The sequence below is a fragment of the Pseudophryne corroboree genome, chromosome 4, assembly GCF_028390025.1.
Source record: "Pseudophryne corroboree isolate aPseCor3 chromosome 4, aPseCor3.hap2, whole genome shotgun sequence".
Taxonomy (NCBI): Eukaryota; Metazoa; Chordata; class Amphibia; order Anura; family Myobatrachidae; genus Pseudophryne; species Pseudophryne corroboree.
In genome coordinates this window covers 659,266,431-659,554,788 of record NC_086447.1, presented here as the reverse complement: position 1 = coordinate 659,554,788, position 288,358 = coordinate 659,266,431, and the positions used below count along the sequence as shown (strand labels likewise).

The 288,358-nt window shown below is 47.6% G+C and overlaps 1 protein-coding gene across 4 annotated transcripts; it reads right to left on the bottom strand.

The window, feature by feature from the left end:
• Window positions 1-51,522: 51,522 nt before the first annotated feature.
• LOC134910126 (protein Mis18-alpha-like) lies at window positions 51,523-227,224 on the bottom strand. Of its 4 annotated transcripts, none has more exons than XM_063917802.1 (5): window positions 226,883-227,221; window positions 191,347-191,413; window positions 176,189-176,311; window positions 152,877-152,973; window positions 51,523-51,793 (listed from the first exon to the last, which is right to left on the bottom strand). In XM_063917802.1, the coding sequence occupies exons 1-5, from the start codon at window positions 227,004-227,006 to the stop codon at window positions 51,773-51,775; spliced, it is 432 nt and encodes a 143-aa protein (XP_063773872.1). In that variant the 5' UTR covers window positions 227,007-227,221; the 3' UTR covers window positions 51,523-51,772. The 4 variants fall into 4 exon arrangements, with proteins under 4 accessions (XP_063773872.1, XP_063773870.1, XP_063773873.1 ...); XM_063917800.1 differs by lacking the exon at window positions 51,523-51,793 and adding an exon at window positions 119,980-120,307 and having other exon boundaries at window positions 226,883-227,217; XM_063917803.1 differs by lacking the exons at window positions 51,523-51,793; window positions 226,883-227,221 and adding exons at window positions 119,980-120,307; window positions 226,725-226,747.
• Window positions 227,225-288,358: the final 61,134 nt, after the last annotated feature.

Genomic DNA, 288,358 nt, shown 5'->3' with positions numbered 1-288,358 from the left:
CCTGAGTTAGACCCCTTACCTGATTTGTTAGAGGAATGCAAGAAGGGCAAAGGATTGGAGGCAGTCCAATATGGGGGAAAACTTAGTGGTGCCCAACGTCAGGACATGGGGGAGGTGTTAATGGCCCAGGCTTTGCAATTTACATGTATTCCAGGGACCACCACCCTCATTCAGCATGTGGTAGATACGGGGGAGGTCAAGCCCATCCGGCAAAAACCATACCGAGTCATGCCTGAGGTAACAGGCAGCCTCAAAAGGGAGATTGATGAGATGCTGGCATTAGGGGTTATTGTGAAGTCCAATAGTCCATGGGCAGCCGGGGTAGTCTTAGTTCCCAAGAAGGATGGGACCACCAGGTTCTGTGTGGATTACCGACGTTTGAATGAGGTGACTGTCACAGATGCATATCCCATGCCCCGGGTGGAAGAATTGTTGGAGAGATTAGGGGGAGCAACCTATGTAACCACTCTAGATCTTAGTAAAGGATACTGGCAGGTCCCCTTAAGTCCTGAGGCCCAAGAAAAATCTGCGTTTACCACTCCATTTGGGCTTTATCATTTTTTGTCTATGCCCTTTGGCATGAAGAATGCCCCGGCCACTTTTCAAAGAGCTATAGATGTAATGCTGGAAGGGTGTCAGGATTTTGCACAAGCATACCTAGATGACATAGCTATATTTAGTTCTTGCTGGGAAGACCATCTATCACATGTGGCCGAGGTCCTCAGGCGTATTCAGCAGGGTGGGTTAACCATCCGTCCTGATAAATGCCAAATAGGAATGGCTGAGGTCCAATATCTGGGTCACCGAGTGGGTGGTGGTAAGATTAGACCAGAGCCAGCTAAAGTGGAAGCCATTCTAAACTGGCCAAGACCTTCAAATCAGAAACAAGTAAGAGCATTTTTAGGACTAGCTGGCTACTATAGGAGGTTCGTTCCCCAATACAGCACATTGACCAAACCTTTGACTGACCTGACCAAAAAGAAATATGCTAGATAGGTTGCATGGTCCCCTGAGTGTGAGAGTGCATTTGTGGCCCTGAAAGAAGCCCTCTCCAGTGCCCCAGTACTAGCTGCCCCCGACTTCTCCAAGAAGTTCATTGTTCAAACTGACGCCTCTGGTTGTAGTTTGGGAGCAGTGTTATGCCGAGTGGGGTAGGATGACCGTGACCACACTGTGGTATATTTGTCCCGTAAACTGGTGGATCGGGAAGTGGCTTATGCCACCATTGAGAAAGAATGCCTGGCCATTGTGTGGGCCTTGAAAAAGTTACAACCGTACCTTTATGGATGAGAATTTATGGTGGTGACTGACCACAATCCAGTTAATTGGTTACAAAAGACAGCTGGGGACAATGGGCGATTACTATGATGGAGTCTTGCCTTGCAAAGTTTTAACTTCTCCATCTCTCACAAAAAGGGCCGTGAGCACACCAACACCAATGGGTTATCTAGGAGAGAAGAAGGAAACAGCATCGCACCTGGTAAAGGTCACATGGCTGGTCCAGGAAAAGGATCCAACCCTGCTCGCTTGAGTTAAGAGGGAGGTATGTGACAGAATCTACTGTCCAAGGTCCATTCTGACTATGTTGTAGTACAGAATTGAACCATCAGCTATTGTTCTTAAACAGGGCCAGGTGTAATGTTTTATGCTGGACCAGTCACTAGACACTAATAACAGGAAGCTGGGAGCAGTTGGAGCCCTCTGAGGTCACAAATGACTATAAAAGGTTAAAACAGGGAGTGACTGGCTATCTTCCCCCATCACCAAGGGATTAATTGCATCAAGATCAGACACTGGGGCATGAGAACAGCAGGGGGGATCTCCTCATGACTCATCTTTTTTACAGACCCTCATTGATCTCTACCAATCAGGAGGGACTTTGGTGGTGGAAATTGGAATGTTGTTTAAAAAGGGAATGCAAGAGATCTCCAGGGTGTGTGTGAGTTTGGCTTCTAAAAGCTACTAGTCCTGGAGTCTCAGCTACTGCTAGTGTGCTGAGGATTTTGCCTGGGAGCATTGTGGCTACTGGATTATCAACTTTTCCCTGGATTTGCAGACTTGTTGGCTCTGCAGTGTGAACACTGCTTGAAACTCCTGTGATCCTACACAATTATACTACATCCGGACAAGAGCATGTGGGAAAGTGCTGGGAAGTCTGACGGTAAACTGCTGTTTATTGGGACCTGTTGTTCTGGGGTTAATTTCAAATGTGTTTATTTTATAGTTGCTTTAGAGAGATTGTACTAAGTAAGTCTCTAATAAATATATGGTTATATCTTTATCTGTCTCCTGTCTGCATGACCTGACCCAGAAGTCCTGGAGTACACTCTGAGTTTATGCTCTTTCCTGGTCTTCACAATCCCAACCATCATCCATAGGCAAAGGAGCATTACGATTTTTGGAAGATTTTGAAAAACAACTTGTAACTTTCTGGGAGCCTCCCAAGGAGAACTCTTTCTTATGTGACGTAGTCACCAGCCGTACTGTGTCACCCACTGTATTAGAAGAACCAACATTTTCATGCACAATCTGCTTCGGAAGATTGTCTGCGGGAACGGATCCAGGTCTGATTCTTGTACCTGTGTCCCCGTAGTGAAAGAGGATGTCCCAGTAGAAAGGACGATCTCTTTCCATACTGGAAACCCTGCAGACGGTGGTTCCTCCGCATTTGAAATTGGAAAATCAAGTTTAGGAACTAACAGTTCCGGAAGCGGAACAGAGTGAGCTCGATCCAAAGCCTTTTGGATTCTGTGCAATTGTCTGTGACAATTGGTCCAGGAGGGGGTATTCAATAACATACTGCAATCTAAGTCTGTGGTAGATCTTAATTCCCCTCCCGACTGGATTCCCAGGTGGGAACCCCAGCGTCATTGTGGGTTAGCTGGGGGAACAGAAGTTGTCTTCTGATTCTGAAGGCCTGCAGCCACAGACTTTCCACCTCGACCCTGACCCCTGCCTCAGAACTGGATTTTCCTGCTCTACCGCCTCTGAAAGGTTGTGGAGATGGACCAAAATAAGGTTTCTTTGCAGGCGGGTCTGCTGAAGGAAGCAAAGCGGACTTAACCGCAGTGGTTTTAGATATCCAGGCGTCGAGTGCTTCTCCAAACAAAGCCTCCCCCTCATAGGGTAGGGTTTCCACATTTTTCTTGGATTCAGCCTCTGCAGACCATTGGTTAAGCCAGAGGCCTCTGCGTGCAGATACCGCTAAAGCCGACGACCGGGCTACTAATAATCCAATATCTTTCATGGCCTCAACCAGGAATTCTGCCGAATTCTTAATATTATTTAAAGTGGATATAATCCCATCCTTGTCAATAGTATCTATGCTAATAAGCAAATTTTCTGCATATTTTTCAATCGCATTTGAAACCCATGCACCTTGGTCTAAGTATAGCCCCACTGGCTGAATAAATGGATTTGAGAGTATTCTCAATTTTCTTATCCGCAGGCTCCTTTATGGAAGCCGTACCAGGAGCGGGTAACATAACCTTTTTGGACAACCTCAATAAAGAGGCGTCAACCATGGGAGGGGTTTCCCATTTTTTTCTATCACCTTCAGGAAAGGGATAAGGTAGTAATAGTCTCTTAGGCATTTGGAATTTCTTTTCTGGAGTCTTCCAGGCTGTACTAAACAGAGCATTTAAATCTTCCGACACAGGAAATGCAACCACCGGCTTCTTATCCAAATGAAAATAAGCTTTTTTCCAGTGTACCGGGCTTTCATCAGGGATTTCTAACACTTCCTTAACACCAGAAATCAAATTTTGAATACGTTTAGATAAGGTAGCTTCTGCTACCTTCCCCTTATCTTCAGTATCCCCAGTGTCGTTATCAGTATCTAGGTCGATATCTAACAAGTGCGCCAAAGAACGTTTGGTGGGACCTGAAGCGTGCCCCTGAGCTGAGGAAGCGGAGCCCGAGGCTAACGCAGATTCTATAGATCTCCTCCAATCTTGAAATTCCTTATCAGACTGAATAAATCTTTCATTTAATTGAGCAATCAAATGCTCTATGCTCCCTAAAGCCTCTGGTGCTTCCACAGAGGGATCAGGCAACACACCTTCCTGTTTATCAGGGAGGAAATTACCATCAGTAGACACCACATCTGCATCCTCCATATTTTTCATTTTTTTTTTAATAAAGTAATTTTTATTCAGCAAACTGGAGAATAAGGTACAGACATTGCAGAGCATCACAATATCACAACATTAAATCCATTAGCTCGAGGCGGAACCCCAAGATTGAGGGAAATTCACAGCTGAGGGATATCAGAACATGGCATAAGGGAATTACACATAATTTCCTGCTGTACAGATTATTTGGGTCTGCAAGATCCATAGCCATAAATATAAATCCTCATACATTTTTATATTTACGCCCTTAAACTAACCCATAAGAAACATAAAATCAAAAGAAAAAAACAAAAAAAAAAAGAACAAACCCGAAGCAAGGTGAGAAAGGGTATTCTGATTCCGGACCACAGTAATCATGCGGTTAAGCAGTCGATTCCGCAGGGCTCAGCCGCCAAGCATCTCAACTACGTCACTAAGCAGTAAATATTTGTTAAGTTAGCATTTCAGTGCCCTCTATAGTTGCGGGATCGGGTGAGAATGGGGGGAGTCAAGCCATGGAGACCAGACCCTTTCAAATTTGGCTGATGCGTTTTGTTTCATATATATATATCTTTCCTTAATTATTGTATCATTAATTAGGGTCTTAAGCGCAGAAACCAAGGGGGCTCTAGGGGCCATCCATAGCCTCGCAATGCAAACCTTAGCCAAGGCACATACACTGCCAGCATAGAGACCCATTGAAACAGACAGAGAAGAAGAGCATCCCATCCCCAGAATACAGAATTGAGGGGTAAGCAGTTCGCCAGTCACACCCGTACTCTCCAGAATTGACCTGACCCCCAACCAGAACACCCTCAACCTCGGGCAATCCCACACTAGATGCCAAAATGTTCCCATCTCCCCCCCGCATTTAGGACATAGGCCAGATCCGCCCGTATCGAAAGTAGCCAGCCTAGCCGGAGTCATATACGTTCTGTGTAAAATGAAGAATTGAATCTGCTGATATCTAAGAGATTTGGTTACTTTTGCAGGGTATTCCAGAGCAAGGGCCCAGTCCTCCTCAGTTATTAAACCCATATCCTCCTCCCATCTCCCACGGAGACGTGTCAGAGGGTCCGCATGGAGCCTGGCAAGTAAATATCCATACGCACAGGAGACCATCTTAGCTCGACCCAAAGTAGCCACAAAGGTCTTGATGGGAAACGGGAGGATTCGTGGGGGGTACTCAGCAAACTGGGACTGGAGGGCGTGACGAAGCTGGAGGTATCTGAAAAAATAGGAATTGGGTAACCCAAACTCATCTTTCAGTTGCTGGAAGGATTTGAGTACTCCATCTAGGTAAAGTTGGGAGATAGAAACCAAGGATCTAGGGGCCCATACCTCCCGCCCCTCAAGCGCATGTAATTCAGGGAGCCAGTTAGAGTACCAAAGGGGGGTATCAGGGTCCAGACCATCGTATCCCAAGAGGACTCTCAGGGCCTGCCATATCTTTAATGCCTGGAAAATAATAGGGGGAAGAAACCGAGCTATGCTCTCACTCAGTAGCACCTGCACAGGAGAGAGGTGAGGAAAGTAACAGCGAATAAACTCACAGTGTAAGGAGTCAACCCCAGAATCTTGCGCCCACACACTAATATGAGTCAACTGGGCAGCGTAGTAATACATCTGAAAATTAGGCAGAGCCAGGCCACCGTCAGAGCGCTGCCTGGTAAGGGCATTTAGCTGTATCCTAGGTCGTTTGTTAGCCCATATCAGAGAGGATAGAACACTATTTAATTTTCTAAAGAACATCGGGTAAATATATACCGGGGACTGGAGAATAATGTATAAAAGTTTAGGCAGTATAATCATTTTAATAAGATTGACCCTGCCAGACACCGTCAGTGGAAGCTTACACCAAGTTTTGGATTTGCCCATGACCCACTGCATAGTTGGGTCTAGATTCAGGGGGACAAAATCAGAAGGGTCATTAGTTATGTGAATCCCGAGGTATTTAAATTGTATCGTCCAACATAGTGGCAGGGGGATTTTGGGAATAGTAGGGGGGTGGCCTATGACTGGCATAATGTACGATTTAGACCAGTTAATTCTAAGACCCGAGTGATCACCGAAGCACTCAATCACACGCAGCAGAGTGGGCACTGACTTGGTGTAATCTTGCAAGAACAACAACATGTCGTCAGCATATAGAGCTATTCTATCCTCACGTAAGCCCGTTCCGATTCCCACAATATCTGGGTGTGACCTTATCAGACAGGCCAGGGGCTCGACGGCCAGGGCAAACAGTGCGGGGGATAGGGGGCAGCCCTGTCTAGTACCACGGGATAATTGAAAGGAGGGGGATACATAGCCGTTCACCAAGATCCTGGCACTCGGATGTTGATACAGTAACTTAGTCCAACAGATAAAGTTGGGTCCAAAGCCCATACAGGCCATCACCTCCCATAAATAAGCCCATTCAATGCTGTCAAAAGCCTTGGCCGCGTCTAACGAGACCACAGCCGAGTCAGAAGGGGAATTATGTGGGAGTTGCAAAATGGTATATAGTCTACGTAGGTTAATAGATGTGGACTTCCCTGGCATGAAGCCAGTCTGGTCCAAGTGAACGAGGGAGGTGATCACCGTGTTGAGCCGTACTGCCAATATCTTTGCCAGGATCTTAGCATCGGTGGGAATCAGGGAAATCGGCCTATAGGATTCTGGAGACCCAGGGTCCTTACCAGGCTTTGGAATCACTATTATAATTGCCTCTGACATAGAGAGAGGAAGCTCATTATTGGCAAATATATCCAAGTATAGGGCATGGAGCCTGGGCCCAAAGAAATCTATATGAGTTTTGTAAACCTCGGAGGGAATCCCATCACACCCCGGAGCCTTGCCACTAGGGGACATACCAATGGCCGCAGTCACTTCCTCGAGCGTCAAGGGCGCCTCTAGCAGCTCACAGGCCTCAGGGGATAGTGCGGGCAGCGCAATACCCCCCAGGTAATGCGAGATATCCAGAGTAGAGCACGTCAATTGTGAGCTATAAACTCCAGAGTAATAAGATCTAAATAACTGCGCGATGTCCGGCGTGGTGTCAACAAAGGAGCCATCCCCATCGGACATCTGGGTGATCGTAGACCCAGGCCGATCATAGTGTATCAGACGGGCCAGGAGTCCCCCCGTCCTATCAGCCTGCATATAGATATTAGTAGCCTTAAAGAGGAGGGAACGTGAGTTTTTATCGGACAGATGGGCCATCCAAGCCGACTGAGCCACCAGCCAGCGTACCTTCGTCGCGGGGGCACCATCTAGCAAGTATTGGGACTCTAGTTCCCTGGCGTCGCTTTCAAGGGCCTGTTCTCTCTCCCTGGAGGATAGTTTATGAGCCGCTATGCGTCCAATATAGGAACCTCTCAAAAAAGCCTTAAATGAATCCCAAACTATCGTACCCGGGGCCGACCCTACATTATCGTTAAAGTACCCCCCCACTGAGTCTCCAGGTCGCTGCAGTCACCCAGCTGGGTCAGCCAAGAGGGGTGCAGCTTCCAATAAGAGTGTCCCCTCTGACCTCCCACAGCAATAGTCATCAACAGAGGGGAGTGGTCAGAGACCCCTCGGGCCTCATAATGAATGTCAATGATCCCGGGGACAAGGGCAGGGGACACTAGCATCAGGTCAATCCTGGAGAAGGAGCCATGAGTACTGGAAAAACAGGAGAACTGGCGGGCCGTAGGGTGACGGAGCCTCCACGCATCAACCCACTGCAAGCTATCTAAGAAATCTGCAAACTTGGTAGGGCCACCATCCGCCAGCGCAACATTCGGGGGATGCCATCGATCCAAGGACAAATCTAGGATGTTATTAAAGTCACCCAGGCATATTACTGGGGTGGTAGGAGATGGAGCAATGAAAGAGGCAGCCTGCTGCAGCACAGCATATGAAAAGGGAGGGGGGACATACACCGCTAATATGTAATAAGGCTGGGAGCTCAGTTTACATTCCATAAATATAAATCTGCCATATGGGTCAGTTTTGATCGACAATAATTTAAATTGTACTGATTTTTTAATCAGAATCGAGACACCCCTAGAAAAGGAAGAATGAGAGGCATGGTAAGCCCATCCCACCCAGGCCCGGCGTAAAGACAATAACCTATGTCCCTCCAAGTGGGTCTCACTGAGGCATGCAATATCCGTGTCATATTTCTTAATCATATTTAAAACCAGAGATCGTTTGATTTTGTTATTCAGACCTCGGACATTCCACGCCAGGAATTTCAGGTTAATCATGACCCCATGTAGACTCTATCTGCCTCCCGGATAGACAATTCCCAAAAATATAACTGAGAACCAACATCATTAATACCAGCAGCACATGACGTACATAAGCCCAGCATTAAAATCCATAGCATCTGAAATAGTAGACATCCTTGCTTCAGAAAAAACTCAGGTAAGAAAAATAACAAACTAAAGAAAGAAAACCAAAAACAGCAGCAAAGAGAGCCGCAACTAGCAGCTTCCCAATTATCCCTCCCCTCCCCGTATACCCCCCAGAACACCAGCATACTTATATCCCAAACCAACAACCCAAACTACCAAGTGCTAAGAAGGCCTAGATTCTCAACTAAACCTCTAACCAACACCACTTGGACGGAAAGTCTTGAGCCACCAATGCAAAGGAGGGGGGCTCCCCGATCTACGATCGTTCCCTCCGATAGCCTAAGCCCAGCTTCTGTAACTCAGGAGATCAGTCCGGAGCCAGCTGTCGAGCACCTGGTGCAAATCTGTCCAGCCATTGTGCCACCTCCCTGGGGGAATTAAAAAACTTGGTCTCCCCATCCGCCACAACCCGGAGCCTTGAAGGAAACAGCATGGAATATGGGATGTTGAGGTCTCGCAGACGCCGTTTAATGGGCATAAACTGGGCTCGGTCCTTCTGGACGTCTGCGGCAAAGTCCGGGAAGGCCGACACCTTGACTCCATTACGGACCAGCGGGCCCTTTGTACGACCTAGGCGAAGAACTGAGTCCCGGTCCTTATAATGCAGGAATTTGGCGATGAAGGTGCGAGGAGGGGCACCAGGAGGTAGTGGCCGAGATGGTATCCTATGTGCACGCTCCACCGTGAATTGGGCCGTAAAGGACTCAGCGCCATACATCTCCTTGAGCCAAGATTCGAGGAAGTCCTCCGGCTGCGAGCCCTCTTCTCTTTCAGGCAGGCCTACAAATCTGACGTTGTTCCTGCGTAGTCGTCCCTCCATGTCTAGAAGCTTGGTCTGGAGGGAGGAAACTTGCTGGGTCACCGTGGATACGGACTGCTTCAGGGGGCCACACATATCTTCCAGGTTGGAGACCCTTGTCTCCGCCTCCCCCACTCTCTCACGGATACGCTGAACATCTTGTCGGAGTAAGGATAGGTCACACTGCACCTCTTCCATCTTGTCGGAGAGACGCTGTTCACTGCCAGCTATAGCCTCTAGCACCTGTTGAATAGACGGTGCCTCCGCCGCCTCTGGGGAACCGGCCGCAGATGCAGAGGGGGAGTTCGAGTGGGCCGGAGAGGTTCCCTGAGAAGGAGCCGATGACACCCTGGGAGTGGGTTGCCTGGCATATCTTTCTAGTTTGGCTGCGGCCGCGCTCTGGCCGCCCTTAACCATATTGGACAGGAGCAGTCACACTCACCCAGGACAGGGTTTTCAGAATCAAAGTGTAAGCAGAAGGCGGTAGCAGCAAGGACGTATGTAATCAGTGGCGGGAAACAATCGTGCCCGGTCTCTAGGCCAAGATATCAATGGATAGAAAATACAGGCTTGTGTAAAAGCAACAATACGGATGGGGATATTGAGGAGAGGGTGTCCTGTAGCAATTCCGGGAGGCAAGGGTAGGATATTGGTGCGTAGTACCCTATAGGATAGTAGTGCAGTGCAGCAGTGTAGTAGCGTAGTCAGTTCCAATCTATATGCAGCTCCTATATGACAGAATGGGAGAGCTGCGCAGCGGGAACAGCCGATTGTGCTTCCATGAACATGTTAAGTTAATATAGATAGTATAGATATTGAGAGGCTGAGAGTGGATGAGAGCAGCTTGCAGTAAGGTCTCAGAGATCAAAAACAGTTCACAGGGCACAGGAGAGTCTTATCAGGCAGCCCATCAGATGTCCAGACTTGGGCAGTAGCCTTTATAATCCACAATAATCAAGAGAGTAAGAATGGGAGAGAGCAGCATGCATCCAGCTCCCAGTGTGCAGAGATAGGACACAAGGCACATGAGGATCCCACAGGCAGCTTTATATAAGTCCAGGCGCGGGCAGCAGCCTATATAGGCAGTTTCTAAGATGGCCGCCGTGCCCCTTCCCCTTCCCCAGGAGTACCTGTACTTTCGCCGGTTATCCGGGCCCAAGCCACAGCCCGACAGGCAGGAGAGGAGTTACCCCCTGTGTGCAGTCCCTCCGCAGCGTCCGGAAGCCGCAGCAGCCGCCGCTCAAGCTCCGGGCGACTCGCGGTTGAGGTCACCGAAATCGAGGCCGGGGATCCGGAGGAGGTATAGGCCGCAGGGCCGGAGGTCGGTCAACGCCGCTCCACGGGTCCCGGAGAGTGCGGAAGAAGGTGCCCGCCGGTGTCCACAGCTTGTGGTAAAGATTCCGGCCGGGCAGAGGCACCAGAGGGGGTCAGGATTAGTTGCAGGAGTTTGGTGGCCGGGGAGCTCCCGAGTTCTGCTGCTTACTCCTCAGCCGTCGTAGCCATGCCCCCCATATTTTCCATTTTAATGAAAAAATTAATATTGTGTACCTCACACATACACACTCAGCCACACAGGGTCTATAGGTCCTGCACCGAGATCCGGAGGGACACAGAGGAAAGAGCCCAGCCCCCACAGCGCTATGAGCAGGGTAATAATAAAACTACCCACAGCGCTTGTTTATATATATATATATATATATATATATATATAACCTGAAAGGTTCTATAATCCATCAATGCTCTCCCCCCTATCTATAACACCCTGGTACCACAAGGTGTGAAGGAGGCCAGCGTCCCTGCCGCGCGTCCTGTGTGGCCGATGCAGCTTGTAAAATGGCGCCGGTGGGCTGGAGCTGAAGATAGAAGAACATCCGCCCCCAAAATGGCGCGGAATCTCCCGCATTTAAATATTTATACTGGCCGGGGTTAATTACATACATTGGCGCTCAGCCGCTGTATATATGTGTGGCCAGACTTATTAGGGAATATGTCTGCCAGCTCAGAGCGCCCCCCCAGCGCTCTGCACCCAAAGGAGTGTGTTAATTGAATGAGCCAGCGGAGCACAGCCTGTACTGCTGTAACAGCCGCCATGGAACCCCAGTTATCCCTTGTGGATACCTGGGGCTTTAGTACTCACCACTCAACGTCTTCTGGCAAAGTCAGGGGGTGGCGGCTGGTGCTGTGGGAGTGAGCGTTCGTCATCGGGGGCTATGCGATCAACACCCTCAGGAGCTAATGGTGTCCTGTCAGCGGGAGCAGGAGTCATGAAGTCTCCAGGTACTTTGTTCCTGCTCCCCCCTCTGAGTCCCACGAAGCAGGGAAGCTGTTGCAAGCAGCTTCCCTGTAAGCAAAACTTAGAATATCTTCTTTTCTTCACTCCTCTCAGGAGCTCACTGGAAGTGCTGCCGGCTCTCTCGGGCACAATTTCTACACTGAGGTCTGGAGGAGGGGCATAGAGGGAGAAGCCAACCCACACTATTCAAATTTTATAGTGCCCAAGGCTCCACAGGACCCGTCTATACCCCATGGTCTATGATGCTCCCCAACATCCTCTAGGACGTAAGAGAAAATTCTGATATTCTAGGTCGCCGTGATTCAAAAAACTTTGGAAACCACTGCTGCCTTAGACACTGATGCAGATACTTCTGATGGGGAATCTGTTTCACAGATGGATGTTCCTGATCTCTTGGAGGCTATCAGGCTGATTCTCCAAATCGATGATGACACAGAACCTCAAGAGGCCTCTAAGAAACCTGATAGGTTCAAACGTCAGAAGGTCGCTAAACTTATTTTACCTCATTCTGACCATTTGGTTGACAGACGTCAGGAAGGGATGCAGTCAACATCCCGCCGGACGGGATCCCGGCGGTCAGAATACCTACACCGGGATCCCGACTGGCACAATCCCGACATATTCTCCCTCTGTGGGTGTCCACGAAACCCATAGAGGGAGAATAAATTAGTGTGCCGAGCGCAGCGAGGCACCGTGCCAGCAGCATGGTGAGCGCAGCGAGCCCGCAAGGGTCTGCGTTGCGCTCGCCTCCCTGTCAGGATTGTGCCAGTCGGGATTTTGATGTCGGTATTCCAACCGCCGGGATCCCATCCAGCGGTATCTCGTACTGATCCCATTAGGAATGTTGGGAGTGTCCAGGGAAAAAGTTTACACCTCATAAGAAGATGCTAGCCTCTTGCCGCAGAGCTATGTAAAAATTGGGAAATACCGCCTCCAGTGGACTCACAAGTCGCACGGCTGGTGGTTTCTTCTGCTCTGCCTGTCATTACTGTCACTTCTCTGAAAGAACCGACGGATAAGCATGTGGAGAGTTGCTTGAAGTCTATTTATACTCTCGCTGGACCTGTGCATATACCTACTATTACGGCCTCTTGGGCTGCTGAAGCCATCACGGCTTGGGTTCAGGAGGTGGAAGCGGAACTGCCATCTAACTTTCCTGATAATGCTAAACAATGTCTCTTGTATATTGTTACGGGTTCTCAATACATTTAGGAGGCGGCTTTTGATGCTGGTGTTCTGGCGGCCAAAGCGGCTACTACGTCCATTCTGGCTCGCCGGATCCTGTGGTTACAGTCCTGGTCTGTGGATCTGGACTCTAAGAAAACTCTGGAGGTTCTCCCTTTTAAGAGTAATATTCTTTTTGGGGAAGACCTCAACAAAATTGTTGCTGATCTTGCCTCTGCTAAGACTGCATGTCTGCCGAGTACTGCTCCTTCAGCTCTGAAGGCTAAGAGTACTTCCTTTTATTCCTTTTGACCTTCAGGTAAAGCAAAGGGTCAGGCGTACCCGAAACAGTCACGCACTTCCAAGTCCAGTAAGCGCAAGCCTAAAAGAGCCTGGGCCGCCCGTCAGCCTGCTTCCAAATCTGACAAGCCTGCTGCATGACGGGGCGGGCATCCCTCTGGGGGATCCAAGGGTGGGAGGCCGACTTCTAGGGTTTGCTCAGGCATGGTTACAGACCACTTCGGACACCTGGGTATGGGAAGTCGTCACTCACGGATATGCCATCTCCTTCCAGAAGCGTCCCCCTCGTCAGTTTTGCTCAACAAACATTCCTTCGGATCAGGTGAAAGCAAACGCTCTACAGGTGGTGGTACGATCCCTCCTGGACACAGGAGTGGTAGTGCCGGTGCCTCTGACTCAGAGAGGCAGGGGGTACTATTCATCGCTGTTCCTAGTCCCGAAACCGAATGGGTCCTCGCGGCCCATTCTCAACCTCAAATCTTTGAACAACTTTGTGCGAGTATCCAAGTTACGTATGGAGAATCTTCGCTCTACTGTCCTGGCTTTGGAGCCCAGGGACTATATGGTATTCCTGGACATACAGGATGTTTACCTACATATTCCTATTGCCATGTCGCACCAGCAGTACCTACAGTTTGCTATTGGCAACCTACTTTATCAATTCCGGGCCTTGCCTTTTGGACTGACAACAGCTCTGAGAATCTTCACCAAAGTCATGGCAGTGATGACGGCTCTACTCCGCCGTCGGGGTATCAGGATCCTGCCGTATCTGGATGACTTGCTGATCCTGGCCAATTCCCCAGAAGTTCTCCGTCATCTGGATCTGACTGTCAAGTTTCTGCAAGCCCACGGGTGGCTCATCAACTGGAAGAAATCATCCCTGGTCCCTGCTCAGAGCATGGTGCACCTGGGGGCACTGTTGGACACTCACAACCAGTGGTTGTTCTTGTCCCAGAAGGTCCTGAACCTTCAGGACAGAATAAGATGCTTCCTGTCTCGCCCGCGTGTGTCGATACACACGGCGATGCAAGTACTAGGCCTCATGGTGTCGGCTTCCGACATGGTAGAGTGCGCCCTCTCCAGAAACTGATTCTAGCCAAGTGGGATGGCCTGCCTCACCAGATCAGGTCTCACATGATCTCCTTGTCTCCGGAGGTCCGTCTGTCGCTAACATGGTGGCTACAGGACCAGCAGTTGAGCAGGGGCCATCCCTTCTGGATCTCCAACTGGGTCCATCTGACAACAGATGCCAGTCTAAGGGGTTGGAGAGCGGTGCTGGAGCAACACTCTCTTCAGGGTCGGTGGACCTGGGAGGAGTCTTGCTTCCCAATAAACATTCTGGAATTACAGGCAGTGTTCACTGCGCTGACACTAGCCCTGCCTCTGGTACGGAACAGGCCTGTTTAAATACAGTCAGACAACGCCACCACGGTGGCGTACATAAATCATCAAAGCGGCACTCAAAGCCGTATGGCAATGTTGGAAGTATCACAGATTCTTCGCTGGGCGGAACGCCATCTGACAGCCATATCGGCAGTGTTCATTCCGGGAGTCCTCAACTGGGAAGCGGACTTCCTCAGTCGTCAGGATGTACACGCCGGAGAGTGGAGCCTTCATCTGGAAGTATTTCAACTCCTAGTGGACAAGTGGGGCCTACCAGATGTAGACCTGTTGGCGTCTCGACACAATCACAAGGTGCCGGCCTTCGGAGCAAGGACAAGGGATCCTCAAGCAGCGTTCATGGATGCTCTGGAAATTCCATGGAACTTTTGGCTGCCGTATGTGTTCCCTCCGGTGTCACTCCTGCCCAAAGTAATAAGGAAGTTCAAGCAAGAAGGAGGAATCCTACTTCTGATCACTCCAGCGTGGCCCAGATGGCATTGGTTCTCACATCTACAGGGTATCTCGTTAGAGCGTCCTCTTCTGCTTCCGCAACGACCAGACCTCCTTGTTCAGGGCCCCTGTGTCTACCAGGATTTGGCCCAGCTGGCTTTGGTGGCATCACTCTTGAAGCTTCAGTCCAGAGAGCCAAATGTTTTTCTGAGACGGTCATTCAAACTATGTTGAAGGCCTGTAAGCCGGCTTCTGCCTGGATTTATCATAGGGTCTGGAAATCTTACTTCACCTGGTGTGCCGCTAAGAATTGTGATGCTTTCAAGATCAGTACTGCCAATCTTTTGGCTTTTCTGCAACAGGGCCTGGACTTAGGCCTTCGTCTGGCCTCCCTCACGGATCATATTTCTGCCTTGTCAGTTTGGTTTCAGAGAAATCTTGCGACTCCTCCTGATGTTCACATATTCACTCAGGGTGTTCTTCGGATTCAGCCTCCATATGTTTCTACTGTGGCTCCTTGGGATTTGTCGGTTGTTCTGAATGCCTTACAAGAGTCTCCGTTTGAACCTCTTGAGTCTGTGGACCTCAAATGGCTTACACTTAAGGTCTTGGTTTTACTGAATATTGCATCTGCTAGATGGGTTTCAGACTTGGGTGCCTTATCCTGTAGGTCTCCCTTTCTGATTTTCCACCGTGACTGGGCAGTTCTTAGAATGCGCCCTGGTTATCTACCTAAGGTGGTGTCTTCTTTCCACCTTAACCAAGAGATTGTGGTTCCAGCCCTTATCTCGTCTGATTTGTCCTCCAAAGAGCTGTCTTTGGATGTGGTACGGGCTCTCCGTATCTATGTGAAGAGGACAGCCTCCATTAGGAAGTCTGACTCTCTCTTTTTGCTTTTTGGTTTTCACAAACATGGCAGGCCTGCGAATAAGCAGACCCATGCCAAATGAAATAGAATGGTAATTGCAAAAGCTTATGTACAGGCTGGTCTTACAGCTCCTGCTACCATCAAAGCCCATTCTACTCAGTCTGTTGGAGCTTCTTGGGAGGCCCGCTGTGGTGCGACCCTTGAACAATTGTGCAAGGTGGCTACGTGGTACTCAGTGAACACGTTCATATAGTTCTATGCCTTTGATACTTCCGCCTCCCAGGATGCTTCCTTTAGACGCCGGCTCTTCTGCCTGCTACAGTGCATCCCCTCCCATGAGGAACTGCTTTAGGACATCCCTGTGGAATACCAGTGTACCCCGCTGCAGAAAAGGAGATTTATGGTAAACTTACCATGGTTAAATCTCTTTCTGTGAGGTACACTGGATTCCACAGGGCGCCCACCCTGACGCACTTAGCTTCTTTGGGTTGGTATGGCATTAGCCGCTGATACCTTCTCCTGTCGTGAGAATGTGATGTCGGTGGCTACTAACTGTTGTCGTCTCTTTTACCTGCTACTGCATTGGACTGGTTAACAAAACTGAGCTCCAGTGCCTGGAGGCGGGGATATAGAGGAGGCGGCGCTATGCATCTTGGGAAGTCAAAGCTTTTAGCCGGTTGGTGCCTCGGATCAAGATCCTACTCTACACCACGATGTTATTCCCTGTGGAACAAATTGCTGTAATGTTAGTCGCACAGGTTATATATCCAGAGAATGACCCCCATTTTTATTATCCAAGACACGTTAGTGTTATTCAAAAATGCTTGGGGGTGCTACCACAGGCACAATAAATTTTCAACAGAAGAAAGGAGAAAGGGTTCGAAATGCCCTATAGTGGTGCACAATTTTATATTAAAATGTAACTTTTATTATGATATATAGTAAAACCAGCGAATATTAAGAAAAAAATAGAATAGTGTAAATAGAAAGAAAATCGTGATTAAAAAATAGAAATGCTGCGCACTAGATGTCACCGGATTGACTCATATCTTGTTATCAAAATTTATAGTCAATTTATAGTCAAAAGTGTATTAGGAATATATAATTCCTGTATATCTGTAGTTCACGTTTATACTACTGAAGGGAATCCTAGAGTAAATTTCCAAAATTTTTCCAATCCCTCCCAGGATTTAGGATATACAATCATTCAGGCAGGGTTTACCAGATGTCATTATATATGATAATGATATAACTGTAATAACTTGTTATGTGTGCTGTTGAAATGATTCAAAATAAAGTGATCAAACAAAAATGTGTGTTGTATTAACACTATTTCTCAGAGTGAATGTACAGACTCTATTATGAGATCTCAATAGCACCTGTGTGTCTTCCTAGGTTTCATAAGCCATATTGTATCCACTGCAATAGAAACATGAGGGCATAGGCAGGGCCGGTTCTTAGCTTTGTGGCGCCCCGGGCAAAATATAGGGGCGTGGATTCAAATGGGGGTGTGGTCACGACGCTGAAAGAAAAAATGAAATTAAAAAAAAGTATACTTACCATCCCCGTTCCTGATCCAGACCGCTGCAGACCCCCTCCGCCGGCGGCGCCGCTCTTCTCCTCTCCTCTCTTCGATCTATGGGAGAGACGTTATTACGTCTCTCCCATAGAACAGCATAGACACTAGAGGTCAATTATGACCCCTAGTGTCTGTGCCACTATGCTGTGCGGTGCGCGATGACGTCATCGCGCATCGCACAGCAAAGGTCCTCTACATGAAGGGAAACTAGACCGCAGCGTCTAGTTTCCCTTCATGGAGAGGACCTTTGCTGTGCGGTGCGCGATGACGTCATCGCGCACCGCACAACTAAGGTCTTCTCAATGAAGGGAAACTAGACGCTACGCGTCTGGTTCCCTTCAAAGCGGGGGGGGCACAGCAGGGCACTGCGGGGGGCACAGTGGCGGATCTTGCCCTGGTGCGGCGCCCTCCGGATGGCGCCGGTGCCCTCCGGAAGGCGGCGCCCCGGGCAAAAGTACCGCTTGCCCGTGGCAAGAACCGCCACTGGGCATAGGGATACAAATGTATCCACTTAAAGAGAAACGGCTGTTGTTAGTTCAGAGACTAGGCTCTGACAATATCAAGCCTTTAGATTGCCACAAATAATAAACACCATTATCCCAATTTCAGTGTAGCGTCATTTAGGCTCATTTAGAGCTAAAATGATTGCTGGCAGTGAAGTGATCAGTAATCCCTTATCAGGGAGTATAGTATGGTATGTCAATGATTATTACATATCACAATGCTTTCACTCAGAATTCCTATATACCAATATATGTTTAATGATCCATATGAGATCATGCAGATTATTTATTCCTCTGTATTATTGACAAAGTTATCATAATAGAGTCTGTACATTCACTCTGAGAAATAGTGTTAATACAACACACATTTTTGTTTGATCACTTTATTTTGAATCATTTCAACAGCACACATAACAAGTTATTACAGTTATATCATTATCATATATAATGACATCTGGTAAACCCTGCCTGAATGATTGTATATCCTAAATCCTGGGAGGGATTGGAAAAATTTTGGAAATTTACTCTAGGATTCCCTTCAGTAGTATAAACGTGAACTACAGATATACAGGAATTATATATTCCTAATACACTTTTGACTATAAATTGACTATAAATTTTGATAACAAGATATGAGTCAATCCGGTGACATCTAGTGCGCAGCATTTCTATTTTTTAATCACGATTTTCTTTCTATTTACACTATTCTATTTTTTTCTTAATATTCGCTGGTTTTACTATATATCATAATAAAAGTTACATTTTAATATAAAATTGTGCACCACTATAGGGCATTTCGAACCCTTTCTCCTTTCTTCTCTTGTATTCCCTGTAGAATCCAGTGTACCTCGCAGAAAGAGATTTAACAAGGGTAAGTTCTTACCATAAATCTCCTTTTCGTTAACCAGTCCAATGCAGTAGCAGGTAAGAGACGGCAGATGTTAGTCACATAGAACCACATTCTCACGTCAGTAGAAGGGATTAGCGGCTAATGCCATACAAACCCAAAGAAGCCAAGTGCGTCAGGGTGGGCGCCCTGTGGAATCCAGTGTACCTCGCAGAAAGAGATTTAACCATGGTAAATTTACCATAAATCTCCTTTTCTGCAGCGGGGTACACTGGTATTCCACAGTGAATAACATCTGGGATGTCCTAAAGCAGTTCCTCATGGGAGGGGATGCACTGTAGCGGGCACAAGAACCCGGCATCCAAAGGAAGCATCCTGGGAGGCGGAAGTATCAAAGGCATAGAACCTGATGAACATGTTCACGAAGGACCACGTAGCCGCCTTGCACAATTGTTCAGCGGACGCGCCTCGGTGGGCCGCCCAAGAAGGTCCAACAGACAGAGTAGAATGGACTTTGATAGCAGCAGGAGCTGGAAGACCAGCCTGTGCATATGCTTGTGCAACCACCATTCTAATCCATCTGGCAAAGGTTTGCTTATTTGCAGGCCAGCCACGTTTGTGAAAACCAAAAAGTAAGAAAAGGGAATCTGAACTCCTGATAGAGGCAGTCCTCTCCACGTAAATATGGAGAGCCCGTACCACATCCAAAGACTGCTGTTTGGAGGACAAACCAGAAGAGATAAAAGCCGGAACCACAATCTGTTGGTTAAGATGGAAAGATGACACCACCTTAGGGAGATAACCGGGATGAGTTCTAAGAACTGCCCTGTCACAATGAAAAATCAGAAAGGGCGTACAACAGGACAAAGCGCCTAAGTCCGACACCCTCCTAGCAGAGGTAATAGCCAACAGAAAAATGACTTTAAGTGTAAGGCATTTAAGGTCCACAGACTCAAGAGGTTCAAATGGAGACTCCTGTAGGGCATTCAAAACAACAGACAGATCCCATGGAGCCACAGGGGGGACATAGGGAGGCTGAATCCGTAAAATACCCTGAGTGAAAGTATGAACGTCAGGGAGACACAATTTTCCTCTAAAACCACACTGACAAGGCAGAAATATTAACCTTGAGGGAGGCCAGACGAAGGACTAAGTCCAGGTCCTTTTGCAGAAAAGCGAAAAGTCGGGAAGTTTTGAAAGTATATGCATCGTAATTCTTATCAGCACATCAGGTGAAGTGAGAATTCCAGACCCTATAATAAATCCGTGCAGAAGCCGGTTTACGGGCTTTCAACAGTTTGAATAACCTCCTCAGAGATTACTTTGGCCCCCAGGAGTGAAGTTTCAAGAGCCATGCCATCAAAGCCAGTCTGGCCAGGTCCAGGTAGACACAAGGGCCCAGAACGAGGAGATCTGGGCGATGAGGAAGTATAAGAGGACACTATCGAGAGACCCTGCAGGTCTGAGAACCAATGCCGTCTGGGCTATGCTGCGACTAACAGTAGTATTCCTCTTTCTTGCTTGAACTTCCGCAGTACCCTGGGCAGGAGTGACACTGGAGGGAACACGTATGGCAGCCGAAAGTTCTATGGAATTGCCAGTGCATACACGAACGCTGCTTGAGGATCCCTTGTCCTTGATCCGAAGACCGAAACCTTGTGATTGTGTCAAGACGCCATCAGGTCTACATCTGGTAGGCCCCACTTGTACACTAGGGGTTGAAAGACTTCTGGATGAAGACTCCACTCGGCGTGAACGTCCTGACGACTGAGGAAATCCGCTTCCCAGTTGAGGACTCCGGGAATGAACACTGCTGATACTGCTGGCAGATAGCGTTCCGCCCAACGGAGGATCTTTGATACTTCCAGCATTTCCATGTGGTTTCGAGAGCCGCCTTGTTGATTTATGTACGCCACCTTGGTGGCATTATCTGATTGTACTTGATCAGGCCTGTTCTGTACTAGAGGCAGGGCCAGTGTCAATGCATCGAATACTGCCCACAATTCCAGAATGTTTATCAGGAGGAGAACTTCCTCCCTGGTCCACCGACCCTGGAGAGAGTGTTGCTCCAACACTGCGCCCCAACCCCGCAGACTGGCATCTGTTGTCAGGAGGACCCAGTTGGAGATCCAGAAGGAACGGCCCCTGCTCAACTGTTGGTCCTGTAGCCACCAGCTCAGTGACAGACGAACCTCCGGAGTCAAGGAGATCATTTGAGACCTGCTCCGATGAGGCAGGCTGTCCCACTTGGAAAGGATTAACCTCTGCAGAGGGCGGGAATGAAATTGAGCGTACTCCACCATGTCAAAAGCAAACACCATGAAGCCTAGTACTTGCATTGCTGAGGGTATCGACACTCTTGGGCGAGAGAGGAAATATCTGATCCTTTCCTGAAGTTTCAGGACTTTCTCTGGAGACAAAGACAATTGCTGGTTGTGTGTGTCCAGTAGTGCCCCCAGGTGCACCATGCTCCGAGCAGGGACCAGCGAAGACTTTTTCCTGTTGATGAGCCACCCGTGGGCTTGTAGGAATTAGACTGTCAGTTCCAGATGACTGAGGAGAACCTCTTAGGAGTTCGTCAGGATCAGCAAGTCGTCCAGATGCGTCAGGATCCTGATTCCCTGATGGCGAAGAGCCGTCATCACGGCCATGACCTTGGTGAAGATCCGAGGGGCCGTGGCCAATCCAAAAGGCAGTGCCTGGATTTGGTAATGTAGGATGCCAACAGCAAACCATAGATATTACTGATACGACATGGCAATAGGTATGTGCAGGTAAGCATCCTGTATGTCCTGGGATACCATATAGTCTTCGGGTTCCATGGCCAGCACTATAGAGCGCAGAGTTTCCACACAGAATTTGGATACTCTCACAAACTTGATCAATGATTTGAGGTTGAGTATAGGCTGGAAGCACCCATTTGGCTTCGGAAATAGAAAAAGGGTCGAATAGTATCCCCTGCCTCTCTGAGACAGAGGTACCAGTACTACCACTCCTGTATCCAGGAGGGATTATACAACCAAGTGTAGAGCTTGCGACTTTAACGGATCCGCAGGGATAACCGTTGTGCAAAACTGGCGAGGGGGACGTCTCTTGAAAGAGATTGCGTACCCGTGAGAGACAACTTCCCGCACCCAGGCATCCAAAGTGGTCTTTAACCAGGCCTGGCGAACTACAGAAGTCGGCCTCCCACCTTGGGGTCCCCCAGGAGGAGGCCCACCCCGTCCCGTTAATCAGCAGGCCTGTCTTGTTTGGAAGCAGGCTGACGGGCGGCCCAGGATTGTTTAGATTAGGCTTAGTGGTTTTGGAAGCTTGAACCTGTCGTGGATACGCCTGACCCTTTGCTTTTCCTGGAGGTCAAAAGGAACGAAAAGGTGGTACTCTTAGCCTTCAAAACGGAAGGATTAGTATTTGGGAGACACGTAGTCTTGGCAGTAGCCAAGTCAGTTACAATTTTGTTCAGATCCTCCCCAAATAGGATGTCTCCCATAAAAGGGAGCACCTCCAAGGTCTTTTTGGAGTCCAGGTCCACCTTCCAGGTCATCAACCACATAATTCGACGAGCCAGGATAGACGTAGTAGATGCCCTGGCCGCCATTACACCTGCATTAGAGGCCGCCTCTGCCACCTGCATTAGAGGCAGATTCTGCCACTTCCATTCACAGCCAGAATCTCTCAGGATCCATTCTGTGAGTTTTACTGAGGAGGTTTTCATTGCGTTGTGATTGTCAAATGTTGCCATATAGGTAATTGTCCACACTTAGTATAATGGGGGTAATTCCAAGTTGATCGCAGCAGGAAATTTTTTAGCAATTGGGCAAAACCATGTGCACTGCAGGGGGGACAGATATAACATTTGCAGAGAGAGTTAGATTTGGGTGTGGTGTGTTCAATCTGCAATCTAATTTGCAGTGTAAAAATAAAGCAGCCAGTATTGACCCTGCACAGAAATAAAATAACCCACCCAAATCTAACTCTCTCTGCAAATGTTATATCTGCCACACCTGCAGTGCACATGGTTTTGCCCAATTGCTAACTATCTTGCTGCTGCGATCAACTCAGAATTACCCCCAATATTAGGGCAATAGATATTGTCTGACTTAAAATATAATTCAGTATAAATAGGTGATGTAACCATAGCGAATAGTATAGTGGATATATATAGTAAGGAATAGATATGAAATAAGTTTGAATGTATGAGGTAATGTTTAGCTGATTTAAGAAATTAGGTTTGTATATGTGTTTATATATTTATACTGTATATATAATTATGTTTTAATGCAATATTAAGAGTCATTGTGGCCTGACCAGGTATTAGGCCATAAATGATAATAGGTAGGTTACAGAGAGCTCTTTTGGACACTGGAATTCACAGGTGTGCTTACAGTAGATCAGAATCAAGATTTGCAATACCTTTGGCAATTATAAACCAGCTGGCCTATTGTGCAGTTATACTGCTGGTCAGAGGCAATGATAACATAGGATCAAACCCACTACAAACAGGTCACAATCATTCATGCTAACACCGTAGGGCCTAGGCGAAATAGATCGTTTACACATCAATACAAAGGTAGATCTCTGATGGATAAAGAAATACCAAATTTTATGATCCCAAATTCCCTACATGCTCACCACCGTGGGACGAGTGAGCAGAGAACGTTTTATGACACCTTGGAATCTGGCAAACCTATAATTATCTATTCCATTGGAAACTGGGATTATGCTAGTTTGAATTAGTGAAATATGACATAAAAGGAGCAGACCTGTTAGCTAGAGAGTCAGTGGAGGAACAGTTACAGTCAGAAGAAGTCATGAAGAAGATGCAGAAGAAATGATCCTTGGGATGGCAATCATGTACTTGCAAGTTTACACTTTATGTTAGTAATTGAAACTTTTTGTGAAACTTATGTCATGTTGTTTTATGTTATATAACTAAGGAGGCATAGATAAATAATCAGTATATATATCACTACTGTGTATATCTTATTCTGTATGATTTGATCTGCCTGTAAATAAATAATCATATAAAAGGAGCGGTAATATTCAAGCTTGAACTCTCTTTAAGGAATCTTAACTTCATAATTTCATAAGTCATATGTATAAGGACTGCATATATTTATCAGCCAATTAGTTTGAAAGCCTGACATAATATATTTGCAGATATATATGATAAACGCATATTAATTAAAATACAGGTTGAGTATCCCTTATCCAAAATGCTTGGGACCAGAGGTATTTTGGATATCGGATTTTTCTGTATTTTGGAATAATTGCATACCATAATGAGATATCATAGTGATGGGACCTAAATCTAAGCACAGAATGCATTTATGTTTCATATACACCTTATACACACAGCCTGAAGGTCATTTTAGACAATATTTTTTATAGCTTTGTACATTAAATAAAGTGTGTGTACATTCACACAATTCATTTATGTTTCATATACACCTTATACACACAGCCTGAAGGTCATTTAATACAATATTTTTAATAACTTTGTGTATTAAACAAAGTTTGTGTACATTGAGTCATCAAAAAACAAAAGTTTCACTATCTCACTCTCATTCAAAAAAGTCCGTATTTCGGAATATTCCGTATTTCGGAATATTTGGATATGGGATACTCAACCTGTATATCCATATATTAAATACCATATATGATATATTAAATATTAATATTCATAAATATGGTTCCATAAATCAATATTGGCAACCACGAAGGGACTTGTTATTACTGAATCTGATTATCTGATTATAATATTTATAAGGAGTAACAGATGCTATAAGCTGGCTACCAAATCTGCAGAATCACGGTGGGGATATATCTATGAACACGTATTACCATTGTGTAATGTTATCTTGTATTCTGTATAACCTAGGATAAATGTGTTAGTGCAATATACATTATTTTAACTAACATAATATTTATTAGGAAGCAGCACCAAGGGCTGTAAGCCTGCTGGCAGTTTACAAGATCACAGTGGAATAGGTTACAAATAAAGAATTTAAAGGCCTAGAATAAAAATAAAAGGTGCACAGTGGAAATTAGTATTTCCAAATCAATGTATATGTACCAGGTATTAGAGTTTAACCTTAAGACACCGGTCAATATTTTTTTTTAATAAATATTTTATTGGACATCTACATAAAACATACATTACAGTATATAGTAGAGTATCGTGATGACAGTAAATCAACATGGTACATTGCAAATATAAACATCACTGGTCAGGCAAAGGAAGGAGGTGTTACAAGCAATTTTTTTTTCAAGTATTTTCTTTTGTTTTAACATTTTCTAAAAAGGAGGATGACCCAGGGTAAGCAGTTAAAGATTGTACCATGTAGTGTGTTTTATAGCTTGTCGAAGGGGGATCTTAATGACATCATCGAGTATCTGCACGTAAGGAAGCCAAATATCAAAGAATTTTTCAATTTTACACTCTTTATCAATTGACATTTCAAGCCACTCCATATGGAATAGGTACGATAATCTCGGTAACAACAAAGCCAGAGACAGTGAATCAGTAGCTATCCATTGTGACAGGATAGTCTTTTTGCCAGCAGCTGCTATTTTAGTCAACAACATGCGCTGGCCAAGGGACAGTTTAGGTGTATAAGATTGGCAGTGCACGCCCCAGATAGCCCAATCTGGAGAGGCCACCATGGCAATGTGTAGTCTATTTTTAATAAAGGTTTGTACCAAGCCCCAGAACTTGCTGACTTCAGGACAGCTCCACAAACAGTGATAGATATCTGCCCCGGGTGCACCACATTTAAAGCATTTAGAATCAGGAGCTGTGCCCATTTGGAATCGTAATTTCGTGTAATATAGGAGCGGTGTAAGACTTGGCAGTTCATCTCAGCATATGATGCTGATATGAGTTTTGTTGATTTTATTAAATGCGGCAAGCATGGCAGAGGTGGTGATAGTTGGGAAGTCTAACGCCCATTTGGCCATTCCTGACTGGGTGTTCTCCCAGTCTTTGTTTTTTTTGAGAAATGTATAAAGGAAGGCTGTGGAGTGGTGTACCCTAGGTGTAGCTTGTAAAACGACATCTAGATTGTTAGACTTGTCTTTCGCTGTCATTGTGGCTAATGATTTATGGAGGTAGCTACGAATCTGAAAATATATACAAATAGTGGGATTGAGAGTTGTGGAAATCTCTCACAAAGGCATGTGCACATCTGATAGGTGTCTCGACCACTCAACTGGCACGATAATCTGATGCCTTGGGTTGACAAAGCTACCAACGTGGTGCATATAGTTGTCTTGCAGAAATCTGGATTATGTGATAGGGGGAGAAAGGTGGTATTGTGGCTAGAGATGCCCATCCTAGAACGTGCCTGTCTCCATGTCATGCAAGTTGACGTTAGTAGGATGTTGTTTTGTATCTGAGGAGTAAAGGAGGACGGGCGTGTGTGTAGTAAGCTAACTAGTGGGGTCTCGGGACAAAAGGCCTGCTCCAAGCCGCTGTGTTAGCAAAGACTTCCGTCTCATGTATCCAATCAACAGCGTAACGGTAATTTGCGGCCAGCATATAGCTTCTGAGGCAGGGTAGGTTAACACCGCCTAACGTTTGCGATTGGCATAACTTAAATAGTGAGAGTCTAGGTTTTTTATGTGCCCAGATAAATTCACTAAAGGCCCTGTTGAGAGTTTTCAAGTCCGTCTCAGATATCAGTAAAGGTAACATCTGAATAGGATACAATAATCTCGGGAAGGTGATCATTATGATCAATTGGCATCTTCCTAGGTAGGAGAGGGGTAGGTGCTTCCATGCCTGGAAGTCAGCTAGGGTGCGTGCAATTACTCGCGGGAAGTTACATCTAGATAAATCAGCTGGGCTAATGGGTATCTGGAGCCCTAAATATGTGATCGTCTGTTTTGCCCATCTAAAGGGGAATTGGTCGTTCCAATTGTGAGTTGCACGAGGATGTAGGGCTAGAGCTTCAGTTTTTAATTTGTTGATCTTAAACCCGGAGATTGATTCAAAAATTGTCAGTAGGGATAATAGACTAGGAAATGCAGCCTGGGGGTTCGAAAAGTACAGCAGTAAATCATCGGCATAGGCCGTGACCTTAAGGTCATGATTACCGACTTTGATCCCGCTCCAATTGGTATTAAGGTGACAGTGTCTAATGAGTGGGTCTAAAGCAAGGTCAAAAAGAAGCGGGGATAATGGACATCCCTGTCTCGTGCCTCTGTGCAGCATGAAAGTGTCAGTATTCATTCCGTTCACCGTGAGGAATTCGGCTGGGGAGGCATATATGGTGCGGAAGAATTTAACAAAATCAGCTCCAAATCTCTGCCAGTGAAGTACTCTCAGCAGGTGTGACCATGACACACGGTCAAATACTTTATCAGCATCGCAACTTACCAGCAGAGATGTCCCTCCCGGCGATTGGGCTGATGTGGTCAATGCTGCTATCAGTGGTCTAATATTATGTACTGAATATTATGTCCCCTTTACGAAGCCAGTCTGGGATGAGTGTAATATCGTGGGTAGTATGAGTTGCAGTCTGTTTGCCACAAGAGCAGTTAGGATCTTAAAGTCCTGATTCAGAAGGGATATTGGGCGATACGACTGAACTAGGGTGGGGTCTTTCCCCGGCTTCGGTAGTACTGTCACACGAGCCTGATTAAAAGTAGGAGGGGCAACATTTCCAGATAAGATAGAATTAATTAAAGACAGCAGATGGGGTGTGACATGAGGTAGCAATAGTTTATAATACTCTGCACTTAATCCGTCTGGGCCAGGGGATTTGCCGTTAGCTAATTGCTTAATTACCGTTAATAATTCTAAGTCAGTGACCGGTTCCATGATGGAAGTCCTGTCATCGTCAGTCAGTGTAGGGGATCCGGCCGAGCGAAGGAAGGCCATACCTCCAATGGGGTCGTCCGGTGGGGCTGTGTATAGCTCCTTATAATAAGTCAAAAAGGAGTCAGCAATAACTGCCGGGTCAGAGGACAGGTGAGGGCCCGTATGCAGGGACAATATATTTGGGGTGGGGCGCTGGCTGCAAACCATATTTGCTAGGAGTTTGCCCGCTTTGTTACCCCATTTAAAGTATCTGTGTTTTTGAAAATCCAGGGCGTATTGGGTCCTTTCTGTGCAGAGTGTGTCATAGAAGTGTTTTGTTTCAATATAAATTCTACGGTTATCGTCTGTTGGAGAGGATAACACTTGTGCATATGAGTTAGTGAGTGCTAGACCCAAATCACGATACCGTTGATTAAGGTTCTTATGCTTATTTGCAACATATGCAATAACATAACCCCTCATCACCGGCTTGGAGGCAGACCAGAAGAGGTTTATATCATCTACGTGTTGTTCATTGTCCTTAGTGTAGTGTATGAAATTAGTCTCCAAGTAGGTCTTAAATTCAGGAGATGTGTACAAATAAGAGGGAAATCTCCAGTTACAGGAGGTTGTTTTGGGGGACTGCAGTTCTAGTGTGAACCACGTGGGCGCGTGATCAGAAATGGCTATGTTTTCTACTTTAGAGTCGCCCACCCTAGAGAGCAGCGTATCAGAGAGCAGCCAATAATCTATCCAAGTGGAGGTGGCGTGTGGGTGCGAATAGAACATATATTCCCAGCCGACAGGATGTTGGTGTCGCCAAGGGTCAACTAAGTTAAGTGAGGACGATAGAAATTGTAACGAGGCTGGTGCAGAATAGGTCCGTCTACTAGATGTATCTGATCTGTCTAAAGTCGGATGAAGTGTAGAATTAAAATCTCCCCCAATTATCAGCCTACCTTCAGCCCAGTCCTGAAGTCGAACATAAAGATCTCAAAAGAAGGCATTGTGTTCTGAATTGAGTGCATATAGGGTCACAAGAGTATAAAGTTCCCCTTCTAATTGTAGTTTTATGAACAAAAACCGGCCCTCTTCGTCAGTATGGGTATCTAATATGGTATATCTGAAAGATTTGTGAAATATAATTACCACACCCTCTTTTTTTAAGTAAATGAGGCCGATTTATAGTCTCGAAACCAAATGTCCCTCAGGACATTAGGATCTCCTGATTTCCAGTGTGTCTCTTGCAACATCGCAATGTCTGGCCGTAAACGTTTAAGGTGTTGTAATATCTTCCTGCGCTTAATCTGAGTATTTAAGCCTTCAACGTTCCAGGTGAGGAACTTCAGACTCGTCTTAGACTCCGAGGATACAACCATATCAAACTAAAATCAACCAATGCCTGTCCTAACGGACACATAAAACATTAATAAAATAAACCGTGTGGCTCCCCCTATCCCAGCGAGTAGGGAGGCCCAACTATTGAGAACAATAAACCTATACCATGTGATCAGTAGTGAAAACTGTTGTACACAATGGCCCTCATTCCGAGTTGTTCGCTCGGTAAAAATCTTCGCATCGCAGCGATTTTCCGCTTAATGCGCATGCGCAATGTCCGCCAAGTAAATTTGCTATGCACTTAGTAATTTTACTCACGGCTTTTTCATCGGTCTGGCGATCGTAATGTGATTGACAGGAAATGGGTGTTACTGGGCGGAAACAGGCCGTTTTATGGGCGTGTGGGAAAAAACGCTACAGTTTCCGGAAAAAACGCAGGAGTGGCCGGAGAAACGGGGGAGTGTCTGGGCGAACGCTGGGAGTGTTTGTGACGTCAAACCAGGAACGACAAGCACTGAACTGATCGCAGATGCCGAGTAAGTCTGGAGCTACTCAGAAACTGCTACGAGGTGTGTAATCGCAATATTGCGAATACATCGTTCGCAATTTTAAGATGCTAAGATTCACTCCCAGTAGGCGGCGGCTTAGCATGAGCAAATCTGCTAAAATCCGCTTGCGAGCGAACAACTCGGAATGACCTCCAATATGTAGCAGTATGTCCATTTTCCAATAACTTTTTTTGAACCCAGAACAGTGGTCCAAAGAACACTTTGTGAACCATTAACGTATTACTATCCAAATAGAAAGGCAGGGGAAGAAAGGGGGTTAGGATTAAGAAGAGAGGGAAAGGGGAGAAGAGAAAGGATTGAGACACCCAAGAACAGTCTATTTAAAAAATATACGGTGCAGCAATAGTCATAACGGTAAAGTAATTTGCAATCAACCATACATTACCAAACATGGAATCAACAAGAAGGATGATTTATACTCTAAGTCCATGAGAAACACATTATTAGTCCTTGTCTCTAGAGCCTGGCGAGGACGGACATCGCAACGATTCTGCAAATGTCTTGGCCGCTGAAGACGTGTCGAACAGGTACGTTTTTCCATTGTGTTGAGCACGGAGCTTTGCTGGATAAAGCAGGGCAAAGCGGATTCCCTCTTCGAACAGGCTTTTACAAGCGGGGAGAATTCCCTTCTTATCATGGCAACGTTATACGAAAAGTCTTGGAACAGCAGTAACTTATCGCCGTGATAGGCGAGGCCCTGCGCTTTGCGGTACGCATCCATCACCTTGACCTTATTCGTGTAATGAAGGAATTTAAATATAACTGGCCGGGGTCTGCGGCGGTCCGCCTGTAAGTCAGGACCTATACGGTGTGCTCGCTCAATCATCATGGATTTGCCTTCCATCAAACAGCCCAGTTCAGTCAGCAGCCAGGCAGATACCAGGGACAACAACTCCTGAGGCTTAACAGATTTCCATAGGCCAATCAAACGGAGATTATTTAGATGATTACGATTTTCTAAGTCCTCAAGCTTCTCCTGTATCGCAGAAATAGCGGACGCTTGAGAATCGACGACAGAGCGGGTCGCAGTCAGATCATCTTCCAGGTTCGAGACACATTGTTCAGCCTCGTCTAGCCGGGAGCTATGCTCTTTTAGCTGCGTCATGGTGGAGTCAATGGCGTCTTTCAGACCAGCGAGTTTCTTATCTAGCAGCGGTGAGAGGATATCAGAGATTTCCTGCGCCCTGGCCACCGTGTATCGAGAAGGGTCCATCACGCCATCCAAGACATTGGCGTTAGGTGAGGGAGGGGGAGAACTTGCGTGCGCGGAGGCCGAGGCCCTGGTATCCTTAGCTTTTGCCGGTGCGGATCCGCGACCACCCCGTTGGGGCTTCGCCACGTATTTATCCATGACAATAGAAAGGAAAAGGCGGTGCATCACAGTAAGAAAGTAGGTGATATCAGTTATCCTGCCCTGCAGGGAGTAGTGGATCAGTTGAGTTATAAGTGCGCAGCCACAGTAGGTGATGGAACGGTGCGCCAAGTGACAGCCTCTGATAGCACCAGCCTTCAGCAGCCCCCGGTGAATGGATGGGGTTTAGCGGCCTCTCTATCCACCACGTCGGCAGAGACGTCGTCACAGAGAAAGGGCAGTCGCCCTTTGCAGGTGTCTGCGTGCACGGAGTTGTCCACTCCCCAATAACAGAGGGGGATAAATCAGCGGAGCTGCGGCCACTTATGAATGCCTGTGGCCTGTGAAAATGAGCAGGGCAGTCCTCAGGAGGCAGGGCTAATATATGGGAGCAGTGTGTAGCCGGTAACTTGAGGGGCCTTGTTTCCGGCGGCGTCAGGCAGCAGTAGCCCAGCCAGAGGGACAGGGTCCAGCAGAGGCCTCAGATGCTGCGGGGGGGGGGGGGGGGGCTGCCCGGAGCACACACTCTTTCCCAGGCAGCTCTCTCCCCGCAGGCAGAGCTCCGGTTCGTTGCCCGGCAACACCCGCTGCAGCGGGCCGGGGCACAAGAGCGCAGGGAGCCGTCCGCAGACACCAGTGTCACCCGTCCTGGGTCTCAGATGAGGCGGGGAAGGAGGGGAGCGGGGCGCCCAGCCACTCGCAAGATGGCGGCCTTGGGCAGAAGACGCCACAGTTAGCACGCGAGATCCGGGGAAGGAGGCGGTGGGGAGCCGGGAAGGTGATGTCCTCTTGCCCACCTCTATCTCCGCTGGGCCCCGAGGAATGTTGCATGCTCGGGGCGCAGTTTACACCCCACTAACAAGCTGTATTATAGCGGGGGGGCGGAGAGCTGATTTAAAACGCGGCCATGTAGTAGGTCCACCCACCGGAAGTCCCAATGCACTCTTTCTTAACTAGCACTGTCAACAGACATGTAGAATACTTAAGTGTCCTGTAAGATGCACAGCGCTGACATGCAGGCGGCTTTACAGAGGAGGATTTGCCCAAACAGTCCCAGGAACAGTGCAGCTGAGTGTAATGGCACCCAAACACTGACACCGGTCACTCTTAAGGAGAGGATACCGTCCGTACTAAAAACAAAGAATATAAAAATTTAGCATTGTAAATGATTGCAATGTTAAAAATGCAAAAGTTTTCTGTAGCATTAAGAAAAATGCGCAGAACTGCGGCTTTAGAAGCCAAACAGAAATGTAAAGAAGAATCAGGTTCGCGTCTTCGTAAGGCGTGCCTGACCATTAATGCAAAAATGCATTCATTATTTAAGTCCCTTAAACAGGAAAATAAACAGAAAAAGATTGGGGCAGAAGCAAAAAGCCTGGCAGATTGTAAGCAAACTGTCATGACCTCTCAGGAGGAGATAAAAGAAAGTACAAGGGAGAACATTGTAGATGTACGTGAGACTCAGGACAGCATTGTCCATGTGCAGCACACAGAGTCTGCTATGGTCACACAGACCACCAGCAGAACAGCCTCTTTGGTAAAGGAAGAAAGTAGCAATGTGCAGGATGTGTCTATCATCAAACAGCACATCAATGCAACAAATGTAGGAGCAATAGGAGATGTCCCCTACACCGTTTCTAGCAAGGGGGGAGATCATTGTAACTCAGATTATGAGTATTCTGCTGAATACACTCAGAGTTCACAATGTAAATGAAGAATTTGTTATGCCCTTAGGCAAAGGTGAATTGTCAGCAGACTTAAAATAAGAATTTACTTACCGATAATTCTATTTCTCGTAGTCCGTAGTGGATGCTGGGAACTCCGTAAGGACCATGGGGAATAGCGGCTCCGCAGGAGACAGGGCACATCTAAAGAAAGCTTTAGGATCACCTGGTGTGCACTGGCTCCTCCCCCTATGACCCTCCTCCAAGCCTCAGTTAGGATACTGTGCCCGGACGAGCGTACACAATAAGGAAGGATTTTGAATCCCGGGTAAGACTCATACCAGCCACACCAATCACACTGTACAACTTGTGATCTGAACCCAGTTAACAGCATGATAATAGAGAAGCCTCTCGAAAAGATGGCTCACTACAACAATAACCCGAATTTTTTGGTAACAATAATTATGTACCAGTATTGCAGACAATCCGCACTTGGGATGGGCGCCCAGCATCCACTGCGGACTACGAGAAATAGAATTATCGGTAAGTAAATTCTTATTTTCTCTGACGTCCTAGTGGATGCTGGGAACTCCGTAAGGACCATGGGGATTATACCAAAGCTCCCAAACGGGCGGGAGAGTGCGGATGACTCTGCAGCCCCCAATGAGAGAACTCCCGGTCCTCCTCAGCCAGGGTAACAAATTTGTAGAATTTTACAAACGTATTTGCTCCTGACCAAGTAACTGCTCGGCAAAGTTGTAAAGCCGAGACCCCTCGGGCAGCTGCCCAAGATGAGCCCACCTTCCTTGTGGAGTGGGCATTTACCGATTTTTGGCTGTGGCAGGCCTGCCACAGAATGTGCAAGCTGAATTGTACTACAAATCCAACGAGCAATAGTCTGCTTAAAAGCAGGAGCACCCAGCTAGTTGGGTGCATAGAGGATAAACAGCGAGTCAGATTTCCTGACTCCAGCCGTCCTGGAAACATATATTTTCCGGGTCCTGACAACGTCTAGCAACTTGGAGTCCTCCAAGTCCCTAGTAGCCGCAGGCACCACAATAGGTTTGGTTCAGGTGAACGCTGAAACCACCTTAGGGAGAAACTGAGGACGAGTCCTCAATTCCGCCCTGTCCGAATGGAAAATCAGATAAGGGCTTTTACAGGATAAAGCCACCAATTCTGACACGCGCCTGGCCCAGGCCAGAGCCAACAGCATGACCACTTTTTCTGTGAGATATTTTAACTCCACAGATTTAAGTGTGTCAAACCAATGTGACTTTTGGAACCCAAAAACCACCTGGAGATCCCAAAAGTGCCACTAGAGGCACAAAAGGAGGCTGTATATGCAGTACCCCTTTAACAAATGTCTGAACTTCAGGGACTGAAGCTAGTTCTTTTTTGGAAGAAAATTGACAGAGCCGAAATTTGAACCTTAATGGACCCCAATTTCAGGCCCATAGATACTCCTGTTTGCAGGAAATGTAGGAATCGACCCAGTTGAATTTCCTCCGTCGAGCCTTACTGGCCTCGCACCACACAACATATTTTCGCCAAATGCGGTGATAATGTTTTGCGGTTACATCCTTCCTGGCTTTGATCAGGATAGGGAAGACTTCATCCGGAATGCCTTTTTCCTTCAGGATCCGGCGTTCAACCGCCGTGCCGTCAACGCAGCCGCGGTAAGTCTTGGAACAGACAAGGTCCTTGCTGGAGCAGGTCCCTTCTTAGGGGTAGAGGCTACGGATCCTCCGTGAGCATCTCTTGAAGTTCCGGTTACCAATTCCTTCTTGGCCAATCCGGAGCCACTAATATAGTGCTTACTCCTCTCCATCTTATCAATCTCAGTACCTTGGGTATGAGAGGCAGAGGAGGGAACCCATACACTGATTGGTACACCCACGGTGTTACCAGAGCATCTACAGCTATTGCCTGAGGGTCCCTTGACGTGGCGCAATACCTGTCGAGTTTTTCCCAACGGTTTATAATCATGTGGAAGACTTCTGGGTGAAGTCCTTACTCTCCCGGGTGGAGGTCGTGCTGAGGAAAACTGCTTCCCAGTTGTCCACTCCCGGAATGAAAACTGCTGACAGTGCTATCACATGGTTTTTCGCCCCGCGAAGAATCCTTGCAGCTTCTGCCATTGCCCTCCTGCTTCTTGTGGCACCCTGTCTGTTTACGTGGGTGACTGCCGTAATGTTGTCCGACTGGATCAACACCGGCTGACCTTGAAGCAGAGGTCTTGCTAAGCTTAGAGCATTGTAAATGGCCCTTAGCTTCAGGACATTTATGTGAAGTGATGTCTCCAGGCTTGACCATAAGCCTTGGATATTCCTTCCCTGTGTGACTGCTCCCCAGCCTCGCAGGCTGGCATCCGTGGCCACCAGGACCCAGTCCCGCATGCCGAATCTGCGGCCCTCTAGAAGATGAGCACTCTGCAACCACCACAGGAGGGATACCCTTGTCCCTGGTGACAGGGTTATCCGCTGAAGCATCTGAAGATGCGACCCGGACCATTTGTCCAGTAGGTTCCACTGGAAAGTCTTGCGTGGAATCTGCCGAATGGGATTGCTTCGTAGGAAGCCACAATTTTTACCCAGAACCCTTGTGCATTGATGCACTGAGACTTGGTTCGGTTTTAGGAGGTTCCTGACTAGCTCGGATAACTCCCTGGCTTTCTCCTCCGGGAGAAACACCTTCTTTCTGGACTGTGTCCAGGATCATCCCTAGGAACAGAAGACAAGTCGTCGGAACCAGCTGCGATTTTGGAATATTGAGAATCCAATCGTGCTGCCGCAACACTACCTGAGGTAGTGCTACACCGATCTCCAACTGTTCCCTGGATCTCACCCTTATCAGGGAATCGTCCAAGTAAAGGATAACTAAAATTCCCTTCCTTCGAAGGAATACCATCATTACGGTCATTACTTCAGTAAAGACCCGGGGTGCCGTGGACCATCCCTACGGCAGCGTCTGAACTGATAGTGACAGTTCTGTACCATAACTGAGATACCCTTGGTGAGAAGGGTAAATTTTGACATGAAGGTAAGCATCCTTGATGTCCCGAGACATCATGTAGTCCCCTTCTTCCAGGTTTGCAATCACTGCTCTGAGTGACTCAATTTTGAATTTGAACCTCTGTATGTAAGTGTTCAAAGATTTTAGATTTTAGATTTTAAAATCGGTCTCACCGAGCCGTCTGGCTTCGGTACCACAATAGTGTGGAATAATACCCCGTTCCCTGTTGCAGGAGGGGTACCTTAATTATCACTTGCTGGGAATACAGCTTGTGAATGGCTTCCAAAACTGCCTCCCTGTCAGCGGGAGACGTCGGTAAAACAGACTTTTGGAAACGGCGAGGGGAATACGTCTCGAATTCCAATTTGTACCCCTGAAATATTACCTGAAGGATCCAGGGGTCTACTTGCGAGTGAGCCCACTGCGCACTGAAATTCATTGAGAACGGGCCCCCACCGTGCCTGAACTTGTAAAGCCCTAGCGTCATACTGAGAGCTTGGCAGAGGCGGAAAAGGGTTTCTGTTCCTGGGAACTGGCTGATCTCTGCAGCCATTTTCCTCTCCCTCTGTCACGAGCAGAAAAGAGGAACCCTTTTGTCCGCTTGCCAACCAGGACTGCGCCTGATAATACGGCGTCTTATTTTGAGAGGCGACCTGGGGTACATTCCCTTTTTTTTTAAGGCAATACTTCCAAATGCCGTTTGGAATCCGCATCACCTGACCACTTTACTGGTATAATTGGACAACGCACTTATACTTGATGCCAGTCGGCAAATATTCCGCTGTGCATCATGCATATATAGAAATGCATCTTTTAATTGCTCTATAGGCAATAATATACTGTCCTTATCTAGGATATCAAATTTCCAGTCAGGGAATCCGACCACGCCAACCCAGCACTGCACATCCAGGCTGAGGCGATTGCTGGTCGCAGTATAACACCAGTATGTGTGTAAATACATTTTAGGACACCCTCCTGCTTTCTATCAGCAGGATCCCTAAGGGCGGCCATCTCCAGAGAGGGTAGAGCCCTTGTTCTTACAAGCGTGTGAGCGCCTTATCCCCCCTAGGGGGTGTTTCCCAATGCACCCTAACCTCTGGCGGGAAAAGGTATACTGCCAATAACTTTTTAGAAATTATCAATTGTTATCGGGGGGAAACCCACGCATCATCACACACCTCATTTTATTTCTCAGATTCAGGAAAACTACAGGAAGTTTTTCCTCACCAAACATAATACCCCTTTTTTTTGGTGGTATTTATATTATCAGAAGAGTGTAAACTTTTTCCATTGCCTCAATCATGCAATGTGTGGCCCTATTGGAAATCACGGTTGTCTCTTCACCGTCGACACAGGAGTCAGTATCCGTGTCGGCGTCTGTATCTGAGGTAACGGGCGCTTTAGAGCCCCTGTATGAGACGTCTGGACATGCACAAGCTGAGTAGCCGGCTGTCTCATGTCAACCACTGTCTTTTATACAAAGCTGACACTGTCACGCAATTTCAACAGTACATCCACTCAGGTGTCGACCCCCCAGGGGGTGACAACACTATTACAGACACTCTACTCCGTCTCCTCATCATTTTTGTCCTCATACATGTCGACACAAACGTACCGACACACAGCACACACACAGGGAATGCTCTGATAGAGGACAGGACCCCACTAGCCCTTTGGGGAGACAGAGGGAGAGTTTGCCAGCACACACCAGAGCGCTATATATATACAGGGATAACCTTATATAAGTGTTTTTCCCTTTATAGCTGCTGTATTGTTTATACTGCGCCTAATTTGTGCCCCCCTCTCTTTTTTAACCCCTTTCTGTAGTGTAGTGACTGCAGGGGAGAGCCAGGGAGCTTCCCTCCAACTGAGCTGTGAGGGAAAATGGCGCCAGTGTGCTGAGGAGATAGGCTCCGCCCCTTTCTCGGCGTCCTTATCATCCGTTTTCTTGTATGTTTTGGCAGGGGTTAAATGCATCCATATAGCCCAGGAGTTATATGTGATGCATTTATTTTAGCCATAAAAGGTTTTCTATCGATTTATTGCGTCTCAGGGCGCTGCCCCCCCAGCGCCCTGCACCCTCAGTGACCGGAGTGTGAAGTGTGCTGAGAGCAATGGCGCACAGCTGCGGTGCTGTGCGCCTACCTTTATCTGAAGACAGGAAAGTCTTCTGCCGCCGATTTTTCCGGACCTCTTCGCTCTTCTGGCTCTGTAAGGGGGCCGGCGGCGCGGCTCCGGTGACCCATCCAGGCTGAACCTGTGATCGTCCCTCTGGAGCTAATGTCCAGTAGCCTAAGAAGCCCAATCCACTCTGCACGCAGGTGAGTTCGCTTCTTCTCCCCTTAGTCCCTCGATGCAGTGAGCCTGTTGCCAGCAGGTCTCACTGAAAATAATAAACCTAAACTAAAACTTTCACAAAGAGCTCAGGAGAGCCCCTAGTGTGCACCCTTCTCGTCGGGCACAGAAAATCTAACTGAGGCTTGGAGGAGGGTCATAGGGGGAGGAGCCAGTGCACACCAGGTGATCCTAAAGCTTTCTTTAGATGTGCCCTGTCTCCTGCGGAGCCGCTATTCCCCATGGTCCTTACGGAGTTCCCAGCATCCACTAGGACGTCAGAGAAACACAGATAGCAGCTGTGAAATGCATATAGGGGTGGAAAAGTTCTCCATGGTGAAAAATCCAAGGGTAACCGCAGTTGCAAACCCTGAAATGTATTCACCTGCAAACATGTTTAAAGGACTGATGCATGATATTAATTTGGGGGCACATATCCACACAAAAAGTTCCCAAATGTTTGTTACCCCGACCGAGCACTCAGAGACATCTAGTGATGGTGCAAATGTTTGCATGCTCTCAGAGAGACCACATGCAGAGTGTCATTCTGCAAACTACACACCAATTAACAATGACACAAAGTATCACCAGGATGAGAATGTTTTTATGCCCTGGTGCCATAACCATTTTATTACAGGTGTGGAAAGAGAGAAAGCCTTGGGACCTGCAATACATATTTGGCAAAGTCTAACAAGTTTCTCTCCCCACAAAAGTATGTTTCAGAAGCTCCAAGATTCTTCCAGACTCCAAGCAGCAAACGCTATGGTTGAAGACAGTCTGGGCCCAGGCTGCGTCACAAGGGAGTATAGTCACAAGTGAATACGGTAGTATCATTCCTTTACTTGTTAGATCCAATGTAGCCATTGTTTGCTTTGATGTTCAAACAGCCACAGTTTCCAAATTAAACCTGCATCATATCTGCAGTGACAATTGTGCTGTCATTGACACACAATGATACAGGAAAGATTGGCACAGGCCAGAAACAATTGTTTGTTATTCAATCTTTAAAGACACGTTGGTAAATTCTGTACCTGATAACAAAACAGCAGATAGGACAGAATGCATAGCAAGCAATACTGAATCAGTATGTAAATAGCCATGATATTCATTGCATGTCTTTTTGTTTGAATTGTAGTAAACCCGGCAACCTGTATACAGAATGGTGCAAGACTCCAAAAAGACTCCAATTTACAAGGGAAAAGGTCTCCATTAACCCTTTCATCGCTGCAATCCAGCAAAATCCACATAGCAGCCCTAAAGACTGACAAATGGACAAATCAAATTTTTTTCCAGTTTTACAAGAAAGGGGAAGGTTTTCATTAACCCTTTTCATCACAGTAATTATTACTTGTATTTCAAACTACATGTACATACCCACAACAGTGTACAGTACATCTCATCACTGTGATTATGCAGAACTGTCTCATCCCTTCATTTACCTTTATTCACATATATGTAAATATTTGTCTGATATATACTTTATATCATTGTATTATATATTGTAAATATTTTTTTATTTTACACAGTAGAGATTATCTATGCTTCCTCTGTAAAAGCTTCAAAAGTAATTCAATATCTAATAAAGGATGGCATACCCCGTTGTAACAAATTGGGCCAAGATTATTAAGTGGGGTGATTAATTCTCTTAATACAGACTGTAACAAGTCTAAGAGAATTAATTGTAGCATAACAGGGTCACTGTATATGCACATGGCTGCATATAACATAATACTGGACGGAATTAGATATATTCAAAGCCATTCCTAAATGATATTTAATATCTGTTTGAAGCAAAATTATATTCATTTATTGTATTGATAGGATGTTGCCATAGACATGTCAAATCATTTTAAATAGCATTATTAGTCAAAATATAGGTAGGATAGGAAACGCCTTTATATGGGTTAAACTAATATATGGTTAATTTAGATTGAGATATATAAAATAGAGACAAGGTAGCATAAGGAGATTTAAGACTGCATGGTAATTTATTCAGTGAGGAAATACAGTAAACAGAGTAGGTGTACTACTCGCAGCCATTTGTGGTACTATTGCCCAAAGACAATTAAGACCTACTATTAACAAGCAAAGAAAGAAAAAAAAAAAGACACTGGTTCATATATGGCTGCTCTATTCAGCATCACAACCTGTTTGTGCAAAGCAATATGGACACTTGTCACAACTGCGGCATTGGAAAAACATTTAAAGGACGCACAAGGCTAAAGACTATATTACTGAGGGTCGTCACAAGTACTGAATGTTCAAGACACAGCACTCGACGTACACGGCCCTCTGCCTCAAACAGCGAAATGGCAAGCAAAGGAGCAGCTGCTATGAAGAATTCTACTCCAACTGCCTCCATAATGCAAACGCAAGGCGTCTCCAATTGCAAGCAAACCACGCAGATGACAGTCTTATCCCAGTAAATTGCTACAGCCAAGAATAGCAAAAATGTCCAAACGTATTGATCCAGATACAGAAAAAAGGTATACAATTGGGCTATAGTATTCCAAATGTCTGTAGAAATTAGTTTTCCTCATGAATACTGAATAAAAACCTCAGTCTGGTCTGTTTTAGTTAAAAAGTAAAATAAGGCTAGGTAAGCTAAGAATTTTTAGAGATTTTTAAAATCACAATGGTTATTATTATTACACTTATTGTTTATATTATGGTTACAACAAAAGTTATGTTTTGAAGGAATATTTTTTTGAAATGTATTTGGAAGCAATCACGCTAGTTTAATGTGTGGCCAATCAAAATAATTTCTCATGGCCACAAGGGGGCGACTGTTGCCATATAGGTAATTGTCCGCACTTAGTATAATATTAGGGCAATAGATATTGTCTGACTTAAAATATAATTTAGTATAAATAGGTGATGTAACCATAGCGAATAGTATAGTATATATATATATATATATATATATATATATATATATATATATAGTAAGGAATAGATATGAAATAAGTTTGAATGTATGAGGTAATGTTTAGCTGATTTAAGAAATTAGGTTTGTATATGTGTTTATATATTTATACTGTATATATATTTATGTTTTACTGCAATATGAAGAGTCATTGTGGCCTGACCAGGTATTAGGCCATAAATGATAATAGGTAGGTTACTGAGAGCTCTTTTGGACACTGGAATTCACAGGTGTGCTTACAGTAGATCAGAATCAAGATTTGCAATACCTTTGGCAATTATAAACCAGCTGGCCTGTTGTCCAGTTATACTGCTGGCCAGAGGCAATGATAACAAAGGATCAAACCCACTACAAACAGGTCACAATCATTCATGCTAACACCGTAGGGCCTAGGCGAAATAGATCATTTACACATCAATACAAAGGTAGATCTCTGATGGATACAGAAATACCAAATTTTATGATTCCAAATTCCCTACATGCTCACCACCGTGGGACGGAGTGAGCAGAGAACGTTTTATGACACCTTGGAATCTGGCAAACCTATAATTATCTATTCCATTGGAAACTGGGATTATGCTAGTTTGAATTAGTGAAATATGACATAAAAGGAGCAGACCTGTTAGCTAGAGAGTCAGGAGTCGTCAGTGGAGGAAGAGTTACAGTCAGAAGAAGTCATGAAGAAGATGCAGAGGAAATGATCCTTGGGATGGCAATCATGTACTTGCAAGTATACACTTTATGTTAGTAATTGAAACTTTTTGTGAAACATGTCATGTTGTTTTATGTTATATAACTAAGGAGGCATAGATAAATAATTAGTATATATATCACTACTGTGTATATCTTATTCTGTATGATTTGATCTGCCTATAAATAAATAATCATATAAAAGGAGCGGTAATATTCAAGGTTGAACTCTCTTTAAGGAATCTTAACTTCATAATTTCATAAGTCATATGTATAAGGACTGCATATATTTATCAGCCAATTAGTTTGAAAGCCTGGCATAATATATTTGCAGATATATATGATAAACGCATATTAATTAAAATATATCCATTTATTAAATACCATATATGATATATTAAATATTAATATTCATAAATATGATTCCATAAATCAATACAAATCAGCTTTATACTTTTTGGCAGTGCGTCAAAATCTGACTGCCAGTATTTTTAAAGGGAACCTCAATCAATAGTCCATATAAGGAGCGCCACAAAGGAGTCTCGAATAATTATCTTTAAGGCAGAGTTTTATATCTAGGACCATTAGGATTCCTAAAAGGAACAACCAAGAAAGCTCCTATCAGGAGCGAACTTAAGAGAATCCTTTTTTATCACTATACCCAAGGTTGTGATTCTCAACACACAAATCTATTAATGGCAAATAAGCCTGTTTTATATATTTGTTACCCCTGATGAAGTCGATAAGACGAAACGTGTTGGGATAGTCAGTCAGGAGTTTCCAGCATAGTTTGTGAAGATACTCCCTCTTAAGCTCGCACCTTGAAAAAGGTGAGGGAGTATCTAGAGTTAAAGACCACACAACGAACATCCTGGTTATCCTTTATTGTCATCATTTTAAATACATCTTTGTAAACACTATATGAGGAATTTTATGTGAAAACTGTATTTGTTCTAACATGTGTTATTAAATTTTTTTTTACTAATTGGCCTTGGGCCTCTTGTTTGGGTGACCATCTTGGTGAGGGGTGTCCATTACAGGTTCCCAGATACAAATCTTCTCCTGTATTCAATTCTGACTTATGGAAACAACACTGGAAGAATCATTGTAGATACAGTCTTATTTAGCACACTTGGGAAACTGTTTATATATGAGAGAAAAGAACAAAATTCTCATGGGAGCTATAACCACCTCAGAAGATCAAAAACAATTTACATTAAAAATTATTTATTAATAAAATTAGCAATAAATCTTTATCACTGTTGCAAATATTTGTAACACAAATGAATAAAAATTATTTTCTTAGGATCATATACATCAAATAAACAAGAAAATGTTGTTTTGACAATAAATTGAAGAATTATATTCTGATGGTATCAGCTGTTGCATAAGATGTCATATCTTCAATAAATTAATTCAGATGTATGATCTAATCCATAAATCGATATTATCCCATTTATTAAATGAATTGACATGTCAGGAAATGTGAAGGCTATTTATTTCTGGGAGTCAATTCCAGCTTGCTATCCCTGGCAGTGGTACAGTTTTACTTATTTATCAATGCTATATTTTATTCATTACGGCTCTTTTTTATTATTGTAAAAATAGTTTTTATATGTTAGCGATATATGCAATTTTACGTGTAATACTATGTGCACTTTTTTAGTTATAATGAACATCATATGAAAAGGTGTTTAGCATTTGTGAATGATGTACACATTGTCACTCCCCCGTGGCCGGGATTGGTCCGGTGGAGTTAAAATGGAGAGACTGAGCAACGCTAGGCCAGCCCTCTGACGAAGTCTTGAGTGACGAAACCGGTAGGGGTGTGGCCCAGCGGGGTGGTTAATGTGCGGCCGAGTAGCACCATCTACAAACGGTGAAGTCCGGCATTGATTTTGCACTTGTAATACTTACGGTGGTTTATACCGCCACTTGCGGTACGTGTTTTCACCTCATGTGTGTTGGATTGCTGTAATAAATTACAATTTTAAAACTGATACGCACTATGGAGCGCTCCTTTTCTTTGATTTGATTACAGAATTCATTACCAACTGTGGGTATTGGTGTTTAGCGGAGATGCCAATTTAAAGAATCTTTGTGCTTAAGGGGACATATTGGAATCCATTGGAAAGTGTGGATGATCTCCTTTTATACAGCTGAAGCTGGGACTTGTGTTTCCACAGTAAAGAACTTGCAAAGAGGACTGGTATTTGCGCATAAACTATTTTTTGTTGTAAATTCCTTATATATCCATTAAGTTTTATTGCTGCATCTATCTTTTTGCAAAGAATGTCTAAATTTGCAGAGCTGAGAGCTAAACGATCAGAGCAATGTATGAGAGTATTTTGTGATGATACACCATGTGATTCAATAGTAGATCTGGCTAATGAGGACATAGTCATTACAGCCGAGAGATTACTATTAAAAGAAACATGGACCTGGTTGGACATTGTAGGCTTGGAAAACTACATTAAATGCGGTCGAGTCCCAAGGGGATTAAGGGTAATTAAAAATCCCACCTTTGGTCAGTTTAATTAAAATTCTTTCAAGGAATGGGACAGAATTTTAAATGAATGTTCTGTAGAGTTAATGCGTCTTATTGTTTTTGAAAAAACCTTTTTAAAGAAATAGAGAAAGATAGTGGGGATGTAGAAAGCAAGTTAGAAAATACACAAAAAGCAGCAGATGTTAAAGAATTTGTTCAATATATGGGAACAAAGGTGGACAAAGTAGAAGGATAAGGAGGATTATGAAAAAGGCCAGGTAAAGAATTGGTCTGCAACCCGGAGAGATCAACGAATATTTAATTTAGAAACGTAAAACCAAAATATAGAGAACAAAGGAACACCTTCAAAAAGTTAGACTATATATCAACCCCAAGTAGAAAGGAAAATCGTTTTGAGATTAAAAACACACAGAATATGGATAGATGGCAAAGTGTACCGAGAGAAAAAGCGTGGAGAGGATCATTTAAAGAAAAATATCATTCACCTATAGTTCAACGGAATAGATTCCAGATATTAGGATCTAAAAGGGGGGAAGATCAGTCATTTTTAGGAAGATTGCAGAGAAACCGTGGTTATATACCACAAGAAAGACCCAACAAAGAACCCCTCTCTATGTTCAGAAAACATTTCAGAGAAGAGGTAAAAGAGGAGGAAAAAATACAGCAAAACAACAAGAAAAGACCCCCCAATTAGGAAAAAATTTAATTTATCAAAGATTCCCCTCACAGATAATCAGAAAAATGTATTAAGTAGAGGTTTGTCATTTGCCCCAGCAGTGGGTGTGAATAAATTGAATCTTCAGATAGATTTAAATTTATATATGCGCAAGATGACCCTACAAAGGCATTTTTTTTTCTTTTTAAACTATTTTTTATTGAGACATCATGTAGTCCCCTTCTTCCAGGTTTGCAATCACTGCTCTGAGTGACTCAATTTTGAATTTGAACCTCTGTATGTAAGTGTTCAAAGATTTTAGATTTTAGATTTTAAAATCGGTCTCACCGAGCCGTCTGGCTTCGGTACCACAATAGTGTGGAATAATACCCCGTTCCCTGTTGCAGGAGGGGTACCTTAATTATCACTTGCTGGGAATACAGCTTGTGAATGGCTTCCAAAACTGCCTCCCTGTCAGCGGGAGACGTCGGTAAAACAGACTTTTGGAAACGGCGAGGGGAATACGTCTCGAATTCCAATTTGTACCCCTGAAATATTACCTGAAGGATCCAGGGGTCTACTTGCGAGTGAGCCCACTGCGCACTGAAATTCATTGAGAACGGGCCCCCACCGTGCCTGAACTTGTAAAGCCCTAGCGTCATACTGAGAGCTTGGCAGAGGCGGAAAAGGGTTTCTGTTCCTGGGAACTGGCTGATCTCTGCAGCCATTTTCCTCTCCCTCTGTCACGAGCAGAAAAGAGGAACCCTTTTGTCCGCTTGCCAACCAGGACTGCGCCTGATAATACGGCGTCTTATTTTGAGAGGCGACCTGGGGTACATTCCCTTTTTTTTTAAGGCAATACTTCCAAATGCCGTTTGGAATCCGCATCACCTGACCACTTTACTGGTATAATTGGACAACGCACTTATACTTGATGCCAGTCGGCAAATATTCCGCTGTGCATCATGCATATATAGAAATGCATCTTTTAATTGCTCTATAGGCAATAATATACTGTCCTTATCTAGGATATCAAATTTCCAGTCAGGGAATCCGACCACGCCAACCCAGCACTGCACATCCAGGCTGAGGCGATTGCTGGTCGCAGTATAACACCAGTATGTGTGTAAATACATTTTAGGACACCCTCCTGCTTTCTATCAGCAGGATCCCTAAGGGCGGCCATCTCCAGAGAGGGTAGAGCCCTTGTTCTTACAAGCGTGTGAGCGCCTTATCCCCCCTAGGGGGTGTTTCCCAACGCACCCTAACCTCTGGCGGGAAAAGGTATACTGCCAATAACTTTTTAGAAATTATCAATTGTTATCGGGGGGAAACCCACGCATCATCACACACCTCATTTTATTTCTCAGATTCAGGAAAACTACAGGAAGTTTTTCCTCACCAAACATAATACCCCTTTTTTTTGGTGGTATTTATATTATCAGAAGAGTGTAAACTTTTTCCATTGCCTCAATCATGCAATGTGTGGCCCTATTGGAAATCACGGTTGTCTCTTCACCGTCGACACAGGAGTCAGTATCCGTGTCGGCGTCTGTATCTGAGGTAACGGGCGCTTTAGAGCCCCTGTATGAGACGTCTGGACATGCACAAGCTGAGTAGCCGGCTGTCTCATGTCAACCACTGTCTTTTATACAAAGCTGACACTGTCACGCAATTTCAACAGTACATCCACTCAGGTGTCGACCCCCCAGGGGGTGACAACACTATTACAGACACTCTACTCCGTCTCCTCATCATTTTTGTCCTCATACATGTCGACACAAACGTACCGACACACAGCACACACACAGGGAATGCTCTGATAGAGGACAGGACCCCACTAGCCCTTTGGGGAGACAGAGGGAGAGTTTGCCAGCACACACCAGAGCGCTATATATATACAGGGATAACCTTATATAAGTGTTTTTCCCTTTATAGCTGCTGTATTGTTTATACTGCGCCTAATTTGTGCCCCCCTCTCTTTTTTAACCCCTTTCTGTAGTGTAGTGACTGCAGGGGAGAGCCAGGGAGCTTCCCTCCAACTGAGCTGTGAGGGAAAATGGCGCCAGTGTGCTGAGGAGATAGGCTCCGCCCCTTTCTCGGCGTCCTTATCATCCGTTTTCTTGTATGTTTTGGCAGGGGTTAAATGCATCCATATAGCCCAGGAGTTATATGTGATGCATTTATTTTAGCCATAAAAGGTTTTCTATCGATTTATTGCGTCTCAGGGCGCTGCCCCCCCAGCGCCCTGCACCCTCAGTGACCGGAGTGTGAAGTGTGCTGAGAGCAATGGCGCACAGCTGCGGTGCTGTGCGCCTACCTTTATCTGAAGACAGGAAAGTCTTCTGCCGCCGATTTTTCCGGACCTCTTCGCTCTTCTGGCTCTGTAAGGGGGCCGGCGGCGCGGCTCCGGTGACCCATCCAGGCTGAACCTGTGATCGTCCCTCTGGAGCTAATGTCCAGTAGCCTAAGAAGCCCAATCCACTCTGCACGCAGGTGAGTTCGCTTCTTCTCCCCTTAGTCCCTCGATGCAGTGAGCCTGTTGCCAGCAGGTCTCACTGAAAATAATAAACCTAAACTAAAACTTTCACAAAGAGCTCAGGAGAGCCCCTAGTGTGCACCCTTCTCGTCGGGCACAGAAAATCTAACTGAGGCTTGGAGGAGGGTCATAGGGGGAGGAGCCAGTGCACACCAGGTGATCCTAAAGCTTTCTTTAGATGTGCCCTGTCTCCTGCGGAGCCGCTATTCCCCATGGTCCTTACGGAGTTCCCAGCATCCACTAGGACGTCAGAGAAACACAGATAGCAGCTGTGAAATGCATATAGGGGTGGAAAAGTTCTCCATGGTGAAAAATCCAAGGGTAACCGCAGTTGCAAACCCTGAAATGTATTCACCTGCAAACATGTTTAAAGGACTGATGCATGATATTAATTTGGGGGCACATATCCACACAAAAAGTTCCCAAATGTTTGTTACCCCGACCGAGCACTCAGAGACATCTAGTGATGGTGCAAATGTTTGCATGCTCTCAGAGAGACCACATGCAGAGTGTCATTCTGTAAACTACACACCAATTAACAATGACACAAAGTATCACCAGGATGAGAATGTTTTTATGCCCTGGTGCCATAACCATTTTATTACAGGTGTGGAAAGAGAGAAAGCCTTGGGACCTGCAATACATATTTGGCAAAGTCTAACAAGTTTCTCTCCCCACAAAAGTATGTTTCAGAAGCTCCAAGATTCTTCCAGACTCCAAGCAGCAAACGCTATGGTTGAAGACAGTCTGGGCCCAGGCTGCGTCACAAGGGAGTATAGTCACAAGTGAATACGGTAGTATCATTCCTTTACTTGTTAGATCCAATGTAGCCATTGTTTGCTTTGATGTTCAAACAGCCACAGTTTCCAAATTAAACCTGCATCATATCTGCAGTGACAATTGTGCTGTCATTGACACACAATGATACAGGAAAGATTGGCACAGGCCAGAAACAATTGTTTGTTATTCAATCTTTAAAGACACGTTGGTAAATTCTGTACCTGATAACAAAACAGCAGATAGGACAGAATGCATAGCAAGCAATACTGAATCAGTATGTAAATAGCCATGATATTCATTGCATGTCTTTTTGTTTGAATTGTAGTAAACCCGGCAACCTGTATACAGAATGGTGCAAGACTCCAAAAAGACTCCAATTTACAAGGGAAAAGGTCTCCATTAACCCTTTCATCGCTGCAATCCAGCAAAATCCACATAGCAGCCCTAAAGACTGACAAATGGACAAATCAAATTTTTTTCCAGTTTTACAAGAAAGGGGAAGGTTTTCATTAACCCTTTTCATCACAGTAATTATTACTTGTATTTCAAACTACATGTACATACCCACAACAGTGTACAGTACATCTCATCACTGTGATTATGCAGAACTGTCTCATCCCTTCATTTACCTTTATTCACATATATGTAAATATTTGTCTGATATATACTTTATATCATTGTATTATATATTGTAAATATTTTTTTATTTTACACAGTAGAGATTATCTATGCTTCCTCTGTAAAAGCTTCAAAAGTAATTCAATATCTAATAAAGGATGGCATACCCCGTTGTAACAAATTGGGCCAAGATTATTAAGTGGGGTGATTAATTCTCTTAATACAGACTGTAACAAGTCTAAGAGAATTAATTGTAGCATAACAGGGTCACTGTATATGCACATGGCTGCATATAACATAATACTGGACGGAATTAGATATATTCAAAGCCATTCCTAAATGATATTTAATATCTGTTTGAAGCAAAATTATATTCATTTATTGTATTGATAGGATGTTGCCATAGACATGTCAAATCATTTTAAATAGCATTATTAGTCAAAATATAGGTAGGATAGGAAACGCCTTTATATGGGTTAAACTAATATATGGTTAATTTAGATTGAGATATATAAAATAGAGACAAGGTAGCATAAGGAGATTTAAGACTGCATGGTAATTTATTCAGTGAGGAAATACAGTAAACAGAGTAGGTGTACTACTCGCAGCCATTTGTGGTACTATTGCCCAAAGACAATTAAGACCTACTATTAACAAGCAAAGAAAGAAAAAAAAAAAAGACACTGGTTCATATATGGCTGCTCTATTCAGCATCACAACCTGTTTGTGCAAAGCAATATGGACACTTGTCACAACTGCGGCATTGGAAAAACATTTAAAGGACGCACAAGGCTAAAGACTATATTACTGAGGGTCGTCACAAGTACTGAATGTTCAAGACACAGCACTCGACGTACACGGCCCTCTGCCTCAAACAGCGAAATGGCAAGCAAAGGAGCAGCTGCTATGAAGAATTCTACTCCAACTGCCTCCATAATGCAAACGCAAGGCGTCTCCAATTGCAAGCAAACCACGCAGATGACAGTCTTATCCCAGTAAATTGCTACAGCCAAGAATAGCAAAAATGTCCAAACGTATTGATCCAGATACAGAAAAAAGGTATACAATTGGGCTATAGTATTCCAAATGTCTGTAGAAATTAGTTTTCCTCATGAATACTGAATAAAAACCTCAGTCTGGTCTGTTTTAGTTAAAAAGTAAAATAAGGCTAGGTAAGCTAAGAATTTTTAGAGATTTTTAAAATCACAATGGTTATTATTATTACACTTATTGTTTATATTATGGTTACAACAAAAGTTATGTTTTGAAGGAATATTTTTTTGAAATGTATTTGGAAGCAATCACGCTAGTTTAATGTGTGGCCAATCAAAATAATTTCTCATGGCCACAAGGGGGCGACTGTTGCCATATAGGTAATTGTCCGCACTTAGTATAATATTAGGGCAATAGATATTGTCTGACTTAAAATATAATTTAGTATAAATAGGTGATGTAACCATAGCGAATAGTATAGTATATATATATATATATATATATATATATATATAGTAAGGAATAGATATGAAATAAGTTTGAATGTATGAGGTAATGTTTAGCTGATTTAAGAAATTAGGTTTGTATATGTGTTTATATATTTATACTGTATATATATTTATGTTTTACTGCAATATGAAGAGTCATTGTGGCCTGACCAGGTATTAGGCCATAAATGATAATAGGTAGGTTACTGAGAGCTCTTTTGGACACTGGAATTCACAGGTGTGCTTACAGTAGATCAGAATCAAGATTTGCAATAGCTTTGGCAATTATAAACCAGCTGGCCTATTGTCCAGTTATACTGCTGGCCAGAGGCAATGATAACAAAGGATCAAACCCACTACAAACAGGTCACAATCATTCATGCTAACACCGTAGGGCCTAGGCGAAATAGATCATTTACACATCAATACAAAGGTAGATCTCTGATGGATACAGAAATACCAAATTTTATGATTCCAAATTCCCTACATGCTCACCACCGTGGGACGGAGTGAGCAGAGAACGTTTTATGACACCTTGGAATCTGGCAAACCTATAATTATCTATTCCATTGGAAACTGGGATTATGCTAGTTTGAATTAGTGAAATATGACATAAAAGGAGCAGACCTGTTAGCTAGAGAGTCAGGAGTCGTCAGTGGAGGAAGAGTTACAGTCAGAAGAAGTCATGAAGAAGATGCAGAGGAAATGATCCTTGGGATGGCAATCATGTACTTGCAAGTATACACTTTATGTTAGTAATTGAAACTTTTTGTGAAACGTGTCATGTTGTTTTATGTTATATAACTAAGGAGGCATAGATAAATAATTAGTATATATATCACTACTGTGTATATCTTATTCTGTATGATTTGATCTGCCTATAAATAAATAATCATATAAAAGGAGCGGTAATATTCAAGGTTGAACTCTCTTTAAGGAATCTTAACTTCATAATTTCATAAGTCATATGTATAAGGACTGCATATATTTATCAGCCAATTAGTTTGAAAGCCTGGCATAATATATTTGCAGATATATATGATAAACGCATATTAATTAAAATATATCCATTTATTAAATACCATATATGATATATTAAATATTAATATTCATAAATATGATTCCATAAATCAATACAAATCAGCTTTATACTTTTTGGCAGTGCGTCAAAATCTGACTGCCAGTATTTTTAAAGGGAACCTCAATCAATAGTCCATATAAGGAGCGCCACAAAGGAGTCTCGAATAATTATCTTTAAGGCAGAATTTTATATCTAGGACCATTAGGATTCCTAAAAGGAACAACCAAGAAAGCTCCTATCAGGAGCGAACTTAAGAGAATCCTTTTTTATCACTATACCCAAGGTTGTGATTCTCAACACACAAATCTATTAATGGCAAATAAGCCTGTTTTATATATTTGTTACCCCTGATGAAGTCGATAAGACGAAACGTGTTGGGATAGTCAGTCAGGAGTTTCCAGCATAGTTTGTGAAGATACTCCCTCTTAAGCTCGCACCTTGAAAAAGGTGAGGGAGTATCTAGAGTTAAAGACCACACAACGAACATCCTGGTTATCCTTTATTGTCATCATTTTAAATACATCTTTGTAAACACTATATGAGGAATTTTATGTGAAAACTGTATTTGTTCTAACATGTGTTATTAATTTTTTTTTTACTAATTGGCCTTGGGCCTCTTGTTTGGGTGACCATCTTGGTGAGGGGTGTCCATTACAGGTTCCCAGATACAAATCTTCTCCTGTATTCAATTCTGACTTATGGAAACAACACTGGAAGAATCATTGTAGATACAGTCTTATTTAGCACACTTGGGAAACTGTTTATATATGAGAGAAAAGAACAAAATTCTCATGGGAGCTATAACCACCTCAGAAGATCAAAAACAATTTACATTAAAAATTATTTATTAATAAAATTAGCAATAAATCTTTATCACTGTTGCAAATATTTGTAACACAAATGAATAAAAATTATTTTCTTAGGATCATATACATCAAATAAACAAGAAAATGTTGTTTTGACAATAAATTGAAGAATTATATTCTGATGGTATCAGCTGTTGCATAAGATGTCATATCTTCAATAAATTAATTCAGATGTATGATCTAATCCATAAATCGATATTATCCCATTTATTAAATGAATTGACATGTCAGGAAATGTGAAGGCTATTTATTTCTGGGAGTCAATTCCAGCTTGCTATCCCTGGCAGTGGTACAGTTTTACTTATTTATCAATGCTATATTTTATTCATTACGGCTCTTTTTTATTATTGTAAAAATAGTTTTTATATGTTAGTGATATATGCAATTTTACGTGTAATACTATGTGCACTTTTTTAGTTATAATGAACATCATATGAAAAGGTGTTTAGCATTTGTGAATGATGTACACATTGTCACTCCCCCGTGGCCGGGATTGGTCCGGTGGAGTTAAAATGGAGAGACTGAGCAACGCTAGGCCAGCCCTCTGATGAAGTCTTGAGTGACGAAACCGGTAGGGGTGTGGCCCAGCGGGGTGGTTAATGTGCGGCCGAGTAGCACCATCTACAAACGGTGAAGTCCGGCATTGATTTTGCACTTGTAATACTTACGGTGGTTTATACCGCCACTTGCGGTACGTGTTTTCACCTCATGTGTGTTGGATTGCTGTAATAAATTACAATTTTAAAACTGATACGCACTATGGAGCGCTCCTTTTCTTTGATTTGATTACAGAATTCATTACCAACTGTGGGTATTGGTGTTTAGCGGAGATGCCAATTTAAAGAATCTTTGTGCTTAAGGGGACATATTGGAATCCATTGGAAAGTGTGGATGATCTCCTTTTATACAGCTGAAGCTGGGACTTGTGTTTCCACAGTAAAGAACTTGCAAAGAGGACTGGTATTTGCGCATAAACTATTTTTTGTTGTAAATTACTTATATATCCATTAAGTTTTATTGCTGCATCTATCTTTTTGCAAAGAATGTCTAAATTTGCAGAGCTGAGAGCTAAACGATCAGAGCAATGTATGAGAGTATTTTGTGATGATACACCATGTGATTCAATAGTAGATCTGGCTAATGAGGATATAGTCATTACAGCCGAGAGATTACTATTAAAAGAAACACGGACCTGGTTGGACATTGTAGGCTTGGAAAACTACATTAAATGCGGTCGAGTCCCAAGGGGATTAAGGGTAATTAAAAATCCCACCTTTGGTCAGTTTAATTAAAATTCTTTCAAGGAATGGGACAGAATTTTAAATGAATGTTCTGTAGAGTTAATGCGTCTTATTGTTTTTGAAAAAAACTTTTTAAAGAAATAGAGAAAGATAGTGGGGATGTAGAAAGCAAGTTAGAAAATACACAAAAAGCAGCAGATGTTAAAGAATTTGTTCAATATATGGGAACAAAGGTGGACAAAGTAGAAGGATAAGGAGGATTATGAAAAAGGCCAGGTAAAGAATTGGTCTGCAACCCGGAGAGATCAACGAATATTTAATTTAGAAACGTAAAACCAAAATATAGAGAACAAAGGAACACCTTCAAAAAGTTAGACTATATATCAACCCCAAGTAGAAAGGAAAATCGTTTTGAGATTAAAAACACACAGAATATGGATAGATGGCAAAGTGTACCGAGAGAAAAAGCGTGGAGAGGATCATTTAAAGAAAAATATCATTCACCTATAGTTCAACGGAATAGATTCCAGATATTAGGATCTAAAAGGGGGGAAGATCAGTCATTTTTAGGAAGATTGCAGAGAAACCGTGGTTATATACCACAAGAAAGACCCAACAAAGAACCCCTCTCTATGTTCAGAAAACATTTCAGAGAAGAGGTAAAAGAGGAGGAAAAAATACAGCAAAACAACAAGAAAAGACCCCCCAATTAGGAAAAAATTTAATTTATCAAAGATTCCCCTCACAGATAATCAGAAAAATGTATTAAGTAGAGGTTTGTCATTTGCCCCAGCAGTGGGTGTGAATAAATTGAATCTTCAGATAGATTTAAATTTATATATGCGCAAGATGACCCTACAAAGGCATTTTTTTTCTTTTTAAACTATTTTTTATTGAGACATCATGGATTGTACATATAGAGATATTGTAAATACAGTAGCATTTATAGAGAAGGAAAATTTACAATTGTGCGCTGTACAATAAAGTCAAATAGTGTCATAATAAAAGATGATACATAGTTTACAATCATTCATTGGAGTCACTCGTGTTATTATGAATAATACAGGTAGCCCTAAGGGGAGCCGCCATCAATCGTTAGTCCTCTGACTAAAGATACAGGTTGGTCTTGTGCTGCTAATCTAGTCTGGTACCACGTGGTGTTCTTTTTTTTTTTTTAAATAATTTTTTTATTGAAGCAATATATGCAATACATACATAAACATTCACTGTAATTCAAATCATTGGTATATGGGTAACATATGAAAACAATACAAGGGAGAGTACAGTTGAGTCCGTAATCAAGAGATATATCCAATATAAGCAAGCAACAGTATCACATCTGCATGAAACATGTCCCCGGGTATCACCGGCTTCACCGATCTCAAATCCAGTTCAGTCGATTGACCCAGACTTATACATAAGAAAAAAATAAATAAATAAATCCCGTGTCCGTACCTTATTTCCCCTCCCATCTGCCCACGAAGCCTCGAGTGACAGTAAAGTTTAAAGCACAACCGGCGGATCTCCCGCAGCCATTCTAGTTAAAAACCATTCTGTATTGGACACGGAGTCACGGAGCTGTTTCCTAACTGTCGTCGACAAGGTCGCTATATCGCTCTCCCACACTTCAAAAATTTTTTGTATCTTAGTATCTTTCTCCAGCAGGACGCCTATCCATTCCATCCTAAAGAGGTAGAATAGTTTGGCTTTAAATAATGATAGAGTAGGAGGATCTCTAGCTATCCACACTTGCAGAATGGCTTTCCTAGCCGCTATACTAACTGCCAGCAGCAGCTTTTTACTGTCCAAAGAGAGGCGCTGATTCGGTGGTAGGATACCGAAAAGCGCCCACTCCGGAGACAACCTCCAATAGTTCACCAGATTGGCCGTCAGGTAGTTTCTTATATATATCCAAAACTGTCTGATTATAGGGCATGTCCACAGGCAGTGAAATAGATCTGCCTGAAGAGTGCCACATTTCCAACATGCATGTGTGTCAGCAAGTCCTATCATGTGTCGTCTATGAGGCGATAAATAAGTCCTATGCAAAATATTAAGAGACATTTCTTTATACCTAGAAGAGGGAAATAGTTTGCAGGCCTTAACATGTGCCGCAAGTAAGTCCGTAGTCTCAATGTCTGGGAGACAATCCTTCCAAGACATAATACCTCCCCGTCCCCTCGAGTAGTCTAGGACGTTTCTAAAGTACCCATATGCAGTCGATATTGCCTTACGAACCTTAGGGGTTTGTTTCAGCATTCTATCCAACGGATTGTCCCAGTCCCCAAGTGAAAAACATCTAATAATGGATGAAACATAGTGCTGAGCCAAAAGAAAGGCCACAGGATAGGCCATCAAAGTTGGATATCTAGTAGTGGCCTCCTGGAACGTGAGCGGCCTCGAGCCCCGCATATCCACCAAATCACCTATCTTGGACACCCCCCCCCAACCGATATATATTAAACGGATATTGTGCCCGACCATCTTGGAAGTCAGGATTAGCCATGAACGGAAGATATGATTTGTGGGCATTTAGATCAAGTTTATGTCGCATATCTGTCCATAGCGTCTTAATATTCCACAGTAGTGGCTTTCCCCTCAGCTCCTCGGGCACCTCTCCAGCGTGCAGATGTAGAAAAGTAATTAGATCCCCTTCTTGTAAAAATTCCCTATCTAAATCTGTGTTTGTGTATGTGTTGTCATTGTGCATTCAGTCATGGAGGTATCTTAGTTGGGCCGCCTGTGAGTACCAGAGAATATTAGGGAAGTTAATTCCCCCATTTCCTGCAGTCTGTTGGAGTTTGATCAATGCTATGCGCGGTCTCCCTCCCTGCCAGATAAATCTTCTAAAAAGAAAATTGAGACGTTGAACGTCTTTAGGTAGAAGTACATGCGGCATGGCTTGAATAAAGTACATCAAACGGGGGAACGATATCATCTTAATCAAGCTAGCCCTCCCCATATATGATAAAGGCATGGATTTCCAGGTCTCAAGTTCTGTTTCAATTGTTCGGATGGCCGAGGTAAAATTTAGGGCATATAATCGCTCCGGCTTTCTCGATACTCTAATCCCTAGATAAATTATGTGGTCTGAACTCCATTGCAATGGTAGGTTCCTCACTCCATGCTTCAAAAATGAACCATTCCCCAATCTGAGTGCCACCGATTTTGCCCAGTTAACATTGAAGCCCGAGACATGTCCATAAGCCTGCAGTAAATTAAATATATGGGTCAATGAAGCCTCCAGGTCTGAAATATAAAGCAGTAGATCATCGGCAAATGCAGTAAGTTTTAGGTCTCTGCGACCGACCTGAATTCCATGAAACTGAGTATCACTTAATAGCAAGCGATGTAGGGGATCTATGGCCAAGTTGAACAGCAGGGGAAACAAGGGGCAACCTTGCCGCGTGCCACGGCGCATAACCACCGGGCTGCTAATATGTCCATTAAGTAAGAGGGTAGTAGAGGGAGAATTGTATAAGTAGCGAATAATATCAATGAAGTCTTGGTGGAATAGTCTACGTTCTAAGACCTTGAATAGATGGGGCCAAAGTACTGTATCGAAGGCCTTAGTGGTGTCTAAACTGAGTAGTATATTCCTGGACTGGGGCGATTGAGCAGAAGCTATAACTGCAGCGACCGCCGCCCTAATTCCCTTAACCGAATGTGTATTGCGAACAAAGCCAAGCTGGTGATTAGTTAAAGTGTGGGGAGAATAGTTTGTAGCCGATCTGCCAGAATCTTAGTAAATAGTTTTATGTCGGTATTTAATAACGTAATGGGCCTGTATGAGGTCACCAATTGTGGGTCCGGTGCGGGTTTAGGGATTAAAATAGTATGTGCTGTTGTGAAGTGATGAAAGGGGGTGCGATGTTGCAAAAGGCCGTTGAACAATTCCAGCAGAGTCGGAACTTCGTGAGGCTGAAGGATCTTATAAAATTAATTGGAGAGGCCGTCAGGGCCTGGAGACTTGTGCAATTTAAGTTTGGACATTGCCGAGACTAGTTCCTCCTCAGTGATAGCTCTCACCAGTAAGTCCGACTGTGCATTCGTAATTGGTGGTACTACTGTGTCTGGTAGGAGCGTGGTATGGGTAGTTTCGCTGAAGGGGAGATCAGAGTATAAGTCCGCAAAATAAGATTCAAAATTATCTAATATGGCAGGGGAGCTGGTAAGGAGTTGTCCCGAGGGGTGTAGTACGGGTGACCGGCGGTCTCCTGACCGCCGGTCACCTTACCGACGCCGGGATCCCGGCGGGGAGGGGCGAGTGCAGCAAGCCCCTTGCGGGCTCGCTGCGCTCGCCACGCTGCGGGCTCGGTGGCGACCTGTGGTCGCCACGGGTTCTATTCCCACTCTATGGGTGTCGTGGACACCCACGAGTGGAAATAGTCCCTGTTGGTCGGCATGCCGACCATCGGGATAGTGAGCCGTCAGGCTCACGGAGGAGGTCATGTGACTGTCGGTCAGCCGACCGGCGGTCACATGACTACCACCCGTCCCGAGGCTCGGTGTCTAACCGCTGTTATGAATTTGCGAGTGGTTTTTTTCCTAGCCATATTTGCCAGTAGTCGAGAAGAAAATACCACGTCCCGCTTTGCTTGCGCTAACAAATGGTCATTTAAGAGTTGCTTAGCCTGTAGATAAAGCTGCAAAGACTCCTCAGTCTGCAGAGTAAGGTGACGCTGTAGTGTATCAGTTAATTCTGATTGTAAAGCGTTATAAATCGCCAAATTTTTCTTTTTCAATCTATGAACATACTCAATAATTTGACTCCTTAGAACTGCTTTAGCCGCACCCCAAAGGATAGTTGGGCAGTCCCAATGTTCCAGGTTATCGTCTAAATAGTCGGCCAAATTCACTATCAAAAATTTCCTAAAATCATCACAATTATAAAGATAACTCGGAAATCTCCAAATCCTGGAGCCTCCCGACTGAAGAGTTCTTTGCAGCGTCAATGTCACAGGAGCATGGTCCGATATCAAAATGTTGTGTATATCAGCTTGCGCGACTTGCGTAACTAGGGAGTCTGCAACCAAGATTGAGTCAATCCTGGACCAGGATTTATGAACCTCGGAAAAGAAAGTAAATGATCTGTCAGAGGGATTGAGGAGACGCCAAATATCAGTAAGCTGAAGGGAGGCTTTTAACGTTTGGAGATGTGTCCAAAAAGAGGAACCAGAAGTACGCGGGACAGGACGTTTATCAATAGTGGAATCATCAACTGTATTCCAGTCGCCTCCCAGGATAAATTGAAAATTATCGCGTTGTAACAGCTGAGAGCTTAATTCTTGGAGAAAAGCAGCTGTCTCACCATTGGGTGCGTAGACATTAACCAGTGTGTATTTGTTACCCCAAATTTCCACATCCAAAATTAAATAACGCCCCTCCGGGTCAGTAACAGAGTTTAAAACAGTGTAGTGTAGGTGTTTGCTAAATAGTATTGCCACTCCCCTAGTCTTCCTCGCGTTATCTGCCGAAACACAGCTATCTAACCATAGTGCCGAAGAGCAGAGGAGGCGCCCGACACCCAGTGGGTCTCTTCGAGAAATATCATTTGAGGTTTAAACCGCTTCAGGTGTGTGACAACTCTTTTACGTTTTATTGGGGAGTTAATGCGCCCACATTCCAGGATAAAATCTTAAAGCATGAATCTGACGAAGAGGTCCTTACACTAGGATCGGTCATTAGTCTATTAACCTACACCCACCCGAGGGTGACACTTCAGCGGGAACATCACGTCACAGAGTCGTCCTCCTCCTTCCCAGCGAGCGGAGAGGAACGACCGAAACCATACTGGACCATAGAGCTCAGGAACAGACCGGGTGAGGAAGGCACGGCAGGGGCAAAACGAAAAACAAAAAAAAACACACATTGCTTCACATAACATTTTTCATTTTTTCCAAACCAAACTAATAACAACGGCAGCACTGGCAAGAAACCTATCAGAAGTAAATGCAACATTTAAATTCCAGCTGAGTAGCATGTAATGAGACTAAATGTCTCTCTCATGTGAAAGTTAAACCGACTCAGGGCGTAAAGTATAGAACAACAATATGCCTAGTATTGGTGTGTTGAATTTCCAGGGTTCAACATGTGTGTAACATGGGATTTAGCAGTGGCAGGATCGACAAATAGCAGTATGCGACCATTGTCATGAATGCGCAATTTAGCTGGATACATCAATGTGAATCTAGTATTGCTCTCATGGAGTATTTTGCAAACATCCGAGAATTCCCTTCTCTTCTGCACAACAGAGGCCGTGAAATCATGAAAAATCAAAATACGTTTTCCCTGCACTACCAATTGTGGGAGTTTGCGATAAGAGCGCAATACATGTTCCTTCATACGAAAGTCCATGAATTTCGCAATGACTGGCCTCGGCTTTATTTCAGCATCAGGTCGGGCAGGACCAATCCTATGCACCCTTTCAATATGTGATAAGAATGGGACATCTATAATTTCCAAAGCCAGGAATATATCAGTCGTTATAAAATCTGACAATTGTCTGTCTTTAACTGCTTCGGGGATGCCCACAAAGCGTAGATTCGATCTTCTATCCCTGATTTCAAGCTCATTTATTTTTGCCTGCAAAGTTTTAAGAGAGGAATCTTGAGTGTCAGTGGATCGCTGGAGTGTGTGTATCTGATCTTCCCCCATCACTAACCCGCTGTTCTAGTGAGGTGATCCGTGAGGTGTTATGGTCAATTTTCGCAAGTGTCGAATCAAGTAGTGTCTGTATCTGTTCAAGCCTTTTGTCAATTAAAGGGATATTTTCAAGTTTCTTGTGAATTTGGGGCATGAGAAGCCGGGAGAGCTTTTGGGCCATATGTATTAACAAGGGCTGATCAGGCAGCGCCTCCACCTCCTGAGTTTGGTCTCGGGAGTTCCCTGTCTCTGGGGGGGAGGGGGGGTTAGGTTTTCCCGCCGTGTTCTTGTTTTTACTCATTCTTGTAGCGACTGAGGATTGGGAGGATCTAACCGCTGGAGTTTTATGGTTGTCCATCCCCCGGTCCGTAGACTACTCTGTGTAATAAGCTGGGGACTCTTATACAAACACACTGTAATATATGATAATAAAACACCTCACGTAAGGGCCTGAGTCAGAAGATATGTCAGAGCTACTCAGCTAGGGAGCAAAAACAAAATTTAACTAGACATTAACACACATATAATACAGGTAAAGGTAGTGCAGAGGCATTGCACCCTGAAACCTTCGGGTTGAAGCCTATGTCAGGGCATAACAGTTGTGAGAAAGATATTAGGAGAGATATTATAAATTGCCCCAGGATAAAGGCTTTGTAAAAGGTAACAGTGGAGTAATATAGCCAATTAAATGCTAAAACTAATTAGCCACCAGATGGCGATGTAACCTCAGAAATTCCTGCACAGGGGCTACAGAGATTTCAATAAACTCATGTACCAGTGTCGCATGAGGCAGCTTCCCACACTACCAATAATTACAGTATTAATGGTGGGCCAATAGGGAAAGAAAAAAGGAAAAGAAATAAAAGGGGAGAGTCCAGCAAGATACAGAAGGAAGAATAAGAGAGAGGCCAGGGTTCCCACACCTTAGAAGGAGAGATTGAGCACCTCTTTGGAAAGAGGTATGAGGTATTACAACAAGGTTTAGGGAGAGGCTCACCACAGGCAATTATTAAGCAGTGTACAAGGGGGCTGTGTAAGTCTCATGTAAATATGCAGTCCCGGATAGTAGGACCACGCAGCCCGTGGTCAGCGACGGGCAGGACCTCAAACCGCCACTATCCTCCAGAGTAGTGTTCACTATGCCAGCTTGTACTCAAAGACAGTTCCCAGCCTCTTATCCAAGACACTCTCAAGGGGTCTAATCGAGCAGGCACAGGGCTCACCTCAACGCTCACCGCCGCTGTAATGTCCAAGGGGCAAAAGAGGAGTCGCAACACCCCGGGCGCCGAGGGCAGCAGCGTCCACCCCCCCAGGTATCAATCGGCCTCGGATCAGCAGGCTCTCACCTCACCAGCGTTGACAAGTGCCTCCCGGGATCCTCTGTCTCTGCTCCGCCAGCGCCCGTCACGGCAGTCGATCGCCGCCGCGTCTTCCAGTCTCTCCTCCGGGCACTGCAGCAGACATGGAAGCAGGGGGGGAGCCAGGTCAGCGTCCTCCGCTCCAGGGGCCATCTCCGTTTCAGCGCCCCACCGCCGTCAGCCAAAACTCGTCCCGCCGTTCGGTCCCGTCCCCAGACACTGCCGCACAGCCTTGGGATCAGAAGCGGGGGGGAGCCGAGCCAGGTCCACCGCTCCAGAGATCGCCGCCGGTGCAGCGTTACACCGCAGCCAGCCGCGGGAGTCTGTAAAAGCGTCCAGGGGCAGCAGGGGCAGTCGAGTATCAGGGAGCAGAAGCCGCCGGGTTGTCAGCAGGACACGGAGCCTCTGCACCTTCACCAAACGGATGGGTCACCACCAAAGGGCTGCAGGTAATGGGAGATCCCCTCATGAACGGCAGAGGATGGGTATTACCAGGCCTCCATTTTTCGCGCCAGAACCCACGCCGGCGGTCATGCAGGCCGTCTCCTTGAAGGCCAAACTTCGGGGGCATACAATCACGCTCTTACCCTTGCAGGGTATCTCCAGGTTCCCTACGATGTGGGGGTTGCTATAGAGGGTCTCTCAGGAGAATAGAGGGTGGATAGCAGGGGATGCTGGTGGATTTCCAACCTGCAAGCCGGAGCCCAGCTAAAAAGCAGCCATGCTGGATGGCCCGCCCACGTGGTGTTCTTTAAACTATTATGAATTTGCAACCGCGTAGTGAGGGGTAGACTGGAAATATAGGCTTCCCATAGAGTGAAAAAACGACCCACTTGTTTACCCTTATCTACAATGGCTTCCACCCAGTCCATCCGGAATAGGTGGTGCAGTTTAGTCAGAAATAAAGGTATCTGTGGAGGCATGCTGTCTATCCAACCTTGTACCATCGTCTTTTTCCCCGCTGCACTGAGGGCTATCAATCGTTTTTTACATTCCAATGGTATTCGGAGAGTAGGATCAACGATACCCAAAATCGCCCATTATGGGGTAAATGGCACATAAGTTATTAGTTTAGCTTTTGCGTATCTTCTAATGAGGTGCCAGAAATATTGCACAATGGGACATGCCCATAAACAATGATAGGTATCTGCCTCACTCTGGTGGCATTTTGGGCACGAGTGTGTTTCTGACATTCCCATATGGAAATGCCATAATGGGGATAAAATAAGATTTTACTTACCGGTAAATCTATTTCTCGTAGTCCGTAGTGGATGCTGGGGACTCCGTAAGGACCATGGGGAATAGACGGGCTCCGCAGGAGACATGGGCATTTTAAGAAAGAATTTAGATTCTGGTGTGCTCTGGCTCCTCCCTCTATGTCCCTCCTCCAGACCTCAGTTAGAGAAACTGTGCCCGGAAGAGCTGACAGTACAAGGAAAGGATTTTGGAAATCCAGGTCAAGATTCATACCAGCCACACCAATCACACCGTATAACTTGTGATAAACTTACCCAGTTAACAGTATGAACAACAACGGAGCATCAGATCAACCCTGATGCAACAATAACATAGCCCTTATTGCAGCAATAACTATATACAAGTATTGTAGAAGAAGTCCGCACTTGGGACGGGCGCCCAGCATCCACTACGGACTACGAGAAATAGATTTACCGGTAAGTAAAATCTTATTTTCTCTAACGTCCTAGTGGATGCTGGGGACTCCGTAAGGACCATGGGGATTATACCAAAGCTCCCAAACGGGCGGGAGAGCGCGGATGACTCTGCAGCACCGAATGAGCAAACACAAGGTCCTCCTCAGCCAGGGTATCAAACTTGTAGAACTTTGCAAAAGTGTTTGAACCTGACCAAGTAGCCGCTCAGCACAGCTGTAATCCAGCCGCAGAATGAGCCTGCTGAATCGTGTTACAGATCCAGCGAGCAATAGTTTGCTTTGAAGCAGGAGCACCAAGCTTGTTGGAAGCATACAGGATAAACAAAGATTCTGTTTTCCTGACCCTAGCCGTTCTGGCTACATAAACCTTCAAAGCCCTGACCACATCAAGTAACTCGGAATCCTCCAAGTCAGTCGTAGCCACAGGCACCACAATAGGTTGGTTTATATGAAAGGATGAAAACCCTTTTGGCAGAAATTGTGGACGGGTCCGCAATTCTGCTCTAACCACATGGAAAACCAGATAGGGGCTTTTATGTGACAAAGCCGCTAATTCTGACACACGCCTAGCCGAAGCCAATGCTAGTAGCATGACCACCTTCCACGTGAGATATTTCAATTCCACCGTTTTGAGTGGTTCAAACCAGTGGGATTTCAGGAAACTCAACACCACGTTAAGATCACAAGGTGCCACCGGGGGCACAAAAGGGGGCTGAATACGCAGCATTCCCTTCACAAACGTCTGAACTTCAGGAAGAGAAGCCAGCTCTTTTTGAAAGAAAATGGATAGGGCCGAAATCTGGACCTTAATGGAACCCAATTTTAGGCCCAAAGTCACTCATGACTGTAGGAAGTGAAGGAAACGGCCCAGCTGGAATTCCTCCGTAGGGGCATTCCTGGCCTCACACCAAGCAACATATTTTCGCCATATACGGTGATAATGTTGAGCTGTCACGTCCTTCCTAGCCTTTATCAGCGTAGGAATGACCTCATCTGGAATGCCTTTTTCCACTAGGATCCGGCGTTCAACCGCCCTGCCGTCAAACGCAGCCGCGGTAAGTCTTGGAACAGACAGGGCCCTTGTTGCAACAAGTCCTGTCTTAGAGGAAGAGGCCACGGGTCCTCTGTGAGCATTTCTTGCAGATCTGGATACCAAGTCCTTCTTGGCCAATCCGGAACAATGAGTATTGTTCTCACTCCTCTTTTCCTTATGGGTATGAGAGGAAGAGGAGAAAATACATAGACCGACTGGAACACCCACGGTGTTACCAATGTGTCCACAGCTATCGCCTGAGGGTCTCATGACCTGACGCAATACCTCTGTAGCTTTTTGTTGAGGCGGGATGCCATCATGTCCACCTGTGGCAGTTCCCACCGACTTGCAATCTGCGTGAAGACTTCTTGATGAAGTCCCCACTCTCCCGGGTGGAGGTCGTGCCTGCTGAGGAAGTCTGCATCCCAGTTGTCCACTCCCGGGATGAACACTGCTGACAGTGCGCTTACGTGATTCTCCGCCCAGCGAAGAATTCTGGTGGCTTCTGACTGAATCAGAACCGGTTGGTCGCGAAGCAAGGTCTCCGCTTGATGTAGGGCGTTGTATATGGCCCTTAGTTCCAGGATGTTGATGTGAAGGCAAGTCTCCTGACTTGACCACAGACCTTGGAAATTTCTTCCCTGTGTGACTGCTCCCCACCCTCGGAGGCTTGCATCCGTGGTCACCAGGACCCAGTCCTGAATGCCGAATCTGCGGCCCTCGAGAAGGTGAGCACTCTGCAGCCACCACAGGAGAAACACCCTGGCCCTGGGGGATAGGGTGATTAACCGATGCATCTGAAGATGTGATCCGGACCACTTGTCCAGTAAGTCCCATTGAAAGGTCCTCGCATGGAACCTGCCGAAGGGAATGGCCTCGTATGATGCCACCATCCTTCCCAGGACTCGAGTGCAGTGATGCACTGACACCTGTTTTGATTTTAATAGGTTCCTGACCAGTGTCATGAGCTCCTGAGCTCTCTCTATCGGGAGATAACCCCTTTTCTGGTCTGTGTCTAGAATCATGCCTAGGAAAGGCAGATGAGCCGTAGGAACCAACTGCGACTTTGGAATATTTAGAATCCAGCCGTGTTGCCGTTACACTTCCACAGAAAGTGATACGCTGTTCAGCAACTGCTCTCTTGATCTCGCTTTTATGAGATCGTCCAAGTACGGGATAATTGTGACACCTTGCTTCCGCAGGAGCACCATCATTTCCGCCATTACCTTGGTGAAGATTCTCGGGGCCGTGGAGAGACCAAACGGCAACATCTGAAATTGGTAATGACAATCCTGTACCGCAAATCTGAGGTACGCCTGATGAGGTGGATAAATGGGGACATGAAGGTATGCATCCTTTATGTCCAGAGACACCATAAAATCTCCCCCTTTCAGGCTTGCGATGACCGCTCTTAGCGATTCCATCTTGAACTTGAACCTTTTCAGGTATATGTTCAGGGATTTTAAATTCAATATTGGTCTGACAGAACCGTCCGGTTTCGGGACTACATGGTCGAATAAGAACCCCCTCCTTGTTGAAGGAGGGGAACCTTGACCACCACCTGATGAAGATACAATTTGTGAATTGCAGTTAACACTATTTTCCTTTCGTGGGGGTAAAGCCGGCAGGGCCGTCGGTGAGGGGGCATCTCCTCAAAGTCCAGCTTGTATCCCTGAGACATAATATCTATTGCCCAGGGATACAACAGGGAGTGAACCCACTTGTGACTGAAATTACGAAGACGTGCCCCCACCGGGCCTAGCTCCGCCTGTGGAGTCCCAGCGACATGCGGTGGATTTTGTAGAGGCCGGGGAGGACTTCTGTTCCTGGGAACTAGCTGTGTTGTGCAGCTTCTTTCCTCTGCCTCTGGCAAGAAAGGACGCTCCTCTGACTTTCTTGTTTCTTTGTGATCGAAAGGCTGCATTTGATAATGTCGTGCTTTCCTAGGCTGTGCAGGAATATAAGGCAAAAGATCAGAATTACCAGCTATAGCCGTGGAGACCAGGTCCGAGATCCCTTCTCCACACAATCCTCAGCCTTCCATATGCCTCTTAAGTCGGCATCACCTGTCCATTGCATATTCTACAGGACACGTCAAGCAGAAATCGACATAGCGTTGACTCTAGAACCCAGTAGACTAATGTCTCTTTGGGCATGTTTTTATATATATATATATATATATATATATATATCTTAAGACAGCATCTTTAATATATATCTATATATCTATATATAAACATATATATATATACATACATACTAGGGTCTCAATCTCTGCTGATAAGGTACCTGTCCACGCTGCTACAGCGCTATAAACCCATGCCGACACAATCGCCGGTCTGAGTAGTGTACCAGAATGTGCACGCTATCTGCAGGATCCCTGAGGATAGCTGTTAAGTCAGGGCTACCTTTTGGGCAAACATGACACCCTAGGGGAAGATTCCCATCGTATCCTGGCCCTAGTAGGGAAAGGATACTCCCTGAGAATTCTTTGTGGGAAACTGCAGTCTCGTCTGGAGATTCCCGCTCTTTTTCATCATGAGAGGAGGGAAATTAACCTCAGATTTCTTCCCCTTAAACATGTGTACCCTTGTGTCAGGGACAGATGAGTCATCAGTTACATGCAAATCATCTTTTATTACAATAATCATATATTGAATACTTTCCTGCCATTTTGGCTGTAACTTTGCATTATCGTAGTCGACACTGGAGTCAGAATCCGTGTCGATATCAGTGTCTATTATTTTGGATAGTGAGCATTGAGAGACTCTGAAGGTCTCTGCGACATAGGGACAGACATGGGTAGATTCCCTGTGTGTTCTCTAATCTTTTGTGCAATAAATTCACCTTAGCACTTAATTACACATATCCAAACAGGTGTCGGCGTTGTCGACGGAGACACCCCTCACACACACATTTGCTCCATCTCCTCCTTAGGGGAGCCTTTTACCTCAGACATGTCGACACACACGTACCGACACACCACACACTCAGGGAATGCTCATCTGAAGACAATTCCCCCACAAGGCCCTTTGGAGAGACAGAGAGAGAGTATGCCAGCACACACCCCAGCGCTATTAACCCAGGAATAACACAGTAACTTAATGTTAACCCAGTAGCTGCTGTTTATATTGATTTTTGCGCCTAATTATGTGCCCCCCCTCTCTTTTTACCCTCTTCTACCGTGTATCTGCAGGGGAGAGGCTGGGGAGCTTCCTCTCAGCGGTGCTGTGGAGAAAAAACATGGCGCTGGTGAGTGCTGAGGAAGAAGCCCCGCCCCCTCGACGGCGGGCTTCTGTCCCGCTTAAATATACATTTACTTGGCGGGGGCTCATACATATATACAGTGCCCAACTGTATATATGTGTACATTTGCCAAAAGAGGTCCCAATTGCTGCCCAGGGCGCCCCCCCCCTGCACCCTTACAGTGACCGGAGTATGTGAGGTGTGTGTGGGAGCAATGGCGCACAGCTGCAGTGCTGTGCGCTACCTCAGTGAAGACCGGAGTCTTCTGCCGCCGATTTCGTAGTTTTCTTGCTTCTCATGCTCACCCGGCTTCTGTCTTCCGGCTCTGCGAGGGGGACGGCGGCGCGGCTCTGGGATCGGACGACGAGGGTGAGATCCTGTGTACGATCCCTCTGGAGCTAATGGTGTCCAGTAGCTTAAGAAGCAGGACCTATCTTCAGAGAGTAGGGCTGCTTCTCTCCCCTCTGTCCCACGATGCAGGGAGTCTGTTGCCAGCAGAGCTCCCTGAAAATAAAAAACCTAACAAAATACTTTCTTACAGCAAGCTCAGGAGAGCTCACTGAACAGCACCCTGCTCGTCCGGGCACAAATTCAAACTGAGGTCTGGAGGAGGGACATAGAGGGAGGAGCCAGAGCACACCAGAATCTAAATTCTTTCTTAAAAAGCCCATGTCTCCTGCGGAGCCCGTCTATTCCCCATGGTCCTTACGGAGTCCCCAGCATCCACTAGGACGTTAGAGAAATAAGTATTATGATATACATTTAGAAATAATTTGGTGTACATACTCGCAGAGAGGACCTTTCGGGAGTATAATAGGGCTTTTTCCATTATGGGTATAGTCAGACCAGGAAAGTGAGTCAACCATTTGGACATACCGCCTGTTATAGTAGCATGATCTAATATTGTTCTTAGAAATGTATAATGTATACATATGGCTTTATGACTAGGTACAGGGTGCAATAAGAGGCTGTCTAGGGAGTTAGTCCAATCCCCTTCCGCAAAATGCGTCAGAACATGTCTGATATAAAATCGTGTTTGCAAAAATGGGAGGGGAAATGGGGTAACCATAGCATGTTTCGTAGATACCTCAGAAAAAGTTAACAGGCGGTGGTCCTCCACAGATACCAATGATCGAATCGATGTTATACCAGCCTCACTCCACACAGTAAAGGGGTGAGCAGCCATGCCGTCCAAGAACTCAGGGTTTTTGAGTAAAGGTAAATGCAAGGAATGATATTGATTAAATTTCGCATTGTGGCGCAAGATGTGCCATATTCTCCTGGTAGACCACAAAAGCAGGTTCGACTTAATATGGTCTGGAATTTCCTGATCATGTTGGTGGAGGAAACACGTTAAGTCTATGGGATATATTTACTAAGGTCCCGATTTTGACCGAGATGCCGTTTTTTCTTCAAAGTGTAATCTCGGTAATTTACTAAGCAAAAATCACGGCAGTGATGAGGGCATTCGTAATATTTTGGAAGTCCTAGGAAAAAATCACGAATCAATACACCATCGGTCAAATACGCCTGCAATTTGGTAGAAATCGGTCATTTACTAAAAAGTGCAAAACACAAACACTGCCGACAATAGCCAAACACTGCTGTGATGAAATACAAATCGTGAAAAAGTGCTAAAAAAAAACAGACCTGATTTTTTATCCCGTGTTTGTATAGGCATGCACGGATCCATGAGATCCGTGCATGTTTTTCAGTGGGAAGGGGTGGGAAATGTTTTAATTTTTTTTTAAAAAATGCGTGGGGTCCCCCCTCCTAAACCAAACCAGCCTCGGGCTCTTTGAGCCGGCCCTGGTTGCAAAAATATGGGGAAAAAATTGACAGGGGTTCCCCCATATTTAAACAACCAGCACCGGGCTCTGCGCCTGGTCTTGGTTCCAAAAATATTGGGGACAAAAAGCGTAGGGGTCCCCCGTATTTTTGAAACCAGCACCGGGCTCCACTAGCTGGACAGATAATGCCACAGCCGGGGGTCACTTCTATACAGCGCCCTGCGGCCGTGGCATTAAATACCCAACTAGTCATCCCTGGCCGGGGTACCCTGGAGGAGTGGGAACCCCTTAAATCAAGGGGTCCCCCCCTCCAGCCACCCAAAGGCCAGGGGTGAAGCCTCAAACCTCAAACGGGAAAATACGAATCTTAGTAAATTTACCCCTATGTTTGTTAAAAAGTTTGTTCCAGGGATGTATTCGTGTAAACAGAGCTGTTTTGTAGCCAATCCCTCAAATGTCTCAAAAGCGCAGCCTGATTATAAACCACCACATCGGGGAAATTGATCCCTCCATTGGATTTGGGTTGGACAAGTTTACGCAAAGCAATACATGCATGGCCCCCATTCCATATAAAGGTTCTGATAAGTTTATTAATCAATTGCGTATCCATTTTTGTCAACAATACAGGGAGCGTTTGTAGTGGGTATAATATTCGTGGGATAGCCACCATTTTAAGTAGATTAGCCCTGCCCAAGTATGACAGCGGCAAGCGTTCCCATCCCTTAATGTCATCAGTTAGAGTACGTATGGCTTTACTCACATTGAGTTTGTACAATTCTGACATATACCGTGGCACCATAATTCCAACAAAGGCATTTTATTAAGAATAAAGGTCAAGCTGCTGTTAAAAACTGGGACAATGGGAAAGTGGCTAACACCACAGGGTTAAAAAATAAAAGCACTTGTTATCCTGTAGAATCCAGAGGATCACACCTGGATTTATTCCACCAGCTAGTGAAGAAAGATTTGGAGAGACTAGATGAGAGAAATTTGTCTAAAGCCGAATTTACTGCGCTTAAAGAATTAACTACAAATAAGGAGCTAGTTGTTAAACAAGCTAAGGGGTGGGGGGGGGGGGGGACTTGTGCTGATGGATAGAGATAAGGGGGGGGGGACTTGTGCTGATGGATAGAGATAATTATGTAAATGAAATGCAAAGATTACTTTCCGACTCTACATCCTATGAAAAAATTAGGAAGGATCCCACGCAGGAGTTTGTGACTAAATTACAGGGGTTACTGAAGAAAGTATTGGATAATAGTTTAATTAGTAGAGATGAAAACAGTTACATGTGGAATGAAAATCCCCGAGTGGCAATTCTATATCACTTGCCAAAAAGTCATAAAAATCGGGTCGCGCCGCCTGATTGTATCGGGAATTGAGTCCTTCACAGCAAGAGTCTCAGAGTTTGTGGATATTAATATAAAAGAATACATTCCTCTATTGACATCCTACGTGAGAGACTCAACGTCTATCTTACAGGTTTTTGAAAATTTTGTTTGGAAAGATGGTTATTTATGGGGGACCATTGATATTAATTCACTATATACATCCATCCTGCAGCAATGCATTAAGACGGTGTTATCCAGGGATCCGGAAATACAAAATATCAGGTCAGATTTTTTATTGGATTGTTTAGATTTTGTTTTGCAGCACAACTATTTTACTTTTTTGGGGGAGTATTACATTCAGCGCTGTGGGACAGCGATGGGGACGATTTGCGCCCCAAGTTTTGCCAATTTATACCTTGGTGAATGGGAACGGGAATGTATTTATAATGACAATCCTTATAAGAAGAATTTGGTTATATATAAACGTTATATCGATGACCTGCTAATTGTGTTGGATGAGTCAGAAGAACTATTTGGAAACTTTGATTATTACTTACATCAGAATGAATATAATCTAAGTTTCACTTATAGTGTTAGTAAGGTGGATCTAAGTGTGAATATGGATTTATTGGGGGTTGATACTTGTACATATTTTAAACCTGTAGGGATCAATAATTATCTGGAGTATAACAGATGGACTTTTTTTTTTTTATCTTTTTCACAGCTATTGAGACTGAGAAGAAATTGTAATCTGGTTGAGAAATTTGAAGAACAATAACATATTTTTATTAAACGTTTCCAGGAGAAAGGTTATCCACAGACTGTAATAGATTCAGCTCTGGATAGAACAAGACTTTTGGAAAGAAAAGATTTAATACAATATTAAGAAACAATAGATCTAGATGCAAGTAAAAAACAATTCACATGTCCTTTTGTAACACAATATAACATCCAAGGGGCCAGTATTCGGAAAATATTGGATAAACACTGGCATGTGATTAAGATGGATCCGATACTGGGGGAAAACGTTCCAGAGAAAATAAGATTTTAAACCTACCAGTAAATCTTTTTCTCCTAGTCCGTAGAGGATGCTGGGGACTCAGTAAGGACCATGGGGTATAGACGGGCTCCGCAGGAGACATGGGCACTATAAAGAACTTTAGAATGGGTGTGCACTGGCTTCTCCCTCTATGTCCCTCCTCCAGACCTCAGTTAGAGAAACTGTGCCCAGAGGAGACGGGCAGTACGAGGAAAGGATTTTTGTTAATCTAAGGGCAAGATTCATACCAGCCCACACCATCTACACCGTATAACCTGGAATATACGCAACCAGTTAACAGTATGAACAAAACAGTATCAGCTAACGACTGATCCCAACTGTAACATAACCCTTATGTAAGCAACAACTATATACAAGTCATGTAGAATATGTCCACACTGGGACGGGCGCCCCCAGCATCCTCTACGGACTAGGAGAAAAAGATTTACCGGTAGGTTTAAAATCTTATTTTCTCTTACAACCTAGAGGATGCTGGGGACTCCGTAAGGACCATGGGGATTATACCAAAGCTCCAGACCGGGCGGGAGAGTGCGGCGACTCTGTAGCACCGATTGAGCAAACAGGAGGTTCTCCTCAGCCAAGGTATCAAACTTGTAGAATTTAGCAAAAGTGTTTGACCCCGACCAAGTCGCCGCTCGGCAAAGTTGTAAAGCCGAGACGCCTCTGGCAGCCGCCCAAGAAGAGCCCACCTTCCTAGTGGAATGGGCCTTTACCGAATTCGGTAACGGCAATCCAGCCGTAGAATGAGCCTGCTGAATCGTGTTACAGATCCAGCGAGGAATAGTCTGCTTAGAAGCAGGAGCGCCAACTTTGTTGGCTGCATACATGACAAACAGTGCCTGTTTTCCTAATCCGAGCTGTCCTGGCTACGTAAATTTTCAAGGCCCTGACTACATCAAGGGACATGGAATCCTCCAAGTCTCCCGTAGCCACAGGCACTACAATAGGTTGGTTCATATGAAACGATGACACCACCTTAGGTAAAAATTGAGGGCGAGTCCTCAACTTTGCTCTATCCACATGGAAAATGAGATAGGGGCTCTTATGAGACAAAGCCGCCAATTTGGACACCCGCCTTGCAGATGCCAAGGCCAACAACATGACCACCTTCCAAGTGAGACATTTTATTTCAACAGTTTGAAGAGGTTCAAACCAGTGAGATTTTAGGAACTGTAACACCACGTTAAGGTCCCATGGTGCCACTGGGGGCACAAAAGGAGGCTGGATGTGTAACACTCCCTTTACAAAAGTCTGGACTTCTGGGAGAGAAGCCAATTCCTTCTGGAAGAATATAGATAGGGCCGAAATCTGTACCTTTATGGAGCCTAACTTTAGGCCCATATCCACTCCTGTCTGTAGAAAGTGGAGAAAACGGCCCAGGTGGAAATCTTCCGTAGGAGCATTCTTGACTTCACACCAAGATACATATTTCCTCCAGATACGGTGATAATGTTTCGCCGTCACCTCCTTCATAGCCTTTATCAGAGTAGGGATGACTTCCTCTGGAATACCTTTCCTAGCTAGGATTCGGCATTCAACCGCCATGTCGTCAAACGTAACCGCGGTATGTCTTGGAACACGTAGGGCCCCTGCTGCAACAGGTCCTCCCTGAGAGGAAGAGGCCATGGATCTTCTGTGAGCATCTCCTGAAGATCTGAATACCAGGCCCTTCGAGGCCAATCTGGAACAATGAGTATTGTCTGTACTCTTTTTCGTCTTATGATTCTCAATATTTTTGAGATGAGAGGAAGAGGAGGGAATACATAGACCGACTGAAACACCCATGGTGTCACCAGGGCGTCCACCGCCACTGCCTGAGGGTCCCTTGACCTGGCACAATACCTCCGAAGCTTCTTGTTGAGGCGTGACGCCATCATGTCTATTTGAGGAAGTCCCCAAAGACTTGTTATCTCTGCAAAAACTTCTTGATGAAGACCCCACTCTCCTGGATGGAGATCGTGTCTGCTGAGGAAGTCTGCTTCCCAGTTGTCCACTCCCGGAATGAATACCGCTGACAGAGCGCTTACGTGATTTTCCGCCCAGCGTAGAATCCTGGTGGCTTCCGCCATTGCCACTCTGCTCCTTGTCCCGCCTTGGCGGTTTACATGAGCCACGGCTGTGACGTTGTCTGATTGAATCAGAACCGGTAGGTCGCGAAGAAGATTCTCCGCTTGTCGCAGGCCGTTGTATATGGCCCTCAATTCCAGTATGTTGACGTGTAGACAAGCCTCCTGGCTTGACCATAGTCCCTGAAAATTTCTTCCTTGTGTTACTGCTCGCCATCCTCGGAGGCTCGCGTCCGTGGTCATCAGAACCCAGTCTTGAATGCCGAACCTGCGACCCTCTAGAAGGTGAGCACTCTGCAGCCACAACAGGAGAGACACCCTGGCCCTGGGGGACAGGGTTACTTTCTGATGTATTTGAAGATGGGACCCGGACCACTTGCCCAGAAGGTCCCACTGAAAAGTCCTCGCATGAAACCTGCCGAAGGGGATGGCTTCGTAGGTCGCCACCATTTTCCCCAGTACTCCAGTGCATTGATGGACTGACACTCTTTTCGGTTTTAACAGGTCTCTGACCATGTTCTGGAGTTCCTGGGCTTTTTCCATCGGGAGAAAAACCCTCTTTCGTTATGTGTCCAGAATCATGCCTAAGAAAGACAGTCGAGTCGTCGGAACAAACTGTGACTTTGGTAGATTTAGAATCCAGCCGTGCTGCTGCAGCACTCTCAGGGAGAGCGACACGCTTTTCTGCAACTGTTCCTTTGATCTCGCTTTTATCAGGAGATCGTCCAAGTACGGGATAGTTGTGACTCCTTTTCTGCGTAGGAGCACCATCATTTCCGCCATTACCTTGGTGAAAACCCTCGGGGTCCGTGGAAAGCCCAAACGGCAACGTCTGAAACTGGTAATGACAGTCCTGTACAGCGAATCTCAGGTATGCCTGATGAGGAGGATATATGGGGACGTGAAGGTATGCATCCTTTATGTCCAGTGACACCATAAAACCCCCCTTCCAGGCTGGAGATAACTGCCCTGAGTGATTCCATCTTGAACTTGAACCGTTTCAAGTACAGGTTTAGGGAGTTTAAATTTAGAATGGGTCTGACCGAGCCATCCGGTTTCGGGACCACAAATAGGGTTGAATAGTACCCTTTTCCCTGTTGTATTAGAGGAACCTTGATAATCACCTGCTGTTGACACAGCTTTTGAATTGCAGCTAAAACTATCTCCCTCTCTGGGGGAGAAGCTGGTAAAGCCGATTTGAAGAATCGGCGAGGAGGCACGTCTTTGAATTCCAGCTTGTAGCCTTGGGATACAATTTCCATCGCCCAAGGATCCACGTCCGACTGAACACAGACGTGGCTGAAGAGTCGAAGACGTGCCCCCACCGGCGCGGACTCCCTCAGTGGAGCCCCAGCGTCATGCGGTGGATTTAGTAGAAGCCGGAGAGGACTTCTGCTCCTGGGAACTAGCCGTAGCAGGCATTCTTTTCCCTCTACCATTACCTCTGGCGAGGAAGGAAGAGCCCCGACCTCTTCTGGACTTATGCGACCGAAAGGACTGCATCTGATACTGTGGTGTTTTCTTTTGCTGTGGGGGAACATAAGGCAAAAAAGTAGATTTACCTGCGGTAGCTGTGGAAACCAGGTCCGTGAGACCTTCCCCAAATAAAACCTCCCCCTTGAAAGGCAAAACTTCCATATGCCGATTTGAGTCGGCATCACCCGTCCATTGGCGGGTCCACAGTGCTCGCCTAGCAGAAATCGCTATGGCGTTGGCTCTCGACCCAAGCAGCCCAACGTCTCTCTGAGCGTCTCTCATATATAAGACTGCGTCTTTGATGTGACCTAAGGTCAATAAAATGGTATCCCTATCTAGGGTATCAATATCAGCTGACAAGGTATCTGTCCAAGCTGCTACCGCGCTACAAACCCAAGCCGATGCTATTGCCGGTCTGAGTAAAGCACCCGTATGTGTATATATTGATTTTAAAGTCGTTTCCTGTCTGCGATCAGCAGGATCCTTGAGGGTTGCCGTGTCTGGAGACGGTACTGCCACCTTCTTGGATAATCGCGTTAAAGCCTTGTCCACCCTGGGCGATGATTCCCACCGTACCCTGTCCTGTGCAGGGAAGGGATAAGCCATAAGAATTCTTTTGGGAATCTGCAGCTTCTTGTCTGGAGTTTCCCAAGCCTTTTCAAATAACCTTTCCCCCATCTCATGAGCTGAATGCGTTACCTCAGGTCTCTTTTCCCTAAACATGTGTACCCTCGTGTCAGGGACAGAGGGGTCATCTGTGATACGCAAAACATCTTTTATTGCAATAATCATATAATGAATACTTTTGGCCACCCTTGGGTGTAACCTTGCATCATCGTAGTCGATACTGGAGTCAGAATCCGTGTCGGTATCAGTGTCTGCTATTCGGGATAGGGGACGTTTTTGAGACCCTGGAGGGCCCTGTGACACCGTCAAAGCCATTGATTGACTCCCTGTATTATCCCTGAACTCTGCTTTGTCTAATCTCTTATGTAATAAAGCTACATTTGCATTTAAAACATTCCACATGTCCAACCAATCAGGTGTCGGCGTTGCCGACGGAGACACCACAATCATCTGCTCCACCTCCTCCTTAGATGAGCCTTCCGCTTCAGACATGACGACACATGCGTACCGACACCCCACACACACACGGATATACTTATATGGAGACAGTTCCCCAATAAGGCCCTTTGGAGAGACAGAGAGAGAGTATGCCAGCGCCAACTGACCCTGGAAACGAGATTCCCAGATAAACAGCGCTTTCATATAATTATATGTATATCTATACACTCACTGCGCCTTACAAGTGCCCCCCCCCCTCTTTTGTGCCCTGTGTCACCGTATTCAGCAGGGGAGAGTCTGGGGAGCCAGCTTCTCTGCAGTGTGCTGTTGAGAAAATGGTACTGGTTAGTGCTGTGGGATCAAGCTCCGCCCCCACAGCGGCGGGCTTCGGTCCCGCTCAATTTTTCAATACTGGCGGGGGATTTTAATATACATTGCCTCCGCAGCCTATATATGCCAGTTAGCCAGTCCTAGAGGTTTATTATTGCTGCCCAGGGCGCCTCCCCTGCGCCCTGCACCCATCAGTGCCTGTCGTGTGTGTTGTGTGTGGGATCTGAAGTCTTCTGCCGCCTTTGAAGTCTTCTTTCTTCTTATACTCACCCGGCTTCTATCTTCCGGCTCTGTGTGGAGGACGGCGGCGCGGCTCCGGGACGAACGGCGAGGGTGAGACCTGCGTTCCGACCCTCTGGAACTAATGGTGTCCAGTAGCCTAAGAAGCAGAGCCTATCATTTAAGTAGGTCTGCTTCTCTCCTCTGGGCACAGGATCTAACTGAGGTCTGGAGGAGGGGCAAAGAGGGAGGAGCCAGTGCACACCCATTCTAAAGTTCTTTATAGTGCGCATGTCTCCTGCGGAGCCCGTCTATACCCCATGGTCCTTACGGAGTCCCCACCATCCTCTAGGACGTAAGAGAAACCAAACTTAGTCTTCATATTTGGCACCGAGTGAGCCACCTCCAGTGGAATATGGGGGTTAATAGTTTTTTGCAAAAAAAATGAAGGTTATTATACTTGTGGCGGTTGCAAAATGTGTTCACATGGGTTAGTAGGAACAAAAAATGTTAAAGATAGTCTGGGGAAAAATGAATATAAGGTGAAGAGTTTTATTAACTGTAACAGCACATTTGTAATATATATGTTAATCTGTAACTGCGGGAAAAAATATATTGGTAAGACCAAGATAGTACTTAAACTACGGATTCTAGAGCATTACAGAAATATTAAAAACAGACTTGACAATCACAGTGTTCCTCGCCATTTTAAAACATGCCAGAATAGTAATCCTCATTTGATGAGATTTATGGGGTTAGAACAAGTTGTTTTAGATCCAAGAGGAGGTGATAGATTAAAACTTTTAGCTAAACGAGAAACTTACTGGATATTGACTTTAAACACGCTGTCACCTGTCGGCCTAAATAAGGGGTTCGATATTATCCCGTTTATTAAATGAATTGACATGTCAGGAAATGTGAAGGCTATTTATTCTTGGGAGTCAATTCCAGCTTGCTATCCCCGGCAGTGGTACGGTTTTACTTATTTATCACTGCTATGTTTTATTCATTACGGCTCTTTTTTATTATTGTAAAAATAGTTTTTATATGTTAGTGATATATGCAATTTTACGTGTAATACTATGTGCACTTTTGTAGTTATAATGAGCATCATATGAAAATAAGAATTTACTTACCGATAATTCTATTTCTCATAGTCCGTAGTGGATGCTGGGGACTCCGTAAGGACCATGGGGAATAGCGGCTCCGCAGGAGACTGGGCACATCTAAAGAAAGCTTTAGGACTAACTGGTGTGCACTGGCTCCTCCCCCTATGACCCTCCTCCAAGCCTCAGTTAGGATACTGTGCCCGGACGAGCGTACACAATAAGGAAGGATTTTGAATCCCGGGTAAGACTCATACCAGCCACACCAATCACACCGTATAACTTGTGATCTGAACCCAGTTAACAGTATGATAACAGAGGAGCCTCTGAAAAGATGGCTCCCAACAATAATAACCCGATTTTTGTAACAATAACTATGTACAAGTATTGCAGACAATCCGCACTTGGGATGGGCGCCCAGCATCCACTACGGACTATGAGAAATAGAATTATCGGTAAGTAAATTCTTATTTTCTCTAACGTCCTAAGTGGATGCTGGGGACTCCGTAAGGACCATGGGGATTATACCAAAGCTCCCAAACGGGCGGGAGAGTGCGGATGACTCTGCAGCACCGAATGAGAGAACTCAAGGTCCTCCTCAGCCAGGGTATCAAAGTTGTAGAATTTAGCAAACGTGTTTGCCCCTGACCAAGTAGCTGCTCGGCAAAGTTGTAAAGCCGAGACCTCTCGGGCAGCCGCCCAAGATGAGCCACTTTCCTTGTGGAACGGGCTTTTACAGATTTTAGCTGTGGCAGGCCTGCCACAGAATGTGCAAGCTGAATTGTACTACAAATCCAACGAGCAATAGTCTGCTTAGAAGCAGGAGCACCCAGCTTGTTGGGTGCATACAGGATAAACAGCGAGTCAGATTTCCTGACTCCAGCCGTCCTGGAATATTTTCAGGGCCCTGACAACATCCAGCAACTTGGATTCCTCCAAGTCCCTAGTAGCCGCAGGCACCACAATAGGTTGGTTCAGGTGAAAACGCTGGAACCACCTTAGGGAGAAACTGAGGACGAGTCCTCAATTCCGCCCTGTCCGAATGGAAAATCAGATAAGGGCTTTTACAGGATAAAGCCGCCAATTCTGACACGCGCCTGGCCCAGGCCAGGGCCAACAGCATGACCACTTTCCATGTGAGATATTTTAACTCCACAGATTTAAGTGGTTCAAACCAATGTGACTTTTGGAACCCAAACTACATTGAGATCCCAAATTGCCACTGGAGGCACAAAAGGAGGCTGTATATGCAGTACCCCTTTTACAAACGTCTAAACTTCAGGGACTGAAGCTAGTTCTTTTTTGGAAGAAAATTGACAGGGCCGAAATCTGAACCTTAATGGACCCCAATTTCAGGCCCATAGACACTCCTGTTTGCAGGAAATGTAGGAATCGACCCAGTTGAATTTCCTCCGTCGGGCCTTACTGGCCTCGCACTACGCAACATATTTTCGCCAATTGCGGTGATAATGTTTTTGCGGTTACATCCTTCCTGGCTTTAGATCAGGATATGGATGACTTCATCCGGAATGCCTTTTTTCCTTCAGGATCCGGTGTTCAACCGGCATGCCGTCAAACGCAGCCGCGGTAAGTCTTGGAACAGACAGGGTCCTTGCTGGAGCAGGTCCCTTCTTAGAGGTAGAGGCCACGGATCCTCCGTGAGCATCTCTTGAAGTTCCGGTTACCAAGTCCTTCTTGGCCAATCCGGAGCCACGAATATAGTGCTTTCTCCTCTCCATCTTATCAATCTCAGTACCTTGGGTATGAGAGGCAGAGGAGGGAACACATACACTGACTGGTACACCCACGGTGTTACCAGAGCGTCTACAACTATTGCCTGAGGGTCTCTTGACCTGGCGCAATACCTGTCGAGTTTTTTAATCATGTGGACGACTTCTGGGTGAAGTCCCCACTCTCCCGGGTGGAGGTCGTGCTGAGGAAGTCTGCTTCCCAGCTGTCCACTCCCGGAATGAATACTGTTGACAGTGCTATCACATGATTTTCCGCCCAGCGAAGAATCCCTGCAGCTTCTGCCATTGCCCTCCTGCTTCTTGTGCCACCCTGTCTGTTTACGTGGGTGACTGCCATGATGTTGTCCGACTGGATCAACACCGGCTGACCTTGAAGCAGAGGTCTTGCTAAGCTTAGAGCATTGTAAATGGCCCTTAGCTTCAGGATATTTATTTGACCCTAAGCCCTGGATATTCCTTCCCTGTGTGACTGCTCCCCAGCCTCGCAGGCTGGCATCCGTGGTCACCAGGACCCAGTCCTGAATGCCGAATCTGCGGCCCTCTAGAAGATGAGTACTCTGCAACCACCACAGGATGGATACCCTTGTCCTTGGTGACAGGGTTATCCGCTGATGCATCTGAAAATGCGACCCGGACCATTTGTCCAGTAGGTTCCACTGGAAAGTTCTTGCGTGGAATCTAGCGAATGGGATTGCTTCGTAGGAAGCCACCATTTTTACCCAGAACCCTTGTGCATTGATGCACTGAGCCTTGGTTCGGTTTTAGGAGGTTCCTGACTAGCTCGGATAACTCCCTGGCTTTCTCTTCCGGGAGAAACACCTTTTTTCTGGACTGTGTCCAGGAACATCCCTAGGAAACAGAAGACAAGTCGTCGGAACCAGCTGCGATTTTGGAATATTGAGAATCCAATCGTGCTGCCGCAACACTACCTGAGATAGTGCTACACCGACTTCCAACTGTTCCCTGGATCTTACCCTTATCAGGGAATCGTCCAAGTAAGGGATAACTAAAATTTCCTTCCTTCGAAGGGATATCATTTCGGCCATGACCTTGGTAAAGACCCGGGGTGCCGTGGACCATCCCTACGGCAGCGTCTGAACTGATAGTGACAGTTCTGTACCATAACCTGAGGTACCCTTGGTGAGAAGGGTAAATTTTGACATGAAGGTAAGCATCCTTGATGTCCCGAGACATCATGTAGTCCCCTTCTTCCAGGTTCGCAATCACTGCTCTGAGTGACTCAATCTTGAATTTGAACCTCTGTATGTAAGTGTTCAAAGATTTTAGATTTAGAATCGGTCTCACCGAGCCGTCTGGCTTCGGTACCACAATAGTGTGGAATAATACCCCGTTCCCTGTTGCAGGAGGGGTACCTTGATTATCACCTGCTGGGAATACAGCTTGTGAATGGCTTCCAAAACTGCCTCCCTGTCAGAGGGAGACGTCGGTAAAGCCGACTTTTGGAAACGGCGAGGGGGAGACGTCTCGAATTCCAATATGTACCCTTGAGATATTACCTGAAGGATCCAGGGGTCTACTTGCGAGTGAGCCCACTGCGCACTGAAATTCATTGAGAACGGGCCCCCATCGTGCCTGAGCTTGTAAGGCCCTAACGTCATACTGAGGGCTTGGCAGAGGCGGTAAAGGGTTTCTGTTCCTGGGAACTGGCTAATCTCTTCAGCCTTGTTCCTCTCCCTCTGTCACGAGCAGAAAAGAGGAACCTTTTATCCGCTTGCCAACAAAGGACTGCGCCTGATAATACGGCGTCTTATTTTGAGAGGCGACCTGGGGTACAAACGTGGATTTCCCAGTTGTTGCCGTGGCCACCAGGTCTAAAAGACCGACCCCAAATGTCCCTTTTCAAAGGCAATACTTCCAAATGCCGTTTGGAATCCGCATCACCTGACCATTTTACTGGTAGAATTGGACAACGCACTTATACTTGATGCCAGTCGGCAAATATTCCGCTGTGCATCATGCATATATAGAAATGCATCTTTTAAATGCTCTATAGGCAATAATATACTATCCTTATCTAGGATATCAATATTTCCAGTCAGGGAATCCGACCATGCCAACCCAGCACTGCACCTCCAGGCTGAGGCGATTGCTGGTCGCAGTATAACACCAGTATGTGTGTAAATACCTTTTTGGATACCCTCCTGCTTTCTATCAGCAGGATCCTTAAGGGCGGCCATCTCATGAGAGGGTAGAGCCCTTGTTCTTACAAGCGTGTGAGCGCCTTATCCCCCCTAGGGGGTGTTTCCCAACGCACCCTAACCTCTGGTGGGAAAGGGTATGCAGCCAATACTTTTTAAGAAATTATCAATTGTTATCGGGGGGAAACCCACGCATCATCACACACCTCATTTTATTTCTCAGATTCAGGAAAACTACAGGTAGTTTTTCCCTCACCGAACATAATACCCCTGTTTGGTGGTACTCGTATTATCAGAAATGTATAAAAACAGTTGCCATTGTCTCAATCATGTAACGTGTGGCCCTACTGGAAATCACGGTTGTCTCTTCACCGTCGACACAGGAGTCAGTATCCGTGTCGGCGTCTGTATCTGCCATCTGAGGTAACGGCCGCTTTAGAGCCCCTGACGGCCTATGAGACGTCTGGACAGGCACAAGCTGAGTAGCCGGCTGTCTCATGTCAACCACTGTTTTTTTTTATATAGAGCTGACACTGTCACGTAATTTTCAACAGTACATCCACTCAGGTGTCGACCCCCTAGGGGGTGACATCACTGTTACAGACACTCTGCTCCGTCTCCACATCATTTTTCTCCTCATACATGTCGACACAAACGTACCGACACACAGCACACACACAGGGAATGCTCTGATAGAGGACAGGACCCCACTAGCCCTTTGGGGAGACAGAGGGAGAGTATGCCAGCACACACCAGAGCGCTATATATATACAGGGATAACCTTATATAAGTGTTTTTCCCCTTATAGCTGCTGTATGTTTTAATACTGCGCCTAAATAGTGCCCCCCTCTCTTTTTTTAACCCTTTCTGTAGTGCAGGGAAGAGTCAGGGAGCTTCCCTCCAACTGAGCTGTGAGGGAAAATGGCGCCAGTGTGCTGAGGAGATAGGCTCCGCCCCCTTTTCGGCGGCCTTATCTCACGTTTTTTTGTATATTCTGGCAGGGGTTAAATGCATCCATATAGCCCAGGAGCTATATGTGATGCATTTTTTTTGCCATGTAAGGTATTTCTGTCATGTATTATTGCGTCTCAGGGCGCCCCCCCCAGCGCCCTGCACCCTCAGTGACCGGAGTATGAAGTGTGCTGAGAGCAATGGCGCACAGCTGCAGTGCTGTGCGCTACCTTATTTGAAGACAGGAACGTCTTCTGCCGGCGCTTTCTCCGGACCTCTTCGCTCTTCTGGCTCTGTAAGGGGGCCGGCGGCGCGGCTCCGGGACCCATCCAGGCTGAACCTGTGATCGTCCCTCTGGAGCTAATGTCCAGTAGCCAAGAAACCCAATCCACTCTGCACGCAGGTGAGTTCGCTTCTTCTCCCCTTAGTCCCTCGATGCAGTGAGCCTGTTGCCAGCAGGTCTCACTGAAAATAACAAACCTAAACTAAAACTTTCACTAAGAAGCTCAGGAGAGCCCCTAGTGTGCACCCTTCTCGTCGGGCACAGAAATCTAACTGAGGCTTGGAGGAGGGTCATAGGGGGAGGAGCCAGTGCACACCAGTTAGTCCTAAAGCTTTCTTTAGATGTGCCCAGTCTCCTGCGGAGCCGCTATTCCCCATGGTCCTTACGGAGTCCCCAGCATCCACTTAGGACGTTAGAGAAAAGGTGTTTAGCATTTGTGAATTATGTACACATTGTCACTCCCCCGTGGCCGGGATTGGTCCGGTGGAGTTGAAATAGACTGAGCAATGCTAGGCCAGCCCTCTGACGAAGTCTTGAGTGACGAAACCGGTAGAGGTGTGGCCTAGCGGGGTGATTAATGTGCAGCTGAGAAGTAACGTCTACAAACGGTGAAGTCCGGCATTGATTTTGCACATGTAATACTCACGGTGGTTTATACCGCCACTTGCGGTACGTGTTTTCATCTCATGTGTGTTGGATTGCTGTAATAAATTACGATTGTAACACTGATACGCACTATGGAGCGCTCCTTTTCTTTGATTTGAGATTTTATATATACATATATATATATATACACACTGCTAAAAAAAATAAAGGGAACACTAAAATAACACATCGTAGATCTGAATGAATTAAATATTCTTATTGAATACTTTGTTCTTTACATAGTTGAATGTGCTGACAACGAAATCACACAAAAATTATCAATGGAAATCAAATTTATTAACCCATGGAGGTCTGGATTTGGAGTCACACTCAAAATTAAAGTGGAAAAACACACTACAGGCTGATCCAACTTTGATGTAATGTCCTTAAAACAAGTCAAAATGAGGCTCAGTAGTGTGTGTGGCCTCCATGTGCCTGTATGACCTCCCTACAACGCCTGGGCATGCTCCTGATGAGGTGGCGGATGGTCTCCTGAGAGATCTCCTCCCAGACCTTGACTAAAGCATCCGCCAACTCCTGGACAGTCTGCGGTGCAACGTGGCGTTTGTGGATGGAGCGAGACATGATGTCCCAGATGTGCTCAATTGGATTCAGGTCTGGGGAACGGGCGGGCCAGTCCATAGCATCAATGCCTTCGTCTTGCAGGAACTGCTGACACACTCCAGCCACATGAGGTCCAGCATTGTCTTGCATTAGGAGGAACCCAGGGCCAACCGCACCAGCATATAGTCTCACAAGGGGTCTGAGGAACTCATCTCGGTACCTAATGCCAGTCAGGCTACCTCTGGCGAGCACATGGAGGGCTGTGCGGCCCCCCAAAGAAATGCCACCCCACACCATTACTGACCCACTGCCAAACCGGTCATGCTGGAGGATGTTGCAGGCAGCAGAACGTTCTCCTTGGCGTCTCCAGACTCTGTCACATGTGCTCAGTGAGAACCTGTTTTCATCTGTGAAGAGCACAGGACGCCAGTGGCGAATTTGCCAATCTTGGTGTTCTCTTGCAAATGCCAAACGTCCTGCACGGTGTTGGGCTGTAAGCACAACCCCCACCTGTGGACGTCGAGCCCTCATAACACCCTCATGGAGTCTGTTTCTGATCGTTTGAGTAGACACATGCACATTTGTGGCTTGCTGGAGGTCATTTTGCAGGGCTCTGGCAGTGCTCCTCCTTGCACAAAGGCGGACGTAGTGGTCCTGTTGCTGGGTTGTTGCCCTCCTACGGCCTACTCCACAACTCCTGGTGTACTGGCCTGTCTCCTGGTAGCGCCTCCATGCTCTGGACACTACGCTGACAGACACAGCAAACTTTCTTGCCACAGCTCGCATTGATGTGCCATCCTGGATGAGCTGCACTACCTGAGCCACTTGTGTGGGTTGTAGACTCCGTCTCATGCTACCACTAGAGTGAAAGCACTGCCAGCTTTCAAAAGTGACCAAAACATCAGCCAGAAAGCATAGGAGCTGAGAAGTGGTCTGTGGTCCCCACCTGCAGAACAACTCCTTTATTGGGGGTGTCTTGCTAATTGCCTATAATTTCCACCTGTTGTCTATTCCATTTGCACAACAGCATGTGAAATTGATTGTCAATCAGCGTTGCTTCCTAAGTGGACAGTTTGATTTCACAGAAGTGTGATTGACTTGGAGTTACATTGTGTTGTTTAAGTGCTCCATTTATTTTTTTGAGCAGTGTAAATATAAATATGTATGAGTATAGATATAACAATGCACAGTAGATACTGGATTTATATCACAGAATACTTGTACTAAATATTCAGAAAGCAGTACGCTTCTTAACGAACACTGTCTAAAATGACATGTAGAATACTTAAGTGTCTGTAAATGTACAGCGCTTATGAGACAGGCGGCTTTACAGAGGAGACAGAGCCCTGCAGTCCCGGAGATCAGCCCAGCTAGTAATGAAGATGGCGCCATAATCTGTCAAGGAGAGAGAAATACAGCTCCAGGGCAGGAACACCAGCAGTAGATGGCACCTGGAGGAGGGGCTACAGGTTAGCTCCTTATCCCCTATCCTGGGCCTCACCACCGGGTACTATGGAGCCTATATTAAATAGATTTTAGTAAATCCGACCTGTGCTCCCTGCCCTGGTGGATATAGTGGGGTCCCTGTGCAGTACAGTGTCCACGCCAGTGGCACGGTCTGACTTCTGGGACCGCGATTTACCGGTGGGTCACACCTGGGGGACCCTCTTACCTCCTCTCTGATGTGCAGCCACGCAATCCAGGAGCGCGTCAGCTGTGTGTGCCAGTCCAGTGCACCTCCGCTACAAATACCCAGGAACCAGGCCGCAGGAGTATGCAGCGCTGCTGGGGGAGGTGATGGAGCCGCAGCACAGCATGTCAGAATGACATAGAAAGTGCTGCGGCCCTTGAAGTCTTCTAAAAAAGCTCTTTTCAGGGCTGCCTAGCGCAGCCCCCATTAGTGACCTGCGCTGGGTTATAGAGGAGGCGGTGCAATGCATCCTGGGAACAGTCAAAGCTTTAGCCTGTTGGTGCCTCGGATCAAGATCCAACTCTACACCCAATGTTATTCCCTGCGGAATACGAGTGTACACCGCTGCAGAAATATTTTAGATATATATACACACACACACACACACACACACATTATATATATATATATATAAATATATATATAGTGTGCACCTTATAGATACAACCCCGTTCATTTTTTCTGTGTTCTTGATTATATAATTAGTTGTCCTAGGTAGCACCCCCCCGCTATAATTAGGAATATACAGTGACAATTATTGGGGTAACCTTTCTTCTATTTATTGGCTCTACAACCAATATATATCTATGTATTTGAGTGTGCAGGTTAATCCAGTTTATTTCCATATTGGTGATATCCACTTGTGCAGCAATGTTTTACCTTTGTCTCTTGACCCAGTAACTCTTGCTCAGCTTCATGTATCACTTCTGCAGATCATAGCTGTACAGGAGAAGTAAATGATGTCTAAATTAGAGATGAGCGGATTCGGTTTTACTCGGTTTTACTCGGTTCTCAAAACCGAATCTTATTGGCTATCCAAAACACGTGACATCCGTGAGCCAATAAGATTCGGTTTTGAGAACCGAGTAAAACCGAATCCGCTCATCTCTAGTCTAAATGTGGATACACACATGCTCCCGAGCGTCGTCAGTGACATCATCAATTGGCCCTACATGCAGGGCCGAAGAAAGACATCACTAGCGAGGGCCGTACTGCTGGACGCAGCAAAGCCGCTGCCATTGGCAAGTGTGTATGCACTTTGCAGATGCCGGCTGTCTGACAAGTTTCATTGTGCGTGAGGTTGCTGTGTAAACACATTGGGTGGTATTCAATACTTTCACCCCCTTCCACACCCATTCTGTTTCTGCTGATGGGCGTGGTATAATAATTTCAGCCTACTACTCCCAGGGTAGCGAGGACGCCCAACCGGTTACGCAGCTAAACCTGATTACTATGGGCGCGATATGCAAGATAACGGGGATCACTTTGGAAAGGAGATTGGGCGTGATATATCATTGAATACTGCCCATTGTGTAGTGTGTACCCAGCTTAAGCCTGACTACTCTCTTCCTTATCTCAACATATATTATCATAGCCACAACTACACCAAGCACAGTGATCAGGAAGAGAGAAACCAGAGCAATGGAATCAGTACTCATATCAGTAGATCCAGCAGTGAGGGGAGCAAGAGGGTGATAAAGAGACTGTGCAGCAGAAAACAATAGCAGTGGCAGCACCGCTCCCTGTTTCCCAGTCTCCATAGCTGTGCCATACCTGTATCATGGCAAATGTAGGTAAGGAACACTTACCCAAGTTTATCAGCTTGCCAACAGAAACTGTAATTAGCCTTAAGGAAATGAAGGGTGTGAGGGTCCAGTGGCGGATCCAGGGGGAGGGGGGGCACTCGGGCCCGTGCCCCCCCCTGTCATCAGTCCGGCGGCAGCGTGTCTCAGCTGTCAGGAGGAGAGCGCGGCTATGTCTGGCGGACTTCAAACCAGCCGCTGGTTCGTGAGCCAATCAGAGCGCGCGGACCGGCAGCCAATCAGGAGCCGCCGGTCCACGAGCTTTGATTGGCTCACGAACCGGCGGCTAGTTTGCAGTCCTACACGCCGTCTGGCGCCAGAAATAGCCGCGCTCTCCTCCTGACACCCTCAGAGCCGGGCAGAGAAGCAGCAGCAGCGGTAAGCAGCTGCAGCACTGCTGTGGGGGCATTTGTATACCTGCTGTGGGGGCATTTGTATACCTGGCACTGTGGGGGCATTTGTTTACCTGGCACTGTGGGGGCAATTGTTTACCTGGCACTGTGGGGGCAATTGTTTACCTGGCACTGTGGGGGCAATTGTTTACCTGGCACTGTGGGGGCATTTGTATACCTGGCACTGTGGGGGCATTTGTGGATCTGGCACTGTGGGGGCATTTGTGGATCTGGCACTGTGGGGGCATTTGTGGATCTGGCACTGTGGGTGCAATTGTGAATTTGGCACTGCACTATTGGGGGCATACTCCTAGGGGGCATTACTACTGGGGGCAAACTACTGGAGGACATTATTACTGGGGAGCATCTACTGGGGGCAAACTACTGGGGGACATTATTACTGGGGGCCAACTACAAAGGGGCAAACTACAGGAAGGCATTACTACTGGCGGCGTAACTACAGGGGCATTACTACTGGCGGCGTAACTACAGGGGCATTACTACTTGGGGGCTAAACAACAGGGGGGCCAAACTACTGGGGGCATAACTACAGGGGGATAACTACAGGGGCCAAACTACTGGCGGCATTACTACTGGAAGCTAAACTACAAGGGGGGCAAAACTACAGGGGCTAAACTACAATGGGGCAAACTACAGGGGGCATTACTACTGGTGGCTAAACTACAAGCAGGCAAACTACTGGGGGCATTACCACTGGGAGGCTAAACTAAAGGGGGGGGGGGATAAACTACTGGGGTCATAACTGCAGGGGCATAACTACTAGGGCGCTAAATGACTGCGGGCATTACTACAGGCAACATTACTACTGGGGGCAATACGGGCATTGCATAAGGGGCACCACTACTATGGGGTCTATATAAGGGGCACTACCAGTACAGTGGACATTGCATAATGAGCGCTACAACTGTGGGCATTGTATAAGAAGCGCCACCTCACATGCACCGAAGCCGCACGCAAATGTACTTGCCCCTTCCATGGTGCCCCCCCCTATCATTTTCTTCTGGATCCGCCCCAGTGAGGGTCGACATTAAAAGAACTTCCTTCTGTTTTAGCTGAATTAATTTTAAAATTGGAAAGACTATGGGCCAAATGTATTAAGTCTTAAAAGTTATAAAGTGGAGCACTTAAAAGGGCCAGAAGTACTAAGCCTTGAAAAGTGATAAATTGTACAGGTGATAAAGTACCAACCAACCAGCTCTTGTTATTTTTCAAACCATCCTGTGTCAAAGTCGAAAAATATCATGCTGCACGTTGCCATATATTAACCCCATGCGCTTGCCCGCTGCACATTCTCTCCCGTGCGTGCGCATATTCGCAGTTGCGTGACGGCGCCTCCACGGTCGTGCGCTCAGGCGCGTGGTATGTGCATTTACGGTAGAGTTTGTGTGCGTCTGGTGGGCGACTCGATCGTTACATAGTTAATCCGAATAGTATGTTTTATAGGTAATGGTCCCCTTAATAATAACTAAGTTTGTTTAGTATAACTGGTTCATGAACAAAGGAATTCCTCTTTGCATGATACGAAGGGTCAGATAGGGTCTGAGCGATGGTGTTTGGTACCTAACCGAAGAGTATTTTATTAGAAACAATCCGGTGCTGGTTAGGTAGAGATTAATTGCTCCTGCGTATAGTTATGTCTATAAATAGTTTCTGGACATTTACTGTATTTGCGGTTCATTGTCCATGTGGTGGGAATCCTGAGATTCCCTCCCACCTGAGCAGTCTGGAATAGTCACAGCCCACCTGTTCAAACAAACCTATGACCTTTTGTTGTAATGTGTTTGACAGATTCCTGTGTCCAATGAACAATGAGATATAGGTACCTTTGTAGTGTACTGTATGCAGTGTATATAAGGAACAGCCAGACTGGACCAGCTCAGTCTACTCTCCACAAAAGGTTTTCATCATTGACTAACTAGGGAGCTGGTGACCAGGACTGCGCAGCGATCATTCCCCAGTGTGTAAGTTCTCTCTGTGACCACCTTATTCTCTGACTGTATTTTGCCACGTTCTCTCTCTATCTGTTAGTGTTAGGATTGTGACGCTATTGTATATTTGTGTAGTTATTCTGTTAGATATTGATGTTAGCCTGTAGTGTGTAAGATGTTAACTGTATTTTCCCTTTTTGCATAACTAAATCTCGTTAGTAAAGGTTTTGGAACCTCAGCAAGGTATTGTGTGTTTATTACATTGCTGAGGGTATTTGGAGCGTCTCAATCGCTCAAGCAGCTTTTATATTAACAAGGTTAAGAAGGTCTATAAGCAGTACATTATTACAGTGTTACAGTACCAAGGTAAACAGTGTGAACATATTCTGTGTTTAAAGTTTATAAAGGTTGCTGTCTGTGTGTACGCTCGCTGTGTGTATTCCGTACACCCAGCGTAGCGTGTACGTAATTTGCGTACCACGTGCGAGGCCTTCATACGCAAATAGCGTACGGAGAGCGTATCACGTGCACGTGGATTAGCGGCCATTACAGCTACACGGTATTAGTATATAGCTAATGTTAAAAGGTAGATAACCGACTATCAATTGGGGGCTCAAGTCCGGTCCACCTCATATCCGCAGTCAGGCGAAAACGCGCAGACTTTATCGATCAGCAAAGGGAGGAAAGGTAGTATCTTGTAGTGCTGATCAGATGAGAGTCTGCGTCTGATTCTTTTGGTTTGTAGGGATGCTGGTGGAATCCGAAGAAGGTAGGAACATTAAGCTATTGTCTTTTTAAATCTGGTTTTTATTTTTATTTGATGCCAACTGCACACGCAGATTGGATTGCTTGTCTGTTTAAATAGGTTTAAAAGTATTTTTGGTCGCTCTGCATGGCTTGATAGTTTTATTTTTAGCTCAGGCCTAGAATAACTTAAGGGGCTGGAATGATGATTTTCTTTGTGACAAAAGAAGCCGCATGGTCTGTCCTCCATTTTGTGTAAACCTCATGGATGTGGAAGGGGGAGGAGCAGCGGCCATTTTGGGAAGGTCAAATTCCCCCCCCCCCCCCCCCCTGAATGGCTGATTTTCAGTTGACTCGGGAAATAATCAGCCATCCATTGTCAAAAAGAAATCATCATTTAATGAGTTTTTAATGCATTTATTTAATCCATATCATAGTCAATCATAAGTGGTTCAGATAGAGTTTAATATAAGTTAATAGTAAAATGAATATTTGATTTAGGAAATACACAAATAAAACAAAGTTGTGGGTTTTTTTTCTCTCTTTCTCCCTTCAAGAGCCTGTTTAACTACTACTTGTGAGATGGGCCATTGAAATGCAAATGAACCTGTGTAACTGGGTTTTGCTTTTTTCTCCCAGCAGTGAAAGAAAATAAGAATTTACTTACCGATAATTCTATTTCTCGGAGTCCGTAGTGGATGCTGGGGTTCCTGAAAGGACCATGGGGAATAGCGGCTCCGCAGGAGACAGGGCACAAAAAGTAAAGCTTTAGGATCAGGTGGTGTGCACTGGCTCCTCCCCCTATGACCCTCCTCCAAGCCTCAGTTAGGTACTGTGCCCGGACGAGCGTACACAATAAGGAAGGATTTATGAATCCCGGGTAAGACTCATACCAGCCACACCAATCACACTGTACAACCTGTGATCTGAACCCAGTTAACAGTATGATAACAGCGGAGCCTCTGAAAAGATGGCTCACAACAATAATAACCCGATTTTTGTAACTATGTACAAGTAATGCAGATAATCCGCACTTGGGATGGGCGCCCAGCATCCACTACGGACTCCGAGAAATAGAATTATCGGTAAGTAAATTCTTATTTTCTCTATCGTCCTAGTGGATGCTGGGGTTCCTGAAAGGACCATGGGGATTATACCAAAGCTCCCAAACGGGCGGGAGAGTGCGGATGACTCTGCAGCACCGAATGAGAGAACTCCAGGTCCTCCTTAGCCAGGGTATCAAATTTGTAGGATTTTACAAACGTGTTTGCCCCTGACTAAATAGCCGCTCGGCAAAGTTGTAAAGCCGAGACCCCTCGGGCAGCCGCCCAAGATGAGCCCACCTTCCTTGTGGAATGGGCATTTACATATTTTGGCTGTGGCAGGCCTGCCACAGAATGTGCAAGCTGAATTGTATTACACATCCAACTAGCAAAAGTCTGCTTAAAAGCAAGAGCACCCAGTTTGTTGGGTGCATACAGGATAACAGCAAGTCAGTTTTCCTGACTCCAGCCGTCCTGGAACCTATATTTTCAGGGCCCTGACCACATCTAGCAACTTGGAGTCCTCCAAGTCCCTAGTAGGCGCAAGACACCACAATAAGCTGGTTCAGGTGAAACACTGACACCACCTTAGGGAGAGAACTGGGGACGAGTCCGCAGCTCTGCCCTGTCCGAATGGACAAACAGATATGGGCTTTTTTGAGAAAAAAAACCACCAATTTGACACTCGCCTGGTCCAGGCCAGGTCCAAGAGCATGTTCACTTTTCATGTGAGATGCTTCAAATCCACAGATTTGACTGGTTTTAAACCAATGTGTTTTGAGGAATCCCAGAACTACGTTGAGATCCCACAGTGCCACTGGAGGCACAAAAGGGGGTTGTATATGCAATACTCCCTTGACAAACTTCTGGACTTCAGGAACTGAAGCCAATTCTTTCTGGAAGAAAAATCGACAGGGCCGAAATTTGAACCTTAATGGACCCCAATTTGAGGCCCATAGACACTCCTGTTTGCAAGAAATGCAGGAATCGACCGAGTTGAAATTTCTTCGTGGGGCCTTCCTGGCCTCACACCACGCAACATATTTTCGCCACATGTGGTGATAATGTTGTGCGGTCACCTCCTTTCTGGCTTTGACCAGGGTAGGAATGACCTCTTCCTGAATGCCTTTTCCCTTAGGATCCGGCGTTCCACCGCCATGCCGTCAAACGCAGCTGCGGTAAGTCTTGGAACAGACAAGGTACTTGCTGAAACAAGTCCCTTCTTAGCGGCAGAGGCCATAAGTCCTCTGTGAGCATCTCTTGAAGTTCCGGGTACCAAGTCCTTCTTGGCCAATCCGGAGCCATGAGTATAGTTCTTACTCCTCTACGTCTTATAATTCTCAGTACCTTAGGTATGAAAAGCAGAGGATGGAACACATACACCGACTGGTACACCCACGGTGTTACCAGAACGTCCACAGCTATTGCCTGAGGGTCTCTTAACCTGGCGCAATACCTGTCCCGTTTTTTGTTCAGACGGGACGCCATCATGTCCACCTTTGGTAATTCCCAATGGTTTACAATTATGTGGAAAACTTCCCCATGAAGTTCCCACTCTGCCGGGTGGAGGTCGTGCCTACTGAGGAAGTCTGCTTCCCAGTTTCCATTCCCGGAATGAAACACTGCTGACAGTGCTATCACATGATTTTCCGCCCAGCGAAAAGTCCTTGCAGTTTTTGCCACTGCCCTCCTGCTTCTTGTGCCGCCCTGTCTATTTACGTGGGCGACTGCCGTGATGTTTTATCCCACTGGATCAATACCGGCTGACCTTGAAGCAGAGGTCTTGCTAAGCTTAGAGCATTATAAATTTACCCTTAGCTATATTTATGTGGAGAAAAATCTCCAGACTTGATCACACTCCCTGGAAATTTTTTCCTTGTGTGACTGCTCCCCAGCCTCTCGGGCTGGCCTCCGTGGTCACCAACATCCAAAACTGAATGCCGAATCTGCGGCCCTCTAGAAGATGAGCACTCTGTAACCACCACAGGAGAGACACCCTTGTCCTTGGATATAGGGTTATCCGCTGATGCATCTGAAGATGCGATCCGGACCATTTGTCCAGCAGATCCCACTGAAAAGTTCTTGCATGAAATCTGCCGACTGGAATTGCTTCGAAGGAAGTCACCATTTTTTTACCATGGCCCTTGTGCAATGATGCACTGATTTTAGGAGGTTCCTGACTAGCTCGGATAACTCCCTGGCTTTCTCTTCCGGGAGAAACACCTTTTTCTGGACTGTGTCCAGAATCATCCCTAAGCACAGGAGACTTGTTGTCGGGATCAGCTGCGATTTTGGAATATTTAGAATCCACCCCTGCTGTTGTAACAGTATCCGAGATAGTGCTACTCCGACCTCCAACTGTTCCCTGGACTTTGCCCTTATCAGGAGATCGTCCAAGTAAGGGATAATTAAGACGCCTTTTCTTCGAAGAAGAACCATCATTTCGGCCATTACCTTGGTAAAGACCCGGGGTGCCGTAGACAATACAAACGGCAGCGTCTGAAACTGATAGTGACAGTTCTGTACCACGAACCTGAGGTACCCTTAGTGATAAGGGCAAATTTGGGACATGGAGGTAAGCATCCCTGATGTCTCGGGACACCAGATAGTCCCCTTCTTCCCGGTTCGTTATCACTGCTCTGAGTGACTCCATCTTGATTTGAACCTTTGTAAGTGTTCAAATTTTTTTAGATTTAGAATAGGTCTCACCTAGCCTTCTGGCTTCAGTACCACAATATAGTGTGGAATAATACCCCCTTTTCTTGTTGTAGGAGGGGTAATTTAATTATCACCTGCTGGGAATACAGCTCGTGAATTTTTTCCCATACTGCCTCCTTGTCGGAGGGAGACCTTGGTAAAGCAGACTTCAGGAGCCTGCGCAGGGGAAACGTCTCGACATTCCAAACTGTACCCCTGGGATACTACTTGTAGGATCCAGGGGTCCTGTACGGTCTCAGCGTCATGCTGAGAGCTTGTCAGAAGCGGTGGAACGCTTCTGTTCCTGGGAATGGGCTGCCTGCTGCAGTCTTCTTCCCTTTCCTCTATCCCTGGGCAGATATGACTCTTATAGGGACGAAAGGACTGAAGCTGAAAAGACGGTGTCTTTTTCTGCAGAGATGTGACTTAGGGTAAAAACGGTGGATTTTCCAGCAGTTGCCGTGGCCACCAGGTCCGATGGACCGACCCCAAATAACTCCTCTTCCTTTATACGGCAATACACCTTTGTGCCGTTTGGAATCTGCATCACCTGACCACTGTCGTGTCCATAAACATCTTCTGGCAGATATGGACATCGCACTTACTCTTGATGCCAGAGTGCAAATATCCCTCTGTGCATCTCGCATATATAGAAATACATCCTTTAAATGCTCTATAGTCAATAAAATACTGTCCCTGTCAAGGGTATCAATATTTTTAGTCAGGGAATCCGACCAAGCCACCCCAGCTCTGCACATCCAGGCTGAGGCGATCGCTGGTCGCAGTATAACACCAGTATGTGTGTATATACTTTTTATGATATTTTTCCAGCCTCCTGTCAGCTGGCTCCTTGAGGACGGCCCTATCTATAGACGGTACCGCCACTTGTTCTGATAAGCGTGTGAGCGCCTTATCCACCCTAAGGGGTGTTTCCCAACGCGCCCTAACTTCTGGCGGGAAAGGGTATACCGCCCATATTTTCTATCGGGGGGAACCCACGCATCATCACACACTTCATTTAATTTATCTGATTCAGGAAAAACTACGGTAGTTTTTTCACATCCCACATAATACCCTCTTTTGTGGTACTTGTAGTATCAGAAATATGTAACACCTCCTTCATTGCCCTTAACGTGTGGCCCTAATAAGGAATATGTTTGTTTATTCACCGTCGACACTGGATTCAGTGTCCCTGTCTGTGTCTGTGTCGACCGACTAAAGTAAACGGGCGTTTTAAAACCCCTGACGGTGTTTTTGAGACGTCTGGACCGGTACTAATTGTTTGTCGGCCGTCTCATGTCGTCAACCGACCTTGGCGCGTGTTGACATTATCACGTAATTCCCTAAATAAGCCATCCATTCCGGTGTCGACTCCCTAGAGAGTGACATCACCATTACAGGCAATTGCTCCGCCTCCTCACCAACATCGTCCTCATACATGTCGACACACACGTACCGACACACAGCACACACACAGGGAATGCTCTGATAGAGGACAGGACCTACTAGCCCTTTGGAGAGACAGAGGGAGAGTTTGCCAGCACACACCAAAAACGCTATAATTATATAGGGACAACCTTATATAAGTGTTTTCCCTTATAGCATCTTTTTTATATATTTCTAACGCCAAATTAGTGCCCCCCCTCTCTGTTTTAACCCTGTTTCTGTAGTGCAGTGCAGGGGAGAGCCTGGGAGCCTTCCCTCCAGCCTTTCTGTGAGGGAAAATGGCGCTGTGTGCTGAGGAGATAGGCCCCGCCCCTTTTTCGGCGGCCTCGTCTCCCGCTCTTAACGGATTCTGGCAGGGGTTAAATATCTCCATATAGCCCCCGGAGGATATATGTGAGGTATTTTTAGCCAAAAAAGGTTTTCATTTGCCTCCCAGGGCGCCCCCCTCCCAGCGCCCTGCACCCTCAGTGACTGCCGTGTGAAGTGTGCTGAGAGGAAAATGGCGCACAGCTGCAGTGCTGTGCGCTACCTTAAGAAGACTGAGGAGTCTTCTGCCGCCGATTCTGGACCTCTTCTCGTTTCAGCATCTGCAAGGGGGCCGGCGGCGAGGCTCCGGTGACCATCCAGGCTGTACCTGTGATCATCCCTCTGGAGCTAATGTCCAGTAGCCAAGAAGCCAATCCATCCTGCACGCAGGTGAGTTCACTTCTTCTCCCCTAAGTCCCTCGTTGCAGTGATCCTGTTGCCAGCAGGACTCACTGTAAAATAAAAAACCTAAGCTAAACTTTTCTAAGCAGCTCTTTAGGAGAGCCACCTAGATTGCACCCTTCTCGGCCGGGCACAAAAATCTAACTGAGGCTTGGAGGAGGGTCATAGGGGGAGGAGCCAGTGCACACCACCTGATCCTAAAGCTTTACTTTTTGTGCCCTGTCTCCTGCGGAGCCGCTATTCCCCATGGTCCTTTCAGGAACCCCAGCATCCACTAGGACGATAGAGAAATCGCCTTCAGATAGTTAAAAAGCACATTCATATGCAAATTAGAAGCACTGAATAAGGTCTCATATGTAATAGTGATTAGTACATATATTTAATATCTATATGTGCGTGCTTACATTAATGTATGTCATTAGATTAATTTAGAATTGCATTTTCACCTGTGTATTTTCACATATCTCACTTTCCTGTTTGCCATTTATCATTGATAACGTGCTGAGAAAGATTTGTTGCTATTGGTAGTTAAAAGTAAAAATAATAATACGTTAAGGAGTAATTTGTAAAACACGCACACGGCTTTGCCTAAAGATACAAGGAAAGATCTGTGTGGTGCTCGGTAGATGATTACAGTTAAAGATCATTTACATTGATATAAACGTGTTAGTTGTATTTCTGTGGATATATCTGGCCTGCGTACACGTGTCTCTAACAAAGGGCGGGACTAGCGTACGCGACGCAAGGGCCGACGCACGGAGCGTATATTACGCAACGGAGCGTCTGGGTACGCCCACGTAATACAAATCACACGATAGTATTGTTTTAGTAGGCGATACTGAGGCAACGCGATAATAGCGCAAGTCAATCTCAGTGTCCAAAATTTTAATCTAATAGATCCTTCTCTAGTTGCAACTCCTCTGGGACTAGACTGCGATGCTGAATGAAAGGGATTTCTGTACAGAAACGAAAGTAAAGAGTATATGAGGTGAAAGAGTGTGTATATATAAGTATTTTCTCATTTTTGGTTGGAACGTAGAAGTCGAGTTCTCGTGAGGACATCCGCGAAAGTGACGGCGTGTGGTGGCTTGGGAGGCATCCCTTGTTAAATATTGAAATTAGAGTATAGCAGATCAGGAGGTCTACTGTAGACACAGACCAGGAGGTCCAGGTACAGCAGACTAGGACGTCCGCTATAGATAGAGTCAAGAAGCACAACCACAGGAGGGTTGGTGCAGTACCCATATAGGCCATCAAGCTCTGGCTGAAGGAATTCGCAGCCACAATTTTCGATTCTGCTGGTCGTTCCGCACATAAGATTAGTTGCTTGTGTGCAGTACGATTGTACCGCATGTAATTGTGTGCATTAGTTTGTAATTTGACCCAGTACCGTTTGCGTACGCTAGAGGGGTCATAAACGCTATTTGTACATTCTAACGTGATTTGTGTAATTTTATTTATTTAAAGGGAGATTCGCTGGTCACTCGGGAATTCTCTAACAACCAATAGTTACTGGGAAGGGTAAGTGCTCTTCGGGTCACACCCACATGTTCCAGTAAATAGAGGTTCAGGTCGCAGGGGCCCTGGGTTGAGTACACAAGCTCTAGGGCAGCGTGTGGGCGTATTGGTCGACGTGGGCGAGTGTGTGAAGGTACTCGGTAAACTTTCACCGTCGGCCTACCCCGGACATCTTGGTTTTTGTAAGGGTTCGCTGAAGATCCTGATTTGAAGGTCAGAGGTAGTGAAAGCAACACCTGCAAAGATGGGGGCCAGTTGTTCAGGTAGGGGGCGATCAACCTTGGTTCCGGTTGATTTAGTAAGCCGGCCAATAGGGTCGGCAAGGTATATCATGTGTGAGAAATACGGTTCACACACAGAGGTTTTGTGCGATGAATGGGAAAGAATGACTGTGCATGACGGGGAAAAGTTCCCACGGGTAGGCAGTTTTAGCCCAGAGGTGTAACAAAATCTAAGGAGAAGGATATGTCTCATTAAATCTGCAAAGAGACGGATCCGACATTATGACTATTTACAGTTATGGCAACAGGAGGGTGAAATACAAAGAGGATTGGCTCAAGCGGCTGGATCTAACCCTATCAGGAAACTGATAGCCACCGCTCCCCCACCACCATACATGACAGGAGAGAAGGTGGTTACAGAGAGTGGCACACTGGTGTTTGATAAACATGCACTTAGTAAATGTATAGATGTTAAGAATAATGTAACTAAGATTGTTGATGCTAATACTAACCCGTGTAAGCTGTACCCTGTTTTAAACTTTCCCCAGGATTGTGATCAAGAGGATGAGCCCACAACAATATCGGCACTCTCTCTAGCAGCCACCATAGCAGAAACGACAGTGGGCACGGCCCAACCCGTAAGAGTAGTATCAAAGGCCCCTAGCGGAGGGACAGGTGAGGTCGTATCAACTGGTAAGTACGGCACTGTACACTATGCAGAAACCATTACACCACATGTTGTAGAATCTACTCAGAATGATGTTATTGAACTTAATCCTGTCAGGGTAATTGCAGTACCAAATGGGAAAACTGACACTTCAGGAGTCACTCCTGTCAGGAACATCGCCATGCACTGCCCCTTTTCCCGAACAGAATTAAGATCAATGATGTCTGAATTCCCTGATCCTAGGAAAGATCTGGTTGCAAGCCAGAGATACATTAGAGAGCTAGCTAACTCTGCAGAGCCCACTAACAAAGATTGGCGGACATTGCTGAGGGCATGTTTACCCCCCAATGTCGACGCAGTGAAATTTATCGCTGACTGTAAATTAGACGAAGAGATAACCCTTACGGATGCGTGCAATCAAGATAATGTAAAGAGAATCAATTTACAGTTAGGAGAGTATTTCCCAGCTGTTGTCAAATGGAACACAATTTTCTCCATTAAACAAAAAAAGGGAGAAACAGCTGCTGATTATTTCCATCGGGCACTGCAGGACATGGCTAGGTATACAGGGATAGAAGACATTAAAACAAATGTGAATCATAGAGAAGTAGCAGTATCTGTGTTAATGGATGGTTTAAAAGAAGTATTGAAGACTAGGGTACAGACCACCCAACCATGTTGGCGAGGTTTGTCGGTGGCTACTTTGAGAGAGGCCGCTGTTGATCATGATCGGAATATCAACAGACACATGGAGTCGCAGAGTGATAAGTTAATGGCCGTAAGTATACAGGCCCTGACCACAAGGCCACCTCAGCATAAGTCTCAGACCCCTGTGGGTAAGTCAAATGTGGTAACTTGTTATTACTGTCATAAAGAGGGACATTTTGCACGAGACTGTAGAATTAAAAACACACAAAACTCATACCAAACCCCTAGACGACATGAAACTCGAAATTGGGATCAAGAAGGTATCCCCCAAGAAGAGACTGGCAAGTCTCCGATAGTTCCCATTTACCCCCTTCACAGGTAATAGCAGCCAGTGCAATACAGGGAGGGCACCACACACCATAGGGGTGGGGCCACACCTGTAATCTGCAGCCAGTGAAATTAATTGCGAGCCTTGGAAGTGAACCCGAGGTCACAATTGATGTAGCTGGTAGATCTCTAAATTTCCTTGTAGATACGGGGGCGGCCAAGTCAGTGATAAATTCAACCGTGGGCATGAGAACCACTGGTAAAACAATTCCAGCCATGGGAGTAACAGGAGTAGTACAGCACTACCCTTTAAGCAAACCAGCAGAGATTACGATAGGGCCTTTGCATACCAAGCATTCTTTTCTGCTGGCTGCATCGGCTCCAACTAATCTCCTAGGGAGAGATTTACTGTGCAAAATGGGATGCGTCATATATTGTACTCCTGAAGGTGTTCTTGGACATACCCGAAAACCACGCTCAGGAAGTGCAGGATATGCTAGACTCCCCAACAAGATTAATGTCACACACTGTTGTTGTAAATAGGTGTCCGTCCAAGGTAGAGGAAATGATTTCACGGATACCGGAATCACTTTGGACCAAGGATGGACAAGACACTGGATTAATGGTAAATGTAGCCCCAGTAGTTGTACAAGTAAAAGATGGTAGGATAGCTCCAAAAATCCCACAATACCCTCTGAAGCCAGAGGTGGAGTTAGGAGTTTACCCTGTAATAGAGCGCTTGCTACAACAGGGCATTCTGGTAAGGGCGTCCAGCACTGCCAATAGTCTCATCTTCCCTGTTAAATAGAGTGGGGGGAGGGGTTACAGACTAGTGCAGGATCTAAGAGGGATCAACAAAATAGCTGAGAGTCAATTCCCCGTAGTGCCAAATCCAGCTGTCATCCTTATGCAAATCCTTCCCACTGCCAAATTTTTCACTGTGATTGACCTCTGCTCCGCTTTCTTCTCGGTACCTCTGCACCCTGACAGTCAATACTTATTCGCATTTACATACAGAGTTCAGTACACCTGGACTCGCTTACCACAAGGTTTCATAGACAGTCCAAGTATTTTCTCACAGGCCTTGCATGATTGTTTACAGTCTTTCCAACCTGAGAGTGGATCAATATTAATACAGTATGTAGATGATTTACTGCTGTGCTCAGATTCACTGGACTCGTCCCTGAGAGATACGAAACAACTCCTGTTTCATCTTTCAGACACTGGACACAAGGTTTCCAAAGATAAGTTACAATTATGTCAGACCAGGGTGAAGTTTTTGGGACACTGTCTGACACAAGGACTGAGACACCTCACCGCTGATAGAATTCAAGCAATCCGTGACATGACCCTACCACAAACCCAGCAACAGATTAGAACGTTTTTGGGAATGTGTGGGTATTGCCGTAACTGGATCCCAGGTTTTTCCATACTAGCCTTACCTTTGCAGGAGATGGTCTCATCAAACAAACCCGATCGGATTTCGCACACAGACGAGTCTGAGATGGCATTTGAGAGACTTAAACAGTGCCTAACGCAGGCACCGGCATTAGGTATGCCAGATTATGGAAAAATAAGATTTTACTCACCGGTAAATCTATTTCTCGTAGTCCGTAGTGGATGCTGGGAACTCCGTAAGGACCATGGGGAATAGCGGCTCCGCAGGAGACTGGGCACAACTAAAGAAAGCTTTAGGTCACCTGGTGTGCACTGGCTCCTCCCACTATGACCCTCCTCCAAGCCTCAGTTAGGACACTGTGCCCGGACGAGCTGACATAATAAGGAAGGATTTTGAATCCCGGGTAAGACTCATACCAGCCACACCGTATAACTCGTGATACTATACCCAGTTAACAGTATGAATATAACTGAGCCTCTCAACAGATGGCTCAACAATAACCCCTTAGTTAGGCAATAACTATATACAACTATTGCAGACAATCCGCACTTGGGATGGGCGCCCAGCATCCACTACGGACTACGAGAAATAGATTTACCGGTGAGTAAAATCTTATTTTCTCTGACGTCCTAGTGGATGCTGGGAACTCCGTAAGGACCATGGGGATTATACCAAAGCTCCCAAACGGGCGGGAGAGTGCGGATGACTCTGCAGCACCGAATGAGAGAACTCCAGGTCCTCCTCAGCCAGGGTATCAATTTTGTAGAATTTAGCAAACGTGTTTGCCCCTGACCAAGTTGCAGCTCGGCAAAGTTGGAAAGCCGAGACCCCTCGGGCAGCTGCCCAAGATGAGCCCACCTTCCTTGTGGAATGGGCTTTTACAGATTTTGGCTGCGGTAGTCCAGCCGCAGAATGCGCCAGCTGAATTGTGCTACAAATCCAGCGAGCAATAGTCTGCTTAGAAGCAGGAGCATCCAGTTTGCTGGGTGCATACAGGATAAACAGCGAGTCAGTTCTCCTGACTCAAGTCGTCCTGGAAACATAATTTTCCAAGGCCCTGACTACGTCCAGTAACTTGGAATCCTCCAAGTCCCTAGTAGCCGCAGGCACTACAATAGGTTGGTTCAAGTGAAAAGCTGATACCACCTTAGGGAGAAACTGGGGACGAGTCCTCAATTCTGCCCTATCCATATGGAAAATCAGATAAGGACTTTTATATGACAAAGCCGCCAATTCTGATACACGCCTGGCCGAAGCCAAGGCCAATAACATGACCACTTTCCGCGTGAGATATTTTAGATCCACGATTTTTAGTGGCTCACACCAATGTGATTTTAAGAAAACTCAACACCACGTTGAGAACCCAAAGTGCCACTGGAGGCACAACCGGGGCTGAATATGCAGCACTCCTTTTACAATGTCTGAACTTCAGGTACTGAAGCTAGTTCTTTCTGGAAGAAAATCGACAGAGCCGAGATCTGTACCTTAATGGAGCCTAATTTTTGGCCCATAGACACTCCTGCTTGTAGGAAATGCAGAAATCGACCTAGTTGAAATTCCTCTGTTGGGGCCTTTTTTGGCCTCACACCAAGCAACATATTTTCGCCATATGCGGTGATAATGTTTTGCAGTTACATCTTTCCTGGCTTGAATCAGCGTAGGAATGACTTCCTCCGGAATGCCCTTTTCCTTTAGGATCCGGCGTTCAACCGCCATGCCGTCAAAACGTAGCCGCGGTAAGTCTTGGAACAGACAGGGCCCCTGCTGCCGCAGGTCCTGTCTGAGCGGCAGAGGCCATTGGTCCTCTGATATAATCTCTTGAAGTTCTGGGTACCAAGCTCTTCTTGGCCAACCCGGAACCACGAGTATCGTTCTTACTCCTCGCCTTACTATTATTCTCAGTACCTTTCGTATGAGAGGCAGAGGGGGGAACACATAAACCGACTGGTACACCCACGGTGTTACCAGAGCGTCCACAGCTATCGCCTGAGGGTCCCTTGACCTGGCGCAATATCTTTTATAGCTTTTTGTTGAGGCGGGACGCCATCATGTCCACCTGTGGCCTTTCCCAATGGTGTACAATCCTTTGGAAGACTTCTGGATGAAATCCCCACTCTCCCGGGTGGAGGTCGTGTCTGCTGAGAAGATCTTCTTCCCAGTCGTCCACTCCGGGAATGAACACTGCTGACAGTGTTAACACATGATTTTCCGCCCATCGGAGAATCCTTGTGGCTTCTGCCATCGCCATCCTGCTTCTTGTGCCGCCCCGTTGGTTTACATGGGCGAGTGCCGTGATGTTGTCTGATTGGATCAGTACCGGCTGGTTTTGAAGCAGAGGCCTTGCCTGACTCAGGGCATTGTAAATGGCCCTCAGTTCCAGAATATTTATGTGTAGGGAAGTCACCTGACTTGACCAAAGTCCCTGGAAGTTTCTTCCCTGTGTGACTGCCCCCCAGCCTCAAAGGCTGGCATCCATGGTCACTAGGACCTAGTCCTGTATGCCGAACCTGCGGCCCTCTTGAAGATGGGCACTCTGCAGCCACCACAGTAGAGATACCCTGGTCCTTGAAGACAGGGTTATCAGCCGATGCATCTGAAGATGTGATCCGGACCACTTGTCCAACAGGTCCCACTGAAAAGTTCCTGCATGGAACCTACCGAATGGGATTGCTTCGTAAGAAGCTACCATTTTTCCCAGGACTCGCGTGCAATGATGCACCGATACCTGTTTTGGCTTCAGGAGGTCTCTGACTAGAGATGACAGCTCCTTGGCTTTCTCCTCCGGGAGAAACATTTATTTCTGTTCTGTGTCCAGAACCATCCCCAGGAACAGTAGACGTGTCGTAGGAACCAGCTGTGACTTTGGACTGTTTAGAATCCAACCGTGCTGTTGTAGCACTTTCCAAAATAGTGCTACCCCGACTAGCAACTGCTCCTTGGACCTTGCCCTTATAAGGAGATTGTCCAAGTACGGGATAATTAAAACTCCCTTTTTTCGAAGGAGTATCATCATTTCGGCCATTACCTTGGTAAACACCCTCGGTGCCATGTACAGTCCAAACGGCAGTGTCTGGACTTGGTAATGGTAATCCTGTACCACAAATCTGAGGTACTCCTGGCGAGGATGGTAAATGGGGACATGCAGGTAAGCATTCTTGATGTCCCGGGATCCCATGTAATCCCCCTCGTCCAGGCTTGCAATAACCACCCTGAGCGATTCCATCTTGAACTTGAATTTTTTTATGTATGTGTTCAAGGATTTTAAATATAAAATGGGTCACACCGAACCATGCGGTTTCGGTACCCCAAACCGTGTGGAATAGTAACCCCGTCCTTGTTGAAGTAGGGGCACTTTGAGTATTACCTGCTGGGAATACAGCTTATTAATTGCCTCTAGCGCAGCCTCCCTGCCTGAGGGAGTTGTCGGCAAGGCATTTTTGAGGAAAACGGCGGGGGGAAGACATCTCGAATTCCAGCTTGTACCCCTGAAATACTACTTGAATGAAACAGGGATCCACCTGTGAGCGAGCCCACTGATCGCTGAAATTTTTGAGACGGCCCCCCACCGTACCTGGCTACACCTGTGGAGCCCCCGCGTCATGCTGTGGACTCAGAGGAAGCGAGAGAAGAATTTTGATTCTGGGAACAGGCTGACTGGTGCAGCTTTTTCCCTCTTCCCATGTCTCTGTACAGAAAGGAAGCACCTTTGACCCGCTTGCTTTTCTGAAGCCGAAAGGACTGTACCTGATAATACAGTGCTTTCTTAGTCTGTGAGGAAACCTGAGGTAAAAATATTTCTTCCCAGCTGTTGCTGTGGATACGAGGTCCCAGAGACCATCCCCAAATAATTCCTCACCCTTATAAGGCATAATCTCTATGCGCCTTTTAAAGTCAGCATCACCTGTCCAGTGACAGGTCTCTAATACCCTCCTGACAGAATGGACATTACATTCATTTTGGATGCCAGCCGGCAAAATATCCCTCTGTGCATCCCTCATATATAAGACAACGTCTTTAATATGTTCTTATGTTTGACAGGGTCACCGACCACGCTGCAGCAGCACTATCTGCAGGTCTCAGTCTAGTACCTGAGTGTGTAAATACAGACTTCAGGATAGCCGCCTGCTTTTTATCAACAGGTACCTTCAAAGTGGCCGTTCCTAAAACGGCAGTGCCACCTTTTTTGACAACCGTGTGAGCGCCTTATCCACCCTAGGGGATATCTCCCAGCGTAACTTATCCTCTGGCGGGAAAGGGTACGCCATCAGTAACTTTTTAGAAATTACCAGTTTCTTATCGGGGGGAACCCACGCTTTTCACACACTTCATTCATTCATCTGATGGGGGAACAAAACACTGCCTGCTTTTTCTCCCCAAACATAAAACCCCTTTTATGTGGTACTTGGGTTAATGTCAGAAATGTGTAACACATTTTTCATTGCCGAGATCATGCAACGGACGTTCCTAGTGGATTGTGTATATGTCTCAACCTTGTCGACACTGGAGTCAGACTCCGTGTCGACATCTGTGTCTGCCATCTGAGTGAGCGGGCGTTTTTTGAGCCCCTGATGGCCTTTGAGACGCCTGGGCAGGCGCGGACTGAGAAGCCGGCTGTCCCACAGCTGTTACGTCATCCACCCTTTTATGTAAGGAGTTGACACTGTCGGTTAATACCTTTCACCTAACCATCCACTCTGGTGTCGGCCCCACAGGGGGCGACATCACATTTATCGGCATCTGCTCCGTCACCATATAAGCCTCCTCATTAAACATGTCGACACAGCCGTACCGACACAGCGCACACACACACAATGCTCTGAGGACAGGACCCCACAAAGCCCTTTGGGGAGACAGAGAGAGAGTATGCCAGCCCACACCAGAGCGCTATATAATGTGGGGATTAACACTATAACTGAGTGAAATTTCCCCAATAGCTGCTTGTATATATAATATTGCGCCTAAATTTAGTGCCCCCCCTCTCTTTTTAACCCTTTGAGCCTGAAAACTACAGGGGAGAGCCTGGAGAGCTTTCTTCCAGTTGCACTGTGAAGAGAAAATGGCGCCAGTGTGTCTGAGGGAGATAGCTCCGCCCTTTTTCGCGGACTTTTCTCCCGCTTTTTTCTGGATTCTGGCAAGGGTATTTACCACATATATTGCCTCTGGGGCTATATATTGTGGTATTTTTGCCAGCCAAGGTGTTTTTATTGCTGCTCAGGGCGCGCCGCGCCCCCCCCCCCCCCCCCAAGCGCCCTGCACCCTCAGTGACCGGAGTGTGAAGTGTGTATGAGGAGCAATGGTGCACAGCTGCAGTGCTGTGCGCTACCTTGGTGAAGACTGATGTCTTCTGCCGCCGATTTTCCGGACCTCTTCTTGCTTCTGGCTCTGTAAGGGGGACGGCGGCGCGGCTCCGGGACCTAACACCAAGGACTAGGCCTGCGGTCGATCCCTCTGGAGCTAATGGTGTCCAGTAGCCTAAGAAGCCCAATCCGGCTGCAAGCAGGCGAGTTCGCTTCTTCTCCCCTTAGTCCCTCGCTGCAGTGAGTCTGTTGCCAGCAGGTCTCACTGAAAATAAAAAACCTAATTCTATACTTTCTTTCTAGAAGCTCAGGAGAGCCCCTAGTGTGCATCCAACCTCGGCCGGGCACAAAATCTAACTGAGGCTTGGAGGAGGGTCATAGTGGGAGGAGCCAGTGCACACCAGGTGACCTAAAGCTTTCTTTAGTTGTGCCCAGTCTCCTGCGGAGCCGCTATTCCCCATGGTCCTTACGGAGTTCCCAGCATCCACTAGGACGTCAGAGAAACCCTTTGAGCTGTACGGAACAGAGAGTGCTGGGTGCGCAGCAGGTGTCTTAACCCAGAAGCATGGTGATGCCAGCAGGCCGGTAGCCTACTATAGCGCTCAGCTAGACACAGTAGCGCGATCCCTCCCCACATGCTTGCGAAGTGTTGCAGCGATAGCATTGCTAGTAAGTAAAAGCGAAGATGTAGTGCTAGGACACAACCTCACAATTCATACACCACATGCAGTGTCAGCTTTACTGAATTCTGCCCAAACCAGGCACGTCTCATCAGCACGGTTTACAAGATGGGAATTGGCATTAATGGCCTCGGTAAACATTACTATAAAGAGATGCAGTGCACTAAATCCTGCAACATATCTCCCAGGTGTGCTTGGACAGCCACAAAGGGTGGAGGATGAGAGTGATGGTGAAGGATGATTTAGTAAGGACAATGACACACATGATTGTATGGAATATTTTACCCAAAATTTCACGGCAAGGCCTGACATCAGTGACAACCCACTGGAAGATGTAGATTTTACTTTCTACACTGACGGTAGTTGTCACAGACAGACGGACTCGGGAGACTTGTGTACTGGATACGCAGTCGTAGATGACCAAGGTACCATAGAAGCAGAACCGCTAGGCCCACCACACTCAGCACAAGTTGCTGAACTGGTTGCCCTAACCAGAGCATGCGAATTGGCTAAGGGCAAGTCAGCCAATATCTACACAGATTCTAGGTACACCTTCGGAGTAGTCCATGATTTCGGGGCCCTATGGCGCCTCAGAAATTTCATGACGGCAGCTGGCACACCCGTAGCGCATGCAGCCCATATCAAAAGACTTCTAACAGCGATACAGGAACCCGACAGAGTGGCTGTTATCAAGTGTAAAGCTCACACCTATAGCCAAGACCCGGTATCACTTGGTAACAGCCGAGCAGACGAAGCTGCTAAATCAGCAGCCGGTACCCCCATACAGACAGACATCACACAACTGATGGTATTCAATACTGTCAACACACAGAAATTATATGAAATGCAAAATTTGTGTTCACCACAAGAAAAGGCAGTTTGGAGGTCAAAAGGATATGGCCAGGAGTCCTCAGGACTCTGGACAGACGGACAGGGTAAACCAGTGGCACCCAGAGCATACCTTCCAAGTCTAGCGGAAGCGGCACATGGGCTGACTCATCTAGGCAAAGAAGGAATGTGTAAGTTGGTAAGAGCTTATTGGTGCACCCCAGATTTTCTTCCCATGCGGGTAAAAGAGCGATGACATGTCTCACCTGCTTGAGGAAAAATATCGGAAAGGCAATACCAACAGAGCCATCCCGTATCCCTCCTACAGATGGCCCTTTCCAGGTAATACAAATTGATTTCATACAATTGCCACCTTGTAGAAATTTAAAGTATGTATTGGTCTGTATTGGCGTGTTCTCAAATTGGGTTGAAGCATTTCCCGCGGCCACAAATACCGCTGTGTTTACTGCAAAGAAAATTGTGCAGGAATTTGTGTGCAGGTATGGCATCCCTAGAATCATTGAGAGTGATAGGGGTACCCATTTTACAGGTGAAGTCTTTCAAACAATGTGTAAGTTGATGGGAAGTAATAGTAAACTGCACACTCCGTACCGCCCCCAGGCGAGTGCGAAGGTGGAAAGAGTAAACAGCACTATTAAAAATAAATTGAGCAAGGTAATGACTGAAACAGGACTGCTATGGCCTGAAGCTTTGCCAATCGTATTATACAGCATCAGAACCACTCCCAGGTCCCCTCTTAATCTGTCTCCTTTTGAAATTCTGTTTGGTCGACAACCCCATGTTATGATTAACCCCCAAGATGATTTGAAATGTAACAATGAAGTAACCGTAAAGTACTTGGTTAAGATGAGTAAGCAATTGAGGAATCAGAATGATAATCTAAAGTTGGTGTTTCCTGATTTGCCAGACAGTAATTGTCATGACATTGAACCTGGGGATTATGTAATGATACGGAATTTTCTACGCTCAGGTTGCCTTATTGACAGATGGGAAGGACCATACCAAGTCTTATTAACCAGCACAACAGAATTGAAGGTTGCCGAGAGGGAGACTTGGGTCCACTCGTCTCATTGTAAAAAGGTTGCTGACCCAGAGAGGTCCCGTGATAAAGAACAGACGGTAGAGGTTGTATCACTAGAGTGTCTGTTCAGGGAAGATTGAGACGACACCTGAGCGCTGAGAATAATAAGACCGGAGGCGTTTGTCGAGCCAGATTTCTTTTCCCATTTGTTATTTTCTCCAGTTCCCAGCTCCCTCCTATTTCCCTTCCCCCTTCTTATTTTTCTCCTTTTACTAATCTAAGATGGACTTGCCCCAAGAGACTGTGATCCGGATTTTCCTGTTGACCCTGTTGTTGACCAGAGCAGTCTGTTTCGGTGAGAGTACCATGGAGGTCGAGAAAGGATCTGGAATGGGTTCTGATGACCAGGATGGAGGCGTAGATTTCCAAGAGCAGCACAATCACCGAGTAAAGGCGAGTATCAGAAAACGATCTGATAGCATTGACAATAGAAGGAATTGTGAAGGATTGTTAGCTCAAGAGAACTGCATCTGTAGGCACTGTGACAATATAGTTGAGGATGGGTGCATCAAGAAATGTCAGTCCAGTTTTAATATCCACATGGACCGGCATCCATTGAGTGACTATCACTCCTTAGTGGGTAAAGTGTTAAACCAGACAGACTGTTGGGTATGCTCTCAAGTACCTCAAGGTCATAGCAAATCAGGACTAGTACCATTCCCTTTAACTGTAGGAGAGGTACTTGAGCTAAGTGGTGGGAGGCCGGTGGACAAGAGGTTTAATATCTCTAGTCCTCCTAGTTTGAAGCTCCACCAATATCATGTGGATAGGACCTTAGTATGCTTTAATATTTCCAATCCCCGAAAGCCGGTAAATTGGGAAGTGTTATGGAGTAATCAAACCATGACATTTTCACATAGAGCCGACAGAATGCCCATAGACACAGAACTTATACGCCAGATAGCCGACCATGGAAGATTTTTCCGGTATAGGTACACTCTAGGAAGTAGGACCATGCGAGTTGGAGAAGTATCACCAGGATACTGTGCACATATCGTACAAACAGATACGTGTACTAAACAGATGGGAGAATTAGGGTTAGGAGATTTCACATGGAAAATTTGTAACATGGTAATGTCATACTCCGTCCCATATGTTCTCCCCGATGATGCATATTTCATATGCGGGAGGAAGGCGTATAAGTGGCTTGCCCCAAACTCAGAGGGATTGTGTTACATTGGAAAAGTACTGCCTGAAGTAATGACTGTATCCCATATAAAAATGAGACATTCACCGCAGTGCCCAAGCTCCTTATACTCACACTCATTACGAGCACATCGTTAAACGGCACCTGATAGAAAGAACAGAGCATCCGGCCTCTGACCTGATCCATGAATCCACCGGGATTCAAGTCCTACTCGCGTTAGATATCACTCGTACCGTCAGAGGAGTGTTAAACTATAGATATATATCTGCGCTAGCAAATTTGTTAGACAATATCACCGAAATGTATGACGACACATTCAGGTATACTGGGAGAGAGTTACAAGCCTACAAAACAGAACTGGTTCAGCATAGGATGATTCTCAATTACCTCACAGCTGTGACAGGTGGGTATTGTGTTACCCTAGCAACTCAATATGGAATAAAGTGCTGCACGTACATTACAAACAGCACGGAGGACCCAGCCGAGGTCATAGACCAAAAGATGGATGACATTTTACAATTAAAGTGGGAGTTCCGAAGGAGACATAATCTCACTCTCGCTGCTGTAAGTAATGAGCTGACCGGTTGGGTGTCATGGTTGAACCCACGAAATTGGTTCTCTGGTTTAGGAGAATGGGCCCAAGGTATTATTATGGATGTAGGGAAATTTCTCTTGTGTATTCTGGGAGTCGTCATATTGGTTGGCCTGATATTTAGATGCGTTTGGATTTTAACGAAGTGTAAAGGTAATACCAGAGTGATGAGTCTGAGGAGCGAGGACACTGTAATAACAACAACAAATTTGATTTATGACCCAACGATAGAGACACTGTTGTGATGAAAATGTGATTCCACGGTCCGTTTCTTTCACCCGTTTCTCCTTTGTTTTCCTCCAAGGTACAAAGACATCCGCTTGGAAGAAGAATTTGACAACCTCTTTTATACAGACCATTGATGAACTATGTCACCGACCCCCCCCCCCCCCCCTCCATATCCCTAGTGACTTTAAATTTTTACGAAAGCCCAAATACTTTAGAGACTGTAATTTTATGGACATTGGAGAAAGCTTTTGTCGCCATTTATAGCAAAAGTATCGAGAGACATCAGACAACATGTACATCAAGACAAGACATCAAACAAGACCTCAATTGGCGAATGCATACTAAACTCACATAGTTTATGACTGCATTTATAATAATTGCTTCTTATCCTCATTTCTACAAACTTCAGGTAATGACACACATAGTCGACAGGGAATATAGACACATATCAGCATTCACATGTTCCCCCCATTCATGTATCATCAACTAAATGTGCTCCCCCATTTCTCTGACGTCCTAGTGGATGCTGGGAACTCCGTAAGGACCATGGGGAATAGCGGCTCCGCAGGAGTCTGGGCACAACTAAAAGAAAGCTTTTAGACTACCTGGTGTGCACTGGCTGCTCCCACTATGACCCTCCTCCAAGCCTCAGTTAGATTTTTGTGCCCGGCCGAGCTGGATGCACACTAGGGGCTCTCCTGAGCTCTTAGAAAGAAAGTATATTTTAGGTTTTTTATTTTACAGTGAGACCTGCTGGCAACAGGCTCACTGCAACGAGGGACTAAGGGGAGAAGAAGCGAACCTACCTGCTTGCAGCTAGCTTGGGCTTCTTAGGCTACTGGACACCATTAGCTCCAGAGGGATCGACCGCATGGAACTGGCCTTGGTGTTCGGTCCCGGAGCCGCGCCGCCGTCCCCCTTACAGAGCCAGAAGCAAGAAAAAGTCCGGAAAATCGGCGGCATGAAGACTTCTGTCTTCACCAAGGTAGCGCACAGCACTGCAGCTGTGCGCCATTGCTCCTCATACACACTTCACACTCCGGTCACTGAGGGTGCAGGGCGCTGGGGGTGCCCTGAGCAGCAATAAAAACACCTTGGCTGGCAAATATATCACAATATGTAGCCCCAGAGGCTATATATGTGATAATTACCCCTGCCAGAATCCTTAAAAATGCGGGAGAAAAGTCAGTGAAAAAGGGGCGGAGCTATCTCCTTCGGCACACTGGCGCCATTTCTCCCTCACAGCTCCGCTGGAAGGAAGCTCCCTGGCTCTCCCCTGCAGTCTACACTACAGAAAAGGGTAAAAAAGAGAGGGGGGGCACTAAATTTAGGCGCTGTAAATATTATAGCAGCTATAGGGGACATAATTCAGTTAGTCCCTGCATTATATAGCGCTCTGGTGTGTGCTGGCATACTCTCTCTCTCTGTCTCCCCAAAGGGCTTCTGTGGGGTCCTGTCCTCTGTTAGAGCATTCCCGGTGTGTGTGTGCGGTGTGTCGGTACGGCTTTGTCGACATGTTTGATGAGGAAAATTATGTGGAGGCGGAGCAGATGCCTATAGAAGTGATGTCACCCCCTGCGGGGCAGACACCTGAGTGGATGGTTTTATGGAAGGAATTACGTGCAAGTGTCGACTCCTTACACAAAAAATTTGACGACATGCCAAATGCGGGACAGCCGGCTTCTCAGCTCGTGCCTGCCCAGGTGTCTCAAAGGCCATCAGGGGCTCTAAAACGCCCGCTACCTCAGATGGCAGACGCAGATGTCGACACGGATACTGATACTAGTGTCGACGACGATGAGTCTAATCTAATGTCCACTAGGGCCATTCGTTGCATGATTGAGGCAATGAAAGAGGTTTTACACATTTCGGATATAAACCCAGGTACCACTAAAAAGGGTATTATGTTTGGGGAGAAAAAACTACCCGTAGTTTTTCCCCATCTGAAGAATTAAATGAAGTGTGTGAAGAAGCGTGGGCTTTCCCCGATAAAAGATTGGTAATCTCTAAAAAATTACTAATGGCGTTCCCTTTCCCGCCAGAGGATAGGGCACGTTGGGAAACACCTCCTAGGGTGGATAAAGCGCTCACACGTTTGTCTAAAAAGGTGGCACTTCCGTCTCCGGATACAGCCGCCCTAAAGGAGCCTGCGGATAGAAAGCAGGAGGCGATCCTGAAGTCTGTATATACACACTCAGGCATTATACTTAGACCAGCTATTGCGTCAGCATGGATGTGCAGTGCTGCCGCTGCATGGTCAGATTCCCTGTCAGAAAATATTGACACCCTAGACAGGGACACTATTCTCCTAACCATAGATCATATAAAAGACTCAGTCTTATACATGAGAGATGCACAGAGGGAGATCTGCCGGCTGGCATCTAAAATAAGTGCATTGTCCATTTCTGCTAGGAGAGGCTTATGGACTCGGCAGTGGACAGGGGATGCAGATTCCAAAAGGCACATGGAAGTTTTGCCTTATAAGGGTGAGGAGTTATTCGGGGATGGTCTCTCGGACCTAGTTTCCACAGCGACAGCTGGGAAGTCAGCATTTTTACCCCATGTTCCCTCACAGCCTTAAAAAAGCGCCGTTTTATCAGGTACAGTCCTTTCGGACCCAGAGAAACAGGCGAGGAAAAGGCGGGTCCTTTCTGTCCAGAGGCAGAGGTAGGGGAAAAAGGCTGCATCAAACAGCAGGTTCCCAGGAGCAAAAGTCCTCCCCCGCTTCTTCCAAGTCCACCGCATGACGGTGGGGCTCCACAGGCGGAGCCAGGTACGGTGGGGTCCGCCTCAAAAATTTCAGCCATCAGTGGGCTCGCTCACAGGTGGATCCCTGGATCTTGCAAGTAGTGTCTCAGGGGTACAAGCTGGAATTTGAGGCGTCTCCCCCCCGCCGTTTCCTCAAATCTGCCTTGCCAACAACTCCCTCAGGCTGGGAGGCTGTGCTAGAGGCAATTCACAAGCTGTATTCCCAGCAGGTGATAATCAAGGTGCCCCTACTTCAACAAGGACGGGGTTACTATTCCACACTGTTTGTGGTACCGAAACCGGACGGTTCGGTGAGACCCATTTTAAATTTGAAATCCTTGAACACATACATAAAAAAATTCAAGTTCAAGATGGAATCGCTCAGGGCGGTTATTGCAAGCCTGGACGAGGGGGATTACATGGTATCCCTGGACATCAAGGATGCTTACCTGCATGTCCCCATTTATCATCCACACCAGGAGTACCTCAGATTTGCGGTACAAAATTGCCATTACCAATTCCAGACGCTGCCGTTTGGACTGTCCACGGCACCGAGGGTGTTTACCAAGGTAATGGCGGAAATTATGATACTCCTTCGAAAAAAGGGAGTTTTAATTATCCCGTACTTGGACGATCTCCTAATAAAGGCGAGATCCAGTGAGCAGTTGTTGGTAGGAGTAGCACTATCTCAGGAGGTGCTACACCAGCACGGTTGGATTCTAAATATTCCAAAGTCACAGCTGGTTCCGACGACACGTCTACTGTTCCTGGGAATGATTCTGGACACAGTCCAGAAAAAAGTGTTTCTCCCGGAGGAGAAAGCCAAGGAGCTGTCATCTCTAGTCAGAGACCTCCTGAAACCAAAACAGGTGTCGGTGCATCACTGCACGCGAGTCCTGGGAAAGATGGTGGCTTCTTACGAAGCAATTCCTTTCGGCAGGTTCCATGCCAGAATCTTTCAGTGGGACCTGTTGGACCAATGGTCCGGATCGCATCTTCAGATGCATCGGCTAATAACCCTGTCTCCAAGAACCAGGGTGTCTCTGCTGTGGTGGCTGCAGAGTGCTCATCTCCTAGAGGGCCGCAGATTCGGCATACAGGACTGGGTCCTGGTGACCACGGATGCCAGCCTTCGAGGCTGGGGGGCAGTCACACAGGGAAGAAACTTCCAAGGACTATGGTCGAGTCAGGAGACTTCCCTACACATAAATATTCTAGAACTAAGGGCCATTTACAATGCCCTAAGTCAGGCAAAACCCCTGCTTCTACACCAGCCGGTACTGATCCAGTCAGACAACATCACGGCGGTCGCCCATGTAAACCGACAGGGCGGCACAAGCAGGACGGCAATGGCAGAAGCCACAAGGATTCTCCGATGGGCGGAAAATCACGTGCTAGCACTGTCAGCAGTGTTCATTCCGGGAGTGGACAACTGGGAAGCAGACTTCCTCAGCAGGCACGACCTCCACCCGGGAGAGTGGGGACTTCATCCGGAAGTCTTCACGCTGATTGTAAATCGTTGGGAACGGCCACAGGTGGACATGATGGCGTCCCGCCTAAACAAAAAACTGGAGAGATATTGCGCCAGGTCAAGGGACCCTCAGGCGATAGAAGTGGACGCTTTAGTGACACCGTGGGTGTACCAGTCAGTTTATGTGTTCCCTCCTCTGCCTCTCATACCAAAGGTACTGAGAATAATAAGAAAACGAGGAGTAAGGACAATACTCGTGGTTCCGGATTGGCCAAGAAGAGCTTGGTACCCGGAACTTCAAGAGAGGATCTCAGAGGACCCATGGCCTCTGCCGCTCAGACAGGACCTGCTGCATCATGGGCCCTGTCTGTTCCAAGACTTACCGCGGCTGCGTTTGACGGCATGGCGGTTGAACGCCGGATCCTAAAGGAAAAGGGCATTCCGGAGGATGTCATTCCTACGCCGATTAAAGCCAGGAAAGATGTAACGGTAAAACATTATCACCGCATATGGCGGAAATATGTTGCTTGGTGTGAGGCCAATAAGGCCCCAACAGAGGAATTTCAGCTGGGTCGATTTCTGCTCTTCCTACAGGCAGGAGTGACTATGGGCCTAAAATTAGGCTCCATTAAGGTACAGATATCGGCTCTGTCGATTTTCTTCCAAAAAGAACTAGGTTCACTACCTGAAGTTCAGACATTTGTAAAAGGAGTGTTGCATATTCAGCCCCCTTTTGTGCCTCCAGTGGCACCCTGAGATCTCAACGTGGTGTTGAATTTCCTAAAATCACATTGGTTTGAGCCACTAAAGACCGTGGATTTAAAATATCTCACGTGGAAAGTGGTCATGTTATTGGCCTTGGCTTCGGCCAGGCGTGTATCAGAATTGGCGGCTTTGTCATTTAAAAGCCCTTATCTGATTTTCCATATGGATAGGGCAGAATTGAGGTCTCGTCCCCAGTTTCTCCCTAAGGTGGTATCTGCTTTTCACTTGAACCAACCTATTGTAGTGCCTGCGGCTACTAGCGACTTGGAGGATTCCAAGTTACTGGACGTAGTCAGGGCCTTGAAAATTTATGTTTCCAGGACGGCTGGAGTCAGGAAAACTGACTTGCTATTTATCCTGTATGCACCCAACAAACTGGGTGCTCCTTCTTCTAAGCAGACTATTGCTTGCTGGATTTGTAGCACAATTCAGCTGGCGCATTCTGCGGCTGGACTGCCGCATCCTAAATCAGTTAAAGCCCATTCTACAAGGAAGGTGGGCTCATCTTGGGCGGCTGCCCGAGGGGTCTCGGCTTTACAACTTTGCCGAGCTGCTACTTGGTCAGGGGCAAACACGTTTGCAAAATTCTACAAATTTGATACCCTGGCTGAGGAGGACCTTGAGTTCTCTCATTCGGTGCTGCAGAGTCATCCGCACTCTCCCGCCCGTTTGGGAGCTTTGGTATAATCCCCATGGTCCTTACGGAGTTCCCAGCATCCACTAGGACGTCAGAGAAAATAAGAATTTACTCACCGGTAATTCTATTTCTCGTAGTCCGTAGTGGATGCTGGGCGCCCGTCCCAAGTGCGGATTGTCTGCAATACTTGTACATAGTTATTGTTCAATAAAGGGTTATTGTTATGAGCCATCTGTTGAGAGGCTCAGTTATGTTTCATACTGTTAACTGGATATGGTATCACGAGTTATACGGTGTGTTTGGTGTGGCTGGTATGAGTCTTACCCGGGATTCAAAATCCTTCCTTATTGTGTCAGCTCTTCCGGGCACAGTATCCTAACGGAGGCTTGGAGGAGGGTCATAGTGGGAGGAGCCAGTGCCCACCAGGTAGTCTAAAAGCTTTCTTTTAGTTGTGCCCAGACTCCTGCGGAGCCGCTATTCCCCATGGTCCTTACGGAGTTCCCAGCATCCACTACGGACTACGAGAAATAGAATTACCGGTGAGTAAATTCTTATTTTGTTGCAACCAAAAGCCGAAAAGAGCTCGGTAAAGTTTGACAGCCCATCCACAGACCCTTAATACGGGATAAGAAGGATTCAAATGTATACTTCGCAATACCTCGAAGCTTGATTTAAAACACGTACGGCACGATGATACATGACCCCTCAAACATGGATTCATACACACACGCTTCTACTATCTCACTAGGTCATATTTTTCCCACCTTCTCCTCTCCTCCCTTTACCCAATCATAAAAAGGTATTTACATGATGACATATATTTTTCTGTTTGAACTGTTTTAGGAAGTGGCAGTTATTGATGACTGCCAAAGGGTGGACTGTCAAAGTCGAAAAATATGCTGCACGTTGCCATATATTAACCCCATGCGCTTGCCCGCTGCACATTCTCTCCCGTGCGTGCGCATATTCGCAGTTGCGTGACGGCACCTCCACGGTTGTGCGCTCAGGCGCGTGGTATGTGCATTTACGGTAGAGTCTGTGTGCGTCTGGTGGGCGACTCGATCGTTACATAGTTAATCCGAATAGTATGTTTTATAGGTAATGGTCCCCTTAATAATAACTAAGTTTGTTTAGTATAACTGGTTCATGAACAAAGGAATTCCTCTTTGCATGATACGAAGGGTCAGATAGGGTGTTTGGTACCTAACCGAAGAGTATTTTATTAGAAACAATCCGGTGCTGGTTAGGTAGAGATTTTTTGCTCCTGCGTATAGTTATGTCTATAAATAGTTTCTGGACATTTACTGTATTTGCGGTTCATTGTCCATGTGGTGGGAATCCTGAGATTCCCTCCCACCTGAGCAGTCTGGAATAGTCACAGCCCACCTGTTCAAACAAACCTATGACCTTTTGTTGTAATGTGAAGACAGATTCCTGTGTCCAATGAACAATGAGATATAGGTCCCTTTGTAGTGTACTGTATGCAGTGTATATAAGGAACAGCCAGACTGGACCAGCTCAGTCTACTCTCCACAAAAGGTTTTCATCATTGACTAACTAGGGAGCTGGTGACCAGGATTGCGCAGCGATCATTCCCCAGTGTGTAAGTTCTCTCTGTGACCACCTTATACTCTGACTGTATTTTGCCACGTTCTCTCTCTCTCTGTTAGTGTTAGGATTGTGACGCTATTGTATATTTGTGTAGTTATTCTGTTAGATATTGATGTTAGCCTGTAGTGTGTAAGATGTTAACTGTATTTTCCCCGTTTTGCATAACTAAATCTCGTTAGTAAAGGTTTTGGAACCTTAGCAAGGTATTGTGTGTTTATTACATTGCTGAGGGTATTTGGAGCGTCTCAATCGCTCAAGCAGCTTTTATATTAACAAGGTTAAGAAGGTCTATAAGCAGTACATTATTACAGTGTTACAGTACCAAGGTATACAGTGTGAACATATTCTGTGTTTAAAGTTTATAAAGGTTGCTGTCTGTGTGTACGCTCGCTGTGTGTATTCCGTACACCCAGCGTAGCGTGTACGTAATTTGCGTACCACGTGCGAGGCCTTCATACGCAAATAGCGTACGGAGAGCGTATGACGTGCACGTGGTTTAGCGGCCATTACGGCTACATGGTATTAGTATATAGCTAATGTTAAAAGGTAGATAACTGACTCTATCACCTGTAACATGCCAATAAAGAGTTACCAGCGCTATGAGTTGTGTCTCTGAATTAATAAATCAATAGATCAGTTAAATAAAAAGATATTTAATGGTTACTAATATAAAATCACATAAAAAAACTAAATGGTTAATTTACACACATATACTAAATAGATATATTGTAAAATCACTGGCTCTGAGATGGTGATATTTTCAATCTGCTGAACCAAACAATTGCTTTGAGATCCCGGACTTGTAGTATATGTGTGTATAAATTAACCATTTGGTTTTTTATGTGATTTTATATTATTAACCATTAAATATCTTTTTATTTAACTGATCTATTGATTTATTAATTTAGAGACACAACTCATAGCGCTGGTAACTCTTTATTATTGTTCACTTTTGGCGGGGTCTGACGAACCCCTTCCAGCTGCTGTGGTAATCCAGTGAGTTTATATATATAATACATCCTGTAACATGGCCGTTAGGAAGCAGAGTGGCTGGTACTTTATCACTCTTTAAGCACTCCACTTTCAGTTTTTAAGGTTTAATACATTTGGGCCTGTGTGTGTAATTCAGCTAGTAGGGGAGGGAGAGAGCCAATGGAAAAGTAAGAATGAGTAGAACATGGTCAGCGTACAGAGCCAGCTCATGGACCTCAGGGCACAACATGTATGTCTAAAATTATATATTACCATCACCTAAGACCATTTTTACTATTTGTCTTTAGAATGACATCAGGATGTGTTAATAAGAAAAATTGCTTAAAAGTTAGCTTGGATATTTCAACCAAGTAGCATGAAAGTTTACACAGTTGCTATGAAATGAAAATAAGTATTACTAGTCAAGAAAATATGAGGCTAGCAGTACAAGTTAAGGTCATAAAAAATCTCTAACATTTCACCAATGATTACAACTGTCCATTTTCTTTTAGAGTGACTGTAATTTCATTTCACTTGAGAAAAGTTCTAATTTTTACTGGTCCATGTTTGTGTAAATTTTAAAATATAATTGTTAATATGTAAGTATTACGGACTACAATGCTGCTGTATATTTTGGTGTTTAATAAAATACCATCATGTTAATTTATTACTTCAGAATTTAGGAAATAGTTATAATATTCCAGATGATATAGAGATAAACTAGAACCGAATTGTCAAAAGTTTGATAGTCAGGAATGCTTAGTAAAGACCACTAAAACTATTTCTATATTAATATCATTCAAATGATCCAAGTAAAACTTATTTTACATATTATAGGAACAAATGCTGCATCTAAAAACCTAAATACATTTTTTCACAAACATTCAGATAAACTGTAAAATACAGTTAGCCTAAATACTTTGTTGTGAGGTTACTGTACATAATAATATGCCACAAGATATTTTCTGAAACCTAATTTCTTTCATCCCTTTTATTATTTTTATTTAAACAAAAAATAAATAAAAACACTGATAAACAGAAATTATGCATGAACAACATAAGACATTCATTGCAACAATGAGTGGCATTTACATCAAAATAAACTGAAAAAACATGTAACAGAAACTAGGGACATGAGAAAGAAATATTTACAATAAAAACAATCTTAAAAAATAAGCCACTTGGAAGGAAAGCTTAAGTTCTCAGCAACACACAGAATTAGATGATTTCTTCAAAGAACTCCCAGAGGGTTTTTTTTCCAGGTTTGCAACTTTCTTTTCTAAAGCACCTAAAAAATTGTTGCACTACAGGGGAAGCAAAACAAAAGATAGTAAGAGGATCTGGTGTTTCCCTGCTCTATTTAAATGGGTGTGGATCATAGGGTCGACCAGACTTAGGTCGACCACTACTAGTCGACAGTAACTAGGTCGACACAAGCATTATGTCGACATGACAAAAGGTCGACACGAGCTTTTAATTTTTGTGGTGTAGTTTTTCTCGTAGTGTGACCGGGAATCCCAATTAGTGCACCGTGTCCCCTCGCATGGCTCGCCATGCTTCCGGCAGGTTAAACCAATTGTAGTCCACGTAGATCGTAAACTATGAAAAAGTAAAATAAAAAAATTGTGAAAAAATCATATTGACCTTTTGTCATGTCGACCTAGTAACCATGTCGACCAATAGTGGTCGACCTAATGCATGTTGACCTAGAGATCGGATACCATTTAAATTAGCAGTACTCGGCAACAGTGGCGAATTATGTGAAATTTGCCATCCACAGGGACTGCCTAGCAGTAGCAGCGACTTACCATAGGAAGCGCTCCCTGCAATTCACAGCCAGACAGGCAGTCCCAAGGGAATGTGATTTGTTCTCCTGGGACTGCCAGCCTGCCTGCAACAGTAGAGAGAGTGCTTCCCATGGGAATCCACTCACCTGTTATAACGTCAGCTCTTATCTGGCTTCTATGGGCTGCAGCTGATGCAGTCCCTAGATGTCCTTCCCCCAGAGCTAAGCCCCACCTCCTGGTTATAACAGCGATCAAGCACCAGCAGAGCAGGGAGGAGAGGGCTGTAGACCCCACAACCAGACAGGTAACAAGCCACTGCTACTCAATAACATATCAGCAGCTAAAAACCAAAAAACAGTGCAATAAAAAGTAGCAAATTATACTTACCGATAATTTAATTTCTTCAAGAAACTTCATGGCAAGCCATTAGTCTGAGATTGTATCCCATCCCCCTAGCTCTAGACAGGAAGTTTTTTTTTTCACTTAGGACCGCCCACTCAGGGTATATAAGATTACACCTCCTCTTCCTCCCTAGTCTTTTGAGTGTCTCCTTACATTCGGTACCTGTGAAAAAACACTTAGGGAGGGTAATTATGGGATGCCATGAAGTATCTTGAAGAAATGAAATTATCGGTAAAATTTGCTACTTTCTTCTATGCTACTTCATGGCAGCCATTACTCTGGGACATACCAAAGCATAATTACAGGGAGGGTAAATAACAGCCCATAAACACAAGCAATGCTTAATAACTGAATTTGTTACAATGTCTCTTTCAAGACATGGATTCCAAAGTGGGCGCAAGCCACATCAAAAGCATAGAGACTGGAAAAAGTGTGAACTGATGACCAGGTAGCTGCTGCACATATATCCTTTGCCGACACCTGTGCCTTCTTAGCCCAAGATGTTGCAACTGCCCTAGTAGAGTGTGCCTTCAAATTCACGGATATCTCTTGACCGTTCACTTTGTATACAAAACAAAAAATGATCCATCTGGAGATAGTTTGTTTTGTAGGTGTCTCGCCTTTCCTTGTTCCTGAATGTAGGACAAATGCGTTATATTCCTACAGGTCTTCCATTCTTTCCAGATAAATGAATATTGCTCATACCAGATCCAAAGTATTACATTTTTTCTCTTCTTCAGTCTTTGGTTGCTGAAAAAACTAAGGCAATACAATTTCCTGCCTCAAATTAAATGTCGAAACCACTTTCGTCAGGTACTCTGGAAAAACATTCAAATTAGGCTCTTCCGCCCATAACGCCTGAAGTTCACTGACTCTTCGTGCAGAAGTAATAGCAGTTAAAAAAACCACCAAGTTAGAAATTTCAGAGACACTTCTTTGCAGAGGTTCAAACGGTGGTAACATCAAAGCATTTAGAACAAGGTTCAAATCCCAAGGAGCTAGGACTGACCTGATCCGTGGCCTTATTCTCTTTATTGCCTGACAAAATCTTTTTACAAGATCATCCTCCGATAATTTTCTATCCAGTAATATACTTAGGGGGTCATTCCGAGTTGATCGCTGGCCGCATTCGTTCGCTGTGCAGCAATGAGGTAAAAAAACGGCACTTCTGCGCATGCGGCACAATGCGCACGCAGAATGTACTTTTACAACGGCCGATGTAGTTTCACACAGGGTTTAGCAAAGCTTTTCAGTCGCAATGCTGACCGCAGAGTGATTGACATGAAGTGGGCGTTTCTGGGTGTCAACTGACCGTTTTCAGGGAGTGTTCGAAAAAACGCAGGCACGCCAGGAAAAACGCAGGCGTGGCTGGCCGAACACAGGGCATGTTTGTGACGTCAAAACAGGAACTGAAGTAGTCTGAAGTGATCGCAAGCACTGAGTAGGTATTGAGCTACTCTAAAACTGCACCAAAAAAAAAAAAAAACTTTGCCGCCGCTCTGCGATCATTTCGTTCGCACTTCTGCTAAGCTAAAATACACTCCCAGTGGGAGGCGGCACAGCATTTGCACGGTTGCTAAAAACACCTAGCGAGCGAACAACTCGGAATAACCACCTTAGTGCTGAAATTTGTACCTTGATAGTAGACACAACCAAACCCTTGTTGAATCCATCATGCAAAAACTGTAAAATGTGAGAAGTCTTGGCCTTTAAGGCATGAATTTTAAGACTATGCCCAAGAGATGAAAGTTTTCCAAACTCTCTAATAGATCTCCGACGATACTTTCTTCCTTGCCTGTAGAAGAAGAAAGATTACTTGTTCCGATAATCCCCTCTTCATTAACAGTTCCCGTTCAATCTTCATGCCGTCAAATGAAGATGTTGTATATTCATATCCACCTGAGGCTGTCCGAACCACTTAACAATCTCCTGAAACACTTGAGCATCCAACTCTGATTCTCCTGGCAAGATATTGTGTCTGCTGCGGAAGTCTGCAATAATATTGTATTTTCCTGGGACATACAGTGCAGTCACGAATTTTAAATGTTTTTCTGCCCAGTATAAAATTCTCGTTACCACTTGTAACACCACCTGGCTTCTGGTGCTCCCTTGACGGTTTATGTAAGTCACGACTGCTATATTGCCTGAGAATATCTTTAGATGCCTTCCTCTCAACTGATTTTGGAAACCTTCTATCGCGTTCCATACAGCTCTCATTTCTCTCAGATTTGAGGAAAACTTTTTCTCGAGCACTCCAAAGACCCTGAAGACTTTGCTGTGTCAGATGTGCTCATCCACCTGTTAAACTTGCGTTGGTTGATAACAGTATGGGGGTCATTCCAACCCGTTCGCATGCAGCGGTTCTTCTCTGCGGTACGAACGGGTCGGAACTGCGCATGCCATTGCCGCAACAGCGTACACGGCGAAAAAAGAAGATGCAGCGCCAATCGCAAGAAGATTGACAGCAGAGAGGCGTTCCGGGGTGGATACTCACCGTTGGATGCCGTTTTGGAGGAGTGGTCGTCGGAACACACGCGTGTCCGGGCAAACATCAAAGCCGGTAGGAACGTCGCTGGATCCGTCGCACAGGGGAAGTAGATGCAGCTTAAAGGCCCATACACACTTGACGATAAAATGAGCGACGTTGTTTATTTCAGCCCTCATTAACGACGTCGCTCATTATATCATCAAGTGTATATGCATCCGACGACCACCGATGCGCGGCCCCGCGGGACGTTAACGACCCTCGCTTATCTGTGGAGCATGTATGCTCAATTTCCACTATGGTCGTTACCGACCAGAGACGTCGTTGAATGTGTATGGTGTGAACGACCAACGACCAAGCCACTGTTCACCAGCCCTGTTCCCAGCTCATTATTTTAATAAACTGTTCAGCTTGGATGCTTCAACGATGAATGGTCTTTGGTCGTTGGTAGTGTGTATGCTCATGTCGTTTGCTCAGCTGTTCAAGGGAAGTTCAAGGGAAGTCGTTAACGACGTGTGCATCGTCAAGTGTGTATGGGCCTTTACTCATCAGCACAAAACTTTTTTAGCTAAGCAGGGCTGCACAAGCGAACGCAGCCCTGCTAAGCTAAAATACACTCCCCCATAGGCAGGGATTAGTTGATCGCACCAGCAGCAAAAAGTTGCTGGCTGCGATCAACTCGGAATGACCCCCTATGTACTGAGGCTCTGACAGAGACGTTGTGCTATCGTCCAAAACAGGGATTATCCACCATGTCAATGAGTTACTTGTATCTTGCCGTAGCTTTATTCTGTTGTTTAGTGGAATCCCTCTCTGAGAAAACTAACAGATTCCACTGCAATTTCCTCATCCTCCACCTTGCCCATGGAATTAGGTCTATAGTGGAGGACATCATTCCAAGAAGTCTCATTCCTAGACGTAAGGATATCCTTTGGCATGTTTGCACCATTACTGCCAACACTTGAATTTCCCTGCATCTTTCTTCTGACAGGGAAATTACATATTTGAGGGTATCAGCTTGAATCCCCAAGAATTGCAAATGTTGTGCTGGTTCCAGGTGACACTTTTCCCAGCTCACCAGCCAACCGTGAGACTGAAGGGTTTGCAGAGCTATCTCTAGTGCTTTTTTCACCTCTTCTTTGGAGTCTCCACAGATTAGCAGATCGTCCAGATACGGCCATACTGCTATATCTTGCTTTCTTAATAGGGCTATAAGTGGAGAAAGAACTTTTGTAAATGTCCTTGGAGACATTGCCAGACCAAATGGGAGACATGTAAACTGAAGATGCCTCCCCTTTGCATAAACCCTCAGGTACTTTTGAGATGCCTTGCATATCGGTACGTGAAAGTAGGCGTCTTTTAGATGTACTGATGCCATGAAGTCCCCTCTCTTTATGCCAGAAAGAATAGACTTAGACGTTTCCATATGGAATTTTTTGATCCTTACAAACTTGTTCAGTTGTCTTAGGTACAAAGTCATCCTGAATCCACCTGAAGCCTTTTTACTAGAAATATTCGGGAATAAAAATCCCTGTACCTTTCTTTTGACAGAACAGGTTCCACAGCCTTTGACCTGATCAATTTTATCAGACTGTCTTCCGGCGCTTCCATCTTCAATGCAGTATGCGGCATGTCTGATTTCACAAACGCGTTCTGTCTCAAGACTCTTAAAAATTCTATTCGACATCCATTGGTTATTACTTGCAGAACCCACTCGCCTTGAATTGATTTTTGCCACAGACTTGCAAATTCCATCAACCTGCCCCCTACTGCCACAGGTATGGAATTCTCATAATAGTCATGGTCTTCGACCGCCTCTTCTCCCAGATTGGCGAAAGGACATTCTTGACACTCCTGACGAATATCTGTATCCATATTGACGTCCTGGTCTGTAGCTTCTAGCTTCTCTCAACTGTTGTCTGGAAGATAGAATGTGATATCTGTTCCTCCTATCCTGAGGTAGCCGTGCAGATTTCCCTGCTGTCAGTTTTTGTACATGCGATTCCAATTTATTTCCAAACAGCAAAGAGCCCTCATATGGAGAATAACAAGCCTATTCTTGGAGTGTGTCAGCTGCCCATGAACGCAGCCATAAAGCTCTTCTTGCTACAACTCCTGCTGCCATGGACTTTGCTGCATATTCTACCACATCAAGTGAAGCTTCACACATATATTCAATTGCTTTCATCATAATATTTAAGTTTCTCTTTAAATACTGCCTTGATATTCTTTCTTCTAGATCAGAATTTATTGTTGAACCCCAGAGCCTAAGTGCTCTAGATACTGAGGCCAAAGCCACTCCCGACTTCAGTGACACTGCTGACGAGCTATGCAATTTCTTCAAAGAAATTTCAATCCTTTTGTCCATGCCATCTTTTAACACAGCTCCATCTTCAAGAAAAATAGTAGTCTTGGACACCACTTCTGCAGCATAAATCTTGGGTGGGGAACACCATTTTAAAAATTGCTCATCATTGATAGAAAACATGCGATCAACCCTTTTAATATTTCCTGATTGCTTATCAACACAACTGCCACTCCTTAACCATAATATCTTTAAGAGCCTTATGTACTGGAAAATATCGATTTTTATTAACTGTCTTTAAATAAAGGATTTTGACAGTCAACATCTTGTACAGGTTCTGTACAATTGATAGTTTGTTAAAGACTGTTTACAAATCTATCTACAAGATCCAGAATGAATAGCCTGACATCATCCTGAATTTCTCTAGATTCAGTACTAGATATTTCCTGATAATCATCTTCAAAATTGATCACAGAAGAAAAAGAAAGAGACTGTCTCGCTAAGCCTTCTGGGACTCGCGTTACTTCCGGTCCGCGTGACACACGTCCGCCCTGCCTCCTTGAACGCAGCGCATGCGCGGCCCCTCTTGCGGACCGCTCATACTCCAGCGGGAGCACCCGTACCTAGTGACCGGGAGCCCACTGTTCAGCCACCTCAAGAGGCAAAGTCCATTTTAGAAGGACTAAAAATGTCAGGACTGCAGTATAACCAAGAGATCCATAGCACTCGGCTTTCCTTCTCCCCAGGGTGCCGAGGCTGCAACAGACATATTTGCTGGGCAAATGAAGTAAGCCTCTCCAGAACAAAATAAACCACTACACTGTCAATGACTAGGAGACAGAAAAAAAAAAAAGACTAGGAAGGAAGACGAGGGGGTAACATTATATACACTTAGTGGGCGGTCCTAAGTGTGAAAAAATAGGAATTTAATACCTACCGGTAATTCCTTTTCTCGTAGTCCGTAGTGGATACTGGGGAACTGTACTTTAGTACCATGGGGTATAGATCGGGTCCACTGGAGCCTGGTACTTTAAAAACCTTTAGTGTGTGTGTGTGTGCTGGCTCCTCCCCTCTATGCCCCACCTACCAGACTCAGTCTAGGAAACTGTGCACGAGGAGACAGACATACCACGAGAGAAGAAAACAGGTACAACAGCAGTGAGGCACTAAGCCAACACACAACCATAAACAAAAAGGAGGCGCTAACCAGAACAGATGATAGCAACACCAACCTAACCAGGATAGCAAAGTTATCCCAACAACATAAGGGGACAGCAACGGCGGGCCAACCAAACATTTACCAGGTAAGTAGGAATCGAAGCACTGAGGCGGGTGCCCAGTATCCACTACGGACAAGAAAAGGAATTACCGGTAGGTATTAAATTCCTATTTTCCCTAACGTCCTAGTGGATTCTGGGGAACTGTACTTGATTACCATGGGGAAGTCCCAAAGCTCCCAAATGGGTGGGAGAGTGCTGAGACCCCTGTAAAACCACCTGATCAAACTGAAGGTCATCCTTGGCCAAGGTGTCGAATCGACAGAATTTCACAAAAAAGTGTTCGAACCAGACAAATTGTGCAGCTCGGCACAATTTTAAGGCCGAGACACCCCGGGCAGCCGCCCAGGAAGAGTCCACCGATCTCGTCGAGTGGGCCTGAATAGACGTCGGCAAAGGCAGAGACGCTAAAGTATAGGCTTGTTGAACGGTCAACCTGAGCCAATGAGCAATTGATTGCTTAGAAACCGGATGACCAATCTGGGTGGCATCATAAAGAACAAACAGCAAATCAGATTTCCGATGACGAGCAGTCTGTTTGACATAAATCTTCAGAGCCCTGACCACATCCAAGGATTCAGGGCCAATGGAAGCGTCAGACAACACAGGAACCACAATAGGCTGATTCAGATGAAAAGCAGACACCACCCAATGCAAAAATCGAGGTCCTCAGTTCCGCCCTGTCTTCATGAAAAATCAAATAAGGGCTCTTACAGGATAAGGCCCCTAATTTTGAGACCCGCCTGGAAGACGCCAAAGCCAATATCACCATCTTCCAGGTGAGAAATTTCAACTCCACCCTATGTAAGGGTTCAAACCAGTCCAATTGGAGAAAGGACAGAACCACATTGGAGATCCCACGGAGCCGTGGGAGGTACAAAGGGCGGTTGCATATGAAGACCTCCCTTTAGTTAAGTCTGTACTTCTGGCAACAGGGCAAGTTGTTTTTGGAAGAAAATAGAGATTGCCGAAATCGGGACTTTGATGGAGCCTAAACGTAGGTCCATATCCACCCCCACTTGCAGGAAAAGTAGAAAACGACCAATTCTAAATTCCACGGGAGAAACCTTTCTACTTTCACACCAGGAAACATACTTTTTCCAAATACGATGATAATGTTTTGACGTCACAATCTTCCTGGCCTGGACCATGGTGGAAACAACCCTGGAGGGAAGACCCTTTCTTGCTAGAAACTCCCTCTCAACTTCCAAGCTGTCAGACGTAGCCGCTGTAAGTCTGGATAGACGTACGGGCCATACTGAAGAAAATAGTCTTGGAGTGACAGAGGCCATGGATCCTCCATACACATGGTCAGGAGGTACGAGTACCACGCCCGTCGAGGCCAATCCAGGGCAATTAGAATTGCCTGAACGCTTTCCCTTCGTAGCCTTTTTAGCACCCTTGGGATCAGCGGCAGAGGAGGGAACAGATACACAAACTGGTACATCCACGGTGTCGTCAGCGCGTCCACTGCTACATCCTGCAAATCCCTCGTTCTGGAACAGTAACAGCATAGCTTCTTGTTGAGACGAGAAGCCATCAGATCTATCTGCGGACAGCCCCACCGGTGAATTAACTGTCAAACACCTGGGGATGAAAGCCCCATTCCCCCGGATGGAGATCGTATCTGCTGAGGAAGTCCGCTTCCCAGTTGTCCACGCCTGGAATGAATATGGCGGAAATGGCCCTTGCGTTGGCCTCCAAGAGGAGGATTCTTGACACCTCTCGCATCGCCGCTCTGCTTCTTGTTCCCCCTTGTCGGTTTATGTACGCCACTATCGTGGCGTTGTCCAACTGAACCTGGATCGCCCGATCCGTCAGGATAGCCAAGGCCTTGTCCATCGGAACAAAACACCTTTTGAGACACTGTATCCAGTATAATTCCCAGGAACTGAAGACGCTGGGTCGGTTCCAGGTGAGATTTCTGGAATTTTGGATCCACCCATGATCTGTGAGTAGGCAGATTGATGTTGTGTAGCAGACGTTCCGTGGATAGTCTTTATTAGGAGATCGGCCAAGTAGGGGACTATGTTTACTCCCATCATGCGCAGTTGCATCATCATCTCCGCCATGACCTCGGTGAAGACCCTCGGAGCTGTGGATAATCCAAAGGGTAAGGCCTGAAACTGGAAATGGTAGTCCAATATGGTGAACGTGAGGTAAGCCTGATGAGGCGGCCACATGGAAATGTGAAGGTAAGCATCCTTGACATCCAGAGACACCAGGAACTCCCCCTCCTCCAGAGCAGACACCACCGCCCTCAGGGACTCCATCTTGAATTTGGACACCAGCGGATACGGGTTGAGAGACTTCAGGTTCAAGATGGGGCGCACCGAACCGTCTGGTTTGGGAACGACAAAAAGACTGGAGTAAAAACCCCTGTTGTGTAACGGAGGAGGCACAGGAACTACCACCCTCGTCTGCAAAAGCTGTTGAATAGCCTCTTGCAAGGTAACTTTTGCTGCGGGTAAAGCTAGTACACGCGACTTGAAAAAACTGTGAGGAGGCAGTGTTTGTAATTCCAGCCGGTATCCGTGGTAAATGAGGTCCCTCACCTAAGGATCCCGGCAGTACTCCGCCCACACGTGGGCAAAGTGTTGAAGGCGAGCACCTACCTGAATGTCGCCTTGCCACTGGGGCCAAACATCACGCGGAGGGTTTAGCGGCAGGGAATCAGGTGGTCTGGTCCAGGAAGACAGCAGGTGCAGGTTTACGGGACTTACCACGAGATCCTCTGGAGGTGGTAGAGACCCCTCTACCCCTGCCTCTGAACCTTGCCACACGAAAGGAATGCAAGGAGGGTCCTGTGTAAGAACAACTAGCAGGTGGCGCAGCCGACGGCAGATAGGTAGACTTAACCGCCTTGCTTGGGAGATCCACTTACTCAATTTGTCTCCAAACAAGGCATCACCTGTAAAGAGAAGATTTTCTACATCCTTTTTGGAATTGGCATCCGCCGCCCATTGACGTAACCACAGAGCTCTGCGTGTTGAGACCGCCATAGCAGTAGTGTGGCAGTTAATCTTACACAACTCCTTTATAGCCTCGCTCATCAAATTTACAGCATCCTGTATATGTTGCAATGTTGCAGCAGGTTAACCACCTCATCCCGGGGCAGAGCGTCTAAACCACAGGTTCTCAAACTCGATCCTCAGGACCCCACACAGTGCATGTTTTGCAGGTCTCCTCACAGAATCACAAGTGAAATAATTAGATCCACCTGTGGACCTTTTACAATATGTCAGTGAGTAATTAATACACCAGTGCACTTGCTGGGTTACCTGCAAAACATGCACTGTGTGGGGTCCTGAAGATCAATAACATTATCAGACCACTTTACCACAGCCCTGGAGGATCCACCTGCAAACTATTGTGGGGCGCTGTGCTGCGCCTGCTGCCATATAAATGGCCTTGAGCTTGGTCTCAATTTTACAGTCAGCAGGCTCCTTCAGGGATACAGCCCCAGGGACAGGCAGTACCAATTTTTTTTTTTTTCCTAACAGTCTGCATACAGATGTATCGACCGACGGGGAGGTTTTCCCAGACCTTCCTATCCTCAGCTGGAAGGGAAAAATAGGATTTTAAATTACTTACCAGTAAATCCTTTTCTCGTAATCCGTAGTGGATGCTGGGGTCCACATTAGTACCATGGGGTATAGACAGGTCCACTAGGAGCCATTGGCATTTTAAGAGGTTGAGTGTGGGCTGGCTCCTCCCTCTATGCCCCTCCTACCAGACTGTCTAGAAACTGTGCCCGAGGAGACGGACATCTTCGAGAGAAGGATTTTACACAGATTGTGGCGAGATTAACACCAGCTCACACACAAGGCAAACCAAGCTAACTAGCTTGAAACATCAGCAACGGCTGAACAAGATTACTTACCAAGTAAAAAAACAGTACTTAACCAAGAACTAAGCAGTACTGATCTAAATAACCACTGCAGGATCACGAAGCGATGGGCGGGCGCCCAGCATCCTCTACGGACTACGAGAAAAGGATTTACCGGTAGGTAATTAAAATCCTATTTTCTCTTACGTCCTAGAGGATGCTGGGGTCCACATTAGTACCATGGGGATGTATCAAAGCTCCCAGAACGGGAGGAAGAGCGCGGAGGCTCCTGCAGAACCCAATTGACCAAACTTAAGGTCCTCAGAAGCCAAAGTATCGAACTTGTAGAACTTTGCGAACGTGTTTGACCCCAACCAAGTAACTGCTCGGCAGAGTTGTAAAGCCGAGACACCCCGGGCAGCCGCCCAGGAAGAACCCACCTTACGAGTAGAGTGGGCCTTAACAGACGTAGCACACGGCAAGCCTGCCGTAGAATACGCATGCTGGATAGTGAGCCTGATCCAGCAAGAGATCGTCTATTCAGAAGCAGGATACCCAATTTTCTTGGGATCATACAGGACTAACAGAGAGTCCGATTTTCTGTGAGGAGCCGTCAAACTCACATAGATCTTTAGAGCCCTTACAACATCTTAGGACTTTGATGAAAATGAGGAGTGTCGAAGTCGAAAATATTATATAGTCACACGCATCACCTACAAACACCACACAAGTGGCCTCCGTGCGCGCGCATACTCGCACGTTGCGTATATTGGCTCACGAGGTCCTGCGTATTACTGCGTGGTATGAGTAAATACGGTAGCACATGCATTCGCATGGAAGAGCCACAAAGACATATCTCATATTTAATCCACATAGCACATAATTTACACACAGCCTACATGCACCACACCAGCGAGTTACATTTGCTTCAAAGGTACAACAACAGAGGGATTCGACTTTACAGGATATGAGGTGACAGAATTAGGTTAGGAGGTGGTGTTTGGTATCCAGCTGTACAGTGTTTCAAGAGTAATAATCCGGTAGCAGTTTGCAGAAGGTAGCACGCTCCTGCGCATATCTATGCGCAGGAACAGAATATTAATATTACACTGTATTTACTAGACTCTTGATATTCGGCAGGAACCCAGTGGAGAACATCTGCAAGTGCACCTGGACCAGGCATCGACCACCTATTCAAACCGACCTATGACCCCTCCTGTACTGTAAATGACCAGCCCTTTGACCTATGGGTGAAGAGATTACAGTTTCTATTGTTTCATGATTTGGACTAATGTATAAAAGCCAAGCCTCCTGGCCGGTCAGACACATTCTCTAAGGGTCATCTATCCAGATTGACTGAGGACCGGAACAGGGTGGCGCTGGCGAACAAACGTATGTATCCATTGATTGTAGCCTTTTCTCTTATGTGATTGTATTACTGTTGTATCCCCCCTTTTGAGTAAATATTTGTTGCTGGGTTGGACCTCAACATTACATATACAATTGGTGTCGCAATCCTTTCCTGTTAGGGGTTATAAAGTGTATTCTGCCGCACGTGTAGCTACTTTGTGCTTACAGCGTGACGGCGTGCTTACGCAACGTGTACGCATTTCATAGAGGTTTTACACACACACGCTTAGCGGCCTGAACAGTTGTACATTTAAGGTATTGCTTTTCTTCCTGAAAGTTAATCAGACTTAACAGGAGTCAGTCGCAACTGGCACCACAATAGGTTGGCTGATATGAAATGCCGACACAACCTTCGGAAGAAACTGCTGACATGTCCGAAGCTCCGCTCTATCCTCATGGAAGATCAAGTATGGGCTTTCACATGACAAAGCCCCCAACTCCGACACACGTCTAGCAGAAGCTAAGGCCAACAAAGTGACAGCCTTCCACGTGAGAAACTTGACCTCAACCTCCTGTACAGGCTCAAACTAGTCCGTCCAGAGGAACTGCAACACCACGTTAAAATCCCAGGGCGCCGTAGGCGGTAAAAAGAGAGGGTGGATGTGCAGAACTCCCTTCAAAAAAATCTGAACCTCAGGGAGGGCAGCCAACTGTTTCTGGAAGAAAATGGATAGGGCTGAAATCTGGACCTTTATGGATCCTAACCTCGGCCCATATCCACACCTGTTTGCAGGAAGAGGAGAAACCGTCCCAGTTGAAGCGTCACTGTAGGAAACTTCTTGGACTCACACCAAGATACATATTTCTTCCAAATACGATGGTAATGTTTAGACGTTACGCCTTTCCTAGCCTGTATCAGGGTAGGAATAACCTTGTTCGGAATGCCCCTCCGAGCTTGTATCTGGCGTTCAACCTCCATGCCGTCAAACAAAGCCGTGGTAAGTCTTGATAGGCCTTGGCTCTTCTAGTAGTAGATCCAGAAGATCCGTGTACCAAGACTGGAGCAATGAGGATCGCTTGAACCCTTGTTCTCCTTATGAGCTTTAGCACCCTTGGAATGAGTGGGAGTATTGGAAACACGTACACCGACTGGAAGACCCACAGAGTCACTAGGGCGTCCACCGCCACTGCTTGCGGGTCCCTCGACCTGGAACAATATCGCCGAAGCTTCTTGTTGAGACGAGAAGCCATCATGTCTATTGGAGGTACACCCCAAAGATCTGCCTCCTTGAACACCTCCGAATGGAGACCCCACTTCCCCAGATGGAGATTGTGTCTGCTGTGGAAGTCCACTTCCCGCGTGTTTTTCTTCCCAGAGGAGGATTCTGGTTACCTCTGACATTGCAGTTCTGCTCTTCGTTCTGCCCTGTTGGTTTATGTAAGCCACTGTCGTTACATTGTTCGACTGCACTTGAATGGCCCGATTTCTCAGAAGATGGGCCGCTTGGAGAAGACCGTTGTAGATGGCTCTTAGTTCCAGAATGTTTATCGGCAGGCCGGCTTCCAGACTTGACCACCTTCCTTGGAAGGTTTCCCCTTGAGTGACTGCGCCCCAGCCCCGTAGACTTGCATCCGTAGTTAGAAGGATCCAGTCCTGAATCCCGAACCTGCAGCCCTCCAGAAGGTGAGGTAATTGCAGCCACCAGAGGAGTGAAATCCTGGCCTTTGGCAACAGACGTATTCTCTGGTGCATGAGTAGATGGGATCCCGACCACTTGTCCAGGAGATCCAGTTGGAAGGAACAAGCATGAAACCTCCCGTACTGTAAAGCCTCGTAAGAGGCCACCATCTTCCCCAGAAGGCGAATGCACTGATGAACCGACACCCGGGCTGGCTTCAGGACATCCCGGACCATTGTTTGTATCACTAACGCTTTTTCCTCTGGAAGAAACACCCTCTGCACTTCAGTGTCGAGGATCATTCCCAGAAAGGAGAACCTCCTGGTTGGTTCCAAATGTGATTTTGGAAGATTCAGGATCCAACCGTGTTCCCTGAGCAGGTGGGTCGTGAGAACAATGGACTAACAGCTTCTCTTTGGATGATGCCTTCATCAGCAGATCGTCCAGATATGGAATTATGTTCACCCCCTGTCTGCGGAGGAGAACCATCATTTCCGCCATCACCTTGGTGAATACCCTCTGTGCTTTGGAGAGGCCGAATGGTAGGGCCTGGAACTGAAAATGACAGTCCAACAGTGCGAATCGGAGATAAGCTTGATGCGGCAGTCAAATCAGAATGTTGAGGTACGCATCCTTGATATCCAGGGATACCAAGAATTCCACCTCCTCCAGACCTGATATCACCGCCCTTAGAGACTCCATTTTGAACTTGAACTCCCTCAGAAAGGGGTTTAGTGATTTTAAGTTCAGAATGAGCCTGACCGAACCATCCGGTTTCGGTACCACAAAAAGGTTCAAATAGTAACCCTTGTTTTGCATCTGGGGAGGAACTGGTACAATAAACTGTGCCTCCACCAACTTCTGGATGGCTCCCTGTAGGATAGCCCTGCCTGCCGGCAAAGCTGGCAGGCCTGATTTGAAGAACCGGTGAGGAGGGAGATCTTGAAATTCCAGCCGGTATCCCTGGGACACAATATCTAGTACCCAGGGATCCAGGCCGGACGACACCCAGACGTGACTGAAATGTCCGAGTCTCGCCCCGACCGGCCCTACCTCCAGGCCGCGCGGTACACCGTCATGCTGAGGATTTTGGCGTACCTGAAGCGGGTTTCTGTTCCTGGGAACCTGCAGCAGCAGGTTTCTTGGATTTTGGTCGAGCTCCTCTAAATAAGGTGTTGGACGGTTTTGCATTTCTTATTTTAGCAACCCAAAAGGACTGTGATGCCGCTGAAGAAAAAGGTTTCTTCGGAGCAGGTGCAGATGAGGGAAGAAAAGGGTGACTTACCCACTGAAGCCGTGGAGATCCACGCATCCCCAAAGAGAGCCTGACCTGTGTAGGGTAGGGTCTCCACACCTCTCCTGGATTCCGCATCGGCAGACCACTGGCACAGCCACAGTCCTCGACGAGCTGAGACAGACATGGAAGAAATTCCTGCAGCCATTGAACCCAAGTCCTTCATGGGTTCCACCATAAATCCTGCAGAATCCTGAATGTAACGCAAAAACAATTCTACGTCACTTTTATCCATTGTATCCAAATCCTCAAGTAATGTGCCTGACCACTTTACTATAGCTTTGGAAATCCATGCACAGGCAATAGTAGGACGTAGTATCGCCCCTGAAGCTTGTATATGGATTTGAGCGTAATATCAATTTTGTGATCAGCCGGCTCCTTTAAGGCGGTAGATCCTGGAACCGGTAAAACCACCTTTTTAGAGAGTCTGGATCCAGACGCGTCCACAATGGGTGGGTTTTCCCATTTTTTTCTATCCTCCTCAGGGAGGCATATGGAATTTTTTCTCCGGGTTTTCCCATGCGCTATGCATCTTGGGAAGAAGGTCAAAGCTTTTGAGCCTGTTGGTGCTTCGGATCAAGATCCTACTCTATACCCCTATGTCTATCCTTGTGGAGCCCAGTGTACCCCACAGCAGAAATCGCATTTAATTCTTTGGACGCAGGGAAGGTTAGCAAGGCTTTCTTATTGTCAGTGAAGTAAGCCTCCTCAACCTGCTCAGGTGTTGTATCTGCAATATTCAACACATCCCTTGTAGACTCTTACCATCAACTGCACCACTTTAGCAAAAGATGCGGCCCCCCTGAGCACATCTCTATCACCGTCTGCAGTGTCAGAATCTGTATCCGTGTCATCTTGCATAATCTGGGCAAGAGCATGTTTGTGGGAACCTACAGAGGGGGGCACTGAGGTAACAGAACTGGACCAAACTGCCATAGAGTTCTGTAAAACCCGAGTTGCAGATTCAGTCTGTGCAACCCTAGTAGAAATCTGAGAAATCATAGATTTGATAGAGGATAACCATTCAGGCTCCCTTGCTGGTATCTGCGCTAAAACAGAGCAATCCTGATTACATGGAATGAGATCATTCCGAGAGGACATATCCTCTGCAGCATATGACACAGATTCCCTAGACATAGCTAAATGGAGACCCCAAACACTCCACACACACACACGGGAGGCTAGACAGCGTTTCAGTCCCAAGAATGGCAAGAGCGAGACAGAGATTGGAGCCAACCCACACACAGCGCTTTCAAGGTATAGGGATACCCCAACTAGCGCTGTCTGTGTACCTTAATAGGTTACATAGCCCGTATACAGCCTCCACCCTCTTCTACAACCCCCTGGTACCGTAAGAGATAGCTGGAGTTGTCATGGAGGAACTGCTCTTCACTGACAGCGTTTCTGCAGGCAGGAAAATAGTGCTGAGCGCTGCTGGGTACCCTCTGAGGAGAAGCTCCGCCCCCTTAATGGCGCTGTCTTCCCGGTCTTCTGTAGATTATACTGGCCTGAGGAATTATGCAGGCAGCGATCCTGGGACCCTGACAGGCTTAGAGGTCAGTGTAGGGTGCAGGCGCTGGCTCAGGGCACCTCCCACAGCGCCGCACTATGTACCGATGAGCCCCGGAGCGCAGTCAGTACTGCGCTCCCTATCCTGTTGCTGCCATCTTCATACCGGCTCCCCGCTTGCTAGGTGACTGACTCGCCACTGATCTGCTGGATCTGTAAGGGGGTGGCGGCATGCTGCCGGGGTGAGCGATCCCCTGTGGCAGGGAACGTGCGATGCCCTCAGGAGCTCTGTGTCCTGTCAGCGGAGATAGTGGCTCAGACCCCGCAGGGCGGACACTACTCCTCCCTCCCCTTAGTCCCACGAAGAAGGGAGGCTGTTACCAGCAGCCTCCCTGTAAAATAAAAAAACTCTAAAAATAAACTTTTCCAGAGAAACTCTGTAGAGCTCCCCTAGCTGTGACCGGCTCTTCCGGGCACATTTTCTAAACGGAGTCTGGTAAGAGGGGCATAGAGGAAGGAGCCAGACAATACTCTCAAACTCTTAAAGTGCCAATGGCTCCTAGTGGACCCGTCTATACCCCATGGTACTAGTGTGGACCCCAACATCCTCTAGGACGTAAGAGAAAATAAGAATTTACTTACCGATAATTCTATTTCTCATAGTCCGTAGTGGATGCTGGGGACTCCGAAAGGACCATGGGGAATAGCGGCTCCGCAGGAGACTGGGCACAAAAGTAAAAAGCTTTAGGACTACCTGGTGTGCACTGGCTCCTCCCCCCATGACCCTCCTCCAAGCCTCAGTTAGGATACTGTGCCCGGACGAGCGTACACAATAAGGAAGGATTTTGAATCCCGGGTAAGACTCATACCAGCCACACCAATCACACCGTACAACTTGTGATCTGAACCCAGTTAACAGCATGATAACAGAAGGAGCCTCTGAAAAGATGGCTCACAACAACAATAACCCGATTTTTGTAACAATAACTATGTACAAGTAATGCAGACAATCCGCACTTGGGATGGGCGCCCAGCATCCACTACGGACTATGAGAAATAGAATGATCGGTAAGTAAATTCTTATTTTCTCTAACGTCCTAGTGGATGCTGGGGACTCCGAAAGGACCATGGGGATTATACCAAAGCTCCCAAACGGGCGGGAGAGTGCGGATGACTCTGCAGCACCGAATGAGAGAACTCCAGGTCCTCCTCAGCCAGGGTATCAAATTTGTAGAATTTAGCAAACGTGTTTGCCCCTGACCAAGTAGCTGCTCGGCAAAGTTGTAAAGCCGAGACCCCTCGGGCAGCCGCCCAAGATGAGCCCACTTTCCGTGTGGAATGGGCTTTTACAGATTTTGGCTGTGGCAGGCCTGCCACAGAATGTGCAAGCTGAATTGTACTACAAATCCAACGAGCAATCGTCTGCTTAGAAGCAGGAGCACCCAGCTTGCTGGGTGCATACAGGATAAACAGCGAGTCAGATTTTCTGACTCCAGCCGTCCTGGAAACCTATATTTTCAGGGCCCTGACTACGTCCAGCAACTTGGAATCCTCCAAGTCCCTAGTAGCCGCAGGCACCACAATAGGCTGGTTTAAGTGAAAAGCTGAAACCACCTTAGGGAGAAATTGAGGACGAGTCCTCAATTCTGCCCTGTCCGTATGAAAAATTAGGTAAGGGCTTTTATAGGATAAAGCCGCCAATTCTGAAACACGCCTGGCTGAAGCCAGGGCTAACAGCATTACCACTTTCCATGTGAGATATTTTAAGTCCACAGTGGTGAGTGGTTCAAACCAATGTGATTTTAGGAATCCCAAAACTACATTGAGATCCCAAGGTGCCACTGGAGGCACAAAAGGAGGCTGTATATGCAGTACTCCCTTGACAAACGTCTGAACTTCAGGAACAGAAGCTAGTTCTTTTTGGAAGAATATTGACAGGGCCGAAATTTGAACCTTAATGGACCCTAATTTGAGGCCCATAGACAGTCCTGTTTGCAGGAAATGCAGGAATCGACCCAGTTGAAATTCCTCTGTAGGGGCCTTCCTGGCCTCGCACCACGCAACATATTTACGCCAAATACGGTGATAATGTTGTACGGTCACATCCTTCCTGGCTTTGATCAGGGTAGGGATGACTTCTTCCGGAATGCCTTTTTCCTTCAGGATCCGGCGTTCAACCGCCATGCCGTCAAACGCAGCCGCGGTAAGTCTTGGAACAGACATGGTCCCTGCTGGAGCAGGTCCTTTCTTAGAGGTAGAGGCCACGGGTCTTCCGTGAGCATCTCTTGAATTTCCGGGTACCAAGTCCTTCTTGGCCAATCCGGAGCCACGAGTATAGTCTTTACTCCTCTCCTTCTTATGATTCTCAGTACTTTTGGTATGAGAGGAAGAGGAGGGAACACATACACTGACTGGTACACCCACGGTGTTACCAGAGCGTCCACAGCTATTGCCTGAGGGTCCCTTGACCTGGCGCAATACCTGTCCAGTTTTTTGTTGAGGCGGGACGCCATCATGTCCACCTTTGGTTTTTCCCAACGGTTCACAATCATGTGGAAGACTTCTGGGTGAAGTCCCCACTCCCCCGGGTGAAGATCGTGTCTGCTGAGGAAGTCTGCTTCCCAGTTGTCCACTCCCGGAATGAACACTGCTGACAGTGCTATCACATGATTTTCCGCCCAGCGAAGAATCCTTGCCACTTCCGTCATTGCCCTCCTGCTTCTTGTGCCGCCCTGTCTGTTTACGTGGGCGACTGCCGTGATGTTGTCCGACTGGATCAACACCGGCTGACCCTGAAGCAGAGGTCTTGCCTGACTTAGGGCATTGTAAATGGCCCTTAGTTCCAGAATATTTATGTGAAGTGACGTTTCCATGCTTGACCACAAGCCCTGGAAATTTCTTCCCTGTATGACTGCTCCCCAGCCTCTCAGGCTGGCATCCGTGGTCACCAGGACCCAATCCTGAATGCCGAATCTGCGGCCCTCTAGGAGATGAGCACTCTGTAACCACCACAGGAGAGACACCCTTGTCCTTGGAGACAGGGTTATCCGCTGATGCATTTGAAGATGCGATCCGGACCATTTATCCAGCAGATCCCACTGAAAAGTTCTTGCGTGGAATCTGCCGAATGGAATCGCTTCGTAAGAAGCCACCATCTTTCCCAGGACCCTTGTGCATTGATGTACTGACACTTGGCCTGGTCTTAGGAGGTTCCTGACTAGGTCGGATAACTCCCTGGCTTTCTCTTCCGGGAGAAACACCTTTTTCTGTACTGTGTCCAGAATCATTCCTAGGAACAGCAGACGTGTCGTCGGAATCAGCTGCGATTTTGGAATATTTAGAATCCATCCGTGCTGTCGTAGTACTACTTGAGATAGTGCTACTCCGACCTCTAACTGTTCCCTGGACCTTGCCCTTATCAGGAGATCGTCCAAGTAAGGGATAATTAAGACGCCTTTTCTTCGAAGAAGAATCATCATTTCGGCCATTACCTTGATAAAGACCCGGGGTGCCGTGGACAATCCAAACGGCAGCGTCTGAAACTGATAGTGACAGTTCTGTACCACAAACCTGAGGTACCCTTGGTGAGAAGGGCAAATTGGGACATGGAGGTAAGCATCCTTGATGTCCAGAGACACCATATAGTCCCCTTCTTCCAGGTTCGCTATCACTGCTCTGAGTGACTCCATTTTGAGCTTGAACCTTTTTATGTAAGTGTTCAAGGATTTCAGATTTAAAATGGGTCTCACCGAGCCGTCCGGCTTCGGTACCACAAACAGCGTGAAATAATACCCCTTTCCCTGGTGAAGGAGGGGTACCTTGATTATCACTTGCTGGGAATACAGCTTGTGAATGGCTTCCAATACCGCCTCCCTGTCGGGGAGAGATGTTGGTAAAGCAGACTTCAGGAACCGGCGAGGGGGAGACGTCTCGAATTCCAATTTGTACCCCTGAGATACTACCTGCAGGATCCAGGGGTCCACTTGCGAGTGAGCCCACTGCGCGCTGAAATTCTTGAGACGGGCCCCCACCGTGCCTGAGTCCGCTTGTAAGGCCCCAGCGTCATGCTGAGGACTTGGCAGAAGCGGGGGAGGGCTTCTGTTCGTGGGAAGAGGCTGTCTGCTGCAGTCTTTTTCCCCTTCCTCTGCCCCGGGGCAGATATGAGTGTCCTTTTGCCCGCTTGCTCTTATGGGGACGAAAGGACTGAGCCTGAAAAGACGGTATCTTTTTCTGCTGCGAGGTGACTTGGGGTAAAAAGGTGGATTTCCCAGCCGTTGCCGTGGCCACCAGGTCCGATAGACCGACCCCAAATAACTCCTCCCCTTTATACGGCAATACTTCCATATGCCGTTTGGAATCCGCATCACCTGACCACTGTCGCGTCCATAACCCTCTTCTGGCAGAAATGGACATCGCACTTACTCTTGATGCCAGAGTGCAAATATCCCTCTGTGCATCACGCATATATAGAAATGCATCCTTTAAATGCTCTATAGTCAATAATATATTGTCCCTGTCCAGGGTATCAATATTTTCAGTCAGGGAATCCGACCAAGCCACCCCAGCACTGCACATCCAGGCTGAGGCGATTGCTGGTCGCAGTATAATACCAGTATGTGTGTATATACTTTTTAGGATATTTTCCAGCTTCCTATCAGCTGGTTCCTTGAGGGCGGCCGTATCCGGAGACGGTAACGCCACTTGTTTTGATAAGCGTGTGAGCGCCTTATCCACTCTAGGGGGTGTTTCCCAACGCGCCCTAACCTCTGGCGGGAAAGGGTATAATGCCAATAATTTTTTAGAAATTAGCAGTTTTTTATCGGGGGAAACCCACGCTTCATCACACACCTCATTTAATTCATCTGATTCAGGAAAAACTACAGGTAGTTTTTTCACACCCCACATAATACCCTTTTTTGAGGTATATGTAGTATCAGAAATGTTCAAAACCTCCTTCATTGCCGTGATCATGTAACGTGTGGCCCTACTGGAAAATACGTTTGTTTCCTCACCGTCGACACTGGAGTCAGTGTCCGTGTCAGTGTCTGTATCGACCTGAGGCAACGGGCGTTTTATAGCCCCTGACGGTGTTTGAGACGCCTGTACAGGTATCAACTGATTTGCCGGCTGTCTCATGTCGTCAACAGTCTTTTGTAAAGTGCCGACACTATCACGTAATTCTTTCCATAAGACCATCCAGTCAGGTGTCGACTCCCTAGGGGGTGACATCACTAACACAGGCAATTGCTCCGCCTCCACATCATTTTCCTCCTCATACATGTGGACACAGCGTACCGACACACCGCACACACACAGGGAATGCTCTGATAGAGGACAGGACCCCACAAGCCCTTTGGGGAGACAGAGGGAGAGTTTGCCAGCACACACCAGAGCGCTATATATATACACACAGGGATAACCTTAGATAAGTGTTTTTCCCTAATATAGCTGCTGTATATATTAATATGCCAATTTAGTGCCCCCCCTCTCTTGTTTTACCCTGTTTCTGTAGTGCAGGACTGCAGGGGAGAGTCAGGGAGCCTTCCTCCAACGGAGCTGTGAGGAAAAAATGGCGCCAGTGTGCTGAGGAGATAGGCTCCGCCCCCTTATCGGCGGCCTTTCTCCCGCTTTTTAATGGAAAAATTGGCAGGGGTTAAATGCATCCATATAGCCCAGGAGCTATATGTGATGTATTTTTTGCCAAACAAAGGTTTTTTATTGCGTCTCAGGGCGCCCCCCCCAGCGCCCTGCACCCTCAGTGACCGGAGTGTGAAGTGTGCTGAGAGCAATGGCGCACAGCTGCGGTGCTGTGCGCTACCTTATTGAAGACAGGACGTCTTCTGCCGCCGATTTTCCGGACCTCTTCACTCTTCTGGCTCTGTAAGGGGGCCGGCGGCGCGGCTCCGGGACCCATCCATGGCTGGGCCTGTGATCGTCCCTTTGGAGCTAATGTCCAGTAGCCTAAGAAGCCCAATCCACTCTGCACGCAGGTGAGTTCGCTTCTTCTCCCTTTAGTCCCTCGGTGCAGTGAGCCTGTTGCCAGCAGGTCTCACTGAAAATAAAAAACCTACTTTAAACTTTTACACTAAGCAGCTCAGGAGAGCCCCTTAGCCTGCACCCGTCTCGTTCGGGCACAAAAATCTAACTGAGGCTTGGAGGAGGGTCATGGGGGGAGGAGCCAGTGCACACCAGGTAGTCCTAAAGCTTTTTACTTTTGTGCCCAGTCTCCTGCGGAGCCGCTATTCCCCATGGTCCTTTCGGAGTCCCCAGCATCCACTAGGACGTTAGAGAAAGGTAGATTAAAATTTTTTAATTCCTCAGAGGTTTTTATCAGGGTTTAACCAAGCCTCTTTGGTGATGGAGTTTAACTCCTTAGACACCGGAAAAGTAGTTGTACTCTTGGGTCTTACATTTAAGTATAACTCCTCATCTGGTTTCGACTCCGGTATGTAAAGGACCTCTCTTATTGCAAAAATGAGGGCCTCCACCCCAGGGGACAGAGAACTGTCCTCATCCATGTCATCATCATCCACATCTGGCTGATCAGAATCGGACTGTAAAACCTGTGGCAGTGAGCGTTTGTGTGAAGCCACTAGAGGGGGCTGTGAAGCCTTCCTGGAATCTGCTGCCTTAGCTACACAATCAATTGAGTGTTTTAACACCTGTCTCTCCTTTTAGCTACAGCTAGTTCAGAACTGACATTTTGAATCATGCTCTTAAGGCTGTCCAACCAGTCAGGTGCCTGTGAGCTGGGCCCTTGAGGAGACAAGGAACATTGCTCACACATGAGAGACCCCGCTGAAGACGGTGTAGAATTACAAGCAGCACACATAACCAAGTCTTCAGTGACATGCCGACAAATTTCACTGGGGACACCGCTAACCGGGACCCCGGTGTGACACTCACCGCACCTGGTCTTTGGCATCTGTTAAGAGTGTGGCAGCTAGCTGCTGGTGATCAGCACCTCAGGAGCTCAGTGTCCTGTCAGCTGGGATTACGAACCATTTACCCTCAGGAGGTTGGTTCGATTTCCCCTCTAAGTCCCACGAAGCAGGTAGTCTGTCTGCCAAGCAGAGCTACCTGAAAATAATAATAGGATTTTAATTACCTACCGGTAAATCCTTTTCTTGTAGTCCATAGAGGATGCTGGGGTCCATATTAGTTCCATGGGGTATAGACGTGTCCAACAGGAGCCATTGACTGGCTCCTCCCTCTATGCCCCTCCTACCAGACTCAGTATAGAAACTGTGCCAGAGGAGACAACATACTTCGAGAGAAGGAATTACACAGATAGTGGCGAGATTCATACCAGCTCACACAACAGGCAAATCCGACTAACATGCCAGAACAACTCAGCAACAGCTGAAACAGTAAATAACACAGAACTCACCTAGGAACCAGGCAGTACTGAACTGTAAAACCAATGCAGGAAAACGCAGCGCTGGGCGGGTGCCCAGCATCCTCTACGGACTACGAGAAAAGGATTTACTGGTAGGTAATAAAAATCCTATTTTCTCTTACGTCCTAGAGGATGCTGGGGTCCATATTAGTACCATGGGGATGTACCAAAGATCCCAGTACGGGAGGGAGAGCGCGGAGGCTCCTGCAACACTGCTTGACCAAACAGGAGGTCATCAGGGGCCAAAGTATCGAATTTGTAAAACTTGGCAAACGTGTTCGACCCAGACCAAGTAGCCGCTCGGCAGAGTTGTACAGCCGAGACACCCCGGGCAGCCGTCCAAGAAGAGCCCACTTTACGAGTAGAGTGGGCCTTTACAGATTTTGGACACGGCAATCCTGCCGTGGAATAAGCATGCGGGATAGTGAACCTGATCCAGCGTGAAATCGACCGCTTAGAAGCAGGACACCCAATTTTCTTGGGATCATAGAGGACAAACAGAGTCACTTTTCCTATGACGAGCTGTCCTCTTCACATAAATCTTCATCAGTCCTCAGTACATCCAAGGCCTTTGAAGCAATTGAGGAGTCAGTAGCCACTGGCACCACAATAGGTTGGTTGATATGGAAAGCCGATACAACCTTAGGCAGGAACTGTGGACGAGTCCTAAGTTTCGCCCTGTCATCATGGAAGATCAGATAGGGGCTTGTACAAGATAAAGCCCCCAATTCCGACACGCTTCGTGCAGAAGCCAGGGCCAACAAAGTGACCGCCTTCCACGTGAGAAACTTGAGATCAGCCTCCTGTAGAGGCTCGAACCAAGCAGACTGCAGGAACTGCACCACCACATCAAGATCCCAGGGCGCCTTTGGCGCCACAAAGGGAGGCTGGGATGTGCAGAACCCCTTTCAAAAAGGTCTGAACCTCAGGGAGGACAGCCAATTTTGTTTTGGAAGAAGATGGACAAAGCAGAGATCTGGACCTTAATGGAGCTCAATCTCAGTCCCATATCCACCCCAGCTTGCAGGAAAAAGAGAAAACGTCCAAGTTGAAACTCCACCGCAGGAAACTTTTTGGACTCATACCAAGAAACATATTTTTTCCAAATGCAATGGTAATGTTTAGACGTTACCCCCTTCCTAGCCTGTATCAGGGTAGGGATTACCTCACTCCGGATACCCTTCCGAGCAAAGATCTGGCGTTCAACTGCCATGCCGTCAAACGTAAGTCTTGATAAGCGAACGGCCCCTGCAGTAGTAGATCCTCCCGTAGAGGAAACGGCCTTGGATCTTCCAGCAGATCCGCGTACCAAGCCCTCCCTGGCCAGTCCGGAGCAATGAGGATTGCCAGAACCTTTGTTCTTCTTACCAGTTGAAGAACTTTCAGTATCAGAGGAAGTGGAGGGAACACATACACTGATGGAAACACCCACGGAGTTACCAGTGCGTCCACCGCCACTGCCTGACGGTCTCTTGACCGGGAACAGTACCTCCCCAGCTTCTTGTTGAGGCGGGAGGCCATCATGTCTATGTGAGGAACCCCCCACCAACCGGTTACCTCCTCTAACACCTCTGTGTGGAGGCCCCACTCTCCCGGATGGAGATCGTGGCGGCTGAGGAAGTCTGCTTCCCAGTTGTCTACTCCCGGAATGAAGATTGCCGACATCGCCACCGCGTGTCTTTCTGCCCAGAGGAGGATTCCTGACACCTCTGACATTGCAGCCCTGCTCTTCGTTCCGCCTTGTCGGTTTATGTAGGCCACCATGGTCATGTTGTCCGACTGCACCTGAACAGCTCGATCCTGTAGAAGGTGTTCTGCTTGCAGAAGGGCGTTGTACACGGCCCTTAGCTCCAGGAGGTTTATTGGGAGAAGGGATTCTTGATTTGACCACCTTCCCTGAAAGGTTTTCCCCAGAGCGACTGCTCCCCAACCTCTTAGACTTGCATCTGTGGTTAAAAGGATCCAGTCCTGAATTCCGAACCTTCGGCCTTCCAGAAGGTGCGGAATTTGTAGCCACCAGAGGAGTGAAATCCTGGCTTTCGGAGACAGGCGTATCTCCTCTTGTGCATGTGTAGGTGAGAGCCCGACCACTGGTCCAAGAGGTCCAGCTGAAAAGGTTGAGCATGAAACCTGCCGTACTGCAGAGCCTCGTAGGTGGCAACCATCTTCCCCAGAAGGCGGATGCATTGATGAACCGATACCCGGGTAGGCTTTAAGACATCCCGGACCATTGTTTGAATCACCAATGCTTTCTCCACAGGGAGAAAAACCCTCTGCACTTCCGTGTCGAGGATCATTCCCAGGAAAGACAGCCTCCTTGTCGGCTCCAGATGAGACTTTGGAAGGTTCAGGATCCAACCGTGCTTCCTGAGCAGCGGTGCTGTGAGCGCGATGGATCTCAACAACCTCTCCCTGGATGACGCCTTGATCAGGAGATCATCCAGATATGGAATTATGTTCACCCCCTGCTTGCGGAGGAGAACCATCATCTCCGCCATCACCTTGGTGAAGTTCCTTGGTACTGTGGAGGCGCCAAACGGCAGCGCCTGGAACTGATAGTGATCGTCCAACAGTGCAAACCTGAGATATGCATGATGCGGCGACCAAATGGGAATGTGGAGGTAAGCATCCTTGGATGTCCAGCGACACCAGGAACTACCCCTCCGTTAGGCCTGAGATGACAGTTCTCAGAGATTCCATCTTGAATTTGAACTCCCTGAGGTAAGGGTTCAAAGTTTAAAATAGGTCGTACCGAACCATCCGGTTTTGGTACCACGAAAAAGGTTCAAATAATAACCCTTGTTCCACTGCTGAGGTGGAACTGGGACAATGACCTCTGACACCATCAATTTTCTGATGGCCTCCAGAAGTATTGTTCTGTCCGCCAGCAGAGCTGGCCTGACTTGAAGAAACGGTGAGGTGGGGGATCTTGAAACTCCAGTCTGTACCCCCTGGACACTATATCCAGGACCCAGGGGTCCAGGCCAGATGACACCCAGACTTGGCTAAACTGCCGGAGTCTTGCCCCCACCTGACCTTCCTCCAGGCCTAGCTGTCCACAGTCATGCAGAGGACTTAGGGGTATCAGAAGCGGGCTTCTGGGCTTGGGAACCTGCGGGGGCAGGTTTCTTTCCTGTGGCACGACCACCTCTGAAGAAGGTGTTCGAAGGCTTGTTCTTTCTAGACATCGCGGGCCGAAAAGACCGAGACGTGGCTGGTGTAAAAGGCTTCTTTGTAGCCGGTGCAGCTGAGGGGAGAAAAGTAGACTTACCAGCGGTAGCCGTGGCAATCCACGCATCCAGCGCCTCCCCAAAGAGACCTCTATGTTTCGCTTATACTCATGGTTATGTGTAAGTAATATACACCATTTTTAAAAAAGATATCAATAAAAGTTAAATTTTATTAAAATATTGGAAGACGTGATAACCAGATCTAGTCTCCCTTATGTGCGCTGACAATACAGTTCTTTTCTTCTTCTTTCCTCCCCAAAGAGAGCCTGACCTGTATAGGGTAGGCCCTCCACACTCTTCCTGGATTCCGCGTCCGCAGACCATTGGCGCAGCCAGAGACCCCTGCGAGCCGAGACGGACATGGAGGAGATCCCCGCAGCCATGGAACCCAGGTCCTTCATGGAATCCTGCAGAATCCTGAATATGGCGTAAAAATAAATCAACGTCACCTTTATCCATCGCAGTCGATTCCTCCTGCAGAGCGATTGACCACCAAGCAATAGCTTTTGCAATCCAAGCACAGTAGGCCGGATATAGCCCCGGAAGACGTGTAAATGGATTTAAGCGTAGCATCCACCCTGCAATCTGCCGGGTCCTTCAACGCGGTAGATCCCGGGACTGGCAACACCACCTGTTTAGACAGCCTGGAGACAGAGGCGTCGACTATCGGCAGGGGACTGCCATCTCTTCCTATCTTCCTCTGGGAAGGGAAAAGCAACCAAGACCCTCTTAGGGATCTGAAAAGTATTTTCCGGAGTTTCCCACGCCTTTTCAAAGATAGCGTTTAATTCTTTGGATGCCGGGAAGGTGAGGGGGACTTATTATTTGTAAAAAAGACCTCCTCCACCTGCTCAGGAGCTGCGTCAGAAATATGTAAAATATCCCTCACAGCTTCAATCATCAACTGCACCCCCTTAGCAAGTGATGCTGTCCCCCTCGACACATCCCCGTCACCATCTGCAGTGTCAAGAGTCGGTGTCATCCTGCGGCAGCAATGCAAGAGCACGTTTTTGAGAATGTACCGCAGGGGACCCCGAGGAAGCAGTATCAGACCACACAACCATAGAGGATTGTAGGATCTGAGTGGCATGCTCAGTCCTAGCAACCCTGTCAGAAATCTGAGAAATAGTCCCCCTCAGAGAGACCAACCATTCTGGCTCTCTAGCAGGGATCTACGCTACAACCGTGCAATCCTGATTACATGGTATGGAGTCTTCCTGGGAAGACAAATCCTCTGCATCATATGAAACATTGTCCCTAGACATGTTGTCACACACACACCAAACACTCCACAAACACACAGGGTATTGGGTAGACAGAGTTTCCCCCCAAGAATGGCAGAGAGACACAGAGATTGGAGCCAACCCACATGCAGCGCTGTATAGGGAGACCCCAACCCGCGCTGACTGTGTCCCTTAACAGGTGACAGCCTATAACACAAGCTAACCCCTCCCCCCTCTTCTACAACCCCCTGCTACCGTACAGATAGCTGGAGTAGCACTGGAGTGACCTGGACATCCACTAATAGTGATTGCAAGAAGGAAAATGGAGCTGGGTCCGCTCTGAGAAGCTCCGCCCCTTCAATGGCGCGGTCTTCCCGCTCTTAGAAGATTATACTGGCCTGAGGATTTCATGGTGGCTTGGATCCGTAGACCCCGACAGGCTTGATGTGGTCAGTGTAGGTTCAGGTTGTGGCTCAGGGCGCCCCTCACAGCGCAGCACCGCTGAGCCGTCCAGGAGCACGGTTAATACCGCACTCCTACCCTTAAGCCGCCTTATTCACACTGACCCCCCGCTTGTAAGGGGGGACAGTAACTAACTCGCCACACTTCAGCTCATTGAGGGGGTGGCGGCTGGCTGCCGGGGTGAGCGTTCCCCTGTGGCAGGGCGCGATCTGTCCCCTCTGGAGCTCAATGTCCAGTCAGCGGCTCAAAACCCCGCAGGGCGGACACTGCTCCCCCCCTCAGTCCCTCGATGCAGGGAGGCTGTTGCCAGCAGCCTCCCTGTAAAATAACAAACTCTTAACAAAAACTTTTACTAGAGAAGCCCTGTAGAGCTCCCCTAGCTGTGACCGGCTCCTCCGGGCACATTTTCTAAACTGAGTCTGGTAGGAGGGGCATAGAGGGAGGAGCCAGCCCACACTCTTAAACTCTTAAAGTGCCAATGGCTCATGGTGAACCCGTCTATACCCCATGGAACTAATATGGACCCCAGCATCCTCTAGGACGTAAGAGAAAATAAACAAAATTAAATTTAAAAAAAAATCTCTGGAGCTCCAGAGAAGTGCACCAGACTCCTTGGGCACATTTTTCTAAACTGAGTGTGGTAGGAGGGGCATAGAGGGGAGGAGCCAGCACACACAAAGTTTTAAAGTGCCAGGCTCCAGCGGACCCGATCTTTACCCCATTGTACTAAAGTACAAGACCCCAGTATCCACTAGGACGTAAGTGAAAATAAGATTTTACTTACCGGTAAATCTATTTCTCGTAGTCCGTAGTGGATGCTGGGGACTCCGTAAGGACCATGAGGAATAGACGGGCTCCGCAGGAGACAGGGCACTTTAAGAAATAATTTGGATACTGGTGTGCTCTGGCTCCTCCCTCTATGTCCCTCCTCCAGACCTCAGTTAGAGAAACTGTGCCCGGAAGAGTTGACAGTACAAGGAAAGGATTTTGGAATCCAGGGCAAGACTCATACCAGTCACACCGTATAACTTGTGATAAACTTACCCAGTTAACAGTATGAACAACAACGGAGCATCAGATCAACCCTGATGCAACAAAACATAACCCTTATTTAAGCAATAACTATATACAAGCATTGCAGAAGAAGTCCGCACTTGGGACGGGCGCCCAGCATCCACTACGGACTACGAGAAATAGATTTACCGGTAAGTAATATCTTATTTTCTCTAACGTCCTAGTGGATGCTAGGGACTCCGTAAGGACCATGGGGATTATACCAAAGCTCCCAAACGGGCGGGAGAGTGCGGATGACTCTGCAGCACCGATTGAGCAAACACAAGGTCCTCCTCAGCCAGGGTATCAAACAAGTAGCCGCTCGGCAAAGCTGCTATGCCGAGACCCCTCGGGCAGCTGCCCAAGAAGAGCCCACCTTCCTTGTGGAGTGGGCTTTTACTGATTTTGGAAGCGGCAATCCAGCCGCAGAATGAGCCTGCTGAATCGTGTTACAGATCCAGCGAGCAATAGTTTGCTTTGAAGCAGGAGCACCCAGCTTGTTGGGTGCATACAGGATAAACAGCGACTCCGTTTTCCTGACTCTAGCCGTTCTGGCTACATAAACCTTCAAAGCCCTGACCACATCTAGTAACTCGGAATCCTCCAAGTCACGAGTAGCCACAGGTACCACAATAGGTTGGTTCATATGAAAGGATGACACCACCTTTGGCAGAAATTGTGGACGGGTCTGCAATTCTGCCCTGTCCATATGGAAAACCAGATAGGGGCTTTATGTGACAAAGCCGCTAATTCTGACACACGCCTAGCTGAAGCCAAGGCTAATAGCATGACCACCTTCCACGTGAGAAATTTTAACTCCACGGTTTTGAGTGGCTCAAACCAGTGTGACTTCAGGAAACACCACCACGTTAAGATCCCAAGGTGCCACTGGAGGCACAAAAGGAGGCTGAATATGCAGCACACCCTTTACAAACGTCTGGACTTCAGGAAGAGAAGCCAGTTCTTTTTGAAACAATTGACGCAATTGCCGGCCTTAGTAAGGTACCTGAATGTGTGTAAATGGACTTCAGGGTACCCTCTTGCTTTCTATCCGCAGCATCTTTTAGGGTGGCCGTATCCTGTGACGGCAGGGCTACCCTCTTGGATAAGCGTGTTAGAGCTTTGTCCACCCTAGGGGAGGATTCCCAGCGTAACCTGTCCGTTGGCGGGAAAGGATACGCCATAAGCATCCGTTTGGAAATCTGCAGTTTTTTATCTGGAGATTCCCAAGCCTTTTCACATAACTCATTCAGCTCATGTGAAGGGGGAAAGGTCACCACGTGCCTTTTTTCCCCATACATATGAACCCTCTTGTCAGGGACTGGGGTTTCCTCTGTGATTTGCAACACCTCCTTCATTGCTATAATCATATAACGTATAGCTTTAGCCAATTTTGGCTGTAACTTTGCATCATCATAGTCGACACTGGAGTCAGACTCCGTGTCGGTATCTGTGTCAACAATTTGGGATAGTGGGCGCTTCTGAGACCCTGACGGCCTCTGCGACATAGGATCAGGCATGGGCTGCGACCCCGACTGTCCTAAGGTTTCAACTTTATCCAACCTTTTATGCAAGGAATTAACATTCTCATTTAAAACCTTCCACATATCCATCCAATCAGGTGTCGGCGCCGTCGGCGGCGACCCCACATTCATTTGCTCCCGCTCTGCTTCCACATAGCCTTCCTCGTCAAACACGTCGACACAAGCGTACCGACACACCACACACATACAGGGGATGCTCTTTTTGAAGACAGTAAGACTGGAGTCTTCTGCCTCCGAATTTTGAAGTCTTCTTGCTTCTGTCACCGGCTTCTGTCTTCCGGCTCTGCGAGGGGGACGGCGGCGCGGCTCCGGGATCGGACGACAAAGGGTGAGATCCTGTGTACGATCCCTCTGGAGCTAATGGTGTCCAGTAGCCTAAGAAGCAGGACCTATCTTCAGTGAGTAGGGCTGCTTCTCTCCCCTCAGTCCCACGCTGCAGAGAGTCTGTTGCCAACAGATCTCTCTGAAAATAAAAAAACCTAACTAAAATACTTTCTTATAGCAATCTCAGGAGAGCTCACTAAGTAGCACCCAGCTCGTCCGGGCACAGATTCAAACTGAGGACTGGAGGAGGGACATAGAGGGAGGAGCCAGAGCACACCAGTATCAAAATTCTTTCTTAAAGTGCCCTGTCTCCTGCGGAGCCCGTCTATTCCCCATGGTCCTTTACGGAGTCCCCAGCATCCACTAGGACGTTAGAGAAATATAATTATGCCCAAATTTAAATAAAAATGCCCCTAACTATACAACGGTTATTACATGGAGAAATGTTGCAGAATGAAGGAACACACTTGTAGGACTTCAGATTTAATTTGTGGTGAATTGTGCACAATGAAACATTTATAAAGACTGCTTTTGAAGTGAAACATCACAAAATGTTAATGGAATGGTGCAATGTGCAACCTTTTTACAGTGTTCTGCAACATAAATGTCATAATATAATCTGAAACAGGGGTAGGTAATGAGTGGCGCTGCAGCTGCTATAGAACTACACATCCCAGCGTCAGTAATGGAACATCAACTAATTAAGATTCTTTTTATTTACCTTTTTTATTTGTTGCTGCAAAGTTTCAAATGTATTCAGCGTCTTTGGTTCTTCACAGTCATTGACGACTTGTTTATCAGCAATGCCAAATGTATAACTAAAACAAAGATACAGTACCACTGTTACTACAATAATAATGTAGCTGTGCAGCAATAAAGACTACAAGTACATATTGTACTCTCCATGTTCTAAAAAATGCTTCAGCCACTCGGGTGACACCTATCATGCGTTCAAGAAGTGAAAAAAATAAGATTTTACTTACCGATAAATCTATTTCTCGTAGTCCGTAGTGGATGCTGGGGACTCCGTAAGGACCATGGGGATATAGCGGCTCCGCAGGAGACGGGGCACAATAATAAAAGCTTTAGGATCAGGTGGTGTGCACTGGCTCCTCCCCCTATGACCCTCCTCCAAGCCTCAGTTAGGATACTGTGCCCGGACGAGCGTGCATAATAAGGAAGGATATTGAATCCCGGGTAAGACTCATACCAGCCACACCAATTACACCGTACAACCTGTGATCTGAACCCAGTTAACAGTATGATAACAACGAAGGAGCCTCTGACAAGATGGCTCACAACAAGAATAACCCGATTTTTGTAACAATAACTATGTACAAGTATTGCAGACAATCCGCACTTGGGATGGGCGCCCAGCATCCACTACGGACTACGAGAAATAGATTTATCGGTAAGTAAAATCTTATTTTCTCTGACGTCCTAGTGGATGCTGGGGACTCCGTAAGGACCATGGGGATTATACCAAAGCTCCCAAACGGGCGGGAGAGTGCGGATGACCCTGCAGCACCGAATGAGAGACTCCATGTCCTCCTCAGCCAGGGTATCAAATTTGTAGAATTTAGCAAACGTGTTTGCCCCTGACCAAGTAACTGCTCGGCAAAGTTGTAAAGCCGAGACCCCTCGGGCAGTCGCCCAAGATGAGCCCCCTTCCTTTTGGAATGGGCTTTTACAGATTTTGGCTGTGGCAGGCCTGCCACAGAATGTGTAAACTGAATTGTATTACAAATCCAGCGAGCAATCGTCTGCTTAGAAGCAGGAGCACCCATCTTGTTGGGTGCATACAGGCTAAACAGCGAGTCAGATTTTCTGACTCCAGCCGTCCTGGAAACATATTTTTCAGGGCCCTGACAACGTCAAGTAACTTGGAGTCCTCCAAGTCCCTAGTACCCGCAGGTACCACAATAGGTTGGTTCATGTGAAAAACAGAAAACACCTTAAGGAGAAATTGAGGACGAGTCCTCAATTCTGCCCTGTCAGAATGAAAAATTAAGTAAGGGCTTTATATATGATAAAGCCGCCAATTCGGACACACGCCTGGCTGAAGCCAGGGCTAATAGCATCGTCACCTTCCATGTGAGATATTTTAAGTCCACAGTGGTGAGTGGTTCAAACCAATGTGACTTTAGGAAACTCAAAACAACATTGAGATCCCAAGGTGCCACTGGGGCACAAAATGAGGCTGTATATGCAGTACCCCTTTTACAAACATCTGAACGTCAGGCACTAAAGCCAGTTCTTTCTGGAAGAAATTCGACAGGGCCGAAATTTGAACCTTAATGGACCCTAATTTTAGGCCCATAGACAGTCCTGTTTTCAGGAAATGTAGGAAACGACCCAGTTGGAATTCCTCTGTAGGGGCCTTCTTGGCCTCACACCACGCAACATATCTTCACCAAATGCGGTGAAAATGTTTTGCGGTTACATCCTTCCTGTCTTTGACCAGGGTAGGGATGACTTCATCTGGAATGCCCTTTCAGGATCCGGCGTTCAACCGCCATGCCGTCAAACGCGGCCGCGGTAAGTCTTGGAACAGACAAGGCCCCTGCTGGAGCAGGTCCTTTCTTAAAGGTAGAGGCCACGGGTCTTCCGTGAACATCTCTTGAAGTTTCGGGTACCAAGTCCTTCTTGGCCAATCCGGAACCACGAGTATCGTTCTTACTCATCTCCCTCTTATGATTCTCGGTACTTTTGGTATGAGAGGCATAGGAGGGAACACATACTCTGACTGGTACACCCACAGTGTTACCAGAGCGTCCACCGCTATTGCCTGAGGGTCCCTTGACCTGGCGCAATATCTGTCTAGTTTTTTGTTCAGGCGGGACGCCATCATGTCCACCTTTGGTTTTTCCCAACGGTTTACAATCATGTGGAAGACTTCCCGATGAAGTCCCCACTCTCCCGGGTAGAGGTCATGCCTGCTGAGGAAGTCTGCTTCCCAGTTTTCCACTCCCGGAATGAACACTGCTGAGAGTGTTATCACATGATTTTTCGCCCAGCGAAGAATCCTTGTAGTTTCTGCCATTTCCCTCCTGCTTCTTGTGCCGCCCTGTTTACGTGGGCGACTGCCGTGATGTTGTCCCACTGGATCAATACCGGCTGACCTTGAAGCAGAGGTCTTGCTAAGCTTAGAGCATTGTAAATTGCCCTTAGCTCCAGTATATTTATGTGGAGAGAAGTCTCCAGACTTGATCACACTCTCTGGAAATTTTTTCCTTGTGTGACTGCTCCCCAGCCACTCAGGCTGGCATCCGTGGTCACCAGGACCCAGTCCTGAATGCCGAATCTGCGGCCCTTTCATAGATGAGCACTCTGCAGCCACCGCAGAAGAAACACCCTTGTCCTTGGAGACAGGGTTATCCGCTGATGCATCTGAAGATGCGATCCGGACCATTTTTCCAGCAGATCCCACGGAAAGGTTCTTGCGTGAAATCTACCGAATGGGATCTCTTTGTAAGAAACCACCATTTTTCACAGGATCCTTGTGCAATGATGCACTGATACTTTTCCTGGTTTTAGGAGGTTCCTGACTAGCTCGGATAACTCCCTGGCTTTCTTCTCCGGGAGAAAACATAGAATCATCCCTAGGAACAGTAGACGTGTCGTCGGAAAAAACTGCGATTTTGGAATATTTAGAATCCACTCGTGCTGTCGTAGTTCTACTTAAGATAGTGCTACTCCGACCTCCAACTGTTCTCTGGACCTTGCCTTTATCAGGAAAGCGTCCATATTTCTTTTAAGAAGAATCATCATTTCGGCCATTACCTTGGTAAAGACCCGGGGTGCCGTGGACAATCCAAACGGCAGCGTCTGAACTGATAGTGACAGTTCTGTACCACGAACCTGAGGTACCCTTGGTGAGAAGGCAAATTTGGACATGTAGGTAAGCGTCCCTGATATCCAGTGACACCATATCGTCCCCTTCTTCCTGGTTCGCTATCACTACTCTGAGTGACTCCATCTTGATTTGAACGCTTGTATGTAAGTGTTCAAATATTTCAGATCTCACCGAGCCGTCTGGCTTCAGTACCACAATATAGTGTGGAATAAATAAGAATTTACTTACCGATAATTCTATTTCTCGGAGTCCGTAGTGGATGCTGGGGTTCCTGAAAGGACCATGGGGAATAGCGGCTCCGCAGGAGACAGGGCACAAAAAGTAAAGCTTTCCGATCAGGTGGTGTGCACTGGCTCCTCCCCCCATGACCCTCCTCCAGACTCCAGTTAGGTACTGTGCCCGGACGAGCGTACACAATAAGGGAGGAATTTTGAATCCCGGGTAAGACTCATACCAGCCACACCAATCACACTGTACAACCTGTGATCTGAACCCAGTTAACAGTATGATAACAGCGGAGCCTCTGAAAAGATGGCTCACAACAACAATAACCCGATTTAGTTAGCAATAACTATGTACAAGTATTGCAGATAATCCGCACTTGGGATGGGCGCCCAGCATCCACTACGGACTCCGAGAAATAGAATTATCGGTAAGTAAATTCTTATTTTCTCTATCGTCCTTGTGGATGCTGGGGTTCCTGAAAGGACCATGGGGATTATACCAAAGCTCCCAAACGGGCGGGAGAGTGCGGATGACTCTGCAGCACCGAATGAGAGAACTCCAGGTCCTCTTTTGCCAGGGTATCAAATTTGTAGAATTTTACAAACGTGTTCTCCCCCGACCACGTAGCTGCTCGGCAAAGTTGTAATGCCGAGACCCCTCGGGCAGCCGCCCAAGATGAGCCCACCTTCCTTGTGGAATGGGCCTTAACAGATTTAGACTGTGGCAGGCCTGCCACAGAATGTGCAAGTTGAATTGTGCTACCAATCCCACGAGCAATCGACTGCTTAGAAGCAGAAGCACCCAGCATTGTTGGGTGCATACAGGATAAACAGCAAGTCAGATTTCCTGACTCCAGCCAACCTGGAAACTATATTTTCAGGGCCCTGATAACATCCAGCAACTTGGAGTCCTCCAAGTCCCTAGTAGCCGCAGGTACCACAATAAGCTGGTTCAGGTGAAACGCTGACACCACCTTAAGGAGAAACTGGGGACGAGTCCGCAGCTTTGCTCTGTCCGAATGGACAATCAGATATGGCTTTGTGAGATAAAGCCGCCAATTCTGACACTCGCCTGGCCGAGGCCAGGCCCAACAGCATGGTCATTTTCCATGTGAGATATATCAAATCCACAGATTTGAGTTGTTTAAACCAATGTGATTTTTTAGGAATCCCAAAACTACGTTGAGATCGCCCAGTGCCACTGGAGACATCAAAGGGGCTGTATATGCAGTACTCCCTTAACAACTTCTGGACTTCAGGAACTGAAGCCAATTTCTTTCTGGAAGAAAATCAACAGGCCGAAATTTGAACCTTAATGGACCCAATTTGAGACCCATAGACACTCCTGTTTGCAGGAAATGTAGAAATTAACCTAGTTGAAATTCTTCCGTGGAGCCTTCCTGGACTCACACCCTGGCACATATTTTCACCTAAGTGGTGATAATGTTGTGCGGTCACCTCCTTCCTGGCTCTGACCAGGGTAGGGATGACCTCTTCCGGAATGCCTCTTTCCCTTAGGATCCGGCGTTCACCCGCCTTGGCGTCAACGCAGCTGCGGTAAGTCCCGGAACAGACACGGTTCTTGCCGAATCAAGACCCTTCTTAGTATCTCTTGAAGTTCCGGGAACCAAGTCCTTCTTGGCCAAACCGGAGCCACGAGTATAGTTCTTACTCCTCTCCTTCCTATCATTTTCAATACATTGGGTATGAAAAGCAGAGGATGGAACACATACACCGACTGGTACACCGACGGTGTTACCAGAGCGTCCCAGCTATTGCCTGAGTGTCTCTTGACCTGGCGCTTCAGGTGGGACGCCATCATAACCACCTTTGGTCTTTCCCAACGGTTTACAATCATGTGGAAACTTCCAGATTAAGTTTCCACTTTTCCGGGTGGAATTCATTTATGCTGAGGAAATCTTCCCAGTTGCCCACTCCCGGAATGAACACTGCTGACAGTGTTATCACATGATTTTCCGCCCAGCGAAGAATCCTTGCTGTCATTGCCCTCCTGCTTCTTGTGTCGCCCCGTCTGATAACGTGGGCGACCGCCATGATGATGTCCTACTGGATCAGCACCGGTTGACTTTGAAGCAGGAGTCTTCCTAGGCTCAGAGCATTGTAAATTGCCCTTAGCTCCAGTATATTCATGTGGAGAGAAGTCTCCAGACTTGACCACACTTCCTTGGAAATTTTTTCCCTGTGTGACTACTCCCCAGCCTCTCAGGCTGGTATCCGTGGTCCCCAGAACACAGTCCTGAATGCTGAGTGTGCTGCCCTCTAAAAGATGAGCACTCTGCAGCCCCCACAGAAGAGACACCCTTGTCCTTGGAGACAGGATTATCCGCTGATGCATCTGAAAATGCGATCCGGACCATTCGTCCAGCAAATCCCCTGAGATCTGCCGAATGGAATCGCTTCGTAAGAAGCCACCATTTTTCCCAGGACTCCTGTGCATTGATGCACTGATACTTGGCCTGGTTTTAGGAGGTTTCTGACTAGGTCGAATAACTCCTTGGCTTTTTCCTCCCGGAGGAACACCTTTTTCTGGACTATGCCCAGAATCATTCCTAGGAACAGCAGACGTATCGTCGGAAAACAGCTGCGATTCTTGGAATATTTAGAATCCAGTCGTGCTGTCGTAGAACTACTTTAGATAGTGCTCTTCCGACCTCCAACTGTTCTCTGGAACTTGCCCTTTTCAGGATATCGTCCAAGTAAGGGATAATTTAGATGCCTTTTTTCTTTGAAGAAACATCTTTTCGGCCATTACCTTGGTAAAAGGCCCGGGGTGCCGTGGATAATTCAAACGGCATCGTCTGAAACTGATATTGACAGTTCTGTACCACGAACCAGAGGTACCCTTGTTGAGAAGGGCAAATTTGGACATGGAGGTAATCCTTGATGTCCAGGGACACCATATAGTCCCCTTTTTTCCGGTTCGCTATCACTGCTCTGAGTGACTCCATCTCGATTTGAACCTTTTATGTAAGTGTTCAAAGATTTCAGTTTAGACTATGTCTCACCAAGCCGTCTGGCGTCAGTACCACAATATAGTGTGGAAAAATAATACCCTTTTCCTTGTTGTAGGAGGGGTACTTTGATTTATCACCTGCTGGATATACAGCTTGTGAATTGTTTCCAATGCTGCCTCCCTGTCGGAGGGAGCCGTTGGTAAAGTAGACTTCAGAAACCTGCGAGGAGAAGATGTCTCGACTCTCCAATCTGTACCCCTGGGATAATACTTGTACTATCTAGGGGTCAACCTGCGAGTGATCCCACTGCGCGCTGAGACTCTTGAGACTACCCCCCCACCTTGAGTCCGCTTGCATGGCCCCAGCGTCATGCTGAGGACTTGGCAGACGCGGTGGAGGGCTTCTTTTCCTGGGAAGGGGCTGCCTGCTGCAGTCTACTTCCCTTACCTCTATGTCTGGGCAGATATGACTGGCCTTTTGCCTGCATGCCCTCATGGGAAAGGAAGGATTGAGGCTGAAAAGACGGTGTCTTTTTCAGCTGAGATGTAACTTGGGGTAAAAAGGTTGGATTTCCCAGCTGTTGCCGTGGTCCCCAGGTTCGATGGACCGACCCCAACTAACTCCTTCCCTTTATACGGCAATACTTCCATGTGCCGTATGGGATCTGTATCACCTGACCACTGTCGTGTCCATGACATCTTCTGGGTGATATGGACAACGTACTTATCTTGATGCCAGAGAGCAAATATCCCTCTGTGCATCTCACGTACATATATATAGAATGCATCCTATTAAATGCTCTATATGAATAAAATATTTTCAGTCAGGGAATCCGACCAAGCCAACCCAGCACTGCATCTCCAGGCTGATGGCGATCGCTGGTCGCAGTATAACCACCGTATGTGTGTATATACTTTTTAGGATATCTTTCCAGCTTCCTATCAGCTGGCTCCTTGAGGGCGGCCGTATCTGGAGACGGTAACGCCACTTGATAAGCGTGTGAGCGCCTTATCACCCTAAGGGGTGTTTCCCAACGCGCCCTAATTTCTGGCGGGAAAGGGTATAACGCCAATATTTGCTATCGGGGTAACCCCACGCATCATCACACACTTCATTTTATTTTATCTGATTCAGGAAAAACTACAGGTAGTTTTTTCACTCCCACATAATACCCTTTTTTGTGGTACTTGTAGTATCAGAAATATGCAACACCTCCTTCATTGCCCTTAACGTGTGGCCCTAATGAGAAATACGTTTGTTTATTCACCGTCGACACTGGATTCAGTGTCCGTGTCTGTGTCTGTGTCGACCGACTGAGGTAAATGGGCGTTTTTAACGCCCCTGACGGTGTTTCTGAGACGCCTGGACCGGTACTAATAGTTTGTCGGCCGTCTCACGTCGTCAACCGACCTTGCAGCGTGTTGACATTCTCACGTAATTCCCTAAATAAGCCATCCATTCCGGTGTCGACTCCCTAGAGAGTGACATCACCATTACAGGCAATTTCTCCGCCTCCTCACCAACATCGTCCTCATACATGTCGACACACACGTACCGACACACAGCACACACACCGGGAATGCTCTGACAGAGGACAGGACCCACACTAGCCCTTTGGGGAGACAGAGGGAGAGTTTGCCAGCACACACCAAAACGCTATAATTATATAGGGACAACCTTATATAAGTGTTTTCCCTTATAGCATCTTTATATATATCTCAATATCGCCAAAATCAGTGCCCCCCCTCTCTGTTTTAACCCTGTTTCTGTAGTGCAGTGCAGGGGAGAGCCTGGGAGCCTTCTCTCCAGGCTTTCTGTGAGAGAAAATGGCGCTGTGTGCTGAGGAGATAGGCCCCGCCCCTTTTTCGGCGGGCTCGTCTCCCGCTATTTAGTGAATCTTGGCAGGGGTTAAATATCTCCATATAGCCTCTGGGGGCTATATGTGAGGTATTTTTCGCCAAAAAAGGTTTTCATTTGCCTCCCAGGGCGCCCCCCTCCCAGCGCCCTGCACCCTCAGTGACTGCCGTGTGAAGTGTGCTGAGAGGAAAATGGCGCACAGCTGCAGTGCTGTGCGCTACCTTTAGAAGACTGCAGGAGTCTTCAGCCGCCGATTCTGGACCTCTTCTTACTTCAGCATCTGCAAGGGGGCCGGCGGCGCGGCTCCGGTGACCATCCAGGCTGTACCTGTGATCGTCCCTCTGGAGCTGATGTCCAGTAGCCAAGAAGCCAATCCATCCTGCACGCAGGTGAGTTCACTCCTTCTCCCCTAAGTCCCTCGTTGCAGTGATCCTGTTGCCAGCAGGACTCACTGTAAAATAAAAAACCTAAGCTAAACTTTCTCTAAGCAGCTCTTTAGGAGAGCCACCTAGATTGCACCCTTCTCGGCCGGGCACAAAAATCTAACTGGAGTCTGGAGGAGGGTCATGGGGGGAGGAGCCAGTGCACACCACCTGATCGGAAAGCTTTACTTTTTGTGCCCTGTCTCCTGCGGAGCCGCTATTCCCCATGGTCCTTTCAGGAACCCCAGCATCCACAAGGACGATAGAGAAATACCCCTTCCCTTGTTGTAGAAGGGGTACTTTGATTATCACCTGCTGGGAATACAGCCTGTGAATTGTTCCCAATACTGCCTCCCTGTCGGAGGGAGACGTTGGTAAAGCAGACTTCAGGAACTTGTGAGGGGGAGACGTCTCGAATTTCCAATGTACACCTGGGATACTACGTGTAGGATCCAGGAGTCCACTTGTGAGTGAGCCCCCTGCGTGCTGAAACTCTTGAGATGACCCCCTACCGCACCTGAGTCCGCTTGTACTGCCCCAGCGTCATGCTGCGGACTTGGCAGAAGCTGTGGAGGGCTTCTGTTCCTGGGAATGGGCTGCCTGCTGCAGTCTTCTTCCCTTTCCTCTACCCCTGGGCAGATATGACTGGCCCTTTTGCCCGCCTGCCCTTATGGGGACGAAAGGACTGAGACTGAAAAGACTGTGTCCTTTTCTGCTGAGATGTGACTTGGGGTAACAAAAGGTGGATTTTTCAGCTGTTGCCATGGCCACCAGGTCCGATGGACCGCCCCTTTATACGGCAATACTTCCATGTGCCGTCTGGAATCTGCATCACCTGACCACTGTCGTGTCTTCGTCTGGCAGATATGGACATCACATTTACTCTTGATGCCAGAATGCAAATATCCCTCTGCGCATCTCGCATATATAGAAATGCATCTATAGTCCATAAAATCTTGTCCCTGTCAAGGGTATCAATATTTTCAGTCAGGAAATCCGACCAAGCCCCCTCAGCGCTGCACATCCAGGCTGAGGCGATTGCTGGTCGTAGTATAACACCAGTATGTGTGTATATACTTTTAGGATATTTTTCAGCTTCCTATCAGCTGGCTCCTTGAGGGCTGCCGTATCTGGAGACGGTAACGCCCCTTGTTTTTATAAGCGTGTGAGCGCCTTATCCACCCTAAGGTGTGTTTCCCAACTCGCCCTAACTTCTGGCGGGAAAAGGTATACCGCCAATAATTTTCTATCGGAGGAAACCCACGTATCATCACACACTTCATTTAATTTATCTGATTCAGGAAAAACTACAAGTAGTTTATTCACACCCTACATAATACCCTTATTTGTGGTACTTGTAGTATCAGAAATATGTAACACCTCCTTCATTGCCCTTAACATGAAACGTGTGGCCCTAAAGGAAAATACGTTTGTTTATTCACCGTCGACACTGGAGTCAGTGTCCGTGTCTGTGTCTGTGTCAACCGACTGAGGTAAATGGGCGTTTTTACAAGCCCCTGACGGTGTCTGAGACGCCTGGACAGGTACTAATTTGTTTGCCGGCCGTCTCATGTCGTCAACCGACCTTGCAGCGTGTTGACATTATCACGTAATTCCTAAATAAGCCATCCATTCCAGTGTCGACTCCCTAGAGAGTGACATCACCAATACAGGCAATTTGCTCCGCCTCCTCACCAACATCGTCCTCCTACATGTCGACACACACGTACCGACACACAGCACACACACAGGGAATGCTCTGATAGAGGACAGGACCCCACTAGCCCTTTGGGGAGACAGAGGGAGAGTTTGCCAGCACACACCAAAAACGCTATAATTATACAGGGACAACCCCTTATACAAGTGTTTTCCCTTATAGCATTTTTATATATGTAATCATATCGCCAAATAAGTGCCCCCCCTCTCTGTTTTAACCCTGTTTCTGTAGTGCAGTGCAGGGGAGAGCCTGGGAGCCTTCCTCACAGCAGAGCTGAGCAGGAAAATGGCGCCGTGTGCTGAGGAGAATAGGCCCCGCCCCCTTTTCGGCGGGCTCTTCTCCCGGAGTTTGTGAGATCTGGCAGGGGTTAAATACATCCATATAGCCTCAAGGGCTATATGTGATGTATTTTAGCCATAAAAAGGTATTATACATTGTTGCCCAGGGCGCCCCCCCCAGCGCCCTGCACCCTCAGTGACAGTTGGTGACTGTTGGTGAAGTGTGCTGACAACAATGGCGCACAGCTGCAGTGCTGTGCGCTACCTTATGAAGACTGAAAGTCTTCTGCCGCCTGTTTCTGGATCTCTGGACCTCTTCAACTTCGGCATCTGCAAGGGGGGTCGGCGGCACGGCTCCGGGACGAACCCCAGGGTGAGACCTGTGTTCCGACTCCCTCTGGAGCTAATGGTGTCCAGTAGCCTAAGAAGCAAATCCATCCTGCACGCAGGTGAGTTTACTTCTCTCCCCTAAGTCCCTCGTAGCAGTGAGCCTGTTGCCAGCAGGTCTCACTGAAAGAAAAAAACCTAACTTAAACTTTTATTCTAAGCAGCTCAGGAGAGCCACCTAGATTGCACCCTTCTCGGCCGGGCACAAAAATCTAACTAAGGCTTGGAGGAGGGTCATAGGGGGAGGAGCCAGTGCACACCACCTGATCCTAAAGCTTTTATTATTGTGCCCTGTCTCCTGCGGAGCCGCTATATCCCCATGGTCCTTACGGAGTCCCCAGCATCCACTAGGACGTCAGAGAAAACAGGATTTTAATACCTACCGGTAAATCCTTTTCTATAGGTCCGTAGAGGATGTTGGGGACACCAAAAGAACCATGGGATATAGACGGATCCGCAGGAGACATGGGCACTTTAAGACTTTCAAAGGGGCGTGACCTGGCTCCTCCCTCTATATCCCTCCCCAGACTCAGTTTGGAACTGTGCCCGGAGAGATGGACATTTTGAGGAAAGGACTTAAACAAGGTGAGCATCAAACCAGCTCACGCCATAAACATGCCTAATAACATGGCATTCAACTGAACACATGCCAACGGACATGAACAAAATTCAGCAACAAGCTGAAGAAACCATAACACAGTATGTGTGTAACCAGAACTAAACTGCAGATACAGTACGCACTGGGACGGGCGCCCAACATCCTCTACGGACTTATAGAAAAGGATTTACCGGTAGGTATTAAAATCCTGTTTCCTATTACGTCCTTGAGTATCTTGGGGACACCAAAAGAACCATGGGATCATACCGAAGCTCTATAACGGGCGGGAGAGTGCGGACGACTCTGCAGCACCGATTGACCAAACTTTAGGTCTTCATCGGCCAAGGTATCAAACTTGTAAAACTTAGCAAACGTGTTTGACCCCGACCAAGTAGCTGCTCGGCAAAGTTGTAATGCCGAGACACCCCGGGCAGCTGCCCAGGACGAGCCCACCTTTCTAGTGGAATGGGCTTTTACCGATTTAGGTAACGGCAAACTTGCCGTGGAATGAGCCTGCTGAATTGTGTGACATATCCAGCGGGCAATGGTCTGCTTGGAAGCAGGATACCCAAGTTTATTGGGAGCATATAGCACAAACAGAGACTCTGTTTTTCTAACTGGAGCCGTTCTGGCAACGTTAATTTTCAAAGCTCTGACGACATCCAGAGACTTTTCCTCAGCCAAAGTGCCAGTAGCCACTGGCACCACAATAGGTTGGTTAATATGAAAAGAGGAAACCACCTTTGGAAGAAATTGTTGCTTTGTTCTCAATTCTGCCCTATCCTCATGGAAGATCAAATAAGGGCTCTTGTGAGACAAGGCCGCCAATTCAGACACCCGCCTTGCGGATGCCAATGCTAACAAAATGACAACCTTCCAAGTGAGGAATTTCAACTCCACTTTACTTAAAGGTTCAAACCAATGTGATTTTAGGAATGTTAAAACCACATTAAGATCCCAAGGTGCCACAGGTGGCAAAAAAGGAGGTTGGATGTGCAAGACCCCTTTTACAAAGGTCTGCACCTCAGGAAGTGAGACCAATTGTTTCTGAAAGAAAATTGACAAAGCAGAAATCTGCACTTTTATGGAGCCTAATTTAAGGCCCACATCCACTCCATTTTGTAGAAAATGGAGAAAACGTCCAAGGTCAAACTTCTCCACTGGAGCTTTCTTGGACTCGCACCAGGAAATGTAATTCCTCCAAATACGGTGATAGTGTTTCGACGTCACACCCTTCCTAGCGAGAATAAGAGTGGGAATGACTTCATCGGGAATACCCTTACGGCCTAAAATCTGGCGTTCAACCTCAGACGTAGCCGCTGTAAGTCTTGATAGACGAACAGCCCCTGCCGCAGCAGATCCTCGCGAAGAGGAAAAGGCCATGGATCTTCGACTAACAACTCCTGAAGATCCGGGTACCAAATTCTCCTTAGCCAGTCTGGAACTACAAGAAGCGCTGGAATCTGTGATTTTCTTAGGATTCTCAGGACCTTTGGAATGAGAGGAAGCGGAGGGAAAACGTACACCGACGGATACACCCAAGGTGACGTCAGTGCATCCACTGCCGCCGCCTGAGGGTCCCTGGACCGGGAACAATACATTAGTAGTTTTTTGTTGTGGCGGGACGCCATCATGTATACGTGGGGAATCCCCCAAAGATAGGTGATTAGAGTGAAGACCTCCTGATGGAGGCCCCGCTCCCCTGGATGTAGATAGTGTCTGCTGAGGAAGTCTGCTTCCCAGTGGTCCACTCCCGGAAGGAATATTGCTGACAGAGCGCTTACCCGAGTCTCTGCCCAGCGAAGAATCCTTGTGGCTTCTGCCATTGCTGTTCTGCTCTTTGTGCCGCCGTGGCGGTTTATGTACGCTACTGCTGTCACATTGTCCGATTGGATCAGGACAGGTCGGTTTCGAAGAAGATGCTCCGCTTGTAGAAGGCCGTTGTAAATGGCCCTCAACTCCAGCACGTTTATGTGAAGAAGAGTTTCCTGACTTGACCATATTTCTTGGAAGGTCACCCCTTGTGTGACTGCTCCCCAACCTCAGAGACTTGCATCCGTGGTCACTAGGATCCAGTCTTGGATCCCAAATCTGCGTCCTTCTAAGAGGTGAGAGCTGTGGAGCCACCACAGGAGTGAGATCCTGATGTTGGGGGATAGAACTATCCTCCGGTGCATATGGAGGTGGAATCCGGACCATTTGTCCAACAGGTCCCACTGAAATACTCTGGCATGGAACCTCCCGAATTGGAGGGCCTCGTATGCCGCCACCATTTTCTCTAGCAACCGAATGCATTGATGAATGGAGACTGTTGGTGGTTTCAGAATGAGTTTTACCAAACTCTGAATATCCAGTGCTTTCTCCGGAGGGACGAACACTCTCAGCTGGACCGTGTCCAGAAACATACCCAAAAATGCCAACCGGGTTTTGGAACTAATTGTGATTTCGGCAGGTTCAAGAGTCAGCCGTGCTATTGTAGAAGCGACAGAGACAGTGTAATGTCCTGTACCAGTTTTTCCTTGGACCTCGCCTTTATCAGGAGATCTTCCAAGTACGGGATAATTGTAACTCCTCTTTTTCTGAGGAAAACCATCATTTCTACCATGACTTTTGTGAAAATCCTCGGAGCCGTGGACAGGCCAAACGGCAACGTCTGAAATTGGTAATGGGTTTCCTGGATTGCAAACCTGAGATAACTCTGATGAGGGGGATAAATGGGAACATGAAGGTAGGCATCCTTTATGTCCAAAGACACCATGAATACCCCCTCCTCCAGGCTGGAGATCACCACTCGGAGACTCTCCATCTTGAATTTCTTCAGGAAAAAATTTCGAGATTTTAGGTTAAGGATTGGTCGTACCGAGCCATCCGGCTTTGGCACTACAAATAGGCTTGAATAAAAACCTTCCCCTTGTTGCTCCCGGGGGACCGGGATCACAACCTGATTTTGACATAATTTTTGTATTGCTCCACAGACTAGAGCTGTCTGGAAGCGAAACTGGTAAGGATGATTTGAAAAAACGGCGGGGGGGGGGGGACGGGGGGGGTCTTGAAATTCCTGTTTGTACCCTTGGGTCACAATTTGCAATACCCAAGGGTCCAGGTACGAGCGAACCCAAACCTGACTGAAAAGCCTTAGACGTGCCCCCACCGGTGCGGTCTCCTGTAGGGGAGACCCGGCGTCATGCGGTGGATTTGGCGGAAGCCGGGGAGGACTTCTGCTCTTGTGAACTCGAGGAAGCGGGAGTTCTCTTGCCCCTTCCTCTACCTCCGGTAGCGAGGAAGAAGTGACCTCGGCCGTTTCTATATTTGTTGGGCCGAAAGGACTGCATTTGATAGTGCGGTTTCTTCTGTTGCGCAGGAGCATTAGGTAAATAAGTAGACTTACCCGCAGTGGCCGCTGATACTAAATCAGTAAGGCCGTCACCAAACAGTTCCCCACCCTTAAAGGGAAGGGACTCCATGTTTTTCTTGGAATCCGCGTCAGCATTCCATTGATGAGTCCATAGCACACGCCTAGCCGCAATAGACATAGCATTAGCCTTAGTCCCCAGGAGGCCAGCATCTCTTGCAGCCTCTTTCAAGTATGCAGCCGCGTCCCCGATTTAACCAAGCGTCACTAGGATGCTATCACTATCCAGAGTATCTAAATCAGCAGATAAACTTTCAGCCCATTTTTCAATGGCGCTACTAACCCACACTAACGCAATAAGCGGTCTAAGCTGCGTCCCCGTGGTAGTAAATATAGCTTTTAAAGTAGCCTCCTGCTTACGATCAGCTGGCTCCTTAAGAATCGTCGACTGAGCTGCAGGGAGCGCTACCTGTTTTAACAAGCGTGCTAGGGCTTTGTCTACTGTGGGTATCTTATCCCTATCAGCTGCGGGAAAGGGGTATGCCACCTTGATCCTATTAGGGATGAGAAATTTCTTATCAGGTGTATGCCAAATGCCATCAAAAAGGTCATTTAGTTCAAAACAAGGGGGGGAAAAAAACGAGCGTCTCTTTTCCTTGTAAATAAGGACCCTCGTTTCTGGTGTAAAGGGGTCCTCATCAATACGTAATATGTCTTTGACAGCCACAATCCTATATTGAATACTCTTAGCAAATTTAGGATCTAATCTAGAATCAGCATAATTGGCACCGGTATCAGAGTCCGTGTCGGTATCGGTGTCATCTAATTGGTCAACACTACGTTTCAGTGACCCTTGTAATAAAGCGTCATCTACTGATTTCTTCCAAATCTGCAGTTGAGAGTCAGATTCAGTAAACTTTTGAGTTAACAGTGTAACAGTAGCATTTAAAGCATTTAACCAATCAGCCGTCGGTGGTGCCGACAGGACCCCCAAAACATTTGGTGTCCCCAATAAATTATCCCCCTGAGAGGAAACTTTTGCCTCAGACATGTCTCCCTAACAGCACCCAAAGAAAAGCCTGTGAGGGAACAAAAGGAAAGGAGACAGCTCACACCCCCGCGCCAAAGTGCAGGTCTGAAAACACCCTCAAGTGTCACAGAGCTGCAGCGCTATATATCTGTATAGAAATAATCTGTCTCCCCCCTCGTTTTTATAGCCCCTGGTACTTGTCTGCTGTAAGGAAGGACCAGCGCTGCTGCTTGGAGGAGGAAATGGCACCGAGTGAGCCTGGAAGAAGAAGCCCCGCCCCCAACATGGCACTCTTCTTCCCGCTTATTTTTACATGTTTATCCTGGCGGGGGTTTGTACAGATATGCCAGCCTTATTAATGAGGTATTTTTAGCTCTCCAGGGTGCCTGCCTGCCCCCCCCCCCCCCCCCCCCCCTCTGCTGCTGCTGAAGGCATCCTGTCAGCAGCAGCAGAGCCCTGAAACTCATTAGAAGTGGGACTAGACTGCTCTCCTCTCTTTCCCACGAAGCAGGGAGTCTGTAGCCAGCAGATCTCCCCAAAATAAAAAACCTAACATTAAGTCTTTTCAAGAGAAACTCTAAGAGCTCCCCCGAGTGCATCCATCTTGCAGGGCACATTTTCTAAACTGAGTCTGGGGAGGGATATAGAGGGAGGAGCCAGGTCACGCCCCTTTGAAAGTCTTAAAGTGCCCATGTCTCCTGCGGATCCGTCTATATCCCATGGTTCTTTTGGTGTCCCCAACATCCTCGAGGACGTAATAGAAAAAAATTAATAATGTATGAGTACGAGCATTACTTAAGCTGAGTAAACACTATAGGATGCACAAACAATGCGACAATCGTCAAGATTTCCCTTAAACTTTAGAACAAATCATATAGTGCGTACACACTGTGCAATCTTTCAAACTAACAATATTTCTCTGACGTCCTAGTGGATGCTGGGGACTCCGTAAGGACCATGGGGAATAGACGGCTCCGCAGGAGACTGGGCACACCTAAAGAAAGATTTAGGACTATCTGGTGTGCACTGGCTCCTCCCCCTATGACCCTCCTCCAAGCCTCAGTTAGATTTCTGTGCCCGGCTGAGCTGGATGCACACTAGGGGCTCTCCTGAGCTCCTAAAAGAAAGTATAGTTTAGGTTTTTTTTTTCAGTGAGACCTGCTGGCAACAGGCTCACTGCAACGAGGGACTAAGGGGAGAAGAAGCGAACCTACCTAAGTGGTGGTAGCTTGGGCTTCTTAGGCTACTGGACACCATTAGCTCCAGAGGGATCGAACACAGGACCCGACCTCGTCGTCCGTTCCCGGAGCCGCGCCGCCGTCCCCCTTACAGAGCCAGAAACAAGAAGGTGGTCCGGAAAATCGGCGGCTGAAGACTTCTGTCTTCTCCAAGGTAGCGTACAGCACTGCAGCTGTGCGCCATTGCTCCTCATGCACACCACACACTGCGGTCACTGATGGGTGCAGGGCGCTGGGGGGGCGCGCCCTGAGCAGCAATAATAACACCTTGGCTGGCAAAACTAACACCATATATAGCCCCAGAGGCTATATAGGTGTATATTAACCCCTGCCAAACGATAAAATAGCGGGAGAAAGCCCGCCGAAAAAGGGGCGGAGCCAACTCCCTCAGCACACTGGCGCCATTATTCCCTCACAGCTTCGCTGGAAGGAAGCTCCCTGGCTCTCCCCTGCAGTCCTGCACTACAGAAAGGGTAAAAAAGAGAGGGAGGGCACAATTTAGGCGCAGTATATATATATTATAGGCAGCTATAGGGGAAAACACTCTGTATAGTGATATCCCTGTGTTATATAGCGCCCTGGTGTGTGCTGGCATACTCTCCCTCTGTCTCCCCAAAGGGCTTTGTGGGGTCCTGTCCTCTGTAAGAGCATTCCCTGTGTGTCTGCTGTGTGTCGGTACTGCTGTGTCGACATGTATGATGAGGATAATGATGTGGAGGCGGAGCAAATGCCTGTGAATGTGATGTCACCCCCTGCGGGGTCGACACCAGTGTGGATGGACTTATGGAAGGAATTACGTGACAGTGTCAGCTCCTTACATAAAAGGTTTGACGACATAGGACAGCCGGCTACTCAGCTTGTGCCTGTCCAAGCGTCTCAAATGTCATCAGGGGCTATAAAACGCCCGCTACCTCAGATGACAGATACAGATGTCGACACGGATACCGACTCCAGTGTCGACGATGATGAGACGAGTGTACCCTCCAATAGATCCACCCGTTATATGATTGAGGCTATGAAAAATGTATCACACATTTCTGATGATACCCCAGGTACCACAAAAAAGGGTATTATGTTTGGTGAGAAAAAACTACCAGTAGTTTTTCCTGCATCTGACGAATTAAATGAGGTGTGTGAGGAAGCGTGGACTTCCCCAGATAAGAAATTGATCATTTCTAAACGGTTAATGGCTGCGTACCCTTTCCCGCCAGAGGATAGGTCACGCTGGGAGACACCCCCTAGGGTAGATAAAGCGCTGACACGCTTATCAAAGAAGGTGGCACTACCGTCTCCGGATACGGCCGCCCTAAAAGAACCTGCTGATAGAAAGCTGGAAAGTACCCTAAAAGCTATATACACACACACACACACACACACACACACATGTGGCATTATATTGAGACCCGCTATTGCATCAGCTTGGATGTGCAGTGCTGCTGCGGCGTGGTCAGACTCCCTGTCGGAAAACATTGATACCATGGATAGGGACAATATTTTGCTAACGATTGACCATATAAAAGACGCGGTCTTATACATGCGTGATGCACAGAGGGATATTTGCCGATTGGCATCAAAAATAAGCGCTATGTCCATTGCCGCCAGACGGGGGTTATGGACTAGGCAATGGTCAGGTGATGCCGACTCCAAGCGGCACATGGAAGTTTTACCCTATAAAGGGGTGGAACTTTTTGGGGAAGGTCTTTCAGACCTCGTTTCCACAGCTACTGCTGGGAAATCGACTTTTTTGCCACAGGCTACCCCACAACAAAAGAAAGCACCGTATTATCAGGTACAGTCCTTTCGGCCCCAGAAAATAAGCGGGCTAGAGGCTCATCCTTTCTGCCGAGGGGCAGAGGAAGGGGGAAAAAGCTGCAGCACACAGCTAGTTCCCAGGAGCAGAAGTCCTCCCCTGCTTCCGGTAAGTCCACAGCATGACGCTGGGGCTGCTCAGGCGGAATCGGGAACGGTGGGGGCACGTCTCAGGTTTTTCAGCACACAGTGGGCTCTCTCACAAGTGGATCCCTGGGTCCTTCAAGTAGTATCTCAGGGGTACAGGCTGGAATTCGAGACGTCTCCCCCCCGCCGTTTCCTAAAATCTGCCTTGCCGGCAACTCCCTCTGCCAGGGAGGCAGTGTTGGTGGCTATTCAAAAACTGTATTCACAAAAAGTGATTGTCAAGGTACCCCTCCTTCAGCAAGGAAAGGGTTACTACTCCACAATGTTTGTGGTACCGAAACCGGACGGTTCGGTGAGACCCATCTTAAATTTAAAAGCCTTGAACACTTATATCAAAAGGTTCAAGTTCAAGATGGAATCGCTCAGGGCGGTTATTGCGAGCCTGGAGGAGGGGGATTACATGGTATCTCTGGACATCAAGGATGCGTACCTGCATGTCCCCATTTACCCTCCGCACCAGGAGTACCTCAGATTTGTGGTACAGGACTGTCACTATCAGTTCCAGACGCTGCCGTTTGGGTTATCCACGGCACCGAGGGTCTTTACCAAGGTAATGGCCGAAATGATGATACTCCTTCGCAAGAAGGGAGTTTTAATTATCCCGTACTTGGACGATCTCCTGATAAAGGCGAGGTCCAAAGAACAGTTGATAGTGGGGGTGGCACTTTCTCAGGAAGTGCTACAACAGCACGGCTGGATTCTAAACATTCCAAAGTCACAGCTGGTCCAGACGACACGTCTTCTGTTCCTGGGAATGATTCTGGACACAGACCAGAAAAGAGTGTTTCTTCCACTGGAAAAAGCCGAGGAATTGTCATCTCTGGTCAGAGACATCCTAAAACCAGGAAAAGTGTCGGTACATCAATGCACACGAGTCCTGGGAAAAATGGTAGCTTCGTACGAAGCAATTCCATTCGGAAGGTTCCACGCAAGGACGTTCCAGTGGGACCTGTTGGACAAATAGTCCGGGTCCCATCTCCAGATGCAACAGCGGATAACCCTATCGGCCAGAACCAGGGTGTCGCTGCTGTGGTGGCTGCAGAGGGCTCATCTACTAGAGGGCCGCAGATTCGGAATACAGGACTGGGTCCTGGTGACCACGGATGCCAGCCTTCGGGGCTGGGGGGCAGTCACAAAGGGAAGAAATTTCCAAGGACTGTGGTCAAATCAGGAGACTTCTCTTCACATAAATATCCTGGAGCTAAGGGCCATTTACAATGCCCTAAGCCAGGCAAGACCCCTGCTTCAAAACCAGCCGGTACTGATCCAGTCAGACAACATCACGGCGGTCGCCCATATAAACAGACAGGGCGGCACGAGAAGCAGGATGGCGATGGCAGAAGCCACAAGGATTCTCAGATGGGCAGAGAATCATGTGTTAGCACTGACGGCAGTGTTCATTCCGGGAGTGGACAACTGGGAAGCAGACTTCCTCAGCAGGCACGACCTCCACCCGGGAGAATGGGGACTTCATCCAGAAGTCTTCCAAATGCTGGTCAACCGGTGGGAAAAACCACAGGTAGACATGATGGCGTCCCGCCTCAACAAGAAGTTGAAAAGATATTGCGCCCGGTCAAGAGACCCTCAGGCGATAGCGGTGGACGCTCTAGTGACACCATGGGTGTACCAGTCGGTTTATGTGTTTCCTCCTCTACCTCTCATACCCAAGGTACTGAGAATAATAAGGCGGCGAGGAGTGAAAACCATACTCGTGGTTCCGGATTGGCCAAGAAGAGCTTGGTACCCGGAACTTCAAGAGATGCTTACAGAGGACCCTTGGCCTCTGCCGCTCAGACAAGACCTGCTGCAGCAGGGACCCTGTCTGTTCCAAGACTTACCGCGGCTGCGTTTGACGGCATGGCGGTTGAACACCGGATCCTGAAGGAAAAGGGTATTCCGGAGGAAGTCATCCCTACCCTGATCAAAGCCAGGAAGGATGTCACCGCAAGACATTATCACCGCATTTGGCAAAAATATGTTGCTTGGTGAGAGACCATGAAGGCCCCGACGGAGGAATTTCAACTGGGTCGATTCCTGCACTTCCTGCAAGCAGGGGTGACGTTGGGCCTCAAATTGGGGTCCATAAAGGTCCAGATTTCGGCTCTGTCGATTTTCTTCCAAAAAGAACTGGCTTCACTGCCTGAAGTTCAGACTTTTGTCAAAGGAGTACTGCATATTCAGCCTCCTTTTGTGCCCCCAGAGGCACCTTGGGATCTCAATGTGGTTTTGGCATTTCTGAAATCACATTGGTTCGAACCACTTAAGACTGTGGATTTAAAATATCTCACGTGGAAAGTGGTCATGCTGTTGGCCCTGGCGTCGGCCAGGCGGGTTTCAGAATTGGCGGCTTTGTCTTGTAAAAGCCCTTATCTGATTTTCCATATGGATAGGGCAGAATTGAGGACTCGTCCTCAGTTTCTCCCAAAGGTGGTCTCAGCTTTTCACTTGAACCAACCTATTGTGGTGCCTGCGGCTACTAGGGACTTGGAGGATTCCAAGTTGCTGGACGTAGTCAGGGCCCTAAAAATTTATATTTCCAGGACGGCTGGAGTCAGAAAGACTGACTCGCTGTTTATCCTGTATGCACCCACCAAGCTGGGTGCTCCTGCTTCTAAGCAGTCTATTGCGCGCTGGATTTGTAGCACTATTCAGCTGGCGCATTCTGCGGTAGGCTTACCGCAGCCTAAATCTGTAAAAGCCCATTCCACACGGAAGGTGGGCTCATCTTGGGCGGCTGCCCGAGGGGTCTCGGCTTTACAACTTTGCCGAGCAGCTACTTGGTCGGGGGCAAACACGTTTGCAAAATTCTACAAATTTGATACCCTGGCTGAGGAGGACCTGGAATTCTCTCATTCGGTGCTGCAGAGTCATCCGCACTCTCCCGCCCGTTTGGGAGCTTTGGTATAATCCCCATGGTCCTTACGGAGTCCCCAGCATCCACTAGGACGTCAGAGAATATAAGAATTAACTCACCGGTAATTCTATTTCTCGTAGTCCGTAGTGGATGCTGGGCGCCCATCCCAAGTGCGGATTGTCTGCAATACCCTGTACATAGTTATTGTTACAAAAATCGGGTTTTGTTGTGAGCCATCTCTTCAGAGGCTCCATTTGTTATCATACTGTTAACCGGGGTTCCTATCACGTGTTATATGGTGTGATTGGTGTGGCTGGCATGAGTGTTACCCGGGATTCAAAAATCCTTCCTTATTGTGTCAGCTCTTCCGGGCACAGTTCCTAACTGAGGCTTGGAGGAGGGTCATAGGGGGAGGAGCCAGTGCACACCAGATAGTCCTAAATCTTTCTTTAGATGTGCCCACTCTCCTGCGGAGCAGTCTATTCCCCATGGTCCTTACGGAGTCCCCAGCATCCACTACGGACTACGAGAAATAGAATTACCGGTGAGTAAATTCTTATTATATTGTCCATCATTAGGTCGTTAACGATATACAGTATATGTATATATGTCAGGTAGTGCGTACACATTAGACAATTTGTCATTCTGGATTGGCTCAAAAACGTGTCAACATCCTAAATATCGTTTGTACCCAGCTTTAGGTCTTCTATACAAGTGATTTATTTTGAACTATCTGATAAACATTCTCTATTAAATGTACTTTGACACTGATAATTCAAATAATGTAAGCTAAATGGACATACTTTCTGACAAGCGTTTGCTTTACAACATCTTCCACACTGCCTACAGAGTACAAAAATATTACGTTTGTAAAAATTCTACGAACTTCAGTGGGATTACTCATTTAAGGAACATTAAGGGTATACTGTACAGTTCAAAAACACACCTCACACACACTTCAAGAAAGTGTCAGGTTTTATCTGTACTTTAGCTAGCATTTTTTTTTTTTTTTAAGCGCACATGTACAAGCCATTTAGATGAATATATTCAAAAATTAAATTGTATCACATGAAATCACAAACCCTGGGCTTTGGGTGCGAGGTTCATTTCTCCAGCACTGGTACTCCAATACAACAAGTTCTCACTTGGTTGCCACTGACAACCGTTTTTTTAAATGGTAACAAACTTATAAATACAGTGTTTCACTGGCAGATAAATGTGGCTTTCAAAAATGATACAGATGACTTAACATTAATTGCAGACGCAGTACACATTTTAATTTCTCTTACCTTTTAGTCGCACTCACAGCCAAACTGAACAAATCACGCTTGTAATCCAGGTGTCGTGGTGTGGCAGTGTAAAACCTTCCAACAACTGAGTTGCATCCCTCGCAATGCAGCTTACATAGAACGCTCATGTTAGAAAGATATATATGAAACAATTAAAATCTTAAAGTATCAGGTTGGAAACAGCAAACACCTACATAAAGCTTAAACTACACATACACAAACTTATGCGAGACACGTAACAGACAGTTGCATCAAATTTAAAAGGCTAATCCTGCACACTTAGGATATTCAATTTGCCCCGAAGAGACATCGCGAGTAAAAACTCAGATATTTCTTCAGGAGTTGCGGTTGGGCTATTCGATTAACTCAGCCGGTAAAAAGTGCATTTACACCCGTAAACACACAGGTTCAGTGAAACCTGTGTGTTTTCGGGTAAAATAGCCCCTTTTTCGCATGACACCGGGGCTGTTAACAGGTATTTTGCTTTGCCTCGGAGGCAGGTGAAACAAAATCCCTGATATGCCGCGGTACGCGCCGGCTTATCGGGGCTAAATAGAAAGCCCCCTCCCCCACCAGCGATACATTACACCCGGCAGCAAGCAAGTCGGGGTAACTGAATATCCCATATACAGTGTATGAGAACAGATACGATGAACTACATTTTCCAGTAATCTCATTCAGAAAGCTTAGGCTGCGGAGAGGGGGTGTTAGAATTAAACACCAGCATGGAAGGTTAGGTTGCAAGGGGAAGGGAATGTTAGGTCTAGGCTGCGGGGAGGGAGTGTTAGGGGGCCATGTGGGTAAGTTAAGTATATTTACCTTCCACTGTTGGGATTATGATCGCCAGGATGCCGTGGTTGGTATTCTGACCGCCGGCATTCCCTACCAAACCCATTATATATTTGTTCACGCTAGACTGTTTTAGCAGGGAGCTGCAGACTGTCCGACTTGCTGCGTGAATAGATGTCGTTTAGGAACTGGAGGAGCTGCAGATAAATGGCAGGAGGTGCTCTGGACTGATAAGTCAAAATGTAAAATATTTGGCTGTAACAGAAGGCAGTTTGTTTGCTGATGGGCTGGAGAGCGGTACAATAATGAGTGTCTGCAGGCAACAGTGAAGGGATCGGTATGAAATACTTCCAATCAAAATCCCGACGGCCTAAATCTCGACAGCAACTAACCGGCGGTCAAAATCCCGACAAGGTCAAAATACCGACATGGACAAAATACCGACATGCAAAATGCCGGCAGGTCAAAATACCGACATACGTTTATCATCTTTTTTGTGTATGTCTACATGGACACCATATTAGTGTACCGCGTAGGCTCGCCATGCTTCGGGCACGGTGCCTCGCTGCGCTCGGCACACTATTATATTCCCCCTCCAGGTCCACTGGGATGGTAAAAGTATGAACAAAAAAAAAAAAAAAAAAAAAAAAAAAACATGAAAAAACTCATGTCGGCATTTTGACCCTGACTGTATTTTAAATGTCGGCATTTTGTCCATGTCGGGATTTTGACAGTCATCAATTGCTGTCGGGATTTCGACCGTCGAGATTTTGATTGGAGGTAAATTGACTGCATCCCAACAGTGAAGTATGGTGGAAGTTCCTTGCAAGTTTGGGGATGCATTTCAGCAAATGGAGTTGGGGATTTGATCAGGATTAATGGTGTCCTCAGTGCTGAGAAATACAGGCAGGTACTTATCCATCATTCAATACCATCAGGGAGGCATCTGATTGGCTCCAAATGTATTCTGCAGCAGTACAACATCCCCAAACTTACTGCCATCCCCCAACTTACAACCATCTTCAGCGTAAAGAAAAACAAGGAGTCCTGGAAGTGATGATATGGCCCCCTCAGAGCCCTGATCTAAACATCGAGTCTGTCTGGGATTACATGAAGAGACAGAAGGATTTGAGCAAGCCTACAGTACATCCACAGATCTGTAGTTAATTCTCCAAGATGTTTGGAATAACTTCGCTGCAGAGTTTCTTGAAAAACTATGTGCAAGTGTACCTAGAATTGATGCTGTTTTGAAGGCAAAGGGTGGTCACACCAAATATTGATTTGATTTCTATTTCTCTTCTGTTCATTAACTTTTCATTTTGTTAATTGATAAAAATAAACTATTAAACACTTCTATTTTTTTTTTTAAAGCATTCTTACTTTGCAGCATATTTTCCACACCTGCCTAAAACTTTTGCACAGTACTGTATATTTATTAACATGGATATCCTGTACACAAATATTTGGAAAAAGAAGGGAAGCTGGTTAATAATAAGAATTTACTTACCGATAATTCTATTTCTCGTAGTCCGTAGTGGATGCTGGGAACTCCGTAAGGACCATGGGGAATAGCGGCTCCGCAGGAGACTGGGCACATCTAAAGAAAGCTTTAGGATCACCTGGTGTGCACTGGCTCCTCCCCCTATGACCCTCCTCCAAGCCTCAGTTAGGATACTGTGCCCGGACGAGCGTACACAATAAGGAAGGATTTTGAATCCCGGGTAAGACTCATACCAGCCACACCAATCACACTGTACAACTTGTGATCTGAACCCAGTTAACAGCATGATAATAGAGGAGCCTCTAGAAAAGATGGCTCACTACAACAATAACCCGAATTTTTTGGTAACAATAATTATGTACCAGTATTGCAGACAATCCGCACTTGGGATGGGCGCCCAGCATCCACTACGGACTACGAGAAATAGAATTATCGGTAAGTAAATTCTTATTTTCTCTGACGTCCTAGTGGATGCTGGGAACTCCGTAAGGACCATGGGGATTATACCAAAGCTCCCAAACGGGCGGGAGAGTGCGGATGACTCTGCAGCACCGAATGAGAGAACTCCAGGTCCTCCTCAGCCAAGATATCAAATTTGTAGAATTTTACAAACGTATTTGCTCCTGACCAAGTAACTGCTCGGCAAAGTTGTAAAGCCGAGACCCCTCGGGCAGCTGCCCAAGATGAGCCCACCTTCCTTGTGGAGTGGGCATTTTAAGATTTTTGGCTGTGGCAGGCCTGCCACAGAATGTGCAAGCTGAATTGTACTACAAATCCAACGAGCAATCGTCTGCTTAGAAGCAGGAGCACCCAGTTTGTTGGGTGCATACAGGATAAACAGCGAGTCAGATTTTCTGACTCCAGCCGTCCTGGAAACATGTATTTTCAGGGTCCTGACCACGTCAAGCAACTTGGAATCCTCCAAGTCCTTAGTAGCCGCAGGTACCACAATAGGTTGGATCATGTGAAATGCAGAAACCACCTTAGGTAGAAAATTTGAGGACGAGTCCTCAATTCTGCCCTTTCAGAATGAAATATTAAGTAAGGGCTTTTATATGATAAAGCCGCCAATTCTGACACCCGCCTGGCTGAAACCAGGGCTAACTCGTCACTTCCATGTGAGATATTTTAAGTCCACAGTGGTGAGTGGTTCAAACCAATGTGACTTTAGGAAACTCAACACAACATTGAGATCCCCAAGGTGCCACTGGAGGCACAAAAGGAGACTGTATATGCAGTACCCCTTTTACAAATGTCTGAACTTCAGGCACTGAAGCCAGTTCTTTTTGGAAGAAAATCGACAGGGCCGAAATTTGAACCTTAATGGACCCTAATTTTAGGCCCATAGACAGTCCTGTTTGCAGGAAATGGAGGAAACGACCCAGTTGAAATTCCTCTGTAGGGGCCTTCTTGGCCTCACCCCACGCAACATATTTTCGCCAAATGCGGTGATAATGTTTTTGCGGTTACGTCTTTCCTGGCCTTGACCAGGGTAGGGATCTTCAGGATCCGGCGTTCAACCGCCATGCCGTCAAACGCAGCCGCGGTAAGTCTTGGAACAGACAAGGCCCTTGCTGGAGCAGGTCCTTTCTTAGAGGTAGAGGCCACGGTTCGTCCGTGAGCATCTCTTGAAGTTCCGGATACCAAGTCCTTCTTGGCCAATCCGGAACCACGAGTATAGTTCTTACTCCTCTCCTTCTTATGATTCTCAGTACTTTTGGTATGAGGGGCAGAGGAGGGAACACATACACTGACTGGTACACCCACGGTGTTACCAGAGCGTCCACCGCTATTGCCTGAGGGTCCCTTGACCTGGCGCAATATCTGTCTAGTTTTTTGTTTAGACGGGACGCCATTATGTCCACCTTTTGTTTTTCCCAACGGTTTACAATCAGGTGGAAGACTTCTGGGTGAAGTCCCCACTCTCCCGGGTGAAGGTCGTGTCTGCTGAGGAAGTCTGCTTCCCAGTTGTCCACTCCCGGAATGAACACTGCTGACAGTGCTATCACATGATTTTCCGCCCAGCGAAAATCCTTGCAGCTTCTGCCATTGCCCTCCTGCTTCTCGTGCCGCCCTGTCTGTTTACGTGGGCGACTGACGTGATGTTGTCCGATTGGATCAATACCGCCTGACCCTGAAGCAGGGGTTTCGCTTGACTTAGGGCATTGTAAATGGCCCTTAGTTCCAGAATGTTTATATGAAGAGATGTCTCCAGGCTTGACCATAAGCCCTGGAAATTCCTTCCCTGTGTGACTGCTCCCCAGCCTCGCAGGCTGGCATCCGTGGCCACCAGGACCCAGTCCCGAATGCCGAATCTGCGGCCCTCTAGAAGATGAGCACTCTGCAACCACCACAGGAGGGATACCCTTGTCCCTGGTGACAGGGTTATCCGCTGAAGCATCTGAAGATGCGACCCGGACCATTTGTCCAGAAGGTTCCACTGTGCGTGGAATCTGCCGAATGGGATTGCTTCGTAGGAAGCCACCATTTTTACCCAGAACCCTTGTGCATTGATGCACTGAGACTTGGTTCGGTTTTAGGAGGTTCCTGACTAGCTCGGATAACTCCCTGGCTTTCTCCTCCGGGAGAAGCACCTTCTTTCTGGACTATGTCCAGAATCATCCCTAGGAACAGAAGACAAGTCGTCGGAACCAGCTGCGATTTTGGAATATTGAAAATCCAATCGTGCTGCCGCAACACTACCTGATATAGTGCTACACCGATCTCCAACTGTTCCCTGGATCTTACCCTTATCAGGGAATCGTCCAAGTAAAGGATAACTAAAATTCCCTTCCTTCGAAGGAATATCATCATTTCGGTCATTACTTCAGTAAAGACCCGGGGTGCCGTGGACCATCCCTACGGCAGCGTCCGAACTGATACAGTTCTGTACCATAACCTGAAATACCCTTGGTGAGAAGGGTAAATTTTGACATGAAGGTAAGCCTCCTTGATGTCCCGAGACATCATGTAGTCTTCCAGGTTTGCAATCACTGCTCTGAGTGACTCAATTTTGAATTTGAACATCTGTATGCAAGTGTTCAAAGATTTTAGATTTTAGATTTTAAAATCGGTCTCACCGAGCCGTCTGGCTTCGGTACCACAATAGTGTGGAATAATACCCCGTTCCCTGTTGCAGGAGGGGTACCTTGATTATCACCTGCTGGGAATACAGCTTGTGAATGGCTTCCAAAACTGCCTCCCAGTCAGCGGGAGACGTCGGTAAAACAGACTTTTGGAAACGGCGAGGGGAATACGTCTCGAATTCCAATTTGTACCCCTGAAATATTATCTGAAGGATCCAGGGGTCTACTTGCGAGTGAGCCCACTGCGCACTGAAATTCATTGAGAACGGGACCCCACCGTGCCTGAATTTGTAAAGCCCTAGCGTCATACTGAGGGCTTGGCAGCGGCGGAAAATAAGAATTTACTTACCGATAATTCTATTTCTCGGAGTCCGTAGTGGATGCTGGGGTTCCTGAAAGGACCATGGGGAATAGCGGCTCCGCAGGAGACAGGGCACAAAAAAGTAAAGCTTTTACCAGATCAGGTGGTGTGCACTGGCTCCTCCCCCTATGACCCTCCTCCAGACTCCAGTTAGGTACTGTGCCCGGACGAGCGTACACAATAAGGGAGGCAATTTGAATCCCGGGTAAGACTCATACCAGCCACACCAATCACACCGTACAACTTGTGATCTAAACCCAGTTAACAGTATGATAACAGAAAGAGCCTCTTAAAGATGGCTCCTTAACAATATAACCCGAATTTGTTAACAATAACTATGTACAGTATTGCAGATAATCCGCACTTGGGATGGGCGCCCAGCATCCACTACGGACTCCGAGAAATAGAATTATCGGTAAGTAAATTCTTATTTTCTCTATCGTCCTAAGTGGATGCTGGGGTTCCTGAAAGGACCATGGGGATTATACCAAAGCTCCCAAACGGGCGGGAGAGTGCGGATGACTCTGCAGCACCGAATGAGAGAATTCCAAGTCCTCTTTTGCCAGGGTATCAAATTTGTAGAATTTTACAAACGTGTTTTCCCCCGACCACGTAGCTGCTCGGCAGAATTGTAATGCCGAGACCCCTCGGGCAGCCGCCCAAGATGAGCCCACCTTCCTTGTGGAATGGGCCTTAACAGATTTAGGCTGTGGCAGGCCTGCCACAGAATGAGCAAGTTGAATTGTGTTACAAATCCAACGAGCAATCGTCTGCTTAGAAGCAGGGGCACCCAACTTGTTGGGTGCATATAGTATCAACAGCGAGTCAGATTTTCTGACTTCAGCCGTGCTTGAAATGTATATTTTTAAGGCTCTGACAACGTCCAACAACTTGGAGTCCTCCAAGTCGCCAGTGGCCGCAGGCACCACAATAGGTTGGTTCAGGTGAAACGCTGATACCACCTTAGGGAGAAAATGCGGACGAGTCCTCAGTTCTGCCCTATCCGAATGGAAGATTAGATAAGGGCTTTTATAAGATAAAGCCGCCAATTCAGATACTCTCCTGGCGGAAGCCAGGGCCAGTAACATAGTCACTTTCCATGTGAGATATTTAAAATCCACCTTTTTCAATGGTTCAAACCAATGGGATTTGAGGAAATCTAAAACGACATTTAGATCCCACGGTGCCACCGGAGGCACCACAGGAGGCTGTATATGCAGTACTCCTTTAACAAAAGTCTGTACCTCAGGAACTGAGGCCAATTCTTTTTGGAAGAATATTGACAGGGCCGAAATTTGAACCTTAATAGATCTCAATTTGAGACCCATAGACAATCCTGATTGTAGGAAATGTAGGAAACGACCCAGTTGAAATTCCTCCGTCGGAACACTCCGATCCTCGCACCACGCGACATATTTTCGCCAAATGCGGTGATAATGTTTCGCGGTGACTTCCTTCCTTGCCTTAATCAAGGTAGGAATGACTTCTTCTGGAATGCCTTTCCCTTTTAGGATCTGGCGTTCAACCGCCATGCCGTCAAACGCAGCCGCGGTAAGTCTTGAAAGAGACAGGGACCCTGTTGTAGCAGGTCCCTTCTCAGAAGTAGAGGGCACGGGTCGTCCGTGACCAACTCTTGAAGTTCCGGGTACCAAGTCCTTCTTGGCTAATCCGGAGCCACTAGTATTGTTCTTACTCCTCCTCACCGTATAATCTTCAATACCTTTGGTATGAGAGGCAGAGGAGGAAACACATATACCGATTTGTACACCCAAGGTGTTACCAGTGCGTCCACAGCTATTGCCTGTGGATCTCTTGACCTGGCGCAATACTTGTCCTTGAGGCGAGACGCCATCATGTCTACCATTGGTCTTTCCCAACAGTTTATTAGCATGTGGAAGACTTCTGGATGAAGACCCCCCTCTCCCGGGTGAATATCGTGTCTGCTGAGGAAGTCTGCTTCCCAGTTGTCCACGCCCGGGAAGAACACTGCTGACAGTGCTATTACGTGATTCTCCGCCCAGCGAAGAATGTTGGCAGCTTCTGCCATTGCACTCCTGCTTCTTGTGCCGCCCTGTCTGTTTACATGGGCGACCGCCGTGATGTTGTCCGACTGAATCAACACCGGTTTTCCTTGCAGGAGTGGTTCCGCCTGGCTTAGAGCATTTTAGATTGCTCTTAGTACCAGAATGTTTATGTGAAGAGACTTTTCCAGGTTCGTCCATACCCCCTGGAAGTTTCTTCCTTGTGTGACTGCTCCCCAACCTCTCAGGCTGGCGTCCGTGGTCACCAGGATCAAATCCTGTATGCCGAATCTGCGGCCCTCCAATAGATGAGCCTTTTGCAACCACCACAGAAGATATACCCTTGTCCTTGGCGACAGGGTTATTCGCAGGTGCATCTGAGGATGCGACCCTGACCATTTGTCCAACAGATCCCTTTGGAAAATTCTTGCATGGAATCTGCCGAATGGAATTGCTTCGTAAAAAGCCACCATTTTTCCCAGGACTCTTGTGTACAGACACCTTTCCTGGTTTTAGGAGGTTCCTGACAGGTCGGATAACTCCTTGGCTTTTTCCTCGGGAAGAAAAACCTTTTTCTGAACCGTGTCCAGAATCATCCCTAGGAACAGCAGACGTATCGTCAGAAAACAGCTGCGATTCTTGGAATATTTAGAATCCAGTCGTGCCGTCGAAGAACTACTTTAGATAGTGCTCTTCCGACCTCCAACTGTTCTCTGGAACTTGCCCTTTTTAGGTCGTGCAAGTAAGGGATAATTTAGATGCCTTTTTTCTTTGAAGAAACATCTTTTCGGCCATTACCTTGGTAAAAAGGCCCGGGGTGCCGTGGATAATTCAAACGGCATCGTCTGAAACTGATATTGACAGTTCTGTACCACGAACCAGAGGTACCCTTGATGAGAAGGACAAAATTTGGACATGGAGGTAATCCTTGATGTCCAGGGACACCATATAGTCCCCTTTTTTCCGGTTCGCTATCACTGCTCTGAGTGACTTTATCTCGATTTGAACCTTTTATGTAAGTGTTCAAAACATTTTAGATTTAGACTATGTGTCACCAAGCCGTCTGGCTTCAGTACCACAATATAGTGTGGAAAAATAATACCCTTTTCCTTGTCGTAGGAGGGGTACTTTGATTATCACCTGCTGGATATACAGCTTGTGAATTGTTTCCAATGCTGCCTCCCTGTCGGAGGGAGCCGTTGGTAAAGCAGACTTCAGGAACCTGCGAGGAGAAGATGTCTCGACTCTCCAATCTTTACCCCTGGGATAATACTCGTACGATCTAGGGGTCAACTTGCGAGTGATCCCACTGCGCCCTGAGACTCTTGAGACTACCCCCCCACCTTGAGTCCGCTTGCACGGCCCCAGCGTCATGCTGAGGACTTGGCAGACGCGGTGGAGGGCTTCTTTTCCTGGGAAAGGGCTGCCTGCTGCAGTCTACTTCCCTTACCTCTATGTCTGGGCAGATATGACTGGCCTTTTGCCTGCATGCCCTCATGGGAAAGGAAAGATTGAGGCTGAAAAGACGGTGTCTTTTTTAGCTGAGATGTAACTTGGGGTAAAAAAGGTTGGATTTCCCAGCTGTTGCTGTGGTCCCCAGGTCCGATGGACCGACCCCCAAATAACTCCTTCCCTTTATACAGCAATACTTCCATCTGCCGTATGGGATCTGTATCACCTGACCACTGTCGTGTCCCTGACATCTTCTGGGAGATATGGACAACGCACTTATCTTGATGCCAGAGAGCAAATATCCCTCTGTGCATCTCACATACATATATATAGAATGCATCCTATTAAATGCTCTACATGAATAAAATATTTTCAGTCAGGGAATCCGACCAAGCCAACCCAGCACTGCATCTCCAGGCTGATGGCGATCGCTGGTCGCAGTATAACCACCGTATGTGTGTATATACTTTTTAGGATATTTTTCCAGCTTCCTATCAGCTGGCTCCTTGAGGGCGGCCGTATCTGGAGACGGTAACGCCACTTGATAAGCGTGTGAGCGCCTTATCACCCTAAGGGGTGTTTCCCAACGTACCCTAATTTCTGGCGGGAAAGGGTATAACGCCAATATTTGCTATCGGGGTAACCCTACGCATCATCACACACTTCATTTTATTTTATCTGATTCAGGAAAAACTACAGGTAGTTTTTTCACTCCCACATAATACCCTTTCTTGTGGTACTTGTAGTATCAGAAACACGTAACACCTCCTTCATTGCCCTTAACGTGTGGCCCTAATGAGAAATACGTTTGTTTATTCACCGTCGACACTGTATTCAGTGTCCGTGTCTGTGTCTGTGTCGACCGACTGAGGTAAATGGGCGTTTTTAAAACCCCTGACGGTGTTTCTGAGACGCCTGGACCGGTCCTAATAGATTGTCGGCCGTCTCATGTCGTCAACCGACCTTGCAGCGTGTTGACATTCTCACGTAATTCTCTAAATAAGCCATCCATTCCGGTGTCGACTCCCTAGAGAGTGACATCACCATTACAGGCAATTTCTCCGCCTCCTCACCAACATCGTCCTCATACATGTCGACACACACGTACCGACACACAGCACACACACCGGGAATGCTCTGACAGAGGACAGGACCCACTAGCCCTTTGGGGAGACAGAGGGAGAGTCTGCCAGCACACACCAAAAACGCTATAATTATATAGGGACAACCTTATATAAGTGTTTCTCCCTTATAGCATCTTTTATATATATACAATATCGCCAAAATCAGTGCCCCCCCTCTCTGTTTTAACCCTGTTTCTGTAGTGCAGTGCAGGGGAGAGCCTGGGAGCCTTCTCTCCAGCTTTTCTGTGAGAGAAAATGGCGCTGTGTGCTGAGGAGATAGGCCCCGCCCCTTTTACGGCGGGCTCGTCTCCCGCTATTTTTGAAGTTAGGCAGGGGTTAAATATCTCCATATAGCCTCTGTGGGCTATATGTGAGGTATTTTTTGCCTCTAATAAGGTTTTTATTTGCCTCTCAGAGCGCCCCCCCCAGCGCTCTGCACCCTCAGTGACTGTTGTGTGAAGTGTGCTGAGAGGAAAATGGCGCACAGCTGCAGTGCTGTGCGCTACCTTTATGAAGACTCAGGAGTCTTCAGCCGCCGATTTTGGACCTCTTCTCTCTTCAGCGTCTGCAAGGGGGCCGGCGGCGCGGCTCCGGTGACCATCCAGGCTGTACCTGTGATCGTCCCTCTGGAGCTAGTGTCCAGTAGCCAAGCAGCAAATCCACTCTGCACGCAGGTGAGTTCACTACTTCTCCCCTAAGTCCCTCGTTGCAGTGATCCTGTTGCCAGCAGGACTCACTGTAAAGTAAAAAACCTAAGCTAAACTTTCTCTAAGCAGCTCTTTAGGAGAGCCACCTAGATTGCACCCTTCTCGTTCGGGCACAAAATCTAACTGGAGTCTGGAGGAGGGTCATAGGGGGAGGAGCCAGTGCACACCACCTGATCTGGTAAAAGCTTTACTTTTTTGTGCCCTGTCTCCTGCGGAGCCGCTATTCCCCATGGTCCTTTCAGGAACCCCAGCATCCACTTAGGACGATAGAGAAAAGGGTTTCTGTTCCTTGGAACTGGCTGATCTCTGCAGCCATTTTCCTCTCCCTCTGTCACGAGCAGAAAAGAGGAACCCTTTTGTCCGCTTGCCAACCAGGACTGCGCCTGATAATACGGCGTCTTATTTTGAGAGGCGACCTGGGGTACATCCCCTCTTTTAAGGCAATACTTCCAAATGCCGTTTGGAATCCGCATGACCTGACCACTTTACTGGAATAATTGGACAACGCACTTATACTTGATGCCAGTCGGCAAATATTCCGCTGTGCATCCTGCATATATAGAAATGCATCTTTTAATTGCTCTATAGGCAATAATATACTGTCCTTATCTAGGATATCATATTTCCAGTCAGGGAATCCGACCACGCCAACCCAGCACTGCACATCCAGGCTGAGGCGATTGCTGGTCGCAGTATAACACCAGTATGTGTGTAAATACATTTTAGGATACGCTTTTGCTTTCTATCAGCAGGATCCTTAAGGGCGGCCATCTCAGGAGAGGGTAGAGCCCTTGTTTTTACAAGCGTGTGAGCGCTTTATCCACCCTAGGGGGTGTTTCCCAACGCACCCTAACCTCTGGCGGGAAAAGGTATACTGCCAATAACTTTTTAGAAAATATCAATTGTTATCGGGGGGAAACCCACGCATCATCACACACCTCATTTTATTTCTCAGATTCAGGAAAACTACAGGAAGTTTTTCCTCACCAAACATAATACCCCTTTTTTTGGTGGTATTCATATTATCAGAAAAGTGTAAACTTTTTCCATTGCCTCAATCATGCAATGTGTGGCCCTATTGGAAATCACGGTTGTCTCTTCACCATCGACACAGGAGTCAGTACCCCTGTCGGCGTCTGTATCTGAGGTAACGGGCGCTTTAGGGCCCCTGTATGAGACGTTTGGACATGCACAAGCTGAGTAGCCGGCTGTCTCATGTCAACCACTGTCTTTTATACAAAGCTGACACTGTCACGCAATTTCAACAGTACATCCACTCAGGTGTCGACCCCCTAGGGGGTGACAACACAATTTCAGACACTCTACTCCGTCTCCTCATCATTTTTCTCCTCATACATGTCGACACCAACGTACCGACACACAGCACACACACAGGGAATGCTCTGATAGAGGACAGGACCCCACTAGCCCTTTGGGGAGACAGAGGGAGAGTTTGCCAGCACACACCAGAGCGCTATATATATACAGGGATAACCTTATATAAGTGTTTTTCCCTTTATAGCTGCTGTATTGTTATATACTGCGCCTAATTTGTGCCCCCCTCTCTTTTTTAACCCCTTTCTGTAGTGTAGTGACTGCAGGGGAGAGCCAGGGAGCTTCCCTCCAACTGAGCTGTGAGGGAAAATGGCGCCAGTGTGCTGAGGAGATAGGCTCCGCCCCTTTCTCTGCGTCCTTATCCTTTTTCTGTATGTTTTGGCAGGGGTTAAATGCATCCATATAGCCCAGGAGTTATATGTGATGCATTTATTTTAGCCATAAAAGGTTTTTTTATCGATTTATTGCGTCTCAGGGCGCTGCCCCCCCCAGCGCCCTGCACCCTCAGTGACCGGAGTGTGAAGTGTGCTGAGAGCAATGGCGCACAGCTGCGGTGCTGTGCGCTACCTTATCTGAAGACAGGATCGTCTTCTGCCGCCGATTTTTCCGGACCTCTTCGCTCTTCTGGCTCTGTAAGGGGGACGGCGGCGCGGCTCCGGTGACCCATCCAGGCTGAACCTGTGATCGTCCCTCTGGAGCTAATGTCCAGTAGCCTAAGAAGCCCAATCCACTCTGCACGCAGGTGAGTTCGCTTCTTCTCCCCTTAGTCCCTCGATGCAGTGAGCCTGTTGCCAGCAGGTCTCACTGAAAATAATAAACCTAAACTAAAACTTTCACAAAGAGCTCAGGAGAGCCCCTAGTGTGCACCCTTCTCGTCGGGCACAGAAATCTAACTGGGGCTTGGAGGAGGGTCATAGGGGGAGGAGCCAGTGCACACCAGGTGATCCTAAAGCTTTCTTTAGATGTGCCCAGTCTCCTGCGGAGCCGCTATTCCCCATGGTCCTTACGGAGTTCCCAGCATCCACTAGGACGTCAGAGAAAATACAAATAGGTCTTAAACTAAACAGAAAACAAAAAGTCAAACCCATAAACTATGACCGAAAAGCACAAGTAAATTGGCTCATTGTTAATCATCTAGGTGTTAGAACATTATCTGATGAGATAATATCCCGAGAACCACTATAATAAACCACCTTTACCGTAGAGCACAGTGGAAAGAATTTATCCTTCTAAAGCAATACACCAGAGGAGACTTCTAATTTTCTTCTTTTAAGATGTGCAACTTCAAACAGAAGAAATTAAGGTCTAAAAACAATACATGCAATATTTTCTCAGCTTTATTAGTCCTCAGTTAAGAAAATAATGTTCTTCTGTAACTCATTATGGGATCTGGAAAAACCACTATCATTTAAAGCTGTCATGTGACACCACCTTTCCCCTACAAGGGGTAGATTTACTAAGGATCTGTGTGTTAGCGCCGGGAGGCGCGCGTCACGGTCACTGCTTAGGAGCCGGGAAGCTGCGCCTCCCACTGACCCCTGCCCGGCGCCTAACACCACGTGGACGCCAGGTGCAAAGCCTTCCGGTCCCCGCCCGGCACCTAGTAACAGGCTGACGCCGGGTGCTGGGAGCCGCTGGTCTCCTAGCCACAGGGACGCCATGGGCAGACCGCGTTCCCAGTTGCTGGGTAATTAATGTACTCCGTTGTCTATAAGGTACGTGCAGCAGGGCAGCTGCACAGCATTGTTAATTAGAGGTTCTAGCAGTGATTGGTGCAGCACCATTTATATTCTTCCCCAGTACACTCCCAAAACGCTGGTGATAGTTCCTGCTTTTATGAGAACCTGGCAGATCGTGTGAGAACCTGTCAGCCTGTGTAAACCCTTGATTCTGAGACCTTGCCTGATCTGATCCAGCTTGCCATGTACTCAGGTTTTGGTGTGGAGTTTTCACACAGGCACTGTCTTCCCAACATTTCTTTATTGTAATCTCTTGTGCATTGTTGCATTTCCAAATCATTTATTTTACAGTCTTGTTGTTCATTACACCCTGTGCATTATTGCATGTCATTGTGTTTATATCATATTCCAACCTGTGCATTAGGCTATCTCTCTCTGTCCGCAAACAAGTGCAGCGGCATCTAGATAGGGTTCAGTGAACGTCTCACCGTTCTGCAACCTACTCTTGCCCAGCCTCCAATAGCTGCCTTGTCAATACATAAAACCTGGGGGCATCTGAGAACGGGGCGGACCTAATCTGCCCTGGAAAGGCGGCTGCTATTGGCAAAGTCTTTGGGTGCAGGAGGCTAAAAGACCACTGGGCAAAGGTAATTGTGTGAGCGTCACCCAGAACCATTGGATAGCCTATAGCACACTGTAGTCCACGTAACACTGTGGCTTTAAGCATTTACATCTATTGCCCATTTAAGGCTGGGGCCACACATAGTGGCCAAGCGGTTCCCGTTCCGCGGGACCCGCATGCTTGCAAGACTGCACATGGGTACATGTGCGGCAGTCCCGCCGCCGCCGGATCCAACCACAGCATTCTGCGGTTGGGCCGGACGGCAAGAAGATGGGATTTCAGTATGAACACATACATTTCATCCCGCAGAACAGGATCCGTGTGCACACGGAACCCCCCTCCCGGCCAAGCGGGCGCCGTTCAGCGAGACCTGCTTGGTCGCTATGTGTGGCCCCAGCCTTAAACTATTGTAAGTCATTAATCGGCAGCATTGTCAAAGAAATCCTTATACACAATATTTTGCATGATCTGACATACATACCTGCCAACTTCATTGGGAAAGCTGGATAATTGCTTGTCCATATCAATATTAACATGCATTGTAACAGCTGCAACAAAATGAAACAGTATTTTTAATCATAAATATAAAGTATAGAGGACGTGTTAAAATAAGATTTTACTCACCGGTAAATCTATTTCTCGTAGTCCGTAGTGGATGCTGGGAACTCCGAAAGGACCATGGGGAATAGCGGCTCCGCAGGAGACTGGGCACAACTAAAGAAAGCTTTTAGGTCACCTGGTGTGCACTGGCTTCTCCCACTATGACCCTCCTCCAAGCCTCAGTTAGGACACTGTGCCCGGACGAGCTGACATAATAAGGAAGGATTTTGAATCCCGGGTAAGACTCTTACCAGCCACACCAATCACACCGTATAACTCGTGATACTATACCCAGTTTAACAATATGAAAACAACTGAGCCTCTCAACAGATGGCTCAACAATAACCCTTTAGTGAACAATAACTATGTACAAGTATTGCAGACAATCCGCACTTGGGACAGGCGCCCAGCATCCACTACGGACTACGAGAAATAGATTTACCGGTGAGTAAAATCTTATTTTCTCTGACGTCCTAGTGGATGCTGGGAACTCCGAAAGGACCATGGGGATTATACCAAAGCTCCCAAACGGGCGGGAGAGTGCGGATGACTCTGCAGCACCGAATGAGAGAACTCAAGGTCCTCCTCAGCCAGGGTATCAAATTTGTAGAATTTTGCAAACGTGTTTGCCCCTGACCAAGTAGCAGCTCGGCAAAGTTGTAAAGCCGAGACCCCTCGGGCAGCCGCCCAAGATGAGCCCACCTTCCTTGTGGAATGGGCTTTTACTGATTTAGGATGCGGCAGTCCAGCCGCAGAATGTGCCAGCTGAATTGTGCTACAAATCCAGCGAGCAATAGTCTGCTTAGAAGCAGGAGCACCCAGCTTGTTGGGTGCATACAGGATAAATAGCGAGTCAGTTTTCCTGACTCCAGCCGTCCTGGAAACATAAATTTTCAAGGCCCTGACTACGTCCAGTAACTTGGAATCCTCCAAGTCGCTAGTAGCCGCAGGCACCACAATAGGTTGGTTCAAGTGAAAAGCTGATACCACCTTAGGGAGAAACTGGGGACGAGTCCTCAATTCTGCCCTATCCATATGGAAAATCAGATAAGGGCTTTTATATGACAAAGCTGCCAATTCTGACACACGCCTGGCTGAAGCCAAGGCCAATAACATGACCACTTTCCACGTGAGATATTTTAGATCCACGGTTTTAAGTGGCTCAAACCAATGTGATTTTAAGAAACTCAACACCACGTTGAGATCCCAAGGTGCCACTGGAGGCACAAACAGGGGCTGAATATGCAGCACTCCTTTCACAAACGTCTGAACTTCAGGTAGTGAAGCTAGTTCTTTCTGGAAGAAAATCGACAGAGCCGAGATCTGTACCTTAATGGAGCCTAATTTCAGGCCCATAGTCACTCCTGCTTGTAGGAAATGCAGAAATCGACCTAGTTGAAATTCCTCTGTTGGGGCCTTTTTGGCCTCACACCAAGCAACATATTTCCGCCATATCACCAATGCTTTGCAGTTACATCTTTCCTGGCTTTAATCAGCGTAGGAATGACTTCCTCCGGAATGCCCTTTTCCTTCATGATCCGGCGTTCAACCGCCACGCCGTCAAACACAGCCGCGGTAAGTCTTGGAACAGACAGGGCCCCTGCTGCAGCAGGTCCTGTCTGAGCGGCAGAGGCCATGGGTCCTCTGAGATCATCTCTAGAAGTTCCGGGTACCACGCTCGTCTTGGCCAATCCGGAACCACGAGTATTGTTCCTACTCCTCGTTTTCTTATTATTCTCAGTACCTTTGGTATGAGAGGCAGAGGAGGGAACACATAAATTGACTGGTACACCCACGGTGTCACTAGGGCGTCCACAGCTATCGCCTGAGGGTCCCTTGACCTGGCGCAATATCTCTCTAATTTTTTGTTTAGGCGGGACGCCATCATGTCTACCTGTGGCCGTTCCCATCAATGTACAATCAGCGTGAAGACTTCTGGATGAAGTCCCCACTCTCCCGGGTGGAGGTCGTGCCTGCTGAGAAAGTCTGCTTCCCAGTTGTCCACTCCCGAAATGAACACTGCTGACAGTGCTAGAACGTGATTTTCCGCCCATCGGAGAATCCTTGTGGCTTCTGCCATTGCCATCCTGCTTCTTGTGCCGCCCTGTCGATTTACATGGGCGACTGCCGTGATGTTGTCTGACTGGATCAGTACCGGCTGGTGTAGAAGCAGGGATTTTGCCTGACTTAGGGCACTGTAAATGGCCCTTAGTTCCAGAATATTTATGTGTAGGGAAGTCTCCTGACTCGACCATAGTCCTTGGAAGTTTCTTCCCTGTATGACTGCCCCCCAGCCTCGAAGGCTGGCATCCGTGGTCACCAGGACCCAGTCCTGTATGCCGAATCTGCGGCCCTCTAGAAGATGAGCACTCTGCAGCCACCACAGCAGAGACACCCTGGTTCTTGGAGACAGGGTTATTAGGCGATGCATCTGAAGATGCGATCCGGACCATTGGTCCAACAGGTCCCACTGAAAGATTCTGGCATGGAACCTGCCGAAAGGAATTGCTTCGTAAGAAGCCACCATCTTTCCCAGGACCCGCGTGCAGTGATGCACCGACACCTGTTTCGGTTTCAGGAGGTCTCTGACTAGAGATGACAGCTCCTTGGCTTTCTCTTCCGGGAGAAACACTTTTTTCTGGACTGTATCCAGAATCATACCCAGGAACAGTAGACGTGTCGTCGGAATCAGCTGTGATTTTGGAATATTCAGAATCCAACCGTGCTGGTGTAGCACCTCCTGAGATAGTGCTACTCCCACCAACAACTGCTCCTTGGACCTCGCCTTTATTAGGAGATCGTCCAAGTACGGGATAATTAAAACTCCCTTTCTTCGAAGGAGTATCATCATTTCCGCCATTACTTTGGTAAATACCCTCGGTGCCGTGGAGAGTCCAAACGGCAGCGTCTGGAATTGGTAATGGCAATCCTGTACCACAAATCTGAGGTACTCCTGGTGAGGATAGTAAATGGGGACATGCAGGTAAGCATCCTTGATGTCCAGGGATACCATGTAATCCCCCTCATCCAGGCTTGCAATAACCGCCCTGAGCAATTGCATCTTGAACTTGAATTTTTTTATGTATGTGTTCAAGGATTTCAAATTTAAAATGGGTCTCACCGAACCGTCCGGTTTCGGTACCACAAACAGTGTGGAATAGTAACCCCGTCCTTGTTGAAGTAGGGGCACCTTGACTATCACCTGCTGGGAATACAGCTTGTGAATTGCCTCTAGCACAGCCTCCCTGCCTGAGGGAGTTGTCGGCAAGGCAGATTTTAGGAACCGGTGGGGTGGAGACGCCTCGAATTCCAGTTTGTACCCTTGAGATACTATTTGCAGGATCCAGGGATCCACCTGTGAGCGAGCCCACTGATCGCTGCAATTTTTGAGGCGGCCCCCCCACCGTACCTGGCTCCGCCTGTGGAGCCCCACCGTCATGCGGCGGACTTGGAAGAAGCGGGGGAGGACTTTTGCTCCTGGGAACCTGCTGTTTGTTGCAGCCTTTTTCCCCTACCTCTGCCTCTGGACAGAAAGGACCCGCCTTTTCCACGCCTGTTTTTCTGAGTCCGAAAGGACTGTACCTGATAAAACGGCGCCTTTTTAGGCTGTGAGGGAACATGGGGTAAAAATGCTGACTTCCCAGCAGTTGCTGTGGAAACTAGGTCTGAGAGACCATCCCCGAATAACTCCTCACCCTTATAAGGCAAAACTTCCATGTGCCTTTTTGAATCTGCATCCCCTGTCTACTGGCGAGTCCATAAGCCTCTCCTAGCAGAAATGGACAATGCACTTATTTTAGATGCCAGCCAGCAGATCTCCCTCTGTGCATCTCTCATGTATAAGACTGAGTCTTTTATATGCTCTATGGTTAGCAGAATAGTGTCCCTGTCTAGGGTGTCAATATTTTCTGACAGGGAATCTGACCACGCAGCGGCAGCACGGCACATCCATGCTGACGCAATAGCTGGTCTAAGTAGAATGCCTGAGTGTGTATATACAGACTTCAGGATCGCCTCCTGCTTTCTATCAGCAGGTTCCTTGAGGGCGGCCGTATCCGGAGACGGTAGTGCCACCTTTTTAGACAAACGTGTGAGCGCTTTATCCACCCTAGGTGGTGTCTCCCAACGTGACCTATCCTCTGGCGGGAAAGGGAACGCCATTAGTAACTTCTTAGAGATTACCAATCTTTTATTAGGGAAAGCCCACGCTTCTTCACACACTTCATTTAATTCTTCTGATGGGGGAAAAACTACGGGTAGTTTTTTTCTCCCCAAACATAATACCCTTTTTAGTGGTACCTGGGTTTATATCAGAAATTTGTAACACCTCTTTCATTGCTTCAATCATGCAACGAATGGCCTTAGTGGACATTAGACTAGACTCATCGTCGTCGACACTGGTGTCAGTATCCGTGTCGACATCCGCGTCTGCCATCTGAGGTAGCGGGCGTTTTAGAGCCCCCGATGGCCTTTGAGACGCCTGGACAGGCACGAGCTGAGAAGCCGGCTGTCCCGCATTTGGCATGTCGTCAAATTTTTTGTGTAAGGAGTCGACACGTGCACGCAATTCCTTCCATAAGTCCATCCACTCAGGTGTCTGCCCAGCAGGGGGTGACATCCCTTCTATAGGCATCTGCTCCGCCTCCACATCATTATCCTCATCAAACATGTCGACACAGCCGTACCGACACACCGCACACACAGGGAATGCTCTAACAGAGGACAGGACCCACAAAAGCCCTTTGGGGAGACAGAGTGAGAGTATGCCAGCACACACCAGAGCGCTATATAATGCAGGGACTAACTGAATTATGTCCCCTATAGCTGCTGTTATATATACTGCGCCTAAATTTAGTGCCCCCCCTCTCTTTTTTACCCATTTCTGTAGTGTAGACTGCAGGGGAGAGCCAGGGAGCTTCCTTTCAGCGGAGCTGTGAGGGAGAAATGGCGCAAGTGTGCTGAAGGAGATAGCTCCGCCCCTTTTTCGCAGACTATTCTCCCGCTTTTTTATGGCTTCTGGCAGGGGTAATTATCACATATATAGCCTCTGGGGCTATATATTGTGGTATTTTTGCCAGCCAAGGTGTTTTTATTGCTGCTCAGGGCGCCCCCCCCCCTAGCGCCCTGCACCCTCAGTGACCAGAGTGTGAAGTGTGTATGAGGAGCAATGGCGCACAGCTGCAGTGCTGTGCGCTACCTTGGTGAAGACTGATGTCTTCTGCCGCCGATTTTCCGGACCTCTTCTTACTTCTGGCTCTGTAAGGGGGACGGCGGCGCGGCTCCGGGACCGAACACCAAGGCCAGTTCCATGCGGTCGATCCCTCTGGAGCTAATGGTGTCCAGTAGCCTAAGAAGCCCATGCTAGCTGCAAGCAGGTAGGTTCGCTTCTTCTCCCCTTAGTCCCTTGCTGCAGTGAGCCTGTTGCCAGCAGGTCTCACTGTAAAATAAAAAACCTAATTATATACTTTCTTTCTAGAAGCTCAGGAGAGCCCCTAGTGTGCATCCAACCTCGGCCGGGCACAAAATCTAACTGAGGCTTGGAGGAGGGTCATAGTGGGAGGAGCCAGTGCACACCAGGTGACCTAAAAGCTTTCTTTAGTTGTGCCCAGTCTCCTGCGGAGCCGCTATTCCCCATGGTCCTTTCGGAGTTCCCAGCATCCACTAGGACGTCAGAGAAAATAAGAATTTACTCACCGGTAATTCTATTTCTCGTAGTCCGTAGTGGATGCTGGGAACTCCGTAAGGACCATAGGGAATAGCGGGCTCCGAAGGAGGCTGGGCACTCTAGAAAGATCTTAGACTACCTGGTGTGCACTGGCTCCTCCCACTATGACCCTCCTCCAAGCCTCAGTTAGGTACTGTGCCCGGACGAGCGTACACAATAAGGAAGGATTTTGAATCCCGGGTAAGACTCATACCAGCCACACCAATCACACCGTACAACTCGTGATATGAAACACAGTTAACAGTATGAAACAATAGAGCCTCTCAACAGATGGCTCAACAATAACCCGATTTAGTTAACAATAACTATGTACAAGTAATGCAGATAAACCGCACTTGGGATGGGCGCCCAGCATCCACTACGGACTACGAGAAATAGAATTACCGGTGAGTAAATTCTTATTTTCTCTAACGTCCTAGTGGATGCTGGGAACTCCGTAAGGACCATGGGGATTATACCAAAGCTCCCAAACGGGCGGGAGAGTGCGGATGACTCTGCAGCACCGAATGAGAGAACTCCAGGTCCTCCTCAGCCAGGGTATCAAATTTGTAGAATTGTGCAAACGTGTTTGCCCCTGACCAAGTAGCTGCTCGGCAAAGTTGTAAAGCCGAGACCCCTCGGGCAGCCGCCCAAGATGAGCCCACCTTCCTTGTGGAATGGGCATTGACAGATTTTTGGCTGTGGCAGGCCTGCCACAGTATGTGCAAGCTGAATTGTACTACAAATCCAACGAGCAATAGTCTGCTTAGAAGCAGGAGCACCCAGCTTGTTGGGTGCATATAGGATAAACAGCGAGTCAGATTTTCTGACTCCAGCCGTCCTGGAAACATATATTTTCAGGGCCCTGACAACGTCTAGCAACTTGGAGTCCTCCAAATCCTTAGTAGCCGCAGGCACCACAATAGGCTGGTTCAGGTGAAACGCTGACACCACCTTAGGGAGAAACTGGGGACGAGTCCTCAATTCTGCCCTATCCATATGGAAAATCAAATAAGGGCTTTTACAAGACAAAGCCGCCAATTCTGATACTCGCCTGGCAGAAGCCAAGGCCAATAACATAACGACCTTCCATGTGAGATATTTCAGATCCACGGTTTTTAGTGGTTCAAACCAAAGTGATTTTAAGAAAACTCAACACCACGTTGAGATCCCAAGGTGCCACAGGAGGCACAAACGGGGGCTGACTATGCAGCACTCCTTTTATAAATGTCTGAACTTCAGGTACTGAAGCTAGTTCTTTTTTTGAAAGAAAATCGACAGAGCCGAGATCTGTACCTTAATGGAACCCAATTTAAGGCCCATAGTCACTCCTGCTTGCAGGAAATGCAGAAATCGACCTAGTTGAAATTCCTCTGTTGGGGCCCTTTCGGCCTCACACCATGCAACATATTTTCGCCATATGCGGTGATAATGAGTTGCTGTAACCTCTTTCCTGGCTTTAGTAAGCGTAGGAATTACTTCCTCCGGAATACCCTTTTCCTTCAGGATCCGGCGTTCAACCGCCATGCCGTCAAACGCAGCCGCGGTAAGTCTTGGAACAGACAGGGCCCCTGCTGCCGCAGGTCCTGACTGAGTGGCAGAGGCCATTGGTCCTCTGATATAAATTCTTGAAGTTCTGGGTACCAAGCTCTTCTTGGCCATCCACGAGTATCGTTCTTACTCCTCGCCTTCTTATTATTCTCCGTACCTTTGGTATGAGAGGCAGAGGGGAGAACACCTAAACCGACTGGTACACCCACGGTGTTACCAGAGCGTCCATAGCTATCGCCTGAGGGTCCCTTGACCTGGAGCAATATCTTTTATAGCTTTTTGTTAAGGCGGGACGCCATCATGTCCACCTGTGGCCTTTCCCAACGGTGTACAATCCTATTGGAAGACTTCTGGAGGAAGTCCCCATTCTCCCGGGTGGAGGTCGTGTCTGTTGAGAAGATCTGCTTCCCAGTTGTCCACTCCGGGAATGAACACTGCTGACAGTGCTAACACATGATTTTCCGCCTATCGGAGAATCCTTGTGGCTTCTGCCATCGCCATCCTGCTTTTTGTGCCGCCCTGTTGATTACATGGGCGACTGCCGTGATGTTGTCCGATTGGATCAGTACTGGCTGGTTTTGAAGCAGAGGCCTTGCTGGCCTCAGGGCATTGTAAATGGCCCTCAGATCCAGAATATTTATGTGTAGGGAAATAACCTGACTTGACCAAAGTCCCTGGAAGTTTCTTCCCTATGCGACTGCCCCCCAGCCTCAAAGGCTGGAATCCATGGTCACTAGGACCTAGTCCTGTATGCCGAACCTGCGGCCCTCTTGAAGATGGGCACTCTGCAGCCACCACAGTAGAGATACCCTGGTCCTTGGAGACAGGGTTATCAGCCTATGCATCGGAAGATGCGATCCGGACCACTTGTCCAACAGGTCCCTCTGAAAAGTTCTTGTATGGAACCTGCCTAATGGGATTGCTTCGTAAGAAGCTACCATTTTTCCCAGGACTCGCGTGCAATGATGCACCGCTACCTATTTTGGTTTCAGGAGGTCTCTGACTAGAGATGACAACTCCTTGGCTTTCTCCTCCGGGAGAAACACTATTTCTGGTTTATGTCCAGAACCATCCCCAGGAACAGTAGACGTGTCATAGGAACCAGCTGTGACTTTGGACTGTTTAGAATCCACCTATGCTGTTGTAGCACTTTCCAAAATAGTGCTACCCCGACTACCAACTGCTCCTTGGACCTCGCCCTTATAACGAGATTGTCCAATTACGGGATAATTACAACTCCCTTTTTATTTTTTGAAGGAGTATCATCATTTCGGCCATTACCTTGATAAAACACCCTCGGTGCCATGTACAGTTCAAACGGCAGTGTCTGGACTTGGTAATGGTAATCCTGTACCACAAATCTGAGGTACTCCTGGCGAGGATGGTAAATGGGGACATGCAGGTAAGCATCCTTGATGTCCCGGGATACCATGTAATCCCCCTCGTCCAGGCTTGCAATAACCGCCCTGAGCGATTCCATCTTGAACTTGAATTTTTTTATGTTCAAGGATTTTAAATATAAAATGGGTCACACCGAACCATGCGGTTTCGGTACCCCAACCCGTGTGGAATAGTAACCCCGTCCTTGTTGAAGTAGGGGCACCTTGAGTATTACCTGCTGGGAATACCGCTTATTAATTGCCTCTAGCACAGCCTCCCTGCTTGAGGGAGTTGTCAGCAAGGCATATTTTAGGAAACGGCTGGGGGGAGACATCTCTAATTCCAGCTTGTACCCCTGAAATACTACTTGGAAGAAACAGGGATCCACCTGTGAGCGAGCCCACTAATTGCTGAAATTTTTGAGGCGGCCCCCCACCGTACCTGGCTACACCTGTGGAGCACCCGCGTCATGGTGTGTACTCACAGGAGGCGGGGGAAGAATCTTGATTCTGGGAACAGGCTGACTGGTGCAGCTTTTTCCCTCTACCCTTGTCTCTGTACAGAAAGGAAGCGCCATTTGACCCGCTTGCTTTTCTGAAGCCGAAAGGACTGTACCTTTTTCTGTGAGGAAACCTGAGGTACAATTATTTCTTCCCAGCAGTTGCTGTGGATACGAGGTCCCAGAGACCATCCCCAAATAATTCCTCACTCTTATAAGGCTCTCTATGCGCTTTTTAAGTCAGCATCACCTGTCCAGTGACAGGTCTCTAATACCTTCCTGACAGAATGGACATTACATTTATTTTGGATGCCAGCCGGCAAAATATCCCTCTGTGCATCCCCCATATATAAGACAACGTCTTTAATATGTTTTTATGTTTGCCAACTATTATCCCTGTTTGACATGGTCACCAACCACGCTGCAGCAGCACTATCTGCAGGTCTCAGTCTAGTACCTGAGTGTGTAAATACAGACTTCAGGATAGCCTCCTGTTTTTTTTATCAACAGGTACCTATTAAAGTGGCCGTATCCTAAGACGGCAGTGCCACCTTTTTTGACAAACGTGTGAGCGCCTTATCCACCCTAGGGGATATCTCCCAGCGTAACTTATCCTCCTGGCGGGAAAGGGTACGCCATCAGTAACTTTTTATAAATTATCAGTTTCTTAACGGGGGAACCCACGCTTTTCACACACTTCATTTATTCATCTGATGGGGGAACAAAACACTGCCTGTTTTTTCTCCCCAAACCTAAAACCCATTTATAGAGGCTAAAGTCAGGATTGGATTGTGTATATGTCTCCACCTTGTCGACACTGGAGTCAGACTCCGTGTCGACATCTGTGTCTGCCATCTGAGAGAGCGGGCGTTTTTGAGCCCCTGATGGCCTTTGAGACGCCTGGGCAGGCGCGGGCTGCGAAGCCGGCTGTCCCACAGCTGTTACGTCATCCACCCTTTTATGTAAGGAGTTGACACTGTCGGTTAATACCTTTTACCTCTCTATCCACTCTGGTGTCGGCCCCACAGGGGGCGACATCACATATATCGGCCTCTGTTCCGTCACCATATAAGCCTCCTCATTCAACATGTCGACACAGCCGTACCGACACACCGCAGACACACAGGGAATGCTCTAAACGAGGACAGGACCCACAAAAGCCCTTTGGGGGGACAGAGTGAGAGTATGCCAGCACACACCAGAGTGCTATATACTGCAGGGACTAACTGAGTTATGTCCCCTATAGCTTTATATCTATATATATAATGTATACTGCGCCTAAATTTAGTGCCCCCTCTCTCTTTTTTTAACCCTTGTAGACTGCAGGGGAGAGCCAGGGAGCTTCCCTCCAACGGAGCTGTGAGGGAAAATGGCGCCAGTGTGCTGAGGAGATAGGCTCCGCCCCTTTTTCGCAGCCTATTCTCCCGTTTTTTATGGACTTCTGGCAGGGGTATTTACCTCATATATAGCCCCTGGGGCTATATATTGAGGTATTTTTGCCAGCCAAGGTGTTTTTATTGCTGCCTCAGGGCGCCCCCCCCCCAGCGCCCTGCACCCTCAGTGACCGGAGTATGAAGTGTGTGAGAGGAGCAATGGCGCACAGCTGCAGTGCTGTGCGCTACCTTGGTGAAGACAGTCTTCATGCCGCCGATTTTCCGGACCATCTTCTTGCTTCTGGCTCTGTAAGGGGGACGGCGGCGCGGCTCCGGGACCGAACATCAAGGCTGGGCCTGCGGTCGATCCCTCTGGAGCTAATGGTGTCCAGTAGCCTAAGAAGCCCAATCCGGCTGCAAGCAGGCGAGTTCGCTTCTTCTCCCCTTAGTCCCTCGCTGCAGTGAGCCTGTTGCCAGCAGGTCTCACTGAAAAGAACAAATTCTAAGACTATAACTTTCTAAGAGCTCAGGAGAGCCCCTAGTGTGCATCCAACCTCGGCCGGGCACGAAATCTAACTGAGGCTTGGAGGAGGGTCATAGTGGGAGGAGCCAGTGCACACCAGGTAGTCTAAGATCTTTCTAGAGTGCCCAGCCTCCTTCGGAGCCCGCTATTCCCCATGGTCCTTACGGAGTTCCCAGCATCCACTAGGACGTTAGAGAAATGTAATTATTAATATCAAGCACACGTAATTACCCTACTGCAGTGTTTCCCAAACTCAGTCCTCAAGGCATCCCAACAGTCCAAGTTCGCAAATACAAGCATTCTCCAACTTAGCATCGCGCTTATTTGGATAGCTTTGTTAGCTTCTTCCCGACGCTATTCAATTTGCTCTGAATTGAACCGACCCCTTTGTCTTCTGGGAAAATATGAATTCCTATTTTATCTGCAAATTTTGCTTAAGTGGGAGAAGACGCCATATCTCCTTGAATGGTATATGTTTAATTTGCAGGCTGTCGGGATCCTGGCGTTCAGGATCCAAACGTCGGAATCCCGACAGCTGGCAATGCCGGCAGCCGGAATACCGGCACAACAGGACTATTCCCACATGGTGGTAATAAGTCCTGTGGCGAGCGCAGCGAGCCACCAGGCCCGCAAGGGGACTCATCACTGCCAGCCTGTGTGCCGCTATCGGTATACTGAGGGCCGGAATCCGGTAAATCATATTGGACCCCACTGAATAATGCCTGTTCAATTAAGATGTTTTCAAAGCTTTCAGCGCTCAAAGGGCCTAATTCAGACCTGATCGCTCGCTAGGGGTTTCTTGCACTGCTGCGAACAGATGGTCGCCGCCCATAAGGGAGTGTATTTTCGCTTTGCAAGTGTGTGAACGCATGTGTAGTAGAGCTGTACAGACAGATTTTGTGCAGTCTCTGAGTAGCCCTGGAATGGACGTCAGGAACCCTCCCTGTAGTGTCACTAGTAATTACCTAGCTCTCTAATACCCCTTTCACACGAGCAATTGACCCAGGAAATTGCTGGGTACAGGGGCGTCGTCACTATGCTTGGTGACACCTGGTATGGATGAAACACAATCCATGGCCCTGTGACCCAAACCCTGTTTTCATCACTCCGGTGATCTCCGAAGATGCTGGGCTGCACTGTCTGCAGTGCCGGCTCCTACACTATGACAGGTGCTGCGCATACAGATGTGTCCTCACTCATCTTGCCTCAATACACCACACGGCGGGAGACGCCTGCCTTGAGTGAGCTAACAGATCCCGTGCAACTCTGTTAGCGTCGGGCGTCGTTTTTATTACCAAAAATGCGTCTTATTCACATCACTATGCAAATAAGACATGCAGGCAGACTCTGCTGATTAAGAATATATGCAGCATGCCTATATTCTATGTGCAAAAGCACCTGCGTAGCCGTTTGCATGCAGATACAGCCGCACAAAGAATATAGATATGCTGCATATCATTTAATCAACAAAAGATGCCTGTGCCTCATTCACATTGTTTTGCAAATATGACCAATTTTAACGGAAAAAGTTGCATGAAAAGACGCTTGACACTACCAGAAGATCTGTTTAACATGTACGGTGACTAAATTTAAGTGGACAGATTGGTAATGTTACAGTACTGCTCCCAGGCCTGTTACTGAGGACGAGACACCATTTTGGTATCACCCCTCAGCAGGTGACACTTGGATCAGCACATACTCCCGTAGTGACACTACTGGCTGAGTAAACCTGAGTCGTGTGGCGGTGTGAAAGGGTCAACACAGGTTACAGAGAATTTGTACCCCCCGCCTTGAAATAGAGATGGTTTGCGCCAAAAATAAAAGGGCGTGAGTTTGTGGGGAAGGGGCATTGCTGGAATAGTAACAATTCACATTACGTCAAAACAGTGTTGTTTGTTATTCACATTACACCATGTATTGTACATATGTTGTCAGTTATGCACGTTACACCACACAGTAGTACCCCTTATAAGTTACGCCACACAGTAGAGCAGGGGTGGCCAACCACTCAGAGGCAAAGAGCCCAAAAATAATTGCACTAAATATATTGTGCGCGTGCTTTAGCCACTTGCAAAAATGGGGCGTGGTGTGGCACAAGGCCACACCCCATTTTAGTGTCCCCTCCATGCACTCTCAGCCTGCACCTCTCTTCACTGTGTCTCTCCGCATCCTTCCCCTCTCCCCCCCCCCCCCTCCGGTTACTGTTAGTTAAAAGTCTCATCTGTATGCGCTATTTCCCAATAATCGCGGCACTGGCAGGTCAGATAGGTCAGGCAGCGTAGCGGTGATGAAATGCTGTCATCGCGCTCCCGCCTCCTCTCCTGTCCCTGCAGTAAAGGCAGGTCCGGGAGCAGACTGTCAGTCGCGGGGTGGCCACCGCTGCAGTAGAGCCTCTTACAGAGAATAGCCATAGAGCACCTCCCCTTCCACATTCTCCATCATTTTCCCTCAACAGCTGCTGTGCATCATCACTCTCCTCATTATCATTTCCTCATCCCCCCCAAGGGCTGCTGTGAATCCTCCCTCTTCTTGTCATTCCTCATCACACAGCCTCCCGCCTTCCCCCTTCTTGGGAACTGCTGTGCTGCTTAACCAGGCAAAGTGTACGTCCTAACCAGCAGCAGTATGAGCACGGTGTACAATACACCTCTCCAGCGCAGAGCACTGCGAGATTGGACTGTTAAGACAGGTAACGAGGGTGGATGCGACCAGTTCCACCAACCGGGCATATGCGCTCTGTGCAAGCACCACCCTTGTTACAGCCCTGCTGGGTTAAGTGTCCCAGATCTGCAACCTTGGTCTGTTTTGGATAGCCCTCGGTGTGTGAAAGAGGGAACCCGGGTTATGTTTAAAAGGTGCTCATTTTTTTTAGGAGTCATCTTTATGAGCTTGTAACGTCCATATTTAATTACGCAAACAGTTTTGCAGGGTAGACACAGGTGTAGTGTAAAAAGTGTAACCCGGGTATAACCAGGGTCCAATGTGTAGTATGAACAGATGTAACAGGGTTTGAAACTGTGTTCACCAGGGATTTTAGTGTGAAAGTGGTATAAAATAAGTTATATGGCATGCCACTTTGATAGGAAATACCACTTCTCTCGAAACCTTAATTTAGCCAGTCATTAACCAATGAAGAAATCAAGACTTCAATGAGACAAGAGAACGTGTCATTTTGTGCGCTTCCATAATATCCATGAAAGTTGTCGGAAAAAAAAAAATATATAAACACTGGTCTGTCAACCTAAGTTTTTCCTCAGTGGAAAAGGGTCTCTAGAAAAAAAATAATAGAATTTTAATACCTACCGGTAAATCTTTTTCTCGTAGTCCATAAGGGATATTGGGGAGAACTAGTACAATGGGGTATAGACTGGGTCTAAAAGGAGCCAGTGCACTTTAAATTTCTTCAACTGGGTGTGCTGGCTCCTCCACTCTATGCCCCCTCCCACAGGCAGTTATAGGTAAAAACGTGACCGAAAGACAAAGGACATATATGAGAGAAGGAACAAGATAACAAAAAGGTGGTGGGATTTACACACCAGCACACCACAACCATACAACCACCAGCAATCGGCTGGTAACAATAACAGCAACAGCTGAACAGGTAACTACAGAACAAGAACCTGCAGAAAAGTCAACGCACTGAGGCGGGCGCCCAATATCCCTTATGGACTACGAGAAAAGGATTTACCGGTAGTAAATTAAAATATTATTTTCTCTAGCATCCATAAGGGATATTGGGGAGAACTAGTACGATGGGGACGTCCCAAAGCATCCAAAAAGGGCGGGAACGTGCGGAGACTGCTGCAGCACCGCCTGCCCAAACTGGGTATCCTCTTTGGCCAGGGTATCAAATTTGTAGAATTTCACAAAAAAGTGTTCTTCCCTGACCAGGTAGCAGCTCGGCATAGTTGCAGGGCCGAGACTCCACGGGTAGCTGCCCAGGAAGGGCCCAGTGATCTTGTAGAATGGGCCTTTACAGACTTAGCAACAGGTAAGGCTGCTGACACATAAGCCTGTTGGATAGTAAGCCTAATCCAACGAGCAATGGACTGCTTTGAAGCATCATAGAGCACGAACAAAGAATCAGTCTTTCTGACCCGAGCTGTGCGGCTGACAGACACAACGCACAACATCCAAAGTCTCCAGAGGAGCAGAAGCGTCAGAACAGGATGGGACCACAATAGATTGATTCAGGTGGAATGCGGAGGCAACCTTCGGCAGGAACTGCTGTCTAGTCCGGAGCTCCGCTCTGTCCTCATAAAAGACCAAGTATGGACTTTTACACGATAAGGCCTCCAATTCCGAGACACGTCGAGCAGAAGCCAGGGCCAGTAACATCTCTGTCTTCCACATGAGCTACTTGTCTTCTACCGTCATCAGAGGTTCAAACCAGGAGGACTGTAGAAAGTTCAACACCACATCCAAATCCCAGGGTGCCATAGGTGGCACAAAAGGGTGGTCTTCAGTTTGCCTACGGCCGGGCTCCCGACGACCAGCATACCGGCGCCAGAATCCCGACCGCCAGCATACAGACAGCTTTTCTCCCTCTTGGGGGTCCACAACACCCCTGGGAGGGAGAATAGATAGTGTGGCGTGCCACCGTGCCCGCAGCGTGGCGAGCGCAGCAAGCCCATAAGGGGCTCATTTGCGCTCGCCCAGCTGTCAGTATGCCAGCAGTCGAGATTCCGGCGCCGGTATGCTGGCCGCCGGGAGCCCGACCGCCGGCATAACATACTACACCCGGCACAAAAGGGTGGTTGTATGTGGTGTACCCCTTGCAAGAAGGTCTGAACTTCTGGTTATGTTGCCAATTTCTTCTGGAAGAAAATGGAGAGGGCTGAAATCTGGACCTTAACAGAACCCAGACGTAAGCACTTATCCACACCAGCCTGCAGGAAACGTCCCAAGAGAAATTCAACAGGCGGATACATGCATTCCTCGCACCAAGAGACATATCGCCTCCAGATATGATGATAGTGTTTTGACGTCACAGGTTTCCTGGCCTGAACTATGGTTTCAACAACCTTCTTGGAAAGGCTTTTGAGAGCTAGGATGTTCCGCTCAACCTCCATGCCGTCAAACGAAGACGCCTAAGTCCGGGTAGACAAACGGTCCTTGCTGAAGATCTTTTTTTAGTGGTAGAGGCCAGGGGTCTTGGACGGACATGTCCAGAAGATCTGTGTACCACGCCCTCCGAGGCCAATCCGGGGGAAGTAGAATTGCCAGGACACCTTGATTCCTGATTCGCTTTAGCACTCATGGGAGCAATGGGATCGGAGGAAACAGGTAAACCAGCTGCTACGGCCAAGGCGACGACAGCGCGTCCAATGCCCTCGTCTGAGGGTCCCTGGTCTGCGAGCAATACCAGGGAAGTTTCTTGTTGAGACGAGAAGCCATCATGTCTATTTGTGGGCAACCCCACCGGTCGATGATCTGCTGGAACACCAGATGGTGGAGTCCCCACTCCCCCGGGTGGAGATTGTGACGACTCAGGAAGTCCGCCTCCCAGTTGTCCACACCCGGAATGAAGATTGCCGACATGGCTCTTGTATTTCGCCTAGAGAAGTACCTTTGACATATCTCGCATGCAGGCTCTGCTTCTTTTCCCTCCTTGCCGATTGATATACGCCACTGCCGTGGCGCTGTCCGACTGCACCTGGATAGCGAGATCCTTGAGCACAGGAGAGGCTTGAAGTAGAGCATTGTAGATCGCCCGAAGTTCCAGAATGTTGATTGGAAGGAGACTTTTGTAGGCTGACTACCTGCCCTGGAACTGCGCCCCTTGGGTGAAAGCCCCCCATCCTCTCAGACTCGCATCCGTCGTGAGGAGGGTCCAATCTTGAATTCCAAAACTCCGGCCTTCCGGGAGATTGGAGGACTGTAGCCACCAGTCTACAGAGAAATCCTGGCCTAAGGTGACAGCCGAATCATCCGGTGCATTTGCAGATGTGATCCCGACCACTTGTTCAGGAGATCCAACTGTAACGTTCTGGCATGGAACCTTCCATATTGGATCACCTCGTAGGAGGCAACCATTTTTCCCAACAATCTTATGCAAAGATGGATGGACACTCGAGAAGGTCAGAGCACCATGCGGACCATTTACTGAAAGGCTTTTCGCTTTATCCCAATTGTAGAAACACCTTCTGGGCCACAGAATCCAGCAACATCCCCAGGAACAGGAGCCAATGAGTGGGCTCCAGGTGGGACTTCTGCAAGTTGAGGATCCATGGTCCGACAGAAGATGGATGGTGTGATTGATATGGATCAACAAAAGTTCTCTTGATCTTGCCTGTATCAGAAGATCGTCCAGGTAAGGGACCACATTGACCCCCTGGACCCGGAACTGTAACATCATCTCCGCCTTCACCTTTGTGAATACCCTCGGGGCTGTAGACAGACCGAAGGGTATGGCCTGGAACTGGAAGTGATCGTCCAGCAGGGCAAATCGTGGGTAGGCCTGATGAGGCGGCCATATCGGAATATGGTGGCAGGTGTCCTTGATATCCAAGGAGACCATAAATTCCCGGTCTTTCAGACCCGCAATCACTGCAGAGATTCCATTTTGAACTTGAACACCCTCAAATACGGATTCAAAGACTTCAGATTCAAAATGAGTCTTACCGAACCGTCCGGTTTTGGTATCACAAGTAGGTTTGAGTAAACCCCATGTGGTACTGGAACAATGACGTGTGACTGGCAAAATTCTTACAAATCCTCCAAAGCTGGTAAGCTTGATTTGAAATATCGTTTGGGGGGGAAACTGTCGAACTCCAGCTTGTAGCCTTGAGAAACGAGCTCTCTGACCCAGGCATCCTGGCAGGAATTCTCCCAGACGCAGCCGAGCTCCCACCTCGAGATCCCCTCGACGGCTGGGCACTGTCTTGCTGGGGCCTTAGTGGAAGCAGAACCGGTGGACTGTTCCTGAGAACTGGTGCTTGCAGGTTTTCTGGACTCGACAGACGGCCCCGGATAAGAGCGTCTTGCCAGCAGTGACCCAGAGGGGAGAAACGTGGATTTTCCAGCCGTAGCCTTGGAAATCCAGGTATCCAACTCAACCCCAAAAAGCCATTCCCCAGAAAAGGGGAGAGTCCACACTACGTTTGGATTCCGCGTCCGCACTCCACTGACGTAACCACAAGGCCCTGCCTGCCGACACTGCCATGGCCAACAACCTAGCATTAATATTCCCCATCTCCTTGAGTGAATCACAGAGGACCCACGTAGTGTCCTGAATGTTCTTCAATAGGGTGACCATAGTAACTAAGGGCATATCCCCAGAGAGACCCCCCCCCCCCCCCCCCTGAATTTGAATGGCCAAAGAATGAATAGCATGGGTCATCCAGCAACCCGCAATAACCGGTCTTTGTAAAAGGCCGGCCGCAGTGTTTATAGACTTTAGGGTAGTTTCTATCTTCCGATACCCAGGGTCCTTCATGGAAAAGGAGCCTGGGGTAGGTAGCACCGCCTTCTTATACAGGCGAGAGACTGAGACATCCACCCCAGGGGGTTCCTCCCAAAATGTTCTACCTTCAGGAGGAAATGGGAAAGTGCGCAAAAACTTTTTGGACACTTGGAATTTTTTGACTGGATTTTTCCAGGCCTGTTTGAAGTCATCTAACACTGGAGACTCAGGGAAAGTGACATTGGCCTTATTTTGCACAAAGAAAAACGACTGCTGTGATGCAGCGTCCTCGGGGGGGGGGGGGGACTTTAACACCTCCCTTATAGCCAAAATGAGGGGGTTCAATACCCTGGGCAGAATCAGGATCCACACTAACAGTATCCGGGTCATGCCCATCACCCATCATCCGGTATATCATCTGTATCAGACAGCAGTGCAGGTAAACCACGCTTCTGGGGACCTGCATGGGAGAGGGGAGGCTGTGTATCAGCCCTAGCAGGTAAATCTGCCACAGCTTGTTGCAGCAGCTGAATTTTCTGCACATTTGCAGTGAGTTGAGATGACATATCAGACATCATGGTTTTAAGAGACCCTAACCAGTGGGGCTCTGTACCCTCTTCCCCAACCTCTTCACTAAGTTGGGACGATTCACTACGTTGCTCACAGGAGACAGAGTCAGAAAATGGAGAGAATCTGGTGTGACAGATACTGCAGTTTGTGCTTACCCATATTTCACAGTACACACAACATACAGACAGTAATAATGCCAGCCTGCCCTACTGTATGTGAGAGGAGTCACAGAAGAGAGAGGACCTCAGCACACCCTGAGCTGCACAGCCCAGTGAGGCTGTCAGCTCCGTAATTCACAGTAAACACTATCAAATACAGTCCTAATTAGACACAGGACAGTGTACACAAGCGGATCTCCCCATTTTGCTGCACCCTGTACCAGTTTCCAGCGTGTCTGCAAGGCAGGAAGCGCTGAGTGTGTGCTGCTGATGGCTTCTGTAAGCAGAGGAAGGTGCCAAACACGCTCTGGTCCCACACTGAGGAAGCTCCGCCCCCCCCCCCCACAATGGCGCCGAAGCTAAGCATATTATTTATACTGGCGAAGTCTCCAGACAGTCTAAAACCTCACACAAGTGCTCAGTTCTGCGTCCTGTCCACCGTACCCGTGGTCTGCCGCACTTTGAAACCGGGGCCCCCAGTGTGTACTCACCCCAGATGTCACCTTCAGGCAGCGTTAGGGGTGTGCGGCGTGCTGCGACAGCCAAGGCGCAGTGCCCCGCTGAACAAACAGCCCCTCAGGACGGTGGTCCTGCAGTGGGGAAGCGGCTCTGCACCTCGTAAGGCCGGTGACCGTCTGAGCTACACAGATGTGCATCTTCTCCTGAGGGCACTTTTTTCTAAACTGCCTGTGGAAGGGGGCATAGCGGGGAGGAGCCAGCACACCCAGTTGAAGAAATTTAAAGTGCACTGGCTCCTTTGGACCCCGTCTATACCCCACTATACTAGTTCTCCCCAATATTCCTTATGGATGCTAGAGAAAAAAAAACAGGATTTTTCTCCTAGTCCGTAGAGGATGCTGGATTCCACTTCAGTACCATGGGGTATAGACGGTTCCGCAGGAGCCATGGGCACTTTAAGACTTTTCCAGAGAGTGTGAACTGGCTCCTCCCTCTATGCCCCTCCTCCAGACCTCAGTATAGGAACTGTGCCCAGGGAGACGGACATTTCGAGGAAAGGATTTACTTTTAATTTAATGGTGAGATTCATACCAGCTCACACCTCAACCATGCCGCACAACATGGTATTTAACAACCCACATGCCAACAGGCATGAAACATAACAGCAAACGTGCTGAAAACATTTTCAACAAAATTAACAACTGCAGGTAAAGTACGCACTGGGCTGGGTGCACAGCATCCTCTACGGACTAGGAGAAAATAAGATTTTACTTACCGGTAAATCTATTTCTCGCAGTCCGTAGTGGATGCTGGGGACTCCGTAAGGACCATGGGGAATAGACGGGCTCCGCAGGAGACATGGGCACTTTAAGAATTTAGATTCTGGTGTGCTCTGGCTCCTCCCTCTATGTCCCTCCTCCAGACCTCAGTTAGAGAAACTGTACCCGGAAGAGCTGACAGTACAAGGAAAGGATTTTGGAAATCCAGGGCAAGACTCATACCAGCCACACCAATAACACCGTATAAGTTGTGATAAACTTACCCAGTCAACAGTATGAACAACAACAGAGCATCAGTTCAACCCTGATGCAACAATAACATAGCCCTTATTGCAGCAATAACTATATACAAGTATTGCAGAAGTCGTCCGCACTTGGGACGGGCGCCCAGCATCCACTACGGACTACGAGAAATAGATTTACCGGTAAGTAAAATCGTATTTTTTCTCTAACGTCCTAGTGGATGCTGGGGACTCCGTAAGGACCATGGGGATTATACCAAAGCTCCCAAATGGGCGGGAGAGTGTGGATGACTCTGCAGCACCGAATGAGCAAACACATGGTCCTCCTCAGCCAGGGTATCAAACTTGTAGAACTTTGCAAAAGTGTTTGAACCTGACCAAGTAGCCGCTCGGCACAGCTGTAATGCAGAGACCCCTCGGGCAGTCGCCCAAGAAGAGCCCACCTTCCTAGTGGAATGGGCCTTAACTGATTTTGGCAGCGGCAATCCAGCCGCAGAATGAGCATGCTGAATCGTATTACAGATCCAGCGAGCAATAGTTTGCTTTGAAGCAGGAGCACGAAGCTTGTTGGAGGCATACAGGATAAACAAAGATTCTGTGTTCCTGACCCTAGCCGTTCTGGCTACATAAACCTTCAAAGCCCTGACCACATCAAGTAACTCGGAATCCTCCAAGTCAGTAGTAGCCACAGGCAAAACAATAGGTTGGTTTATATGAAAGGATGAAACCACTTTTGGCAGAAATTGTGGACGGGTCCGCAATTCTGCTCTATCCGCATGGAAAACCAGATAGGGGCTTTTATGTGACAAAGCCGCTAATTCTGACACACGCCTAGCCGAAGCCAATGCTAGTAGCATAACCACCTTCCACGTGAGATATTTCAATTCCACCGTTTTGAGTGGTTCAAACCAGTGGGATTTCAGGAAACTCAACACCACGTTAAGATCCCAAGGTACCACCGGGGGCACAAAAGGAGGCTGAATACGCAGCACTCCCTTCACAAACGTCTGAACTTCAGGTAGAGAAGCCAGCTCTTTTTGAAAGAAAATGGATAGGGCCGAAATCTGGACCTTAATGGAACCCAATTTCAGGCCCAAAGTCACTCCTGACTGTAGGAAGTGAAGGAAACGGCCCAGCTGGAATTCCTCCATAGGGGCATTCCTGGCCTCACACCAAGCAACATATTTTCGCCATATACGGTGATAATGTTGAGCTGTCACGTCCTTCCTAGCCTTTATAAGCGTAGGAATGACCTCATCGGGAATGCCTTTTTCCGCTAGGATCCGGCGTTCAACCGACATGCCGTCAAACGCAGCCGCGGTAAGTCTTGAAACAGACAGGGCCCTTGTTGCAACAAGTCCTGTCTTAGAGGAAGAGGCCATGGGTCCTCTGTGAGCATTTTTTGCAGATCTGGATACCAAGTCCTTCTTGGCCAATCCGGAACAATGAGTATTGTTCTCACTCTTTTTCTTATGATTCTCAACACCTTGGGTATGAGAGGAAGAGGAGGAAATACATAGACCGATTGGAACACCCACGGTGTCACCAGGGTGTCTACAGCTATCGCCTGAGGGTCTCTTGACCTGGCGCAATACCTCTGTAGTTTTTTGTTGAGGCGGGATGCCATCATGTCCACCTGTGGCAGTTCCCACCGACTTGCCAGCTGTGCGAAGACTTCTTGATGAAGTCCCCACTCCCCCGGGTGGAGGTTGTGCCTGCTGAGGAAGTCTGCTTCCCAGTTGTCTACCCCCGGGATGAACACTGCTGACAGTGCGCTTACATGATTCTCCGCCCAGCGAAGAATTCTGGTGGCTTCCGCCATCACCACCCTGCTCCTTGTGCCGCCCTGTCGGTTTACATGAGCCACAGCGGTGATGTTGTCTGACTGAATAAGAACTGGTTGACCGCGAAGCAGGGCCTCTGCTTGACGTAGGGCGTTGTAAATGGCCCTTAGTTCCAGGATGTTGATGTGAAGGCAAGTCTCCTGACTTGACCACAGACCTTGGAAATTTCTTCCCTGTGTGACTGCTCCCCACCCTCGGAGGCTTGCATCCGTGGTCACCAGGACCCAGTCCTGAATGCCGAATCTGCGGCCCTCGAGAAGGTGAGCACTCTGCAGCCACCACAGGTGAGACACCCTGGCCCTGGGGGATAGGGTGATTAACCGATGCATCTGAAGATGTGATACGGACCATTTGTCCAGTAAGTCTCATTGAAAGGTCCTCGCATGGAACCTGCCAAAGGGAATGGCCTCGTACGATGCCACCATCTTTCCCAGGACTCGAGTGCAGTGATGCACTGACACCTGTTTTGATTTTAATAGGTCCCTGACCAGTGTCATGAGTTCCTGAACCTTCTCTATCGGGAGATAAACCCTTTTCTGACCTGTGTCCAGAATCATGCCCAGGAAGGGCAGACGAGTCGTAGGAACCAATTGCGACTTTGGAATATTCAGAATCCAGCCGTGTTGCCGTAACACTTCCAGAGAACGTGCTACGCTGATCAGCAACTGCTCTCTTGACCTCGCTTTTATGAGGAGATCGTCCAAGTATGGGATAATTGTGACCCCTTGCTTCCGCAGGAGTACCATCATTTCCGCCATTACCTTGGTAAATATTCTCGGAGCTGTGGAGAGACCAAACGGCAAACGTCTGAAATTGGTAATGACAATCCTGTACCACAAACCTGAGGTACGCCTGATGAGGTGGATAAATGGGGACATGAAGGTATGCATCCTTTATGTCCAGAGACACCATAAAATCCCCCCCTTCCAGGCTTGCAATGACCGCTCTCAGCGATTCCACCTTGAACCGGACCCTTTTTAGGTACACGTTCAGGGATTTTAAATTCAATATGGGTCTGACCGAACCGTCCGGTTTCGGTACCACAAACATGGTCGAATAATAACCCTTTCCTTGTTGAAGGAGGGGAACCTTGACCACCACCTGTTGAAGATACAATTTGTGAATTGCAGTTAACACTATTTCCCTCTCTAAGGGGGAAGCTGGCAGGGCCGACTTGAGGTATCAGTGAGGGGGCATCTCTTCGAATTCCAGCTTGTATCCCTGAGACACAACATCTATTGACCAGGGATCCAACTGTGAGTGAACCCACTTGTGGCTGAAATTTCGGAGACGCGCCCCCACCGGGCCTAGCTCCGCCTGTGGAGCCCCAGCGTCATGCGGTGGATTTAGTGGAAGCCGGGGAGGACTTCTGTTCCTGGGAACTAGCTGTGTTGTGCAGCTTCTTTCCTCTGCCCCTGCCTCTGGCAAGAAAGGACGCACCTCGGACTTTCTTGTTTTTCTGTGATCTAAAGGACTGCATTTGGTAATACGGTGCTTTCTTAGGTTGTGAGGAAACATATGGCAAAAAATTTGACTTCCCAGCCGTAGCTGTGGAGACCAGGTCCGAGAGACCCTCCCCAAACAATTCCTCACCCTTGACAAGAAATACAAAAGGGATTTTTCCCACGCACTCTGCTGGCTGTTAGTAAGAAGAACTGTATACACTATGTAATAATAGAAAATTTAGAGCTCTTCGTTACATATGTTTTGCAAAAGATATGATAAGCCTCCAGGCCACTTCACGGCTGCTCTATTGCTGGAGGTCCCTAACTAAGCATAAGTCCAGGGCTTGGACCCCACAAAGTCGGCTCAGGCCCGACCACCCTAGGGCAGCACACCATTGAAATACTAAAGTGTTAATATGTGTTAAGAAAGAAGCAGAAGCTATGGGTTAGAAAGTGCTACAAAAATAAGGGTGTTAATAAAATACTCAAAAGAGTAATATTAGTGAAAAAATAGGAGTGTTACATAAGTGCTAAATAAATAATATGGCGTGCTACCTCAAGGTGGCCCAGCCCCACCAGACCTGGGGGGTACCACTCCCCAAACCCATGCACAGCATAATAATAATAACATCCACTATGGGTCATACAATTGCTTAATGTATGGCCACATGATAATGGCACATACAAAACATATCCAGATTGAGAGCTAGTTTACCTGGAGGCACCCCTGTATCCTCCAAATGGCACCACAGGACCCAGCATGCCCTCCTAATGCTGGCTCCATCTATGCCTCTCTGAACTGCAATAAATTGTGGAAAACTGCTCTAATCAGGCTGGTAACAATCCCCAGGTGCTGCGGGAGGGGGTTACTCTAGACAAGAAATACAAAAGGGATTTTTCCCACGCACTCTGCTGGCTGTTAGTAAGAAGAACTGTATACACTATGTAATAATAGAAAATTTAGAGCTCTTCGTTACATATGTTTGGCAAAAGATATGATAAGCCTCCAGGCCACTTCACGGCTGCTCTATTGCTGGAGGTCCCTAACTAAGCATAAGTCCAGGGCTTGGACCCCACAAAGTCGGCTCAGGCCCGACCACCCTAGGGCAGCACACCATTGAAATACTAAAGTGTTAATATGTGTTAAGAAAGAAGCAGAAGCTATGGGTTAGAAAGTGCTACAAAAATAAAGGTGTTAATAAAATACTCAAAAGAGTAATATTAGTGAAAAAATAGGAGTGTTACATAAGTGCAAAATAAATAATATGGCGTGCTACCCCAAGGTGGCCCAGCCCCACCAGACCTGGGGGGTACCACTCCCCAAACTAACAGCCAGCAGAGTGCGTGGGAAAAATCCCTTTTGTATTTCTTGTCTAGAGTAACCCCCTCCCGCAGCACCTAGGGATTGTTACCAGCTTGATTAGAGCAGTTTTCCACAATTTATTGCAATTCCTCACCCTTGTAAGGTAAAACCTCCATGTACCTTTTTGAGTCGGCATCACCTGTCCATTGCCGAGTCCACAGGACCTTTCTGGCAGAAATCGACATAGCATTTATTCTAGAACCTAGTAGGCTAATGTCTCTCTGAGCATCTCTCATATAAAGAACAGCGTCTTTAATATGCCCCAGGGTCATTAATATAGTATCCTTGTCTAAGGTATCAAGTTCCTCAGATAAGGTATCCGTCCAAGCTGCTACAGCACTACACACCCAAGCCAACGCGATTGCCGGCCTCAGTAAGGTACCTGAATGTGTATAAATGGACTTCAGGGTAACCTCCTGTTTGCGATCCGCAGCATCTTTGAGGATAGCCGTATCCTGTGACGGCAGGGCTACCTTCTTGGATAAGCGTGTCAAAGCTTTGTCCACCCTAGGGGAGGATTCCCAGCGTAACCTGTCCGCTGGCGGGATAGGATACGCCATAAGAATCTTTTTGGAAATCTGCAGTTTTTTATCTGGAGATTCCCAAGCCTTTTCACATAACTCATTGAGCTTGTGTGAGGGGGGAAAAGTTACCTGCGGCTTCTTTTCCCCATACATATGAACCCTCCTGTCAAGGACTGGGGTTTCCTCTGTGATGTGCAAAACATCCTTAATAACTATAATCATATAACGGATGGATTTAGCCAATTTTGGCTGTAACTTTGCATCATCGTAATCGACACTGGAGTCAGAATCCATGTCGGTATCCATGTCAATAATTTGGGATAGTGGCCGCTTCTGAGACCCTGTCGGCCTCTGCGACATAGGATCAGGCATGGGTTGGGACCCCGACTGTCCTGAGGTTTCAGCTTTGTCTAACCTTTTATGCAAGGAATTAACATTATCATTTAAAACCTTCCACATATCCATCCAATCAGGTGTCGGCGCCGTCGGCGGAGACACCACATTCATTTGCTCCCGCTCTGCTTCCACATAGCCTTCCTCATCAGACATGTCGACACAAGCATATCGACACACCACACACACAGGGAATGCCCTTTTTGAAGACAGTTTCCCCACAAGGCCCTTTGGTGAGACAGAGAGAGTATGCCAGCACACACCCCAGCGCTATATAACCCAGGAATAACACAGTAACTTAATGTTAACCCAGTAGCTGCTGTATTTGTGTTTTTAGCGCCTAATTATGTGCCCCCCCCCCCCCCCTCTTTTTACCCTTTTTCTACCCTTTTTCTACCATGATCTGCAGGGGAGAGCCTGGGGAGCTTCTTCTCAGCGGAGCTGTGGAGAAAAAATGGCGCTGGCGAGTGCTGAGGGAGAAGCCCCGCCCCCTCGACGGCGGGCTTCTGTCCCGCTAAAATACATATCTGTTTGGCGGAGGCTCATACATATATACAGTGCCCAACTGTATATATGCTTACTTTTGCCAACAGAGGTCCATATGCTGCCCAGGGCGCCCCCCCCCCCCTGCACCCTTACAGTGACCGGAGTATGTGAGGTGTGTATGGAGCAATGGCGCAAAGCTGCAGTGCTGGGCGTTACCTCATGTGAAGACCGGAGTCTTCTGCCGCCGATTTCGAAGTCTTCTTTGCTTCTCATACTCACCCGGCTTCTGTCTTCCGGCTCTGCGAGGGGGGCGGCGGCGCGGCTCTGGGATCGGACGACGAGGGTGAGATCCTGTGTACAATCCCTCTGGAGCTAATGGTGTCCAGTAGCCTAAGAAGCAGGACCTATCTTCAGAGAGTAGGGCTGCTTCTCTCCCCTCTGTCCCACGATGCAGGGAGTCTGTTGCCAGCACAGCTCCCTGAAAATAAACAACCTTACAAAATACTTTCTTACAGCAAGCTCAGGAGAGCTCACTGAACAGCACCCAGCTCGTCTGGGCACAGATTCAAACTGAGGTCTGGAGGAGGGACATAGAGGGAGGAGCCAGAGCACACCAGAATCTAAATTCTTTCTTAAAGTGCCCATGTCTCCTGCGGAGCCCGTCTATTCCCCATGGTCCTTACGGAGTCCCCAGCATCCACTAGGACGTTAGAGAAAATAAGAATTTACTCACCGGTAATTCTATTTCTCGTAGTCCGTAGTGGATGCTGGGAACTCCGTAAGGACCATGGGGAATAGCAGCTCCGCAGGAGACTGGGCACAACTAAGAAAGATTTAGGACTACCTGGTGTGCACTGGCTCCTCCCTCTATGCCCCTCCTCCAGACCTCAGTTCGGAAACTGTGCCCGGAAGAGCTGACACAATAAGGAAAAAAATTTGGAATCCCGGGTAAGACTCATACCAGCCACAACGTACAACTCGTGATACTATACCCAGTGAACAGTATGAATAACAACTGAGCCTCTCAAACAGATGGCTCCAAACAATAACCCTTTAGTTAGGCAATAACTATATACAAGTATTGCAGACAATCCGCACTTGGGATGGGCGCCCAGCATCCACTATGGACTACGAGAAATAGAATTACCGGTGAGTAAATTCTTATTTTCTCTGACGTCCTAGTGGATGCTGGGAACTCCGTAAGGACCATGGGGATTATACCAAAGCTCCCAAACGGGCAGGAGAGTGCGGATGACTCTGCAGCACCAAATGAGCAAAAGCAAGGTCCTCCTCAGCCAGGGTATCAAACTTGTAGAACTTAGCAAACGTGTTTGAACCCGACCAAGTAGCAGCTCGGCAAAGTTGTAAAGCCGAGACCCCTCGGGCAGCCGCCCAAGAAGAGCCCACTTTCCTCGTGGAATGGGCCTTTACAGATTTAGGATGCGGCAGCCCAGCCGCAGAATGTGCAAGTTGAATCGTACTACAGATCCAGCGAGCAATAGACTGCTTTGAAGAAGGAGCACCCAGCTTGTTGGGCGCATACAGGATAAATAGCGAGTCAGTTTTCCTGACTCCAGCCGTCCTGGAAACATAGATTTTCAGGGCCCTGACTACGTCCAGCAACTTGGAATCCTCCAAGTCCTTAGTAGCCGCAGGCACCACAATAGGTTGGTTCAAATGAAAAGCTGCTACACCACCTTAGGAAGAAATTGGGGACGAGTCCTCAATTCCGCCCTATCCATATGGAAAATCAGATAAGGGCTTTTACATGACAAAGCTGCCAATTCTGACACACGCCTGGCCGAAGCCACGTAAGATATTTTAGTTCCACGGTTTTAAGTGGCTGTTTGAAGCAGGAGCACCCAGCTTGTTGGATGCATGCAGGATAAATAGCGAGTCAGTTTTTTTGACTCTAGCCGTCCTGGAAACAAAGTTTCAGGGCCCGGACTACGTCCAGCAACTTGGAATCCTCCAAGTCCCTAGTAGCCGCAGGCACCACAATAGGTTGGTTCAAATGAAACGATGATACCACCTTAGGGAGAAATTGGGGACGAGTCCTCCATTCTGCCCTTTCCATATGGAAGATCAGATATGGGCTTTTACATGACAAAGCAGCCAATTCTGACACACGCCTAGTCCAAGCTAAGGCCAAAAGCATGACCACTTTCCACGTGAGATATTTTAGCTCCACGGTCTTAAGTGGCTCAAACCAGTGGGATTTTAGGAATCCAAAACACGTTAAGATCCCAAGGTGCCACTGGAGGCACAAAAGGGGCTGAATATGCAGCAGCCCTGTAACAACGTCCGAACTTCAGGCAATGAAGCCAGTTCTTTTTGAGAGAAAAAGGGATAGGGCCGAAATCTTGGCCTTTATGGATCCTAATTTTAGGCCCATAGTCACTCCTGACTGTAGGAAGTGCAGGAATCGACCCCCCTGGAATTCCTCTGTAGGGCCTTCCCGGCCACACACCAAGCAACCTATTTTCGCCATATACAGTGAAAAAGTCTTGCTGTCACGTCTTTCCTAGCCTTTATCAGCGTAGGAATAACTGCATCCGGAATGCCCTTTTCCGCTAGGATCCGGCGTTCAACCGCCATGCCGTCCAACGCAGCCGCGTTAAGTCTTGGATCAGACAGGGTCCCTGTTGCAACATGTCCTGACTGAGAGGCAGAGGCCATGGGTCCTCTGAGAGCATTTCTTGCAGTTCCGGGTACCGAGTCCTTCTTGGCCAATCCGGAGCAAAGAATATTGTTCACACTCCTCCGTTTATTACAATTCTCAGCCCATGGGTCTGAGAGGAAGAGGAGGGAATATATAGACCGACTGGAACACCCACGGTGTTACTAGTGCGACCACAGCTATCGCCTGAGAGTCCCTTGACCCAGCGTAAAACCTTTTTTATCTTTTTATTGAGGTGGGACGCCATGTAGTCCACCTGAGGCAGTTTCCATCAATTTGCAAAACTGCGTGAAGACTTCCTGATGAAGTCACCACTTTCCCAGGTGGAGGTCGTGTCCACTCCCGGAATGAACACTGCTGACAGTGCGCTTACTTGATTCTCCGCCCAGCGAAGAATTCTGGTGGCTTCTACCCTCGCCACCCTGCTCCTTGTGCCGCCCTGGCGGTTTACATGAGCCCCTGCGGTCTGACTGGATCAGAACCGGTTGGTCGCGAAGCAGGAACTCCGCTTGACTTAGGGCGTTGTATATGGCCCTTAGTTCCAGGATATTGATGTGAAGGCAAGAGTGTTGGCTTGACCACAAACCTTGGAATTTTCTTCCCTGTGTAACTGCCCCCCACCCTCGGAGGCTTGCATCCGTGGTCACCAGGACCCAGTCCTGAATGCCGAATCTGCGGCCCTCGAGAAGGTGAGCACTCCGTAGCCACCACAGGAGAGACACCCTGGCCCTGGGGGATAGGGTGATTAACCGATGCATCTGAAGATGTGATCCGGATCACTTGTCCAGTAAGTTCCATTGTCCTTGCATGGAACCAGCCGAAGGGGATGGCCTCGTATGATGCCATCATCCTTCCCAGGACTCAAGTGCAGTGATGCACTGCCACCTGTTTTGGTTTTCAATAGATTCCTGACCAGTGTCATGAGCTCCTGAGCTCTCTCTATCGGGAGATAAACCCTCTTCTGGTCTGTGTCTAGGATCATGCCTAGGCGAGGCAGATGAGCTGTAGGAACCAACTGCGACTTCGGAATATATAGAATCCAGTCGTGTTGCCGTTTCACTTCCAGAGAAGGTGATACGCTGTCCAGCAACTGCTCTCTTTCTTGATCTCGCTTTTATGAGGAGATCATCCAAGTATGTGAAAATAGTGACACCTTGCTTCCGCAGGAGCACCATCATATCCGCCATTACCTTGGTGAAATTGGTAATGGCAATCCCGTACCGCAATTCTGAGGTACGCCTGATGAGGTGGATAAATGGGGACACGAAGGTATGCATCCCTTATGTCCCGATTCATTTCAGGCTTGCAATGACCGCTCTTAGCGATTCCATCTTGAACCTGAACCTTTTCAGGTATATGTTCAGGGATTTTAATTCAATATGGGTCTAACCGAACCGTCTGGTTTCGGGATTATAACATGGTCGAATAATAACACCCTTTTTTTGAAGGAGGGGACCCTTGACCACCACCTGTTGAAGATACAATTTACGAATTGCAGTTAACACTGGCTCCCTCTCTTGGAGGGGAAGCCCGCCGGGTCCTCGGTGAGGGGGCATCTTCTCACAGTCCAGCCTGTATCCCTGCGATACAATTTCTATTGCCCAGGGATCTAACAGGGAGTGAACCCACTTGTGGCTGAACTTACGAAGGCGTGTCCCCACCGGGCCTAGCTCTGCCTGTGGAGCCACAGAGACATGCAGTGGATTTTTGTAGAGGCCGGGGAGGACTTCTGTTCCTGGGGACTAGCTGTGTTGTACAGCTTCTTTCCTCTGCCCCCGGCTCTGACAAGAAAGGACGCACCTCAGACTTTCTTGTTTCTTTATTCGAAAAGCTGCATTTAATAATGTCGTGCTTTCCTAGGCTGTGCAGGAATATAAGGCAAAATATCAGAATTACCAGCTATAGCTGTGGAGACCAGGCCGAGAACCTTTCTCCACACAATCCTCAGCCTTCCACATGCCTCTTAAGTCGGCATCATCTGTCCAATGTATATTCTACAGGACACGTCAAGCAGAAATCGACATAGCTTTTGTCTCTAGGACCCAGTATACTCATGTCCCTTTGGGCATGCTTTATAATTATATATCTATCACTTAAGACAGCATCTCAAAATATTTATATGCATACTAGGGTCTCAATCTCTGCTGATAAGGTACCTGTCCACGCTGCCACAGCGCTATAAACCCATGCCGACACAATCGCCGGTCTGGGTAGTATACTAGAATGTGCACACTATCTGCAGGATCCCTGAGAATAGCTAGTGCAAACAGGACACCCAAGGGGAAGATTCTCAACACATCCTGGCCCTAGTGGGGAAAGGATACAGCCCGAGAAATCTCTTGTGGGAAGCTGCCGTCTCTTGTCTGGAGATTCCCGCTCTTTTTCCTCATGAGAGGAGGGAAATTTACCTCAGCATTCTTCCCCTTAACATGTGTACTCTCGTGTCAGGGACAGATGAATCATCAGTGATATGCAAATCATCTTTTATTCCAATAATCATATATTGAATATCTTTTAGCCCTCTTGGCTGTAACTTTGCATTATCGTAGTCGACAGTGGAGTTTAACTCTGTCGATGCTTTGTTATTTTGGATAGTGAGCATAGAGAGACTCTGAAGGACTCTGTGACATAGGGACAGACCAGGGTAGATTTCCTTTCTGTTCCCTAACCTTTTGTGCAATAATTTTACCTCAGCACTTACACATATCCAAACAGGTGTCGGCGTTGTTGACGGAGACACCCTCCCACACACTTATCCGCTCTATCACCTCCTTAGAGGAGCCTTTTACCTCAGACATGTCGACACACACGTACCGACACACCACACACACACAGGGGATGCTCTATTTGAAGACAGTTCCCCCACCAGGCCCTTTGGAGAGACAGAGAGAGAGAGAGTATGCCAGCACACACCACAGCGCTATATAATACAGGGATGTACACTATACTGAGTGATTTTTCCCCTATAGCAGCTTATATACACAGTTTTGCACCTAAATTTATGTGCCCCCCTCTCTTTTTTACCCTTTGTGTACCAGGAAACTGCAGGGGAGAGCCTGGGGAGCTTCCTTCCAGCTAAGCTGTGAAGAGAAAATGGCGCCGGTGTGCTGAGGAAGAAGGCCCGGCCCCCTCAGCGGCGGGCTTCTGTCCTTTTATGTACTTTAATGGCGGGGGTTAATGCACATATACAGTTTATCAGACTGTATTATGTGCTTTTCGCCAAGTAAGGTAATCTAATTGCTGCCCAGGGCGCCCCCCCCAGCGCCCTTCACCCATCAGTGACCGGAGTGTGTGGTGTGCTAAGGGAGCAATGGCGCACAGCTGCAGTGCTGTGCGCTACCTTAATGAAGACCGGAGTCTTCAGCCGCCGATTTTCAACTTCTCTTCGTTCTTCTGGCTCTGCAAGGGGGACGGCGGCGCGGCTCCGGGACCGGACGACCGAGGACTGGGCCTGTGTTCGATCCCTCTGGAGCTAATGGTGTCCAGTAGCCTTAGAAGCCCAAGCTAGCTGCAAGCAGGTAGGTTCGCTTCTCTCCCCTCAGTCCCACGTAGCAGTGAGTCTGTTGCCAGCAGATCTCACTGAAAATAAAAAACCTAACAAATACTTTCTTTTCTAGGAAGCTCAGGAGAGCCCCTAGGGTGCATCCAGCTCTGGCCGGGCACAGATACTAACTGAGGTCTGGAGGAGGGGCATAGAGGGAGGAGCCAGTGCACACCAGATATAGTACCTAATCTTTCTTTTAAGAGTGCCCAGTCTCCTGCGGAGCCCGTCTATACCCCATGGTCCTTACGGAGTACCCAGCATCCACTAGGACGTCAGAGAAAAGTTACATTAAGTTTCTTTTCTTTATAAAAGTAGGCCTTCTCCTGTGGTAAAGGAGGAGGCTCCGTAACTTCTAACACCTCCTTTATAGCCACAATCATGTATTGAATGTTTTTTGCTAATTTTGGATCTATTCCCCTGGAATCACTAGTGTTGACATAGGAATCAGAGTCCATGTCGGTATCAGTTTGTACTATTTGTGCAAATGACCTTTTATGTGACCCAGAGGGATCCCCTGTGGATGAAAAAGCAGAACTACTAAAAAATCTTCCACGGATTTTCTCCAGGTTTCTGCATGAGACTCAGACTTATCCAATCTCTTAATGATATGATTCACACTATCACGTAATTCTTTCACCCATTCAGGCTCATGGTGTGCGGGCAGCACCACCACATTACAACTCTGTGTCCCTAAAATGGCTCACTCAGGGGAAGAGCTCCCTGCCTCAGACATGCCACACTCGTGCACAAACACACACACAGACATTCCAGGGATTATAGGGGACAGACCCACAGTAAAATCTGTCAGAAGGACTTGCCAGTACACAACTCAGCGCCAGTGACTAAAATCCCTGTGCATGTAAAATGTCTAGAGATCTTTAGCGCTTTTACACTAACAAATTGTATAAATTGAGCACCAATATACACTCTGCTCCCCCTTATCTTCACCCTGATACTTGTTTCAGAAGTGGAGGAGGACCAGCGTTTCTTCCCCTGCAGCCTGCCTGGAGAAAATGGCACTGAGCAGTGTGCTGGCTGACTTGAGGAGGAAGCCCCGCCCCCTGTAATGGCACGTTTCTCCTCAGAAAATGTCAATATATTTTTTATACGCCCCGTAGGACTGTGCCTCGGCATCATATGCTACCTTTAGCCAGTTTAGAGTAGGTTTCATGCTGCCCAGGCCCACACCCCGCAGTGCCTGTGTTATGGATGGCATGCTCGCGCAGCATTCCCGCCCGCTGCGCGGTACCTGTTGCCGTCACGATGACCGGAGATCCTCTCTTCTGCAGACCTCCGGTAATACACTCACCTGTCTTCTGGCTCTGTTAGGGGGTGACGGCGTGCTGTGGGAGTGAGCGCATAGCCGCAGCTGGTGTTCAGTTCCCTTCAGGAGCTAATGGTGTCCGGTCAGCAAGAAGCAGAGCCATGAAACTATTCAGGAAGTTGGTTCCTACTTCTTCCCCCTAAGTCCCACGAAGCAGGGAGACTGTTGCCAGCAGTCTCCCTGAAAATAAAAAACCAAACATAAGTAGAGCTCCATTACTCAGTTTAGATCCACTAGGGTGCGACCAGTCTGCCTGGGCACATTTTCTAAACGGAGGTCTGGAGGAGGGGCATAGAGGGAGGAGCCAGTTCACACTCTAAGACTTTTCCAAAGTGCCCATGGCTCCTGTGGAACCGTCTATACCCCATGGTACTGAAGTGGACCCCAGCATCCTCTAGGACGTATGAGAAACCCAGGTTCAGTTACCAAGGAATCCAACCGGCATAGAGAGCAGGGTATGACCTGGGTTAAGGGGGCAGTATTAAGTTACCTGGGTCATCCAACATGTAACCAGTTTACAGCATGCTGACAGACCATTATATTTCATTCGCACAAAAAAAAAAAACTTAATCAAAGGGTAGATATTTGCATTTTTAAATTTTCTAAATATATTTGTAGGCTACACAAGCAGATGAGGGATAGCAAATTATATATTTTAATAGGGTCATTTAATTCCAAGCAAAGTGCAGGCACATTGTGTAGCTGCTCACAACTACAGTAAAGTAGAACCACTCATTTCCCTGGGCACCATTATGGGCATACACAGTAAAATGAGCAATGTTGCGGCTGCAATGTGCCACCGTTCCAGGTCTTCCACATTGCTCCAACAGCCCAACGACAGCCTCAGATGTGACTTACCCCCTAAATAACTAAGTTTGTTTTTAGTGCAATAACGTGCCTATGGATTATATTGCTGGTTTTAGTATTCCTAATTCTCATGTTAAAATGTTAGGAAATATCTATAAGGAATAATTAAGCAGCGTTTCTGTTGCTACATGAGGCAGATGACTTACCAGGCATACCACAGACCCAGACTCTCTATAACCCACGTGAGAAATGATTCCCTCACCACTACCAGCTGTAAAGCATAATTACCCCCCTGCCAGGCCACAGGTGATTAGTGATTCCCCCGCATTACACAGACGTTACCAGGAACTCGGCACCTGCGCACCTTTTAGCAGCACGATGGTATCCTCAGGGTGACTGCCCACCCGGTCATCTGTGTCCCCCAGCGGGAGCCGGCACTGGCCGCACATGTACACTGTGGGCCGGGTACATTCTCCTTCCCCTTCCATCAGTCCCCGCACGCCGCAGTGATAGCAGCACAGGGGCTCAGGGTACACGGGCGCAGCAGGCCCTAGAGCTAGGGAGGCGCACACTGGTCAGCGACTAAACGCCGTAACATGCAGCTCACACTGCGCGCGCTATACTCAGTCAGCAGCTAGAGAACAATCAGGCGCCAGCTGACCACGTTCACTGGTGACATATTGTACCATGTGACCACGCAATAGCCAGTAACGAGTAGCGAGAGCAGGCGGGAGGAGTGAGCAGAAGAGTAATGTGTGACGTGCTTCCATATCACTGACACTGGGAGGAGTGCAAGGAGAATGACTCATGAGTCATCGGGACAATGCAGTTCAATCAGCTCCACAGAGTGAGTCCACTCCATGTCTGAGCGCAGCAGTGACCCCTGTGGCAGCAGAGATGTACTGACTCATGAGTATTGCTGAGTGAGTGCTGCTGTGGCATCTGCACCTACACAACACATACTATACTTGCCTACTATTGAAAAAGCATTTCAGGGAGATGTGACAGTAGCACCTATCAGCGCGGGCGCGTACTACTACATCTGAGAAGCGTGTCATGAAAATGACTTACATCCAAATGTAAATGAGCCCCAAAGTCAGTAAGATCTATTTGTTGGAAAAAAGACTCATATTTTGCAGGATTTGTCTGTGTATTGTGTTTTACAAGAGCTTCCATATACTGTAAGTGGCCACAAGAAATCTTTAAAATGCATGTAGCCTTATAACCAATACAGGGAAATGGCACTGATGATACCATTTAAATGTATGTATCTATGATTTCTTTTTTTCAGGGAGATTGAGGGACCATTCAGGGATTGAGGGAGATTGCTGCTATCTCAGGGAGTCTCCTGCAGAATGAGGGAGGGTAGGCAACTTTGACACAACACCCAGCAGAAGATTTAGCAGAGCAGTATGCATAGGAGCCAGTAGTACCAGAAGTAGCAGCAAGTGTTTGGACATCTGGACTAATAGGACAGTGATTGTATCACAGACAGATGAGCAGCATGACCACACATGCTCACTCGCAGACACAAATAGACTTTGGCTAGGCAGTGCAAATGCTATTTTCTCTAACGTCCTAAGTGGATGCTGGGGACTCCGTAAGGACCATGGGGAATAGCGGCTCCGCAGGAGACTGGGCACATCTAAAGAAAGCTTTAGGACTATCTGGTGTGCACTGGCTCCTCCCCCTATGACCCTCCTCCAAGCCTCAGTTAGATCTCTGTGCCCGAACGAGAAGGGTGCACACTAGGGGCTCTCCTGAACTTCTTAGTGAAAGTTTTAGTTTAGGTTTTTTATTTTCAGTGAGACCTGCTGGCAACAGGCTCACTGCATCGAGGGACTAAGGGGAGAAGAAGCGAACTCACCTGCGTGCAGAGTGGATTGGGCTTCTTAGGCTACTGGACATTAGCTCCAGAGGGACGATCACAGGCCCAGCCTGGATGGGTCCCAGAGCCGCGCCGCCGTCCCCCTTACAGAGCCAGAAGGCAGAAGAGGTCCGGAAAATCGGCGGCAGAAGACGTCCTGTCTTCAACAAGGTAGCGCACAGCACTGCAGCTGTGCGCCATTGCTCTCAGCACACTTCACACTCCGGTCACTGAGGGTGCAGGGCGCTGGGGGGGAGCGCCCTGAGACGCAATAATAAACACCTTGGATGGCAAAAGAATGCATCACATATAGCTCCTGGGCTATATGGATGCATTTAACCCCTGCCAAAATACATAGAAAAACGGGAGATAAGGCCGCCGATAAGGGGGCGGAGCTTATCTCCTCAGCACACTGGCGCCATTTTCCCTCACAGCTCCGTTGGAGGGAAGCTCCCTGTCTCTCCCCTGCAGTCACTACACTACAGAAAGGGTTAAAAAAGAGAGGGGGGCACAAATTAGGCGCAGTATTAAAGATACAGCAGCTATAATGGGAAAAACACTTATATAAGGTTATCCCTGTATATATATAGCGCTCTGGTGTGTGCTGGCAAACTCTCCCTCTGTCTCCCCAAAGGGCTAGTGGGGTCCTGTCCTCTATCAGAGCATTCCCTGTGTGTGTGCTGTATGTCGGTACGTTTGTGTCGACATGTATGAGGAGAAAAATGATGTGGAGACGGAGCAGATTGCCTGTAATAGTGATGTCACCCCCTAGGGGGTCGACACCTGAGTGGATGAACTGTTGGAAGGAATACGTGACAGTGTCAGCTCTGTATAAAAGACAGTGGTTGACATGAGACAGCCGGCTACTCAGCTTGTGCCTGTCCAGACGTCTCATAGGCCGTCAGGGGCTCTAAAGCGCCCGTTACCTCAGATGGCAGATATAGACGCCGACACGGATACTGACTCCAGTGTCGACGGTGAAGAGACAAATGTGACTTCCAGTAGGGCCACACGTTACATGATTGAGGCAATGAAAAATGTTATTACACATTTCTGATAATACGAGTACCACCAAAAAGGGGTATTATGTTCGGTGAGGAAAAACTACCTGTAGTTTTCCTGAATCTGAGAAATTAAATGAGGTGTGTGATGATGCGTGGTTTTCCCCCGATAACAACTGATAATTTCTAAAATGTTATTGGCATTATATCCTTTCCCGCCAGAGGTTAGGGTGCGTTGGGAAACACCCCCTAGGGGGGATAAAGCGCTCACACGCTTGTAAGGGCTCTACCCTCTCCTGAGATGGCCGCCCTTAAGGATCCTGCTGATAGAAAGCAGGAGGGTATCCTAAAATGTATTTACACACATACTGGTGTTATACTGCGACCAGCAATCGCCTCAGCCTGGATGTGCAGTGCTGGGTTGGCGTGGTCGGATTCCCTGACTGAAAATATTGATACCCTAGATAGGGACAGTATATTTTTGCCTATAGAGCATTTAAAAGATGCATTTCTATATATGCGTGATGCACAGCGGAATATTTGCCGACTGGCATCAAGTCTAAGTGCGTTGTCCATTTCTACCAGTAGAGGGTTATGGACACGTCAGTGGTCAGGTGATGCGTATTCCAAACGGCATTTGGAAGTATTGCCTTATTAAAGGGAGGAGTTATTTGGGGTCGGTCTTTCAGACCTGGTGGCCACGGCAACAGCTGGGAAATCCACGTTTGTACCCCAGGTCGCCTCTCAACATGAAAAGACGCCGTATTATCAGGCGCAGTCTTTTCGTGGACAAGCGGGCAAAAGATTCCTCATTTCTGCCCCGTGACAGAGGGAGAGGAAAAGGCTGCAGAAATCAGCCAGTTCCCAGGAACAGAAACCCTCTCCCGCCTCTGCCAAGCCCTCAGTATGACGCTGGGGCTTTACAAGCAGAATCAGGCACGGTGGGGGGCCCGTCTCAATGAATTTCAGCGCGCAGTGGGCTCACTCGCAAGTAGACCCCTGGATCCTTCAGGTGATATCTCAGGGGTACAAATTAGAATTCGAGACGTCTCCCCCTCGCCGTTTCCTAAAGTCGGCTTTACCGATGTCTCCTTCTGACAGGGAGACAGTTTTGGAAGCCATTCACAAGCTGTATTCCCAGCAGGTGATAATCAAGGTACCCCTCCTGCAACAGGGAACGGGGTATTACTCCACACTGTTGTGGTACCGAAGCCGGACGGCTCGGTGAGACCGATTCTAAATCTAAAATCTTTGAACACTTACATACAGAGGTTCAAATTCAAGATTGAGTCACTCAGAGCGGTGATTGCGAACCTGGAAGAAGGGGACTACATGATGTCTCGGGACATCAAGGATGCTTACCTTCATGTCAAAATTTACCCTTCTCACCAAGGGTACCTCAGGTTTATGGTACAGAACTGTCACTATCAGTTCAGACGCTGCCGTATGGATGGTCCACGGCACCCCGGGTCTTTACCAAGGTAATGGCCGAAATGATGATATTCCTTCGAAGGAAGGGAATTTTAGTTATCCCTTACTTGGACGATTCCCTGATAAGGGTAAGATCCAGGGAACAGTTGGAGGTCGGTGTAGCACTATCTCAGGTAGTGTTGCGGCAGCACGATTGGATTCTCAATATTCCAAAATCGCAGCTGGTTCCGACGATTTGTCTTCTGTTCCTAGGGATGATCCTGGACACAGTCCAGAAAAAGGTGTTTCTCCCGGAGGAGAAAGCCAGGGAGTTATCCGAGCTAGTCAGGAACCTCCTAAAACCGAGCCAAGTCTCAGTGCATCAATGCACAAGGGTTCTGGGTAAAATGGTGGCTTCCTACGAAGCAATCCCATTCGGCAGATTCCACGCAAGAACTTTCCAGTGGGACCTGCTGGACAAATGGTCCGGGTCGCATCTTCAGATGCATCAGCGGATAACCCTGTCACCAAGGACAAGGGTGTCCCTCCTGTGGTGGTTGCAGAGTGCTCATCTTCTAGAGGGCCTCAGATTCGGCATTCAGGACTGGGTCCTGGTGACCACGGATGCCAGCCTGCGAGGCTGGGGAGCAGTCACACAGGGAAGGAATATCCAGGGCTTATGGTCAAGCCTGGAGACATCACTTCACATAAATATCCTAAAGCTAAGGGACATTTACAATGCTCTAAGCTTAGCAAGACCTCTGCTTCAAGGTCAGCCGGTGTTGATCCAGTCGGACAACATCACGGCAGTCACCCACGTAAACAGACAGGGTGGCACAAGAAGCAGGAGGGCAATGGCAGAAGCTGCAAGGATTCTTTGCTGGGCGGAAAATCATGTGATAGCACTGTCAGCAGTATTCATTCCGGGAGTGGACAACTGGGAAGCAGACTTCCTCAGCACGACCTCCACCCGGGAGAGTGGGGACTTCACCCAGAAGTCTTCCACATAATTATAAACCGTTGGGAAAAACTCGACAGGTATTGCGCCAGGTCAAGGGACCAACAGGCAATAGCTGTAGACGCTCTGGTAACACCGTGGGTGTACCAGTCAGTGTATGTGTTCCCTCCTCTGCCTCTCATACCCAAGGTACTGAGATTGATAAGATGGAGAGGAGTAAGCACTATATTTGTGGCTCCGGATTGGCCAAGAAGGACTTGGTAACCGGAACTTCAAGAGATGCTCACGGAGGATCCGTGGCCTCTACCTCTAAGAAGGGACCTGCTCCAGCAAGGACCCTGTCTGTTCCAAGACTTACCGCAGCTGCGTTTGACAGCAGGGCGGTTGAACGCCGGATCCTGAAGGAAAAAAGGCATTCCGGATGAAGTCATCCCTATCCTGATCAAAGCCAGGAAGGATGTAACCGCAAAACATTATCACCGCATTTGGCGAAAATATGTTGCGTGGTGCGAGGCCAGTAAGGCCCGACTGAGGACATTCAACTGGGTCGATTCCTACATTTCCTGCAAACAGGAGTGTCTATGGGCCTGAAATTGGGGTCCATTAAGGTTCAAATTTCGGCCCTGTCAGTTTTCTTCCAAAAAGAACTAGCTTCAGTCCCTGAAGTTCAGACGTTTGTAAAAGGGGTACTGCATATACAGCCTCCTTTTGTGCCTCCAGTGGCACTTTGGGATCTCAATGTAGTTTTTGGGTTCCAAAAGTCACATTGGTTTGAACCACTTAAATCTGTGGAGTTAAAATATCTCACATGGAAAGTGGTCATGCTGTTGGCCCTGGCCTGGGCCAGGCGCGTGTCAGAATTGGCGGCTTTATCCTGTAAAAGTTCTTTTCTGATTTTCCATTCGGACAGGGCGGAATTGAGGACTCGTCCTCAGTTTCTCCCTAAGGTGGTTTCAGCGTTTCACCTGAACCAACCTATTGTGGTGCCTGCGGCTACTAGGGACTTGGAGGACTCCAAGTTGCTAGACGTTGTCAGGGCCCTGAAAATATATGTTTCCAGGACGGCCGGAGTCAGGAAATCTGACTCGCTGTTATCCTGTATGCACCCAACAAGCTGGGTGCTCCTGCTTCTAAGCAGACTATTGCTCGTTGGATTTGTAGTACAATTCAGCTTGCACATTCTGTGGCAGGCCTGCCACAGCCAAAAATCTGTAAATGCCCACTCCTCAAGGAAGGTGGGCTCATCTTGGGCGGCTGCCCGAGGGGTCTCGGCTTTACAAATTTGCCGAGCAGCTACTTGGTCAGGAGCAAATACGTTTGTAAATTCTACAAAATTGATACCCTGGCTGAGGAGGACCTGGAGTTCTCTCATTTGGTGCTGCAGAGTCATCCGCACTCTCCCGCCCGTTTGGGAGCTTTGGTATAATCCCCATGGTCCTTACGGAGTCCCCAGCATCCACTTAGGACGTTAGAGAAAGTAAGAATTTACTTACCGATAATTCTATTTCTCGTAGTCCGTAGTGGATGCTGGGCGCCCATCCCAAGTGCGGATTGTCTGCAATACTGGTACATAGTTATTGTTACCAAAAAATCGGGTTATTGCTGTAGTGAGCCATCTTTTCTAGAGGCTCCTCTGTTATCATGCTGTTAACTGGGTTCAGATCACAAGTTGTACAGTGTGATTGGTGTGGCTGGTATGAGTCTTACCCGGGATTCAAAACCCTTCCTTATTGTGTACGCTCGTCCGGGCAAAGTATCCTAACTGAGGCTTGGAGGAGGGTCATAGGGGGAGGAGCCAGTGCACACCAGATAGTCCTAAAGCTTTCTTTAGATGTGCCCAGTCTCCTGCGGAGCCGCTATTCCCCATGGTCCTTACGGAGTCCCCAGCATCCACTACGGACTACGAGAAATAGAATTATCGGTAAGTAAATTCTTATTTTCTCTAACGTCCTAAGTGGATGCTGGGACTCCGTAAGGACCATGGGGATTAGCGGCTCCGCAGGAGACTGGGCACAACTAAAGAAAGCTTTAGGACTACCTGGTGTGCACTGGCTCCTCCCACCAAGACCCTCCTCCAGACCTCAGTTAGATTTCTGTGCCCGGCTGAGCTGGATGCACACTAGGGGCTCTCCTGAGCACCTAGAAAGAAAGTATATTTAGGTTTTTTATTTTCAGTGAGATCTGCTGGCAACAGACTCACTGCAGCGAGGGACTAAGGGGAGAAGAAGCGAACCTACCTAACAGGTGGTAGTTTGGGCTTCTTAGGCTACTGGACACCATTAGCTCCAGAGGGATCGACCGCAGGACCCAACCTTGGTGTTCGTTCCCGGAGCCGCGCCGCCGTCCCCCTTACAGAGCCAGAAGCACGAAGAAGGTCCGGAAAATCGAAGAAGACTTCGGTCTTCACCAAGGTAGCGCACAGCACTGCAGCTGTGCGCCATTGCTCCTCATGTACACCTTACACTTCGGTCACTGATGGGTGCAGGGCGCTAGGGGGGGGGGCCCTGAGGGCAATAAATAACACCTTGGCTGGCAAAATATACATCATATATATAGTCCCAGAGGCTATATAGATGTAAAATTACCCCTGCCAGTATTACAGAAAAAGCGGGAGAAAGTCCGCCGAAAAGGGGGCGGGGCTTCTCCCTCAGCACACTGGCGCCATTTCTCTTCACAGTGCAGCTGGAAGACAGCTCCCCAGGCTCTCCCCTGTAGTTTTCAGGCTCAAAGGGTTAAAAAGAGAGGGGGGGGCACTAAATTTAGGCGCAATATATGTATACAAGCAGCTATTTGGGGAAAAATCACTCAGTTATAGTGTTAATCCCTGCATTATATAGCGCTCTGGTGTGTGCTGGCATACTCTCTCTCGGTCTCCCCAAAGGACTTTGTGGGGTCCTGTCCTCAGTCAGAGCATTCCCTGTGTGTGTGCGGTGTGTCGGTACGGCTGTGTCGACATGTTGGATGAGGAAGGTTACGTGGAGGCGGAGCAGAGGCCGATAAATGGGATGTCGCCCCCTGTGGGGCCGACACCAGAGTGGATGGATAGGTGGAAGGTATTAACCGACAGTGTCAACTCCTTACATAAAAGGCTGGATGACGTAACAGCTGTGGGACAGCCGGCTTCTCAGCCCGCGTCTGCCCAGGCGTCTCAAAGGCCATCAGGGGCTCAAACAACGCCCGTTACCTCAGATGGCAGACACAGATGTCGACACGGAGTCTGACTCCAGTGTCGACGAGGTTGAGACATATACACAATCCACTAGGAACATCCGTTACATGATCTCGGCAATAAAAAATGTGTTACGCATTTTCTGACATGAACCCAAGTACCACATAAAAGGGGTTTTATTTTTGGGGAGAAAAAACAGCCACTGTTTTGTTCCCCCATCAGATGAATGAATGAAGTGTGTAAAGAAGCATGGTTTCCCCCCGATAAGAAACTGGTTATTTCTAAAAAGTTACTGATGGCGTACCCTTTCCCGCCAGAGGATAGGTCACGTTGGGAGATATCCCTTAGGGTGGATAAGGCGCTCACACGTTTGTCAAAAGGTGGCACTGCCGTCTTAGGATACGGCCACCTTGAAGGAACCTGCTGATAAAAAGCAGGAGGCGATTCTGAAGTCTGTATTTACACACTCAGGTTATATACTGAAACCTGCAATTGCCTCAGCATAAATAGTGCTGCTGCAGCGTGGTCTGACACCCTGTCAGATAATATTAATACGCTAAGACAGGGATAATAATATTTGCTAAAATTGAGCATATTTAAGACGTTGTCTAATATATAAAGGATGCACAGAGGGATATTTGCCGGCTGGCATCCAGAATTAATGCAATGTCCATTCTGCCAGGACGGTAGTAGAAACCCGGCAGTGGACAGGTGATGCTGCATTTAAAAGGCACATGGAGATTCTGCCTTATAAGGGTGAGGAATTGTTTGGGGATGGTCTCTGGGACCTCGTATCCACAGCAACAGCTGGGAAGAAAAATTTTTACCTCAGGTTTCCTCACAAAAGCCTAAAGAAAGCACCGTATTTTCAGGTACAGTCCTTTCGGCTTCAGAAAAGCAAGCGGGTCAAAGGCGCTTCCTTTCTGCACAGCGACAAGGGAAGAAGGAAAAAGCTGCACCAGTCAGCCAGTTCCAGGATCAAATATCTTCCCTCGCTTCCTCTGAGTCCACCGCATGACGCTGGGGCTCTACAGGTGGAGACAGGTGCGGTGGGGGCGCGTCTCGGGAACTGCAGGGATCAGTGGGCTTGCCCACAGGTGGATCCCTAGGTTCTGCAAGTAGTATCACAGGGATACAGGCTGGAGTTCGAGACGACTCCCCCTCGCCGTTGCCTCACATCAGCCTTGCCTGCTGCCCTCGGAGAAAGGTTGTACTGGCGGCAATTCACAAGCTGTACTTCCAGCAGGTGAAATCAAGGTACCCCTCTTTCAACAAGGCCGGGGTTACTATTCCAAAATGTTGTGGTACCGAAACCAGACGGTTCGGTGAGACCCATTCTAAAATTGAAATCCTTGAACACTTATATACGAAGGTTCAAGTTCAAAATGGAATCGCTCAGGGCGATTATTGCAAGCCTGGAAAATTTCAGGGTATCACTGGACATCAAGGATACTTACCTGCATGTCCCTATTTACCCTCGTCACCAGGTGTACCTCAAAATTGTGGTACAGGATTGTCATTACCAATTCCAGACGTTGCCATTGGTCTGTTCCCGGCACCGAGGGTATTTACCAAGGTAATGGCCGAAGTACTTGTCCCGTACTTGGACGATCTCCTTATAAAGGCGAGGTCCAGGGAGCAGTTGTTCGTCGGAGTAGCACTATCTCGGGAAGTGCTACAACAGCACGGCTGGATTCTGAATATTCCAAAGTCACAGCTGGTTCCTACGACGCGTCTACTGTTCCTGGGTATGGTTCTGGACACAGAACAGGATAAAAAGGGTTTCTCCCGGAGGAGAAGTCCTAGGAGTTGGCGTCTCTAGACGGAGACCTCCTAATACAAATACAGGTATCGGTGCATCTATGCACGCAAGCCTTGGTAAAGATGGTAGCTTCTTACGAAGAATTTCCATTCGCCAAGTCCCATGCAAGGATCTTCCAGTGGGATCTGTTGGACAAGTGGTCCGGGTCGCATTCTCAGATGCATCGGCGGATAACCCTGTCTCCAAGGGCCAGGGTGTCGCTGTGGTGGTGACTGCACATCTTCTAGGGGGCCGCAGATTCGGCATACAGGACTGGGTCCTGGTGACCACGGATGCCAGCCTTCAAGGCTGGGGGGCAGTCACACAGGGAAGAAACTTCCAAGGCCTATGGAAAAGTCAGGAGACTTCCCTACACATAAATGTTCTGGAACTTTGGGCCATTTACAATGCCCTAAGTCAGGCTAGACCCCTGCTTCAAAACCGGCCGGTGCTGATCCAGTCAGACAACATCACGGCGGTCGCTCATGTAAACCGACAGGGCGGCACAAGAAGCAGGATGGCGATGGCAGAAGCCACAAGGATTCTCCGATGGGCGGAAAATCATGTGTTAGCACTGTCAGCAGTGTTCATTCCCGGAGTGGACAACTGAGAAGCAGACTTTCTCAGCAGACACGACCTCCACCCGAGAGAGTGGGGACTTCATCCAGAAGTCTTCCAAATGATTGTACACCGTGGGGAAAGGCCACAGGTGGACAGGATGGCGTCCCGCCTCAACAAAAAGCTACAAAGATATTGCGCCAGGTCAAGGGACCCTCAGGCGATAGCTGTGGACACTCTGGTAACACCGTGGGTGTACCAGTCGGTGTATGTGTTCCCTTCTCTGCCTCTCATACCCAGGGTAATGAGAATAATAAGAAGGAGAGGAGTAAGAACTATACTCATTGTTCCGGGTGGCCAAGAAGAGCTTGGTACCCAGAACTCCAAGAAATGATCTCAGAGGACCCATGGCCTCTGCCGCTCAGACAGGACCTGCTGCAGCAGGGGGCCTGTCTGTTCCAAGACGTACCGCGGCTGCGTTTGACGGCATGGCGGTTGAACGCCGGATCCTGAAGGAAAAGGGCATTCCGGAGGAAGTTATCCCTACGCTATTTAAAGCTAGGAAAGAAGTGAACGCAAACCATTATCACCGCATATGGCGAAAATATGTTGCGTGCTGTGAGGCCAGTAAGGCCCCAAAGGAGGAATTTCAGCTAGGTCGCTTTCTGCACTTCCTACAAGTCAAAGGTGACTATGGGCCTAAAATTGGGTTCCATTAAGGTCCAGATTTCGGCTCTATCGATTTTCTTCCAGAATAGAACTGGCTTCACTGCCTGAAGTTCAGACTTTTGTTAAGGGAGTGCTGCATAGTCAACCCCCGTTTGTGCCTCCAGTGGCACCGTGGGATCTCAACGTAGTGTTGGATTTCCTGAAGTCGCATTGAGTTGAGCCACTTCAATCCGTGGAGCTACAATACCTCACGTGGAAAGTGGTCATGCTGTGGGCCGTGGCGTCGGTCAGGCGTGTATCAGAATTGGCGGCTTTGTCATACAAATGCCCTTATCTGTATTTTATATGGATAAGGCGGAATTGAGGACTCGTTCCCAATTCCTTCCTGAGGTGGTATCAGTTTTTCATGTGAACCAACCTATTGTGGTGCCTGCGGCTACTTGGGACTTGGAGGATTCCAAGTTTTCTGGACGTAGTCAGGGACCTGAAAAGTATATGTTTCCAGGATGGCTGGAGTCAGGAAAACTGACTCGCTATTTATCCTGTATGCACCCAACAAGCTGGGTGCTCCTGCTTCTAAGCAGACTATTGCTCGCTGGATCTGTAGCACGATTCAACTTGCACATTCTGCGGCTGGAATGCCGCACCCTACATCTGTGAAAGCCCATTCCACGAGGAAAGTGGGCTCTTCTTGGGCGGCTGCCCGAGGGGTCTCGGCTTTACAAATTTGCCGAGCTGTTACTTGGTCGGGTTAAAACACTCTTGCAAGAGTCTACAAGTTTGATACCCTGGCTGAGGAGGACCTAGAGTTTGCTCATTCGGTGCTGCAGGATCATCCGCACTCTCCCGCCCGTTTGGGAGCTTTGGTATAATCCCCATGGTCCTTACGGAGTCCCAGCATCCACTTAGGACGTTAGAGAAAATAAGATTTTACTCACCGGTAAATCTATTTCTCGTAGTCCGTAGTGGATGCTGGGCGCCCATCCCAAGTGCGGATTGTCTGCAATACTTGTATATAGTTATTGCCTAACTAAAGGGTTATTGTTGAGCCATCTGTTGAGAGGCTCAGTTGTTATCATACTGTTAACTGGGTATAGTATCACGAGTTATACGGTGTGATTGGTGTGGCTGGTATGAGTCTTACCCGGGATTCAAAATCCTTCCTTATTGTGTCAGCTCTTCCGGGCACAGTATCCTAACTGAGGTCTGGAGGAGGGTCTTGGTGGGAGGAGCCAGTGCACACCAGGTAGTCCTAAAGCTTTCTTTAGTTGTGCCCAGTCTCCTGCGGAGCCGCTAATCCCCATGGTCCTTACGGAGTCCCAGCATCCACTACGGACTACGAGAAATAGATTTACCGGTGAGTAAAATCTTATTTTCTCTAACGTCCTAAGTGGATGCTGGGGACTCCGTAAGGACCATGGGGGGATTAGCGGCTCCGCAGGAGACTGGGCACAACTAAAGAAAGCTTTAGGACTACCTGGTGTGCACTGGCTCCTCCCACTAAGACCCTCCTCCAGACCCCAGTTAGATTCTTGTGCCCGGCTGAGCTGGATGCACACTAGGGGCTCTCCTGAGCTCCTAGAAAGAAAGTATATTTAGGTTTTTTATTTTACAGTGAGATCTGCTGGCAACAGACTCACTGCAGCGAGGGACTAAGGGGAGAAGAAGCGCACCTACCTAACAGGTGGTAGTTTGGGCTTCTTAGGCTACTGGACACCATTAGCTCCAGAGGGATCGACCTCAGGACCCGACCTTGGTGTTCGTTCCCGGAGCCGCGCCGCCGTCCCCCTTACAGAGCCAGAAGCATGAAGAGTCCGGAAAATCGGCGGCAGAAGACTTAGGTCTTCACCAAGGTAGTGCACAGCACTGCAGCTGTGCGCCATTGCTCCTCATGTACACCTCACACTCCGGTCACTGTTGGGTGCAGGGCGCTGGGGGGGGGCGCCCTGAGGGCAATATATGACACCTTGGCTGGCAAATCTACATCATATATAGTCCTAGAGGCTATATAGATGTAAAATTACCCCTGCCAGTATTCCAGAAAAAGCGGGAGAAAGTCCGCCGAAAAAGGGGTGGGGCTTCTCCCTCAGCACACTGGCGCCATTTTCTCTTCACAGTGCAGCTGGAAGACAGCTCCCCAGGCTCTCCCCTGTAGTTTTCAGGCTCAAAGGGTTAAAAAGAGAGGGGGGGCACTAAATTTAGGCGCAATATATGTATACAAGCAGCTATTTGGGGAAAAATCACTCAGTTATAGTGTTAATCCCTGCATTATATAGCGCTCTGGTGTGTGCCCGGTCATACTCTCTCTCGGTCTCCCCAAAGGACTTTGTGGGGTCCTGTCCTCAGTCAGAGCATTCCCTGTGTGTGTGTGGTGTGTCGGTACGGCTGTGTCGACATGTTGGATGAGGAAGGTTACGTGGAGGCGGAGCAGAGGCCGATAAATGGGATGTCGCCCCCTGTGGGGCCGACACCAGAGTGGATGGATAGGTGGAAGGTATTAAACCGACAGTGTCAACTCCTTACATAAAAGGCTGGATGACGTAACAGCTGTGGGACAGCCGGCTTCTCAGCCCGCGCCTGCCCAGGCGTCTCAAAGGCCATCAGGGGCTCAAACAACGCCCGTTACCTCAGATGGCAGACACAGATGTCGACACGGAGTCTGACTCCAGTGTCGACGAGGTTGAGACATATACACAATCCACTAGGAACATCCGTTACATGATCTCGGCAATTAAAAATGTGTTACGCATTTTCTGACATGAACCCAAGTACCACATAAAAGGGGTTTTATTTTTGGGGAGAAAAAGCAGCCAGTGTTTTGTTCCCCCATCAGATGAATGAATGAAGTGTGTAAAGAAGCGTGGTTTCCCCCGATAAGAAACTGGTAATTTCTAAAAAGTTACTGATGGCGTACCCTTTCCCGCCAGAGGATAGGTCACGTTGGGAGATATCCCTTAGGGTGGATAAGGCGCTCACACGTTTGTCAAAAGGTGGCACTGCCGTCTTAGGATACGGCCACCTTGAAGGAACCTGCTGATAAAAAGCAGGAGGCGTTCCTGAAGTCTGTATTTACACACTCAGGTTATATACTGAAACCTGCAATTGCCTCAGCATAAATAGTGCTGCTGCAGCGTGGTCTGATACCCAGTGGCGTCACAAGGGGGGTGCGGGGGGTGCGGCCCGCTCCCGGGTGTCACCCGCCGAGGGGTGACACCAAAATGCCGGTTCCTGCTTAGAGACGGGAGCTGAGTGCTGCACTGTTATATTAAGTGCAGCAGTCGGCTCCTGTCACTGTGTAGGAGCCAGCACTGCAGGCACAGCACTCCCCAGGAGTGAGCCTGCACCTCCTAACCCCCCAATTTAAAAAAAAAAACGGGTGTCGGGACGCGAAGCCCCACCCCTTTCGGGAAGCCACGCCCCGTTCAAGTCATTCAAGCTGATAAACAAGGGATGTCAGTCCGCGAAGCCCCGTCCCTTCCCCTGAAGCCCCGCCCCCTCTTTTGCCGCCGCACCGGGTGTCTAAGAGGTGAGTGACGCCTCTGCTGATACCCTGTCAGATAATATTAATACGCTAAGACAGGGATAATATTTTGCTAACATTGAGCATATTTAAGACGTTGTCTTATATATAAAGGATGCACAGAGGGATATTTGCCGGCTGGCATCCAGAATTAATGCAATGTCCATTCTGCCAGGAGGGTATTAGAAACCCGGCAGTGGACAGGCTGCATTTAAAAGGCACATGGAGATTCTGCCTTATAAGGGTGAGGAATTGTTTGGGATGGTCTCTGGGACCTCGTATCCACAGCAACAGCTGGGAAGAAAATTTTTTACCTCAGGTTTCCTCACAAAAGCCTAAGAAAGCACCGTATTTTCAGGTACAGTCCTTTCGGCTTCAGAAAAGCAAGCGGGTCAAAGGCGCTTCCTTTCTGCACAGAGACAAGGGAAGAAGGAAAAAGCTGCACCAGTCAGCCAGTTCCCAGGATCAAATATCTACCCTTGCTTCCTCTGAGTCCACCGCATGACGCTGGGGCTCTACAGGTGGAGACAGGTGCGGTGGGGCGCGTCTCGGGAACTGCAGGGACCAGTGGGCTTGCCCACAGGTGGATCCCTAGGTTCTGCAAGTAGTATCACAGGGATACAGGCTGGAGTTCGAGACGACTCCACCTCGCCGTTGCCTTACATCAGCCTTGCCTGCTGCCCTCGGAGAAAGGTAGTACTGGCGGCAATTCACAAGCTGTACTTCCAGCAGGTGAAATCAAGGTACCCCTCCTTCAACAAGGCCGGGGTTACTATTCCAAAATGTTGTGGTACCGAAACCAGACGGTTCGGTGAGACCCATTCTAAAATTGAAATCCTTGAACACTTATATACGAAGTTTCAAGTTCAAAATGGAATCGCTCAGGGCGATTATTGCAAGCCTGGAAAATTTCAGGGTATCACTGGACATCAAGGATACTTACCTGCATGTCCCTATTTACCCTCTTCACCAGGTGTACCTCAAAATTGTGGTACAGGATTGTCATTACCAATTCCAGACGTTGCCGTTGGTCTGTCCCCGGCACCGAGGGTATTTACCAAGGTAATGGCCGAAGTACTTATCCCGTACTTGGACGATCTCCTTATAAAGGCGAGGTCCAGGGAGCAGTTGTTCGTCGGAGTAGCACTATCTCGGGAAGTGCTACAACAGCACGGCTGGATTCTGAATATTCCAAAGTCGCAGCTGGTTCCTACGACGCGTCTACTGTTCCTGGGTATGGTTCTGGACACAGAACAGGATAAAAAGGGTTTCTCCCGGAGGAGAAGTCCTAGGAGTTGGCGTCTCTAGACGGAGACCTCCTAATACAAATACAGGTATCGGTGCATCAATGCACGCGTGCCTTGGGAAAGATGGTAGCTTCTTACGAAGAATTTCCATTCGCCAAGTCCCATGCAAGGATCTTCCAGTGGGATCTGTTGGACAAGTGGTCCGGGTCGCATCCTCAGATGCATCGGCGGATAACCCTGTCTCCAAGGGCCAGGGTGTCGCTGTGGTGGTGACTGCAGAGTGCTCATCTTCTAGGGGGCCGCAGATTCGGCATACAGGACTCGGTCCTGGTGACCACGGATGCCAGCCTTCAATGCTGGGGGGCAGTCACACAGGGAAGAAACTTCCAAGGCCTATGGAAAAGTCAGGAAACTTCCCTACACATAAATGTTCTGGAACTATGGGCCATTTACAATGCCCTAAGTCAGGCTAGACCCCTGCTTCAACACCGGCCGGTGCTGATCCAGTCAGACAACATCACGGCGGTCGCTCATGTAAACCGACAGGGCGGCACAAGAAGCAGGATGGCGATGGCAGAAGCCACAAGGATTCTCAGATGGGAGGAAAATCATGTATTAGCACTGTCAGCAGTGTTCATTCCCGGAGTGGACAACTGAGAAGCAGACTTTCTCAGCAGACACGACCTCCACCCGGGAGAGTGGGGACTTCATCCAGAAGTCTTCCAAATGATTGTACACCGTGGGAAAAGGCCACAGGTGGACAGGATGGCGTCCCGCCTCAACAAAAAGCTACAAAGATATTGCGCCAGGTCAAGGGACCCTCAGGCGATAGCTGTGGACGCTCTGGTAACACCGTGGGTGTACCAGTCGGTGTATGTGTTCCCTTCTCTGCCTCTCATACCCAGGGTAATGAGAATAATAAGAAGGAGAGGAGTAAGAACTATACTCATTGTTCCGGGTGGCCAAGAAGAGCTTGGTATCCAGAACTCCAAGAAATGATCTCAGAGGACCCATGGCCTCTGCCGCTCAGACGGGACCTGCTGCAGCAGGGGGCTTGTCTGTTCCAAGACGTACCGCGGCTGCGTTTGACGGCATGGCAGTTGAACGCCGGATCCTGAAGGAAAAGGGCATTCCGGAGGAAGTTATCCCTACGCTATTTAAAGCTAGGAAAGAAGTGAACGCAAACCATTATCACCGCATATGGCGGAAATATGTTGCGTGCTGTGAGGCCAGTAAGGCCCCAAAGGAGGAATTTCAGCTAGGTCGATTTCTGCACTTCCTACAAGTCAGAGGTGACTATGGGCCTAAAATTGGGTTCCATTAAGGTCCAGATTTCGGCTCTACCGATTTTCTTCCAAAATAGAACTGGCTTCACTGCCTGAAGTTCAGACTTTTGTTAAGGGAGTGCTGCATAGTCAACCCCCGTTTGTGCCTCCAGTGGCACCGTGGGATCTCAACGTAGTGTTGGATTTCCTGAAGTCGCATTGAGTTGAGCCACTTAAATCCGTGGAGCTACAATACCTCACGTGGAAAGTGGTCATGCTGTGGGCCTTGGCGTCGGCCAGGCGTGTATCAGAATTGGCGGCTTTGTCAAAAGCCCTTATCTGTATTTTATATGGATAAGGCGGAATTGAGGACTCGTTCCCAATTCCTTCCTGAGGTGGTAGCAGTTTTTCATGTGAACCAACCTATTGTGGTGCCTGCGGCTACTTGGGACTTGGAGGATTCCAAGTTTCTGGACGTAGTCAGGGCCCTGAAAAGTATATGTTTCCAGGACGGCTGGAGTCAGAAAAACTGACTCGCTATTTATCCTGTATGCACCCAACAAGCTGGGTGCTCCTGCTTCTAAGCAGACTATTGCTCGCTGGATCTGTAGCACGATTCAACTTGCACATTCTGCGGCTGGACTGCCGCACCCTAAATCTGTGAAAGCCCATTCCACGAGGAAAGTGGGCTCTTCTTGGGCGGCTGCCCGAGGGGTCTCGGCTTTACAAATTTGCCGAGCTGTTACTTGGTCGGGTTCAAACACTCTTGCAAGAGTCTACAAGTTTGATACCCTGGCTGAGGAGGACCTAGAGTTTGCTCATTCGGTGCTGCAGAGTCATCCGCACTCTCCTGCCCGTTTGGGAGCTTTGGTATAATCCCCATGGTCCTTACGGAGTCCCCAGCATCCACTTAGGACGTTAGAGAAAATAAGATTTTACTCACCGGTAAATCTATTTCTCGTAGTCCGTAGTGGATGCTGGGCGCCCATCCCAAGTGCGGCTTATCTGCAATACTTGTATATAGTTATTGCCTAACTAAAGGGTTATTGTTGAGCCATCTGTTGAGAGGCTCAGTTGTTATCATACTGTTAACTGGGTATAGTATCACGAGTTATACGGTGTGATTGGTGTGGCTGGTATGAGTCTTACCCGGGATTCAAAATCCTTCCTTATTGTGTCAGCTCTTCCGGGCACAGTATCCTAACTGAGGTCTGGAGGAGGGTCTTAGTGGGAGGAGCCAGTGCACACCAGGTAGTCCTAAAGCTTTCTTTAGTTGTGCCCAGTCTCCTGCGGAGCCGCTAATCCCCCCATGGTCCTTACGGAGTCCCCAGCATCCACTACGGACTACGAGAAATAGATTTACCGGTGAGTAAAATCTTATTTTTTATTAGATCTGTATTGCTGGGCTGTGTTGTACTTTTAACTTTCATTTCACAGCATCAGATTCAGGAAGTGAATATCCAGTGAATGAGACAGTGACTAGCCTAATGCTGGCTCTATTCTGTCTGTGTCTAACTCCTCCTTCCTGATGAACTAATCTTTGCCAAAACTGTGAACTGAACGAACTAGTTCACTTTGAAGATTAGTTCATTTTGAACTAATCATTCATGAACTACCCATCACTAAATTCTATTACCTTTAGTAACCTGGTGGCGAGCGAAGCGCCACCGAGCCCGAAGCGTGTACCAAGGTACCCTGTTCGTGCGTGGCTCCGCCCCCTGGTGACGTCAAAGATCCCTTACCCCACTCCGATTTAGAACCAACCATGGGGGCACAGATATAGCTGTCTACTACATTGCTGTGTAACCAACATGCTGTACAACATACCTCCCAACACGACCCTCTCCAGGAGGGACAAAATGCTCTGCTTCAGGACTTTCCTCTTAATTTGTAATTGCCGGCAACTGTTTTGAACAGATTAGTGGATAAGAAAGGTTTTTGAGCACAGATGGCAAGCATACATTAAGAAAGAAGTCCAAGAGCAGATCATTCTGTCCCTCCTGGAGAGGGTCATGTTGGGAGGTATGTGTACAACACTATGGCAAAACTTTTTCTCTTACGTCCTTGGGGATGCTGGGGACTCCGTAAGGACCATGGGGATAGACGGGCTCCGCAGGAGACATGGGCACTAAAAAAGAACTTTAGGTATGGGTGAGCACTGGCTCCTCCCTCTATGCCCCTCCTCCAGACCTCAGTTTGATATTGTGCCCAGAGGAGACTGGGTGCATTACAGGGAGCTCTCCTGAGTTTCCTGAAAAGAAAGTAATTTTGTTAGGTTTTTTATTTTCAGGTAGCCTGCTGGCAACAGACTCCCTGCATCGAGGGACTGAGGAGAGAGAAACAGACCTGCTTCAATGTTAGGCTCTGTTTCTTAGGCTACTGGACACCATTAGCTCCAGAGGGAACGGAACACAGGTCTCACCCTCGCCGTTCGTCCCGGAGCCGCGCCGCTGTCCTCCTCGCAGAGCCTGAAAGATAGAAGCCGGGTGAGTATGTGAAGAAAGAAGACTTCAGAGGCGGCAGAAGTCTTCAGATCTTCATTGAGGTAAGGCTGCGCGCCATTGCTCCCACACAACACACACTCGGCAGGCACTGTAAGGGTGCAGGGCGCAGGGGGGGGCGCCCTGGGCAGAAATAGGAACCTCTAGTCTGGCTAAAAACGATATATACAGGCTGGGCACTGTATATAAGAGATCCCCCGCCAGGTTTTTGAATATTTTCAGCGGGACCGAAGCCCGCCGCTGAGGGGGCGGAGCTTGTTCCTCAGCACTCACCAGCGCCATTTTCTCCACAGCACACTGCTGAGAGGAAGCTCCCCGGACACTCCCCTGCTTACCACGGTGAAAGAGGGTTTTAAAGAAGGGGGGGGGGGGGCACATAATTTGGCGCAGATAGATGATAACAGCGCTATCTGGGTAAACATCTTGTGTTTTTTCCTGGGTCATTGGAGCTGGTTGTGTGCTGGCATACTCTCTCTCTGTCTCTTCAAAGGGGCCTTGTGGGGGAACTGTCTTCAGATAAGAGGATTCCCTGAGTGTGTGGTGTGGCGGTACGCGTGTGTCGGCATGTCTGAGGTAGAAGGCTCTCCTGGGGAGGAGGTGGAGCAAATGAGTGTGGTGTCTCCGTCGGCAACACCGACACCGGACTGGTTGGATATGTGGAATGTTTTAAGTGCTAATGTGAATTTATTGCACAAAAGGTTGGACAAAGCTGAGTCCAGGGAATGTACAGGGAGTCAAGCCCTGCCTGCCCCTATGTCGCAGGGACCTTCGGGGTCTCAAAAGCGCCCACAATCCCATATAGTAGACACTAATACCGACACGGATTCTGACTCCAGTGTCGACTACGATGATGCTAAGTTACAGCCAAAATTGGCTAAAAGTATTCAATATATGATTATTGCAATAAAAGATGTACTGCATATCACAGAGGACCCCCCCCTGTCCCTGACACGAGGGTACACATGTATAAGGAAAAGAAACCTGAGGTAACTTTTCCCCCATCTCATGAGCTGAACGAGTTGTTTGAAAAGGCTTAGGAATCTCCAGATAAGAAACTGCAGATTCCCAAAAGGATTCTTATGGCGCATCCTTTCCCGACTAAGGACAGGATACGGTGGGAATCTTCCCCAAGGGTGGACAAAGCGTTGACACGTTTATACAAAAAGGTAGCGCTGCCATCCCAAGATACGGCTACCCTCAGAGATCCTGCTGATCGCAAGCAGGAGGCTACCTTGCAGTTCATTTACACACATTCTGGTACCTTACTCAGACCGGCGATAGCGTCGGCTTGGGTTTGTAGCGCTGTAGCAGCATGGACAGATACCTTATCGGCGGATATTGATACCCTGGATAAGGACACCATTTTATTGACCTTAGATCATATTAAAGATGCTGTCTTATATATGAGAGATGCTCAAAGAGACATTGGCCTACTGGGTTCTAGAGTCAATGCTATGGCGATTTCTGCTAGACGAGTCCTATGGACCCGACAATGGACAGGTGATGCCGACTCAAAGAGGCATATGGAGGTTTTACCTTACAATGGTGAGGAATTGTTTGGGGAAGGTCTCTCGGACCTGGTTTCCACAGCTACGGTGGGTAAATCAAATGTTTTGCCTTATATTTCCTCACAGCCTAAGAAAACGCCATCTTATCAGATGCAGTCCTTTCAGTCACATAGAAACAAGAGAGTACGAGGATCGTCCTTTCTTGCCAGAGGTAAGGGCAGAGGGAAGAAGCTACCAACCACAGCTAGTTCCCAGGAGCAGAAGTCCTCCCCGGCCTCTACAAAATCCACCGCATGACGCTGGGGCTCCGCTGAGGGAGTCCGCCCCAGTGGGGGCACGTCTTCGACTTTTCAGCCACATCTGGGTTCACTCACAGGTGGATCCCTGGGCAATAGAAATTGTTTCCTAGGGTTACAAGCTGGAATTCGAAGAGGTGCCTCCTCGCCGGTTTTTCAAATCGGCCCTACCAGTTTCTCCCCCAGAAAGGGAGATAGTTTTAAACGCAATTCACAAACTGTGTCTTCAACAGGTGGTGGTCAAAATTCCCCTGATTCAACAAGGGATGGGGTATTACTCAACCCTGTTTGTAGTCCCGAAACCGGACGGTTCGGTCAGACCCATTTTAAATTTAAAGTCCTTGAACCTATACTTGAAAAGGTTCAAGTTCAAGATGGAATCGCTCAGAGCGGTCATCGCCAGCCTAGAAGGGGGGGATTTTATGGTATCCCTGGACATAAAGGATGCATACCTTCATGTTCCCATATATCCACCTCATCAGGCGTACCTGAGATTTGCGGTACAGGATTGTCATTACCAATTTCAGACGCTGCCGTTTGTGCCTTCCACAGCCCCGAGGATTTTCACCAAGGTAATGGCGGAAATGATGGTGCTCCTGCGCAAGCAGGGTGTCACAATTATCCCGTACTTGGACAATCTCCTAATAAAAACGAGATCACGAGAGCAGTTGTTGAACAGCATGTCACTTTCACTGAAGGTGTTACAGCAACACGGCTGGATTCTCAATATCCCGAAGTCACAGTTGGTCCCTACGACTCGTTTGACCTTCTTAGGCATGATTCTGGATACGGACCAGAAAAGGGTTTATCTTCCGATAGAAAAGGCCCAGGAACTCATGACTCTAGTCAGGGACCTATTGAAGCCAAAACAGGTGTCAGTGCATCACTGCACTCGAGTCCTGGGAAAATGGTGGCGTCTTACGAGGCCATTACATTCGGCAGGTTCCATGCGAGGACTTCCAATGGGACCTACTGGACAAGTGGTCCGGGTCACATCTACAGATTCATCGGATGATCACCCTGTCCCCCAGGGCCAGGGTATCTCTCCTGTGGTGGCTGCAGAGTGCTCACCTTCTAGAGGGTCGCAGGTTCGGCATTCAGGGCTGGATTCTGGTAACCTCGGACGCGAGCCTCCGAGGTTGGGGAGCAGTCACGCAGGGAAGAACCTTCCAAGGTCTTTGGTCAAGCCAGGAGACATGTCTTCACATCATCGTCCTGGAGCTGAGGGCCATATACAACGCCCTTCGCCAAGCGGAGACTTTGCTTCGCGACCTACCGGTTCTGATTCAATCAGACAACATCACCGCAGTTGCTCATGTAAACCGCCATGGTGGCACAAGGAGCAGAGTGGTAATGGCAGAAGCCACCAGGATTCTTCGCTGGGCGGAAAAATCATGTAAGCGCACTGACAGCAGTGTTCATTCCAGGAGTGGACAACTGGGAAGCAGACTTCCTCAGCAGACACGATCTACATCCAGGAGAGTGGGGACTTCATCAGGAAGTCTTCGCGCAGATTGCAAGTCTGTGGGGACTGCCCCAGATAGACATGATGGCGTCCCGCCTCAACAAGAAATTGCGGAGGTATTGCGCCAGGTCACGAGACCCTCAGGCGGTGGCTGTGGACGCCCTGGTGACACCGTGGGTGTTCCAGTCGGTCTATGTGTTTCCTCCTCTTCCTCTCATCCCCAAGGTGTTGAGAATAAGAAGAAGAGGAGGAGTGCAGACAATTCTCATTGTTCCAGATTGGCCGCGAAGGGCCTGGTATCCGGATCTACAGGAAATGCTCACAGAAGATCCGTGGCCTCTTCCTCTAAGAAAGGACCTGTTACAACAGGGACCCTGTCTGTTCCAAGACTTACCGCGGCTGCGTTTGACGGCATGGCGGTTGAGCGCCGGATCCTAGCAGAAAAGGGCATTCCATATGAGGTCATTCCTACTCTGATAAAGGCTAGGAAGGATGTGACAGCTAAACATTATCACCGTATATGGCGGAAGTATGTTTCTTGGTGTGAAGCCAGGAATGCTCCTACGGAAGAATTCCATCTGGGCCGTTTCCTTCACTTCCTGCAAACTGGAGTGAATTTGGGCCTAAAATTAGGCTCCATTAAGGTTCAGATTTCGGCCCTATCCATTTTCTTTCAGAAGGAATTAGTTTCTCTCCCAGAAGTACAGACTTTTGTTAAGGGAGTGCTGCATATTCAGCCTCCTTTTGTACCTTCGGTGGCACCTTGGGACCTTAATGTGGTGTTAAGTTTCCTTAAGTCGCACTGGTTTGAACCACTTAAAACTGTGGAGTTAAATTTCTCACTTGGAAAGTGGTCATGTTGTTAGCCTTGGCTTCGGCTAGGCGAGTGTCGGAGTTGGCGGCTTTGTCTCATAAAAACCCCTATCTTGTTTTCCATGTGGATAGAGCGGAATTGCGGACCCATCCTCAATTCTTGCCTAAGGTGGTTTCATCGTTTCATATGAACCAACCTATTGTGGTGCCTGTGGCTACACAAGACTTGGAGGATTCCGAGTCCCTCGATGTGGTCAGGGCTTTGAAAATTTACGTGGCCAGAACGGCTCGGGTCAGAAAAACAGAAGCTCTGTTTGTCCTGTATGCAGCCAACAAGGTTGGCGCTCCTGCTTCAAAGCAGACTATTGCTCGCTGGATCTGTAACACGATTCAGCAGGCTCATTCTACGGCTGGATTGCCGTTACCAAAATCGGTAAAGGCCCATTCCACTAGGAAGGTGGGCTCTTCTTGGGCAGCTGCCCGAGGGGTCTCGGCATTACAATTGTGCCGAGCTGCTACTTGGTCGGGTTCAAACACCTTTGCAAAGTTCTACAAGTTCGTTACCCTGGCTGAGGAGGACCTCCTGTTTGCTCAGTTGATGCTACAGAGTCATCCGCACTCTCCCGCCCGTTTGGGAGCTTTGGTATAATCCACATGGTCCTTACGGAGTCCCCAGCATCCTCTAGGACGTAAGAGAAAATAAGATTTTAAACCTACCGGTAAATCTTTTTCTCCTAGTCCGTAGAGGATGCTGGGCGCCCGTCCCAGTGCGGACTACATTTGCAAGACTTGTATATAGTTTTTGCTAGTGATGAGCGGGATCGGTTTCTCCGAAACCGAACCCCTCCGAACTTCACCTTTTTCACACGGGTCCGAGGCAGGTTAGAACCTTCCCACCTTGCTCGGCTAACCCGAGCGCGCCCGAATGTCATCATCCCGCTGTCGGATTCTCGCGAGATTCGGATTCTATATAAGCAGCCGCGCATCGCCGCCATTTTCACTCGTGCATTGGAGATGATAGGGAGAGGACGTGGCTGGCGTCCTCTCCGTTTATTGTAGAAGTTGATTGGTTTACTTTATTTCTTATTTGTGGGGAGGATTGGGGAGCAGCTGTTAGGAGGAGTACAGTGCAGAGTTTTGCTGATAAGGGACCACCAGTTTTTATCCGTTCTCTGTCTGAATAAAACGCTCCATACCATATCTGTGCTCAGTGTGCTGCATAATATATCTGTGCTGAGTGCTCACACTGCTTAATTGTGGGGACTGGGGAGCAGCTATAGCAGGAGTACAGTGCAGAGTTTTGCTGACAGTGACCACCAGTATACGTTGTCTGCCTGAAAAACACTCCATATCTGTGCTCAGTGTGCTGCTTTATTGTGTGGGGACTGGGGACCACCAGTATAATTAATATTATATAGGAGGAGTACAGTGCAGAGTGCACTGCTGTATCTACCTCTGTGTCGTCGACTCGTCATCCATTAAGTATACTATCCATCTACAGTCTATACCTGTGGTGCATTTTAGACAGTTTTGCAGTTTGCTGACACAGGGGTAAATTTACTAAGCTCCCGATTTTGACCGAGATGCCGTTTTTTCATCAAAGTGTCATCTCGGTAATTTACTAAGCAATAATCACGGCAGTGATGAGGGCATTCGTAATTTTTTGCAAGTCCAAGAAAAAAATTACGAATGAATACACCATCGGTCAAAACGCGGCTGTTTAAGTATGAATCTCGGTAATTTACTAAGAAGTGCAAAGCAAAAAAAAAAAAAACACTGCCGTGAAAAATTACAACTCGTAAAAAAGTGCTTAAAAAAAACAGACCTGCTTTTTTTTCCCGTGATTGGATAGGCATGCACGGATCCATGAGATCCGTGCATGTATATCAGTGGGAAGGGGTGGCAAAGTTGTTATTTTATTAAAAAAAATTGCGTGGGGTCCCCCCTCCTAAGCATAACCAGCCTCGGGCTCTTTGAGCCGATCCTGGTTGCAGAAATATGGGGAAAAAATTGACAGGGGTTCCCCCATATTTAAGCAACCAGCATCGGGCTCTGCGCCTGGTCCTGGTTCCAAAAATACGGGGGGCAAAAAGAGTAGGGGTCCCCCGTATTTTTAAAACCAGCACCGGGCTCCACTAGCTGGACAGATAATGCCACAGCCGGGGGTCACTTTGATATAGTGCCCTGCAGCCGTGGCATCAAATATCCAACTAGTCACCCCTGGCCGGGGTACCCTGGGGGAGTGGGGACCCCTTTAATCAAGGGGTCCCCCCCCCCCAGCCACCCAAGGGCCAGGGGTGAATCCCGAGGCTGTCCCCCCCCATCCAATGGGCTGCGGATGGGGAGGCTGATAGCCTTTTGTGATAATGAAAAGATATTGTTTTTAGTAGCAGTACTACAAGGCCCAGCAAGCCTCCCCCGCATGCTGGTACTTGGAGAACCACAAGTACCAGCATGCGACGGAAAAACGGGCCCGCTGGTACCTGTAGTACTACTACTAAAAAAATACCCAAAAAAAGACAAGACACACACACCGTGAAAGTAAAGATTTATTACATACATGCACACAAACATACATACATACTTACCTTATGTTCACACGAGGGTCTGTCCTCTTCTCCAGTAGAATCCAAGGGGTACCTGTTGAATAAATTCTACTCACCAGATCGCGGGTCCCAGGGTCCTCGGGGCATCCATTTGTAATCCACGTACTTGCATAAAATAAGAAAACGGAAAGCCGAGCCACGAACTGAAAGGGGCCCCATGTTTTCACATGGGACTCCTTTCTCCGAATGCCAGAAACCCACTCTGACTGATGTCTAAGTGGGTTTCTTCAGCCAATCAGGGAGCACCACGTTGTAGCACTCTCCAGATCGGCTGTGTGCTCCTGTACTGAGTGACAGGCGGCACACGGCAGTGTTACAATGTAGCGCCTATGCGCTCCATTGTAACCAATGGTGGGAACTTTCTGCTCAGCGGTGACGTCACTTTAGGTCAACCGCAGCCTCCCCATCCGCAGCCCATTGGATGGGGGGGGACAGCCTCGGGATTCACCCCTGGCCCTTGGGTGGCTGGGGGGGGGACCCCTTGATTGAAGGGGTCCCCACTCCCCCAGGGTACCCCGGCCAGGGGTGACTAGTTGGATATTTGATGCCACGGCCGCAGGGCACTATATCAAAGTGACCCCCGGCTGTGGCATTATCTGTCCAGCTAGTGGAGCCCGGTGCTGGTTTTAAAAATACGGGGGACCCCTACTCTTTTTGTCCCCCGTATTTTTGGAACCAGGACCAGGCGCAGAGCCCGATGCTGGTTGCTTAAATATGGGGGAACCCCTGTCATTTTTTTCCCCATATTTCTGCAACCAGGATCGGCTCAAAGAGCCCGAGGCTGGTTATGCTTAGGAGGGGGGACCCCACGCAATTTTTTTTAAGGATTTTACAGTGTTTAATTTAAAAAAAAAAAAAAAATGAACCCCAGCACGGATCACACAGATCCGGCCGAGATTCATTGTAAAAAAGTCGGCAGTGTTTTGCTAATCACTGCCGTAAAAATTAAAAAAAAACCACGAATGACATCGACATCGGAACAAAAGAAAAACCCGAATACGGCAGCTTAGTAAATCCGTCGTAACAAATTCAAAAAGTTGCAGTTTTGCACTTTCGATGTCATTCGTGATTGAACTTTGACCTGAAACGGGAAAATACGAATGTTAGTAAATTTACCCCACAGTGTCCACCAGTATACTATATATACTATAGCAGTACGGTAGGCCACTGCTGTACCTACCTCTGTGTCGTCACTCGTCATCCATTAAGTATACTATCCATCTACATTCTATACCTGTGGTGCATTTTAGACAGTTTTGCAGTTTGCTGACAGTGTCCACCAGTATACTATATATATACTTATAGCAGTACGGTAGGCCACTGCTGTACCTACCTCTGTGTCGTCATCCATTAAGTATACTATCCATCTACATTCTATACCTGTGGTGCATTTTAGTTTTGCAGTTTGCCGACAGTGTCCACCAGTATACTATATATAGCAGTACGGTAGGCCACTGCTGTACCTACCTCTGTGTCGTCACTCGTCATCCATTAAGTATACTATCCATCTACATTTTATACCTGTGGTGCATTTTAGTTTTGCAGTTTGCTGACAGTGTCCACCAGTATACTATATATATACTTATAGCAGTACGGTAGGCCACTGCTGTACCTACCTCTGTGTCGTCATCCATTAAGTATACTATCCATCTACATTCTATACCTGTGGTGCATTTTAGTTTTGCAGTTTGCTGACAGTGTCCGCCAGTATATTATATATAGCAGTACAGTAGGCCACTGCTGTACCTACCTCTGTGTCGTCACTCGTCATCCATTAAGTATACTATCCATCTACACTCTATACCTGTGGTGCATTTTAGTTTTGCAGTTTGCTGACAGTGTCCACCAGTATACTATATATAGCAGTACGGTAGGCCACTGCTGTACCTACCTCTGTGTCGTCACTCGTCATCCATTAAGTATACTATCCATCTACATTCTAGACCTGTGGTGCATTTTAGTTTTGCGCAGTAAATATAGTAGTAGGCCATTGCTATTGATACTGGCATATAATTCCACACATTAAAAAATGGAGAACAAAAATGTGGAGGTTAAAGGGAAAGATCAAGATCCACTTCCACCTCGTGCTGAAGCTGCTAGTCATGGCCGAGACAATGAAATGCCATCAACGTCGTCTGCCAAGGCCGATGCCCAATGTCATAGTAGAGAGCATGTAAAATCCAAAACACAAAAGTTCAGTAAAATGACCCAAAAATCAAAATGAAAAGCGTCTGAGGAGAAGCGTAAACTTGCCAATATGCCATTTACGACACGGAGTGGCAAGGAATGGCTGAGGCCCTGGCCTATGTTCATGGCTAGTGGTTCAGCTTCACATGAGGATGGAAGCACTCATCCTCTTGCTAGAAAAAAGAAAAGACTTAAGCTGGCAAAAGCACAGTGTTATGCACACCAGTGCCAGCAGGAATGTACTGGTGTCTGAACGGTGAGGGCTGCAAAACAAATGAACTCACAGACAGACTGGGGAATATGACATTACATACACAGAAGGTGATAGGGTAACAAAATAAACACAAAGTGAACAGAGAAGCCCAAAGGCTAAGAAACTGGGTGTCTCCCTAATATTAGGAATGCTCAGATGGAAAGAAGCAAGATGTAGTGATTTAATACGTAGAGAACCCGAAATGCTGTTGCTAAGGGCAACAGCAAAACCCTAAAGGGTTACCAATGGGTATAGCAGTAAACTCCTTGGTCAGAGATGGAATAATAGACACAAGGAGAGTCTCCACAATCCTTGTCCTCACTTGCAGTGCACTGGTTCAGCTTACTGCCACTAAACTGACACCTGAACACCTTGCACAGTGAGAAAGGATTTTGGCAGGCAAGTCTGAGAATACAGCCGCAAACTTGCTAGGTTCACGGAGTAGCAAAAGAACCCCAGCAGGTTAAACGACTGACTCCAGTCTTACTGCTAGGTCTGGATTGGCAGAGTGTAATACCAAATCCCAAGGCCTATTTGCAGTAAGCAACAAACAAATACAAAGTTTACACAGTACTAGCTAGCTTTCAGGAACTGACTAACCAACAAAGATTCAGCAGCATCTGCCTAACCTGAGAAGAGGGTTTATATAGCAGGTGCTGTCCACGCCCCACTCAGACCTCACAGACTGTGAGCACAAAAACCAGCACCGGATCCCCTGCCGTGCACAGAGCCTGTAACCACTGCACAGCAAAAGACCCGAACCGGAGTATCAGCTACGCTCAGGTTACTCCGCTAGCACTTGTCTCCCGGTTGCCATGACGACGTGGCAGCACAGAGCAGGAGACCCTAACACACAGCAAAGAACTGTGCGTTCTTCAAAATCACAAATCCCCAAGGAGAGTCCAATTGTGTCAGTTGCGATGCCTGACCTTCCCAACACTGGACGGGAAGAGCTTGCGCCTTCCACCATTTGCACGCCCCCTGCAAGTGCTGGAAGGAGCACCCGCAGTCCAGTTCCTGATAGTCAAATTGAAGATGTCACTGTTGAAGTACACCAGGATGAGGATATGGGTGTTGCTGGCGCTGAGGAGGAAATTGACAAGGAGGATTCTGATGGTGAGGTGGTTTGTTTAAGTCAGGCACCCGGGGAGACACCTGTTGTCCGTGGGAGGAATATGGCCATTGACATGCCTGGTCAAAATACAAAAAAAATCAGCTCTTCGGTGTGGAATTATTTCAACACAAATGCGGACAACAGGTGTCAAGCCGTGTGTTGCCTTTGTCAAGCTCTAATAAGTAGGGGTAAGGACGTTAACCACCTCGGAACATCCTCCCTTATACGTCACCTGCAGCGCATTCATCATAAGTCAGTGACAAGTTCAAAAACTTTGGGTGACAGCGGAAGCAGTCCACTGACCACTAAATCCCTTCCTCTTGTAACCAAGCTCCTGCAAACCACACCACCAACTCCCTCAGTGTCAATTTCCTCCTTACCCAGGAAAGCCAATAGTCCTGCAGGCCATGTCACTGTCAAGTCTGACGAGTCCTCTCCTGCCTGGGATTCCTCCGATGCATCCTTGAGTGTAACGCCTACTGCTGCTGGCGCTGCTGTTGTTGCTGCTGGGAGTCGATCGTCATCCAAGAGGGGAAGTCGGAAGACCACTTGTACTACTTCCAGTAAGCAATTGACTGTCCAACAGTCCTTTGCGAGGAAGATGAAATATCACAGCAGTCATCCTGCTGCAAAGCAGATAACTCAGGCCTTGGCAGCCTGGGCGGTGAGAAACGTGGTTCCGGTATCCATCGTTAATTCAGAGGCAACTATAGACTTGATTGAGGTACTGTGTCCCCGGTACCAAATACCATCTAGGTTCCATTTCTCTAGGCAGGCGATACCGAAAATGTACACAGACATCAGAAAGAGACTCACCAGTGTCCTAAAAAATGCAGTTGTACCCAATGTCCACTTAACCACGGACATGTGGACAAGTGGAGCAGGGCAGACTCAGGACTATATTACTGTGACAGCCCACTGGGTAGATGTATTGCCTCCCGCAGCAAGAACAGCAGCGGCGGCACCAGTAGCAGCATCTCGCAAACGCCAACTCGTTCCTAGGCAGGCTACGCTTTGTATCACCGCTTTCCAGAATAGGCACACAGCTGACAACCTCTTACGGCAACTGAAGAAGATCATCGCAGAATGGCTTACCCCAATTGGACTCTCCTGGGGATTTGTGACATCGGACAACGCCAGCAATATTGTGCGTGCATTACATCTGGGCAAATTCCAGCACGTCCCATGTTTTGCACATACATTGAATTTGGTGGTGCAGAATTATTTAAAAAACGACAGGGGCGTGCAAGAGATGCTGTCGGTGGCCAGAAGAATTGCGGGCCACTTTCGGCATTCAGGCACCGCGTACAAAAGACTGGAGCACCACCAAACATTCCTGAACCTGCCCTGCCATCATCTGAAGTAAGAGGTGGTAACGAGGTGGAATTCAACCCTCTATATGCTTCAGAGGATGGAGGAGCAGCAAAAGGCCATTCAAGCCTATACATCTGCCCACGATATAGGCAAAGGAGGGGGAATGCACCTGACTCAAGCGCAGTGGAGAATGATTTCAACGTTGTGCAAGGTTCTGCAACCCTTTGAACTTGCCACACGTGAAGTCAGTTCAGACACTGCCAGCCTGAGTCAGGTCATTCCCCTCATCAGGCTTTTGCAGAAGAAGCTGGAGACATTGAAGGAGGAGCTAAAACAGAGCGATTCCGCTAGGCATGTGGGACTTGTGGATGGAGCCCTTAATTCGCTTAACCAGGATTCACGGGTGGTCAATCTGTTGAAATCAGAGCACTACATTTTGGCCACCGTGCTCGATCCTAGATTTAAAACCTACGTTGTATCTCTCTTTCCGGCAGACACAAGTCTGCAGAGGTTCAAAGACCTGCTGGTGAGAAAATTGTCAAGTCAAGCGGAACGTGACCCGTCAACATCTCCTCCTTCACATTCTCCCGCAACTGGGGGTGCGAGGAAAAGGCTAAGAATTCCTAGCCCACCCGCTGGCGGTGATGCAGGGCAGTCTGGAGCGAGTGCTGACATCTGGTCCGGACTGAAGGACCTGCCAATGATTACTGACATGTCGTCTACTGTCACTGTATATGATTCTCTCACCATGGAAAGAATGGTGGAGGATTATATGAGTGACCGCATCCAAGTAGGCACGTCAGACAGTCCGTACGTATACTGGCAGGAAAAAGAGGCAATTTGGAGGCCCTTGCACAAACTGGCTTTATTCTACCTAAGTTGCCCTCCCTCCAGTGTGTACTCCGAAAGAGTGTTTAGTGCAGCCGCTCACCTTGTCAGCAATCGGCGTACGAGGTTACTTCCAGAAAATATGGAGAAGATGAAAATGAATTATAATCAATTCCTCCGTGGAGACATTCACCAGCAGCAATTGCCTCCAGAAAGTACACGGGGACCTGAGATGGTGGATTCCAGTGGGGACGAATTAATAATCTGTGAGGAGGGGGATGTACACAGTGAAAGGGGTGAGGAATCGGAGTATGATGATGAGGTGGACATCTTGCCTCTGTAGAGCCAGTTTGTGCAAGGAGAGATTGATTGCTTCTTTTTTGGTGGGGGCACAAACCAACCAGTCATTTCAGTCACAGTCGTGTGGCAGACCCTGTCGCTGAAATGATGGGTTCGTTAAAGTGTGCATGCCCTGTTTATACAACATAAGGGTGGATGGGAGGGCCCAAGGACAATTCCATCTTGCACCTCTTTTTTCTTTCATTTTTCTTTGCATCATGTGCTGTTTGGGAACAATTTTTTGGAAGTGCCATCCTGTCTTGATTGACACTGCAGTGCCACTCCTAGATGGGCCAGGTGTTTGTGTCGGCCACTTGTGTCGCTTAGCTTAGTCAAACAGCCACCTTGGTGCGCCTCTTTTTTTCTTTGCATCATGTGCTGTTTGGGGACTATTTTTTAAATCAGCCATCCTGTCTGACACTGCAGTGCCACTCCTAGATGGGCCAGGTGTTTGTGTCGGCCACTTGTGTCGCTTAGCTTAGTCACACAGCCACCTTGGTGCACCTCTTTTTCTCTATCGTCCTAGTGGATGCTGGGGTTCCTGAAAGGACCATGGGGAATAGCGGCTCCGCAGGAGACAGGGCACAAAAAGTAAAGCTTTCCGATCAGGTGGTGTGCACTGGCTCCTCCCCCTATGACCCTCCTCCAAGCCTCAGTTAGATTTTTGTGCCCGGCCGAGAAGGGTGCAATCTAGGTGGCTCTCCTAAAGAGCTGCTTAGAGAAAGTTTAGCTTAGGTTTTTTATTTTACAGTGAGTCCTGCTGGCAACAGGATCACTGCAACGAGGGACTTAGGGGAGAAGAAGTGAACTCACCTGCGTGCAGGATGGATTGGCTTCTTGGCTACTGGACATCAGCTCCAGAGGGACGATCACAGGTACAGCCTGGATGGTCACCGGAGCCTCGCCGCCGGCCCCCTTGCAGATGCTGAAACATGAAGAGGTCCAGAATCGGCGGCAGAAGACTCCTCAGTCTTCTAAAGGTAGCGCACAGCACTGCAGCTGTGCGCCATTTTCCTCTCAGCACACTTCACACGGCAGTCACTGAGGGTGCAGGGCGCTGGGAGGGGAGCGCCCTGGGAGGCAAATGAAAACCTATTTGGCTAAAAAATACCTCACATATAGCCTCCGGGGGCTATATGGAGATATTTAACCCCTGCCAGAATACACTAAAGAGCGGGAGACGAGCCCGCCGGAAAAGGGGCGGGGCCTATCTCCTCAGCACACAGCGCCATTTTCCTTACACAGCTCCGCTGGTCAGGACGGCTCCCAGGTCTCTCCCCTGCACTGCACTACAGAAACAGGGTAAAACAAGAGAGGGGGGGCAAAATAGTGGCAAAAATTATATTATAAAAGCAGCTATACAGGGAGCACTTATTATAAGGCTATCCCTGTCATATATAGCGCTTTTGGTGTGTGCTGGCAAACTCTCCCTCTGTCTCCCCAAAGGGCTAGTGGGGTCCTGTCTTCGTTAAGAGCATTCCCTGTGTGTCTGCTGTGTGTCGGTACGTGTGTGTCGACATGTATGAGGACGATATTGGTGTGGAGGCGGAGCAATTGCCAAATATGGGGATGTCACCTCCTAGGGGGTCGACACCAGAATGGATGCCTTTATTTATGGAATTACGGGATAGTGTCAACACGCTAAAGCAGTCGTTTGACGACATGAGACGGCCGGACAATCAGTTAGTGCCTGTCCAGGCGCCTCAAACACCGTCAGGGGCTGTAAAACGCCCTTTGCCTCAGTCGGTCGACACAGACCCAGACACAGGCACTGATTCCAGTGGCGACGGTGACGAATCAACCGTATTTTCCAGTAGGGCCACACGTTATATGATTTTGGCAATGAAGGAGGCGTTACATTTAGCTGATACTACAGGTACCACTAAACAGGGTATTATGTGGGGTGTGAAAAAACTACCTATAGTTTTTCCTGAATCAGAAGAACTAAATGATGTATGTGATGAAGCGTGGGTTGCCCCCGATAAAAAGATGCTAATTTCAAAGAAGTTATTAGCTTTATACCCTTTCCCGTCAGAGGTTAGGGCGCGCTGGGAAACACCTCCTAGGGTGGACAAGGCGCTCACACGCTTATCTAAACAAGTGGCGTTACCCTCTCCTGAGACGGCCGCACTTAAAGATCCAGCAGATAGGAGGATGGAAAATATCCAAAAAAGTATATACACACATACAGGTGTTATACTACGACCAGCTATAGCGACAGCCTGGATGTGCAGTGCTGGAGTAGCTTGGTCAGAGTCCCTGATTGAAAATATTGATACCCTGGATAGGGACAATGTTTTACTGTCTTTAGAGCAAATAAAGGATGCATTTCTTTATATGCGTGATGCACAGAGGGATATCTGCACACTGGCATCACGGGTAAGTGCTATGTCCATTTCGGCCAGAAGAAGTTTATGGACGCGACAGTGGTCAGGCGATGCGGACTCAAAACGGCATATGGAAGTTTTGCCGTATAAAGGGGAGGAGTTATTTGGAGTCGGTCTATCAGATTTGGTGGCCACGGCTACAGCCGGGAAATCCACCTTTTTACCTCAAGCTACTCCCCAACAGAAAAAGACACCGACTTTTCAACCGCAGCCCTTTCGTTCCTTTAAAAACAAGAGAGCAAAGGGATATTCATATCTGCCACGAGGCAGAGGAAGGGGGAAGAGACACCAACAGGCAGCTCCTTCCCAGGAACAGAAGCCCTCCCCCGCTTCTACAAAAGCCTCAGCATGACGCTGGGGCTTCTCAAGCGGACTCGGGGGCGGTGGGCGGTCGTCTCAAGAATTTCAGCGCGCAGTGGGCTCACTCGCAGGTAGATCCCTGGATCCTGCAGATAATATCTCAGGGGTACAGGTTGGAACTAGAGACAGATCCGCCTCGCCGTTTCCTGAAGTCTGCTTTACCAACGTCCCCCTCAGAAAGGGAGACGGTTTTGGAAGCCATTCACAAGCTGTACTCTCAGCAGGTGATAGTCAAGGTACCTCTTCTACAACAGGGAAAGGGGTATTATTCCACTCTATTTGTGGTACCGAAGCCGGACGGCTCGGTAAGACCTATTCTAAATCTGAAGTCCTTGAACCTGTACATAAAGAAGTTCAAGTTCAAAATGGAGTCACTCAGAGCAGTGATAGCGAACCTGGAAGAAGGGGACTTTATGGTGTCCTTGGACATCAAGGATGCGTACCTCCACGTTCCAATTTACCCCTCACACCAGGGGTACCTCAGGTTCGTTGTACAAAACTGTCACTATCAGTTTCAGACGCTGCCGTTCGGATTGTCCACGGCACCTCGGGTCTTTACAAAGGTAATGGCCGAGATGATGATTCTTCTTCGAAGAAAAGGCGTATTAATTATCCCATACTTGGACGATCTCCTAATAAGGGCAAGGTCCAGAGAACAGCTAGAGAGGGGATTAGCACTGTCTCAAGAAGTGCTAAAACAGCACGGCTGGATTCTGAATATTCCAAAATCCCAGTTAATGCCGACAACTCGTCTGCTGTTCCTAGGGATGATTCTGGACACGGTTCAGAAAAAGGTTTTTCTCCCGGAGGAAAAAGCCAAGGAGTTATCCGAGCTTGTCAGGAACCTCCTAAAACCAGGAAAGGTGTCTGTACATCAATGCACAAGAGTCCTGGGAAAAATGGTGGCTTCTTACGAAGCAATTCCATTCGGCAGATTCCATGCACGAATTTTCCAGAGGGATCTGTTGGACAAATGGTCAGGGTCGCATCTTCAGATGCACCAGCGGATAACCCTGTCTCCAAGGACAAGGGTATCTCTTCTGTGGTGGTTGCAGAGTGCTCATCTATTGGAGGGCCGCAGATTCGGCATACAGGATTGGATCCTGGTGACCACGGACGCCAGCCTGAGAGGCTGGGGAGCAGTCACACAAGGAAGAAACGTCCAGGGAGTGTGGACGAGCCTGGAAACGTCTCTTCACATAAACATTCTGGAACTAAGAGCAATCTACAATGCTCTAAGCCAGGCAGAACCTCTGCTTCAAGGAAAACCGGTGTTGATCCAGTCGGACAACATCACGGCAGTCGCCCATGTAAACAGACAGGGCGGCACAAGAAGCAGGAGTGCAATGGCAGAAGCTGCAAGGATTCTTCGCTGGGCAGAGAATCATGTGATAGCACTGTCAGCAGTGTTCATCCCGGGAGTGGACAACTGGGAAGCAGACTTCCTCAGCAGACACGACCTTCACCCGGGAGAGTGGGGACTTCATCCGGAAGTCTTCCACATGCTGGTAACCCGTTGGGAAAGACCAATGGTGGACATGATGGCGTCTCGCCTCAACAAAAAACTGGACAGGTATTGCGCCAGGTCAAGAGATCCGCAGGCAATAGCTGTGGACGCGCTGGTAACGCCTTGGGTGTACCAGTCGGTGTATTTGTTTCCTCCTCTGCCTCTCATACCAAAAGTATTGAGAATTATACGGCAAAGAGGCGTAAGAACGATACTAGTGGTTCCGGATTGGCCAAGAAGGACTTGGTACCCGGAACTTCAAGAGATGATCACGGAAGATCCGTGGCCTCTACCTCTAAGGAGGGACTTGCTTCAGCAGGGTCCCTGTCTGTTTCAAGACTTACCGCGGCTGCGTTTGACGGCATGGCGGTTGAACGCCGGATCCTAAAGGAAAAAGGCATGCCGGAAGAAGTCATTCCTACTTTGATTAAAGCAAGGAAGGAAGTAACCGTGCAACACTATCACCGCATTTGGCGAAGATATGTTGCGTGGTGCGAGGATCGGAGTGCTCCGACGGAGGAATTTCAACTGGGTCGATTCCTACATTTCCTGCAATCAGGATTGTCTATGGGTCTCAAATTGGGATCTATTAAGGTTCAAATTTCGGCCCTGTCGATTTTCTTTCAAAAAGAATTGGCTTCAGTTCCTGAAGTCCAGACTTTTGTTAAGGGAGTGCTGCATATACAGCCTCCTGTGGTGCCTCCAGTGGCACCGTGGGATCTCAATGTGGTTTTGGAATTTCTAAAATCTCATTGGTTTGAACCACTAAAAAAGGTGGATTTAAAATATCTCACATGGAAAGTGACCATGTTACTAGCCCTGGCTTCGGCCAGGAGAGTGTCAGAACTGGCAGCTTTATCTTACAAAAGCCCATATCTGATTTTCCATTCGGACAGGGCAGAACTGCGGACTCGTCCGCATTTTCTCCCTAAGGTGGTGTCAGCATTTCATCTGAACCAGCCTATTGTAGTGCCTGCGGCTACAAGTGACTTGGAGGACTCCAAGTTACTGGACGTTGTCAGAGCATTAAAAATATATATTGCAAGGACAGCTGGAGTCAGAAAATCTGACTCGTTGTTTATATTGTATGCACCCAACAAGATGGGTGCTCCTGCGTCTAGGCAGACGATTGCTCGTTGGATCTGTAGCACAATCCAACTTGCACATTCTGTGGCAGGCCTGCCACAGCCTAAATCTGTAAAGGCCCACTCCACAAGGAAGGTGGGCTCATCTTGGGCGGCTGCCCGAGGGGTCTCGGCATTACAACTTTGCCAAGCAGCTACGTGGTCAGGGGAGAACACGTTTGTAAAATTTTACAAATTTGATACTCTGGCTAAGGAGGACCTGGAGTTCTCTCATTCGGTGCTACAGAGTCATCCGCACTCTCCCGCCCGTTTGGGAGCTTTGGTATAATCCCCATGGTCCTTTCAGGAACCCCAGCATCCACTAGGACGATAGAGAAAATAAGAATTTACTTACCGATAATTCTATTTCTCGGAGTCCGTAGTGGATGCTGGGCGCCCATCCCAAGTGCGGATTATCGGCAATAATTGTACATAGTTATTGTTAACTAATTCGGGTTATTGTTTAGGAAGCCATCTTTCAGAGGCTCCTCTGTTATCATACTGTTAACTGGGTTTGATCACAAGTTGTACGGTGTGATTGGTGTGGCTGGTATGAGTCTTACCCGGGATTCAAAATTCCTCCCTTATTGTGTACGCTCGTCCGGGCACAGTACCTAACTGAGGCTTGGAGGAGGGTCATAGGGGGAGGAGCCAGTGCACACCACCTGATCGGAAAGCTTTACTTTTTGTGCCCTGTCTCCTGCGGAGCCGCTATTCCCCATGGTCCTTTCAGGAACCCCAGCATCCACTACGGACTCCGAGAAATAGAATTATCGGTAAGTAAATTCTTATTTTTTCTTTGCATCATGTGCTGTTTGGGGACAATTTTTTGGAAGTGCCATCCTGTCTTGATTGACACTGCAGTGCCACTCCTAGATGGGCCAGGTGTTTGTGTCGGCCACTTGTGTCGCTTAGCTTAGTCACACAGCCACCTTGGTGCGCCTCTTTTTTTCTTTGCATCATGTGCTGTTTGGGGACAATTTTTTGGAAGTGCCATCCTGTCTTGATTGACACTGCAGTGCCACTCCTAGATGGGCCAGGTGTTTGTGTCGGCCACTTGTGTCGCTTAGCTTAGTCACACAGCCACCTTGGTGCGCCTCTTTTTTTCTTTGCATCATGTGCTGTTTGGGGACAATTTTTTGGAAGTGCCATCCTGTCTTGATTGACACTGCAGTGCCACTCCTAGATGGGCCAGGTGTTTGTGTCGGCCACTTGGGTCGCTTAGCTTAGTCATCCAGCGACCTCGGTGCAAATTTTAGGACTAAAAATAATATTGTGAGGTGTTCAGAATAGACTGGAAATGAGTGGAAATTATGGTAATTGAGGTTAATAATACTATGGGATCAAAATGACCCCCGAATTCTATGATTTAAGCTGTTTTTTAGGGGTTTTTGAAAAAAACACCCGAATCCAAAACACACCCGCATCCGACAAAATTTTTTTGGATTTTTTCTCTACTTTTCACAGGGAGCACTGCTGGCAACAGGCTCCCTGCATCGAGGGACTGAGGAGAGAGGAGCAGACCTTCTTGTCTAAGATAGGCTCTGCTTCCTCGGCTACTGGACACCATTAGCTCCAGAGGGGGTGAACGCAGGTTCTTACTGGGCGTCCACCCCCGGAGCCGCGCCGCCGTTCTCCTCACAGAGCTAGAATAACAGAAGACAGAAGTCGTCAGGCGGCAGAAGCCTTCAGCTTCACGGAGGTAACGCACAGCACTGCAGCTGTGCGTCATTGCTCCCATACACCTCACACACTCCGGTCACTGTAAGGGCGCAGGGGGGGGGGGGGGCGCCCTGGGCAGCAATATAAACACCTCTTATGGCAAAAGACAATATACATGTACAGGTGGGCACTGTACATGTATATAAAAGAGCCCCCGCCATATTTTTGTAAGTTTGAGCGGGACAGAAGCCCGCCGCCGAGGGGGCGGGGCTTCTCCCTCAGCACTCACCAGTGCCATTTTCTCTCCACAGCACCGCTGAGAGGAAGCTCCCCAGGCTCTCCCCTGCTTACACACGGTGAAGGGGTGTTTAAAAGAGAGGGGGGGGGGGGCACATAATTGGCGGATAACATATTATACAGCGCTGCTGGGGAAAAACATTTTGTGTTGGTCTCCAGGATCATTGCGCTGGGGTGTGTGCTGGCATACTCTCTCTGTCTCTCCAAAGGGCCTTGACAGGGATACTGTCTTCAGGGAAGGGGTCCCTGTGTGTGTGAAGTGTGTCGGTACGCGTGTGTTGACATGTTTGACGAGGAAGGCTCGCTTAATGTGGAGGGGGAGTGCTTGAATGTCATGTCGCCGTCGGCAACGCCGACACCGGAATGGGTGGATATGCTGAATGTCTTGAATGCAAATGTTAATCTATTGCATAAAAGGTTAGACAAGGCAGAAGCTAGGGATCAGTCAGGTAGCCAGTCCATGCCTGTCCCAGTGGCGCCAGGCCCTTCGGGGTCTCAGAAGCGCACCATATCCCAGATCGATGACACAGATACCGACACAGATACTGACTCTAGTATCGACTATGAAGATGCAAAATTACAGCCGAAGGTGGCAAAAGGTATTCGGTACATGATTATTGCCATTAAAGAGGTTTTGCATATTACTGAAGAACCCCCGGTCCCTGACACGAGGGTACACATGTATAAAGGGAAAAAGCCTGAAGTCACCTTTCCATCCTCATTTGAACTAAGTGAATTGTGCGAAAAGGCTTGGGAATCTCCGGATAGGAGACCACAAGTTCCCAAAGGATTCTTATGGCGTATCCTTTTCCACAAACTGATAGGATACGCTGGGAATCTTCGCCTAAAGTAGACAAGGCGCTGACACGCTTGTCCAAAAAGGTGGCACTGCCTTCTCAGGATACGGCTTCCCTCAAGGAACCTGCTGACCGCAGACAGGAAATTACCTTGAAGCACATTTACACTCATTCAGGTACTATTGCTAGACCGGCTATGGCGTTGGCCTGGGTTTGTAGTGCGGTTGTGGCATGGGCAGATTCTTTATCTACGGAGATTGACACCTTAGATAGGGATGCTATTCAAATGACCATAGAGCATATCAGAGATGCTGCCTTGTATATGAGAGATGCTCAGAGAGACATTTGTTTATTAAGCTCCAGAATAAATGCTATGTCTATTTCTGCTAGGCGGCTCTTGTGGACCCGACAGTGGACGGGAGATGCCGATTCAAAGCGGCATATGGAGTCCTTGCCTTACAAAGGGGAGGAGTTGTTTGGAGACGGCCTCTCGGACCTTGTCTCTACGGCTACGGCTGGTAAGTTGAATTTCTTACCTTATGTCCCCCCGAAGCATACAAAAAAGGCACCTCATTATCAAATGCAGTCCTTTCGTTCCAATAAAAACAAAAAGGTACGGGGATCGTCCTTTGTTGCCAGAGGGAAAGGTAGGGGAAAGAAGCTGCACACAGCTAGTTCCCAAGAGCAAAAGTCCTCCCCTGCCTCTGCAAAGTCCACCGCATGACGCTGGGGCTTCCCGGGGGGAGGCAGATCTAGTGGTGGCTCGTCTTCGGTTTTTCAGCCACGTCTGGGTTCACTCTCAGTTGGATCCCTGGGCATTAGAGATTGTTTCTCAGGGATACAGGCTGGAATTCGAAGACTTGCCTCCTCGCCGGTTTTTCAAATCGGCTCTGCCGGCTTCCCCGTCAGAGAGGGAGCTAGTGTTGGCGGCAATCCAAAAATTGTATATTCAACAGGTGATTGTCACAGTTCCTCATCTCCAGCAAGGAGAGGGATATTACTCGACCCTGTTTGTGGTTCCGAAACCGGACGGTTCTGTCAGACCCATTTTAAACCTAAAATCTCTGAACCTGTACTTGAAGAGGTTCAAGTTCAAGATGGAATCACTCAGGGCGGTCATCGCCAGCCTGGAGGGGGGGGGATTGGATGGTGTCCCTGGACATAAAGGATGCATACCTTCATGTTCCGATATTCCCCCCTCATTAGGCGTTCCTGAGATTTGCAGTGCAGGACTGTCACTACCAATTTCAGACGTTGCCGTTTGAGCTTTCCACGGCCCCGAGGATTTTCACCAAGGTAATGGCGGAAATGATGGTGCTCCTGCGCAGGCAGGGGGTCACAATTATCCCATACTTGGACGATCTCCTCATAAAGGCGAGATCTCGGGAGAAGTTGCTGGACAGTGTGTCTCTGTCCATGAAGACGTTGCAGATACACGGCTGGATTCTCAATATACCGAAGTCCCAGTTAGTCCCTACAACGCGTCTGACCTTTTTGGGCCTGATTCTAGACACAGACCAGAAAAAGGTTTTCTTCCGATCTAAAAGGTTCAGGAGCTCATAGCCATGGTCAGGAACCTCTTAAAACCAAAAAAGGTTTCAGTGCATCATTGCACGCGGGTCCTGGGGAAGATGGTGGCTTCATACGAGGCCATCCCTTTCGGCAGGTTCCATGCGAGGACCTTTCAATGGGACCTCTTGGACAAGTGGTCCGGGTCCCATTTACAAATGCATCAAAGGATCACCCTGTCTCCCAGGACCAGGGTATCTCTCCTGTGGTGGCTGAACAGTGCTCACCTGCTAGAGGGTCGCAGGTTCGGCATTCAGGACTGGGTCCTGGTGACCACGGACGCAAGCCTCCAAGGCTGGGGAGCAGTAACACTGGGAAGAAATTTCCATGGTCTCTGGTCAAACCTAGAGACTTGTCTCCACATCAACGTCCTGGACTTGAGGGCCATATACAACGCCCTGTGTCAAGTGGAGGAATTGCTTTGGAGAAAACCGGTTCTGATTCAGTCGGACAACGTCACGGCAGTGGCTCATATAAACCGGCAAGGCGGAACAAGGAGCAGAGTGGCCATGGCAGAAGCGACCAGGATTCTACGCTGGGCGGAAGGCCATGTAAGCGCACTATCAGCAGTGTTCATCCCGGGGGTGGACAACTGGGAGGCGGACTTCCTCGGCAGGCACAACCTGCATCCGGGAGAGTGGGGACTTCATCAAGAAGTCTTCGCACAGATCACGGATCGATGGGGACTGCCTCAAATCGACATGATGGCATCCTGTCTCAAGAAAAAGCTAAAGCGGTATTGCGCCAGGTCAAGGGACCCTCAGGCGGTAGCGGTAGACGCTCTGGTGACACCTTGGGTGTTCAGATCGGTCTATGTGTTTCCTCCTCTTCCTCTCATACCCAAAGTGTTGAGAATAATAAGAATGAGCAGGGTCACAACAATCCTCATTGTTCCAGATTGGCCACAGAAGACTTGGTATCCGGAGCTGCAAGAGTTGCTCACAGAAGATCCGTGGCCTCTTCCTCTAAGGCAGGACCTGCTGCGGCAGGGGCCCTGTCTGTTCCAAGACTTACCGCGGCTGCGTTTGACGGCATGGCGGTTGAACGCCGGATCCTAGCGGAAAAAGGAATTCCGGAGGAAGTCATTCCTACCCTGATCAAGGCTAGGAAAGACGTGACGTTAAAACATTATCACCGTATATGGCGGAAATATGTTTCTTGGTGTGAGGCCAGAGCTGCTCCTACGGAGGAGTTCCATTTGGGCCGTCTGCTTCACTTCCTTCAAACAGGAGTGACTTTGGGCTTAAAATTAGGGTCCATAAAGGTCCAAATTTCGGCCTTATCCATTTTCTTTCAAAGAGAATTAGCCTCTCTTCCTGAAGTACAGACTTTTGTGAAGGGGGTGCTGCATATTCAACCTCCCTTTGTGCCTCCGGTGGCGCCTTGGGATCTTAACGTGGTGTTACGTTTCCTCAAGTCACACTGGTTTGAACCACTCAAAACTGTGGAGTTGAAATACCTCACGTGGAAAGTGGTCATATTGTTGGCATTAGCTTCGGCTAGACGTGTTTCAGAATTGGCGGCTTTATCACATAAAAGCCCATACTTGGTTTTTCACGTGGATAGGGCAGAGTTGAGGACTCGTGCTCAATTTCTGCCAAAGGTTGTCTCATCTTTTCATATGAACCACCCTATTGTCGTGCCTGTGGCTACACGGGACTTGGAGGATTCCGAGTCCCTGGATGTGGTCAGGGCTTTGAAGATTTATGTGACCAGAACGGCTAGAATCAGGAAGACTGAAGCTCTGTTTGTTCTGTATGCGGCCAACAAGGTTGACACTCCTGCTTCAAAGCAGACTATTGCTCGCTGGATCTGTAACACGATTCAGCAGGCGCATTCTACGGCAGGATTGCCGTTACCAAAATCGGTTAAGGCCCATTCCACTAGGAAAGTGGGCTCTTCTTGGGCGGCTGCCCGAGGGGTCTCGGCATTACAGTTGTGCCGAGCAGCTACTTGGTCGGGGTCTAACACCTTAGCAAAGTTCTATAAGTTTGATACCTTGGCTGAGGAAGACCTCCTGTTTGCTCAATCGGTGCTGCAGAGTCATCCGCACTCTCCCGCCCGTTTGGGAACTTTGGTATAATCCCCATGGTCCTTACGGAGTCCCAGCATCCTCAAGGACGTTAGAGAAAATAAGATTTTACTTACCGGTAAATCTATTTCTCGTAGTCCGTAGAGGATGCTGGGCGCCCGTCCCAAGTGCGGACTTCTTCTGCAAGACTTGTATATAGTTATTGCTTACATAAGGGTTATGTTATAGTTTATCGGTTGAACCGTGGCTATGTTGTTGTTCATACTGTTAACTGGGTAGTTTATCACAAGTTATACGGTGTGATTGGTGTGGCTGGTATGGATCACGCCCTTAGATTTACAAAAATCCTTCCTCGTACTGTCCATCTCCTCTGGGCACAGTTTCCCTAACTTAGGTCTGGAGGAGGGGCATAGAGGGAGGAGCCAGTGCACACCCAGAGTCCAAAGCTTTCTTAAAGTGCCCTATCTCCTGCGGAGCCCGTCTATACCCCATGGTCCTTACGGAGTCCCAGCATCCTCTACGGACTACGAGAAATAGATTTACCAGTAAGTAAAATCTTATTTTCCTCGTACTGTCCGTCTCCTCTGGGCACAGTTTCTCTAACTAAGGTCTGGCGGAGGGGCATAGAGGGAGGAGCCAGTGCACACCCATACCTAAAGTTCTTTTTTAGTGCCCATGTCTCCTGCGGAGCCCGTCTATCCCCATGGTCCTTACGGAGTCCCCAGCATCCTCTACGAACTAGGAGAAAAAGATTTACCGGTAGGTTTAAAATCATATTTTTTTGCCCCAATTTTAAAATGCTGACATGGAACCAGTTTTAATTACCTATGAATTGGCATTGCATTTATGCAGACCAGAGCTGCCATTCCTTTTAATGGTTTCCATGGGAAATTCTACATCTGTCCTGATATAAGGGAGGGGACTTTAACAGGTTTTGTCTCAGTTTTATCAACTTTGGAGTAGAGATGAGCGCCGGAAATTTTTCGGGTTTTGTGTTTTGGTTTTGGGTTCGGTTCCGCTGCCGTGTTTTGGGTTCGACCGCGTTTTGGCAAAACCTCACCGAATTTTTTTTGTCGGATTCGGGTGTGTTTTGGATTCGGGTGTTTTTTTTAAAAAACACTAAAAAACAGCTTAAATCATAGAATTTGGGGGTCATTTTGATCCCAAAGTATTATTAACCTCAAAAACCATAATTTACACTCATTTTCAGTCTATTCTGAATACCTCACACCTCACAATATTATTTTTAGTCCTAAAATTTGCACCTAGGTCGCTGGATGACTAAGCTAAGCGACCCTAGTGGCCGACACAAACACCGGGCCCATCTAGGAGTGTCACTGCAGTGTCACGCAGGATGTCCCTTCTAAAAAACCCTCCCCAAACAGCACATGACGCAAAGAAAAAAAGAGGCGCAATGAGGTAGCTGTGTGAGTAAGATAAGCGACCCTAGTGGCCGACACAAACACCGGGCCCATCTAGGAGTGTCACTGCAGTGTCACGCAGGATGTCCCTTCCAAAAAACCCTCCCCAAACAGCACATGACGCAAAGAAAAAAAGAGGCGCAATGAGGTAGCTGTGTGAGTAAGATAAGCGACCCTAGTGGCCGACACAAACACCGGGCCCATCTAGGAGTGGCACTGCAGTGTCACGCAGGATGTCCCTTCTAAAAAACCCTCCCCAAACAGCACATGACGCAAAGAAAAAAAGAGGCGCAATGAGGTAGCTGTGTGAGTAAGATAAGCGACCCTAGTGGCCGACACAAACACCGGGCCCATCTAGGAGTGGCACTGCAGTGTCACGCAGGATGGCCCTTCCAAAAAACCCTCCCCAAACAGCACATGACGCAAAGAAAAATTAAAGAAAAAAGAGGTGCAAGATGGAATTGTCCTTGGGCCCTCCCACCCACCCTTATGTTGTATAAACAGGACATGCACACTTTAACCAACCCATCATTTCAGTGACAGGGTCTGCCACACGACTGTGACTGATATGACGGGTTGGTTTGGACCCCCACCAAAAAAGAAGCAATTAATCTCTCCTTGCACAAACCTGCTCTACAGAGGCAAGATGTCCACCTCATCATCATCCTCCGATATATCACCGTGTACATCCCCCTCCTCACAGATTATCAATTCGTCCCCACTGGAATCCACCATCTCAGCTCCCTGTGTACTTTGTGGAGGCAATTGCTGCTGGTCAATGTCTCCGCGGAGGAATTGATTATAATTCATTTTAATGAACATCATCTCTTTCCACATTTTCTGGATGTAACCTCGTACGCCGATTGCTGACAAGGTGAGCGGCGGCACTAAACACTCTTTCGGAGTACACACTTGTGGGAGGGCAACTTAGGTAGAATAAAGGCAGTTTGTGCAAGGGCCTCCAAATTGCCTCTTTTTCCTGCCAGTATAAGTACGGACTGTGTGACGTGCCTACTTGGATGCGGTCACTCATATAATCCTCCACCATTCTTTCAATGTTGAGAGAATCATATGCAGTGACAGTAGACGACATGTCCGTAATCGTTGTCAGGTCCTTCAGTCCGGACCAGATGTCAGCATCAGCAGTCGCTCCAGACTGCCCTGCATCACCGCCAGCGGGTGGGCTCGGAATTCTGAGCCTTTTCCTCGCACCCCCAGTTGCGGGAGAATGTGAAGGAGGAGATGTTGACAGGTCGCGTTCCGCTTGACTTGACAATTTTCTCACCAGCAGGTCTTTCAACCCCAGCAGACTTGTGTCTGCCGGAAAGAGAGATCCAAGGTAGGCTTTAAATCTAGGATCGAGCACGGTGGCCAAAATGTAGTGCTCTGATTTCAACAGATTGACCACCCGTGAATCCTTGTTAAGCGAATTAAGGGCTCCATCCACAAGTCCCACATGCCTAGCGGAATCGCTCCGTGTTAGCTCCTCCTTCAATGTCTCCAGCTTCTTCTGCAAAAGCCTGATGAGGGGAATGACCTGACTCAGGCTGGCAGTGTCTGAACTGACTTCACGTGTGGCAAGTTCAAAGGGCATCAGAACCTTGCACAACGTTGAAATCATTCTCCACTGCGCTTGAGACAGGTGCATTCCACCTCCTATATCGTGCTCAATTGTATAGGCTTGAATGGCCTTTTGCTGCTCCTCCAACCTCTGAAGCATATAGAGGGTTGAATTCCACCTCGTTACCACTTCTTGCTTCAGATGATGGCAGGGCAGGTTCAGTAGTTTTTGGTGGTGCTCCAGTCTTCTGTACGTGGTGCCTGTACGCCGAAAGTGTCCCGCAATTCTTCTGGCCACCGACAGCATCTCTTGCACGCCCCTGTCGTTTTTTAAAAAATTCTGCACCACCAAATTCAAGGTATGTGCAAAACATGGGACGTGCTGGAATTTGCCCATATTTAATGCACACACAATATTGCTGGCGTTGTCCGATGCCACAAATCCACAGGAGAGTCCAATTGGGGTAAGCCATTCCGCGATGATCTTCCTCAGTTGCCGTAAGAGGTTTTCAGCTGTGTGCGTATTCTGGAAACCGGTGATACAAAGCGTAGCCTGCCTAGGAACGAGTTGGCGTTTGCGAGATGCTGCTACTGGTGCCGCCGCTGCTGTTCTTGCTGCGGGAGGCAATACATCTACCCAGTGGGCTGTCACAGTCATATAGTCCTGACCCTGCCCTGCTCCACTTGTCCACATGTCCGTGGTTAAGTGGACATTGGGTACAACTGCATTTTTTAGGACACTGGTGAGTCTTTTTCTGACGTCCGTGTACATTCTCGGTATCGCCTGCCTAGAGAAGTGGAACCTAGATGGTATTTGGTAACGGGGGCACACTGCCTCAATAAATTGTCTAGTTCCCTGTGAACTAACGGCGGATACCGGACGCACGTCTAACACCAACATAGTTGTCAAGGCCTCAGTTATCCGCTTTGCAGCAGGATGACTGCTGTGATATTTCATCTTCCTCGCAAAGGACTGTTGAACAGTCAATTGCTTACTGGAAGTAGTACAAGTGGGCTTACGACTTCCCCTCTGGGATGACCATCGACTCCCAGCAGCAACAACAGCAGCGCCAGCAACAGTAGGCGTTACACGCAAGGATGCATCGGAGGAATCCCAGGCAGGAGAGGACTCGTCAGAATTGCCAGTGACATGGCCTGCAGGACTATTGGCATTCCTGGGGAAGGAGGAAATTGACACTGAGGGAGTTGGTGGGGTGGTTTGCGTGAGCTTGGTTACAAGAGGAAGGGATTTACTGGTCAGTGGACTGCTTCCGCTGTCGCCCAAAGTTTTTGAACTTGTCACTGACTTATTATGAATGCGCTGCAGGTGACGTATAAGGGAGGATGTTCCGAGGTGGTTAACGTCCTTACCCCTACTTATTACAGCTTGACAAAGGCAACACACGGCTTGACACCTGTTGTCCTCATTTCTGTTGAAATACTTCCACACCGAAGAGCTGATTTTTTTGGTATTTTCACCAGGCATGTCAGTGGCCATATTCCTCCCACGGACAACAGGTGTCTCCCCGGGTGCCTGACTTCAACAAACCACCTCACCATCAGAATCCTCCTGGTCAATTTCCTCCCCAGCGCCAGCAACACCCATATCCTCCTCATCCTGGTGTACTTCAACACTGACATCTTCAATCTGACTATCAGGAACTGGACTGCGGGTGCTCCTTCCAGCACTTGCAGGGGGCGTGCAAATGGTGGAAGGCGCATGCTCTTCACGTCCAGTGTTGGGAAGATCAGGCATCGCAACTGACACAATTGGACTCTCCTTGTGGATTTGGGATTTCGAAGAACGCACAGTTCTTTGCGGTGCTTTTGCCAGCTTGAGTCTTTTCAGTTTTCTAGCGAGAGGCTGAGTGCTTCCATCCTCATGTGAAGCTGAACCACTAGCCATGAACATAGGCCAGGGCCTCAGCCGTTCCTTGCCACTCCGTGTGGTAAATGGCATATTGGCAAGTTTACGCTTCTCCTCCGACAATTTTATTTTAGGTTTTGGAGTCCTTTTTTTACTGATATTTGGTGTTTTGGATTTGACATGCTCTGTACTATGACATTGGGCATCGGCCTTGGCAGACGACGTTGCTGGCATTTCATCGTCTCGGCCATGACTAGTGGCAGCAGCTTCAGCACGAGGTGGAAGTGGATCTTGATCTTTCCCTAATTTTGGAACCTCAACATTTTTGTTCTCCATATTTTAATAGGCACAACTAAAAGGCACCTCAGGTAAACAATGGAGATGGATGGATACTAGTATACAATTATGGATGGACTGCCGAGTGCCGACACAGAGGTAGCTACAGCCGTGGACTACCGTACTGTACTGTGTCTGCTGCTAATATAGACTGGTTGATAATGAGATGTAGTATGTATAAAGAAGAAAGAAAAAAAAAACCACGGGTAGGTGGTATACAATTATGGATGGACTGCCGAGTGCCGACACAGAGGTAGCTACAGCCGTGGACTACCGTACTGTACTGTGTCTGCTGCTAATATAGACTGGTTGATAATGAGATGTAGTATGTATAAAGAAGAAAGAAAAAAAAACACGGGTAGGTGGTATACAATTATGGATGGACTGCCGAGTGCCGACACAGAGGTAGCTACAGCCGTGGACTACCGTACTGTACTGTGTCTGCTGCTAATATAGACTGGATGATAATGAGATGTAGTATGTATAAAGAAGAAAGAAAAAAAAAACCACGGGTAGGTGGTATACAATTATGGATGGACTGCCGAGTGCCGACACAGAGGTAGCTACAGCCGTGGACTACCGTACTGTACTGTGTCTGCTGCTAATATAGACTGGATGATAATGAGATGTAGTATGTATAAAGAAGAAAGAAAAAAAAAACCACGGGTAGATGGTATACAATTATGGATGGACTGCCGAGTGCCGACACAGAGGTAGCTACAGCCGTGAACTACCGTACTGTGTCTGCTGCTAATATAGACTGGTTGATAATGAGATGTAGTATGTATAAAGAAGAAAGAAAAAAAAAACCACGGGTAGGTGGTATACAATTATGGATGGACTGCCGAGTGCCGACACAGAGGTAGCTACAGCCGTGGACTACCGTACTGTACTGTGTCTGCTGCTAATATAGACTGGATGATAATGAGATGTAGTATGTATAAAGAAGAAAGAAAAAGAAAAACCACGGGTAGGTGGTATACAATTATGGATGGACTGCCGAGTGCCGACACAGAGGTAGCTACAGCCGTGAACTACCGTACTGTGTCTGCTGCTAATATAGACTGGTTGATAATGAGATGTAGTATGTATAAAGAAGAAAGAAAAAAAAAACCACGGGTAGGTGGTATACAATTATGGATGGACTGCCGAGTGCCGACACAGAGGTAGCTACAGCCATGGACTACCGTACTGTACTGTGTCTGCTGCTAATATAGACTGGTTGATAATGAGATGTAGTATGTATAAAGAAGAAAGAAAAAAAAACCACGGGTAGGTGGTATACAATTATGGATGGACTGCCGAGTGCCGACACAGAGATAGCTACAGCCGTGGACTACCGTACTGTACTGTGTCTGCTGCTAATATAGACTGGATGATAATGAGATGTAGTATGTATAAAGAAGAAAGAAAAAAAAACCACGGGTAGGTGGTATACAATTATGGATGGACTGCCGAGTGCCGACACAGAGGTAGCTACAGCCATGGACTACCGTACTGTACTGTGTCTTCTGCTAATATAGACTGGATGATAATGAGATGTAGTATGTATAAAGAAGAAAGAAAAATAAAAACCACGGGTAGGTGGTATACAATTATGGATGGACTGCCGAGTGCCGACACAGAGGTAGCTACAGCCGTGAACTACCGTACTGTGTCTGCTGCTAATATAGACTGGTTGATAATGAGATGTAGTATGTATAAAGAAGAAAGAAAAAAAAACCACGGGTAGGTGGTATACAATTATGGATGGACTGCCGAGTGCCGACACAGAGGTAGCTACAGCCGTGGACTACCGTACTGTACTGTGTCTGCTGCTAATATAGACTGGATGATAATGAGATGTAGTATGTATAAAGAAGAAAGAAAAAAAAAACCACGGGTAGGTGGTATACAATTATGGATGGACTGCCGAGTGCCGACACAGAGGTAGCTACAGCCGTGGACTACCGTACTGTACTGTGTCTGCTGCTAATATAGACTGGATGATAATGAGATGTAGTATGTATAAAGAAGAAAGAAAAAAAAAACCACGGGTAGGTGGTATACAATTATGGATGGACTGCCGAGTGCCGACACAGAGGTAGCTACAGTGGTGAACTACCGTACTGTGTCTGCTGCTAGTATAGACTGGATGATAAATAATGATATAAAAAATATATATATATATCACTACTGCAGCCGGACAGGTATATATTATATAATGACGGACCTGCTGGACACTGTCTGTCAGCAGAATGAGTTTTTTAATTTTTATAGAATAAAAAAACACCACACAAGTCACACGACGAGTGTACTTTTTCAGGCAGACATTCAATCACAATATACTATACTGGTGGTCAGTGTGGTCAGGTCACTGGTCACAGTGGTCAGTGGTCAGTCACACTGGCAGTGGCACTCTGGCAGCAAAAGTGTGCACTGTTTAATATGTACTCCTGGCTCCTGCTATAACCTATAACTGCTCCCCAGTCTCCCCCACAATTAAGCTGTGTGAGCACAGTCAGATATTATACATAGATGATGCAGCACACTGGGCTGAGCACAGATATGGTATGTGAGTGTGACTGAGTCACTGTGTATCGTTTTTTTCAGGCAGAGAACAAGAACAGAACGGATTATTAAATAATAATAAATTATAAAACTGCACTGGTGGTCAGGTCACTGGTCATCAGTCACTAGTATAACTCCTCCTAAGCTCCAGTAAGTAAATGAAGTGTCTCACTCTCACTCTCCTATCTATTTTAATTTCTAAACGGAGAGGACGCCAGCCACGTCCTCTCCCTATCAATCTCAATGCACGTGTGAAAATGGCCGCGACGCGCGGCTCCTTATATAGAATCCGAGTCTCGCGAGAATCCGACAGCGTGATGATGACGTTCGGGCGCGCTCGGGTTAACCGAGCAAGGCGGGAAGATCCGAGTCGCTCGGACCCGTGTAAAAAAACATGAAGTTCGGGCGGGTTCGGATTCAGAGAAACCGAACCCGCTCATCTCTACTTTGGAGATAAAGTACCAACCAATCAGCTTCTGTCATTTTACAGGCTGTGTTTGAAAAATGGCAGGAGCTGATTGGTTGATACTTCAGCTCTCTGCGAGAAAACCTACAATATGACCACATTGGTGCTTGATCAATACATTCCTTGGGTTAATTTAACTAATATTCTCAATTGAAAGGAGCCAAACTCTGAGGCGTTTTAACCCATAGTTCCTAGGACTCTGCATACCTCCAAACAAACATGCACAATGTCAGATTTATTTGGTCAGGGTGGGGCCTATTATTCAGGAAATTGTAGGCACCAATATCTGACCTACACACTAAAAGATTTTTTTTTTTAATTACCAAATTTCTGCCACACCACACTGAATTTGCATACGTCTGCCCACAATGATGACATAGTGACAGGATATATGGGCAGATTATTGAGAATGCACACGCACTGCCCAATGGGCCTAATTCAGACCTGATGGTAGATGTACTAAATTTAGCACATCTACGATCAATCTTCTTCAGACATGCGGGGGGACGCCCAGCACAGGGCTAGTCCACCCCGCATGTCAGGTCCGACCCCCCTCCCCCGCCCAAGTTCAAAAGCATCGCACAGCGGCGATGCTTTTGTAGTGGAAGAGTATCTCCAAGCCAGCGCAGTTCCTGCTCGCTGGGAGGGAGCTACTCGTCGCTGTGCGGGTCGCAGTGGCTGCATGTGACGTCACGCAGCCATCCCCCCCCACCCAACGGTCCGGGCACGCCTGCGTTGCTCGGACCGCGCCCCTTAAATGGTGGCCGAACGCAGCAGGCCCGCCCAGCGACTGCCTCTGTCTGTCAGTCAGGCAGAGTCGATCGCAGGGCTAAGACAGCCATCGGCTGTCTGGCATGCGCCGGCGCACTGTGGCGCATGCGCAGTTCAGACCTGATCGCTGCTGTGCGAAAACGCGGCTGCAAGGTGGTTGGCCCAGCAATACTGCATACCAGCTGCCAATTTCTTACCGGTACGCAGTACCACCATACTTGATGCACTGGCCCCCTCCTCTGTACGTCGCAGTAGTCTCCGGCAATGTGCCGGAATCTACTGCACATGCGCAGGTCTCTGGTGCACACCATATTTCGGAGACCACTTTGGATACTGCGCACGTGTGGCGATCATTTTAGTGTCAATTGTCGCCGTGACTGCAGCGTCCGATGGTGGACTCCGGAAAGTTAGTGTGACAAGAACACTGGGATAGTGTTTGAGGGCAGGTATGTTTGTCCCAGGTTCTTGTCTTACATGTTTTAGAAAATTAAAACTTCTAGGAAAATGCTTTTGTTTTGTTAGAACCTTTTCAGTTTGCTGGAAAAGCTGGATAAGGGCCCTGAGAGAGAGATAAGGCGAGTTCCAGACATTGGGCCCAGTTAGGATCTTTGGCTTCACAGAGGGCTAATCATGGCTTTCAGCTGCGCAAGAGCCTTATAGAGCTTCTAGCCTGATTAATGTGTGCAGACTGCCTGGGAAGACTGCAGGATCTCTGTGAGAGAAACACGCTTCCTGATACAAGTGAGCTATACAGTGTTTACTGGAGAACTCTGTGTTTTTTTTAATTGATAGTTAGGAACATCTTGTGTTTAGTTAGTGCCGGACAGGCAAGGTATTTTCTTTAGGTGTTTGTTTTATTTTCTGTATAATAAAACTGGCTGGGGCCAGTTGTACCAGAAACTGGACTTGTGTGTTTCCTCAGCTGCTGCGTGCTGCCATTTACCCCAGGAAACAGCACCTTGTACCCTTACAGTGTTACAGTTAGATATTAAAAATAGGTGCAGTGTGGGCTCCTTCTGGACCCAGGGGACCGTATGCACTGCCCACATTGCACCCATTATAGAAACGCCTATGGCTGGCTGCTCCCCCTGTGGTAACTGACTACACCTCAAAGTATGGGTCCCTACACTGCTTAACAGTTGCTTATACAATGATGAAGCAGCCATTTTGTGGATCTGTAAAATAGTAATGCAGTCTGTCAGTTTACTAGGTCAGTGTTTACCAACCTTGGTCCACCAGGCACATAAATACCGCTATCAGATCGCAAACCCGGGTTGGACAGAGCTTTTGAACCCAGGTCCGGGAGGGCTCAGACCCTTTCACATTGCAGTTTTGACCCGGGGTTATTCCCGGTTTGGTGCCTGAACCTGGGTCACCCATATTAAACACTGTGGTGTGATTTAAAATGGACTTTTCTGACTCACATTGATGAGGTTTAAAAGTAAATAAACTTCTGAGCAGACATAAACTGCCAATCTGCTCTTTTTTTCTGAGACCCGGGTTTAATATCCCACGTCAGAAGCTTTCACACTGCACAACAAGCCGTGTCCGACACGTTTAACCCGAGTTAAAATGTTGGGTTGCTCAACCTGGAAAATTCCCTTTGGTGGTTTCACACTACACCTCGACCCGAATCGATGCGGCAACAACCTGGCAATAACCCGGTTTATTGATGCGATATGAAAGCGGTATAACAGTCCTGGTTTTCAAGGCTAGTCATACTTGAGCAGAGCTGACTTTTATACCCATTTCAGACAGAGAAAACAAACCAGTAATTTCCTGGCATGGAAAGGGTTGACCTGGGAATTTTTTCTGTCTAAAAGGGTCAACCCGGGACTGAATTCCCGGGACTTCGACTCAGGTGTTTACCTGGGTTTTTCGTGGATCTTACACGGGTTGCTGGCTGTCTGAAAGGGTACAACCCGGGATTGTAGATACGGGTTGTGGGTAACAGCACTTATTGGATGAGCTGGCAGAGCCCAGGCTGATTGGCTGAGCGGGCATGGCGCTGGCATTTGAGGTCACAATTGTGCTGCAGGGAAGACGGAAGAGAGACAGCATGGTGCACTGGAAGGAAGAAGAGATCCGGAAGCTGCTTGCTATTAGAAGGGAGGAGAGATCCGCAAGCAGATCACTGGGATAGTGAAAGAAGCCACAGTGTACACCAACATTGCCAAGATACTTACCTCAAGGGGCATTGAGCGGATACAGCAGCAGGTAGTGAATAAATTGAAAGCTCTCAGAAAATATTACAACAAAAAGTGGAAAAGTGGTGCTGCTAGAATGGAGTGGGCTTACTACGATCAGTGCAATGAAGTATTTGGCAATTCTCCACTGGTTAATCCCATTGCCATTTCATCGTCCACTTGTGCGTCCTCACGAAGCGCTACCCCAGAGAGCAGCCAATACAGCCCACTGACGCCACCAATGCTATTTGATGACATCACTGAGATCAGCGACACCGAACCGATGGCTGCCGTGGGGGACCCAGTCACCAATACTATTGTGGATGTGTTTGATGCCAGTGCAAGCAGCACAGGGACTCCAGCTGGGACACCGACTTCTGCACAGACTGAGACCCCGAAGTTGCGTAGGAACAGTATTATTTTTTTTTTACTTTACACACACTTAATTTTTTATTTTATTTTATTAGAATCTACTGTATATGTTGCAGTGTGAAGCTAGTGTGCAGGAGGTAGGCCTCAAGCACATATTTGCTGACATCACTGCTATTTGATTTTTAAAATTGTTTCTTTTTTCCCCTCCATTTGTAGTCTTTGACGTACCTGAACGGAAGAAAAAAATTCCAAAGATGGAGCAAGCTACGCGCATAATGACAAGAATCCTGGTCAATCAGCTGCGAGATTCCGATGCTGAAATGCAGCTACAGAAGGATGCCTGACTCCAACAGTTCTTTGACAATGAAAAAGAGTTATAAAATTCATTTCTCACGCAACTTGTGGGTATACATGGACGCATTTCTAGGGAAAACAGAGAGGCACAGATGTCCTTTCTTAATGGTCTGGTGTCTAGATTACACAATCCACACCCTTATCCAGTGTATCCTCCTCAGTATTCAGTTTATGGAAACAAACCCCTCAAATCAGGTCCGGTTCTAGGTCTTTTGGCGCCCAGGGCGGGGAATAGGAGCATGGCTTAATACAGGGGGCATGGTCAGTTACGCCCCCTGTAGAGTTGTGCCCCTATTTGTGCCCCCTGTAGCGTAGCGCCGCTTGCACACACACAAAAAAAATACTTACAAACCCCGCTCCTGACCACTGCAGACCTCCGCCGGCGCCGCTCCTCTCCTCGGATCTATGGGAGAGACGTCATGGCGTCTCTCCCACACAGACACTAGAGGTCAAATATGACCCCTAGCGTCTGTCAGTCCCACAATGCTGTGCGGTGCGCGATGACGTCATCGCGCACCGCACAGCAAAGGTCATCTCCACGAAAGGAAACTAGACGCGTAGCGTCTAGTTCCCTTCACAGCGGGGGACCAGCGGGACACACAGCGGGGGGCACAGTAGGGGATCTTGCCATGGTGCGGCGCCCTCCGGAAGGCGGCGCCCCGGGCAAAAGTCCTGCTTGCCCGTGGCAAGATCCGCTACTGCCTCAAATCCACCTTATGCTACTCCATAAGGCACTGTGCATAATAGTCCAGATAGCACAGGGAATACTAGTCAATATGACACACTGTATACTTATCTAAATGGCACAGGGAATAATTTTTCTCTTACGTCCTAGAGGATACTGGGGTCCAGTTTAGTAGCATGGGGTATAGACGGGTCCACCGGGAGCCAGGGGCACTTTAAGAGATTAATAGTGTGGGCTGGCTCCTCCCTCTATGCCCCTCCTACCAGACTCAGTTTAGAAAATGTGCCCGGAGGAGCCGGTCACAGCTAGGGGAGCTCTAAGGAGTTTTCTTAGTTTTTTTGTTTTAATACTGCATTAGGTACAGGAAGGCTGCTGGCAACAGCCTTCCTGCTTCGTGGAACTTAGGGGGGGAGTAGGAACCAACTCTTGAAGTTAATGGTTCTCTTTCTCCGCTGACAGGACGCTGAGCTCCTGAGGGTGCTGATCGCAAGTCCACGAGGCGACCACTCATTCCCGCAGCACGGCCGCCACCCCCTAACAGAGCTAGAAGATAGAAGAGTGAGTACAGCGCAGGCGTCCCGGTTAGCGGGTCGCCGGCGGGTATGGCGGCACAAGCGTGGGAGCGCAGCTTTGATAGGCTGCACTTCAAGAAGACTCAGCAACACACAGTGCAAGCACTTGGAGGGGTGTCCTGGGCCAGCGTGATCACCCTAAACTGGTAAAAGCAGCCAACAGGGGCTAATCCCGCTGTTAGCATATAAAACCTCCGGCCAGTATAATCAAATTGTGCGGGAAGCCGCGCGCCATTACAGGGGGCGGGTCTTCTCCTCAGAGCGGATCCAGCACTCACCAGCACTATTTTCTCCCTGCAGACATAGGAAGCAAGACGCTGACAGGGAGCACTGCCAGGGCCGTTTCTAGCCAATTTGGCTCCCAGTGCGAGATTTCAAAATGCGCCCCCCCCCATTGCTATAAAAAAAAAAATGTGCCCCCCCCCATAGCTCTAAAAAGAAAAAGCATGTGTGCGCCGAAGGTGCGCGCGCTCCCGACAAGGGTGTGTGGCCTGATTGAAATGGGCGTGGTCTCATTAAAGTGGGCATGGCCTCATCTGATATCATCACGGCCACCACAGGGAAAAAAAATCAAAATCAAAAGTCCCCATTTTACACATTGCAGCAGGCAAGTGTTCCCATTTTACACATTACAGCAGGCAAGTGTCCCCATTTTACACATTACAGCAGGCAAGTATCCCCATTTTACACAGTATGGCAAGCAAGTGTCCCCATTTTACACAGTGCGGCAGGCAGGTGTCCCCATTTTACACAGTATGGCAGGCACGTGTCCCCATTTTACACAGTACGCAGGCATGTGTCCCCATTTTAAACAGCACGGCAGGCAGGTGTCCCCATTTTACACAGCGCGGCAGGCAGGTGTCCCCATTTTACACAGTGCGGCAGGAAGGTGTCCCCATTTTACACAGTACGCAGGCAGGTGTCCCCATTTTAAACAGCTCGGCAGGCAGGTGTCCCCATTTTGCACAGCGCGGCAGGCAGGTTTCCCCAGTTTACACAGTGCGGCAGGCAGGTGTCCCCATTTTACACAGCACGGCAGGCAGGTGTCCCCATTTTACAAAGTGCGGCAGGCAGGTGTCCCCATTTTACACAGTACGCAGGCAGGTGTCCCCATTTTACAGAGTGCCGCAGGCAGGTGTCAAGTGGGGGGGGGGGGAAGGGAGAGAGAGAGAGGAGAGAGAGACTACTTACACATAGAGGATCTTCCCGCTCTTCGGGTCGAGCCGCCTCACCTCCCTCGCGCCGGCCGCCTCTTCCAACGCTTGTCTGCTCCTCCTCCAACGCCTGTCTGCTCCTTCTCCCTCTTGAGCACTCCTGCTCGGGGGGAGCGAGGTTTCGCGGAATGAGGCGATTGCGTTGTGACGTCACAACGCAAACGCGTCATTCCGCGAAACACCGCCCTCCCCAGCAGGAGTGCTCGGGAGGAGGGAGACATAAGTACATGCAAAGTGCCGCAGCTGCTAGAAACGGCACTGAGCGCTGCCCTCCACATAACTCCAGTTATCCTCTGCGGCACCAGGGTGTTATAGACATGGGGGGAGTGTGTTGTTAGTACTAATTCACCTATTAAGGTTGGTTAGTCAGCGCCGGGCTTTTATCATAATAACTTCCCACAGGGGCGCTCGCTGTGTGGCTGGCTCCTTAGACTCTGTGGCTCTCTGAAGGTACTCTGGGGGAAACTGTAACTGACGTTTTCCTGTGTGTGTATATCCCACATTACCATGTCCAAGGACTCTGTGTCCTGCGCTGCAGAATGTTTATCTTCTCCTGAGGAGTCTATTCCATGTACTCAGTACTGCAATATGCTTTCTTTGCCTTCCGAATCCGAACCCGCATGGGTGGATTCTTTAAGGGGAATGATATCCCAGATTTCTACAAGGGTTTGCAGTATTTGGCCCCCACAACTTCGTCAAAAACCCCACCTACATACCCACAAAAGCATACACATAATGCAGGCTGACACTGATACCGACTCTGACACAGGGGACGGTGATGGGGATATGCAGGGGAAGGAAGCATCCCTTGCTAAAGGGGTGCAACTAACGATTGAAGCCATTAGGGATGTTTTGCACATTACTGAGAAGGTACCTGAGCAGGTGGAGGAATCTTATTTTACAGAAAGTAAGAAATCATCGGTTACCTTCCCGGCTTCCAAGGAGTTAAACTCTTTGTTTGAAAAATCCTGGGAAAACCCAGAGAAAAAAATTTCAGATCCCAAAAAGGGTTCTCATGGCTTTCCCTTTCCCTGATAGAAAAAAAGTGGGAAAACCCCCCTATAGTTGACGCTTCTGTGTCTAGGTTGTCAAAAAAGGTGGTTTTACCTGTTCCCGGTTCAACCGCTTTAAAAGAGCCAGCTGACCACAAGATTGAGACTACACTCAAATCACTATACACAGCTACTGGCGTAGCTTTAAGGCCCACTATTGCTTGTCCGTTGATTTCTAAAGCCATAGTAAAGTGGTCAGGCACATTGCTAGAGGACTTGGATACTATGGATAGGAGTGACATTGATTTGTTCTTGCGTCACATACAGGATTCTGCAGGGTTCATGGTCGAGGCCATGAAGGACCTTGGCATGCTGAATGCACGGGCTACTTCTATGGTGGTCTCGGCACGCTGAGGACTCTGGCTACGCCAATGGACTGCGGATGCATAATCCAAGAGAAGCATGGAGAACCTACCCTTCACAGGTCAGGCTCTGTTTGGGGACGCATTGGATACATGGATCTCCACGGCAACTATGGGTAAGTCAACCTTTCTTCCCTCAGCAGCACCACCAGATAGGAAATCTTATCCTTCGCCTACACTGCAGTCCTTTCGAACCGCAAAATTAAAAAAAAACCCTTCTTTAGAGGAGGTCGGGGAAAGTCCAGAAAACCTGCACCATCAGCTTCCCAGGAACAGAAACCAAGTTCTGCTTCCCAAAAATCTTCAGCGGTGGACCTTCCAGCCTGGAGGTCGGGCAGTGGGAGCGAGACTAAAAGCTTTCAGTCACGTTTGGGCGTCATCTTGCCTAGACCCCTGGGTAAAGGATATTGTTGCCCAGGGATAAAGACTGGAGTTTCAAAAACTCCCACCTCACAGATTATTCAAATCAGGCTTACCAGCTTTGCTGATAGAAAGTGCCATCCTATAGGTAGCCATTCAAAAATTGGTTCAAACGAATGTCATTGTTCCCGTTCCACTTCACCTACAACACAAGGGTGTCAGGCTCCGGAGCCTTACCTCCGGCGGGTGCTCCCGCAGGTTACCATCACGCTGGTTGGCGCGGCTGCGGCGGGTCCTCCTGGACGGATGTGCGGCTGCCAAGGACCGGGGGAAGAGCGTCTGGAGAGCCGGGTGCTGCGGCGGGGATTCCCATGAGAAGGAATTCAGCCAAAACTCGCTTGTCAGAACCCCAACTTACACCGAGCGTGACAGTAAGCACTGGCCCAATGGATCCGGCAAATGAGCAGGCTATCGGGGGCGATGCCTCTGTGGATATTCTGTCTCATCTAAACAGGAGGTCATGCAGGCACAGATTGTACAGTTCATGCAGAATATGTCCACTCGTTTGGATTCTCTTCACGCAGCCATTTCCACATCTCGGACTCCGGTTCCAGCTTCCAATCTGCCAGCACCTAATCCTCTAGTGTCGATTCGAGTTCCTCGTTTACAACTACCACCACCCAGTAAATTTGACGGTAATCCAAAGCAATGCCGAGGGTTCCTCAATCAATGCGAGATCCAGTTTGAGCTTCAGTCAGCTAACTTTCCGTCTGATCGGACCAAAATCGCATACATCATTTCACTTCTGACTGGACCAGCTCTGGATTGGGCTTCACCATTATGGGAGAGAACTGATCCCATACTCTCGAATTACCTGGAATTCGTAGCAACTTTTCGTAAAACGAGCCAGGCTGGACCACCTCTACCTATTTGGAGATTCTGCGTCTGCGTCAGGGAACCCGTGCCGTCGCCCAGTACGTGATCCAATTCCGTACTCTGTCTTCCGAAGTGGGCTGGAATGAAAAAGCTCTTATTGCCACCTTTTGGAACGGTCTCTCCGACAAAATTAAAGATGACCTGGTCACTCAGGATGTGCCAGTTAAGCTCGATCAGCTTATTTCTTTATGTAACAAGATTGATCTAAGATTCAAGGAGCGCTGTCTTGAGAGAACAAGGTTCGAGCGACCCAAACCTCGGGCCTGTCCCACTTCTAGACCATCCTCACCATCTACTGAAGAACCCATGCAGGTAAACCGCTCTCGTCTCACCAATGACGAACGTCAAAGAC

Excerpts from the sequence above, each read along its gene's own strand:
- LOC134910126 (XM_063917800.1), bottom strand. The coding sequence starts at position 227,006 with ATGGAAGGGGAAGGAGAATGTACCCGGCCCACAGTGTACATGTGCGGC. Across the intron at positions 191,414-226,882 it reads TACCATCGTGCTGCTAAAAG|CTGTTACAATGCATGTTAAT; the intron begins GTGCGCAGGTGC and ends ATTTTGTTGCAG. Across the intron at positions 120,308-152,876 it reads TGCAGCAACAAATAAAAAAG|TGCAACAATTTTTTAGGTGC; the intron begins GTAAATAAAAAG and ends CTTCCCCTGTAG.